The 287069-nt window shown below is 41.6% G+C and overlaps 10 protein-coding genes and 1 long non-coding RNA gene across 20 annotated transcripts in view; 2 read left to right on the forward strand and 9 right to left on the reverse strand.

Moving 5' to 3' along the window:
- Positions 1 to 23522, reverse strand: part of dclk1b (doublecortin-like kinase 1b) — a 32773-nt gene extending 9251 nt beyond the window's left edge. The window contains exons 1-10 of one of the 2 annotated variants that reach the window (XM_079514028.1): positions 23457 to 23522; positions 22042 to 22423; positions 21403 to 21749; positions 5834 to 5933; positions 5330 to 5449; positions 4573 to 4667; positions 4348 to 4435; positions 3419 to 3588; positions 2866 to 2985; positions 2586 to 2732 (exon numbers count right to left, since the gene is read on the reverse strand). In XM_079514028.1, coding sequence (XP_079370154.1) covers positions 2586 to 2732; positions 2866 to 2985; positions 3419 to 3588; positions 4348 to 4435; positions 4573 to 4667; positions 5330 to 5449; positions 5834 to 5933; positions 21403 to 21749; positions 22042 to 22402 — 1548 coding nt within the window. In that variant the 5' untranslated portion in view covers positions 22403 to 22423; positions 23457 to 23522. Of the gene's footprint in view, positions 1 to 2585; positions 2733 to 2865; positions 2986 to 3418; positions 3589 to 4347; positions 4436 to 4572; positions 4668 to 5329; positions 5450 to 5833; positions 5934 to 21402; positions 21750 to 22041; positions 22424 to 22847; positions 22987 to 23456 lie in introns of those variants that run through there. The other variant, XM_079514027.1, reaches the window with a different exon arrangement.
- A 4017-nt stretch (positions 23523 to 27539) lies between these two features.
- Positions 27540 to 29411, forward strand: LOC306932799. The gene is made up of 4 exons (XR_013791161.1): positions 27540 to 27678; positions 27779 to 27846; positions 27983 to 28047; positions 28349 to 29411. It is a non-coding gene; the product is annotated as an uncharacterized lncRNA (long non-coding RNA).
- A 1019-nt stretch (positions 29412 to 30430) lies between these two features.
- On the reverse strand, positions 30431 to 39673 carry spartb (spartin b). 3 transcript variants are annotated; one of them, XM_079515182.1, is made up of 9 exons: positions 39522 to 39673; positions 37099 to 37928; positions 35379 to 35576; positions 33984 to 34134; positions 33619 to 33813; positions 32725 to 32883; positions 32484 to 32574; positions 32231 to 32307; positions 30431 to 31768 (listed from the first exon to the last, which is right to left on the reverse strand). In XM_079515182.1, the coding sequence occupies exons 2-9, from the start codon at positions 37924 to 37926 to the stop codon at positions 31662 to 31664; spliced, it is 1806 nt and encodes a 601-aa protein (XP_079371308.1). In that variant the 5' UTR covers positions 37927 to 37928; positions 39522 to 39673; the 3' UTR covers positions 30431 to 31661. The 3 variants fall into 3 exon arrangements, with proteins under 3 accessions (XP_079371308.1, XP_079371307.1, XP_079371309.1); XM_079515181.1 differs by lacking the exon at positions 32231 to 32307; XM_079515183.1 differs by lacking the exon at positions 30431 to 31768 and having other exon boundaries at positions 32187 to 32307.
- A 28337-nt stretch (positions 39674 to 68010) lies between these two features.
- On the reverse strand, positions 68011 to 88303 carry postnb (periostin, osteoblast specific factor b). Its single transcript, XM_079514631.1, has 22 exons — positions 88161 to 88303; positions 87741 to 87839; positions 84492 to 84556; positions 83751 to 83908; positions 83500 to 83664; positions 83225 to 83371; positions 82396 to 82537; positions 81018 to 81230; positions 80649 to 80783; positions 78075 to 78223; positions 77597 to 77733; positions 74843 to 74973; positions 73469 to 73599; positions 72963 to 73065; positions 72592 to 72659; positions 72113 to 72158; positions 71950 to 71979; positions 70323 to 70556; positions 69804 to 69860; positions 69282 to 69362; positions 69149 to 69193; positions 68011 to 69053 (listed from the first exon to the last, which is right to left on the reverse strand). Exons 1-22 carry the CDS (start codon positions 88277 to 88279, stop codon positions 69007 to 69009), a joined length of 2502 nt encoding a protein of 833 aa, XP_079370757.1. The 5' UTR covers positions 88280 to 88303; the 3' UTR covers positions 68011 to 69006.
- A 2234-nt stretch (positions 88304 to 90537) lies between these two features.
- trpc4b (transient receptor potential cation channel, subfamily C, member 4b) lies at positions 90538 to 105203 on the reverse strand (the record flags this gene model as incomplete). Its single annotated transcript, XM_079513918.1, has 10 exons — positions 90538 to 92223; positions 92327 to 92416; positions 93977 to 94018; positions 94281 to 94475; positions 94843 to 95038; positions 95128 to 95441; positions 95578 to 95717; positions 95954 to 96290; positions 100828 to 101346; positions 104826 to 105203. 10 exons carry the CDS (start codon positions 105201 to 105203, stop codon positions 91657 to 91659), a joined length of 2778 nt encoding a protein of 925 aa, XP_079370044.1. The 3' UTR covers positions 90538 to 91656.
- Positions 105204 to 117178: 11975 nt separating this feature from the next.
- On the forward strand, positions 117179 to 185894 carry frem2b (FRAS1 related extracellular matrix 2b). The gene is made up of 24 exons (XM_079515134.1): positions 117179 to 122201; positions 123463 to 123552; positions 148344 to 148490; positions 153614 to 153844; positions 157356 to 157481; positions 157812 to 158063; positions 167490 to 167639; positions 170071 to 170280; positions 170370 to 170567; positions 170822 to 170986; positions 171091 to 171273; positions 172174 to 172304; positions 172433 to 172588; positions 172850 to 173153; positions 173370 to 173501; positions 174045 to 174376; positions 178760 to 178952; positions 179864 to 179968; positions 181172 to 181299; positions 181874 to 182008; positions 182147 to 182273; positions 183325 to 183512; positions 184498 to 184644; positions 185157 to 185894. Exons 1-24 carry the CDS (start codon positions 117188 to 117190, stop codon positions 185661 to 185663), a joined length of 9351 nt encoding a protein of 3116 aa, XP_079371260.1. The 5' UTR covers positions 117179 to 117187; the 3' UTR covers positions 185664 to 185894.
- Positions 185895 to 194613: 8719 nt separating this feature from the next.
- Positions 194614 to 218709, reverse strand: LOC306931878 (tripartite motif-containing protein 2-like). Of its 4 annotated transcripts, none has more exons than XM_079513536.1 (13): positions 218562 to 218709; positions 205811 to 205989; positions 204187 to 204427; positions 203835 to 203986; positions 203522 to 203702; positions 202640 to 203369; positions 202218 to 202321; positions 201064 to 201231; positions 200794 to 200962; positions 200209 to 200268; positions 199038 to 199108; positions 197690 to 197830; positions 194614 to 196950 (listed from the first exon to the last, which is right to left on the reverse strand). In XM_079513536.1, exons 2-13 carry the CDS (start codon positions 205954 to 205956, stop codon positions 196798 to 196800), a joined length of 2316 nt encoding a protein of 771 aa, XP_079369662.1. In that variant the 5' UTR covers positions 205957 to 205989; positions 218562 to 218709; the 3' UTR covers positions 194614 to 196797. The 4 variants fall into 4 exon arrangements, with proteins under 4 accessions (XP_079369662.1, XP_079369663.1, XP_079369664.1 ...); XM_079513537.1 differs by lacking the exon at positions 218562 to 218709 and adding an exon at positions 210078 to 210329; XM_079513538.1 differs by lacking the exon at positions 218562 to 218709 and adding an exon at positions 209535 to 209671.
- Positions 218710 to 225677: 6968 nt separating this feature from the next.
- fhdc4 (FH2 domain containing 4) lies at positions 225678 to 232034 on the reverse strand. The gene is made up of 12 exons (XM_079514335.1): positions 231909 to 232034; positions 230625 to 231039; positions 229637 to 229698; positions 228949 to 229051; positions 228725 to 228810; positions 228528 to 228628; positions 228361 to 228431; positions 228149 to 228256; positions 227981 to 228051; positions 227769 to 227886; positions 227489 to 227653; positions 225678 to 227394 (listed from the first exon to the last, which is right to left on the reverse strand). Exons 2-12 carry the CDS (start codon positions 230982 to 230984, stop codon positions 226168 to 226170), a joined length of 2472 nt encoding a protein of 823 aa, XP_079370461.1. The 5' UTR covers positions 230985 to 231039; positions 231909 to 232034; the 3' UTR covers positions 225678 to 226167.
- Positions 232035 to 235060: 3026 nt separating this feature from the next.
- On the reverse strand, positions 235061 to 242995 carry LOC306932419 (arfaptin-2-like). Of its 4 annotated transcripts, none has more exons than XM_079514227.1 (10): positions 242575 to 242995; positions 242258 to 242290; positions 241441 to 241540; positions 240993 to 241055; positions 240261 to 240353; positions 239996 to 240108; positions 237661 to 237882; positions 237420 to 237577; positions 236692 to 236866; positions 235061 to 236348 (listed from the first exon to the last, which is right to left on the reverse strand). In XM_079514227.1, exons 1-10 carry the CDS (start codon positions 242671 to 242673, stop codon positions 236193 to 236195), a joined length of 1212 nt encoding a protein of 403 aa, XP_079370353.1. In that variant the 5' UTR covers positions 242674 to 242995; the 3' UTR covers positions 235061 to 236192. The 4 variants fall into 4 exon arrangements, with proteins under 4 accessions (XP_079370353.1, XP_079370352.1, XP_079370355.1 ...); XM_079514226.1 differs by having other exon boundaries at positions 241441 to 241549; XM_079514229.1 differs by lacking the exon at positions 240993 to 241055 and having other exon boundaries at positions 241492 to 241549.
- A 7148-nt stretch (positions 242996 to 250143) lies between these two features.
- Positions 250144 to 255775, reverse strand: LOC306932034 (caspase a-like; the record flags this gene model as incomplete). The annotated part of the gene is made up of 8 exons (XM_079513739.1): positions 250144 to 250266; positions 250426 to 250535; positions 250684 to 250827; positions 250940 to 251174; positions 251686 to 251874; positions 252259 to 252368; positions 252538 to 252817; positions 255695 to 255775. The coding sequence occupies 8 exons, from the start codon at positions 255773 to 255775 to the stop codon at positions 250168 to 250170; spliced, it is 1248 nt and encodes a 415-aa protein (XP_079369865.1). The 3' UTR covers positions 250144 to 250167.
- Positions 255776 to 257922: 2147 nt separating this feature from the next.
- LOC306932035 (caspase-1-like) lies at positions 257923 to 273637 on the reverse strand. The gene is made up of 14 exons (XM_079513740.1): positions 273569 to 273637; positions 267308 to 267646; positions 267029 to 267138; positions 266452 to 266640; positions 265740 to 265974; positions 265466 to 265627; positions 260549 to 260654; positions 260323 to 260486; positions 260044 to 260153; positions 259463 to 259651; positions 258754 to 258988; positions 258485 to 258637; positions 258205 to 258314; positions 257923 to 258045 (listed from the first exon to the last, which is right to left on the reverse strand). The coding sequence occupies exons 1-14, from the start codon at positions 273573 to 273575 to the stop codon at positions 257947 to 257949; spliced, it is 2208 nt and encodes a 735-aa protein (XP_079369866.1). The 5' UTR covers positions 273576 to 273637; the 3' UTR covers positions 257923 to 257946.
- Between the last annotated feature and the right edge of the window lie 13432 nt (positions 273638 to 287069).

The following is a 287069-nucleotide window of genomic DNA, read 5'->3' on the forward strand; positions in this document are numbered from 1 at the left end:
CCTTGTAGGGCGGCGGAGAGGTGCGGCGGTCTGCTCTGCCTCGGCCTGCAGGCTGTCGCTGTCTATCTCCGCTCCGGTCCTGGGACCTGGGTTTGTCATCGGTCTTGGCCTTCCAGGGTGCCTTCTTAGCCTTGGGGCGGCCTACCGGGGCGGCCTGGTTGGCCAGCGGTTCGAGCGCCTTCATCGTCTTGGTGGAGGACTCGAGCTGTTGGATGGTCTCTGACATCTTGGCCAGAGCGTCCTTAAACATACTGTCTGGGTGGATATTTCCAGCCACAAACTCTTTCTTTGTCTCCAGGGAGATGGCGCTGGTCTGATCGACCCAACGCCATCTCTCCTGGAGGATGGAACATGCCATTGCCTTGGCGTTGTGGAGAGTGGAGTCCCTCTGGAGGGTGGCCATCTCGTGATTCAGGCGGCGTAACTCGGCCAGGTCTTCTGGCAGTTCCGCTAGCTGGACTTTAATGGACTTCTGTCCCATCTCAATGAGGAGGCTCTTCATGGAACCCTGGAGAAGTGCTCCTGCATTGAGGGCCTTCGCCACGAATGACATGTGTGCATACTGCCACTTGTTCAGTTTTGAGGCTTCCCTCACGCTGCTGGACAGGAGCTGCGGTTCCTTTACGTGGTGATCCACTCTAGGAGCTGCAGGGTTGGCCAGGTAGGCCGCTATAGCCTTGTCCATAGCTGGCATGAAGTCTATGGCGAGGGTTTGTTTATCTGGTATGTCGTTGGGCCCCTTGGCGCTGGCCTTGGGAAAATCCACCTTCAGGAGGGGTTCGTCCCAGGCGTGCATCATGGCCTCCTCGAAGCCCTGTGCCATAGGGAGCTTCTGTCTTCTAGGTGCAGGGGGGGGGGCGGACTCATCAGTCCTGCCTTCCCATGGTAGTACCTTGACAGTTGACTTAGGCCATGTGTGGTTACAACGTGCACTAGCCTTCCTGTATATCTCGTAAATATTGGAGTCATCCATGGGGGGTACAGGAGGCGGGGGGACAGGAGCCCTGGCTTGCTGGTGCTCCTGTATGTCCATGGCATCCAGGTCGTCGAAGGGGCGACGAGTGGTGCTGACGTAGTCCCCGGGGGAGAGGTCATCATGGCCATCTCGCTCGTCCGCGTAGGCCTCGTCCAGGACGTGGTAGTCCTGGAGTTGCTCCTGGAAGGAAGGGAGCTCGTCATCACGAAGCTCCCCTTCCTCCCTGGTAGTCCAATGCTCCCCACCGGGAGACATTGCGCGGTCTGGGGAAGGGTCCAGGCGGTCCACCATATAGCTGGGTGCAACGGCAGGCTGTCTGCGTCTAGCTGTATGTCTGGGCGGGCACTCAATGGTGGCCTGCACGACGTGTTGTCGAGCACGTGGAGCTGGGGAAGAGCGGCGCGGTGCGAAGGTATCCCTTGGCCTCGCGCCATGAGCCTCGTAATCAGTGGCCTCGTGATCCCTGGTTGCAGAGGCTGAAGTAGCGTACCTGTCTCGGCTAGCGCCGGCAGGTGCTGCTCTTGAAGAAGAGGCTCCGGTTGGGGCTCTGTTGCCCGAGTAGTCGAGCCTCTGTCTCGGGGTAGCTCGTTGTCCCTCTCCGGTGGTGACGCGGGGCCAAAGCCCCTTTGGCGGGACTTGTATGCGAGCTCGTCGCGGGGGAGGAGTGGGGCTCCTCTCTCGGAGTCCGTGGGCGGCAAAGTTGTCATAATACCTTTGGACACGTCCGAGCCTGTTGTTTAGGACCATTTTCTCACAATGGAGGCAAACGGGACCGATTTCCTCCATGGACTCACGGGTGTGGGTGAGGCCGAGACAATACATGCACTCGTCATGCCCGTCTTTGCCCGACATCGTGTTCCCGCATCCCCAGGTGGAGCACGTCTTTTGTTTGGGGCCTTCTTGACAGTCGGCGGGCACCGGCTGTCCTCGATGGCGTCTTTCCCCGGGCTGGGTCTCCCTCGTCAGCGACATGGTTGCTTGTAGAGAGAGGAGTCCGAGTGCTTAACAGCCACAGGTTTATCTTCCTCGTGGCGTGTAATAGTAGACCACAGGCGTATCTGCCTAGTAGCGCTAAGCTAACTATGGATAGCTTTAAGCTAACAAACGCTAGCTTTAGCGAGAGAGAAAAAGAGGCGCGAGCTGTTTTTTCGACAAGCTAGCGTAGCAACAAGTTGCCTAGAACTCACTTGTGTCGAAGTTCGGCTTTTTTTCTCGAGAAGTATCCTTCTGTTTGCTTCGAGAGTGTGCCAGAGATCTCACGGTCCTAAAGAATTAATCTCTCGGCCGAGTTTGCGAGATATATTACCCTGCACACACTGGAATGTTAAAGTTCGTTCTCGCAGCTTAGCAGAAGAAAAGTTGAATGAGGGCTGACGTAGCCACGCAGGTATCTATACGGGATAGGCGTGGCTTCCTACGTCACCCTTAGAGCCCAGGACAGCGAAAATTCTAGAATTTTCTGTCCTGGGAGTACATAAAATAATGTTCTGCAGCTAGGTTTTGAAGGAAACCTACCCATAAACGAAAGGTATTTCGTGAAATTTCTATATAATACAACCCATAATTATCATGGCTGCTTAAAAAAAACCTCTTGAAGACCCAGACATACCAGAAGGTTTTCTGGTTTGATGTCTCTGTGGACAATGTGGAGGCCGTGCAGATACTTGATGGCACTGGCCAGGTTGAACATCATAGAACTGGCATCCTGTTCTGTGTATTTGCTGGATGAGGTTACAGCGTCAAATAAGTCTCCCCCCTGAGGATAGAACAATTCACATTTGAAATTTGAATTTGACGCATGTGTTACATCAAAACATTTTGAAAAGTGTTCTGGACATGTTTTCTGACTTGTGATTTATTTGAAAGGATCATTTATGTTAGGAATATACCTTAACCAACTCCATGATGAGATAGAGCTCACTCTGAGTGTCCATCTCCTCAATTAATAGCACAACGTTAGGATGTTTCACTCGCCGAAGGATTGATATTTCATTCTGGATCAAGTGCTCCTGGATGAGAGCAATAGTCACTCAGTGTTACAAAAATAAGAGTTTAAGCTACCGCACGCACGCACGCACGCACGCACGCACGCACGCACGCACGCACGCACGCACGCACGCACGCACGCACGCACGCACGCACGCACGCACGCACGCACGCACGCACGCACGCACGCACGCACACACACACACACACACACACACACACACACACACACACACACACACACACACACACACACACACACACACACACACACACACACACACACACAGCTGTGATATAATATTGAGTTTTTATCTAAGGCAAGTCATTTCAATATAAAACTGTCTATTGCTTTATTGTGAGTATTTTGTATTGTTTATTTTAGATCAAATTAAGTTAACTTAAATAGAAAATGTCACTCAATCTTAGTGAAATTAGTAAAGAGATCTCATGCACCTTTCCCCTGCATTTGCCTTTGTTGATGATCTTCAGAGCATACTCTCGTCCAGTGGCCCTCTCCATACATTCTCGGACAACAGCAAAGTTCCCATCGCCTAATGTCCTCCCAACTTTGTATCTCTCTGCAATGGTGGCAGGAACTGAGGGGTACTCATCCATAAACTCAGCTGCAGATCCCAAACAAAATAGAAACAAGGTTAAAGGATAGGCTTTGTAGACTTATGTATAATGTGGTACATTACTATATCACTGGTTCCAAAATATTTCATGGTCATGATGACTACCCTGTAAAATAATTCTATCTTCACAGAAAACGGCATGCATAGCTGTCACCCAATGAAGAGATCAGGATATCGCTTTAAAATGTACCATTTTCCTTTTCCTACATGTTGTGAAACACATACAATAGTATATACACTAGGTCTTGGTTTTACTGACTATCGCATGGTATGGTGGAGAAAAAAGGAAGGAGGAATTGAACCCTAATCTTTATAGTGATGGGCAGGAACTTTACTCCTGTGCCACCCGGATGCGGATAATGTGATAATTTAAATGGTATAATAGTATACATTAGTAGTAGACATTTTTGTGGATGTATTGATGACAGTGTGTCACGAGCCATATCGTAATTGGACCCCATCTTGTTTATTTTATGACTACATAGTATAGCATGAGTAATATTGTAATATTAAGCCAAGGGCATGGATTGCATTGAATGAGTGTAATTCTTATTTTAAGATACATTCATGAATGTTACACAAACACAGGATATCTCTATACCCATATACCGGTAGGTTATCTCTATAGACTCCTATGTCTTGGCTCAATTCAGTCCATCAGACTTCATCATGTCTGTGTGGAATCGGTTTTCTTTTCTCCAAGGTTTCAACAAACTCTGGATAAGAATTCACACAAAAAACACTTACCTTCACTGCCAGCTCCATCGCCCTCATCCATTGAGCTGCACACTTTTGTAGATGCTAGAGACAGAGATGAGCCACTGTGCTGAGATCCCTGATGTGAAACACAAAGTGAATTCTAGTTCTAATTATAGTTATTTTGAGTGTGTGTCAGTGCTACGCTGATCAGATTAGGCTATCCTGACCATGGCGTCTGAAACGTGTTTTGTATATTTTATTTATTTTCCTTACCCGGCGGCGTCTAAGGCTAGCTGGACTGGTTGGAGAGGGGCTGGGTGATTTGCCTGATCGAGGGGTGGACAGTTGACTGCCTGCAGTCCCATTAGCTAGAGAGACAGCACAAATGTTACAAATAATCAAAATGGTGATGCAGTGGTATAGAAAATGAATTGCATAACTTCCACGCACGCGTATTTCTCGTTTGTGTCCGAGCATATATAGGCATAGTAACGCCCCGCCTGCCTCTGATTGGCCTACCGACACTTTCCCTTCATCTTTATCCTTTTTAGTATAATAGTATTAGTTTACTATAATTAGGCCTAGTTTAATACACGGTAATCAACACTAACACTTTATTTAGAACACACCTAAATCAAATCATATAGTACACCGTAAGCGTTCAATCAATTATTCAATCAAAGCAAACAATATTAGTTTGCCTCTTCTACAGAAAAACGTACAAGTTAGTTACAAGGCTGCATTCTGTCATTCTCTTGTATTATTTTTCACCACGGAGTAACCTCGCATCTCGGAGGACAGTCAAGACGGGCAGTGTCGGTAGGCCAATCAGAGGCAGGCGGGGCGTTACCATGCCTATGCTCGGACACAAACGAGATATACGCTGCACACGCGCACGCGCACGCGCACGCGCACACGCACACACACACACACACACACACACACACACACACACACACACACACACACACACACACACACACACACACACACACACACACACACACTCTCTCTCTCTCTCTCCCTCTACCTGAACCAATAGATGAAGGAGACTTGCTCCTGCGTCGTGTTATTCCACCGCTTCTAGGTGATAAGCGACCCTGCATTGATGAGATTCGCCCATATGATGTGGATTTGACCACTCTGCACTCTGTAGAGAAAGTAATAAGGAAAGAAAATCTAAATGATACCATCAATGATTAGATTATTTGTACAGCTCCGCTGCCAAAAGCAGGCAGCACTGACAGGAGACAGCAAATCACAGGTACTGTAGTGTACAGTACAGGTCATTTGTTGGCTATAACCAGTTGTCAATTGAAGATTGTTAATTTAATTTAGCCAAAATTAAGTAATCATTCTTAATCAATATATCAAATGAAACTACGAGAATAGACCTGATGGCCCTATTTTGGGCATACATTAAAAAGCCAAAACTTTCAAAACAAATTTTTCGAAAGATTTCAAAATGTTCAACATTTTGGTTGTACGACGAATAGCGTATATATATAGAGCTCACCACTGTGAGAACACTTACCAGTGTTATCCAAGAGGAAGTCGTCCTGGTAGCGGAACTTTTCAGGGCCACATGCAATGAATATATCATCATCTCCGAAGAAGTCCTGAAGGCATGCCACCTGGAAAAGATGGAGGGAAATACCTGTCAGTCACAATACATTTGGTGCTTTTGTAAAGAATACTTTGCCAATTGCCATGTATCAATTTTATCTCACAAAAAACATCAGGTAAAGACCCACACCCAGTTTTATTTAACCTCTTTTTGAAGCTTAAAGGACCACTTCATGCATTTTCAACCTATCATCGTATAATTGGTCCTCACTAATACTCATAAGATGGTACCATTTTTGTCTACTCAGTTTGTGTCTCAGAGGAGGGCTGTGGACAGTACAGTTGGTAAGCAGGTTTTTAAATTAGTATTAACTCTTTGAGAGTTTCAAGGATTTCTATATAGTTTGTAGACTTCTCTATGGCAGAATGGCGTTTTTGAATGATTTATTGAAAATTCTCTGTTGTGAATGTGTGACAACGAAAGACCTTCAGAGAAAGCTTGACTTGTCTGCTTCCAGGAAAAAAATGAACTGAGTTGATAAAATGTTTAGTTCTTGTGTTGGAAGCCATTTAAAAGAGCCTGCATTTACACTGTTTCTGTTTCTAGGACAACCAAAAAAAGTTATGCCCGGTTGAAGTTTTATTTTCTAAATAACTTTTTTTCTGCTGGGCATACATAGCCATGCAATATCTCATTTTAAAGGGTGAGTTGTCTAGTTCAATTAAAATAAAATAAAAAGTTTCTCACATGTACCACTGTAGATATTTTGCCATCTATAAATAGCATGGTCAGTCATGATCAATCTGACCTATCCAGCTAAAAGTCCCCATAGCTCTGAAATTGGAACATCATATAAACTCAATTCTTTTTTGGGGTAAAATTAGACATTCTAACGCACATTTTGATATATACCATGTTTACATAGTCTTACCAGTACCTTGTCTATTCATGCATGTATCTCAAAAACCTGTTATGAAGAAACACAGTTTTGATAAAAAACACATCCAAGGACATTGTTTTGATATGACTTGGTGCCCATGATATGTATCAAAATATAGACTTGAATGTATACTGTATTATAAAAAAGAAATTGAGTTATTACCATCTACCGTTACAGAGTAAATCACAGTTGAAACTTGCTTAGTCATATACAATAAACCTCACAATAGTGAACAAAATAGTCATGACAGGTCTAACTCATTGTAAAAGCGTCTTTTATTTTTTACGACTACTAACATAATAAAATGATAAATATTACAGAAAATAAATAGGCCTACATACAAAACAGTTACTCCTCCCCTAGCTCTGATCCATAGCTCTAAATGCGCATTTAGAGCTATGGATCAGAGCTACTCCTCCCAAATGTCCCCAAACCCAGTCCTTGACGGTGTGTGTGTGTGAGTTAACCTGACTCCGCCATATGGGGCAGCAGAGTGTACACTGTGTTCCCCCCTCCTGCTCCCATCTGGGAACTCTCAGGCAGACTTGATGCCCGGCCACAAAACGGCCTGGCCAATCAGCAGCAGCTTCTAGCAACTTCTAGCAGCAGCTTCTAGCTTCTACTAGCTGCTGCTGATTGGCCAGGCCGTTTTGTGAGCAACTTCGCTTCTAGCTGCTGCTGATTGGCCAGGCCGTTTTGTGGCCGGGCATCAAGTCTGCCTGAGAGTTCCCAGATGGGAGCAGGAGGGGGGAACCCAGTGTACTCTCTGCTGCCCCATCTGGCGGAGTCAGGTTATGTGTGAGTAGGCTAAATAAAAAAAACACCCAAAAACTGCCCCCCCTGAAATGAATGAATGAATGAATCCGGTTCAGTGTCGGAGAACGCCATCGCAGTCTTGACTCTTCATCCTCCTCCTCCTCCTCCTCATCTGATGCCAGTTCTAAATATATAAAAAGAAATAAACATTTTAGCTGTAGTCAGTGCACGCTACTATTACATGGCGTTTTACCCGGCTGCTGGCGATCAATGATTTTATTGTGCAGTGTCTTTGTGGGCCGAGTCGTGGCATGACAAATACAAATAGATGCTTGTATAAGTAGTATCACGATAAAATAATATGGCAACGTTAGAATGAAACACCAATGAGTGATCGGTGGTAATGTAGCTAGCTGCCCAGGGTATATCCAGCACCATTGCGTCGCAATCATCCAGCAACATTGGTACTGGCTATTGCCCGGGCTTGTGGCCCGGCCAATAGCCAGTACCATTTGTGCAGTGTTTGTTAGCAACTACTACTAGCCAACAGCCAGTGGAATGTGGTGACGTGATGGTGCTGGATATACGCTGGGCAGCTACATTACACGCGATCACTCATTGGTGGTGTCATTCTAACGTTGCCATATTATTTTATCGTGATACTAATTATACAAACATCTATTTGTATGCCACGATGCCACGATTCGGCCCACAAAGACACAGTACAATACATTCATTTGATCAGATGTTTTTGTTAGCTACGTCGATCACCTATAGTACCGACCCTTGTTATATATTCTCCGACTATGCATGTCACGATGACTAAACCAGTTAGATCTATCCATATATGGTTCTACCACATCTATCTGATATCAGCACTAGGTCGGCTCGGGCCAAATATAGGGATCGTCTTACTAGACATGTCATATTAGGGCATTTTCGAATACAATAAAATTACCTTTTAGCGAAGGCATCAGCCTTGGTGGTAACTCCGGTGGGGAGAAGAAAAAACATTGCACACGTGTAATCCGCGAGGGTGGATGTTGCAGCCCGGCCAACGGTCTGGGACTGGAGAATGCCACTGGACACGGATGGATCATTTTTCAGATTGTTTTTTTTGCGGCGACTGCAAACCTGGCTGAAAAACTCTTCCTCCAGTGCCCACCTCGGAGGAGTCAACCAACCCCCCTGTTCACTGGGGGCTGGGCGTCAGTTTCCAATAGGAAAGCATACACGTGTGTCACGTGACACGGGAATTCTGGGAAATGTAGTTGATATTTATGCTCAATACTATATACAGAGGTGCGGACCGAATTAATATATTGGTATTAATAAAAAAAGAGAACTACGGAAAATCACGTACAGGGCAGAAAAGACTAATGCAAAACTCCACGTGTTTTCCAGTAGTAATCTGTCTAAGGGTTAATGAGGACCAAATACCAATTACATGAATATAGGTTGAAAATGGGTAAAAAATAATGTCCTTTAACAATGTAAACACTGGTATTTTCTCCAAAGCATGAATCTAGCCTTATGACTAAAATCTAATCTTCAAAGAAAGGTTTTATGCAAGGAATGCCAACGATGTGATGTAACACACCGAACGCCAAGCCTCACCAACTGCAGCAAAGTCCATGAGGAAGTATGCAAGGACATCTATGATACAAAATGTAACGAAACACCATCCTCCTGTCAATAAATGGTACTGTAAGTGACTTGCTTGTTGCTTTCATCAATGTATGTTTGTTGGATTCTGTTCTGGTGGATGAAACTTCTACATAATTCAAGGGATACTAAATGAGGGCAAAACTAGAGCAAAGAAAGGGGCACTGTAAAGCTCCCTGGTTTAGGGTACAGTCACACCTACAGTAACACACCTAACTGTTCTGCCTCTGTCTTTTTGCAATGGTTTTCATTGGGAATAGAGTGTTTTGTTGCCATTGCGCAGCTTTCCCAATGAAAACCATTGCCGTAAAACCACAACAAAAAGACGTGAGAGGAATAATGGAACAGAGATGATTTTTCTGAGGATTTAAACCACACCATGAGACACGGTCGTACGATGAAGTACAACGATACAACGATATAACGATGACCCCCCATTCCAAAGCGCCAGCGCTCGCCCAGCAGTCTGCTGTCACCCAGGTGGATGAGTGCACCCAGGTGGTGAGAAGCGACCTAGGTCGCTTCTCGCCCTCAGGCGTCTTACTGGTTATATATGGTTATTGTTAACAGTCTGCAGAGCATGTTACACTAATATTTGTAATCATTGTACCTGTGAGAGTGAAGTGACAAACCAATTTGAATATTTAAATTGGTTTAAATAGTAGACAACAAGTAATTAACAGCTCTAATCAGAGTCCTGTTTCCTTAAGTTTATTACACAATTAATGGTCAGAAAGAATAGATCGAAAAGGGGGTAATGTGAGTGGAAGATTTGTGTTTTGGGGATCCAATACATCCCATAATAAAAGGCATAATGTGAAATACATGTTGTACAATCATGACTGTTGAATAATACCATATACTTCCAGGTGGTGGCAGTGTTGTCCTGCTACAATTGGCACTAACTGAACTGTGAACTTCTGCTATAAGTGAACCCATCTCCACCCATCTCCACGGAGGCAGATCAGCATCATTATAAATAAATGTGACCAAATGTGACTGAGGGACTGCCATTGGATTTTTTTTTAATTTTCGTTTTTTATCAATCATAGCTTCAAATTGAAATATTGGTTGTTCAGTTTGACCCAGCAGTTTTACAGATATGGCTTATAGAGTAATGTCTTGCAGAAAACAGCGAGTTGAGAAAAAAGGCTTGAAAGGTTCACTTCTGTGGTCTCTAACATTACACCTAGCTACATGTTTAAGCATTTAATTCATATTTACATGTCGATTTCAGCACTGACACTTATTTCAGACATGCTCTAGTACAGGGGTGCCCACACTTTTTTTACTTGAGGTCTACTTTTAAAATTGCCAGCTCAAGGTGATCTACCAACCAAAAGATAATTATCCCTTTGCTTAAAATACTCAAAATATGTACCTATATGGCGAATAAATAAATAACATTAAGGCATTAGGACTTTCAAAATCTAGGTTTCAAAATCAATTCTATTTATTTATCTTTTCAGTTTCCCCGCATTGCAAAGAAGAGACTTAATTTCTGACTTTTTCGGATTTTCTGACTTGATCTGGCCTGTTAACATTTTCATAGACCTGGTTGCTTGTTTCTCTCTCAGTCACGAAATGTGGCAACCGTCAAAGCTAGTCCTAGTTTGTTTTGGTTGTGATGCATGGATGATGGCACAGACCACACAGAGACTACCGTGGAGGCGCGGACCCCCACGCAGACTATCGCGGACCCCCACGCAGACTATCGCGGACCTCCGCGGGGGTCCGCGCCGACCTCCGTGGGGGTCCGCGTCGACCTCCGCGGGGGTCCGTGCCGACCTCCGCGGGGGTCCGCGCCTCCGCGGTAGTCTGTGTGGGGGTCCGCGGATAATGGGGGTCCCCGCGGAGGAGTCTAGTCCAAAGGGTCCTTTGGTTCCATTTGAAGCAGGCTAAGGCTACACTCGCAGTTCTCCATGGAAGTGATATGTTTTAGGCTTCTTTGCCGCGCGCATCTTGCTATATGAACAATGATGGATAGATATCCTTTTAATTTGTTTGTTTAACAACAGAACAGACCCGACGTTCTCCTTCAAAGCCACCGGCGCGCCGCCGCCTGCCCGAGGCGAGGATTGTTTTTCTTTTTTTCTTTTTTCATGGCAAGGCCAAGCGGTCTACCTGCGCAGCGCTTGCGATCGACTGGTCGACCGCGATCGACGTAATGGGCACCCCTGCTCTAGTATGTGAAGAGACTGCCTGTGCTATTAAATCATTTTGAAAAAAGAAAAAAAAGTTTTTCTGCGTGATTCACAAATTAAGACACAGATTTAGCCCTGCCCTTCTCAGAAAGCTTAATTAACTATAGCAGTGTGTCAGCAGAGATATGCATTAATTTCCTCTACATAATCATATAACCTTAAAGTCTTAAGTAGGGTGATTGATGGGCCATCCTCTATCCATGATGGTGTGTATTGATTGTGCATTGTCTTGTGAATAAATACTTTTACCAGATGGTAGGGATTATTTTTGTAAGGACAGTAATGTAGTGTTCAGGGATTAATTTTGAAATGACAGTAATGTAGTGTCAAAGTACTTAGTATCATAGTACTCAACTGTTTTTTTTTCATACAGACAAGAACTTTTTTGGCAAAATCTCTGATTACCAAATAATCACTGTGGCTTCATTTATAAAAGGCATAAAGTAGACCAAACAATACAATAATAGTGAGCAGATAATGCAGTCAATAAACACTCCCATTCTTCCTGCAGGTAATTATATAGCCTACTTATTTTTCCTTTACAACTTTACTAATGTATGATAAAAGGAAGAAATACCACAGCGGTAATACTTTATATTAAGGTCGTCTTTATAATGCATTATAGCGCATTTATAATGCATTATAATGTGCTTATAAGGCATTATAACACTCGTTATAAATGTTTAATATATGTTATATATATATATAATGTTTTTATAACCACGTTTATAACATATTATAAGTGCTGGTCATAATGCATTATTATGCTCAGTGGAACAGCACATTATAACTATTATAACTTAGGTGGTTATAAAGGCACATAGAGAGGTGCTGTAATGTCTGTGTCATAATGCATTATACCAATGTGTATTAAATGGAATAATGTCTTATAAGCATCAATAATATGCTATAGCAGGATTTTGAGACCTTTAGGTAAAGTGGCAACATTCTTTAATGGTTATTAGCAGTTATCATTTTATAATACCCTATAGCATGACTTTGTGACCTTTAAGTAAAGTGACAAAACTTTGTATAATATGCTATAGCATATTATTGATGTTTATAAGACATTATTCCATTTAATAAACACATTGGTTATAAGCACATTATAATGCATTATAAATGAGCTTATAATGCATTATAAAGGCGACCTTAATATAAAGTGTTACCAAAACAGCAGTGAGCTGTCACTAGTAATATTTCAATACAGTAATAATTAAGGATATAATATCACATTATTTGCTTTGTCTAGATTTTGTTCCAAAATCATCTTCAAATGTATTGTTTCAATAAGCAAAAAGGTGACAGTGGCAGCAAAAAGGTGACAGTGGCTGGTTAGCAGCAGTGGGGCATCAGTTTCCATTGTAATTTCAACCATAACATTCTAACGTCAACACAAATGGCTATTTTCTCTGCAACCTCTCTTGACAAACTGTCCCTGCCCCCACCACCCGTCCCAGTCAGTGTGATTCCATAGGGACATGCACAGTCATCACCAAGGCAACCTGACAAGATCCCAGCTGCATTTGAGACAATGAAAATGACAGAGCCATGTTAAAGATCCATTTGCAGGTCTGTTTTGGACATCAAACAGCACTAGCACTGTAGGGGGTATGAAGTCTTTAGAAGCAATCTAGTTAAGACTTTGGATACAAATATTGCATCTGCCCTGTTCTGTAAATAATATACAATAAATGGATTGTGGTCACAGGTTTAGTGGTCAGACAGTGGCTATTGGACATTCATAGAATGTCTCTGACCCAACCCCTAATCACAGGCATAGCTCCTGCTCCACATCACAGCAGTAAGTTCTGTAATGTATTTAAACTATGACAAAAGACAAAACAAGGATTATTGACTAAAGGTATGACTGGAGCCAGATACAAATTGTTGGTCTCAATCAGAGCCACTCTGGATTGCCAAAACATGGCAATCCTGATCTTCTCCCGGAACCTGGAAGAACATGTGGGTCATGTCAGAGAGGTGCTCCAGCGCCTTCTGGAGAACAAGCTCGGAATCTGGACACAGGTCATTCCACTACAAAGCTCCATCTGACTGGAACAATATCTTCCGCTTTCACTTAGATTACCTCAGGACTTCCCTGTATTCACATCTCCAAACAACCTGTTCATGCTTCTAATACTGTTTGCACACATGTTTACTTCTAACTTTGACACTGGTTATAGTACTGTTTTCTCCATTATTTCCATATGTAAATGAGTCGGGGTCAGGGGTGGGGTGGGAGAAGGGGAGTACCTGTATGTGTCCTGTGTATTTGTACTGTATGTTATGTTGCACCTATGTGTCTTTAGTACTGTGTACTTGCACTGCTGTAATGTCGTAGTTGTATGTATAGATGCTGCATCTCAAGGGGCCATCCTCTCAATACAATTCTGACAATTCTGACAAATTCTCTACATTAAAGCATAGAAATGCGAGTTCCATGTTCAGTCCACTAGATTCCTCGGGTTCATCATTGAGAGCGGCCAGGTAAAGGCAGACCCCGAAAAGGTGCGGGCAGTGGTGGACTGGCCTCAACCAACCTCTGTTAAACGTATCCAAGGCTTGGCATATCCTTGGGATATGCTGTTCGCCGCCGAACTCCAGCCTCTGTGTACCAGCTAGGTCAGTGTGTGTGGCTTTCCTCCAGGGACCTCCCTCTGAAGGTGGATTCCAAGAAGCTTTCCCCCCGGTATGTTGGCCCATATGAAATTGCTTCCATCATCAATCCAACTGTGGTTAAGCTTAAGTTGCCCTCTCGCTGGAGGATCCACCCCACCTTTCACGTCTCCCAGTTGAAGCCTGTCTCGACCAGCCCGCTGTGTCCTTCTGATACCCCCCCACTCCCCATGTCGTTGATGACCACCCAGCTTACACGGTCCGGCAGCTGCTGGATGTGCGCCGTCGAGGGAGAGGGTTGCAATACCTGGTGGACTGGGAGGGGTATGGTCCTGAGGAGCGTTGCTGGGTGCCGTGCCTCTTCATCAAGGCCCCTTCCCTTATCTCGGATTTTCGCGGCGTCACCCGGGCAAGCCTGGTGGATCACCTGGAGGCGGTCCTTGAGGGGGGGGCACTGTCACAGTCTCTGGCTGTGTCCTTGTGTTGTCTATGTGGTTGTGTCTGTCATTGTGAGTGGGCGTGTGTGTGGGCACTGGGCTTAGACATGGCTCCAGCTTGGCACACCTGTTACCTGTTCCCTCATCTACCCGGCATCAGCTCGTCACCTCCAAGTCTATAAAGCCTTGCTCTTCTCACCGCGCGATGCCAGATGAACGTTTCTCAACCTCTCGTGTGGCAACGCTTCTTGCCAGCTACTGAATTCAGTTCTAGTTTTTGTCCTAGTGCCTCAGTTAATAATTTGTGTTTGTACACTTCTACTTTTCTCCTGTTCTATGTTCTGTTCTCCTGTGACTATACTCCTCTGCCTTGTTTGCCAGCCTGTCTGCCACCAGCCTCAGCCTGCTCCACTCGACCACTCCAAACATAACAGATCTACAAAGACTTTGACGCTGTGTTGTTTCTGCATTTGGGTCCACCAGTTGAACTAATTGTGACAAAACATTCATTCAGTGATCACTGATCACCAGCTTCAGGGTCAAATCCAACATTCAATGCTCACATTCATACCCCTAACAGTTAACTATATCTGACCTGTTTCATGCTGATCTGTTATCCCTGCTGGCTCAGTGACACATCAGCTCCACTAATCCTACCCTCCCCAATGCGTGTACGCATGCGCACGCACGCACACGCGCACATGCACGCACACACACACACACACACACACACACAGTTATACAGATATATATATACACAAAAGCTGATAACACAGGGTAAAACTAATGGACTGTACTATACACTTGGAAGCTGCATTCTTAAGAGGTAATGATGTGGACCTCTACATTTGAGTACCCAGAAGAATAGCAGGGGAATAAAAAAAGACGTCTTACATGACACTTCTGTGTGACAAAGAATTCATATCTTTGCCATGACAGGTTGAAACAATAATGCTGTGAACCGGACTATGCTAGATGAACAATCAGTCAGTGTCATGGAACGGTTTACTGCTCACAGTGAGTTTGCATCACAAACTGAACCAAAATGAGCCAGCAAGAGGCAAAGTAGTAGGGACACTTTATTTGTTACATAACTGCAGCTGCAGCATTGTGAGTGATTTCATGAGTGCGAGTCAGCGTTATGAATTGATGCACTTACAGCTCCATTCAGGACACACCTACCGATCAACAGCTTGTAGTGCATTCCCTGTGGACTCAAACACAATATCAGGCACAATAGCCTTTAAAAGCCATTGCTATTGCTATAATTAAGCCTCCTGAAATCATGACAATGATTGCTTGCCTTTCTATGCCGTCTCAGTTTAGAAAATGAGCTTTGCTAAAGAGCTATCTTGAAATATTTAACTGAAAATACTGAAGATCCACCTTCCAGCTAACAGGCTGCAGCCGTGCAGCTTAAACTTAAAATGAATGTATGAGGCACACTACAATAACAAGGGAATTACAATTAATTACTGCATGTAACCAATATTAGCAGCAATGCATGCTGTCATTTTATCATGAGGATTGAGGAACGGTCCTCAAATCACACTGTCGTGTGGTATTTGAGTCTGGAGATGCTGTGTATGGATCTTGTTTCTTGGGGGGCGGGTTCAAACATTTTCTCTTTGACGCAATTGGTCAGAGCTACTGTCAGTCAAAGGTCTCAAGCATTGAACGGCACTGTACCAAAGCCCGCCCATATTGCATACCGTGTCCCGATTGGCCACACCAGTTCTCTGGTGTAGGAAATGGGCGTACAATTGAGCCTCTCCAGGCCGTAATCCGCCGGCAGGCAATTTTTTTTTGCCAGGCTAACTCCGTGGTGGGAAATAATACAAACAAGAGAATGGCAACACGCGACAGTAACTTGTAACTTTCATTTTTGTAGAAGAGACAAACTAATATTGTTTGTGCCGTTTGCTTTGATTGAATAAAGTGTTAGTGTTGATTATCGTGTATTAATCTAATTATAGTAAACTATAATACTATTGTACTAAAAAAGATAAAGATCAAGGTATTAATCTAATTATAGTAAACTAATACTGTTATACTAAAAAAGATAAAGATCAAGGGAAAAGAGACCTTTTTTACAGTACAAATTTGTTTCAAGTATACAAATAAACAGGCCAACGGTATAAACAATATTAGTTTGCCTCTTCTACAAAAATAAAAGTTACTGTCATGCCTGCCAAGCTGTCATTCTCTTGTATTATATCGTACTTTTATTATTTATTTATTTCCCACCACAGAGTAACCTCGCGGCAGACTATCCAGCATGTATCTTCCACCTCGGAGGAAACTCTGGTGCGGCCGGCAGTGTCGGAAGGCCAATCAAAGGCAAGTGGGGCGTTACCATGTCTATGCTCGGACGTAGAATAGATATACGCCTTGCAGCCTGCTTAGCAGTGTGATCACCATGACACAGTGACTCAGCAATATAGAGGAGCTGTACTGTCATCATGAGAGTCATTGCTACAGAACAGCTTGCAGGGTACAATTCAGTTAAGAGTTTTTATGCAATTAACAAAGATACCAATGGTTGTGAACAAATTAGAATAAATACAAAATTACAAATATACTGAATCAATGAAATAATCTAAATAAATGTGAGTATTTTATTAACTACATGCAACATCTATAATGTTCTCAATAACAAAATCACTGGCTATGTTGCTGTCAGACATAATCACTGTTAAACGCCAATGTAATTTATTTATGGTAATTGTTTCTAGGTTTGTTTGTGCTTTTGTCTCAGGACCAAAAGTGCGGGGAGGTCACTTAGCAAAGGGTAAAGACCCATGAAAACAGGACCTCTGTTGCCAAAGGAAGGTGATTATCTAGCCAGATGGAATCACCCCATGACCACAAGAGGATGAAAAGTAGAGCAAAGAATCCTGTGGTCTGGCCACAGCTTATTAGGAAATTATGTTGACCACTAAAGTCGTCTAGCTGAAGAAGCAAAGACAATTATTAGCAAATATGTTTTGACAGGCAGATTCTTGGCAGCATCAGTTACATTTTGAGCTTTGGAGCTACTGTGTGAATGTGGTGGACTACTGAGTGCACAGGGTCGATAAAATGAGACAAAACCAAAATGATTCAACCAATAGAGGGTATGCGCATGCTTAAAGTGAATGGCACATCGAGTGGCAAATCGAGTGGCAAAGGAACATGCAAAGTGAGTTTAACATTGTTTAATGCAATCAGATAGGACTTTTCTGTTTGGATGTAGGGGCTGTCAAGGCCAGAAAGTCGTGTTTTGCCACTCAGTAGGCATTCCTGCATAACTTCCTGGTTTGATGATGATGTCATGCGCATACTCTCTATATGAAGAAAGAACATCTTCATATGGGGCAATGCAGCTACATTTACAAGTATGCATCACTAGAAAAGCAGTTTGCATTAGGAAATATATTGGAAAAGACCGATTGCAAGGTGAAAGCACTAAACAGTGCCTCTACACAGAAGTGTTGTGTACTACAGTATCTAGGAACTCAATCTGAGCCATGTCCAGACTCATGGGATCTTATCATCTTGCCACCATATGTACAGTATGATGATAGTGACAGACCAACCACTGCACCTATGCTCACACTACACATACAGTCCTGACATCACTACTGCACCGCTCTGCCGCAGAGGCTGTTCCTTAGCAACCAGCCTGGAAACCATGTCACCATAGAAACCGTCAGAGGGAGGGAGGGGAAAAAAGAGAGTGAACTCACTATTTTTGAGGGGCGCTAGCCCCTCCTATATTCAGCTATTAGTGTAGATATTCGTCTTACACAAACATTAAATTCCCATTGTTAAGGAATGGAGCATTTACGTCATATGTGTCTGAGCAAATCGGCTTATTTTTGTACTACACAATTTTACGTCTTAACTATACCGATATGGAGGAGAGGTGAGAGTGTAAAAGGGTTTAATATCTCTAGAGAACTTATGTAATTCATTTTCTAATTCTTATTTCTGAATGAATAAATGAATGAAACATCAGTCAAGTGGCTATTATGAAAAAATATAATTCCAATATAGAAAAGATAAAACAGAGTAAAGCAGCAAGAAGAAACCTGACTGGATGGTATCCGGAGAACTCGCCAGTTTACCAACTCGCTGCGATTTAGTGCATTTTAGTTTTACTTCACCTTCATTTAAATTGCATTGAATTGAGAGAGAGAGAGGATAGTTGTTTAGAGTTAACACTAGAGAAAGTAGGAATGCTAAAAGTTTAAACACCAAAGTACCAAAACAATGTAATTAATTAGTAAACAATTCCTGAAAGGTAGGCCTACTTATCATTGGTATTCACATACTCACCTTTTTATCATCATCTAGCTGACCATTTAATTGCACAAAATAATTTGATCACTTTGGAAATGAACTATAACATCTGTGAGTTTGACATACTATAGCCTACTGAGGAAGACAGCATGTTAGCATAACGATGAAGACATTAATGAAGAATTTTCTTCATCAATGTGGTGACTTGGTAAACTGGCGAGTTCTACGGTATTCGACTAGATATCCTGTTTGTCAGATCAAATTACTTGACTTAGCCTGGAACTACTGTAGGCTAAAGCCACTAATGTGTGCAACTGTAGGAGTGAATAGCCATGTAATACTCTGCTACTGTTTGCTATGACATTGAAACCCATTTCTCCTTGCAAATGTAGCATTGCGCGGAAGCGGGGATTGTCATTGAACCCGGGGCTCCAACTCGCCAAACCAACGCGCAACCTACCGTGCCAATAGAGCTGAGCCCGATTGGCAGGGCTGTTGCGGGCTGGGTCTTGGCTGGGGGCTACAATCACCCCCCAGTCTTTGAAGCGTGTCCTCCCGCTTCTCACTTCACACCGCGGACCACTGCACACAATGTCCCTCACGCAAGGATATCACGCTCGACGTCCTGCCGACTACGCCAGATTGTAGCATTGCGCGGAAGTGAGGATTGAACCCGGGGCTGCCACTCGCCAGACCAACGCGCAACCTACCGTGCCAATAGGGCTGAGCCCGATTGGCAGGGCTGTTGCGGGCTGGGTCTTGGCTGGGGGCTACACAAACATTCCCAATTGACGATATTCAGACCGCAGCCGGCATCTTACCAGCAAGGTGCTAACTAGGTGCAACTTCCCATTGAAAGCCCATTCATCCAAACAGAAAGGTCCTATTTAATTGTATTAAACAACGTCAAACTCACCAACATTGGAGCTGTACAGAAAGCTTTAATTATCCTCTTTCAATCTGTAAAGTTTTTGTTTCATAAAAAAATCACTGTAGACATGTTATGAGCTACTTCGTGTAAAGAAATTCTATACAGTGTCAGAGTTTGGGAGTGCTCGTCTTATATCACTCAACAGCCCTGTGTAGTGCGTACCACCTGTTTTGAATTTGCACATAATGCAGGAGGTTGCTTTACTAAAAACGAGTGCTTCCAAACTCCAATACTTAGAAAAAGAATCACCTGCAAGGAATTTCTACGGTGGATTTTTATGAAACAAAAAATTACAGATTGAAAGATGATAATTCAAGCTTTCCGTACAGCTGCAATGTTGGTAAGGTTGACGTTGTTTAATACAATTAGATAGGACTTTTCTGTTTGGATGAATGGGCTGTCTATGGGAAGTTGCACCTAGTTAGCAACTTGCTGGCAAGATGGCCGCGGTCTGAATATCGTCAATTGCATTCCAGCCTATTCAGACACTGCAAGTCTCACTGGACGAAGATATCCTCACAGACACAAAGGGAAAAAGGAACACGTCCCTTCATTTCAAAGACAGTTCAGTGGCCAAATTCTATTTTTGTCTAAAAAACAGTATACAGTTTACTGTATAAAGCCCCACAAAGTTATACTTTGTCACATGACTGTCACTCAATGAAAATAACTGATTTTAAATGAGGCTTTAAAATGCTGGATGTTAATAGTGCAACGAAGTACTTCTGTGCTGTGCTTCCTCAGTCAAATTATCACCAGTGCAAAATTGCGTCCTCTAAAAGTTATGTTTCCTTTGGCTATTATTAATAAATAAATAAAAAACACCTGTGTGAAGTGAGGGGCGCTCTTATCATCATATGTCATCATACATCATCATTCTGGCCAATCACAATTTGCGTCCACACGTTTGTCTTCAATGTTTGTGTTTACACAAACCCTCAAAGCCGATTCTAAAAACGCCTCTAAATCCTGACCTAAGTTTTCTGAAAAACTTCAAATATTTATATAGCAGCATCAAAAAATTTACATTTTTGAATACTGTACATACTGTACAGAACCCCAAAATGGGTTTCCGGCCTGAGGGGGTAAAACACCAAAAGGGGTTCCCGCCCAGAATGGGTTTGCTGGACATAGGAGGGGCTAGCGCCCCTCAAAAATGTATAATAATAATGAATAATATGCTTTATAGGTTTTATTACAGAAGCTAAATTATAGCTGAGCAGGGGAAGGACTAACAGAATGATGGGGTTCCTTTGAGGAAAAGGACAGAACTTTCTGCCTGCTGTGCAACTGCCTCACCTTAAAAAAAACCCCAAAAGCAGCAGATTTCCCAAACAAAAATAACAAACTGTAAGGGATATGTTAAGTATTTAACATATAAAACATAACATCTAGGTATTTATTTTACTCCTTTTGCATATTTCCATGTCTTCAATAAGGTGAACCCGCTGAGCAACTGGAATGATGCATGTTTATAACCTTCTTACGGACAGTATGTTTAGGGTAACATACCCACTTTTTAGGGAGCATGGAACATGTTGTATAGTACACCAATTTGTGCAGACTCTTTTTGTTCTTGAAAGTAGTATTCAGAAGATAATAGAAGGTTATAGGGCTTTTACAGAAGTGTTCTCAACTAATGGGACAGCTGTGGAGAGGTTCAAAATGCAATACCAAATAACCATTTAAATAGTACTTACCATCTTGCCGTCCACAGTGTACAGCCTTTTGACCACTCCAGAGTCCAGTTTTATGGCTTCTGTGATGTCCATCAGGACTTGCTCAAATGAGTGGGCCGTCTTCTTGTTGAGCAGGATCCGCACAGCCTTGCGGGGTTTAACCCCACTGCGGATAATGGTCACCAGCTTGGGCTTAATGAAGTCCTTGCTCTCCTTTATTTCAAGGGATCCAGCCTTGGCACTGCCAAGGGAAGAAGGGGAACGGCAGGTTACTGCTGTCCGGGCTCCGACAGCCCAGTTGGGATTTACATTCTTTGTGTAGTCAAGTTTCTTGTAGGGCTCTATGGATCCACAAACATAACTTTCACCTGCAGATAATAGGAAAACATTATCAGGTTTCACAAAAGTACCGACTAGTAGATCATGCCATTCAAGATCGCACAGATGGAACGGTAGAATATACTGTACAACTTGTACAGTACAGGTTTCTGTACCCTGGCCTGTACACAGACCAACAAAGGCCACACTGCTTTCTGTTTTAACTATTTGATCATATAGAAAGCAGGAAGGAACAGCACATGTTTTGTGAAATGACTGACTTTTTAATAATATAATAATTAACAAAATCCAAGGAAAGCCCCTTCAGGAGCACATGTTCACCTTCCACCAGCTGATCCATACTGGTAATCTTAGTTGTCCCATCCACAGAGTAAATGGTCCGCACTCCCTGGGGCAAGTTGACATTGTCAGACAGAGCTCTGGTGAGGTCAGCCAGGAGGGCATCTATGGATCGGAACCTGTCCTGAGAAATAGCATATACAATCCCTTTGAAGTAGCGGTCTCCGTTGCGGTAGAAACGAACCTTCTTGGCCTTTTTCTCCATGCTCAGAGTTTGAAGTGTTTTGGTTCTGTACAGGCTACAATGAGCACTGTGAGTGGGACTCGGCAGTCCATTGCCTCTAGAGCCCCTTCGGGTGTATCTCTGAGCTTTGTCTCGCTCATCAAAGTGCTCCAGTTCCATTACTGCTGAGTGATGTAACACCTAGAGAATAAAGCAGAGTCACTAGTACATTTGGAATAAACGCTAGCACAGTAGTACCGGCGCTCAGAGTACATTCAAACTGTCTTGTGTCAGTCTCTAGAAGATGCTGACACATCTCATATAGGCACTGATGATGGTGCAGGCTTTGATGCTGCTACTGGTTCTGTACTTGCACACATGCGTGTCACACCCATTTCATGCTCCCCACATGCTCCCCACTTCACTTCATTCCATCCTTATATAGGCCCAGTACAAATCACACATGTGATTACAACCATATAACCAGAACCAATTGAATATCAGACAACATTTGAAATGAATAACAATTACAGCAACAACAATGACAAAATCAAATGGGACTAACAAAATATCGCATGAAAAATTGCATGCAGCAACAGCAGCATCTTGTTCACTGCATTCTTACCTTCTAGAGAAAGCAGATGCAATTCAAACGTCCAGCGTGTCAGTTTTTCATTCATATATTTGATGCCTGCATGCGTCCCTTTGTTGTCCCCTGATAGTGCGCCTGCCCGTGTCTGCGGTGCGTGTCTGCGTTGCGTGTGAAACAGAGAGGAGGCAGGGCTGAGCTGGTGTCCCCCCCACCCCTTGCAGTGATTTACATTGGACGGTTCGTTTTTTTGCTGGGTTGGGTGGCAAGTTGCAACCCTCTCTCGAGCACGTTTCTACCTCGCGCGCGCGGCGCGCGCCCACCGTATCATCGGTGCGTGCGCGCAATCAATGCGCGGTCATGCTCGCCAGATCCACGTCTTTTGAAATAGTCGCAACATACATGCATTATATTTTATGTTGACAAGCTTTGTACACGATGATCAAAATAAAAAATAACAAAAACTATAAATATAAAAACTATAAATTCGTTCATTAGCTGCCACAAATTGTAGGCTAATAGCCTACAATGATTTATTATTCCATTTAACATTGCTGTTTGAGCAGTTAACTGTGGTGCTGAGAGAGAGAGACAGAAACTAAAGGGAATACTTAAATCAAACTGTTGATGAAAGAACTATCCTACCTGCGGATACGGAAGTGCAGATGGGCTGGCTAGCTCTTTTGCATAAAAAACAAGTTACAACAGGTGAATTAGATCTTCAATTAGACTTGCTTGGATGGGTTCAGAATAGTGCATTTGCTCACTCGGACGAAATGATTAGAACACCACGTAATGCGGGTAACTTGCACGTGTTTTATTATTCCTTCATTGAAGAATTGGATATTCCTGCACACACACACACACACACACACACTTGCTTAAACAACAATGATGTAGGCGCAAGCACGTGCTGCTAGCCTATACTAAATTAGCAATGAATTTGGCTGTCGTAGCTTTTGAAAAGCTGCCTAGATTAGTTACATTAATTAGAAAAGGTCCTACTCGAAATATTTTGCCACAGCCCACAGCACAGACCTTGTTTGTGTATCAGACAGGATCATGGGCACTTTCACATCTGGGCAAAATGTTAAACATTTTAATATTTGAAAATGGTCTTAAGTAGAACGTGCGTAAACAATTGCCAATAGGTCTAATATTTCTACAAATTGCTACAAAACATGTATGCCTATGCAGTCATTTTGCTGCATAAACAAGAAGTTGAAGGTTAAAATTAAGTCTGATAATGATGTACCATCCATCCATGCATGTTCACATCATTTCACTTTTACACTTAAGACCATTTTCAAATATTTGGTGCCCAGATGTCCCTAATGATCCTGTAGTAGGCCTACCCCCTGTCAGATTGCTAAAAACATTATCAAACGAATTCACTATATTTTCTCTTATAAAATGAAACTGCATCTAACAGTTTTAATGATAGATAGATACATAATTTACCCTGTTCTGTAAAATATAGGCTTACTGCAATAAATAAATAGAGTAACCCTAAGTCACACATCAGAGTTTGATGAATGATTCAGGTTGAAAATGTTTACTGATGTACATACCAGTATATTATTTGTTGAGAACAAAATGTAGATTAGTCAATGTCATAGCAACAGAGAATGTGACTGATTACTATGTATGGCTCCCAGCCTCCCACATGTCTGTATGCACTACTAGCAACAATATTTGGGCATGCTCCTGGTGAGTCGACGGAGGGTGTCCTGTAGCCTGGTGCGGCCAGACTCATAGCGAGGGTTCATCAGTGAATGAGTCTGTGAATGAGTCTGGCCGCGCCAGGTTAGGTGTCCTGGGGCTGGGGAATCTCCCAGACTGGATCAGGGCATCAGTGAGTTCCTGTACAGGCTTGTGTTGGTACTTGGCAGCGTCAGATACACAACTGATACATAATGTTGTATAGCTGGATTTAGGTCAGGGAAAAGACAGGGTCAGTCAATAGCATCAATTCGTCATCCAGGAACTGTCTACACACTCAAGTCACATGGGGCCAAGCACTGTCCTGCACTAAGCTCTGACAATAATTGTTCAGAGCAATTGATTGCTATGTACCATTGGCCATGTCATGGAGTTCTGTTCAACCATCCAAGGAATAAGGAAGAATATGATTCCCCATACCACCACTAACCCACTACTAAACCGGTCATACTGGATGATGTTCCAGGCAGCATTCATATATTCATCACCTGTTTCTTCAGACTGCAGTGTGAACCTGCTCTCATCTGTGAAGAGAACAGAGTGCCAATGTAGCCGCAAGCAACTCTTAGATTTCTATTTTTAATATCTGGAATCTAGAGTTGCAATACCAAATACCAACCCTTGACAGCCCATACAGTACATCCAAACAGAAAGGTCCTAGCTGATTGTATTAAAAGCAACATTAAACTCACCAACATTGCAGCTGTGTGGAAAGCTTGAATTATCCTCATTCTATGTGCAAAGTTTTTGTTTCATAAAAAAAACATACTTACTTTTTGTTTGATACAGGTCAGGTCTTGAACCCACTCATAAGTTGAATTTGTTATTGATATTACCACCTATTCATAAAAGTGAACGTGATCAACATTCCAAATAGAGAGCCAAGATTGTAAACGGCATCACTGAAAATTAACAATCTGAATCAATTGTGCAAATAAGCTTCAGTTTATTACTTTATTTACAAATCCTTGTTCATTGTACAGTGGTGTTTACTTAATTACTGTACTTAATTAAGTAGCCTACAATTTTGAGGTATTTGTACTACTTGAGTATTTCCAAATACCTTTACTTCTACTCCACTACATCTCAGATCCAAATATTGTACTTTTACTTCACTACAGTTATTTGAAAACTTTAGTTACTACTTACTTTGTAGAATTGTTTATTATTACAAAACATGCATTAACCACTGCAGCCCTTTATATACTAGCTAATATTTGTATACATTTGAAAACTTTAAATGGAACATTCTGCACAATGAATACTTTTACTTTAGGTACTTTAACTACATTTTGATGCCAATAGTTTTGTACCTTTACTCAAGCACATTTTGAAATCTGGACTTTTACTTGTAATGGAGTACGTTGCAGTATTGATACTGCATACATTTGAGTACTTTTTCCACCACTGTCCTTGTATAATAAATAGTAACAAATGCAAAGACCCAGAGTTAATTATTACATTGTGTAACCACATTTTCTATTTCAGATACACCAGGAAACCAGATAAATCTGACTCAATCTCCTATCAGATCATCTGGGTCCTCAGCACAGGATCAGTAAGAGAAGAGCTACATTCAGATTACTTCTTGAATCAGTACAATTAGAAAGGTGACAACACTGTGTATCCTGAAGATGGCCCAACATGTAGCAACCCTGTGTGTGGTTCTTCTCTTCAAAGCGACAATGAGGTTCAGGCATTGCTTCCTTCTGACAAGGAAAATAAACGGAGGTCAGGTCATTATCAAAGCAAGTGGAAACCGATGACCTCTTGAAATTAATGTTGTTTTATTCAAAAATAAAAATCAAAGCTAGTACATCTGCGGCACAAATGTGATAATCCACACATTTTCTCTCTAACAGTAGTGGTGTGGATGAACAGGTTTAATCAGCATTCTGTTCCAGTTTCCAGTCAAGTATAATTTGTTGCATTTATTTTAATTTGAACTAATTCCACACCTTCAAACCATTACTTGAATCAAATGAATAGACAGTCGAGCAGAGCAGTGCAATCTGAACATGAAATAATGCTAATGAATAAAAAGGTGCTTGGTCATAACAACTTGCATGTCCTCATACTTCAGTATAGTTGAATGTTTGTAAATACTGTACATCAAAGATGCGATTATAATCCATTTCTAATGGATGAAGCATTGGCCGGGAAGAGATGTCATCAGGTGGTCTCCAACTTTCTTAGAGTGTTTCAACCACTACACTCTCCAGTTGGCGCGTCAGGCGTCAGCAGTGATTGGCCAAGTCACTGCCCCTCTCCTCCAGGCTTCCAGCTATAGACGAATCCGCGGAGGGCGCCCCAGGCGCAGCTACTGTATCACCAAGGTGCAACCAGCACCAGCTATAGCATTGGCCACACCCGCCACCGGCCAACAGGGAATTCCGTGTCCTGCCGGCCAGGTGCAGCAAACCAGTGCTGACCACACCCCAGCGACCGCCGCACCCAGGACACCCCCCCCCCCCCCCAGGCACTGAGAGGTCTCTAGGACTATGGTTTGCCTCCTGCCTAGGGTCCTCCTACGTCTCACCAGACTGTGCGTCTGTGCGGTGTGCATGCGTCCATCCTTGTCCACACTTGGCCTTACTCTGGTGTATTTGAGTCAAGGAAGCCTTCCCTGAGTCTGTCACTGTCATTTTTGTTGTCGTTGAATCTTTCCTATCGAGTCTCTCTTCCTCCCCTCCTCTCGGGAGATTCTGGGGGCTGTATTCTGCTCATTTGTACGTTCTGTAGCTTGCTTGGTGCGCTCTTGCGAGTGCTGCAACGGGTTGCTGGCCCCTGTTACCCTGCCAGTCTTTCCTGGAGGTCAGCTGTCTCTCCAGCACCACAGACGTTCCCCGGTTGCCATCCAGACTTTCCTGGAAGTCACTGGTTGCCCAGGGAGTTCAGTTTGTAAATACATCAAAGATGCGATTATAATCCATGTCTAATGGATGGATATTGTATCTCAGCACATTTTATCAAGATTACCTGATTTGTTTTCTCAGGCTTCAAATTAAAACATCTTGTCAGCGCTTGTGTGACCTTCTGCCCTTTGTGGATGGCAAATTAGATATAGCAACTACATTGGAGCTTACTGCTGGCTGAGTACATGAGCTACCTGAAGCAGACGCTGCCTCAGGACGTTCTCTTTAAAGTAGGTTTATTGCATATTTCTATGTACTGTAGAATAGATGTACTGTACTGATATTTTCTACTATGAAAATGTTGTGACTTCACTGATTTTGGTGCTGCAGGTTGATAAAGCTGTACAGCAGAATTCCATGGTGTCCCGGAAGAAAGCAAGAAAACCAGCAAAGAAACGGTATTATACTGTATCTAGAATTACTGTACAAAGTCAGATTAAGTCATATTTTAATAAAGTTACAGTAAATAATGCTTTTAGTGGTTACTCAAAATGGATGTATTCTTTTATTTTTCTATTAAAAAAAAATCCATAGAAAGGTGATTTGTGTCCCAAGGCCAAGGGAACACGCGAAGCCAGATGCAAAGAACTTAACTGATGGTATGACATCTTTCACCAACTTATTTTACATTGTGACCCAACTGGTCAGTCCTCACACTCTCAGGGTTAACAGTTAACAATACAAAGATTTTGTGTACTCTACACTAGTGTACATCTAATTGTACTAATGTTGCAGAACACAGAAAGTAGAAATTGCTATACCACTGTATAACGTATAGTAACTCCTAAACAAAGTAAGCCTACAGTGTCAAATGTACTAAATCAATGTTAGTGATAAATATTACGTGTGTGTGCCATGATTGCCATCCTTCATAATGACAACCCTGGCCTGTGTTGACAGATCAAGTGGTTTCTCCATTGGCAAGTGGGATCCCAGTCCATGGGCCGCCAATACTATTGGACAAATCATCCGTTCCTTGGGGACAAATGCTGCCAGTGTGCCAGGATCAATTTCCTGCTGCCTCATTTCATTCAGTGGAAAACAACTGGATAGAACCTCCCTCAGTGTTTCTTAGCCCAACCTCTATCTATTGCCTTCACAACAACAATGAACAGCCAGACCTTCCACCCAGAGGTGAGACTGGACCCATCTTCAAGCCATGTCAATACACTCGGACACATCCAACTCAGTTGTTCTCCCATCAGTGGGTTTGGGTGAAGCGTGCCTTCCTCATGATTACTTAGCCCCAACAGAACAATTTCCTATTATTTCGACACTAGTAAGCCAAGACACATTTCTATCTACAGTAGATTGTGCGCATCAAACACTACTTCCATCATCAGTGTTCAACAGTGCAACTAATGGTTCCAATGTTACAGCATTAGAAGAGCCAAATGACCCAATTTCTGAGTGTGTGTGTAACTTACGACCACCACTGGAGATTACTAGCAGTAACCTTTTGACTAATCTTGTACAGGTCACAAGCAGTTCCTTCGGGCTGCATTTGCTGACAGATACCAATGATGGCATATGCTTGTCTGATCCTTTTCTTGAAAACATCCATTTATCCCCTTAACAGTGTCCAACTCTATGCACAGATAAATCTGCAATCACAAAGTATACAGTATTGTAATGCACATAGGCCTGTTGTGCAGTGCTGAAAGGACAAATTAAGTGGAGCCATACTGATTGATGTGCTGGTGTAGTCGACATAATGTAATGTGTAGTCACATGATTGTAGTAGCTTTTAGGCACTGAGAGCAATCAAAAACTTCCATACACGTCTTCATAACTAAAGATAAATCAAGTGGCACTTTTAGTTGGAAAACCATTGCTCCAAATTTATATATTGACATTTCATATATATGGCTTGTTTTTCGTTCTCATTTGACTGTGGTAAGAGACATGTGACTCCTTTAGTTTCTAGACACTAACATGGTGAAAGTGAATGAGTTCGCTCAATATTCTAATTAGGTCATGCTTTATTGTATTTTCCATGTCTGTTACAAATGACTAATTGATAATTGGCTATGCATTGCATAACAAAGAGATGCTATGTCAGTGGTTTTCATTTTATTTTTTTGTGAAAATGTAAAGAAAAAGACAGCTTAAATTATGTCCCATATAAACTAAAATAAAGACCTCTTAAGTAAAGTGACTTTAATAATGGTGGGATCAACCCACCAATCAACCCACCAATCAAAAATGTTAATATTAATTACTATTCATAATATATTAATAATCATAGTTCAGTGGTAATTGAAATCTAGATATAAGGTTTTAGAGGAAAATTAAACAGTAAATGTAATCTAAGAGAAAGGGGTCAGTACTCCGTACACGGACCGATTTGTCTTGTCCGTGGCAAATCTTCGACCCAAAAATCGTTTGAGTCCTGGGCTACATCTGTGCAAAATTGTGGTGCTTTTAGACAAATTAGCGTGAAATCACCCTTATCTCTCCCTATGCTCCTCCACTAATTTGTACAATTGGTAAATTGTACAAATTAGTACAATGTACACATTGAATGTAGAAATGGAACTATTCTGTTGTACACTCAGTTACAAACCTGTTATGGTCATTCAGGGCTATCTCATTGTGTTTCTGGTAATATTAATGCCCATGCTCATTTTGTATGTCTATAAAATATTTTGACAAGAATGTCCACCACAAGCCAGCATGGCAATGGCCATGCTATTGACCAGCTATTCTTCTTCACATTAACAGCATGACTACATTATGATTTCATGAACACATGCTTTTAACATGAGATGACTAGATCATTACGGAGGATGCAAATTATCAATAGAACATAACTAGTGAACATTGTTTTTAAGTCAAATTACAGGCCAACTTGAGTGGTTATAGACCAAAGGTGTACACTATGACCACTAGGTGGTGCATTCAGGCTGATAAACAATACATACATTAAATCATTATCTATATATTGAATCTATATGTATTGAACCCCCAGTCAGTGAAACGTTTTTGAAAGGTTTATTTAGTCACAATTCCTTTTCATATAACTGTTTACATACAGCTATAAAAGCACATGGAAAGCCAAGCCACCATCAAATTCACAATCACCTGCTGTAGGTTTAAAGCTCGAGTTCAAAAACACAGAACCACTTCACCCGAAAACATTTCTAATTACTGGTTAAAATGGTTGTCCATACATTGCAATGTTAAAAAACTAAATATATATAGTTATTTAGAAACATTGATGAAGCAGGAATTACAGATATAAATAACATATATTGGAATTAAGACATTACATAATACAATTAGCAACCGAGCAGCACCACAGTTATTAGGTAGAAATATTAATTCCTACAATAGGAAAATGTTAAAAGTTAGAAAAAGATATTAATTTTTTAACTCCTCGGACTTGCTGTCCAGGTGGGTTTATATGTTATCCATCCATCATTGATAGCAGCTGCTAACAGTAATGCATAGTTATTTTCACACTGTTAGGGACTCTTTTACGCTACAGCATAGTTGTATATGGGTTTGTCAATAAGAAAAGACAAAACAGACTTAAAAACAAACTTTCTAGTCGTTTTACAGTTCCAGGCACACTTATCACCCCCCAACCCCATTGCAAACAGAGACTGTTCTATCGTTTGTTGATTAAATCATTAATGGAACACATGTATCGATATGCATTTCCCAAATTTCTTTAAAGCAACAGATAAAGTGCATTTTCTCTAAATCATAAAAAGCTTAAACCTTAAATACAATTATAATCATGAGGAAGGTTTACACTAGTGAGCATAGTTAAAACCATTCAATGCTTTCTCTCATTTTTGGGAATTAAACTTTATAGTATGAAAAATATATATCAATACTCATTTTGCAGTCAATATATACACACAACCATTTTATAATTTATCAAGATATATCTCAAATTATATTTTTGCACCACCTCTACTGCTGTTAAGATTAAGGTGCTATACAACGGTATCAAACTGTAATATATGCAAAGAAGTCAACTTGAATAAAATATAAAATGTTAATCATAAATATATTTTAAATATAGATTTATTTCATATGAGAATATACTGCTGTGTAGATTATGATTTAAGGCGCCACAGAGAACTGAAGGAAGAGATCACAGATTATTTGTCCCTTTTCTGCACTCTCTTCTCAGCCTCTGGTCTTTCCTGAAGATTGTACTCCTCCAGAAGGTTCTTTGCCGTCTCCCTGCCAGTTCTTTTCACCACAGCTTTGACTCCCAGGTTTTCAATATTGAAAGCAGTGATGCCCATATTAATGGCAGAGTTGACAGCGTGGTCTGTGGCTTGGCCTGCTGCAGGCCCATACCTTAATCAGAATTAATCAAGATAGGGTGAGAGGACAGAGCAAGAGCAAGTTGGGACAATTATAATGGAGTGTAAAGATTTCAAAGATGACATGCTGAACTGAACATGCATTTGAGGTGCACACCCATGCAGTGCAGAATTTCAAAGTTTGATAGCTTGAACCACTTTCCCACATTAATATACAATCAATTAAATTGTTATAGTTGCAAATTGCAATTCTACATGTTCCAAACATGTAGGAAACAGGGAATCGATTGTATAAAGTCATAAGGATGCAGAGTATGGTTGTTAATTGTAGGACTTTTCTTGTACACATTGGGGGAAATTATTTCAAGCAACACCATGAATTATGTGTGCCAGATAGCAATTCCACAGTGCTCTATAGTAGAGTAACATTCAGTGAGGCCATGCCTGTGATCAGCAGTATCAAGAGAAAAATTTATGCTGAATTAAGAAAAAGTACATGTCTTCTCTTTAGGTGGATCTAAAGTACATGTCTTCTCATTAGGTGGGTCTAAGATCTTTTGTAGACCCCTAAATCTGCAAAGTAAGTGGAAGAGGAAAAGGTACAAATATGTAAGTGTAAGTGCATATTTGTTTTTGCTTGTAAAATGCAAGCACTTATTTGCAAGATACACAAAAACCTGTCTAGCAAGCAGTTGAGCCAAAAATTGCTAATGTGTACACACTAAAGCAAGTGCTTTCAGAGGACTTACTTGTGCTTTACAGTGGTGACTGTTTCTGATGCCACACTCGTGGTGATGTTCTTTGCTGCTACTTCCAAGCCAGTCCACATAGTTGCAAAACCTGGGAGGGGCAGCAGTATTAAATTAATACAGTTTTGCCCGTAATGGCATTCCCAAAATCTGGAAGCCGATAGCCACGGCTAGGAAAATGTGGATTTCAATAGACCTCCTTCAGCAAAATGTCTCAAGTAAATGAAATGAGCTGCTATACCTTGAACTCCACTGGCAGCCACCACCATGGCTCCATCGATGTTGGAGCGCCCATCCTTATCTTTCTTCATAGATTCTGGGAGCAGCTTGCCTCCATGCTTTTTCACATGTGGGGCTAGCTCTCGACCCACACAGTTAGCGACAACACACACTCCATCCACTACGAGGACACAGGGACACTAGTAAGGCCTGATTTATACTTTGTCGCCCACCGAAAATAGACAATTTACAAGCTCACAATGCAAAGTGACACATTGTGGGCACGTATGTCGGCTGTTTTAGGTACATGCAACTATGTATTAATCTGGCTTCATTTCAACTTCATCACATCACTCTGTGAAAATTACATATTTTCAACTGAAACAAGAGAGTATGAAGATACATGATAAGCTGCGACCAGCTCAGTTTTCACTTCAAATTTTGGACACACCGACAGACCTGTATATCGTCGCGGAAACCACCCAACTCCATTTTATAATTATTTCACAGGTTGCGATGCATTTTGTGAGCTTGCCAGCTGTTCTTATCAATGACGGATAAGGACAGAGAAAACCTCGTAACTCTACTTGAGCTGGATTCCATTAAAGTGGTGATAAAACGATTAACATAATGCAAGTATCTGACAATAAATATATAAAGTCACAATAACAACTTTGATGAGGCAGTATTGCTTTGGTTAAAAAAAAAATAGGTTTTCTTCCATTTCTTGAAAAAATATATTTTGGAGTTAGGTGGTTTCTGCCCAACAGCAGAGATATGCTAGATGCACACATGTGGCTGACGAGTCGTCATTTGTCGAGTTTTGCCAATTCAAAATTTGCCTTAAGAAGTTTATTTACAAATAAACAAGAATAAAAAGAATAGAAAAGGAGCTAGATAAAGATGAACTCCTCACCTAAAAGCTGGCTGACTTTGACTGCACCTCCGGTGGCTTGCTTGGCAACAATGAGGCTTTTGGTCACAGTGGGGCTGACGGTGGTGGGTGTATCTTCTGGAGTGATGTGTTCCCTGAGTTTAGATGCCCCCTTATGAATGGCCTTGCCTGTGAACTCGGCTCCTTTCACCAGACCCCAGCTCAGCCACGATGCACCTGGGGGGACAACAGAATTACATAAGGTCAGGTCACATCACTTAGTTTTTTTAGTATATGAACTTGTGCAAGCACATTTTGAAATCTATGAGTCCACTGTGGCTGATGGAAAACAACACAATAACACCTACAACAGCATGGATTTCTAAGTCTAAGGTGTGTAGGCTCACCTGTGAGGATGCCACTAGACACTTTCTCACTCCACTCAGGCAGTGTTTTCTCCTCGGCTGTAGCTTCAGCGGTATCCTCAGCGGTATCCTCAGGGGGAGCGATGGGTACCTTCTGACTAAGATTGATGGTCTCTGCAGATTCATCTGGGGCCTGATCAAAGAGGCACATTGTTAGTCAGGCGTAGGCACACGCAGAACGTAAACAACTGGTCAATTTCTATGTAAGCTATGCTACACAGGCAATACAGACCTATTCTGATACTCGCCTTCAAGTAACCTCCCTGGTATCACAATACAGCCTCTCATTATTGTGTGCTGCTCAATACAATGTGCCATTTTCCTCCTTACAAAAGGGAAGGCCACAGTACAATTTAAAATGCCTGCTTTGTCAGTAAACAGTCTTTCTTTGTGCTGAAGCACTGATTAATCTCCAGCTCACAAATCCATTTGATAGGACAGACCAAAGGCAATATAAAATTGCTTACTTGATGGCTGGCCTCACTTTCATGGACGCCGTCCATAAAAAGAAGACTAGTCTGGTAATAAGACTATACTGTAATAACTGTATACATCAGAGAGGACCGTGTTTGGTTGCACTCTCCGTCAGTGTCGGTGCCCATCACGGTTGGTATCAGCACTTGTGTTTGAGCTCGATGCTATTCTAACTACCGAGAGATATAAGAGCATTAGCACTCATTAATTCCCTTCTATTTCCATCCCCTACCTATTTCAAATCCCTACAGTGCTGAGGTGGGGGTTAGATTATTCCTATTCCAGAGCATTGCTCAGAGAAGAGTATCCAGATTACACCAGAACATACTGTACTAGTTGAATAAATTGTGTTTATTTGTATTTCGGGTCAATACACTCTTTAACAAGAAACTTTGTGTCGGCACCATCTTTGTCAACTTTGGAAAAATGTTACATTACACTCTAGAAAGTGGGAGAAACAATAGCAAAGACCCAGAAATGTGTACGAACTAACGCACTCAGCTGACAATATAGCACATACACTAGTGTACCTGTATGTGTTCCCCTAAATGGTTGAAAGTTACACTGAAATCCACTCTGTTTTTACGGATAGCTTGTACCTAACGTTACCTTAAATAAACTGTTAATACAGTACATTCTTTGAATGCATATTAGTTTAAAACCACGATGAAGTTGTTACGTCAAAGGCCTGTGCTTTGTCAATGGTGTTCTCATGTTGTTTGAAATGGTTCAGAACTCATTCGGAGTTCCTCTGAAATACTTTTTTGCTTATATTCAAGCTCGCCACTTAATCAATACTGACACAAGGTTGGAGGACTATTATCCATTATACGAGGAAGTTAAAAAAACTTCTAAAACATTTTTTTCCCTCCACGTATGTCAAAACATGGCTGCAATGTTCACCTGAACCCTGAGGTCCGTCATCTGGGAGAGAAAGTCCTTGAACAGCTCTCTGTCTGCAGTGGGCAACTCCGAGGATAGTACCACCCCCACGAAGGAACCTGGACCCGGAGCCATCGTGTCAGGGAACATAAACACCCCAGTATTACACAGCAATACTGGGGAGCCCATGGCCATGAGAGGATACGCCCAGTCACAAACCTGTCACGAGTCAAAAATAAAATAGACAACCACAACAGTGTAGTGATGAGCATTAAGCAGGCTTACTGCTTAACTACATAGTTAATATGAAATACAAACCAATTGCAAAACATTTGCTTGCCTTAGCTTAGAGCAGGGGTCCTCAATGTTTTTCAGGGCAAGGACCCCTTAAGCTGAGACAGAGATGACGCAGGGGCCCCCACTACACTACATATTGTATGAAACTATGTCGCAGATTCAACAGCAGTCACTTGATTTACAGCAGTCACTATCATCAGTGTTGGATAAGGATTCATGTTGATGTGTATTTCAGACCGTTAACCACTTAAACCCTCAATACTTAGAAATATTGTACTTGATCTGCTCTTTTTTGCCGCTACAACAAACGCTTTGCTTCTGCTACTTTTGGCTAATGTTCCCCTGAAAAAAGGCATTCTAGGGGTCAATGTAAATAAAGTTCCTATCACGCAAAGATCCCCTGTTGAAGACCTAAAAAAAAGCGATAAAGAAACAATATGCAAGAGCACCGAATGTCCACTTTCACTATCAATGAGGGTAACTATGCATGCCAAATGGGACAGTGAAAATGGTCATAGATTATACTTGGCACTGTGGATGTGGAACCACTGATGTCATCCAATTGGGTAAGCCTAGTCTATTAGGGAAATTCCCCACAGAGGAAAAGCATTTCAAAACACATGACCTGCGTGTGTGTGTGTGTGTGTGTGTGTGTGCGTTTCTTTTGTTTGTTTGGTTGTTGTTGGGGTCCAAAAAAAAAGGAATGATAATAGTTATCTGTAACAGTTGCAACAGCTCTCTCGAGCAAAAGTCTTCAAAAACATTGCGAGAAGGCCAGAACTATTTTATATATATATATATATATATATATATATATATATATATATATATATACACACACACACACACAGTATGTGTGTGTTTGTTTCATTCAGACACATTAGAGCATGTGCTGTTTATAGGCTAAAGAAAACGCATCAATAGTTGGGAGTAACAGTCATCCGATATCCCCAACCCTTCCTGAGTGGAAAAGACAGTGATATGTTATCAACAAAACTATGCAAAGTGTTTGTGCTTGTGTAATATTCATAAAGTTGGTCTATAATGACGACACGAACAACATCCAAACAGATTTGGTCCCCAGGGTTTCAATGCTGCTGATGCAATGACGTGTCACACAACTCTAGCTGTCACCTGAACAAGATTAAGACATCACTGCCACAAATCTGTTGGGATTAGGAGCACTGAGTCAACGCTCACATGATAGTACACAGAGCAAGTGCACAGAGCAAGGGGTAGAGATCATTAACAAGCCTATCTTCTCCCTCTGGATACTAAAGAGGACGCAGTCCTGACAAGCAAGGTAAACATTATGAAATAAGGTAAAAGAGCACAAGAAGACTTGCTTATGATATGTGGATAATTCAAATTGGCTCATGAACTGCATTAGTGTGTTGAACTGTCTAGTTAAATACAGTGTTTTTTATACCAAAGCAACTCTCACCTGTAGAAATGCTGGGGGTCTGTTTGGCATCGCCTCGCACTGCTCAGTGGTAAACTTCACCACACGCAGATAGCCGGGGTAAGATGGAGCACTCACTTGACCATCAGGTGTGACAAAGAATATCTGCACCCCATTGGCTAGAAAGAACACCTCCTCTGCCTCATCACCCATGCTCTGGACTGATGGTGACGAGTTGGACGTATGGCTGTAGAAGTCTTCCCCTACCAGTGACATCTCTCCCGCATCTGTCCCATAGGAGATGGATAGATGGCCATCAGCTGCCTGAGGAGAATAAGCCGGCGGCTGTTCGCCTGGAACCACAGACTGTCTCGTAGGTGACAGCGGCATGACCGCACCGTTGCGTGTAGGGAGACCTCCTACGGCACCAGCCAGTTGGCTGTTGTTGACAAGCAATGGTGGTGAAGGCCTCTCTGGTTTCTGTTTGGTAGGGAGTTTGGGGTACAAGCTTTCAGAGGGTGTGTCTCCATTGCTAGCTCCAGATACCCCAGCGGAGGTAGATCCCAGGTCTGAGCTGGTCTCTATCATAGCAAGACGAGTGGTTATGTTGTTCAGGGTCTCTTGCATTTTCTCCTGCATCTGTCTGGCTGACTCCCAGGAGCTGCCAACACACTCGTCACCCTGTGAAGGCACACTGATGGCCCTGAGAAGGTGCTGTCGCCCTTGTTTGTAATACTCCAAGGCCTGTGCCTTCTGTTTAGCTTCATCTGCAGTCAGCCCTTTATTGATGCACTCAAAGGCCCTTTCATAGCCATCTTTAATTACTTGAAGTCTTGCATTGTCAAATGCATCTTGTTTCGCTTTCTCCATTCCTAAAAACAAAACAAAAAAAACAATGGGGTTGTAATTAGTTCAAGTTTATGGTACTATAAAAAAAAGAAAAGAATAAAGTAACCTGGTTGTATAGACTGACAATGTTAAATGGTTTCTTTTAAATTTCAGACTCAAGATCCTGATGCTCAACCTTAGTATATTAAAGTACACACACATATTGACATTTATGACACTTGTCAAATTGACGTCAATATCCCACAAACAGACAACTGTGCCAATGTCTCCAGATAGGTCAGTAGTAGCATGTGGCAACATTTCTCTGGCAGTTCACCATCTCTAGTCTACAGTAGGTCAGAGGTAGGCAGCCAATAGATAAAGCCATTCTCCAAAAATATTTATTATTAATATTCAATAATTGAATTGTTTATTGGCAACATAGAAGATCACTCCAGCCTTGAAAAAGGCAAAGTAGATCACATGCCTTCTAGATCTTTTAATTAACATTCTCATGGCATCATTGTAAGCTACTTATCCACAACCCGCAAGCTTATTCAGCAAGAAGCTTTCTTTTTCTAGCTTGAAGTATATCAGTCATTTGTTTTTCTGTAATAACATGTCCAAGATATTTTATCTTTTCACAGACAGATTTCAGACAAATTGTCTGTCAGACAGTTTGTAGTCAGGACAGGACATTATCCAATTTGGATTTACAGCTGTAGACTTTGATTGATTGAAGAATTTAGTAACAGTTTGGAGAATTACAGTACAAAAGACTGTTAACTGTGGACGACACCATAAAGCATTACACTTGTTTACAATAGGGTCCACCATGTTCAATTCATCATATCAGACTCAAAGAGGGCAAATCTAAATTAAAACTCTTGGTTGTTGTTGTTTTTTTGTCTTTGTGTCTGCCCACTCTTTTTTCTTTTTCTCCTTCTGAAATGTACACTCTGAAGCGATATTGCCCTTTGCCCCTGTTAAGTGTTGACTTGATGCCAGTCCTGAAGAAAGCAAGGATGTTACAGAGACACTTGAGATGGAGTCACTTGGAGGGGGGAGGGAGGGAAGAGGGGTGAAAAAAATTCCTGGGAACTGCACTTGTGTCCTATGTATACATAGAAATGCTGTTATTGTACTGCTTTTTCCAAATAAAATAAATATTATATATATTTTTTTAAACAGCACTCTAATACAGAACACTTTGTTGCTGCTGGAAACCAACCAAAACGAAATACTACGATGCACATCACCACAGGCCCCCATGATGACCAAAGACACAGGCTCACACAGGCATCACAGGCATTTGCAACAGGTTGCTATGCTATCACGCCAACCAACGTCAGGTTGGTTTCAGCCTCTCAATTTAAGATATACGCAGGAGTAAACATCTGCAGGTTAGCCAACGAGAATATAGACCGTTAAAACCTACACCCATACAGTACCGGTATGTTGTCACTGACTGAGCAGAATGCGATGTTTAGCGAACTATAGTTATCATTCGTGGTCAAGGTTGGCTAGGCTGCTGACAGCCAGGTCTTGGTTATTCTCCATACATAACGGTTTCAGCACATTAACACAAACATTAAGAATAGTTCATCTGTTTATTCACCGCCCTCCTTGTAACTTACCGTTCCCCAGAGAACGAAACGCTTTCAATAAAAAATAGCTGATTGATCCTGCAGTGCCGAGCTCACTAGCTAACAACTGTAACTTCAGTTGACAACAACCTCTTATGAATTATACTTCTTTGTGCGCCGTGTTGCGCACGACAGATGGAAGATCTACAAGCTCACAACGCGTCGCGACGCAGCGCGTTGTGAACTTATAGATCTGCTACTCTCTACTATAGCTCATTGGTCCTAAACTTCCTGGCAACGAACGAATCGTGAGTAATCAGGAAGTTGCATTCCATTGACCGCGAGGGGGGTGGTCACGTGTTTATAATAGTTTGTCATTATTTGTAATGACCACTGCGTGGTGACTGCATGGTGACCCCGGGACCTAATTTGCAGCTTCGAGCTTTCACTTTTGGTTTGCCACATAAGGCCCTTATTTAGAGGTATAAACCCCCCAGGTTGACCAGTTACGTGTACACAGCTTGTGTCAATTATGAGAAGAGGCTAAGAGCACCAAACCATGACCAGAGCTACAAACCATGGAGACTCACCAGCGAATCACATGATTTAGGTAAGGTTGTGGTGCTGCTGCTGCACCATACTACAAACTGCACTCATAGATGTGCACGTTGACGTGTCTGGACCTGGTCTGGACTCAGTCTCTGGACGATGGGCTGAGCTGAGCATAAAGCCACAAACGTGCGGATGTGTCGCCCTCTCGTGGCAGCTAGAGGCATTTTTGAATTATGCTTGTCCATGTTGTAGAAACAGGATTCGTTTGGCCACTGAAATTGCAAAAATGCAACACACATTTGCACACAAACATTTTGAAGATGGCAAAGTTAGCATCTAATTGCTCCTAATCTAGAGCGATTTACAGTAAGCAGGGTAAACACAAGGAAGGCAATACATCAAATGATGAGAGACGGTGTAGTGTGCCTCAGTAATCTAGGATCAAGGTAGACCTAGAATGCCTGTGATCATTTAATTAACTTCGTAAATTTTCATGTATCATAGGCATAGCTCCCTTCCACCCGTTCCTGGTTGAATTGAATTATGTGCGGCCTAAATGTGATAAATGCTCAGTTTGTACTCGCCCATTAAATCATTCCAAAGACGTGTAGTGAAATATGGTCCTCTAGTTTTATATCCATGTGAAAGTTCTGGCACAAAACGTGTATTTAGTCAATTATCTCCACTTTTTCAAGAGATGCACACGGACGTCTTTCTCTCCGGGCAAAGGGCAAAGGCAAATGATCGATGGACTGATTTTACGAATACGTCCTGTTTACCGCAGACGTCATCACCAATTGACCAGGGAAACACAAAAGTTTGGGTCACACAATTGGCAGGTGGTGTGATTAATTACCCAACACCTATCGCAAGGCACCTGCCAATTGTGTGACCCAAACTTTTGTGTTTCCCTGGTCAATTGGTGATGACGTTTGTGATGATCAGAGGAAGTTTTGATAAATGAAGTCCAGCTGTCATTCCGGGCCCCTTTGCCCGGAGAGAAAGACGTCCGTGTGCATCTCTTGACAAAGTGGAGATAATTGACTAAATACACGTTTTGTGCCAGAACTTTCACATGGATATAAAACTAGAGGACCATATTTCACTCCACGTCTTTGGAATTATTTAATGGGTGAGTACAAACAGAGCATTTATCACATTTAGGCCGCCAAGTTTACGTCCGTCATGAAAGTAAGTGCGACCGTTCTATGGCTCTGTATGTGAAATACTGTATATACTGTATGGAACAACAAGAGCCGTTCTAGGGTTAGGATCAAGGTAAAAGTATTGAGTGATTGATTGATTGAAATATTTATTAACAGTTTGCAGAATTACACTACATTTCAAGCACAAACTCAATACAAAAGACTGTTAACTGTGAGTGGACGGCCCAATTAAGCATTAAGTATCATCATTCTAAACATTATAATATAAAAAAAAGATATGTACATTGGAACTAGACAAACTATAGGATGTCAGTCAACAAATTACAAATAAAATGCACATGTCTTCCTGTACTGATTGGACAAATATAATCAATGTTTCTGCATTTCACCTTTACTCAGGATGTGATGAGAAAGGCTTCATCAAAGTCGGCTACTGAGGACACAGAGGTGCTCTCTGAAGAGAAAAATTAATGAATTCCGATAATCGGCCACCAATCAGTGATTGGCCGATATTCACTCTGATCGGTGATCTGCAATTTACCCTATCTGTGATCGGCAATTTACCCTATCTGGAGAAACTGATCTTTTACACCATATGGTATAAATATCAATCAGATATATAGTATAATATCCTTTGTGACAGGCCTAAACATACTCCCCTTCCTCCCCACACACAGGAACCGTTGTGGGTTCGGGTTGTGCAGTCGACGAGCTGTGATTGACAGCCTAAACCTAACCCTAACCTTAACCTCAGTAAAACTATACCTAAACCTAACCCTAACCTTAACATCACGAAAACTATACCTAAACCTAACCCTAACCCTAACCTCAGTAAACTTAATTTACCCAGGGGCGTGGTTATAAACACAACCTGTGTAGGAATTAATATGTCGCAGCTGGGCAACACACAGCTCTCCTATGTTCTGGGGCATCAGCCACTTTTTTTTACTTTGCTTACTTGTTTTACTGGTTATTAATTGTCAGCCGTGACCACTAATATGTTCTAGTAGAGGAAGGAGTAGCCTATTGCTTTTAACAAGTACTACTGCTGCCTAGGCCCTAACTAACAGGAACTGTGAAAGGACCATGTTGTAAAGACTGCAGAGGGCGCCAACTTCTGCCTAACTGGAAAAACAAAAATCAATGACACATTGAAGTGGAAAAAATGTGGTGGTTGAGAGGGTGCTTAGACTTGGGAAATAACACTAGAGAGCCTCAGCTGTTTGCATGTCCCACATTAACTGTCTTTGACCTTTTAGGAAGCAAATATTTAGTCCAAAGATTCGTGATGGCAAGTCGAGAGTCAGTAAAAACAAAAACATACAAAAATAACTGGTGAAATGTTTTATTCATGGTTCAATTCGCTGTTATTTTCTACACAATCTTAAACCTTTAGTAGAAAGCCAGGCAAAGGCATGTGTTAAATATTAGTTGCATCCCCAGTCTCACATATTCCAGACATTCATCCTTCACACTTACTGCTGCGTGAACCAGACTAAATAGGCTATAGGCACACATAGGCACATAGGCATACATGTGGTAGCCATTCATTACAACGTGAACATACATATTTCTGCTAAATTTGTGCCACCTTCATTGATTCTAAATCGTTATATTGTCAAAGACAAAGTTAGTTAGTTATTGATAACATGCTTCATGCATTTTATGGGCTAATCATAGATCGGACATTGCTTTCTTTTTTCCCCTTTTTTATTCAATGTGAATAAATATTGACTAAACAGATTTTCATGTTGTCCCCTTCACCATATGCACTAGTCTAGGTTTGTTTACTTCATATTTAAGGCAAGCGTTAAATTTGACTGCACAGTATTTCATCACTGATTGGGCCTGCACTTTATTTCTTGGAGTCTGGTGACCCCCAGTTAAACAACTCAGATGTAGCATTAAGCTCTAATGAATATGTTTTCAACAAACAATGTTTGGTACTGTATGTCTCTATCTATGGCACAAATGTAAACTAGAAAAGACATAGGAGGATATTCTTTGTTTAGAAAGGGCAGCAAAAAGTTGTAAAAACGGTGACTTCAGATACTACTCAGCCCTGTATATTTCAGTAATATCATTCCTGCTATTCTGTACTTGTTACCACATGCAAAGTGAGGTCAAGGATTTGTTTGCATTGTGAGGCTTTACAGTAAGGTGAACTTGACACTGAAACATACAGACAGGTGACAAATAAATGAGTGGAGAAACATAATGAATGCAGATGCTTTCTACAGGTGGACTGCATGATACAATTAAGCAATTGACATGCTGCCATTCTTCTGTGGTATGTATAAAAATGCTGAGTAGGCCAAAATGTCCTCGTTTTTTAATCAAGAAGGCTAGAGAAAAAGTGAGAAAAATAAGGTTCATTAAAGGGGCATAAGCGCTTGGGTGGTGCAGTGCTAAGGTCCCTCCCCACCACCACAGAGGTTGTTGGTTCGAATCCACCATGGTGCAAGCAGCTTTTTCGGGCAGCTATGCGACGCCGAACACAATTGACCCCTGTTTCGGGGAGGGAAGCCAGGCAGGGGAGGGTAATATTGGTCATTGCATGCACTCCTATGACTGGGGCAGCACCTGTTGAACGGGAGGAGTAGGACGAAGGCTCTACGTCCTCACGTGGGAGCTCCTCACTGTGGTAGGTGTGTATGTAGCAGGGGTTGACACTAACGCTTGCCCGCTTGCCCGGGGCAAGTAAAACAAAATGGTCGGGCAGGTGACGGTTGCTACCGGCTTGCCCGATCGGGCAAGTGTGCATTTTGAGTGAACGTCTTAGTTTAGTTGGCTATATAAACATTTACACAACATGAGATATATATGTCTTGAACGTGGTCATTGCGCGCCGCCTCCGTATCTTCCCCTGCTTTCTATCTCTCTCCCAAGCAACCCCCTGCCGCCGCCGCCACCACCACCACACACACTGTAGCTCTACTAGCACGCGTGAAGCTATGAGAGAGGTCCCTGCTCCAGCAAAATCTTGAGCGCCCCCAAAACAGGCCAGCAGCCTGGGGAAAAGGTAAAAAATACTACGGACACAGTCACAGAGAGGAAAAAGTGACGATAGAAAAAGTAAATGAGTCAGAACGACGTCAGCGAAAGTTTCCCGAGGAGTGGACTCGCATTTCCATGGCTGCTACTACAGCACCGTCCTTCTTTGCAAAGTTTTGCCGTGACTTCCCCAGCTTTCTGACCGGTATGTTCAGTCGGTAAACAATCTAAACATGGCATCATGACGACGCCACAACCCGCTTTGCGAGTCGCCAATAAAGCTCTGCCCGAGCAACACTATGTGGCGATGCTCCGTCGCACGGCGGTGTCGCGCCTTGAATGTTGCATCACAACGCTTGGGATGCGATGCGCCGTGAGCTTGTGTGTGGATCAGCTGTTTAAATCTCGCAGAACGTGCACAGTGCACACATCAATATACATTGCCTGCCAATTGTCAACAATAGCATCACTGGTTGGTTTATTGTGTTTTTAGAACGTCGTTGTTTAATGGTTGCCAGTCATTCAACACTCATCTCACGCTGATACTGATAGTATGCTAATGGATGTGTGAAAGTGGAACCTCCAGTAATGAGGTGTCCTCCCAATGGAAGAACAACTATGAAGAGAGCTACCTCTAATGTTAAAATAAACCTTGTATTGTTAAAATAAAATATAGTATTTACATAACTTGATTGTTTACTGTAGCCTATTGTGACTGACCAGTTTTCAACTGGGAAAGGAAACGTTTCAAGCATGCAAGTAGAAAGTAAAAAATACGTTAGAATAAACAGTAATGCAAAATGTAGGCCTACAATATATTTTGGGGGCAAGCAAGAGCCTCTGAGACCTTAGTGTCAACCCCTGTGTAGCATGTAGGCCTGTGTATGCATGTACTGTATGTACAGTATGTATGCATGTCCCTTAAAAAGTAGTAAATCATGGCTCATCACTCGTCACTATGCATTATGCCATGAATCAGAAGCACCTCCAGCCAGAAAGCCCGACATACCTGGTGAAGTAAAACTTAAGAAGAGCATGGAAGTTGAATGCATCTATGCATCTTTTCCCCCAGCAAATCTCTTGGTTATACCAACATTGTTCTTGTGAAGTATGATATAGCTATGTGTTATAATAATGCATTGTTATTTCCATTTGGCCAAAGGCAAGTCAACATGTCCACAAACTGCCAAAGGTCTGTGGAAAGAAATTAGACACAGATGAGTATCACCATATTTTTCGCAATACTGAATTGATTATCCAGTCTCTCCTATTGATGTATCCAGGGTTTAATGTTCTCCGAATCCACGCTGTTGCTCACGCATTACTGTTATGGTCCCTTTCCAAAATCAGAGCACTGAGATTCCAAATGGCAATCACAACACACAAAATCCATGTAATGGTTTAGAAACACAATACAATTATTATTTTTTTTTATACAATATAACACTGTTTTTGTTCCCAGATGGCCCTGTCTGCTGTTTAGCCATAACCTGAAGGGAACGGGAGGATTGAGAAGGATTAGGCAAAATAGATGCTATTTCAAGGGTGAAATCCAGCTCAGCTAAAAATAAAATTTGGATGATGTCAATCAGCTTTGTTCTCAAACTGCACGCTTTGTTCTCAAATTGCAGATCTACTTACCACACTAACTAATAACTATAGATACAAATTGGACAGGAAAGTTATGCCATTACTAGATTCGATGTCTTGACTCAGAGTCACAGGCCATTGTGTGCATACCCCGGCTTATAGCACAGGTGTAACCTCGCGTTACCAGGCTTTCCAGCACGTGAAGCTGGTCTCATGTGGTGTTTGCACTGGAAAAACACATGCATTCTGTCATATTCCTCAAGGTTCATGATGAAATTGAGAAGACAATATCCCAGTTTAGTTCTAGATGAAGGAACATCAAGACTTTAGTTACAGTTAACAAACTTTGGCTTTGCAAAACAGTTCCATAGTTTGTAGTGTTACCAATAAATTAAATGGCTGGCACCAGATACTAATGATTAATATGGGTTTATATTCTATTTTATCTCATGTTGATTGGTCTCTGTTGTATTTCCCTATGATGGAATCTATCTGATGACAATTCACAGTATGGCTGGTGATGCTATGTGAGGTACAAGGGAGCACAGTGGATCATAAACCCATCTCTGCTCAGTGATTAATGTTATGAGATGTTACGTGTCTTCTGTGCCAAATCCAAGAAACTGCCAAGCTCTGAATGAACGCTCAGATGAACCTTAATTTCTGGGAAAATGCCCTGTCACCATTTTAACAACCATGCCTGGTTTAGATTTCGCAAAGAACACTGTAAAATCATCAGTGTTTTACAGGTCAATTTGGTTGCATTTGTACAATCTCAGAGTTATGCATGGAATACATTATCACTGAGGATTTTATATAAAGAGGAATTGCAGATATAAAACCATGTAACAGAGGGGAGACAAGCATCAGTGTGTACTGTACATGTTTAAACATAATGAAACCCAATCAATCAATCAACTACAAAGGTTGTAGGTTGACCTTAGGCTAGTAATTAATTACTCAATATCTGACACATGACACTGAAAAGTGAACAACCTGAGGCCTCAGGAAGGTAAAGTTGTTAGGTCAGAAGATGCGCTGGAAGATATTGCCGGTACGGCACTTCGCAATCCCCTCTAGCAGTTGCCCTAGTGCTGATCCCTCTATCAGGCTTCCTTTTTATGAATTCCCTTACAAGGGCAAGACACCAACCTGCACAACAGGAGCAATTAGGGGTTGAGAGTCTTACTCAAGGACACTTCGACACCAACTCTGGGGGAGCCCGGGTTTGAGCTGGAGCTTGCGGTTCCTATCCGGTCACTCTACCGCTGGCGCTGAGCCACTGCCACCCCATATACAAACACTAACGGGTCAATTTGGTTCCATTTGTATACAGTCAGAGTTATCTGAGTTAAATGTAAAGAACCACTGCATTAAATTATAGAATTCACAGAATGTGTTATTACTACTACAACTACTACAGCACTATTATTGTAATGTGTAGAATAGTGGCGAGATGACTGAAGATGGATGTCCTGTTAATTTCCCCATTTCCCTCTATGAGAAGATAACAGCTGAGGTGTCTGTCTGTCTGTCTGTCGGTGCCATTTTTTAAATTGCAGATGTCATGTGGTGTGGGAGGTGGGAGTTTTGGAGCTTGAAATGTAAAAACGTTTTATTTATTACCAAAGTAAAAGTACTCCGATTTTCAGAAAATAGCAAATCTACAAGATCATAACGTATAAAAATTGCACGTTGTTCATGACATTTGAATCTACATTGCTTCTTGTGTCTGGATATCTAATCTCAATAGGACTTCTCTGAACCACAAGCTTGTGGGATCGAAACCTGGCAAAAGCAAGTCAATAGTTTTTTTTTAATGAGTGAATTGATTTTCTCTGTGAAAGTATGAAGGAATGGGGCGGGTCCAAAGTTTTATCACTTAAGTTATAAAAGTTAAATATTAAAAAAATGACAAAACATTTCAAAGTAAAAAGTTCAGGCCTGTGTGTCCAGATGAGTAAGCTAAAATTGTGAATGTCGTTTCCAGGTGAAAGTATGAAGAAGTTGTGATGTACCAAATTCCTCCATTGACGTCCATTATAATTTTTTTAATATTTCTAAAACTACAAAACGTTTAAAATATTCATGTACACCCGTGCGATTCTACAGTAAGCTGAACATGTCAAAGTGTGTAGGAGTAGTTTGATGAAAAGTTCTAAGATAATATCATACTGGTCTCGCTGCTGTTGTGTAATTGATAAATAAATACGTAGTTTGTTTGTGTGAACTACTCCTTTAAATAACTGATATCCCCCTGTTTCAGAAGTATGTTGTGTAGGCCTACTTCCGTTTATTATTCATTTAACATAGTATATTCAAAAGGGGAGCTCCATGGAGCACATAACACCGTCAGGCCGGGTAGCCAGCTACCAGCGCCGTGTGAAGCTCTTTGAGCTCGGGAACATTTCCAGTGGGAATAATGTCGGGACGTCCAGTGAGTGTTGGCCTTTCACACATGAATCGAACGCATCCTCTCACCAGAGATGGAGATCGCCTTAAAAAACTACATCAATGCGAAAGATTGACCATGTGTTTCCTTTATAGTCAGGGGATATTAATAAAATCTGGGAATGTCACGCTGCCGACCCGGAATGTGTGTGGAACCAATAAACAGGAGAGCGAACACTAGAAATGACTTGAGAAAACACTTTACTTTCCTTAGAAGACTAGAACACAGGATACGCCACACAGGGCAGGAACGCAACATAAAAAACATACAGGGAACCCCAGGAGGAACAGCAGCGCAAGGATGGCGAGTAACCAACTATAATCCGACAGAGTCCAACAAACACATCACTTAAATCACAGAGTCAATAATTGGCACAATAGTCCACAGCTGTGTTCCCAGGAGGAAACTGTCTCTCAAGTAGGGTGGGGGAGGGGAACACAACAGGGCAGGTAGGAGAGAACATAAGGGTGGCGGACCAGGCATGGTACGTCCTGGGACAGGACGTGACTGCACCCCCTCTCCAAAGGCCCGCTCCCCAGGGACCGAAGAAGGAGACAGGGGGCAAAGCCAACCAGGGGGGCCAGGGGCCGGAGATCCTCGCGGGGGGAGGGTGGGGTAAGGGTTGGGAAACCTGCCAAGGGTTGGTCAGAACAGCGCCCCAGAACAGTACAGGAGCCGGTTAACCAGAACACGGGGCCCAGCAGACCTGCCTGGGCGGCACCCCCGAAACGGCCCCACGGCAGGAACCCCCCTGGCATCGACCACGGCGAAGGTGGGCGTCGTCATGCCACCGAACATAGGATCCGAGGCCCGTCGGACAGAGGAAGGGTGAGCCGAGGGGAAAGGCCGTGTACAGCACCGGGACCAGGGAAAGGGAAAAACGAGGAGGACCGGGGGGGAGGGGACCGGGCAGCGGTGAGTCCTTGACGACTGGAAGCAGGCTGCCGAGTGCGGACCCCCCTCAGTCGAGACACGGGGGACGAGGCGAGGGCCGATACCCCCAAACGAAGACCCCAGCAGCCTGTCGGCATCTCGTCATCGCCGACCCGGGAGGAAGGAGGACTAAACAGCGGACAGCAAACGGGGCACCAGCATAACCACAACTCGGGAACCCATACAAACAAACAAGTCATTTCTAGTGTTCGCTCTCCTGTTTATTGGTTCAACACACATTCCGGGTCGGCAGCGTGACAGTATAATCCGACCATAAGATGGAACCAGTATGGAGCGGGTCGGAGGGGGACAGCTGCGAGGACCCCCAGGAGGGTGGTTTGGAGCGATAGGGAAGTGGGAACACAAACCGTGCCGGCTGCGCCTAATGCTGAGACACAAACTGTGCCAGTGGAGGAGGTTAGGAGAGGCACCTTCGTCGTCGGGGACCAGTGTGGCGAAGCTGTCCTGGGGTCCTCCCGTCGAGAGAGAGAAGGCGAGTTTCAGCCAGCGGCGTTCCATGGGTCCCCAGCCCGGAGAGGGAGGTCGGCATCCAGACACCGAGAGAGACCGACGGCTCAGGGAACTGAGGGAAGGCCTCTGCTTATACTGCGGCCTACCTGGCCATGTCATCATCCGCTGCCCTGTCAGACCCGTAAGGCTTTAGTTCTAAGAGAGCTCCTGAGTACCCCGAGGGGGCCATTTTAGTAATGTTCAGGTTCTAGCCCTGAGTGGCTTGTTTTTTTTCTGTGTTTTTGTTTTTCAGCCCTGCAAGGCTTTTTTTGGATTTGAGCTGTATGTGTTGTGTTTTGGATTTGTCTCTCACCTCTTGTCCTCCAGCAACCCGCGAGTGGGTTGCTGGAGTGTGTGTTGAGATTGAGAAAACACTTTACTTTCCTTAGAAGACTAGAACACAGGATACGCCACACAGAGCAGGAACGCAACATAAAAACATACAGGAAACCCCGGGAGGAACAGCAGCGCAAGGATGGCGAGTAACCAACTATAATCCGACACGGAGTCCAACTAGAAAAAGTGCCCTTCTGGGCACAGGTCTCCACCAGGAGGATAGGTGTGTGTGCTGTTTGGCAAAATGTGAGTAATTTAAACATGTTTTTTTGTTTGTTTGTTTGTTTCTTGCAACAATTTTCTTCATTTTGTTGAGGAAATGCAGAGCCAGATCACTCATAGCATCTCTGAGGATAGAATTCTGGATGAGCAGGACATGTGCAGCATTTTGTACAAAACGGGCTACTCCTGAAAACTTTGGAAGGCAATCTTAGCTAATCAGTGTAGAATCTGAGAAATCCAACAGGCTCGTCTTGATCACATGACTACAGAGATCATGTGTACCGATTTGCGTGAGATTTGGATGAAATCTGTGCAAAACAATGTGTTTTGCAGAAATCGGCCTCATGGTGGCGCTATAACCGGCAGATGTGGAGGAATGCAGGGAAAATGTTTTTCCATGGCCTCTAAGGAGTGCGCATACATAAATTGTATACAGACGGTGCCGGAGATAAGCTGATAACGGACGGACGGAAGGACGGACACACGGACGGAGTGCAAAACATACTCTCTCCCCATAGAGCACCGAAGTCCTGACGTCACTGCCCTCTACTACCAGTAGAGGGCAGTGAGCGAAAAGGTTCATGTATGTTTTTATAAGCATTGTACTCTCCATAGGGGGGTTTTAGATCGCCTCATATAAGAACTGTGTTTGAAAAATAAACCGATCACCACGGCCTTTTCACTCATATGGATATGAAGCATCGACTGAAGGTGGAAATGTACAAATATACCCAAAGAGTAACAAAATAAGCGTTAGAAACGAGCCAAACAACCCAGAGACTACATTTCCGGGTAGGCTGCTTCTGCCCGCAGCCCGTCGCACAACAGAAACTGAACGTTAATTACGTTTATTTTTATTTTTATTTTATTGATATATAATGTATCGTGGTTAGTACGAGTCGAGTCACCACCAGCTGAGCTTACGTCAACGAGGAATCTCAGGAACGCAATATGTTGACAGCTGGGCGTGACGTATATGCTCAGCGACATTGCATTCATATGTAGTTTCAAGGCTTTTGCGGTCACATTAATTCCATTTTCTCTAGAAACTGGCTGTATCAAATATGAATGGACATCATTAACGACGCACAGCCACTCCCCTGACAGAAACGCCGAGGTGGTCGGTTTATTTTTCAAACACAGTTCTTATATGAAGCGACCTAAAATCGCCGTTTGGGGATCTCAATGCAAATAAACAAATACATGAACCTGGCGATTGACGACCTCTACTGAAAGTGACGTCAGACTTCGGAGCTCTATGCCTTCGGCCTGGTGGAGACAACAAACACATCACTTAAATCACAGTGATTTAAGTGATGATGATAATTGGCACAATAGTCCACAGCTGTGTTCCCAGGAGGAAACTGTCTCTCAAGTAGGGTGGCCGTTTTTAGCCCAAGGAGTGTTTTTCGTGCAAAACTAATACTTGGAATGGATTCAGAATGATGAAAACCCCCTAGTTTGCCACGTCACATGCTATTTAAAGCATAATGAAATTTAGAACATTTTGCCATATATTGGCTGTTGATGGTACCCCAACTTTCAGCAGCTGTCAAAAATTCCCCTAGGGTGGTTGAATATAAACCAATGTGGGATATGTTTTTTGGTCCGGTTTGTTGGTCCATTCCTCGCCCTGATGAAGACCATAACCAGTCGAAACATGTTGGCATTTTTATAGAATAACATTAGTTTTAACTTTACATCTCTCCTCCACATTTTTTGAGTGCTTGGATGTCCTCTTCCGTTGTATGTCTATATTCCCACAGACTGATCCTAGAAGCACCTTCAAACACTTTAAAGACATTTTTATCTCCTGTGAGCACCCACTTGGCCTCTGTGTTTTTTCATTGTGGTGTGGAATAGTTGTCTGGCTACTCCCACTTAATAACATGGGGTTCATTAATTTCCTTCCACAGACGATGACAGATGTGGAAGTGCTCTGTTGTTTTGGTTGCATAGGTCCAGAATTAAAGCCAATACTGCAGATAAAATGCTGCAAATTTCAGCCTTTCAAGAAGATCATATTTACATAATTTTCACTTCAAGAAAGAAGGAAAAATAGATTGATTATGTTATATGCAGCCATTTTAGGAGCCAATTTCAGGCATCACAGGCTCATTGTCATATGACTTCCTAAATCAGGTGTATCCAATCTGGTGAAGATTTGTAGAAAGAAATCATGTTTCTGCAGCAAACAGTGAAATGTGGGGTCAATCAGATTATGCATTCATGATTTGTGGCGTTTTATTTGTAAAAATAGGCCCCTCCTACAAACATTGGAAGCCATTATAGCCAATCAATGTGGGATATACCGGTATTTACGATACACAATGTGTCCATTATTATTATAATTTTTTCCCGGATAGGTCAGACTGGAGACACAAACCAAGGGCTGTGCAGAGAAGACTCTCAGATTCAGTTTGAATCTGTGAGTTGCACAGACTTTCAATGCATAAACCATATGGTCTGTACTGCAGTGGCTATGCACTAAGTGACTCAGCCACCAGGCATCCAGTAATGTGTTTTGGACATACTGTCACATACAGTAATCTGTATGAGTAGTAGCAAAAAGTCTGTTTTAAAGAAAATGCAAAAACAGAAAAAAGGAATTGCGATGGAGGTACTCCCACAACTCTAGATGAGTCTCATATGTGTCCTGGTTACCCATGAACATACAGCCATATTTACCTACTGGCTGTGTTCATTAGAAATGTGGTGCTGATGTATTTTCTACAGACGTTTGTGAGAGTATCCCTGAAGACACCAACAGACACACCCACCCACATGCACGCACATGCAACACACACACACACGCATGCACGAGCGCAGGGGTGAAAATTGTATCTCTGCCGTAGGCTTACATCAAGACAAGTTGTGACTACACTACACATGAGGTAATATTGTAATACTGCTCTGAATACCACACGTGATGTCTTGTGTGAGACAAAATCCCGGTGGAGATTTGTTATTTCATGTTTTGTTTGTTTTTTCTTCTTTTTTTAACAATGAAACATGTTGTCCATAACAACTGCCTCTTGTTAACTAATTATCATGTTTAACAGCTTACATATTAAAAATATCATAATGTGCATCAATTTGGAAAAGAAAACTATGAAGATGTTATTAGGGCCTGTTGTCACGGAAACGGTCAGTAGCGGGCCTGTTGGGCACCACTACTGGAAAAGCGTTGTGTTTTTTTGTGTTGGGTTAACAATATTATGTCATGGTGTTTTACAGCCAGACAAGTTTCCGGCAGTTCCGACTAACCTGCCTGTGTAGACACTACTAGACAGGGAAACATTGGACTATCATACAGTACTACATCGGTTGGCCGTGCAGGAAGCAGCAGGAATGGAAAGCTGGCTCATGATTGTACAGGGAATCCCATCGACGTGGCTCATGGTTTCCAGAACCTTTGGGAACAGCGGGAGTGTTCTTGGTTGGTTCTTGGAAAATAGCTAGTAGGACTACTTCTTTCTATTCCTTTCTCCGTTAGAACACATAGGCAAAGGCTTATGAGTATAATGGAGCAAAGCATTTTGTAGAATCTCGCATACAATGGATTACTTTTCCGTAAAGATATAAATAAATAAATATCACCTCCTTAATACCAGTGCACTCCCAGGCCAGGGAAGCTGGTGTGTTTAATAATCCTTTTTTATGCCTCATTTAACCATTAAACAAACATATACGGTAGGCCCACTTCGATGACTGGAGTCCCCCCAGACTCTATACTAGACCCTCTTCTATTTTCACTCTAATGTCTTTGGAGAAAATAGCTGATCTACAAGCTCAAAATGCATAGCTTTGTGTAACATAGCAAAATTTTGTAAGCTTGTAGGAGTGCTATGTTTTGCCAAACATTCGTCCCAGAATAAGGATGCTAGGATTTATGTGGTTAAACAAAATACAAGCATTCATGTTTCATTGAAGCGGAGTGAAAAGTAGATGGTGTAAAAGTTAGCTAGGAAGAAAGTGTCAAATTAATGTCAATTAAAACCTCATTCTAATAAACCCAAAACTGTCATGTTAATTAAATGGCTGTGGTTAGATGTGGCCAGGAGAAGAGTTACGGTCACTAAGTGCAATATTACAGTAAACTTACCAGCAGCTTAAATCAGAAGACAAACCATATAAGGTAGAATTAGTTTACACCACCTCCTTATAGACTAGTGATCCCAAAAGGTAATTGTTATTGTGCTGCTTTTAAATAACGTACAATTCACTTTTGTTTTGCCAGAATGTGGCTCTTGTTGTGCCACCTTATGAACTCACCAGATGTTTGGATGCTTTCCGCCTGAGGACGGGTATGAATAAATCAAGGACAGCATACAAATCATTTTAATTTGCATTCCACTGCTTATCCATTATTTCCCTTGCTCAGAATGATATTTTGTCAGGTCCATCCATTCCATCCATCCATCCATCCGACAAGTCCGTGTTGATCACATGACTATAGAGATGGTGTATACCGATTGGCCTGATGTATGGATAACATTCTGGAAGTTCTGGAAAAATTGGGGCAGAGGTTCGTCGTTGACACCCAGGGAGTGACAGACGGACGGACACACGGACGGAGAGGACGGACGGACATACGGACGGAGTGCAAAACATACTCTTCCCATGCCCTCGGCCTGGTGGAGACAATAAAACTAGTGTGTTATGTCTCAATAGTCCAATATATCTTTTGGCAGTAAATTCAATGTTACAGTATATGAGAGTTTAACACAACTCCAGAGAAAAGTGGAATCTTCCACGGAACGTCACACTAACTCTCTTGACTAACACTAAAATGACCAAATTCTTCTAGGAAGTAGGCCTACTCGTCAAGTTTAATATACTAGACCGGTGCAGTATACGATGCAAATAGGGAACGACTCCATAATACATAGTCCCAAAAGTCAGTCCCATAAATACATATGCATGACCATATGTGGGCAACTTCTGCAAAACCAGATCTCTATATGCTTATTTGAGCGTGGTTCTGGAAAACTGCCTATCCAACCGATTGAACGCCGAGATTCTACAGTCCCTCAGGTTGTCTGTCGACACACTTGCCAAATTTGAAGTCAGTCGTTCGGATGGTTACTTCTAGGCTACTAAGTGAACTACAGATAGATTGACGGGCGGAAGTAGGCCTACAGTACGTACAGAGATTTTATGCATTAGCCTAATTGTAAGAATATGAGGCAGTAGAATGAGTAGATTATTAATCAATATATTGACCATATTATACCACTACAGTCGAGCGTCCAGTCTTGCATACACAGACAGACATTTTCCATTCTACTACACAGTTTTTCACTCTAGAGGTCACTTTAAGGCCATCCATATAATATCCGTGTCTATTTGCATGACTAAACCTCCTCTATTCTGTGTCATGGAAACTTTCTTCCAAGACAGGGCTCATAAAAAGTAATGCAACTCACAGTGTATTTGGATTGGCCGAGTGATTGAAACCAGCTAGGCTTGAGTGTGATTGACTGCATGAGCAAAAATAATACGGACTTGAACCCTCACCTTAAATGCCCTTTCATCATGCTACCTCCTGTCTGCCAGGTGGAAGACAGGAATTCACAATCATTCACTCAGTCGGAATCAGAATCAGCTTTATTGTGACATCATAGGTTAACGGGTGTAAAGCGTGTGAGTTATTATTATTTGGGGCCAAGCCCGATGTTGGCTGGTGTGCTAGTTTCTTTGAAGCACGTCTGTATTGCTTTCTTTGCACTCTATTTACGTGACCATTTATCTTGTTTGTTGGATAATATGTTGTTTGTCTGCTGAATGTCTATAATAATTGTAATAGTAATGTTATTGTAAATATTGTATCTGTCAGAGTCTGTAAACTGTACGTCCTCCTTCCCTTGGCTTAAACCGTAATCTTATAAACAATTTGAGAGATATCATGTAGGCCCTATAGCACTCTTAAATATCCATACAGTATGTAATCAAAAATGTCACACTCTGCTATCCACCTGCTGTCTCTAACACACAAGATGTTCTGGACATTGTAACATCGTGTTGATCCCTATGAGCTTTGACTGTTCCATGGAATCTGGGAAACTCAGAGCTGCAGCTGCTAGTGGCCATACAGCTATGTTGTAATATGGGAAAAGAATTCCCACGATAGCATCAAGAAATGACGGCTTGAAGAGACGGATAGTGTGATTTAGGACAAATGGAATCAAATGGAATCATTTCAGTAATGGGACTGTGGTCCATACAGTTTCCTCTCAAAGGTGCAAAATCCTTGTCTCAGCATGCAGTCCTGTCCTCATGAATTATGGTGCACACATCAGATGCAGCTGGTCTAGCATTGAAATGTCATAGAAACACACATTTCAAATATCGGAGGTGGTTAGGTGAGACAGCGGCCAACCCATCCCACCCACATGGAGTCTGTGGGGCACCTGAACAGGGTGAGTGATGATAGATTCATCTCCCCATGAAGATCTACAATGAGGCACAAATTCTGTATAAGGACACTGTCAGACGTAACTGTGTGTATTCTTATTTTTGAGGGGCGCTAGCCCCTCTTATATACAGGTTTAATGTTTGTCTTTCCTAGACAAACATTGACAATGGACAGAGTTTAATGTTTGTTTTGTCTGTCACTGAGCAAATCGGTATATGATGTTATGTTATGATATCGCGATGATGTAAGATGATATGGGTTGGTAAAGCGCCCCTCACTTCACACAAGTGTGATTTTTTTTAGTGGGTGTATAGTGTTTCATTTAGACACTTTAGCTCAGGATTAACCATTTCTCATTTATTGCAATGATATTGCATGTAGTTTGGTGGTGTGGCTAGATCTGCTCATGTGATATTTCAGATTACCTGCGCAAACATAATCTGAGATCACAAACACCCCAGAGCAGAGCATAAAATACATAGTTATTACATGAACATAACATTGAACATTCAATTACATGATTTTTTTTTTTTTTAAATGTTCGCCTTTATTTTATATTTTTTATGGAGGGACAGACAGTCGGCTGACAGGAAATGGGGGGAAGACATGCAGTAAAGGCCGTCGGGATCGGGAGTCGAACCGGCGGCACACTGCCAGACTGGATTACCAGCCAAGGTGCCTGGACCACTGAGCCATGGCCCAGGCCTCAATTACATGATTAACACAATATATGCCAGGTTCGAGATTTCTCATTTATAGCGTTTAGACCCGGCTGTGCCACATGACTAGAATTCTCGTCTTTTGTTGTCTATTAATCCAGAAATATACTATTATATTTACCGTATTTGAGCTTCTTTTAGCTTCCCGTCGGTAGGCAACGCTTGCTTCCATGGTGTGACATCATCGATATCCAAAAACTCTGCTGTACGCAAGCGTGAACTTTAGCTGTGTTTTTCTCATTTCTCCCATTTGGTTGCCTCACGCATGATATGTTTGAGCATATATCGTTTCTAACACTAGCGAAGGGGATCCACGGTGACTCGAAAATGGGAATAAGGGCATGTGTGAGATAGCTTTGTAGTGAAGGAGAATGAAGAGAGTTTGATGTGCCTTCTGTGCCTATACGCTGAATTGTACACTTTTTGTTCATTATTGATCTATTCTACAATTACTTATCTACTTACCCTGTAACTGTAACTTAATGCTGTGCTGCCTCTGGTGCCGGAATTTCCTCTGCGAAATCAATGTCTGTCTGTCTGTCTGTCTGTCTGTCTGTCTGTCTGTCTGTCTGTAAAAGTGTGACCCTAAAATGTGACCCTAAAAGTGTGACCCTAAAAGTGTGACCCTAAAATGTGACCCTAAAAGTGTGACCCTAAAATGTGACCCTAAAAGTGTGACCCTAAAATGTGACCCTAAAAGTGTGACCCTAAAATGTGACCCTAAAATGTGACCCTAAAATGTGACCCTAAAAGTGTGACCCTAAAAGTGTTACCCTAAAATGTGACCCTAAAAGTGTGACCCTAAAATGTGACCCTAAAATGTGACCCTAAAAGTCTGTCTGTCTGTCTGTCTGTCTGTCTGTCTGTCTGTCTGTCGTCCGTACGTACGTCCGTACGTACGTCCGTACGTCCGTCTGATAAGGTGCCAGTTATTTTTGTACTTTTCTCACTGTCTCACCAAAAGGACAGTCCGCACCAATGGACTTGTCGCAACTCCTTGCTACAACTTGCAACCATTATCGCAACTAGTTGCATTGCTGTGGCCAGTACTTATAAGACAGCAACACACCAGCATTGTACCAGACCTAACCTTGCGTCACCAGACTTTCCAGCTCGGAGGAAAGCCTGGGGATCCGGTCTAGGCGTGGTTTAGACCAAAAAAAATCACACCCATGTGAACGTGGGGAAGTGAGGGGCGCTCTTATCATCATACATCATCTCATTCCGGCCAATCACAATTTGTGTCCTCACCTTCGTCTTCAATGTTTGTGTTTATGCAATGTTTGTGTTTACACAAACACTCAAAACTGGCCATTCACTGTCAATGGCATTCAATGTTTGTTAGGACAAACACTCAAAACTGGCCATTCATTGTCAATGGCATTCAATGTTTGAGTTAGGACAATGTTTGTGTTTACACAAACCCTCAAAGCTGGACATAGGAGGGATTAGCGCCCCTCAAAAAGAAGAAGAAAAAACTCTGCATCGCTTTGTTTTGGTCCCCCCATAGAATTATGGTCCCCCCCCAAACAAACTATATTCCAAGAAGTACTTGAAGAAACTTGTCAGATTCATACTCCGCATCTAGGATTTTATTGGGTAGGCTCTAAAATTATGATGCAGGGAATTATTTTGGGTAATTCTGATTCCAGTTTGGGTGTTCCGGACTGATGATTACAAACCAGGCTACAACATGACGTAACTTATCATCCGCTCCAGACCGGATCATAAATGGTAATCCTCCCAGGCTATACTAGACCACACCTCAAGACCAACAACGCCCATCAGAACACAGGTGAGCCAAGTACATTTGGTAATTACAGATTGTGGGTGAAAATGACAACCGTGTTGGTTGTAAACCATCAAGGATAATTGTGCTGGTGTCGGATAAGGCCCATCATCTCTGGCCCTGGCCTTCTGCCTGGCAGAGATAAAGAGCCGCCCACCTGCTATGCGTGCATAGGAATCCTGGAAAATGTTCTACTCAAATCTACTGTGTCCTGCAGAAACTTGTAATGTATCTTCAAACCAACACAGTTCTACGTCAAATACCTGAGGGTATCTTCAAACCAACACAGTTCTACGTCAAATACCTGAGGATGATGATGAGATGATGATGATGCCTTGACAGAGCTTATGTATACACCAGGGATACAAAAGGCACAATTATAAATGTAAGCCTTGTTTAATGTTGATATTTCATTGTTTCCATGGCCATAGCCATGCAGCTATATGGACACCAAGGCCTGCACCTCTGTATTTATGTTATAAAACAATGTACAGCATGCACAATTACGTCATGTATAAGTGTGTGCGTGTGTGTGCGTGTGTGTGTGTGTGTGTGTGTGTGTGTGTGTGTGTGTGTGTGTGTGTGTGCGCGCGAGTGTGTGCGTAAATATTATTATTATTATTAGTTGATGTTTACTTTCATCAGAAGGTCATGGAGTCCTTCAATTAAATGACTGAGGGTCTGTACTGTATAGGCTGAGGGTCTTTACTGTATAGGCTGAGGGTCTTTACTGTATAGGCTGAGGGGTCTGTACTGTATAGGCTGAGGGTCTTTACTGTATAGGCTGAGGGTCTTTACTGTATAGGCTGAGGGTCTTTACTGTATAGGCTGAGGGTCTTTACTGTATAGGCTGAGGGTCTGTACTGTATAGGCTGAGGGTCTGTACTGTATAGGCTGAGGGTCTGTACTGTATAGGCTGAGGGGTCTGTACTGTATAGGCTGAGGGTCTTTACTGTATAGGCTGAGGGTCTGTACTGTATAGGCTGAGGGGTCTGTACTGTATAGGCTGAGGGGTCTGTACTGTATAGGCTGAGGGGTCTGTACTGTATAGGCTGAGGGTCTGTACTGTATAGGCTGAGGGTCTTTACTGTATAGGCTGAGGGGTCTGTACTGTATAGGCTGAGGGTCTGTACTGTATAGGCTGAGGGTCTGTACTGTATAGGCTGAGGGTCTTTACTGTATAGGCTGAGGGGTCTGTACTGTATAGGCTGAGGGTCTTTACTGTATAGGCTGAGGGTCTTTACTGTATAGGCTGAGGGTCTGTACTGTATAGGATGAGGGGTCTGTACTGTATAGGCTGAGGGTCTGTACTGTATAGGCTGAGGGTCTTTACTGTATAGGCTGAGGGTCTTTACTGTATAGGCTGAGGGTCTGTACTGTATAGGCTGAGGGTCTGTACTGTATAGGCTGAGGGTCTTTACTGTATAGGCTGAGGGTCTTTACTGTATAGGCTGAGGGTCTTTACTGTATAGGCTGAGGGTCTGTACTGTATAGGCTGAGGGTCTGTACTGTATAGGCTGAGGGTCTGTACTGTATAGGCTGAGGGTCTTTACTGTATAGGCTGAGGGTCTTTACTGTATAGGCTGAGGGTCTGTACTGTATAGCCTGAGGGTCTTTACTGTATAGGCTGAGGGGTCTTGTAGTGCAGCGGTTCCCAAATATCTTCGGCCATGCATCCCCTGTTAGCTCCTGACCTAGCTACAGCCTACATGGAAATATGTATACATTTCCTATTTATCCACATATATGCATATATATGAACCTGTCTTGAATATGGCATATATATGCAGCATAGGCTATATTCTGCATATACTTGCATATATAAACCCATAGCACCACCTTTTCATGCCTTTTCATGTCGTGCACCCCCTAGAAGGCGCCCGCGCACCACAATGGGTGCACGCACCACAGTTTGGGAACTGTAGTGTATACGCTGAGGGGTCTTTACTGTATAGAGGGAGGGGCCTTGTACTGTAGGATGAGGGTCCACAGAATTTGAGGTACATACATTTTAGATTTTTTTGAGTGGTGAAAATAGCTTTTGGTTGGTTTTCACAACCAAGTGTTACTGTTGTGCAACCTAACACACACACACACACACACACACACACACACACACACACACACACACACATCAACTATGATAATTTGGGGTGTTACAGTACAGTACAGTGACAGTACAGTAGAGGGATTTTAGATTAAGGGCCCCTGGGTACTGGCTCCACTGACCCAGTCCATGATCCATCCATGATTTATTAGGTGATTTGTGGCTAAGGAGAGACTTCCCAGCATGCATTGGGGTGTGCTATGTTCTGTTATATGCGTTATTCCCTTAGAGTATATTCCCTTAGGTTATTCCTCATTTGCCATGAGGAATGTATTGAGGGGGTTTGTTGTGTGTTATTGTGCTTCAAGTCATTGATGTATGTTCATTTAATCATTTATTGGTGTATTTGGGGAAAACTATGTTTGACAGGGGTAACCCCCCGCCATTTTGTGTGTGAATTAGTTTGGTATAAGTGTGCTTGACAGCCATGAGTTGTGTGATTGAACCCACTGTTCTTTACAATATCATCTCAGCGGCTTACACAACTTTAGCAGACTGAATATTATGTAACATTTTGGCATTCACCAGTGGAGGCTGTCAAAGTGAAGTGATGTTTTTCCTTGTGACACAACTTTAAGCCCACATGTGTTTGGTATATTATTACTGTATGAGCTACCGTGTGTTTGAATATCAGATCCCATTTAAACATTCGGATACAAGATTATTTTGATGATATTTGTAATGGCAGACGTGTCACGTGTAGAATTTAAGCATTCACTGAAAACATTAGTAATAACAATACATCTTGAACATCACGTGAGATTTGAGGAGGAAATCAACAGGGTAAAGACCTCCTTTGAATCAGACAGTAATTGCCTGATGAGGGGGTTATTTATTGGGTTCAATTTGTGTTGCTCTGGCCATTGTTCCTGGCAATGCGTCGGACCATTAATCTGTTTCTCTGTAGCCTATGACACATGCCAGAGGAACGGAACATTCAAGTTACAATTTTATAAATCCTATCAGATGTGAAAACCCCTCAAATTCTTCTTTTGTAGTCCTTCCCAACTGAAGTTGTCATGATGAATTAACTGTTGCCCATACATAATATCGGTCGGTAGACTCAGTTTTCTAACTAGGAATTCAGGCCTATGCAAAACAGTGCATTTGTGTAAATTAAAAAATGAAAGCATATGTGGTATTCATGGATACTATATACTATACATAAAATAAGTGGATTGTTGCATTTGATTATGAAAGGTAAAAACAAAACAAAAAACAAAAAGCCTCAGATTAAGTCAAAACAATTTCATTATTATCATTACATAATTACCTGCAAGTTTTAAATAATGGTTAATCATGCCATTCAATAGATCGTACAGAATTTATTTTTTATTTTGTTTACATTAACTGCATTATTAACAGTAGGTCTAATTCTAAGCAGGTACTACATATTGAAAGTAGGCCATAATATGATGTGCAGCTTTGGTAAGAATAAGTTGACCTGCCAATTGTTGATCTGTGTAAGCCTCCCTCTGAATATATTAGTTATGGACCATATAACTAATACACAACTGAATAAAGACACAGCTGACCATAGCTGTGTCTTCAGTGGGACTGTGTTCACTATATTCACATTATTCATTGGATATAAAACAATAGCTGTTCTACAAGCCATGTGAAGTGAGCTTGTATTTTTTCCCCAAGACACCATTGTATGACAAAGTGAGATAGAGCTTAGCTTAAGTGGTTAATACTACTCACTAGATTCCTGTTTTTGTTTTGCTGAGGTATTACATGACACCGCTGTAGTGTAGAACCTCATCCAACAGTGAGTTTTGAACCAGGAGCATGCTGGGAGGGTAAACGTCGCAGCTACCTAATTACATTTACACAGCTGCTTCGAAGATATTGTTCAGTGAGGCAACCCCGGTGTCATCTATAAAACATGAATACTAACTATTTCTTGCGCCAATGAGTCCCTCCAATTTGCCAATATCGTTCATGTGGGACTAATTAAGCTACAGACATTGAGCTCATCCTTGAGTCCCATTCTTGTAGGCTGTGGGAGAGTTGAGATACAAACAGACTATCCAAATAGCCAACAATATAAGGAGTACATTATTATTATTATTATTATTCATGGTATCCATAATGTTAACATACCTATTTCAGTTAAAAGTATGTGTGAATAGGTAAATGACTTAGATGCAAATATTGTTTTTTCTTGAACTAGCTCCTCTGCAACTAGATGCAACTGTGCTGATAATATAGCACGCAAACCAGAAAGGCTTGACTTTATGCCTTCATATCCATCACCAGCTGGATGGATAATCCACAATTTCACAGACCAATTTAAAGGAAACATGCAAGACAGGGAGTTGGATTCAAACTTGGGTCCTCACGACTCACAAGGAGCATGTGGTCAGTGCTCTAACATAGCTGAGCCACCAGGCAGCCCTGATTCCTCTTCTCTAAGCCTTTATAGACCACACTTGCATGAAAGTAGCAATGAGGCATTTATATAAAGCAACTGGTCTCAAAGTATAATGGGGTCTGAGAATGCCAGCCCGGAAAATAAATTAATCTATCATACTGTAATACAGTGTAATAGAGATGAACATAGGAAAAGTCATTAACAAAAATGTGTTTGAATGCAATGTTGGTGATCTCATCTTTCCTGACTAATTGATTGTCATTGCCGATAGTCGAAGAAAAACTAAAACAAAAAACATAACCATGGATCCTCTAACACAGTGGTTCCCAAACTGTGGTGCTTGCTCCCCTTGTGGTGCGCGAGCGCCTTCTAGGGGGTGCGCGACATGAAAAGGCTAATGGTGGTGCTATGGTTTTATTTGAAATATTTTAACATATTAGTTTGGCAAGTATATGCAGAATATAGCCTATGCTGCATATATATGCCATATTCAGGTTCATATATGTAGATAAAAAGGAAATATATGTCTCTATATAGCTTATGCAATTTATATTCCCATGTGCAGGGGTGCGTCAGCTAGGTCGGGGAGCGTGTCTAACAAATGTGTTTTCGTACAAAAACAGTTGTAAGTTGTAAATGTTCAAAAATATTGCCATCCGTATTTCCTAGCAGAAGCACTGCCGTTATTCCCATTATGGTTAGATTTCTAGGAAGCTACAATATATTTCAGTTTATTTTACTTAAATAATCTCTGGTCGTGACCACAATCTAAGATTGTCTGCTGCTTTGTCAGTCTATTGAATGTAACAGAAATACCAGGCGATGGCTTTTATACCCAACAATTGGGTATAAAATTACCATTACCGTGGCAGACTTGACGAGTCTCCTGCTCTATTGACAACTAACAATGAAGTGGATTCCGCACACTTACAGTACAAGTTTTAAAGTAATCTCTCAAAACACATTTTCTTGATTTATTTTTTTTAACTAAATGGGTTCCCAGAGTGGATGAGTGAATCTTCCACTCTGACAAAGCTTTTATGGTTTATTCTTAGTATGTTTTTAACAACTTTGAGAAGTTCTTTTCAAAAATAATGGGACCATGAATTGTTACTATATTGCCATGTTTTGCATATTGTGCAAATGGTATGCTTGTAAGAATCACATCTGAGATCTGTTAGGCTTCCTAGGTCACATTGGTGAGGGCACGGCTGAAATGAATAGCAGGAAAACTTATTTTATGAGGCCGTAGAAACTAATTATGTTTGACTGGTAAGACCTGAAATCCTCAGAGAGTTCAGAGTTCAGAAAGTTTATTGTCACATTTGGATGTACACTCATTGTGAAATTCCTATGCCGTAGTGCTCCATAATAACATAGACATAAACATAAGACATGCGTAGCATGATTTAATTAAGCCTGACTGAAGAGTGAAGACCTGAAGTCAAATTAAATCAGATCAATTAAATCAATTGTCTCAACCTGAGCCGAGCCCTAAAGGCCCAGATTCCTGTGACCTCACCCCGCATCTCCAACACAAGCAATGAAGTGAGAAATACAGCATGACCTTGACTGAACCCGTCACAAACAGTGTGTGTGTGTGTGTGTGTGTGTGTGTGTGTGTGTGTGTGTGTGTGCGTGTGTGCGTGTGTGCGTGTGTGTGTGTGTGCGTGTGTGCGTGCGTGCGTGCGTGCGTGCGTGCGTGCGTGCGTGCGTGCGTGCGTGCGCGCGTGTGCGTGCGTGCACATGCCCACAAGGTGAAGCTGCAGTCAATTGTAAGTGATGATAAACCCATTCCTAGCACAGGAAATTTGCGGCATGTAGTCTCATGAAGGATATTCTTTATTTCTATTTTCTTCAATCGTCAAAACCATATGTTTATATGATGTTTACATTGTACATGAGCTGTGTCATTAGATTAGCTTGATAATGTACATATATACATAACACATAATGTTATTATTCAAAATAATGTCTTATCATAGAATAATTAGTACACAGTTCCCATTCTTATGGAGACAGATGGTTATTGAGAGTCAAGAGGAGTTGCATTTGACCGCAAGCAATATAATCCGAGGACATCAAGTTTTCTGTTAACATTAAAGCATGATTGAAAAATCATGCTTTCTAGGTGAGGAATGCAATTGGGAAAAGATTTAGTTTAAACAATTCTGTACTTGAGACATTAAACTTAAACATTAAACTATCAATTCACCATAGGGGCAGAGAGAGTTCAGATATATGCAGAAATTATCAACTACAGTAAACGTTGTCAGATTCACGTTTTGCCATCGCAACTCTATAGGCATTTGACCACTTAAATTCTCCTTTCTCCCTGCTATATGTCTCTATTCACTCCACGAAGAATCTGAATAGTTTTGTGTAGTATAGAAAGTAGATGTGATACAAATGCAGATTTATTTTCTTTGGTAAAATGCCAAATTGCACAAAGCAGATTTTCTTTGCAGTGACATGCAAAGAAAACCCTTCATGTAGGTTGCCAGCTAGTGAAGCCCTCACAAGCTTTTGAAAGATTTGCATAGAATGAACTCAAAGGCACCCTTTAATAACAATAAGCCTTTTAGCGTAAATGTGCTTTGTAACCTACCTTTGTGATAGTTGAAATAACAGATGTTTGGTAGTGAAGCAAATGCAATAAGGTGCAAATACAATTCTGCTTTTGTTATAGCATGTTATTAGGTTTTAATAGAATCACACATGCCATTTTCTTCATGTATTTTGTTCTTGAAAATGTATTTCCCTCACAGTTCCTTTTCTGTTCACTTACAAGAGTTTCCACAAGCTACTGATTTTATAAACAGACCATTTCCACATATGGAAAAACACGCATTTGCATTACAACTGAAGCACAGGCTAGATTAAAATGATGAAGTGAGTGATGATCACTTGATCTTAATATAATTTAGGTAAGGAAGTCGTTTTTTGGCAGCCCTCCTAACTAATATTCTGGAAAAATATCAACAATCTCTAAAATAGATACAGCCAAATGTATAATAATTGGTCTTGCGTTATATTGTGTCTTACATTGCAGGCTTATTTCATCACAGATACATTCACCCCATTTAACCCGTCCAAAAGGTCATAAACTTTGCAATGCGCTGTTCTACACATGGGCTCCATCAGTAAGTGGTTGAAGCCAGTCCCCAGTTAGAACCTTCCAATGTCTATACATGCCAACTCAGTAAATCTCCCTGACCAGCATTTCGACTCCCGTATGCTGACAAATGTACACGTATGTCCAATGTATACTTCATCCTGTTCATGTACTAAGATCTGCATTCACAACATGAGGGAAATACAGCATGCACTATATTGTCTCTTGCTCGTTTCACATAACAGTGAACTACAAAAGTATTTGGAGGTGCAGATGAAGGCTAAAGTTGTGCTTCAACGCTTTTTGAGGGGGGGGGGGGGGGTTCTAGGGGGGCTTGAGCCCCTGCCCTTCTTTTTTTTAGGAAAAGGGCAAAAAATGTTTTGGGGACATAAGGGCATGTGGGGGGGATGTGATGTGGGGGGCCAATACGAGCTTATGTGGGGGCCAATAAGGGCTTGTGTGGGGGGCAAACAAGGGCTTATTTGGGGGGAAAATAAGGGCTTATATTGGGGGCCAATAAGGGCTTATGTGGGGGGGCAATAAGGGCTTGTGTGGGGGGCCAATTAGGGCTTGTGTGGGGGCCAATAAGGGCTTGTGTGGGGGGCAAATAACGGCTTATGTGTGGGTGCAAATAAGGGCTTATGTGGGGGGCCCAATAAGGGCTTGTGTGGGGGGCAAATAAGGGCTTGTGTGGGGGGCAATAAGGGCTTGTGTGGGGGGCAATAAGGGCGTGTGGGGGGCCAATAAGTGCCATTGGCCCTTCAAGACAAACATTTGACAAGTAATGATAATTCCACTATCATAATGAATTATCTTTTAATCTGCCATCAGTCAGTTTTAGTTTCAGACTAATGAGAACATATTGCTTATTTTACTGTCCAATGACATGAAATGGCACAAGGGACGGACTCCACAAAAAGTCCACCCCCAAAAATCGGCACGCGCTACGCACGCCCACACATGTGCCCTTTTCTGGAGTTTGAGCCCCTTCCCCCATCAGTGCTCTCTGCACGGCCCTGCTATGAGCTAAATATTCTCAGCACTATTATCAAGGCTTCATTGACCATCATTTAGAGGTGCTTCATGTTCAAAGAATGTGAAGTCCTTTCAGACCATTACAACAGATGAAAACATTTGTTTTAGATTTAACATCATTTCTACTTCAAAACTGCCATAACTGTCAATGTCTATGTAGAAAGAGACCTGATGAAATATTGACCAGCACTTTTAAAAGAAGTGAAAGATTACACTGACTGACACTGTTTTTCAGAGCTTTTATTTAAAAGTGTGAAACACAGACATTTTGTATTAATGTTAATAACACAATGACTGACATTTATTTTCTTTCTTTCAAACTCTTTGACCTAAACTTTCCCTTGCTCGGTAAAGGATTTTGCAACATCGTATACATTAAACTCAATTAAAGACACCAACTGCTCTGCATATTGACTGTCTTGAAGAATCATATTACACGTTTCACATAACTGAATTACTGCTGAATTATGTTCAGCTTTACTGGAAATGACTCCTAAACTATGTCCCTTAAAGGTTCCTCTCATGTTGGCATTTTTATTATCATATAATAAAAACCTTATTGGAAAATATTTTGGAAATACAAAGAATTGAATCCAATTGCATTTGAACTAAGTGTAGAACTACAAAAAGACTGTGTTAACAAAACAAAACAAAAACCAGACAAAATACAAACATTTAAGATTAAAATGTTGAAATGAACATCTAACACAAAGAAAATAATGAAGTTAAAGTTAAAAAACAGTGACCTTTTTGCAGTGTGTGCAACACAAAATCCTTATCATTCTTACAAAAAAGTATAAAATATTCCAAAACAGCTTGTAAAAAACACCTTGCATCAACATTCACCTCTAGCAAAGGCAAAATAATGGCTTAGAATAAAAAACAGCTTGGTTTTGAAATATTTCATTTTTACCCTGACTTGCTTTTGTCTTTAATGTCTTGCAAAATCCCTCAGTGGAACACTATTTACAGGTACTGACAGTTACTAATATTCTCTTCCATCATCATCGCCCCCTCATAATTTGACACAGACATATTACGTACATACATAATATTATTATGTATATATTGAAAAGCACCATTGAATTATTTATGAAAATTGATGTACGTATGTCACTTAAACGTATTCTTTCATATTTGAAAAACAAAATTCAATTTGTATGATCACTGTGAACATCTGGGTTGTGTAGAGTCTATCCTTGTCTTCCGGCGTATCCCTGTTCACTGCGCTCTTTTGACAGCCATTCTTGTTCTCCTCCGGACACCAGCTATAGTCATAAACAGAATAGTTAAAACAATACCGTCATCATTTCCGTTGACATTAACAATTCCTGAGGTTTGACAATGACTGGATGTTTTTTACCTGGTGGTCTTCGGCCAGACACCCTTCTTGGATTAGGATCACCCCCTATAGGCAAACAGACATTTGTATCAGTCATATCATGACTCGTTTTTGTCCAATCAACAAGACGTGCATGCAACATGAAGATAATCACCTTGGATGAGTTTGGTAAGTTTGTCAGAGTGCTCATGTCCATACATCCCAGAGTCCCCCTCGATATGGGAAAGGTTAATTCCTTATGGAGAGATGTAATCATTATTTATTGTTTAAAGGGATATTTCACTTTCAAAAATGTTTTAGGTCATTGGGTTGAAAAAAGTAATTGAAACAAACACAACACAGTCTCCTCAAGTGTTAGAAGGACAATATCAGTCACCAGAACCAAGGACGGGTGTTTTCAATAAATCTATCATGGTTAAAATGAAGTTTGACGCTACAATGGGTTTGTATAGGAAGGCACCCCCTTCCTATACAAACCCATTGTAACGTCAAACTCCAGCTAAAATGAATATCAAATATAGTGAATCAAGCAAATTTAAAACAGTCCGGGGTGTTCACAAAAGCAGTAGAGTAGATGGTGAAATGATTCTTTGAAAGTAAAATATCCCTTTAACTACAAAAAAACATGCTTACATAAAAAAAAAAAATAATAACAGCACTGGTTATGTTTACTAACCTTCCATATCAATGTTGGAAGAACTGGAAGTGCTACTGCCAACAGAATATTGAGGGCCTGGGGAAGACAGCATTACATAGCATTACTCTCAAATTCTATAACTCTAAAATTGTATAAGTGCTCTCAAACAGCACTTACAGGCGGCTGCAATTCAAAACTGGCCCCTGTAAAACAGCTAAAGTCCCCCCCGTCCTCCCAAATTCTAACTGTGTATATGTATATGATTATTTTTTTGCATAGAAGTGTATGTTTGTATGTCTTTAAATGTATGAATTGAAAATGGAGGACCCTTATGTAAATACAGTAAGTCGTCTTAGTGCTTTTTCTGGTTTTATCCTCTTTGCAGACTTTGTATTGACCTGTACTTTCGTTGAACTGCACCCATTCTGCAAACTGTTACATACAATTTTCAATCAATCAATCAACCAATCAATCCATCAATCCATCAATCCATCAATCCATCAATCCATCAATCCATCAATCCATCAATCAATCAAAGTTCAAGCAAACTTTATTTACCTCCTGAGACAACCCTGCTGACCGATGTGTAGATTGGATCACCCTCAATGACCCTGGTGACTTTGGTGAGAGTTGGTTGTCCCTCAATGACCCTGGTGACTTTGGTGAGAGTTGGTTGTCCCTCAATAACCCTGGTAACCTTGGTGAGAGTTGGTGCTCCCTCAATAACCCTGGTAACCTTGGTGAAGGTGGGTTGCGACTGGATAACCCTAGTTACTTTTTTAGTGTCAGGAACTACAAGGAGAAAGAAGATGATGGATGTAGTGAATGTATTCATTGTATGCCAGTAAAATGACATGTGGACCTTTCACTGGCTTTGAACATACATGACGACATGACACAACAATGTGACTCATAATAAATCAAATCAATATCTACAACTTTCCAAGACAAACGATGTGATTCATAATCAAATAATTGATATTTACACCTTTCAAAGATGACGAGTTTCATAATCAAATTTATATTTACACCTTTCAAAGACAACAATGTCATTTAGGATCAGATAATTTACATCTTATATCTTTGAAAGATCTCTTTGTTTTACAGCTTGGAGCTTCTCCCAGAATGTGCTGATAGGTTGCCAAAACCTTTCCTATATATCCTCCCATTCATTCCTTCCTGAATGGAAGGACTCTTATGAGATTGTTGTTGTTGATGATTATTTTTGTGTGTACTTCAGCTGTATATTGTGAGCCTCATGTGTTTGTATATTGTGAGCCTCATGTGTTTGTATATTGTGAGCCTCGTGTGTTTGTATATTGTGAGCCTCATGTGTTTGTATATTGTGAGCCTTGTGTGTTTGTATATTGTGAGCCTCATGTGTTTGTATATTGTGAGCCTCATGTGTTTGTATATTGTGAGCCTCATGTGTTTGTATATTGTGAGCCTCATGTGTTTGTATATTGTGAGCTTCATGTGTTTGTATATTGTGAGCCTCATGTGTTTGTATATTGTGAGCCTCGTGTGTTTGTATATTGTGAGCCTCATGTGTTTGTATATTGTGAGCCTCATGTGTTTGTATATTGTGAGCCTCATGTGTTTGTATATTGTGAGCCTCATGTGTTTGTATATTGTGAGCCTCATGTGTTTGTATATTGTGAGCCTCATGTGTTTGTATATTGTGAGCCTCATGTGTTTGTATATTGTGAGCCTCGTGTGTTTGTATATTGTGAGCCTTGTGTGTTTGTATATTGTGAGCCTCATGTGTTTGTATATTGTGAGCCTTGTGTGTTTGTATATTGTGAGCCTCATGTGTTTGTATATTGTGAGCCTTGTGTGTTTGTATATTGTGAGCCTCATGTGTTTGTATATTGTGAGCCTTGTGTGTTTGTATATTGTGAGCCTCATGTGTTTGTATATTGTGAGCCTCATGTGTGTGTATATTGTGATCCTCATGTGTTTGTATGCACATGCCTGCATGTGTTATATGTAAATAACATGAAGGCATTTCATCTGCACCATACAGTAAGTGATTAATGCCCTTTTCAACACAAAGGGAACTCAAATTACACTTCCTATTTGTTTTCTGCCAAACTCTCTGCCTCTCTCACACACACATTATTTGAAGAAACTAATTGATGATGAATCACATGATGATGATGTTAATTAATCATCATTACTGTACCTTCCTCGATGACACGAGTGACGATCCTTTCTAATAACGAGAGATATAGAAACAGTGTGGCTGTTAGAGTATGTACTGCATGCCCAGCTAAACACAAGACCACTTTATATGTGCAAAAATAAAAAATAGTATCTCTATAAATATAGAGATACTATATGCTTACTCAAAAATGTAAGGGGGATTTCCTGATATCTGAATCCTGAAATGTACTGTAAATAAAAAATGAATGAATTATGGTAGGATTCTCTGTATAGTTCACAATTCTACTAAATTCAAGTTTTATTGTATGTCTAGAAAGCATAATTATACACATAAATATTGGTGGACAACTGCCCAAATACAATGTGAGCAACTAAAGTAAGAAGTGTTTGTACTGTACTGTATTTCAATGGACTCCTCAACCAGCACTAAGGCAAACCAATGTAGTAGGTAGGCTATAGCACAGCACAGTAGTTCAAAATCATAGCTTAAGTTCCTAAAATGTTATTTAAAATAAATAAATAAATCTTTTATTGTATTGCAAATGTAATCACCGGAACTTTTATCTTTACAGTCCAGTGATATCTATATGAAAATGATCACATGTCAAACTGTCTATTACCAGCAACCACTTTAACATTAATGCATTTTGTGAAATATTACCTTGATCTGGATGTACGTGATGAGCTTCTTGAATAGCGTAAGAAGATCCTGGCTTCCAACAGGGATATCTAGATTAAAGCACAGGGCGTTAACCACACTTAGGACCCCAGCAAGACTAGAGGCTCATTCATGTGTCTCTAATGGGAATCATTTAATAAACATAAACTAATGTCTGGTTTGTTTGCCTGCCATGTATTGCACTGAAAATGCTAAAAACAAAACAAAAAAATGTCATACATTTTCAGTGTGAGACACCGGCACGCAACCACGCATAACCACCCTTTCAGCCAGTAATTAAACAGCTCCCAAAGCATGCTCGACAGGTTTACAATGGAAGAAATGAAAGAGAAGGTTCCAAGTGAGAATCGTACCTCCGGGATACAAAAGACTGTTGACGAAGTGTACTACTCCATTTGTGGCCATGATATCAGAGTCGGGGACTTGGACAGAATTCACCAGTAGGCTGCTGTTTGCCTGAGGGAGAAACAGTTATGGACAAGAAAATGGGGGAAATTGCTTGATTATACATGCATTAGAACTGCAAGACATGACATGAAACAGAATTATACCCTCAACATCCTGAAAAGAACATGTGGTCAGTGCACCAACAGGTAACCTCCACTCATTTACAGTTATTGCCAATACATTTCATCTCGTTATTATTCTTATATGTAATTTTAAGTACGTATTCTTATTTGTATTTTTAACAATCACAGATATTACAAAAGAAAATGCTGATATTTGTAAAAACTTCACTTCATGATAAGGTTTCATATAACTTCACAGTACAGTATGACATAAAAACGGCAAGACTTGAGCTGTTCTATTTCAGAGATCTTATTCTGCATTCTTCATTTCTAAAATGGTAAATACTTACAAACAACAATCTGAGGTTACTGCCTTGGAGAGACTTGAGAAGGTTTGTAACTCCTGTCTCTATACCTCCACCAATGAAGATGCCATTGCTGAAGTGATACAGCAAGATGGTTCTAAGGGCATTGGTGTCAGCTGAAAAATGCAATTGTAAACAAATTCACAAATCATGACAAACGCCAACCATAAAGTAAATTATAAAGAAAAGCAGGATCTCTAGAATCACATGGGAATGACCTGACCCCAATGTGGATCTCAGACTTCATTGGTCCAGTCATCTATGTCGGCAGAAGTCTGTCACTCAAGTCTATGACATATCTATGATGTATTTCACATTTGGGCAAGACTTCAGCCAGGTCAGAGCCCCATTGACTTATTATAATTAAATATTTACAAAAAGAAAATCACACTTGTGTGAAGTGAGGGGTGCTCTTATCATCATACATCACATCCCGTGCTCAGCCAATCAAATCATCGCCATGGGGTATAAACATTGCTCAGCCAATTAAATCATCACTATGGTGTACACACGGACACAATAAAAATATGAATGTGAGGGGAATTCTTATCATCATATATCAACACATTCCGGCCAATCACAATTGCCGTCCTCACTTTTCTGTCATTCCGGCTAATCACAATTGCCGTCCTCATATTTCTTTCCTCACTTTTTATCCTCAATACGTACTCTGTTCAGCCAATCAAATCATCGCTATGGGGTACACACAGACACACAAAGCTGAGCATAGGAGGGGCTAACGCCCCTCAACAACACAACAAAATAATGGAGGTACGTATGTGGCCTACAGTATGTACACGCTGATTGGTATTGGTCCAGCAATTTTTGAGGGGTGCTTGTCCCTCCTATATCCAGCTTTTAGTGTATGTTCACAAACCTTGTCCTACACAAACATTACATTCTCATTGACAATGAATGAAGAATTTTACGTCATCATAGTGTCTGACCAAATAGGCATAGTGTCTATTTTTCGCCATGATGATGTACAATGATAAGAGTACCCCTCACTTCACACAGGTGTGATTCATATTTTAGATCCAGACACACAGACCAACCCTATCGCTGTCGTATCGTATCGCTGTTAAAATGTATCGTTACACCCCGAGTGTGATTTTTAACTTAATCTTTGCATTTTGGGGGAATGTTTTGAAAATCTTTTGAAATAAATAATAATTAAAAACTAAATGTATGAAACAAAGGGATATTCACTTGCGAGGGCGACCCACGGAAAAACTGTTGGGGAAACAGTGGTCTAATAGACGGCTAGACTCCCGCAGATCCACGCCGTAAACCCCCCCCCCCCCAAAAAACACAATACTAAATCAACAAAGAACTGGAAAGAGTCCCTGAAAAACGAACCTCTCAATAAGTCCAAATCCCTCTCCCTCACACCAGCGAAAGCTTTATCACTGGGAGCAAACAGGGTAAACGCTCCATCCTGTTTCAGCAGGTCAGTCAGCCCAGCAGCTTCCATCAGGGACAAAAAGATCCTATGGCACAGAGAAGAAAACAGCTCCTTGGCTCAGTTGGCTGTCACAGAAACCACTGAGCGCTGCATGTGCAAGGCCAGAACTTTGCTATTCCAATTTAAAGCTGTGCATATTATGTTCTCTCTGGGAGTAACAACTAAGGATGGATAGGATCAGGAATGAGTACATCAGAGGGACAGTGCATGTCAGATGTTTTGGAGATAAAGCCAGAGTTTTGATTGATTGATTGAAGAATTTATTAACAGTTTGCAGAATTACAGTACATTTCAAGCACAAACTCAATACAAAGGCTGTTAACTGTGAGTGGACGACCCAATTAAGCATTACACTTGTTTCCAATAGGGTCCACCATGTTCAAATCATCAAAACATTTAGAGACGTACAAATAGACACTTCTATAGACAGAACAGGAATTCATCATAAAGGAGGTAAAAAGGGAAAAGAAACATATACAGTGAGGGGGAAAAAAAGGGGTGGGCGGTGGGGGGGGATTCACGTTAAGCTCCGTTAATTTGTTTGTTTTCCTTGGAGGAGCTGCGTTGGGTCCCCAAGTTGGCTCAGTGGCCATACCTTGAGTTGGCTGTGTGGCCGCGACCGTCTCTTGTGTTGTCCATGCGTTCGTGTTTGTGGGATTCCGATTTTACAGGGGCCAGTTTCGACAGTTTCGACAGTTGGTAGGGCGTTCCACATTTTGGTGGCATAGGAGCGAAAATAATTTAGTCCCTTGTTTGTGCCGAATCTGGGTTGTACATGGTTCGTTGCACTCCCTCTGGTGTTGTGGGTGTGGACTTCGTTAACATTAAGGAAGTATCTAGACAGGTACATGGGTATCTTGGTGGTGTATCGAATCTTGTGGACCAGACCCATTGCAAGATGCTGTACTCTGTCGTCGACCCTAAGCCATTCCAGCCTGTCGAAGTGGGCAGGGGTGAGGTGGGTTCGGGGGGCTAGGTCAAGTAGGAGCCTGACCAGTTTGTTTTGGGAAGTCTGGAGCCTGGTTTTAAGGGCCTTTGAGGTGCTGTGGTACCAGGAGGTGCATGCATAGTCAAAGAAACCCTGTACAAGGGCTCCTGTTAAGGTCTTCAAGGTGTTTTTGTTGACCAGTGAGGAGATCCTGTAAAGGAATCTTGTTCTATGGTTGACCTTTTTGATTACGTTGGTGGCCATTTTATCACCGGAAAGATTAGCCTCCAGGATGGAACCTAGGTAGGTAATTTCATCTTTACGTGTGATAACATTGTCACCCACTTTAACCAAGAAGCCATTTGCCTTGCTGAGATTACTATTAGAGCCAAAGAGAATGGATTCAGTTTTTCCCAGGTGTAAAGATAGTTTGTTATCAGCGAGCCAGGTGCAGATTCTACCGAGTTCAGAGCTGAGGGCATTTTCAACCTGCAGTTTGTCCCTGTCCGAGACCAGCAGTGCTGAGTCATCTGCGAACAGGAACAAGTTGCAGTCACAAGCTGAAGTCATGTCGTTTACATAATAATAATATATTAGGAACAGTAGAGGCCCTAGTATGCTTCCTTGTGGAACGCCACAGCTCACTGGGAGGGGGGGGGACAGTGTTCCGTTCACTTCCACCATCTGTTCTCTCCCCTCCAGGTAGGATTGCATCCAGCTCACTGATGTGCTATCGAAACCAATTGCTTTTAGCTTGTTAACCAGTATGGAGTGGTTCACGGTGTCAAAAGCCTTTTGGAGGTCCAGCATGACCATGCCGCAGTATTTGCCAGTGTCCACCTCTTGTTTGATGTGGTCGCTCAAATAGAGAAGGCATGTGTCAGTGGAGTGGGATGTTCTGAAGCCAGATTGGAACTCGTACAATAATTTATTAGTGGCAAGATACTTTTCAACCTGTTCATAGACTATTTTTTCCAGCACTTTCGAGATGGAACTAAGAATAGAAATAGGGCGGTAGTTGCCGGGGTCTAATTTACTCCCTTTCTTGTGCAAGGGGGTTACTTTGGCCAGACTGAGATGGTTTGGACACGTACAGAGGAGGGAGAGTGAGTATATCGGTAGAAGGATGTTGAGGTTAGAACTGCCAGGCAGGAGGCCTAGAGGAAGACCAAAGAGAAGATTTATGGATGTAGTGAAAGAGGACATGAAGTGTGAGAGAAGAGGAGGCAGAGGACAGGGTGAGATGGAGGCAGATGATTCGCTGTGGCGAAGCCGAAAGGAAAAGAAGAAGATCTGCCCTAGAAATCCAAAGTGCAGTAACTACGTTTTTGGACACACCAACTTATTTGTGTATCCCAAAGGTGAAATTAGCCTTCATGATTTAAACAATCACCTCAAGAACAGATAAACAATTAGAGTAATATATCACTTATATGCCAATATCTCATTTGGCTGACCAGTTGAAACATTTAAATCCATTCATAGGTTATTATTTTCTAGTAGTTACTGCACTTTGGCTTTGGGGCTAACGGCCAAGCTACACCAGGCTTTTCTCGCGCGGCTCGCGCGTTTAAAATAGGACTGGACCTAAATTAAACGCACGTGCGGGGGTAAACGCGCGCGTTTTGTAAAAAAGCCTGGTGTAGCTTGGCCGTGATATGGTTTGAGCATAATGCTATATTTTAATTGTACACTTTTATCGTCACCCCACCATACTTACTTGAAGCCACCGTGTTCCGTCAGAATCTGGTACATACTTTTCTCTGCCGGTTTCATGAACATCTTCATGAGGTGAAGGGCTCCATTGCTGCCCTCTTTGCTGCCTCTTATCAGACATGAGTTCTCAATGCATACGGCCTGCAGAAACAATTCAGAGGTCCAGGAAAGTGAGTAAACATTGTCCCTTCAGCACATTAAAAACTTTCATCATTTCTGAAGAAAAGGCACATTTTCTTCAAGCTGAATTAACTATTAATTAACTAAGATTAACTATTAATTAACTAACTATTAACTTAATTGAACTTTTGTGACCTGAACATACGTGTATTTTCATTTGATTGCGGTAAAATGAGGTGCCACACTGCATCAACTGCCCACTTTATGTATAGCTATCTGAAAGGGATGTTTGTGTGCTTTGTTTTAGTGGTGAACTGAAGTTATATTTGTTATATTACTTCAGAGAAATGAAGAGAGCTTACAGTGCGGTAGATGAAGACCCTCAGGAACTTTCCCCCAAGGGTCTCCAGAAGCTGACCATTGTACAGTTGGCCCAGAACAATCTTATTCTTCAAGATGTGGTTCTCCATGATGATCCTAAGTTCACTCTGATCCATGGACATTACTTCATCTGAAAAAAGACACAATCTAATACCTTACATGTTTGCTGTTGCTAATTCTGTAAACAGTACGTTTTAACAGCAGGGGACAGCCAGACAAATTTTCCGGAAGTGCATTATTTGTCTATGGGACCCGGCGACTACTGCCGATAACAGGCGAACGGTCGATAGTCGAAAAATGGGTGGAGGAACGTCGCCCGAAAAGATTAATTCATAATAATCTTTTCGGCCGATACCGGGTGATTTGGCGATGTGTCGGTCGATGCTCGCCCGCTGTTAAAACGCACTGTTATAACAACAACAATAATAACTAGAACTGCACTCTGTCGAGTGCCTACTTGCTTGTTGCACACTAGTAGGCCATAAATGGCCTACTAGTGCGCAAGCAGAGCACGCAAGTACTGTCGACCGCTACAAACTGTCAAATCTCAGCTTCTCTGTGAAAGAACGTTTGAAATATTGAATTATTAGGTTTAGCTATTTGCTACGTACCTAGTTTTTGGAGGTAAAAAAGTAGTATTGTGAAGTATGGTAAAAGTTTCTATCTATAAAAGAAATACAGTTCTATCGATTTAGAAGTGTCCTGGATCCCTTTTTAGTTTCTCAAAGAAAAATAAATCATCGATATCTGATGATTTTTTTTTTTGAAAAAGAATATGTTATCACGTATACAGTATAATTATTTAATTATTTATTTTACATTTTCAATAACATTGCTTTAAATTTACTTAATTTTAGACTATAGTGATATCAATACTAAATCATGGTCAGAGTAATAGGTGTCTCAAACTTCAATTTCTGTAATAATATTTTCACATTTGTTAAAATATACATGATCTAAAATACTTCCGTAATCTGTAGTTGGATTTGTGATTTGTGATCAGTGTCGGGTGTCTATGTATATGTAATTTGTAAGTTGATTAGCGGTATAATGTGGTTACTTTGCGTATGCCCCGCACGGCGCATACCTATCAAACGGCGACATACGCATCGAAGCACTGGACGAAAACTATTACTTGCACGCTCTGCTTGCGCAAGTAATAAAAATCACACCCGTGTGAACTGAGTGGTGTAAGGTTTTATATAGCATGATCAGCCGTGGTCTGACGTAATGTCTGACGTAATTAAATCACACCCGGATGTGATTTCACAACTGGCTTTTTTTGTGCAGAAAAAATTAGCATGGTTGCTACGGTCATCCAGTTCACCCGGGTGTGATTTAATTATGTCAGAAATTATTTTGAACATAGCAACCATGCTCATTTTTTTCTGCACACAAAAGCCAGTTGTAGGAGTGGTTTACACCACTCAATAACCAGTAAGACGCCTGAGGGCAAGAAGCACGTGCACGCATCCGCCTGGGTGACAGCAGACTGCTGGGCGAGCGCTGGTGCTTTGGCATGGGGGGTAAGATCTTAATTTTCGGGCCTGTTAAGAACTCTATAGTTTTCGCCAGCTGCCGGGAGCGGCTGAACAAATAACTTTGGGGCAGGCCCATCTAGAGTTTAAATGGACAGGTATCAGTCAAAAGGGAGACATCGAGGAGGAAGGATGGATGGGTTAGGAATGGATACACATGGAATTTCAGAACAGGTCAGCCCCACATATGGATATCTAAGGGTTTGTGGTTTGAGGTCAGATGTAGAGTTGCTGGACAATATTGATGACGTCAGGGATCTCCATATATGGGCTTAATATTGATCACACCGGGATTCTCCATCCCTGATGATGTCACGTGTGATGTCACGTGCACCATCCCTGATGATGTCACGTGATGTCACGCGCTCCATCCCTGATGATGTCACATGATGTCACGTGCTCTCTCACCCTGACCAACCAACCAACACACACACTGACGGGAAATGCACGATTCCGTAGTTAACTGCGACCTTCGGTCGCAATAATCATGATAATAATAATACGATATTGTTCATAATGGTGCAACTACTAATATTACTAATCATATTAGAAACAGAAATATTGCATGATCCAGTTCCTCTTTCTGTTGGATTCAAATGACTCGTACCTTCTTTTGTCATCTTTTGGGAAATTAAGGAAGCTTACAAAAACAGCATTGACAGGCAGAGAACAGACCTTCAGGGCAGACTTTACTGCTTTTAAGCAATCTGACTGTACATGGAACATGTTCAGCAGCCCACAAAGGATAGGGAGGCTTTTAGCAGTACATTTTAACTGCTCTTGGCGTTCCTCACTCTCTGTTGAAATGTATGCCACTGATGATTAATGTATTCCCCTTCAATTAATTGCATGTGTTGAGAGAGTTATTGACTCACTTCTTTTGGATGGTACAGTAGGCATGTTCCCTCGGGAGTGGGTATGGCTGCATTCACTCTTCCAAGTCAGAAAAGCTGTATTGCATGTACGGTACATGTACTGTATATTCTCACATTAGACAGATATGGCTGTTTGACTCACCCGTAAAGACAGAGTTCATGGCAGCCAGCAAAGTGTACTCTGTATCTGCCTGCATATCACCAACCAGGCCCAACTCTGACACCATGTCACCGAAGGTGGACTGGCCACTGCCGATTAGCTCCATCACCTGTTTAGCTTTGAAGGCACAGGAAACCCAGAAACTATTAATATCAGATTGTTCCATTCCACATGATTTTTTTCAATGATTTATATTATATATTTTATTTATATTTTATTTACTTTTGTAATTTGTTTTCCCCAAGACATACAGTAAAACAGCACAATTCCTATATGCCCAACAAATACTGTACATACAGTATCCATTAGCTAAACACCATACAGTCCGGGAAAGGAATACGCAATCCTAACCTGAGTCAGGCATGAGCACTTGGTCAATTAGGTGGATGACGCCATTGGTGGTGACGATGTCTTTCTTCAACACCATCTTGATGCCGTTGACGGTGAGACTGTCTCCATCGCATCCAATCTCAATGTTGCTCCCCTCCACAGTCTCATAGGAGGTGCCAGCCATGATGGCCTCGGAGCACTGGACTGAGTTCAGGAGGTGGAAGTTCAGCAAAGCTATGGAAAAAAGAAAGAAAGATACATGCGATCTCGTCTTTAGCCTTTGCGAGAATTTGGACCACACACTGTAGAAAGAGAGGTTGGCTTTGACTGTAATGGGTGAATTGTGGAAGAATTATGTATTGGCCATTTTCTGTAATAATTCTTTACTCCAGTGTTGTTTCATTGATGGTTTTATTCATTATTTTATGTGTTCGGGGCAACTCCCCAATTATTTTACTTACTTTACATTTGAATAACTTTATGTTCTTGTTTTCAGAGCTTGTAAATGAATGATCATTGTACTGTAAATCGTTATTATTATTATTATTACTAATTTACTATCAGGTTTGTGATTGTTAGTCAGTGAAAGGTTGTTGGTATAGGTTTCACTGCCTTGGCTTGTGTCCTTTCCAGTGTTCAAGTGCATTATGTGTGGAGGATATGAAGTACCAACCACCTGAAGGCCCTTTGGATCCCTTGGGCCCTCATGTAAGAAGACTCACAGCTTTCTTGTGAACCGGTTTGATCTTATCGTATAGGGCAATCCTGGGGCTAATAAAAATCTTAGGCTTGTACTGCTGCCATTCTGTCTGGTGTGGCGAATAAATGCAGCTGTTTCCTGCTTCTCGATGTCACACAATACAACATTTTAATCATGTTCAGATGCTTTTTACATTCTTTTCTGTATGGTGTGTGTGCACCAACTTGCAAATATTATCTTATTTTGTGACCTACAGTACACACACTACCTTAAATATTGTCTAGTAAACAAGATAAAATATTTGTCATCACATAAATGTGACAATAATTTGTCTGCTTTGTCTGACTTTCCATTTGTTCATATGCTATATCATTATGCTATGCTTTGACTCGGTTTTGGTATGCCAAATCCATAACATGTAATCTGTGATAGTTCATAATTCATCTGCTTTAAATTGGATAATCTGAAACGTGAAAAAAAAAAAAAACATGTCGTTTAATAGGACCTGAATATGTGCCAACAAGGAACGATTTAGTTTGTTTCTCATTAAACATGACTGCGGTCCTAGTTTGGGCATAGTCCAGGAATCTAAATTCTCTATAGCCTCTACTGTTTAAACTGTTCTAGTGAGGAGCTTCATCCTGAATGAGTAACAAGCATTCCAGAGGGGTGATTCTCAGAGACTAGCTCATGGTTTACCTTGGAGAACGTCCTTGTCAGACATAAGTCTTTCCAGTACGCCCGTTCCCAGCGTCTCAAAGGCTTCATTGGTGGGGGCGAACAAGGTGTACTGCCCTGGTTCACCCAGCTTGTCAAGCAAGCCAGAGGCCGTAGCCACATCCTAGAGGGAGATGTCATACTGTAGATCAGTGGTTCTCAATCTTTTTCATGTCAAAGACCTCGAAATGAATTGGCCGCAGACCCCCAACTGAAAGGATGTTGTGCCATTTGCGGATGGCAGCTAAATCCGCTTAGAAAGGTGTGCGCACCTTAGAAAGGTGTGCGCATTTCTCAGCCAGGCTGGGAGTATTAACATTTCTATAACATAGGGTGCAACGTTACACAACTTTATGCCTTTTTTGTAAGAAATAGGCCATGCCCACAAATATTTGAAGATGCTATAATTGCAGGCAAACGGTATGGAAAATCTAAATCGTATTTGACCTTCATTGTCAAAAGATGCGATCATTTGTGCATTAATTTGGTGAAAAAAGTCTGAGTTGCGTTGACCCAAGGCATCCAGGGGATCTTTTAAAATTGTATAAGCTAATAGTAAGGCCAAAATGTAAAGTGGCCTGTTATAGAACCAACTTTGGGGTGGAATGTCTTTCTTGGCCTACTGGGAGTGTGCATGCAAAGTTTGATGCAGATCGTTCCAGCTGTTTCTGAGAAGCACACAGACACACGGATGGACAGATGGACACATGCACACATGCACATACAAGCTAACAGGCCAAAAACATGATATCCGCCTCCTGGCCTGTCGGATAGAAAATGTATCAAAATAACAGGACAGAATCCCACTCACCAACAGAGTGGACAGGTCATCGTCAACCTCAATGACATCCTGGATGGTGTTTCCGGCAGCACTGATGACACGGTCGATGACATGCACCACCCCATTGGTGGACACCTGGTTACCATGAATGATCCTGGCACAGTTCACAGTCACAACCTGCGCACACACACCATGTTCTGCTGAAATTCACTGTTCCAGTATAGAAAAGGTGTGCCTATATACAGTCAAATTGAACTCTGAAGTTAGATTACCACACACATATTCTGTCACGTTCAAATACTCACCCCATTGGAGTAGTGGTTGATTAAGAGGCCCAGGTCGTTGTACATTGAATTGATAGTCATGCCATTCTTCATGTCTTTGGTCAAGAATCGTTTGTTAGACATGTGATAATGCAGAGCGTTGTACAGCTCAATGTTCACATTGCTGACCAATGCAGACCTCACCTCCTGTAAGACCAGAGAATATATATATAAGTCAATATGATGTGTTCTGACCCTGAGCTGGTACACATTTCTTTTAAACTTTGGCTTACCTCATCTAAAAGCTCCCAGGCGTCATTGCTGGGGGCAAAGAAAGTGAATGACCCATGGCCCTCAATCTCGGGCCTCAGTTTGGAGATGTCTGCATAATTCTGGGTCGAGGTAGCCTTCACCAGTCCCAAGGTACCATAAACATGGTCAATAGGCGCCACTGAGGAGGAAGTTTACCATAAGAATTATTGCCGTCACTTTTTATTACTACAACGGGAATAAAACAGGAATAATCTTTATGTGTAAGCCAGGGGTTCTCAACGTTTTTGGCTGGGGACCCCCGAAAATGCTTTGGCCATGTCTCATGACCCCCGCCCTGCCCCCCCTCTCCACCACCAATACAAATAGACCGCTACAATATCCTTAATAATAGAGAAAATACATCATAAATAAATTCTGAAACCAATTATAATCATTAAGGAAGGTTTATGCAGGCATGTGTAGGCCTAGTGCCTACTATGTAAACCCTAAATTTCCATTTTCCAGCCATTAAGTTGCACAAAAAAAAGAAAAAACTTTTTTTATATATAATTTGGGGACCCCCCAAAATAAATTTGGGATCCCCCGGGGGTCTCAACCCCCAGGTTGAGAACCCCTGGTGTAAGCAATATACGGATCGTATCTAGTCGCATGGGAGCTTAGTCTAATGTCAGTTATTAGGCCTACAAGTGGCTGCTCTTCGGCTGAAATTTATCTCCTTGTTTAACGTTTACCAGATTGTGTGAACACATTACACACTTTACCTGCAGGGCAGCCACGCATGCCGTCCAACTTCATGTAACCTGGACAGCACTCATAAAGCACAGTCCTGTAACAAAACCACAAACATCATGACAAAGGAGATCCGATCTTCTCATATTATAAATTGTTTACAAGCATACAAGCAGCTTACATGTACAGCAGCTGTGCGATAAATATTTTCTCTGGCTACCATTTTTTTAAGCCAAATCTAAATTTACTGCTGACTTGACTGTTTCGATCCCACGTTTTGGGTTTCCACATGTTCCTCATTATGTCTTTCATTGCCGAAGCATGTGGTCTGATGGCTTGGGCTAGATCCCAGTGGAAAGGGTGCCCCTTGGATTATGCTACCATTACAGTAGAGGGTTTATACTACCAATGAGTTGTCTTTGATGGTAAACATTTAGTTGGGCCCCTGGCTCCTGGTTTGGTTAACCTCAGAGACATAACTTTTTGGTTTTGAAATGGTGCAGTGTAATCAAAGTATCGGAAATTTTGGTTAGAATATGGAACTTTTCAACTGCCGTCATTAAACCATTTGATGGTCTATGTGGAAACAGACAGTCATATCCAGTTGGAACTTTCCTGTTGAACAGGAACAGCGTTACCTTTGAATAAACAGTAAAACAACTTTAGCATGCTAGTCATCTACTGTATGTACAGTGAGACTTCATACGTATTGTATAATTTACTATAATTGTACTGTAGATATAATGAATATAGTAAGACAATTTGATGCAAGAGAGAAAGCAGGAGAGAGAGAGAGATGTTTTTCTAGTTGGACAGGCATCATGAGGCATGTGAGAGACAGGACTGGACACAGTTGCCATAAATCAGACATGGCTTGCAAGGAAGATGGAAAGATCCAACTCACAGCTGCTATAGATATAAAAAACAACTGTATCTCTTGGGTCAGCATGTCTGAGCATGTTAGAACTATAACTGTCTGGCACAACTCAATAGAAACCATTGAAATCAATACAAAGATTCTCAGATTTTCCGGTGGTATTCGTTGGACTTGAAATAGTGCAGAGAATACCATGTTAATTAATTAATTATTAAGACAGTTAAGGAAAAGGAGAAAAAACAAGATGAATACACAATTAGCATACATGCTGGAGAGTCGTACACAATTGTTAAACTAAATTTCATCTGAAATTCACATGAAATCTAATCTACAGGAACATCATATAGTAAGCTACAGTATTTATGATATTTATGGTCTGGAGTAATGAAAAAAGGCTTCAGCCTTAATTGTCCCTTTAAGAATGATAAAGGTGACATGATTATAGACTGGAGCTGTCATTTACAGCTCACATCTCAAAAGGGCCAGACAGCATAGATGGAAACAGATCAAAACTTGTAATCTGCTCCTAAGGTCATGGCTCACTGCCAATCTGTGTCTTTGAACCACAGTTAAATGGAGTTGGGGGTAGACTGGGATGAGATCACTCAGAGTCAGCAAAACCCCCTCAACATTGCTCTCCCACACAGAGGAAACCCAGACTCCCTCTGGCTATGGAAACTTCTGAATGGTCAGCATCTTTATAGTACATGTCTTTTTTTCCAACTGTGGATCACTCTAACGTAGCCAAACACGTGCTTATCCCAATAAAACCTGTTGCTAATGAACTGAGCTGTCATTCTGGATGCATCCAGTACTAAACTGTGGAACAACATTCCCATGCATGCACATGTAATCCAATTACAGTTAGGTGCCACCGATATTATCATTCCCTTATCATTTGACCCATTTAGGCCTGACCTCAAAATTTAAAAAGAAATCCTTCTAAATCCTTTTCACGATTTTTCAAAAATAGCAGACCTACAAGCTCGTAGCGCGCCACTCGGTGGCGCGCTATGAGCTTGTAGATCTGCTATTTTTCAATAGCTAAATTATAACAATGTTTAAAACACCAAAAGGGGTTCCCGCCCAAAATGGGTTAACTGTCCTTTTGCGCAGATCACGCAAACCTCAGCAAAAAGAAAAGGACAATATCGATGGCCTCCAACTGTATGTCATGCCATAAAATGTCCCACAAGACAGTTTACTATGCACCAACGTATTGATCTGGCTCCGAGTCCAATCTTTTGGTTGATTTCATTGTGCCATGAATAAGGATTTCTATTGAAATACGTTCCATTCTTATTGTCTCATTTTATTTTTTATTTTTTTCCCCATTATAATCGCTATGTCTAGAGAACAGCTTTTGCTTATCATGGACTTCTTAGTTTCTGAGAGTGCAAAGCATGGGCTCAAGTGCAATAGTAATCTGTGTGTGGGAAGTGTGGGCATGGGTTGAATCCAAGTTAAAACATAAAAGCGCTGAGACGGCTGGAACAATAAGAGACAGATTAGACAGATATTTCTGTATTTCAGTGTGTCTGAGATGAAATCACTGTTCCATTCATGAATATGATTGACAATTTGCAATCCTGAAATCAGTGGTTCACCACATTGGTATCCAACAACGACCAGAACTCCTGACCTTAATACTTATTGTATATGGCAGTGATAGGACTATTTTGATAGTCCTATCACAGTATGAATGTGTTTTTAATTTCATATATAAGCTGTAGCTTTATTAAAAGTAAAATACCAGATTCTGTATCTAATTTGGAGCCATCCAAGTTTCCAGACCTTGTAAAAAAAATGAAGCATTTACCAGAACTAGACGCTGTATGGAAATGTGGATTCGCTGGGAAGATGGCTGTCAGTTTTTGACACTGAAATGTTCATCATTTAATACAGTGGTTCTCAAAGTTAGGAGAACACCAATGGTCCTTGGGGGATTCCAGGCTAGAAGTTATAGCCCAATTGAGAGAATGTAAAGAAGAATGGCTATTTTATTCAGATCATAGGTTTCACTCTTTCACAAAATAATTATTTGTGCGCAACCCAATCACCAGAGAATAAACATTACCACTGTACGTTTCTGCAAACCACTGACACGTTGCTTGCGGCCACGGGTTAGGCTTAGGGTTACTTAGTTATTATGTACTTCGAATAAGGAAATGTAGGACTGAGTCAACATGATCCAGATATTGGCACATCAACTGATGATTAGAAAATGTCAGTTCCAACACTTTTTTGTGCATTGCAGAAACATACAGTGGCAAAGTTTTCCATGGTGACCTGGCTGCTGTGGGCTAAATCATATCAATTCAGGGGTCCTTGACATGAAAGTGTTTGAGAACCTCTGCTTTAATATGGGAAATAATTTATCCTGTCGGAACCATAAAGTACTTACGCTTTTTTTCCACAGATGGCCCCTTGGTACCAATTACGGCAAGTGCTGAAGTACTTTTTCTTGGTCCCCATGACTTGCTGGAGAGCGCAGACATTAGGTCTGATGAACACAGAATGCAGACATGAAGCACTTTCTTGCAGGTAAAGAAAATTAATACGTTCATATTTTAGTGCTGGATATTTTCAGAAATCCAAATGATTCCAGTAGGCCACATAGAAACATATTAACAGTAGGTTTATACGGAATACATGTGTTATAAATAATATTAATACATAATATAAATCATCAAGCCCAGCAAGTACAATTTTCTATTGCAACTTGAGGCATAGAATCATGCACAGACATAACGGAAAAAGCAAAACATGCCAACAAGGTATAAAGACAAACTTGTATGACAAAGTATAAAGCTTTAACACTTACCCCTCTTTTCTTGCCCTGATGCGACTGTGCGTCACTATTTTGTCGTAAGCTGAGGAGTCAGCCTTATCAAAGGCAGAAAGCACAAAGAGTGCAAAGGCACCAACAAAAAGGAGCTTCATCCTTGGTTTCCTTAGCTGGCCCCTCCAAACCCAGAGTTATGGGAGCAGGATCTCAGACTGGGAGTTTATATACAGTACCACCCCTCCAAACAAGGAGGATGGCAACATTTCACACTCATGACTGGACCACACAGAGACCCTTCGACATGCTGTATTTCTCTCCAAAGAGTTGAGCACTCTCATACTGTACATGTTACTAATATAATTACAAACGTATACTAATTGGGTATTAGTTTTCATTTTATTTTCTATTTTGATTGGGACATTATACGACATACAATATAGGCCTACTATGTATGTATTTTAATTTCACAAATCCTTATTGGTATTAATTTTCTCTTGTGATTTATAGTATGAGCAATTACATTGTGTGTGTGCGTGCGTGCGTGCCTGCGTGCGTGCGTGCGTGCGTGCGTGCGTGCGTGCGTGCGTGCGTGCGAGAGAGAGAGAGAGAGAGAGAGAGAGAGAGAGAGAGAGAGAGAGAGAGAGAGAGAGAGAGAGGATGGGGCGGGGGGAGAGGTTTGTGGCAGATTAAATGCATTTAGTTTGAAGATTTGCAATTCTAATGCCTTTGTGAAAACTTTTACAATTAACTGTAAATCATTTTTACAACACCAGAGACATTTCAGATTCATGATGGATAAATACAGAGCAGATGGAATATTTGTAACTGCAGAACCCTGTTCTAGTTTGTCTTTGGTAATAATTTCAATTATTTGGCCACAAAATAAAGGAATATCACATTTGATCAAATGCCAACATTCTGGCTAGAATGCCAACATTCTGGCTAGAATGCAGTGCACCCCACCTAGTGGCAGTGTGGGGAGTGGGAGAATTGCATTCTTATAAAGACCCAGGTTTGGGACACAGATGTACAGTATAAGCTAATTTGTTGCAATTGATTTGTGTTCGTGTTGTGAGCTTGAAGAGAAGATCCTTTTTTATGTGAAATCTTTTAATAATGGATGCTCAAAATAGGGATGCCATGGTGAAAGTGGTTAAAAAGATCAAGCATTCAGATTTGCAGCATGCTCTTCTGAACACATCATCTGGGACCTTGGATATAATTCCATGGCAAAACTAAAAGCCAAAAGTGTAAAGATTTCCCAAATTATGTTATGGGATTTTTCTTTGAAAACAAAAAGAAAAGAACGTGTGATGTGATTTTGAATATTTTTTTATGATTTTTTATATCAGGGCTCTTGTTTAAAAATATGTACTTGTATTAATTATCCGGATACAAAGTAATTGATGGATTGCCATCCATGATAATGGCATGTCTACGGTTTTAATATATTGGCTACAACTACTGAAGACAGACATTTAGGAAAATGTTTGTATGATAGGAGTCAGGAACTAAGGAACTAAGAAAACAAGAGGAAAACTAAATGATTCAAACCAAATGCGTATAAACATGTGTGAAACAGGTTTCAAAAGGTTATGAAGGTTCAGTAGTGTACTTTAATGTTATTTTCTGCAAGGGACAAGTCATAAAATTGAAATATAAGGTTGGCTTTAGGGTGATTTATACTTTGTGTGAACTTGTAGATCTGTTATTTGTGGACACCAGCACACAACCATGTATAAATCAGGTATTTGGAGGGCACATAACAGCATCACCTTTTCCATCACTTTAGTCTTCCCACATGATGTTCTACTCTCTGGCCAAGGACACCCTTATGTGAGCATTAAAGTCATTTCCCATCCAACTACGACTGCTCCATGCATGGAGCATAAAAGAAGTCTTTCATGCCTGTAGAGAAAACACAGCAAACTGTGCAGCTAAAGTCTAAGGAAGACATAAACCACCTTGTATCTATATATACAGCCCAGCTGAGAGGATAAATGATGGCTAAACTAACTACAGGTTTATACGTTTCTTTCATCCACTGCATATAAAACTCATATACAAAGAGTATTATCTAGGGCTATTGTGTATATTAGCACTCATATCACTTACTCGACTGGAACTAACATTTAAAGAATCATAGGTCTATGTATTCATAAATTCATGACATCATATAAGCACCACTACACTTCACACACAATTTATAGCTGCTGTTGTGAAGGAATTCAAGGTCATGGCTCCAGTGGCAGGAGCATGGCTAAGGGGGAAAAGATGAACTGGGGAATTTGACTGTAAATACCACAAGAAGAAAACAAACTCATAATAAAGATAAGCTGTGGTCTCACAATTTGGCGGAGTAGAAAGAATATGCTCACCAGCCCTCCACATATTTTGTCTCATAATTACTTGATTAATACAATATTCTTATGCTGGAAAATGTTTTGCAGAAATAAGAGTTCAGAAAATTCTTTATCTTTATCCCAAAAATATCTTCTACCATCTGTAATCTATATACTGTATGACTGTAGTTAATTAAGTGTACAATCCAGGAATTTCAAAGATGCAGCCAATTCCCCAAAGGTATAATTGTTTGCAGTGCAAAGTCTGACACATTTTGAACTAGAACTCCACCCAAACACATACTTGTAATAAAATACTTATTTACATTTAAAATGGGAATAAAGACAATTACATTTATAATTTGGGAAACCTTTATCCACGGTCTGTGACATACAGTAGTAGAAGTAGAAGTTCCAGAAAATATATTGATAAGGATTGGCCGCTATATTTTATCATCATAAACCCAGTGACCCCATGTTGATTGCAGCTTTGAGTTATGAAGTTTTGTTTAGTGTTAACAACACACAGTAGCCTGTGTGAGGAACCCTCAACCTATTTCTCTTTTTTATTATTTACAAAAAACTGGATAATGATAATCATCTTTCTGAGGTTTGTTATAAGGTTATAATAAGCAAACAACTGTTAAAACATTTAGAGAAACATGAATGCATTACTCAGTACACTGGTTTAGTTAATGCGTATACAGTGCATTCAAAACATTAGTGCATTATTGTGTGTAGTATACATGGACACAGGTAACAAGGTAATAAAAGTGCAACAAAAGACGATAGGCAGCAGTTTCAGGGCTCTTTGGAAATAGATGATCAATACAAACTTATAATGTACAATAGGTGCACTTGTTGATTCCACACTATTCCCTGAGCATAAAACCGAACAATCCTTCAGTCACTAGTAGCATTAATGTGTAGAGATTTTGACCAAGGTATGGTGTTTACTAGCTACGTATATTATTTAGATCAGTGCTATGTTGGTTGTCTATTTTTTCATTTGTTACTTTGTCAAACAACATTTTCATTTTCATTGACCGATAGTGAACTGATGTATACTGTAAGGCAAATTCACTCAACATTTCTGCTTTCCAGGGCTGGATATACATGTAGATCAATATTTTTCCAAGTCCCATTCCAATATTCTCATAATACAAGTCTTTCATTGAACCATGCGCTGACTAATTAGTCACTCCATAAGCAGGATCCTCCTCTGGAGAATGTTCTGCTTTCTGAATGACATCATTCTCTGACTCCTCCTCTTCCTCCTCTACAACCTCCACCAACAACTCCCTGACCTTTTGCTGCTCCTGCTTTGGTCCATCACAGTCTAAAATCTCCTCATTCACAGACTCCTGAGGCTCATCAGACAAAGAATGTATTTCATCACATTCTTGAGAGGGACATCTGTCCATACTTTTCTGGATCCCATTGCCTGAGACACCCTTGATGTCATTATGGTTCTGCTTTCCTACGTAGGATGGGACCACTGAACCATTGGTCAGCCTGGTGGACGCCACAGAGCTTGTGCCCTTTGCTGCACTCTGCCCCAGAATGGAAGTGGTGACATCATACACGTGGAGCTTTTTTTGTGGCTGTGCAGGAGCGAATTTGGGGGAGTATTTGAATGAATGGTCAGGGTAAACCAAGCTGGAGCTAGCAACTTTACCTGCTAGGCCAGCATGATTTTTGCTCTTCATCATTCCCAGTACTTCAAAGCGGAAGCTGGAAATATCTTGCTTCAACTCCTGACATTAAAAGATAAACATTAGAACCACAATAGAGATGCAAGTACTTGAGGTACCATGGGTGTATCCTGTCCAAAAGTGTCCATTAATAACTGTAGATTACCTTGAAATTCTCCTCCGTCAGGCCCTCTTCTGTTTTGGCATCTCTGATCATTGCAGCCACATATCTCTTTACTAGGTTCCTCAACACCTCCTGAAAAATATATAGATTCAGACAAACAGGTAGAGCTTTGGATCAGATTCGAGCAATAACTACTTTATACTGCTAGTGTTGACAATACACATCCTATATATTAAAATTGGCTTAACGGTAGACCGGCTGGCGGACCACATCGCCACACTCAGTCACTGTGACTCAGACTTAGTTCCCAATGTAGTTATGCCCAAATATGGAGTGTGTTATATAACTTCAATGTGCCGTGTCGTGTCATCAAGCATGCCCACATCAGAGCCATAGAGTAAGACAGAGTTACAACAACTCCGTTCACTTCATGGGGCCAGTCCAATAGTATATAGTGACAAACAAGTTACATGAACCACATGACCAGGCTGTTTTCTGCCCCCTCAATGTCGTAACTCTATCTTACTCTATGGCTCTGGCCCACATATGGGGCATACTGATGACATCAGCGATCTCGTGAGACAGAGACAGTGGTTGCTTTCTTTCAGTGCTGTGTAAACTAAACAATCTCTTCAGTTTTATTAACACATTTCTTCCATGTAACCTATATTTTGTTATTGCATCATTATGTCCAGTCTGCATCATCATATGTCCATTGTCCATTTGACAGTAATGTAGAATTGTATTTCATTGGAATGTCCATATTTCACACATTCTATTTAAACATCAAACAATCAATGCAATGAATCTATATTAGTTGACTCCTTTAGATGTGAACATCTTACACTTTAAGCAGTAACCAGTATCCATGTATTTGGAATACCTTTCTTAATAAAAAACCCTGCTGGTTAATCCTTTGGAGCAGTTGATTTGTGCATTTGGAGAACAGTGGATATACAGAGTGAACTTAACAACAATACATTAATACAATACATGTGATTATATTATAATCACACTTTACCAAAAAGGACTTGGTATAACTGTACCACCTAAATGAAGGGGTAGCATAAGCTGATATAATGCTGGACCCAGTTAAACACAACATGAACCATACATACAACTGGAAAGAGTCTTAAAGCTAATTATATATAGCCATTTATCACTCACTTTACATTACAGTAGTTCTACTAGTTCACCATTACACTATTACACTATCAAATTACATCATGAAGAACACCTGCTTGCTCAAAACAACAGCCTTTTAGTTATCATACTAAAAACTGACATTTGTGTTACTTTTGTGCCTTACAAACCTGTAAAATCAGGAAATAGTAGTTGTCTGACTGACTGAGACAGAGTTGGTGGTTGCTTTCTTTCAGTGTTGCATAAACAATTAAGTTAAGATGGTGCAGTCTAGCTAAGCCACTGCCTAATACTGCCCACTACCATTTTGGAAGACACATGGCAGGTTTGTCTTTGGCATTACAGAATTGACAGACAGATGTACAGTAAATGAGATGAGCTACACCATAAACTATTTATAAAGATGAATTACTGTATATAGTATATAGTATACCAATTGTGACCACACAATAGTGAGCGCCACATGGGCATTTTGGTCAGATCAGCAGTGTGACTCCTGTGTGAGTCGAACTCTAGATGTTACGTTAAGATGAAAAAACAAATCAATACCTGATACCGATGGTTTATCCGTACATTTTCAGCAGCACGTCTCTGCAAAAGATATTGGTGTTATTTATGCACTTAATGTAACAGTAGGGTTCACATTCTCATTTTCCATCAGTAAATAGCTTCTAAAAATGTGGAGGTCCTATTATGATATGTGTCTACTCTAGATCATTAAGAAAGAACAAGTAACAAGTAATTTTTGCTACTCTTTCTGAGCTTACCCTCTTACCCCCTTACCCTTTGATTTCATGGTCTCAAAACATGACATTTCCACAGTGGAAACACAAGGACACAACTCGGATCTTACCCCTAAGGTTCCAAATGTTTCTGTCTTTTTTGTGCGTGTTGTCTTCATCATGTGTGTCTTCATCCATCTAAATAGATATAAAACAGACTTTGGACTAGGGATGATATTGAATGGAGAAGGAACAGTCCCACTCTCTTCAAAGTAACTCATCCATAATTTTGTTCTTGCAAATTTCCACTCTATATCAGCATGGTCCTAAAGGTAGAAAAACATTGAACAAGAACAATAGGAATAGGAACAAAACTAGTATTTTGTAGCAGTGTGGATGGTGGATGTCAATTTGTTTTCCACCATGTGCTGACCATTTGGTGCATTCATTTTGCTACAAAACTCAACATTAGTGAAAAAAGAAGATAGCACTCAGAGAGGATCCATTTACTCGTTTTAATTGTCCACTTTATGCCATTCCAAACCTCAGAATGTTTTCGGCCACAAATACACTGATGAAGGCCGGATGGTTGAAACCATTCGGTGGTTTGGAATGGCATAAAATGCACAATTAAAATAAGTAAACAGATCCTTTCTGAGTGTGACCTTTGTGGATGATGGATGGGCCACTTACAGCAATGTGCTGGTATGAGTTGTTCATCATTGCAATCAGCATGTTGAGAAGAACTACAAGGGAGATTATATTATAGGTCCCAAACATGGTAGCGCCCACAAACTCGGTGAACTCATGGGGTGCTTTCACATTGGTCACATACAGGCTGATCAGGCCGAAGACAGACCAGAATAAGGACTGCAGTGTCTCAAACAACCTAAACAAGAAAACAAAATGCAATACAATTATTTGCAGCTCAGGCACTGATAAAAGTATATTTATGTCTTAAAAAAGAAAAAAACTTGCGTTGAGAAGGCATTGTTTTGGTTTTGACAACGGATGCCAACACATTCCTCTTCCTCAGCTGTATCATAGTAAAAGTACAGCTGGTTGAGGCCGTTGGCAAAGGCTACAAGCACCAGACAGTAGATGAAGAGGAACTTGAGGATGTCCAGAAGCATACGACCCAGTGAGATCTGCAACGGTCCCAGATGTGAGTTGGCTGTGAAGAGGCAGATGAGGCGCAAGGAGCTGAAAATGTTGGCTATGGCAAACAGTGCCTCAGCCACCAACGTTGGGTGCCACATTTCCCATTTTGCTCTTGGTTTTAAACCACTATACTGTTGGAAAAAAGAAAGTTCACTCAACATTGTCATTTTATTGGTCCTGAGGACTGTTAAATGTAATGAGGAACAAATGTAATGAGGAACATGAAGATAGAATAACGAAAGATAGAAATATGCATTGAGTTCATACTTTGCAATAGGCAACAATCTTCATAGAAATGGTTGCAATGTACAAAGAGTTCATAATAAAGTCCATTAAGTTCCACCAGTCGTTTATGTAGTCTTTGAAACCACCATCCCACATCTGTTTGATTTCTGTCCATATGAAGCCTGTGATAAAGATGAGATAAAGGGGTTAGTACACTACACACATTATCACCAAGTAGTGTTCAGGTGGCTTTGCACTTAACGTAACTGTAAGAGTACTACTGGACAAGCAACAACAGCAGCTTGGTGTGTGTGTGTGTGTGTGTGTGTGTGTGTGTGTGTGTGTGTGTGTGTGTGTGCGTGCGTGTGCGCCTGCGTGCGTGCGTGCGTGCGTGCGTGCGTGCGTGCGTGCATGTTACCAATGACCCAGGGGAGGATCATCCACTCCACAGTGGTGGGCGCTGGGCCCTGCCGGTTGGGGTTGTTAAAGACTATGTGCTGTGAGGCCATCAGGAGCAGTAAGAGGAACGTCAGATAGGACGCTGTGTGACAGATGAACTTAATGAAGGGCTTCCGGATGAGCAAGCCAAAGCGGCTCTTTGGAGAAATCAGGTAAAAGATGGAGAAGAGTGGGAAGAGGAGGCCAATGAACACACACGTGATGAACTTCCCTGCCCAGTGGCGCCTCCTCCAGCCTGGAAACTCATCATACCAGCGAGACGCCAGAAGCTGCTGACAGTTGGGCTGTGCAACAAACTGAACAAAAGTGAGAGATGGGAAGAAACAGACAGAGAAAGAGAGGGAGAATAGCCAACATAGACAGAGATGGGTTGTGATGGTTTGGTCAGGTGATAGTTTATTATACTAATTGTACAGTATGTACCTTTCTTCAAATATAAAAGTAAAATATCCTTGGACCATGCAATACAAATGCTACCAACTACCAAGTGGATACTAAAATTTCAAAAGAACTCCTTGTTCTGCTTCGAGGACTGGCTGTTTCCATCCTCCATGTTCTTTACCCTCTGAGATTTGATATAAACATCTGCTGGACATCTGCAGTTGGTGATAGGACTTAATGGCTGCCTAACTTTGTTATGGCTGACAAATGGAGCCCCATTGTAGTAGAGGAGAGAGCACCGAATTCTATGTGCTAAGGTCCTTCATCAAACAGACAATCAGATATCTTGGATGGCTGCAACTTGTACTGTTTATGCCACAGGTTTTAAAGGTTTTCAAAGAGTTACTTTCAATTCAAATTCAGTATAGCACAATGTTTCGGTCCAACTGACCTTCATCAGGTGTCCATGATTAAGGTCATCAGTTGAACAGAAACATTGTGCTGTACTCAATACAACTATTATTGTAAGTGAAGCCAGTGTGCAAGACTTCTCCCTCTTTTCAATTCGATTTTTGAGCGGCACTAACCCCTCCAACATCTGGCTTTTGGAATTACATCATGTGCCAGCCAAGTCTATGGCTTTTACGGTTTGTTTAGAGCACTTTAAACCAACATTACCAGGCTCCCCTCACTTCACACGAGTGTGATTTTTCCTATGCACCTGGCCTAAATTCCAATTCATACAATAAAGCCATTTTAACCACTTTCAACCTGGCATACCTATATATGTGATTATTAATCACATATTGTAAAACCTGAAATTGTCTTTCTTTTTCTTTCTTTTCAAAATCTTTTTATTTCCGTTTTATAACAGTATGGGTGTCAAGTTACCGGTTCATAGAAAAAATAAAAATAAAATATCAGATTTTAGTATCAGTGACTGAGGTAAACAAACGTAGCCTACTGTATGAATCACAGAGATCGTGGGCAGACATAATGAAAAGACTGTTATTGTGCAAAACATGCCCCTTCAAGAAAAAAGAAAAACATTTTCTCCCCTTCAAGTCCCAATTTAGTATAGCCAATTCCCAATTCCCCAGCCTCTCTACAAGTACTCCATCTCTGCTAACCCCCACAATCAGTCATTGGGAGGGTGAAGAAAGCCTCGGGTCTCCTCCGATACCCGGGCCATCAAGCCAACATCTTCTTTACACCCGACAGTGAAAGGTCTCACTAGGGGGGCGTAACGCATGTGGAGGTACACGCTATCCCCCCCACCTCCTCCCCCCCACCTCCTCCATTTTGAAATAAAGGGGCCACAGCCTGAGGCTATGGGGCTATTTAGGGGGAAAGTGTGCATGGAAAGGTTTGGGAACCCCTTCTCACACAGTAGCTGTAGGTTGACATGTTTTACAAGCTTTGTTGAATTATCTGTATACCATGCTGGTAAAATTGTTGCATTATCAACATGAACGCCAACACTGTTTTGGATGAAGATGTAAGAATATACATTAAAAACATAAAATAAAATAAAAACACTTTAGGATTTATAGCCTCGTAATTCACAGTGAAAGGACAATAAAATGTACTCGGTAAGTTATTAAAAGGTTTATGATGGAACAGCCTATACATTTTTCTCACAGTCTGGAACACTTTTAGAAATCATGCCATTCATCATGTCCTCCGCACTAGATCAGAGAACTTACTGGGGGAAAGAATATCTAGCAAGATAGATATAGTATCTGCCTGGTAAATTAAAATAATAATTATGTTTTAATATATAAAATATTTAAAATATCATCATATATTCATCATGAGTAAGCACGCTTTGAACCTCACATGGAGCTCGCCGAAGATAGCAGATCTATAACCTCACATGCACTTGTAGATTGGCTATTTCTGACATGCAACACTGTAGTATGGCGGAATATACAGTACATTAGGCATTAGGGTTATGATGATCATAATCATCCATGGTATGAGAGAAAAGATGAAACAGCCAAATGCTTTGAGAGAGAGCTTCCAGTTACTTTACATCCACCAACGTTTAATTTATACATAGTCATACAATGGAGTCAAATGCGGAAAATAACAGATTTCCACACTCACAACGTGTCATAGTAAGATCAGGCTTTTAAAGAGAGTGATTAATGTTTGCTTGGCTACTTCTTCTCTGAAGTGGAACCCTAGTCTGCACACACACACACACACACACTCAGGTAGAGCGAGGCTATTTTGCAGTGACTTGATAACTAATTTAAACATTTTAAAAATGTGTTATTTGTTTTGGCTTTAAGGGTGAGATATGTAAAACTTTGGTGGTGTAAATTCACGCCTGAAACACACAGCTATACTGCCCGCTACAGTATAATCGGTGTAGTGTGTACCGATTACCGAAGGATTATTAAAAATGATATCCATTTGATCCACTTGACTGTGAATGCAGTTTTTCTGATACTCAAAAGGGGGCAATTTTAGGTGGAATAACACCTAAAATCCTCAACTTGTCATACACCAAAACAAACATTGACATGTGAAATGTATAGTTTAAAACATTTTGAGTGCTACCTTTGACATGCAATTATCTTCTATTATGGTTAGGTATAAATGCATACATATACAATATACTTAGACAATAGACAAATAATAAATGATTGTGCCAATAATACATTCCATATGAATCTTTGTATTGGGTGTTGGTGAGTGTTGGTGAGTAGACCTAGCCTGGTAAAACCACTCCCCCTGCTGGACAACAGAATGCAAATCTGGCGAGGGGGAGGGGTTTACCCATGCTAGAGTAGACCTACAGTGATCCTTTTAAATGTTCTCAAGAAAATTAGCTATGCCAATTTGAGTCTGGTCTGCAGATCGTTCCACGACCAGGGAGAGACCAAGTAAAAAAATTATAATAAATGTTTTACCCCCTTCAGTTGTGTTGTAGTTTTGTAATTGTCTGTAATTGGTTAGCAATGGTTCATCCCATAAGCCAGAGGAACAGGAGAGTTGTAATTTAGACAGACAGGAACCCAATTGGTTACTTCCGGTCCATAGCCTTGCGGGAAGCGTGCCCCATGCGTATATCTATTCTACGTCCGAGCCATGGACATGGTAAAGCCCCGCCTGCCTCTGATTGGCCTACCGACACTGCCCGTCTTGCCTGTCCTCCGAGATGCAAGGGCACTCCGTGGTGGGAAATAATACAAGTACAAGAGAGTGGCAAAATGCGAGAGTAACTTGTAACTTTAATTTTTGTAGAAGAGGCAAACTAATATTGTTTGTGCCGTTTGCTTTGATTGAATAATTGATGTATATACTATGATTTGATTTGGCTGTGTTCTAAATTAAAGTGTTAGTGTTGATTATCGTGTATTAATCTAATTATAGTAAACTAATACTATTATACTACGCACGCACAGAGAGAGAGTAAAAAATGATTTGCCACTGTTAGCTAGATTTATTTTATCAGGTTGGCATCAAATCCATGAGAAAACCATTCCAGTACAGTAAAGATGTTAAGGAGCATTAAAAGCTTCCCTGGAACGCCCTCATTAAATATTACAAGTTTAAATTTCAGGCAAATGCTACATCAGTTTACCATGGCATCATTATCCTTCATTATCCTATTACCATGGGCCCGAGAGGGCTGCTATAGTGCATTGGGAAGAGACGTCTTGGCAATTATGTGTTGTTCTAAACTCCCACAGGATGTCTCCACCCATCTCAGTTCACTTCCAGCTCATTTCCACAAAGCTTTTCTACAAACCATCACTGGACTGTATATATTCAATATTGTGTGTGTGTGTGTGTGTGTGTGTGTGTGTGTGTGTGTGTGTGTGTGTGTGTGTGTGTGTGTGTGTGTGTGTGTGTGTGTGTGTGTGTGTGTGTGTGTGTGTGTGTGTGTGTGTGTGTGTGTGTGTGTGTGCGCGTGTGTGTGTGTGTGTGTGTGTGTCAATATGAGTGTACAGTGAAATGTAAATAAATAGATGGGAATGGGATATGATATGATGCTGACTCTGTTTTGTCTTCATCGCCACAGTACTGCAGTTTGCACTCGGCAGTACAACAAAGTAAAATCCTCAGTGTTAATTTTACTATCAGTGTAAAAATGTATCCAAAAGTAGCTGATGTCGGGCACTCGGGTGAAGCAGTGGTAAAGTACCTGGCCACCACCCCGGAGTCTAGGGGTTCCAATCCACTGTGGTGCGCCTTTGTCTACCATGTTTGGTGAAGTGAAGCCGGTGGGGAGCGTGATAATGGGGGCGGCGCTACGTGCTCCCGGTAGGGGTTCATCAGTGATAGATGAGCCAGTAGGATACAACAGCAGCGACAAATGTGTGTGTGGGGAGAAATCAATTGACATTAACGACTAAAAATGGAGAGAAAAGGGGATAAAAAAGCAAATAATAATAAAATAAGTACCTGATGTCATAGATGAGCCACCGGTACGCTTACCTCTTTCTGACGATATTTGATGGCCAGCTTCAGACGGGCCAGATCGTTCACGGTCTCATCCAGCAGAGGGTTGGTATCATCCCGGTAGTTGAGGATTATCTCCAGCTCTCTGGAGCTGCGGGTCTGATCTAACAGATCTTTTGCAAACTGTTTGCACAGCCGGGACAGCTCCTGGTATTCGGACTTGAACTCGTTCTCCACAACGCTGAGCTCATGCAGCTCCCAACTCAGTTGAAAAGCAGTAAGGAAAGGGTCCTCACTGGAGACGGAGATGAGAGACGGGCTGGAGAGGGCCTTGTAGATGTTGATGCGAGAGCGCGAGTGCCGCAGTCCGTCCACGTCGGAACTGACGCCGCATTCTCCGCAGTTGCAGTGCACGGCATGTGGCTGAGGTACGGAGACACCTCTCTGCACAAGCAGTTTGATGATCTCGTAGTTGTTGGTATGGGCTGCAAGGATGATTGGAGTGATGTCTGGGGTGAAGTCTGAAAACTGCTTGTCCAGGAGAATCAGTGGTACCTAAGAATATGAGAAGACCACACAATTACACTGTCCTGAGAAACAATTAAAGGTATATTCAGTGATTTCACTTTATTAAAAAATCACTTCTTTTTTTGTTTTGTTGTGATAATCCTCCCTACTATAGAGTGTGCTGACCATATAAGGAGTTCCTCCCTGTCCCCAGTTAACCCCTGGGGGTCAAAAAACCTTAGGTCTCGTTTTTGGCTAGGTGGCCCAGCCTTCATCCAATCAGGATATTGAGGGGCCTTCCGCCAATCATGATCGAGCGGGGGCGGGCCTTGGTTTGTCAAAACCTAGACAATACACATGAACTGGTATCCAGAGAACTCGCCAGTTTACCAGTTTACTCGCCGCGATTTAGTGCATTTTAGTTTTACTTCACCTTTATTTAAATTGCATTGAATTGAGAGAGAGAGATGATAGTTGTTTAGAGTTAACATTAGAGAAAGTAGGAATGCTAAAAGTTTAAACACCAAAGTACCAAAACAATGTAATTCATTAGTAAACAATTCCTGAAATGGTAGGCCTACTTACCATTGGTATTCACATACTCACCTTTTTATCATCATCTAGCTGACCATTTAATTGCACAAAATAATTTGATCACTTCGGAAATTAACTATAACATCTGTGGGTTTGACATACTACACTGATGAAGACAGCATGTTAGCATAACGATGAAGATATTGATGAAGAATTTTCGCCGCAGCGACTTGGTAAACTGGCTAGTTCTCTGGTATTCGTATAACTAGAATAATGCAATTTCATCCTGATGAAAGCTATAGGCTGAAATATATGTCTCTTCTAAATATAGTTACCGGTATTTTTCTACAATACTGCAAGTAGAAATTCACAATTTCATTTTAATTGATTTTGATTTTATACTATTCAAAATATACTATTGGGAAAAAAGTTGCCAATTCTAATCTTGGTGGGGTTTTTGTAAAATGTGACACATCTAACTTTGATTCTGCCTATGTAGCTGTCTTTTTTGCAATGGTTTTCAATGGGAACGGAGCATTTTGTTGCCATTGTGCGACTTTCAGCAAGAAAACGCTCTGTTCCCATTGAAAACCATTGCGAAAAGACGACCTCATAGTACCCTCTGTGAGTCTAACAAAAATGAAGCTAATGGCTTGCGGTTCTACCAGTGGCAGAATATTCTATAAGGTGGAAGCAATTCCTTTTCCCTTTCCCACAGAAGAACACTATATTATGCACAGTGAAATCCTCAGTGTAATTTAGTTTAAATCTCAGCATGTGACTCAGCAGGGTTCGTTTTAGTCAATTTGTTAAATTCAAACTGAGGATTTATTTTACTTTGAGTGGATCTTCATCATCACTTAAACCCTTGCATCTGTATGTGGGAATAGCTTTCGCAGAAAATAGCAAATTGACAATGCATCGCGCTGTGACGCACTGTAAGCTTGTTTCAACAAAAACTTTCCCCACAATAACAGAAAAGACACTATAGAATAGAGCCCTGAGGGATGAATTAGGACAATATTACATCAAAAATACTATAATACCATTAACTGCTGATGTTGGTAATGGGAACAATATAGAATTTTGAATGGAGGAAACAGGAAAGTTATCTAAATTCTACAACTGTGCAATTTACAATTTCTGAAAAAAGGGACACTGTGATTAATATTTAATTGGTCTAATTCCATTGTTTTACAGATAGGTAAATATCATTTGCATTTCACACAGACTGCCAGTGCCAACAGCTATGTGATTAGCAAACCCTCTCGGTTTGCGTTTGAAATTCTTCTATATACCAAGAAGGGCAATTAATCTGCAGCCCACACAGTCGACACATGTCACAGAAGACACGAGCAAAAAGCCATATTTCAGATTTTCGTTGCGAATGTCACAGCTGAAAATCAATTGATGACCACAATGAATCATTTCATTAGTGGCCTTCTCAAACCCACAGAACTCCACCCTGATCCTGGTAGCTGGTGTTTTCATAGTATAGTTTTCATAGTATAGGCGCATCATATAATGAAATAGGCCTATTCAAATTATATAATAATAATAATTATTATTATAATAATACAAATAATAATAATAAAAATAATAACTAACTAATTTGACTTCTATAACGCTTGAATAGTTTGGTCTTCTGCCCCTTCAATGGAACTCATGTCTTTATAAACGATTGTAAAACATAGATTGGTTACGTTATGCAAAGCCAATCACAGTGGAAGTTAGATTACTCCGGAATAGTCTGTTTGTAAAACATAGATTGGTTACATAACCAACAACAGCCAATTAGCTGCTACAAACGTTATGCAAAGCTCAGCCAATCACAACGGAAGTTCGATTCGATTATTCGATTACTCCGGAGGAAAAAGAAAGTGTCACAATAACAATAGTCTGGTTGCCCTAATGCCAGTTTCTGGATAGGGGATACATGACATAACAATAGCCTATGTAAAAAAACATCACACCCGTGTGAAGTGAGGGGCGCTAAAATATTAAAGTCTAACTCATGTTGATTAGGTGACGTAAATTTTCTCTTCATTGTCAATGGCGTTTTTAAAACAAACATTGAGATAAAAAACATTAAACCTGTAGGAGGGTAGGCGCCCCTCAAAAATAAAAGAAATCACACCCGTGTGAAGTGAGAGGCGCTCTTATCATCTTACAACATCAATTACAACATAATGTTTGTTTAAGCAATGGGTTTGTTTTAGTCCTCAAAACAAACATTAAATTTATCTTTATTGTCTATGGCGTTTTCTTAAACAAGCATCGTTGAAAGACAAACATTAAAGCTGTATATAGGAGGGGCTAGCGCCCCTCAAAAATAAAATAAAAAATCACACCCGTGTGAACTGAGTGGTGCAACTGTTCACACACTACGTCACACATTAACCATAGCAACCATGCTCATCTGTACGTGGCCCCACGTACAGGTACATACATAGATACATAGATACAGACAAAGCTGGTTATTGGAGTGGTTTGCACCACTCAAAAGCTGGTTATTGGAGTGGTTTGCACCACTCAAAAAGCGACATGGCCTGCCCTAATGGTTGTGGCCCTAAAAGGATAAACAAGTGAAACTGAAGTGAGACAAAAATGTATTTGGAACCTCAAATTTGACGCACGCGTTCCACACCACCACAGGGAGTGCACTGTGCCCGGTGGCGAGTCCGTCGGATAGCCAGTTGTCCAGAACCAGCACAAAAGCCTCTGCCCGGGATATGGGCAATTGATCACACCTGATCACCCCTAAATCTCCAGGTATGGATATGTGATTCTGACATCACATGATCTGTTCTGATATAGACGGCTTATTTGGGCATGCCTGACAAAGAACTCCATATATGGGCATAAAAGGGAAGGGACACAGGCATAATAACTGGGTGGGTCATGCATTTCCAACTTGCATCGTTCCAAGTAGGCCAGTGCCTAACGGTCAGTCACCACTCTGACTGAAAGCCAGTGAATGTCTGTAGGCCTACCTGCTTATCTTTGCTGGGCTTCTTGTGGTTGAGCAGCAGTTCCACTGCACCCACGACTTCTTTGCGGATGGCGTGAAGCAGCGCGTCCCCTACATACACATTAAAGCTGAGCAACAGCTCAATGATCTCCAGGTTTTCGTTCTCAATGGCAATGAGCAGAGCCGTGCGGCCCAGGGGGTCAATGCAGTTGATGTTGATTCTGAAGTAGATCTCAGCCTCCTCCAGCGCCTGTTTAACGCTGCCATAGTCGCCCTTCTCCACCGCGCTCAGGTAGGCCTTCTCCATGGAGGAAAGCTCCGACTCGGCTCGTACAATCCTCAGGGGAATCCGGTCCCTGAAGGCGGCGTTGTTCGCCTTCCGGTAATATAGCTGTGACATTGCTGCAATGCTGCTAGACCTATAAGTCTGACTGAAATAGATTAAACATAAGGGAAATATAAGACGGCAGTTGCGTAAAGTTGTTTGGAAGATGTTTTCATCTTTGGTCAGGACAATTAGATTTGGATTTTGAAAAATAATAATTAAGGCAATCAATATCATATAGAGAGCGCATGGACTTCACCTAAACAACGACCTGACCTTTAAATAGCCTATAATTGTAAATGTAAACCACCCACCTTATTTCTAAGCTCTTTTAAGCTTTATTTTCCGTTCGAATCGTTCTTAATTTTTTTTAAATAAAATAAAAAATAAAGTAGACAATCCAATTAAGAATAGTAGGCTAAAATCCAGACCTGTTAAACTTGCACTCGCACTGGAATGGTGCGGAGCCTTAGTATTCCCACTCAGCCGATATCTCACTGTCTGTGCCAGTGCCACTGCAGTCCAGCATCGCGCCTTGCCTTGTTGTGAGAAAGGAGACGGCAAGTCGGGCAAGACTCATAATGTGAATGGATTGCGCGCGCACACACACACACACGTGCCCAAACGCGCGCATTATGCTTACAGCCGGAAATTTAACAAACAAACACCACACAACGCAACCGGCTGCATGTCTACAGTCTGCACATTTTCGTGGTGTGTGTATAGCCCGGCGTAATTCATTCTACAAGGAATCTGTGACCTGATAGGATACCTTAATTTGGTATATGATCATTGTCATTGATCATGTCCAACTCCAAGTCTCCAACTCCAACAGTCTCCCTCAACCCCCGCCCTAGCCCAGTGCTTACAGGACCAGGGCTACCCCCGCCCCACCCACAGGGCCACTCCGACTCTCCGAAACCGAGACCATATCAGCCAGGCAGGAATACAAAACAACTTCACACGGCACTGACTGCGCTCCTCGATGCACAAATCTCCGCCAGGCAGGCTTTATATGGCAAATAAAAAGGAAATAAAGCCTGTTGTACTGTACTGCAGTGCAACATTTATAGTCTACATGGCAGCAGAACAAAAGCCACCTTATTAGCATTTGAATACCTGTTCTCCCACCCCCCCAGTGGCCCAAGCACCCCCGTAAAGGTGTGTGACTACGTGACAAACTGACCAGGGGGAGCTTCAGCCTATGTCAGTGGGTGCTATTTGGCTACCTATTTTGCCAGTGGGTGCTTCATCCCTCAAGCACTCCCGGACTCGACACCGCTGATGGCAAGCCATTTAAACATTTAATAGACTGCAGGATATGTATTCCAGATATCTAAAATTCAATTCTTCCTAGTCAAAATTAAGTTTCAGATATCCACAATGACATTCCTGTCCACAACTGTCATTTGAGATATATCCATGTGTCATTTTTCCTATAGCAGAAATTACATTTCAGATACTATTTGCATTCTGGATATATCTAAATATCAACATTCTGCCATATCAGCCAATGCCTTTGGCCAATTAAGGGCATGAATGGCCAAGGGTATGAATGGTGGATTATGTTACCAACATTCATGCAAGAGCATATACAGTACTAGCAATAGCATCTTTTGGTTTATGAAGAAACTGCTGCACATAATGAACACAGGGAGACCAAACCAGAGTCTGGTAATGATGAGGTCACTCAGTACCCATGGAAAACTCTTCCTTGTAAATTATCTTCACCTGCACTGACATCACATGGACCTTTTATATGTTTGCCATGCACATGAGTCTGGAAAACATTTAGGAGGCTTTGTAATATGTCAATTATGTATGATCCATTATCCTGGGATTTGGCCCGTAATTCTATTTTCTGGGGCAGAAGTTTAGAATCATATAAGGTTAGGTCTTGATGTGATTATACCTCCTAATCTTTCTGTGGGATGAAATCCCCACTTAACTCAAAGGAAACATGAAGGAACAATGGTGGATTATTATTTATATATTGAAACCCCTTGAGATACAGGATCTCGTTTTTGACGGGGTCCTAAAGACAGCAGTACAATACTGTAAACAATTAGCAGAAAACGGAATCCGGGCCGGCACCCTGGCTGTGGTCCTGGGGACCCCTGGGGACCCCAGGACCACAGCCACTTCACACGGCCTTCGTGGCCTCCTGGTGGCCAATGTGAAAAGGGTGCCATTTCTTCTCACGCCTTTGATGGGCAATTTGAGGCATTTTGTTCCAAAACTCCACCTGTTGGCTATAACAGGCCAATGTGGAAAGGGTGGGATTTATTCCTCTGCCTAGTAGGAAAGTGTGTGAAAAATGTCACGCAAATTGCATGCTGCGTTCATGATTTGAGGCTTTTTGTTCAAAACGGGCCAATCCTGCAAACTTTGGAAGCCAATGTTAGGCAATTAGGATGGAATATGAAATATCGGATAGATCCGTCTTGACTATAGAGATACTGTGTAACGATTTGTGGGATTTTTGGACAGAATCTGGAGGAGTAATATTAAAAAAAATCACACCCGTGTGAACTGAGTGGTGTAAGGTATTATATAGCCTGATCATCTCTGATCTGATCTGACGTAATGTCTGACGTAATGAAATCACATACCCGGGTGAACTGGGTGACCGTAGCAACCATGCTCATTTTTTGGTACGAACAGACAGACAGACAGACAGACACGTAAACTAACAAAGCCAGTCGTAGGAGTGGTTTACACCACTCAAAAATGTTTTACAAAAGTCGGCCTCCTGGTGGCGCTATAAAAGGCAGAAATGCAGGTCAAAGGTTTGTCCTTGGCCTCTAGGGAGTGTGCATGCAACGTTTCGAGCAGATCTGTGCAGTTATAGGTAAACATGTGAAAGTCTGCCTCATGGTGGCGCTACAACAGGCCGTTCTGGACATTTTGGGGCAGAGGTTCATCGTTGGCATCCAGGGTGTGTGTGTGTGTGTGTGTGTGTGTGTGTGTGTGTGTGTGTGTGTGTGTGTGTGTGTGTGTGTGTGTGTGTGTGTGTGTGTGTGTGTGTGTGTGTGTGTGTGTGTAAAGTTTGGCATCAACCGGGTTAACGGGGGTCATGCACATAGGCATGCCTCATGCCTATGTTCCCTCAGCCCTATGTTCCCTCAGCCCTATGTTCCCTCAGCCCTATGTTCCCTCAATCCCTAACATTTAATTTTTATCCAAAGCGGCAAAGCCCTATATGTTCCCACCGCCCTATCCCCATGCCTTCGGCCTGGTGGAGACAAAAATGATGGGATTTTATCATGAACATTAGTGAGGACCAATTATATGAAGGTACTGTGTAGGTGTTGAAAAGTGGTGAACTGGTCCTTTAATGCAATATATCAATGAAGCACTGTTCTTTTAAATATTAACTTGTATCCTTCATACAGTAATTTGTGTCATTTGCTATTATACAAACTTCATGTTGCCACCTTCTGGTAGTACTTGAAAAATGTAAATAGAACAGGCTACATCTGTTTCAGACAAAATGTAAAATATAGATGACACTGCACAGATACTGTACATGCTCATATGAGCTAAATAAAAGAAAAGAAAAGAAAAAGCATTACAACTTGTAAGCTCTTATATTGTGCTAACACCACAGAGGTTGATGATAGAGGTTATATGTTCTGTTTATATCTGCAGGATAATTTCCAGAACTCGATTAGACCAACAACACTTCATCACATGTTATGGTTCAATTGTCAAGAAACATTAGCAAATGCTTGCACGATTATGCGCTGACACTTATTAGAGCGGTCAGCAGGCGAGGGCACAGTAGGAAGGTTAAAACACACTACGGTCACACTGAAAACCCATCCATCATGAAGCAAGAAATACCTACCTCATTACACTCAGCAGTTAACTAATAGATGACAGATGACTGGCCATTGAGGTTAATGAAAGATTGAGATTAAGTTAATTATAACCATGCAGGGGTTCTTAGAAATATTTGAGGTATTCTACAAACTATTGGAACAATACAGACTCCTGCATACTGTAGAGCTGTCATCACTCTGTTGAAATACCGGTAATTGCTATTGTGTGGAGGTTGCTAGGGTATTCCTGTTCCCCTGGGTAGCAGTGCCAATAAAATCTGCAATGCTGACCAAACTTTTTCTTTAATTCTCTAGTTGTACTGCAAATTGTGCATTGTTCTATTCAGATCTCTATGCCACACATTTCCTTGTGCAATCATATTCCATACAAATCTTTTAATTGCCTCAACTGCTATTGAAAAGGGTTTTGTAACTTAAAGGAAACACAGGGTATACAGCTTTATCCCACACAGCATATTCTTGAAAATGGTTTAAATGTATCACATTTTTAGCTGCATTGTGTGGCTCCAATCGACAATCAAGGGAAATTATGATAATTATTTCAAAACAAGCCAATTCTCCAGAATCTCCACCACATCCCCTGTGGCACCTCCTCAGACAAATCCACATCCATTGTCTATCAACAAGACCAGTGGCTAAAAGTACTTGAAGATGTTTTGTGCCAGGACCACCAGAAGAGACGATTTGTTTAAAAAAATATTAAAACATTTCCAAACATTTTCGATAATAAAAAAATAGCAGATGTATAAGCTTGGCATAAAGTGATGTGCTGTGAGCTGTGATACATGGATATCCTTCATTGTCTGATTTTGCACTTCCTTAACGCAGTCTTCAGCTGGTATTTGTAGCGCTTCTGCCCTCCAGCTGAGCATTGCCCATGGTGTAGCTGCCCATATACTGCAAGGCAGCTTGTTGTCCTTACTCTATGTTCCACTCATCATAGCTGGTGTTGGGTGATCGTATAGGCTCAATAATACTCATACACGATCGTCGATCACACAGGTAACTCCCAGGATGCGCTGAAGGCAGCGTATAATTGCTCTAGAGACTTGAGTGGTGGCTGTAAGTTACCCACGCTTAACAGCTTTAGAGGAGGGTGCTGATGCTGATGGCTTTAAACACAGACCTACGTGTGGAGATGAAGGTTCTTGATTTGAAAGACCTGACACTAGAGTCTCCCAAAGGCAGCTGATGCCTGTTTGATTCTGTTCTGGACCTCATTATCAATGCTGTTGTCTTCAAAGAGAATGCTCCTCAGGGATCTGAAGGATGGAACAATTGACAGTTGTTCACCAGCAACAGTGAAGGTATACTGTGTGTGGATGCGATGGTGGTACTCCACTGGCTAACTACCTCCATTCCACGCACGCACGCACGCACGCACGCACGCACGCACAGACAGACAGACAGACAGACAGACAGACAGACAGACAGACAGACAGACAGACAGACAGACAGACAGACAGACAGACAGACAGACAGACAGACAGACAGACAGACAGACAGACAGACAGACAGAGGCAGCTGCACATGCACAGTACACATGTACTATACCCCTCACACACACACTATAAAATGTTAACATCCCATACACATAGGCACCTGGCACTTCACATATTACTGTAAGATTAGATTACACACAAACATATGCATCAGTATTGCAATTGCAATACAGCAATTGTTGGTCTGATTGAGGATGATTGATTGATGAGATAAGATATCGAAGAACAGTGCTGGTTGGTGCAAGAGTAACTTCCTTCAGTGAATATTAAGAAAACTAAGGAGGTTATATTTGACATAATATCAAGCAGAACAAAAATAATAAAAAAGCATATTCAAAAGGAGTGAGAAGAAGCATGGCTTATTGCTCCCACCCCCTTTCCATTAATACTAAATATCATTCAATAATCTATTCAATACTTTATTTTATATTTATATCTGTGATATCTATATTACATTTTACACATTTTTACACATACACTTATTACATACACACACAAACAACCCCCCCATCCCCCCCCCCACACACACACACACACACACACACACACACACACACACACACACACACACACACACACACACACACACACACACACACACACACACACACACCTAGTGAGATCCCGCACCTTCTTCATCCCTGTACCTCATTAAAATCATGTCTTTGAGCTTAATTTTTTTTTAAATGTCATGTTTGTACATCTTTTTAACTCCACCATAAAACCATTCCATAATCTCACCCCAGAATTGGAAATACTCTGGTTGTTCTCCTAAATTGAACTTTCAAGTTGCAATTTGACTTTCCCCTTAAATTATAATCCCCCTCCTGGTCTCTAAACAGTTTTTGTTACCTGGTAGTAACATATTGTTAGCTTTGAACATGGAGAGTGCATTCACCTTTTGTTTCGTTTCCTGGTATGGCTCATTATCATTGGTAAATAAGAACAAATCATGTATCCTATCCAGCAAGATAACTGGGATACGACTTGAGAGTATGACATAGGGGTGTGCTGAAATATCGATATGGCGATATATATAGATACGTCCTCCCGCGATAAATAATCGATATTGATTATTAAAATATCGATATTTAAAAAAAAAAAACTTTTTATTTTTTATTTGAAATGTTGTTCATAATGAAGTGATGAACAACATGTTTAGAAAAGGAGGAAATGACAGCTAAAATAAAGCAAATCCCACTATCAGATTCCACAGCAACCAAAAGTACTGAATTACTGGATGGTGATTTGTCCAAACAGCTTTGTGGGAATACAAAATGCAGAATGCATTTCCCCAGCAGTGGACAAGTCCACTGACACCAGTGATAATGGTCAGTTGGTGGTGTTTGTGAGTTATTATGATACCAGTGATAATGGTCAGTTGGTGGTGTTTGTGAGGCATTATGATGATACCAGTGATAATGGTCAGTTGGTGGTGTTTGTGAGGCATTATGATGATAACAGTGATAATGGTCAGTTGGTGGTGTTTGTGAGGTATTATGATGAGGCAAAGGGGGAGTTTATTGAGTATTAATTTAGTGTTTGAGTGGTGCAACCACTATAGACAGCTATGTGTGTGTCCCTCCTTGTGTCCGAGCACGAAAATAGCGTTTTTTCAGTTCCAAGTATTTTGTAGTTGCAGATATCATGATATATCGTTGATGAAATTTCATACAATATATCGATATATCGCAAATATCGCAATATATCGAATATCGTGATATTATCGTTATCGAGGGCCTAATATCGCGATATATATCGTATCGTGAGGTACCCATATCGTCCCACCCCTATATGACAGCAATGCATGAGACCCGGGTACTCAGGGATAGGAGGGGAAAGCTATTGCTGTATGGAAGGCATCCGTTATACAGTCAATACCATCTTTTACCATCAGGACGACGGTACAATGTATGTACCAATGTTGCAAGCTAGGGCAATGTAGCCTTTCTTGTTTCCTCTCTGTCTGCAAGAGAGGAGCTGTGTAGTATTCATGTATTGTGTGATCTGTCTATGTATTGTGTATTTATGTGTTGTGATTCTTTTGTATCCTGATGGGTTCTTGCTTGGTACAAAATGAGAACCACAAGGACAAGAAGGGATCTATCTTAGTATCTAGTATACTGTAGATGCTAATATACATGATAGTAGTATGTAGGCCTATAACTATAATGTTCAGAAGTTGGACCTATACAGAACCTTTACAGCACCACAATGCAAAAAGTACCACAATGGAAACAAGCTCATGGGGCTTTTTGTGGTGTTATTATTTTAGCATAACTTTTGACTGTACCTGTACTGTTAATAATCATGTTAATAAAGTATTCATGTTTTCTGTTGTGTGCTCATTTATGAAGTGCAACATATCTTGAATCTTGAAACTCAGATCACAGCAACTGTTGCAGCATGTATAGTACAACAGTGTGTGTGCGTGTGTGTGTGTGTGTGTGTGTGTGTGTGTGTGTGTGTGTGTGTGTGTGTGTGTGTGTGAGTGCGAGTGCGTGTGCTTGTTTGTGTGTGTGGTATCACACACCAGGGGAGACATGGTCTGATTGAGGAAGATTGATTGATGAGATAAGCTATCAAAGAACAGTGCTGGTTGGTGCAAGAGTAACTTCCTTCAGTGAATATTAAGAAAACTAAGGAGGTTATATTTGATTTTAGGAATACAAGTACATGGTTACAATGGTTGATTCCAAGCTGAAATGGAATTCCAACATGCCTATATGAAAGTCAGCAGAAGCTGCATTTTATGTGCAGACTGAGACAGTATAATGTGGAAAAAAGTTGAATGATTCCATCGATCCGTTGTGGATTGATTGAAATGTTTATTTGAATAAAGCAATTTTAAAAACAATATAACAGAAACGTCATAATAACAAGCAGAACAAAAATAATAAAAAAGCACACACACACGTGTGTGAGTACGAGTGCGTTAGCCTGGTTAATAAACCAGACCGAATCAGCCGTTGGCAAAAAAAAGTTGCCTACCAGCGGATTACGGTCTGGCGAGGCTCAGTACCACGCCTCTTTCCTACAACCGAGAACAGGTCGGACCAATCGGGACACGGTATGCAATATGGGCGGGCTTTGGTACAGTGACGTTCAATGCTTGAGACTTTTGACTGACAGTAGCTCTGACCAATTGCGTCAAAGAGAAAATGTTCCCCGGGAAATGAAATCCAAGTGGAGCCAGCCCAGACTGATATACCGCGACAGTGTTGTGTGATATTAGTCTGGCTTATTAGCCAGGCTACGAGTGCGTGCGCTTGTTTGTGTGTGTGGTATCACACACCAGGGGGAGACAAAGTTTGTCTCCATAGCTTAGTACAAGTACAATTTTGGGTATATATTTATTTATTTTTCACTTTGGAGTATTTCACATTTTCAGTAGGCTACTTCTACTACACTACATCGGATGCAAATATTAGGCTATATAGTACACTTTTATTATTATTACAAAACTATAATATAGTTTTGTAATAATATAAATCCATTTTGGCCATTTGATAATAGCAGTATACAACCTCACAATGCTTTGCGATGCTACGCATTGAGAGCTTGTGGATTGACTATTTTGTGAAATGGGACATTCTGCCCACTACTACTTTTGGTAGGCTACTTTAAATACATTTTGATACTTTTGTACTTTTACGCAAGTAAATTTAGAATTCCAGATGTTTTCTACATTGCAGTAAGCCTAAGACTTCTAAGTAAAAATCACACCTGTGTGAAGTGAGCGGTGCAACTATACATGTATTGTTGTGTGTGTGTGTGTGTGTGTGTGTGTGTGTGTGTGTGTGTGTGTGTGTGTGTGTGTGTGTGTGTGTGTGTGTGTGTGTGTGTGTGTGTGTGTGTGTGTGTGTGTGTGTGTGTGGTGTGTGTGTGTGTGTGTGTGTGTGTGTGTGTGTGAGTATGAGTGCGTGTGCTTGTTTGTGTGTGTGGTATCACACACCAGGGGAGACATTGTTGGTCTGATTGAGGATGATTGATTGATGAGATAAGCTATCAAAGAACAGTGCTGGTTGGTGCAAGAGTAACTTCCTTCAGTGAATATTAAGAAAACTAAGGTCCGGAGGTTATATTTGATTTTAGGAATACAAGTACATGGTTACAATGGTTGATTCCAAGCTGAAATGGAATTCCAACATGCCTATATGAAAGTCAGCAGAAGCTGCATTTTATGTGCAGACTGAGACAGTATAATGTGGAAAAAAGTTGAATGATTCCATCGATCCGTTGTGGATTGATTGAAATGTTTATTTGAATAAAGCAATTTTAAAAACAATATAACAGAAACGTCATAATAACAAGCAGAACAAAAATAATAAAAAAGCATATTCAAAAGGAGTGAGGAGAAGCATAGCTTATTGCTCCCACCCCCTTTCCATTAATACTAAATATCATTCAATAATCTATTCAATACTTGTATAGCTAAATCTGTGATATCTATACATACATATATTACATGTTTTTACACATACACTTGTTACATACACACACAAACAACCCCCCCCCACACACACACACACACACACACACGTGTGTGTGTGTGTGTGTGTGTGTGTGTGTGTGTGTGTGTGTGTGTGTGTGTGTGTGTGTGTGTGTGTGTGTGTGTGTGTGTGTGTGTGTGTGTGTGTGTGTGTCTCCATAGCTTAGTACAAGTACAATTTTGAGGTATATATTTATTTATTTTTCACTTTGGAGTATTTCACATTTTCAGTAGGCTACTTCTACTACACTACATCGGATGCAAATATTAGGCTATATAGTACACTTTTATTATTATTACAAAACTATAATATAGTTTTGTAATAATATAAATACATTTTGGCCATTTGAAAATAGCAGTATACAACCTCACAATGCTTTGCGATGCTACTCATTGAGAGCTTGTGGATTGACTATTTTGTGAAATGGGACATTCTGCCCACTACTACTTTTGGTAGGCTACTTTAAATACATTTTGATACTTTTGTACTTTTACGCAAGTAAATTTAGAATTCCAGATGTTTTCTACATTGCAGTAAGCCTAAGACTTCTAAGTAAAAATCACACCTGTGTGAAGTGAGCGGTGCAACTATACATGTATTGTTATAGTTATTGTACTGTGCTCTGTACTGTATTGTAGTGTAGGCCTACTGTGTGTGCTCTCTCTGTAATGTACTTTGATTATTTTTGGAAATAATCTTTGAGAAATGACAGAGTTACCGTGTGGGGGTCCCCGGAACATCCAGACCCAGGAACACGCCCACACATAGGGACACACATACACATGGACACAGCTTCATGAGTAATGGAGCGGAGGCACCACTCAAAAAATCAGACTTGTGTGAAGTGAGGGGCGTCCTCACTTTCCTGTCCTCACTTTTTAAGCTTTTCTGTACTGTAATTCTCCAATCTGTTAATACATATTTCATAATAAATAATTCAATCAATCAATCAATCAATCAATCAATCAATCAATCAAACTCAGCCAATCAAATCATCGATATGGGGGGCATACACACGCACGCACGTGCGCACACACACACACACACACACACACACACACACACACACACACACACACACACACACACACACACACACACACACTAAACTGGGCATAAGAGGAATGTGAGTAATTTTTCCTCCACTGTTCTTTTGTCACCTTGATCGAGGTAATTATCGATAGTTCTGAAAGCAGTCTACGAGAGTATGCGGCCTATAACTGCATATTATATTAACAAATGTAGCACAGTCAATTTGGTGCTACAATTGTGTATGTAGACTGTAGTTGAATGAATGAGAGTCCCATTTGATTCCATTTGTACAGTATCAGAGTTAAAACTTATAAAAGGGTCCATTTGGTTCCATTTGTACACTCTCAGAGTTACAGACCTGTAAGGGTCCATTTGGGTCCATGTGTTACACTCTCAGAGTTACAGACCTATAATGGGTCCATTTGGAACCCCCTCAAGGAACCATGAGGGTCCCTGGATCACACCTTTGAGAGCCACTACTTTAAATAAATACATAACTATTTATAGAGCATATTTGATCAAATATAGGAGCATAACTTTTTTGTTATAGATTATTTTGACATCTGAATTTAATTCAAACAGAACCACGCACGCACGACACATGCACAACGTGCACGCGCACGTTCACATGCACGCGCGCATGTGTCCTCTTTTTGGTAATTCAGAATATGGTATGCCTAAATGAATCAAATAGTCCATCTTCATTTAGGTAACAAGAAAATGAATCTATTGTAATTGCAATTTCATAGGAAATCGGCGGAGCCCCTAAATTGAAACCCCCAAACTTTTTTTTCTTTCTTTAAAAAAAAAAGTATAATCCAACCTGCTCCGATCGAATCCACCCCACGCGGTGCTGTCTTCTCTTGACGTCCTGTCCCGAATGACACTGCCCACACCCATTTAAAATCAAAGAAATGCATTCCACTGTGAATATCAACCAATCGGTAAGAAGGAGGGCGTATAGCCTACTGCCTTTACTCCAGCTTTGTGAGAGTGGGAAGTTTAGGTTATCTGTGATTCTGTGAACACTGAACAGCTGCTGCAAGAGAATGATGCACCTTAGCACGGATAGGTGCGGGATGTTTTTCGACTCACAGTGTATATTCTGGCAACTTTAACCACTGCACTTCGTTTTAGGGGTTTATGTTGAAACTTCAAGGAGTCTTCTCTGTGGCTTTACACTACAAATGGCTTGGATTATTTCCCCGCATCTGCACAGGACCGGTGCTGCTTTTATTATTCTGATTGCGGCCATTCTGACAGGTGGTGCAGTTGCGCAGATTTTTGACAGTTATGGATTATCCTATGCCTTGAGATCCGAGCTGTCAGAGGATGCGATATTGGTTGCCAACAATGGAATACGCGTGCCTTTTGGGAGATCCGTCTTTATCGATCCAATCAACGACTTGGTTATTCAAGTCCAGCCTGGTGACAAATGCAGCATAACAGTTCTCGACCATGATCCCTTGTCTCAAAGACCCGGACACCTGTCTCCAAAAAAGTTTCCATGCGAATTCGGTCCAAACGACGTGAAGTATTCTCACTTCGGTTCTAGGAGCCCTCCGAGGGATAGGGTGAGGTTACAACTCAGGTATGACACTCAAACGGACACAATTATAATTCCGTTTATGATGGAGGTGGAAGTAGTTTTCACACAATTGGAAGTGCTAACCAAAAATATGCCACTCACGGTTGACAGGCTACTGGGCACCAGCAACCCTATTGATAGAAAGATTTTAGAGTTCACATTTGACAGAAGCGCACACCAATGCAAAATAGCGTCTCTCTCCAGTGACAGCGCGCTGCCCAGATATGGGAGACTTGTGGATGAGAGCATTCTTGGAAAGATGGTTGACTGTGATGAATTCACAAGGATGAATATCCGTTATCAGCACACTTTTGCTTTCAAATCACCAAACAGAGATTATATCCCAATGCTTGTAGAATTACAGGATAAAGAAGGCAATTTGCTCAAACAGGAATTTTTCCAAATGTTGGTGCGAATTAAAGAAGGGGAAGAAAACAGCGCTCCTAAACCTAGTTTTGTAGCAATGATGATGATGGAGGTGGACCAGTTTGTAATGACAGCTATAACCAGTGATATGTTGGCTGCGGAGGATGTTGAATCTAATCCGGATGATTTAATTTTCAATATCACATCCCCTCTGTCATTTGAGGAAGGGTACATAGTGAGCACTGATGATAGGAATTTGCCAATAACTTCATTTTATCAAGCAGATCTCAAAGACCTGAAAATAGCCTACAAACCTCCTGCTGTGGATTCAGACACTGAGCGCATTTTCCAAATTGAGTTTGAGGTTGTGGATACAGATGGGGCTGTGTCTGACCCGTTTGCTTTCATGATTGTTGTTAAACCTATGAACACGTTGGCCCCCGTGGTGACAAAGAATACTGGACAATTGCTGTATGAGGGGCAATCCAGGCCGCTGTCTAGTTCACATAATCTTGAAATCAGCGATGAGGACAATTTAGACAAAGTTAGAGTCAGTGTAATTGATGGACTTCGGCATGGAGAGCTGACTGTTTTGGGCTCAAGGAGGAAGTTTTTCACCCCTACAGACCTTGATGCAGGTGTTGTTATTTACCAACATGACGGAAGTGATACATATAGTGACAATATTATTTTCAGGATGACTGATGGCATAAATGAGGTGGAATTTCTGTTTCCTATCACTGTAGTGCCAACTGATGATGAGCCTCCTATTATCAATGCCAACACTGGTTTGATTTTGTTCAAAAACCAAATGATGCCAATTTCCCCTGTTATGCTCAGCGCAGCAGACATAGACTCAGAGGATTCTACTATAAAATTCACTATAGAGCCTCCCTTTTCCACTGTTGGAGAAGTACTGCTCCGCCAGTCTGAGGCCCCAGAAGACCCATCGACATGGCGGTTTAATGCTGAGGATGAACTATATGAGAAAGCAATAACCGAGTGGCTGCAGCAAGACATTACTGATGGTAAACTGTTTTACAAGCATATAGGACCTCACAGCACCAGCACAGTCATGGATCAGTTTGTGTTCAGAGTTCAAGATGACAATGATCCGCCTAACCAGTCTAGTGAGAGCTCATTCATCATTAAGGTACTACCCATTGATGACATCCCCCCTGAACTGTATCCTGGCACTTCTCTGCAGATGACTGTACATGAATATCAGCTCACTTACTTTCGCAAAAAATTCCTCCGCTACACTGACCTGGACTCGGAAGATAGGGATCTTAAATACATTATCACCCAGCCACCGACAGATACAGACAAGAACAGCCCTGTTATATTGGGATCCATTGTGTTAACCGAAAGACCAGGAACTGAAGTCACAACCTTCACTCAGGCACAGATTAACCACCACAAAATAGCTTACAAACCCCCCGACCTTGAGCTAGGAATCACTACTCATGTTTTGCAATTCAAGTACTCTGTGGAAGATACCTCTGGGAATAGCGTACCTGGGGATTTCACCATAGTTCTACAGCCAGTTGACAATAATCCACCACAGATAACTAACACTGGCTTCACAGTCTTTGAACGCGGCACACACATCATTACAAGTGCAGAGCTGGACACCACAGACACAGACACAGACAGTAAACAGATATTGTTTACCGTCACTCAGCCTCCGCTACATGGCCATATCAAGTTTACTTTCACTGACATGACAAAAGGCGACACTTTCAGCCTTGATGACATTGCTGGTGGTAGAATATCCTACATTCATAATGGTGATGAATCAACAGCTGATTCAGTACAGATAGATGTCAGTGATGGTGTCCACGTTGTTCCAATTACTATCAGGGTTACTGTGAAGCCCATTGATGATGAGACACCGACTATCAGCCTGCCACCTGGCACGATTGGCTCTTATATCGATGTATTGGAAAACGGTGCAACAGAAATCACGACCAATGTTATTCAAGGAAGGGATGAGGACACAGATGACCTGCGCTTGACCTTCATTGTGGAGGACCCACCAGATTTTGGTGAAATCCTAGTGCGAGGTGTCCCCTCAGGCAGGTTCACCCAGGCTGACATCATCAATGGTCTGGTGGTCTATGCACACACCAGTGGAGAACTGGGCTTTACCACAAAGGATGATTACTTTAATCTCACACTGACTGACATGTCTGACGAGTGGACTGTAGGGGGTAATATGGTCTCTGGTGTCAGAGTTCATGTCACTATTCTTCCCTTAGACAGCCAAGCCCCGGAGGTCTTTGTGGGGCCGCAGTTTACTGTTGTTGAAGGAGAGAAAAATATGATTGACATCCTTCATATAAGCGCTGATGATGTGGACACGCTCACTGATGACCTCCTTTGCACAATTATAGTTCAGTCAACCTCTGGCTATGTGGAAAATATCTCCCCAGCCCCAGGCTCAGAGAAGTCCAGGTCAGGGACAGCTATTAGTGCTTTCACCATTAAGGACATCCGACAGAATCACATTTACTATGTTCAAAGTATTCATAAAGGAGTAGAACCAGTGGAGGACAGGTTTACATTCAGATGCTCTGATGGAATTAATTTCTCTGAGAGGCACTTCTTCCCTATTTCCATAATACCTGCTAATGATGAAAATCCTGAGATTTACATGAGAGAGTTTGTTGTTATGGAAGGTATGAACATAGTGATTGACACACCCATCCTAAATGGTGCTGATGCAGATATCCCCTTCGATGAGTTGACATTCATTGTCACAAGACCACCCAAGCATGGAAATATTCTCAATCAGCTCACTACTGGCACTGTACCAGTCACAAACTTTACCTTGGATCAGATCAGGGAGGCCTCCAGCATTGTATACGAACATGATGACTCAGAGACCACAGAGGACAGCTTTGATGTCCTCCTGACAGATGGTAAATTCAAGGTGGAGAAAACCGTAATAGTTATGATTATCCCCATAGATGATGAAACTCCGAGAATGGCAATCAATGATGGACTTGAGATAGAGATTGGTGACGTGAAAGTCATAAGCAATAATGATTTGAAAGCCACTGATTTGGACTCTGATGACAGCACACTTACATATATTGTCCGCTATGGGCCTGGCCAGGGTTATTTGCAAATGACAACGCCTTATGGGACATTCCAAAATATCACAGTTGGAATGAACTTTACACAGAGCGAAGTGGACCAGGGATTGATTGTGTATATTCACAATGGACAAGAGGGGATTCGTGACCTTATCAAATTCGATGTGACGGATGGCATCAACCCTTTGATTGACAGGTACTTCTATGTCACTGTGGGTGGCATTGACATGGTTTTTCCAGATGTTGTTAGTAAAGGCGTTTCCCTCAAAGAGGGAGGCAGGGTGACCCTCACCACTGACCTGCTCAGTACCAGTGACCTGAACAGCCCAGACGAATACCTGGTCTTCACAATCACCCGAGCCCCAATGAGAGGACACCTGGAATGTACTGACACCCCTGGGATGCCCATCACATCCTTCTCGCAGCTCCAGCTCGCTGGCAACAAAATCTATTACATCCACACGGCCGACGATGAAGTGAAGATGGATAGCTTTGAATTTGAGGTAACCGATGGCTACAACCCGGTGTTCCGCACATTCCGTGTCTCCATCAGTGATGTGGACAATAAAAAGCCTGTCGTAACAGTGCATGGCCTGGTAGTAACCGAGGGTGAGAACAAACTCATCACTCCCTTTGAGCTTACAGTGGAAGATAGGGACACTGCAGACCGACTGTTGAAATTCACAGTCACTCAGATCCCTGTGCACGGACGCCTGCTTTTCAATAACACCAGGCCTGTCGCCACCTTCACCAAGCAGGACCTGAATGAGAACTTGATCAGTTACAAGCATGATGGCACTGAGACTGCTGAGGACAGCTTCTCCTTCACTGTCACTGATGGCACTCACACAGACTTCTATGTGTTCCCGGATACAGTATTTGAGACTCGTAAACCTCAGGTGATGAAGATCACCATCTTCTCTGTGGATAATGGAGTGCCACAGATTGTGGTGAACAAGGGTGCCCCAACATTGAGGGTTTTAGATACTGGTCATCTGGGCTTCTTGATTACTAGTAAGACACTGAAGGCGGTGGACAGAGATAGCCGACAGCATTCAGTGACCTTCAAGGTCACTGTGGGAGCAGATCATGGTTACCTCATCAACCTCGGCAGAGGAAATGCTACTGTCACCACCTTTACTCAAGGTAAGTGTATTTTTTACTACTGGGAATGAACTATATTTACTATATTTGCAAAGCTTTGCTCAGGCTTATCATAAATAAAATAACACTAGGTAGAGTACAGACATCTGAGAGCACGTTCAAATCCATAGCCAATCATTTATATTATTACGTTTATTATTATACTACTGACAACTGTAAAGTAGCGTGGTTATAAAACCAGAAATCATGGGCATTGACCAATGACCGAGGGTCCGACTATACTGCAGCACAGTGCGATGATGCCCCGCGTGGGTGGTGGACTGGACGGTCAACCAGCAGCTCTGAACTCAGCCCAATGAAACCCCAAGCAGAAAGTGGGTGTGAACTGGAAAGAAGGTCAATCAGTTCTTTCTTGTCCCATGGCTAACTTTTCCTGTAAATTCTGTCATGTTACATGAATCAGCTGAGCGACCCAACGGAGAAAGAATGTTTTTTTTATAAACTGAGTTTTAATTCAAAGGTTTTGATTTTGACTCTGGATATGTGTAAATACATTTACATCATTTACAAAAATAAACGCCATAAAAGCCATTCACACGCACGCACGCACGCACACACGCACGCACACACACACACACACACACACACACGCACGCACAGTGTGTACAGTGTGTACTGTGTGTGTGATATTCCTAAACACTTTCAGGCAAGCGAGATCAGTGTACAGTGTACACCATGTACCTCCTGCTTGCAGTTATTGAATCACTCTGAAGATGCTCTTCTCAGGAGACATGTTTAATATTTCAAGAGAGCTTACAGGGATAAACAGACAGCAAATAAAGTCACTATATAACATCATGGATATTTGAAATTGTGGCTATGAATGTTTATGAGCCAGCAGATTTGAGAGGAAAGGATTGACATTAAATATTGAAGATATATAGCAAGGGCTAGTGTGAACTTCACATTCTGTCAGATTGTAGGGATGTATAGAAACCACTATATTTTAAATAGTAAAACAGAAGACTGTGGTAAAGCCCCTGGAGTGTAGTTTGTTGTTCTTTAATGCTCAGTGTGTCATTCGGGAGACAATTTGTCAAGCAGTCTTGGCTTGCCTTTAAAAGCAATTGTCAAGCCGACTGTAGATAGTCTTTAAACCTCTGGACATTTATGTCCATTAAGTCTAAATAGGGGAGGAATCCTACTTTTGCCAAATATTATTTGTGTGATATTCATGAAATACATATATTTATTATTTATCATCATCATTTTATTATATCAATATTTGCCTTTTTTATTTTAGCTGACATTGATGACATGAAGATATGCTATGTTCTGAGGGACCATGACAATGCAACTAATGACATCTTCCATTTCTCCATTGAGGACAAGGGTAAGTTCAATTGCATACGTTACCAAATATAATTTGATATTTCAAGAAGATTGGACAGCATCTATGCTATTTAGTAGCAAACAAATTGATTCAATTTGATTAATTAATTAATTAATTAATTAATTAATGTTATTTCATTTAAATAATTCACCACTATGTCCCTTGAGGCTTAGGGGCTCCGTAGACTTTACATTTTGTGAATATTTCATGAAATGAAGCTTATTGACAAATAAGCCTGGTCTGGGCAAGTACCAGATGGAAAATCATGAACATACGGTAACCTTTTCATGCAATGAAAAGGGGCAAGTACAGTATACACCACAGAGTTTCAAGGTCGTTTTTTAATTGAGTTGCTTATCCTGTCTCAACTTGATCTCATTAAAGTTTAGCATTCACTGAAATGGCAAAGGAAAATTATCTGTTTGCTAGTCCATCTATCTAACAGAGTCTAAAAGAACCGCCAGCATCCCCAAAAGCCTGTTCTGCTCCTTACACCCAACTGGACCAAAGTGGTTTGAAAATTGACCAACATTGCTGTCCTTAGAGACATCATTATCACCTATGTTTAATATTGTATATTCTCAGAAGGATTAACACAATCATATTGTAAACAACACCAAAAGCTTTAGTTGAGATAAAAATAATTTCCATAATACTACAAAGTGCCTTTATGTGAAAATCTAGAGTAGAGTGGCACTAGAGTAGAAGCCAAAATAAGTCCTGCATGCATCCTCCAGGGAACATGAAAGTCAACAGCAAACAATCCAGCCAGTAGTTTTGAAAATATATGTTTTGGGATCAAACAAGATATTTGCCGTCCTTTAAGCCACGTTCTAGTGCTACAAAAAAAAACTAAATATTTATTATGCTTGGATTATAGTCCTTCAGAGGCATAGTTTTTTATTTGAGCAAGAGTACAATTTTCCATCTCGTGCAAACAGCCAATGTTAACATTGTATGGATGTATTTGTATGGATATCAGAGCTCACATGTCCTTTAACATTCTTTCTTCATGGTGAATCTCCTTGAAATACTGGTGACAGCTTCTGGCTTTACACACAATAAGATGGTCTGTTTAGGCTACTTAGTGACACTCAGGCCACCAAGATCCCAACAATATGAACCAGTCTTGAATTAGGAAAGATAAAGGCTTTCACTTTTAGGTATGCAAGAGATGAGGCCCTGTGTATAGTTGGAGATGATCATGCTGGTGTCGCCTGTTAGTCGAAGTAGCATGCCTGACAGTGTCTCCTTTCTTCTACCCTTCTGGGGTGATGAGGGAACACAAAGGATCCTACTGACAGAGGCCCTCTCTTTTCCCACAGGCATATCAGTGGGCCCCCTAAATGCATTTCCCCATCCCTCAACCTGGGACTAATCTGTGGCTTCAGCGAAATAATAGACAGGTTAACCGCAATGCCAACAGGTGGATGGGGGGGATAATGAGTGTGTTGACTAAAATTAGACGCCGCTTTATTGAGAAGATCGAGACACTGAATGCCAGGACTTTTATCTGTGTGGCTTGTTATCTTCAGGCTTGTGGTGGCAAAGGCCATTAAATGTTGCATTGATGTTTAGTTAATTCTATTCAATGCCTTCTTTTTTGCTCAATTGGATTATTTGTTATGGATCTCTCTCTCTCTCTCTCTCTCTCTCTCTCTCTCTCTCTCTCTCTCTCTCTCTCTCTCTCTATCTCTCTCTCTTTCTCTTTCTCTTTCTCTCTTTCTCTCTCTCTCTCTCTCTCTCTCTCTCTCTCTCTCTCTCTCTCTCTCTCTCTCTCTCTCTCTCTCTCTCTCTCTCACATGCACACAATTAACTTGAAGGGTTGCCTCAATACTGTACAATTCTGCATGCTAATACTGTTATGTTAATAATGTTAATACAGATTCCTTCTAAAAAATTGTTTACATACCGTATTTCAGACTTTCAAAAGGACCTTACACCTGGCACATCTTGTCGTCAGATGTCAAACATATGCTTGGCAGTCATAGTCATCACCTTTTATAGACAGTTAAAGCTGAAAGCATCAACACCTGACAAGTGATAACAGTCAGTGCACTTAGGAAACAGCTGCGGTCTGCAGAACATTGGAATGGCATGCACACGGTCGTGTAAAGTGATGGAGAGCCTTCTACGATTGACCCATTCGCAAGAAGCTGCCCTAGGCCTACATATTATACGCAAGCTTGTGAGGTAGCCATAGAGCTGTAATTATTTTAAGGATTCGAGCTGTGCTGGTGGTTGCTGCCTTAAATCCCCAGATAGAGCCTCAAACTCTTTGAACAGTAGTTTTGAGGAGGAGCCAGCAAACAGCACACAGCTAATATAGTCTGTCATGTTCAGCAAAGAAAAATAAGAAACCCACTAGTTCTTAATTCATGTTCAGTACACATGCAGTTGCTATTACTGTATTATTATTAGCCTATCATTATTATTAGAAAAGCGATTTTTCTTGTCAGAATGGTAAGATGTTATACTTTCTTTAATTTATTCTAATTCCTGTGAATTTATGCATTCACAATGTGATAATAGTGTGTGGTGTGCAAGTCTTTTTATGTGGTTCAGGGGTACACTGCATGCATGCGTGTGTGCGTGCGTGTGTGCGTGCGTGCGTGCGTGCGTGCGTGCGTGCGTGCGTGCGTGCGTGCGTGCGTGCGTGCGTGCGTGCGTGCGTGCGTGTGTATGATGTGTGTGCGTGCGTGGTGTGGCATGGCGTGCTTGTGTGTGTGTTGTGGTGTATTTCTGGCTGTCAGCTCAATTAAACAATAGAGCTGAAAGCCTTCTCTCAGCTGCCATTGTTGCTCTTGCTCTGCTCTAACTTGAGAGCACTGGACTGAGGCCGGTGTTCTACCCAAGTGATTGTTTTAAGGTTCCTGTTTACATTGCCCATCCAAAAGGAAAGCAATTACAGAATGCACTCACCATGAGAAACATCTCCACTCATTTATTTGCCGTTTTCTTTTGGTGGAATGGAATGTGTGAAAAAATGTTGGTCCTAGTTTAGAGTGTTTTTCTCTTTTTTTAATGCAGCCACAAGCTTGTTCCTCCTGATAAAGTTGAGGTCCTCAGTCTCGTCACCTATTTGCCTAGTACTGCCCGGGTGTGGTGGTGATCACCTGCTACTTGAAGTGTGTGATTTTGATAGATAGAGAGTGAGAGTTCAAACATATTCTGTGCTGTAGAGATACTCTTGCTCAGACAGTCTCTTTCATGCAGAATATTGCATTTTAAAAGATGGCTGCAGATTACAGAATAATGCCATTTTTCAATGTAAGCTGGTGGAAATGTTTCATCTTTTAACCAAGGATAAATACTGTATAATATTGACATTAGAGAACCTATTGTAATCTGCTCTTTTGTTGGATTTCTATAGCCATGCCATTGAGATAGGCATCTCAGAAATGTGACACAATGAACGAAGGCACGAATAATGCACTCTTAAACCCCCTTGTGGAAGAATTATACTTTGTTCACATAATTTGTGTACTTTACAAGTCTGCAAAACTTTGTGAAAGTGTTTACATTGAACCTCTTACTTGAACGCGTTTTCCGTTTGGCTAGGAAATGAAGCAGTCACAGTGGTCCTTTATTTCTGGGTTAGGGTGGTTGAGTTCTGCCTAAAGCAGATGACAGACAGGGGTCATAATCTGTGAGGCGTTTGTGTGTCTTGCCATTTGTCATGCTTGTCAAAGCCTTGAATGAATTATCACTGGAGGCTGAAGTCACACATGTATTAGTTTGTGTTTCTGTGTTTACCGTGTGAAGAGAAACAACACACCTGGACTAAGTCAGGAACAAAGTTTTGGAACAAGAGATGCTTTAATTTCCTACACAGGGTCAGAGCATTGATTTTGCGTGTGTGCATAATCACGTCTATGCGTGTGTTTGTGTGTGTTCATTCGTGTGCATGCATGCACGTGCGCCATGTTAGCTGTCAGGTAGATGTTGTGTTTCGGTGCACTCCATCCCTCACGCTGTCTCTGTAGGACTCTGGTGGTGCATTCAGGTGAGCTTACCTAAGCACACACACAAGCCTTAGCAGTCCCAGCCAGTTGTTTGTGGAGCTCAATCTCTGTCTGCCTCCAGCAACTTAATCCAGCCAGTCAGTCAGCATCAGGGATGTTCCAACTGACAGACAGACTGCTGTGGCCTTTGTTATGTTTTTCATTCCATGCTACTCATCCTCCCTCTCATTCATTCATTCATTCTGTCTGTCTGCCCTTCCCCTACCACCCTGTCAATCTGTCCCCTTCCCTAGTTCCCTCCCATCCTCCCTTCCCATCTGTCTGTCTGTCCCTTCTGTCCCTCACTCTGTCTGTCCCTCAGTCTGTCTGTCTGTCTGTCTGTCTGTCTGTCTGTCTGTCTGTCTGTCTGTCTGTCTGTCTGTCTGTCTGTCTGTCTGTCTGTCTGTCTGTCTGTCTGTCTGTCTGTCTGTCTGTCTGTCTGTCTGTCTGTCTGTCTGTCTGTCTGTCTGTCTGTCTGTCTGTCTGTCTGTCTGTCTGTCTGTCTGTCTGTCTGTCTTCCCTTCCCCTCCCACCCTGTCAATCTGTCCCCTTCCCTCCCATCTGTCTGTCTGTCTGTCTGTCTGTCTGTCTGTCTGTCTGTCTGTCTGTCTGTCTGTCTGTCTGTCTGTCTGTCTGTCTGTCTGTCTGTCTGTCTGTCTGTCTGTCTGTCTGTCTGTCTGTCTGTCTGTCTGTCAGTCAGTCAGTCAGTCAGTCAGTCAGTCAGTCAGTCAGTCAGTCAGTCAGTCAGTCAGTCAGTCAGTCAGTCAGTCAGTCAGTCAGTCAGTCAGTCAGTCAGTCAGTCAGTCAGTCAGTCAGTCAGTCAGTCTGTCTGTCTGTCTGTTTCTCCCCCCCTCCTTCATGCTAAAGGGTTAAGGAGGAAGGATGAGAATGAACTACTTTCAAAGTTCAAAGTCAGCAAATATGACATGCTTCTACTGTACCATGTGAGAAGTGAGAATTTTACTGCCACGTTTCTAATTCCATAAGTCAGATTTTGTGGTGGATTGGATCTACAGTCTGGAACAAGAAGCACATTCCTCATTGGATCATTCATTTTTCCTTTACATGGCACCAGCTTGAAATATGGAGGAATGTATTTCCTGCCTGCCCTTTGCAATATTCAGTGCATTTATAAACTGCCTTACCTGACTCACTAGGCACGATGGCTCGTTATTTCTGCTCCATGAAACGAGATACATGCTGTATGTGGACGTCATCATGAATGCCCTGAGTTCTCACAAGTGACTCATGCTGACTTATACTTAGTTGCGCACTATGTCGCCCTATCTACAAGCTCACAATGTGTCATGCTGCAATGTGTTGTGAGTTTGTAGATCTGCTAGTTTTGGCGTGCAATACCGGCATGCAAGGAAGAATAATAAAACCAGGCGTCAGTGTCACGTCATGTGCTATGTTGAGCACCTACAGTATGTTTTCTATATGATCAACAGCAGTGACTGCAGAATGCATGTTTGAATCCATCTCTCTATTTGCCCTACCTTCCTAATCCCAGGTTCGAAAGGGATTAGATTTCTCTCTGTAGCGTGCCAAAGCATAGCAGTAGTTTTTTTATTTGCACTTGCACGCAAATCAAAGTTAGTAGAATGTTTGTATGGTTGGTCATAATCCTTGTTCCCAGCCCTGGAATGGTTTTGTCTGTGTTTTTCTACCCCATGAAATTATTACCCCCAGACTTACATTAGGTGGGACATAGTTATAGTACTGTATATGGTAGTTATGGTATACATATTGCATACATGGTTTGCTATAGGCATCTCTGCAATGCTGTGGGAAATTATATAGCAGGGCCTATTGTCCTTGCATTCAAGAGGTTGGTGTGTGTGTGTGTGTGTGTGTGTGTGTGTGTGTGTGTGTGTGTGTGTGTGTGTGTGTGTGTGTGTGTGTGTGTGTGTGTGTGTGTGTGTGTGTGTGTGTGTGTGTGTGTGTGTGTGTGTGTGTGTGTGTGTGTGTGTGTGTGTGTACTAGAGATCTCATCACAGTCCATCTGTGCTGTGGCTAATAAAATATTTGTTAGTCATTTTGTTGGGGGAAAATGTAATGTTATGATAAAACATCTGGTACTTGATTACAGAGCTATTCCCAGGTAACAGCTGCTTCACATTGAAGATGGAAACAGAATTACAGAGAGGATATAAGTTGATCAGTATGATTTGTCTGTCTGGCTTGCTTGTTTCCTCAATTCATGCCACTAACATTTTTTTAAAGATATTTTTGGGGCTTTTCTGTCTTTATAGATTACAGTGTAGATAGACAGGAAACAGGGGGAGAGAGATGGGGAGAGACATGCAGCAAAGATCGTTGGGAACGGGTTATCCCAACGCTTATATGCCTAGGTGCCTGGACTGCTGGACCACGGCCCAGGTAATGACACTAACTTTGAGGCTTGTTTTTCACCACATGACAAAACAAAAATACACCTCTTCCTCTATGCAATTTCCATCCAAACTCAAGTACACTGTGAGGGAAATCCATTCTGTTGCCTTCCACTATTATGCACCAAAACATTAGCCATAATTGGGTCGTTCATTGTGACAAGGTCAATGATGGTCCGCTATGACACGATGAAGCTCTGGCAGTGCCAGAAACTTTTGGCAGATGTGTAGCTGTTGAGCTGGTTGTCATAATGAATGTTCTATTATATGTAGTTGTTTGTGTTAACAGATACTACTACTTGACCAGAAAAATATACTGTGGCAACTTGACAGGCTTCATGTGTTAAAAGCATAAGAAGTCATAATATCTGCTAGTAGACAGATACAGTATATGAAAGATGTCAGGAAATATTGCCTTTGGAGAATTGCCAACCCATGTTGTCCTCTTCTGCATATGACAAGAGTTTCACCTAGTCTCATCCCATGTAGACAATTCAACTTGTACAGTCTGATGAAGTGTATAATCACAATTCAACCCTTTTCCCATCGCGTAGTGCGACATGTGAAGGAAATTAGACAGTGAAAATTGTACAGTCTGCAGGAAACATAAGTGCCTGTTGAGGCAGGGGCAAACTGTGAAAAATGCAAATGTGTTAATCCACTTTTCTGGTACAGTAATTAACAGAAGCAACAGCAATGCAATTGGAATATGGGTGGTATGGTATTTGTTTGACCTAGTTGCTTGGAAGTTGCCAGTGCTTCTTTGCCTTGTCAGTGCCATTGTCTTTATGGAGGTAAAGGGGTTATCCCGCTCTATAAGTCCTTCACTCCCTCTTGTTGTGCTGCCAGAGTAAAGATAGGGATCCGGGGTTCACTTGGCAAAGACAAATTCCGGTGTATGGAAACCCCAGGCCCAGGCTTGTCCCCTGGATGATGATGTGTGTCGTCATCCCTGCCTTAGGATGTCTCTCTAGCAGAACTGAGATTGTTCAAGCACACATAAGCTGGCAGGCACAATGACCAATGCATTCCCTTGTGTCTGAAGTAATGCCATAGTGGAGTTTTTAGAACGTTAAATCCCTTTGTGGAATAAGGTTTAATATGTATTATTCTAAGGTGTTATGAAGATCTAACGACCCAATCATATAGTAGCAATTTTCAGGGTGGTGAGGATTTCTACCTGCTTTGTAAAACCTGAAAGAAATAGGCCATCAAGGCAAACACATATAACGTCAAAGATACGGTATAACATGATCTTAAAAAATCACACCTGTGTGAACTGAGTGGTGTAAGGTCTGTCTGACGTAATGAAATCATGTCTGACGTAATGAAATCACACCCGGATGTGATTTCACAACTGGCTTTTTTTGTGCAGAAAAAATGAGCATGGTTGCTATGTTCACCCTGTTCACCCGGGTGTGATTTCATTACGTCAGAAATTATTTTGAACATAGCAACCATGCTCATTTTTTTCTGCACACAAAAGCCAGTTGTAGGAGTGGTTTACACCACTCAACAAAAATAGTTTACAGGATCCACACAACGAAACCTAATGTATAAGATACAAGGTTTTAAATACCTAATATCCTATCCTATTTTATTTGCAGCCAAATACATGATTAGATTATAACAGTCATAACATCTAAAAAAAAAAAGGCTCCTAAAAGTAACAGTACCTAGAGGAAGCTGCTGCTGTATCTTTGTCCACTGTAGCAAAGATGTTGCTCAACAAATCACCCTGGATAATGTGTCTTTGTCCCCCGAATCCCAGTAGTGGGGCTGAGTTGCCCCTCTCAGCCACTGCCCTTTGAAAAGCTGCTGACAGCTGGGGCAAGGCTACGATGTCACATCTCTCTCCCGACGGACCCGGGTGGCATGTTTGGAACCTGATGGGTACCACCACAACACCCTCATTTGTACCTCCCCCTCACATATTGTGCACAAATATGTGCATGCACACACAAGCACACAAACACTGAACATTTATTCACCATGCATGCAGATGTCTAGGGACCAGCAGCCTTATCATGTATTCTCTGATAAAGGCAGCACTGCTAAGATGGTGAATCAAGATGTGTAGCATAAAATGAATTTTATCTGTCTTTGATTTAATTTGATTTGTCTTTGCTTTCAAGCTGCTGTCAGCTTCGTTATGATGTTAGGCGAGTGAAAGAAGGAGGGAAAAAAAACCTGTTCACTTGATTATAATATTAGTAGCGAGGCGTAATTGCAGGAAAATTCATAGAAGGTAATAAAAAAGGTCAATTGAGAAGGTTTCTGGAAATGTGATGGGCGTGTAACTTGCCGCTCATTTCACAGTTATTTTTTAATGCACATACCTGACAAAAACCTTTTGGGGATTCAACATATGTACATAAGTGCTGTAGCTCCTGTTTACCACCTGCTTCCTTCCGATGTTGGGCTTGATAGGCAGGATGTGAGGACTCGTCAGTTGAGGAATGGAAGGGAGTCCGGGGGAGATGAAAAAGTGGCATGTTCTGTGGGTTCCAGGGCAAGGCTTCAATCCGCTTCCTGATGCCTCAAGCCATGGCATTAAAGTGCTGACACGCAGCTCACTCTCTAAACACAGCCTGCGTTGACATGTTCTGAGCACTCAAATACAGTAGGTAGGCCCTGTGGATATGCAGCCAAATCTACATATGAATGGAGATTATTTTAAGTTCTGTCATATTCGATTAGATGTAGCTATGAACATACATGTAGTGCTGGTACTGTAGTCTCTCAACAAACTACCTAAAAATACGACTTCTGCCTTATAAGATATATGTTCTCTGCCTGGCTGCACCTATAACTACACAACATACCTCATATATTTTCACAAGTAGCTAAAAAAAGATGTGCTCGAGTTGCAGGCCAAGAGAGCTATTATCGAGTAACTTGGATGCAATGCAAGTGAAAGCTAATCTTGTTTAGCTAGAAATGTAGACGGCACCCTGTAAATCAGTTAAAGTTTTCAGACCCATTTTTTTAAAAGTTGCAGGCATCACATAATAAACTAAACTAATTTCAAACAGTATTTCCAAGTTTAACTCCAACCCTATAGTTGATTCATCAGTTACCACATTATACATGTTTATACATTTTTGACATAGTACATAATACATTCTTTATATGAACAGCACTGTTCGAGGGCTTAACTTAGTTTTCCAGGACCGGGTCTGTAAAGGGAAAAGTTACATATTAACAAGAGAATGAAGTGAGGGAAACAAAGAATGTCAATTAGGAGGACCAGAACTAGACGCCAGGGGAATCTGATATACTGTATTTGGTGCCTTTAGCTTCTCAAATCCCTCAGTAATTTCGCAGGACTGTTCCAATTACCACAGAATTGTTCTTTAATATGTTTAGTGTTAGAGTGACTCATCTAGTCTGGGCCATATGTTTCATGATATTGTATGTTTAGATAGCTTTGGAGGGCCCTCTCTTTCTGCCAGTTTAATTTAGAAACCTTTGGGATTGTTTGTTAGTTGTTAGTCAGTCGATCTGAAAAGTGCATTTTTCATGGGTGAGTGATTTTCAGTTAAACTGTCACTGACTGAGCTTTAGACAACAGGGCAGCTGGCCTTTGACATTTAGCCTTTGGTCTGGTCTGACAATGTAGACATTGGAGGATCTTAATATGCCACAAATGTTACAGTATGTGTATTATTATTATTATTATTATTATTATTATTAAGGGGCCAAGCCGAAATAACTTATGGTTCCTTATTGTATTTATCTGTTTTCTTCTTCTTTTTCTTCTTCTTCTTCTTCCGTCAAAAATTGCAGTTTAACCGTGGAGTCGGTTTTCGCAAAACTTGGCAATATGGTAAACGGTGTGAAAGCGAAGCCCACAACCATTGCCCAAAGGGTGGCGCTATAGCACTCAATTGAAAATGCTAACTTTGAACACGTTTGGACCGTCCGCAATCAATTTTTGACTTTTGACCACTGATCTTTAGATCACCCACTATTTTGAATTATAACGAGGAAGGGGCGTTAGATCAGAGTGCACCAGACGGTCTCTCAGGCTATATACGACTGCGTCTGAAACACAACAGAGGGGGATCAGTACAGGTCCTATATTTGAGGATCACTTTGAAGGATATGCCAGCTAGTTTGTTTTTCATTATGTTTTAATAGGACCTGCCGCTGGTGTACATTGTGTGGAGTACTATATAGTACTATACTACTATTAGATGACTTTTTGGTTTCTTTTGTAAAAGGGCGTAGTGTTCTGTCGTATGCAGAGTCGAGGTCTATTTTAGCATAGCCTCTTTCTGAAAAAGGGTTAGTGAGCTCTGTGGCTGTGTTTACAAAGTCGGGTTGAGCTACAGTTCCCCCTGAGACGTAGGAATTGGCCTACAGGGATGTTACTTATGAGCCGTTTGGAGTGATTGCTGTCAGCTTTGAGGAGGGTGTTCCTACTATTAGGGTTTTCTAGAAATTAGATTTTATTGGCATCATGTTCCATGGTAAAAGACACGTAGTCAGTGGTGGAGTTGGCATATGTGAGAAAGAGATTTAGCTCATCTTGGGTACCTGTCCAGTCCAGACCAACAGGATGTCATCTATGTACCTGCAATTTTAGGGTGGAAAAGGTTGTTCTGGGGATTATACTGTAAATACATTTATCTTCCCAGAAACCCATGGTGAGGAATGCGTAGGAGGGAGAAAACGCACTGCCCATAGCAGTGGCCTGAGACTGGAGATAGAATTTGCCAACGTAATACAGTTAATAGAATTGTTTCTGCAAGTTCCACAAGAAACGTGGAGGGAGGCAGCACATTTGTGGGACGTCTACCCAAGAAGTGTGAAATGGCTGTGAGACGAATATCATGCAGGATGCAGGTGTATAGGCTCTGAACATCCAAAGTGGCTAATATAGCCATATAGTCATTGTTACATTTGAGATTTGCGATGATGTTAAAAACATCTGTGGTGTCAATGATTGACGGCAGTATGACGTGGTTTCTCAGAAAAAAAGTCTACATATTGGGATAGGGGTTCTGTTATCTGTTATACTGCCAATAGAAGACACATGGGACATCTGTCACTTTGTACATGATGAACAAATATATCCGCAAGCAGTGATAAGAGTGATGAGAGGAATGCAGCAATAAGAAAAAGACTACAGGCAATATGCAATATGTTAGTCCTGCAAGGCAGTAGGGCGAGCCCTGACCCGCACTGGCCTCGGTTCCGGCACCACAGCCTCATGGAGTGGTGCTGCGGGAGGCGGGACAGGGGCGGGGGGTGGAACGGGGGCTGGAAGTGGGCCAGAATCAGTGCCCATGGCGTAGGGGAATGGTGACGGGGTTTGTGCTGTGTCCGTGTGCTCAGAGAGGGGTGCTGGGACTTTCCTCAGCCTACTAGCGTGCCACCGTGAGCCGTCGTCGAGCAGGAATGTGGCGGGCCCAGAAGGCGTCTGACCTGTCTGGGCTGGGACCAGAATGAGGCCATCTTGTTGAGTCCTGACCCAGTCGGAGACTTGAAGTGACTAGCTCTATAGGGACTCAGAGCAGCAGTCGTACCCAGACAGACAGCAGAGAGCTCTAGGACTCAGAGCAGCAGTCGTACCCAGACAGACAGCAGAGAGCTCTAGGACTCAGAGCAGCAGTCGTACCCAGACAGCAGAGAGCTCTAGGACTCAGATAGATAGATAGATAGATCTTTATTGTCATTGTAACATGTACAACGAAATTAAAAGTGCCAACCAATCAGTGCATCAGATCACAAAACAACATAAAGCTAAAACTATGAAACAACAAAACACACATGACTTCCTGTTATTGCACAACCCCTGTAGCACTAGGCATATATATTGCACAAAAATGTAATTGCAGCTGTTATTGCACAAACCCTTAGTGCATTTAAGACAGCAGAAAAAGAACAAAACAAGTATCGCAGCAACAGATCATTTCTTAGCAGCATTGAGTGAAACTACCGCTGTGGGATAGAAGCTGTCTGCTGGTCTCTGACTTAATCACTCACCGTCTTCTTCCAGTGTGGGGAGAGGGCAGCCAACGATCTTCTGTGCTGTATTAATGACCCCCTGGAGCTTTTTCCTCTGTGCCACTGTACAGCTGGTGTACCACACACACGTATGCACCAGCAGTCTCTGTGTGATGTTGTTCCCCCTGAGCACCCTCAGGAAGTATAGTCTCTGCTGGGCCTTTTTCAGCAGCTCAGAGGTGTTCGCGCTCCAGGTCAAGCCCTCCTCAATGTGGACTCCCAGAAAACGGAAGGAGGACACCCTCTCCACACAGTCCCCATTGATGAACAGTGGTGGAATGTCTGTTTTCTTCCTCCTGTAGTCTATGACCAGCTCCTGGGTTTTGGATGTGTTTAGGAGCAGGCTGTTCTCTCTGCACCACTGTGTCAACTGCACCACCTCATCCCTGTAGGCAGACTCATCTCTACTGTGGTGTCGTCCGCAAACTTTACCATGCAGTTGCTGCGGTGGACGGGGGTGCAATTGTGTGTGTAGAGGGTGTAGAGCAGCAGGCTCAGTACACAGCCCTGTGGGGAGGCTCAGTACACAGCCCTGTGGGGAGCCGGTACTGAGGCTGAGGGTGTAGAGCAGCAGGCTCAGGACACAGCCCTGTGGGGAGGCTCAGTACACAGCCCTGTGGGGAGCCGGTACTGAGGCTGAGGGTGTAGAGCAGCAGGCTCAGTACATAGCCCTGTGGGGAGGCTCAGTACACAGCCCTGTGGGGAGGCTCAGTACACAGCCCTGTGGGGAGGCTCAGTACACAGCCCTGTGGGGAGCCGGTACTGAGGCTGAGGGTGTAGAGCAGCAGGCTCAGGACACAGCCCTGTGGGGAGGCTCAGTACACAGCCCTGTGGGGAGCCGGTACTGAGGCTGAGGGTGTAGAGCAGCAGGCTCAGTACACAGCCCTGTGGGGAGCCGGTACTGAGGCTGAGGGACGTGGATGTGTGAGCAGCAGTCGTACCCAGACAGCAGAGAGCTCTATAGGGACGATGAAGCGGTGATGCCGGTGGTGGGCGCACTTCCATGGCGCACTCTGCTTGCGCACAAGTAGGCCATACATGTCCTACTTGTGTGCATGGTGCAAGTTGGCATCTCGAGAGAGCGCATTTCTAGTTGTTATTATTATTATTATTTTAGTTATATCTTTCTCATAATAGAACGCTTTATATAGGCAGGAAATGTGAAGATAAAGAATATGCAACATACTGTAAGGTCTCTGAGCTGGAATGGAACCAGAATGGGGATAACCCCTTTACCTCCATAAAGACAATGTAATGTAAATGTGGTCAGGGCACAGGGTCATGCTGAAGGAGGAAGAGCAGTGTAGGCTGATTTAAGTTGTAAATGATGATTTAACAGAAAGAGATGCTTGTCCACATGGAGCTAACAATTTAGGCCCAGAGTTTATGTTGTGCTCTCAAGGCAAACTGCAGCAAACATTGTTATGGAGTCTATAAAACTTTCTGGTATTTGACAAATCCCTTCCTTCACTGACAGTCTGCAGGGCTCAAAAGGCAAGCTAGTCAGAGTATGCTGTTACCTTTTGTTCAGAATTTTTCACTTTGACTTTGACCTTGAGTTCTTTCATTCCTCGTCATCTTAAAAGGAGCCTTACTATGTCTTGCCTATGGCTTAAACCTCAGACATTGTAGAAGGCTGTGCTGTGCATCAGTTCAAATGCAATTGTATCGTCAGAAGTAATAATCTCTAGCACACACACATTAAACGCTGTGCTGGTTACAGTGCACATGAAGTATCTTGAATTCTTAACTTCAAGAAGACTGGGAACACTAAACCCTCCCTCAGACACCTCCTCACTTCTTTTTACTTATGCAGACTAGCATGCTTATCTTTAACGTGCAGGTTTGCATGGTTCCACTTGAAAGCCCTGTCCTGCCAGCCAAAAAACAAAGGACTTTGGATCATTTACTACTTCTTTAGGAATTACAAATTCAGAGAGCTTTTTTCCATTTAATGGGGAGGGGGCTTTTCACGTGTAAGGATTTGCAAGAAAACAAGTGCAATGCAGTTGAAACATGCTGTTCCGAATGTGGGCTGGCCCTGAGGAAAGATTCAAACAAATGCCCACCTCTATTAGTATGGAACTCATGGTTCTGTGGGACCAGGATGAGGTTTTATATTCTGCGTCCACACTACTGCTTTCAGCAAACAGTCCACCATTATTCCGCCTGACAAGAGAGCAAACACTATGCATTCGGGGGTCAAGATAAAGCCTGTCTCTCTCTCTTTGTCTTATCGCTTTATCCTACATCCGTATGTTGCTTTGTTCTCGCAACACATTTTCACAGTGCAGGGCCATGCAGAGAGCACTGAGGGGGCAGGTGCCCAAACTCTAGAAAAGGTTTTTTTTGTGAGGGTCCTTTGTGCCATTTCACACCAGAAATGTAGTGCATTTGATGTCTTATGCTAATGGAGCAATATGTTCCACAATAACTTGTCCCATGTCATTGGACAGTAAAATAAACATTAACATATATAATATTGATAAGGGCCACAGATGTTGGGCAGGCCATAACATTTGCCCATAACGTTGGCCATGTGCCCAGGCACCAAAAGCAACTGGTTAAAGGTGCAGAACTTTCTTATTTCAAATGTATTAAATACAGTAGCTGCATATTAAACGGACTGGCAGCTGCCTCTTATTAGTGGTCCTATTGTGCAGCCTGCATTATTTCTTGACTGGGCCACAGAAGTTACTTAAGTAAAAAACTGTAGCCTTATGGCTGTCAAAGTCCTCATGCATAATTGGCTGTTGCATTGACTGAGAAAAAAGAAAACAAAAAAAATGTTTAATCCACGCTGACCTTTATGTGTGAATGGTGAAGAATATACACTGCAGCTGTCGAAGCAGAGCATTGCTGTTTTATCTGTACTCGCTACCATGTGGCAGACTGTTCATAAGACAGGTGAGAGCTATAGCCTGTGTTCTCTTTGGCAGACAGCAGTGCTAGTATTCAAGGCAGTTAGCAAATGTTTTGTCTAACCTCACTATGCAATCAAAACCAGAAAAAGACTAGATAAAGTGCCCCTCGGGGCACAGGTCTCCACCAGGCCAGGTCAGGTTGTGACCTCCTGGTGGCGCTAAAATAGGCCAATGTGAAAAGGGTGCCATTTCTTCTTACGCCTTGGATGGCAATTGGATGATTTGAGGCATTTTGTTCCAAAAATGTGTTTTGCTAAAATCCACCTGTTGGTGGTGCTATAACAGGCCAATGTGAAAAGGGTGGGATATTTTCCTCAGCCTAGTAGGAAAGTCTGTGAAAGATTTCACGTAAATTGCATGCTGCGTTCATGATTTGAGGCTGTTTGTTCAAAACGGGCCAATCCTCCAAACTTTGAAAGCCAATATTAGCCAATTAGGATGGAATATGAAATATCGGACAGATCCGTCTTTAACACATGACTATAGAGATACTGTGTAACGATTCGTGGGATTTTGGGAGAGAATCTGGAGGAGTAATATCAAAAAATGTGTTTTACAAAAGTCGGCCTCCATGGTGGTGCTATAACAGGCCGTTCTGGAAAATTTGGGGCAGAGGTTCATTCATTGTTGGCATCCAGGAAGTGTGTGTGCAAGATTTGGCATCAACCGGGTTAACGGTGCCGGACATTAGCTGGTAACAGACGGACCGACAGACGGACGGACGGACGTGCGGACGGACACACACACGGACGCACACACGGACGGACGGAGTGCAAAACATACAGTACTCTCTCCCCATGCCTTCGGCCTGGTGGAGCCAACAATAACTTCTGAGCTGTCTTTCCAATGTTTATAGCGAGGGATACGTCCCGAGTCCTGACCTTGCGAGCTTGGCAGAACACCTTGTGTGTCCCTGGTTGGAACTATCAACTCATGACAGAGCCTGTTTGCAATGCTGGGCACCCAGAGTGGGCTGCTCACTAATCCTAAAGGTGTTCGCAAAGAGTCTGCTTGAACTCATATTCTCAGGCAGGGCTAATAGGATTATATTTATAAGCTCAGGATTTCTTTGCGTGTACATTATGCTAGTGACTCCCAGTCACAGTGAAATACTGAACAAAGTTTTCAAAGTGTACAATTCTGAGCTGTTTTGAGAGTTGTGTTACAATTCTTTGATGCATTCCCACTATCTTTTTGAGGGGCACTAGTGTGTGTGCACAAATTTTGTCCTACACAATCATTAAATTCCCATTGACAATGAATGGCCAATTTTATGTTAGGCTATAGTGTAAACACAAACGCCCCTCACTTCACACAGGTGTGATTTTTTTAAGGTTAATCCGGCCGCTACACGGCCCTCACACCTACACTGCACCGCCAATATAACTGATATGCCCATGGAGTTTTCTGAATCTGTCAGGTCCTGTCCCTTTATTCCCATTTATGGACATCCCTGATGTCATCAGTATATGCCCATATATGGGTATGCCCCTTCTGTGCACATAATATATGGAGCTGAGTGATTTGTTTGTGCGACAAACTCCATATTTGGGTGTAGCTGCATTGGAAAGTGTGAGGTTTTGTGAGGGCTTTTGTGAATAGGAGAAACTCTCTGATTAATTTCCACAACTTGCATACTGTATGTTTAGAATCAATCATCAGGGCTTAACACATTTCAGTCATGTTGGAATTTAAGCATTGTGGTAGACTACACTCGTAAGAACAAGTTGTTTTGCTTTTGTACACAACGTTTGTACTGGCAAAGCATAAGCATAATCCGTGAGCTTTAATGTGAACTGCTGTAGCTTGGATGCATTTCAATAGATTGGCTATGTGGTGCAGGATGCTGAAAATATGCCCTCTTCTTCATGTTCACTTCTATTTTTCTTAGAGGCTATAATAAGCTGTCCTCTGTCTGAGTATAGTGATAATAGTTTAGGCAATCTAGTCCCTAACCCTAACCCTAGTACACACAGGAAAGCTGAACAGAAGGGGAGAAACATCCAAATGGTCTAATATTTTTGTCATGTAGGCTAATATGGAGTTAATGAGCTAGGAAATTATTAGGGTTTAGAAGTCAAATAAATCACAGCGGCAGCGGCTTAACAGAGACCTTTTCTTCTACACAGTAATGTGTCGGGTGCAGGTCGTCTTTTATGGGAAACATGAACAACTGCCGGTATCCAAGCTTTTGTATTATGTATTAGTCTGTGAACTAGACAGTGTAAAGTAGTCTTTATATCGAACTCAGGTCCCACAATTTCTACTGTTGAGCTATAAAGGGAAGCTCTTTAGGGAAGGCTGTATTTCCCATTGAATTTCAAGCAATACCTCTTGTCAGCCTGTAGTGATCTGACCAGTGTGACCACAGGATATATTTGATATTTCTCAATGGAAAAACAGGGAGACCACCTCCAACTACCAAAGTTGTGTTAGTTACATAATCTACCATTCAGATAGGTTAAAATAATGTTTTATTCACTAAAAATAGGTGGAAGTGCAAGAGACCCCGGAAACGATAATTTCTTGGTCTGGTAAAACCTGTTAAATAAAAACTTGCAAAATAGTTTTAAAAGGACTCTTAAGGCTAAATCTCCATTGTCCAGAACCAGCATTCTGCAGTTTATAGGTGAAATACCTTTCCCTGTGTGCCAAGAGCAAAGCCTTCTGCTATTTGTGGTGGATTTGATCCAGTACGCCCTTTGGCCCTCCTTTCAAGTCCCTTTCATGTCCCTTAAAAATGGCCACTGTGCAAAAGTGGGCACAGAGGGGGCAGACGCCAAAATGAACCTGATGGAGTGGTCAGATTTATGACAATCCCGTTTCTTGTAAGGCTCTGCTAGTGAAGAGGGGTTTTTGGCCCTGTTGAAATCATAATGGCTTTATATCTTTCAGCCCGTGGGCCAACTCCCCCACTTGTTACTGCTGATACAGGGATTATGGTGATTAAACCTATCGCTCTGTCTCTCGCTATCTGCTTTGCCGTGTGCTTTCGCTCTTTCAACAGGATTATCATACAGTATCCTCTTTCCTTTAATTGGAGCGGTGAAAAGCATGCTGGATTGTCTGGTATGCCAAGTGACCAAAAACAAGACGCAATAGACACAACACAATGCACTGTAATAATAATGACATACTGTGACTGCTCTAGCCTCTAGATATACTTGGTTCCAATGTTATATAAACAATATATAAGAATTTACTGGCAGTTGATTTTTAGACTTCTTTTGTGAGAAACAGAGAAAATGATGTGAGCAGCAAACAGACCTCCCTGCTAGCTGTATTTCCATACATCTGCATATATTTACTTTGCTTATACTTGAATTTGACACCTGCAATATATTATCTGCTTTTACTTGCTGTACAAAATTCTGTTTTTCACTAAAGCATGTGTGGCACCCACCCCACACGTGCAGTCACACATATCAATCGGATCGCTCTTGTGCCCTTGTGACCTGCCTTCGTTTTGAAATACATTTTAAATGAACACAAACAATGAGATCCTGCAGCACTAGCAGTAGTGTGTCTTTCAAGGTGTTGATGTTTGAGGTTAAATTAATGCTCCGCCTGGCAGACTAATATTCAACTGGAACTGTCTGTGCACAGTCAATCAAATTTACAATATACTTTATGTTATGTTATGTTGTGTGCAAGCTAGAGCTTTGGTTACATATCAACATGCTATCTGAATGGATTACTGTCATTACATCATGGAAAAACGTGCCACTCAAAGTTATTTGCAGCCGTACCATATGAACATTAGGTATTTTTAGCTGCATTGTCCCCATTGAACAGGGTTCAGAGACCAGTCCTACTTTATCCAGCCTAATCAGTGCGGTGCGTGCTAGCTCTGTGGGCAAAGGGCCGCCTGTCTGTCTGCCTGGCTGAATGAACAGAAAAGGGTCCGTTGGGGCATCCTGGCCCCACGTTCCTTCGGGGTGACCAAATAAGGACTGTCTGCAACATGTATGCAGGGAGGAGACAAGGGCACTGTGTTGGCACAGCCCAGCCTTTCACATTCTCTGGCGTCCCTCAAAAGCCTTCTGTCCTTCATCACACATCCAAGTGATTTCACTGTACAGCTACATGCACAGTGCTTTCACCATCTCAATGTTGTGATTAAATTGCCAGTAAGCAATGGCAATTACTAGTATAGTACTAGTATATCTAAACTAATACAAATAGATAGTATAGTACTTTATGCACAATGAGCTGTCTGTGATGCCATCATTGGTGTGATGAGCATGTATGATGCACTGTATGCCTAAATGATTACACAGCCATGCACTTCACACATTATAATATATAGGTAATAGAGATACCACAGTAATACAGCACTCACAACTCAATTGTGGCTCAATGCTGCTAGCAGCAGTTAAAGATTAACAGTAGTGTTTCCCTTGAGGACTCTTTGAAGTGGACGTATTACAAGCTTATCTTAATTAGAATGAAATCTGGGGGAGTGAAGTGGTCCTCAGGAAACAGGCATCTCCAAGCTCCAGCTCCTTAGGGGCCACAGCGCAGGTTTTAAAATGACTTCAAGGCTTCCTCAGCCAATATTTACTCATGCTACTGTATACTGGGAATGAGTGTAGTATAAATTGTGCATCATCAAAAAAATATTTTTTCCTGTAACCTGAGGACATTATTGTTTTGACTTTTGTGCTCACCTGGTCTTGCTGAATGTGAACAAATGGATACTTGATGGGCCCACTTTAATATACAGCTGGGGTGCTTCATTTGGATCTCTGTATATACATAATTATGCAGTATGCGTCAACGTTTAACTGTCCTACTGAAATGTATGAAACACTGTGTAATGAAGCTTACCTATAATTAACTGTCATTTAGGAGCTGCCAGAAAACAGGAGCTGCCAGAAACAAACTAAAAAAAAACTAAAAGATCATGGGTGGTGGAAAAAGTGAAGTTTTACTTCAAGTAAAAGTATCAATACTGCAATATAGAAATACTCCATCCAATAAAAGTCTGGAATTCAAAATGTACAAGTACAAACATATTGGCATCAAAATGTACAAGTACAAACGTATTGGCATCAAAATGTACAAGTACAAACGTATTGGCATCAAAATGTTCTTAAAGTAACAAAAGTAAAAGTGCCCATTATGCAGAATGTCTCATTTCAAAATGGCATGTATAAATTCATCATATATCTTCATCTGATTCATCCTGTATTTTCATCCTGTATTTTCATCCATGTATTTTCACTGGGTATTTTCATCGCGTACTTTCATCCACGTACTTTCATTGCACGCATACTTTCATACGTGCGTACTTTCATCGCGTACTTTCATCGCGTACTTTCATTGCGCGCGTACTTTCATACGCGTGTGAACTTTCATCGTGCGCGTACTTTCATTGCGTTCTTTCATCGTGTACTTTCATCACGTACTTTCATCGCGTACTTTCATCGCGTATTTTTTCATTGCGTACATTCATTGCGTTCTTTCATCGTGTACTTTCATCACGTACTTTCATCGCGTACTTTCATCGCGTATTTTTTCATTGCGTACTTTCATCGCGTTCTTTCATCGTGTACTTTCATCCACGTACTTTCATCCGCGAGCGTACTTTCATCGCACGCGTACTTTCGTCACGTACTTTCGTCACATACTTTCATCCACGTACTTTCATCCGCGAGCGTACTTTCATCGCACGCGTACTTTCGTCACGTACTTTCGTCACATACTTTCATCCACGTACTTTCATCCGCGAGCGTACTTTCATCGCACGCATACTTTCGTCACATACTTTCATCACATACTTTCATCGCCTATTTTTTCATTGCATACTTTCATCACGTACTTTCATCCATGTACTTTCATCCGCGTATTTGTTCGCGTATGTACTTTCATCGCGCGTGTACTTTCATCGCGTACTTTCATTGCGTACTTTCATTGCGTACTTTCATTGCGTACTTCGTGTACGTACGACAGGATGAGGAGAGGTGTTGTTGTTGCGTAATTGTCGAGAGTCATGGCTGCGAGCGATATTGAACAGTCAAAACTATGTGTCAATACGCCTGTATCAACAGAATAATTATGTCATGGGGGCCTCATTTGGTCATGAAACGGGCCTCCAGATTCCTAAGGCCACCCCTGCCTATAAATGGTCTTAGGACGTCGCTGTGAAAGTCTTTGATTATAAAGAGCTATTCACATATATCTAACCACCAGAAACAAACTAATTTTAAAAGATCATGAGTGGTGGAAAAAGTGAAGTTTTACTTCAAGTAAAAGTATCAATACTGCAATATAGAAATACTCCATCCAATAAAAGTCTGGAATTCAAAATGTACAAGTACAAACATATTGGCATCAAAATGTACAAGTACAAACGTATTGGCATCAAAATGTTCTTAAAGTAACAAAAGTAAAAGTGCCCATTATGCAGAATGTCTCATTTCAAAATGGCATGTATAAATTCATCATATATCTTCATCTGATTCATCCTGTATTTTCATCCTGTATTTTCATCCATGTATTTTCACTGGGTATTTTCATTGTTGTACTTTCATCCACGTACTTTCATTGCACGCGTACTTTCATAAGTGCGCACTTTCATTGCGTACTTTCATTGCATACTTTCATCGCGTACTTTCATTGCGCGCATACTTTCATACGCGTGTGAACTTTCATCGTGCGCGTACTTTCATCGCGTTCTTTCATCGTGTACTTTCATCACATACTTTCATCGCGTACTTTCATCGCGTATTTTTTCATTGCGTACTTTCATCGCATACTTTCATTGCATACTTTCATCCGTGAGCATACTTTCATCCGCGAGCGTACTTTCATCGCACACGTACGTTCGTCACGTACTTTCGTCACATACTTTCATCCACGTACTTTCATCCGCGAGCGTACTTTCATCGCACGCGTACTTTCGTCACGTACTTTCGTCACATACTTTCATCGCCTATTTTTTTGCGCATGTACTTTCATCGCGCGTGTACTTTCATTGCGTACTTTCATTGCGTACTTTCATTGCGTACTTTCATTGCGTACTTCGTGTACGTACGACAGGATGAGGAGAGGTGTTGTTGTTGCGTAATTGTCGAGAGTCATGGCTGCGAGCGATATTGAACAGTCAAAACTATGTGTCAATACGCCTGTATCAACAGAATAATTATGTCATGAAACGGGCCTCCAGATTCCTAAGGCCACCCCTGCCTATAAATGGTCTTAGGACGTCGCTGTGAAAGTCTTTGATTATAAAGAGCTATTCACATATATCTAACCGCCGTATCAGTTGTGCTTTGTTGAGTTAATATCAACAGTGTTATCGGAACAGACTACAAAGCAAAGTCTTCGGATGCTGTACGTGTTTAGATTAACAGCGCAGGTCCTTTTCTCTTTCCGTTACATGAGTCATCTATCAAGACACAGAGGTCCTACACACTGTATAGTGTTTACCTGTGAGTGGAGTACAATGCTGCTGGCTCCTATCCAATACTGTTGGGAGGTCCCACTCGCATGCACGCACACACACACGCACGAACAAACAGTGTCTCAACTTGACCTAATCCTAATGTAAGTTGATACACCCATGAGGAAAAATATTCTCTGCCGAGACCGAACTTTTTTTCAGTGGTGTTTTGAGACCAAAAGCATTTCTCATTGTTAGTTACTCATTCAGCTGGAGGAATTTAATACAATTATGATTAACATTGAGATCATTTTTCTTTTCTTTTTTCGTGAGAAGAGAAGTATGTTCTTTCTTTCCATCTCTCATCTATTCTCATTGTGCTTCATACTGTTTCACAGTATTTTTCATTCAGCCCCAGTTATAACACGCACGCACGCACGCACGCACGCACGCACGCACGCACACACACACACACACACACACACACAAACATAAAAGGGAAACGTACATGAAATAAAAATAAATGATTACTATATTTACCCAGGGTATCTGGGCTAAGCTCAAGAACTTGTTTCCAGCCAGGCCCTGCTCATAGAACATTTCATCGTAGTGGTTCAATGCCTTGTTCAAGGGCACTTCAGCGGTGGTAATTTTAACGTGTCGGACCGCTGATTCGAACTGGCGACCTTCCGGTATCAAGACCGCTCCGCAATCCGCTCGGCCACCGCTGCCACAATAGTGCACATAGTGCAGTGGTTGGCTGGATGTGACACTGGGGTGGGGCAGATGAGAGGTTTGGGAACTTTGGCCTCAGCTGTAGCGCCAAGACAAACAAAAGCAACTCTCAGAAATCCCAGAACAATACCACCGCTGAAGTGCCTCCTTGCAGTCATTTCTCCTTCATTCCACCACTTTCACATCTGCCAGCTGTTCAGTTGGTTAGTCTATTTTATTGTTTAGATCAGGGGTGCCCACACTTTTTAGACTTGAGAGCTACTTTCAAAATGACCAGCTCAACCAGATCTATCCACCAAAAATATATATTATCCCATTGCTGAAAGTAGTTACGTATTAGACAAATGCACTTTTTTTCCTTTTTTGTACTACTGATGTTTGTGCAAAACACTTTTGACAACTATTGCATTGTGGGTTTGAGCTGTCCTTTTTATGTCAATGATCAATCCAATGAAGTCACCTTAATTCAAGTGGCAGATGCCAAAAATAGTTTTTTATTTAATATTTATTTAAATTGTATATTTTAGGGGCATGTCATGTGGTCTACAGTACCTGCACAGCCTGTGTGATCTACTGGTAGATCACGATCTATACCTTTTGGGCACCCATGGTTTAGATGGTGTCATGCTACAAGCTCAGCTTTTAGATGTGAACTTTTCACTATACAGTATTTGAAAATTTATTTTCCTATAATTCCTACTGCCCAAAATAGGGATGCCAGGTTGAAAGTCATGTCACATTTTCTCCATTGAAATCAGTTTGTTTTTGTAAGATGAACAGTAAATTAGGCTTGTATTCTCTACGTTCACTATCACTACCATTGCTGTCTACCCTGCACAGTGCACACAGCAGGACAGATTTTCTAAGATGTGCGTTTATGTGTGTAAAGTCACATGTGCTTGTGTGCGTGGCTTTGGTCCCGCTCTTTACAGTATGGTCAAAATGGTAACAGCAATGCCCTCCAGGACCACAGCTGCCACACTGCCTCTGATACCAACTTCAAAGGGAAATGGGGGAAATTGTCCAGTTCAGAAGGGAAATACACATTTCTTTATTAGAAACCAAGCCATTAGACAAAATACTTCAAATACAATTGTGCCGCTGCATGGTACCTTGTACCACCCACAGAATCCTGCCAGGCTGTGGGAGGTACAAGGTAAGGTATACATGGATTCACTGTAATGAAGGGTTACTGAAATTGCAATGCAGAAACATCTACACTGCATGTTTCTCAATAGTAAAGTCTTTAAACTGAAATAGTTTCAGCTAGACATAATTCATGTGATTATTTGGGGTTAGTTTTATAATATCCTCAAATCTGCTCCCCTTGCAGGAGGTAACAAGTTGAAGAATCAGCAGTTCCGTCTGAACTGGGCTTGGATCTCTCTGGAGAAGGAGCACTATGTGGTGGACGAAGGCGTCCGCTTTCTGGAGGTGGTTCTGAAACGCAGGGGCTACCTGGGAGAAACCTCCTTTGTCAGTAAGTACACTGAGACACAATTAATTAAAATGCTTAATTTCTTTCTTGTTTTTACTCTTTTTGATACTTTGATACTGCATTTTAAATGGGATTTCATTAATGGGTTTTTTTCCCAATGCAAAATTCATGTCCCTGTAAACCCCGTGCCATCTTGACATTATGCACACCCGCCCACACGCCTGCACACCCTCATACTTGAGCGCCTGCGCGCACGCCCGCACAAACTTCGATCTCCTAACTACTAAAACACCCTTTAGGGTTACACAGGTCATAGCCTTTCACCTTTCTCCTTGGGTCAGTACTTAAAGTCCAGTCACACAATGGAACTGAAGGGGCTGCATGTGCTCATGAGAAAGGTCATTCAAAGTTGGTGGCCACTGAAGGACACTTCTCTGCAACTTAATCACCCAGTTTTACTGGCCTGAACTAAATGAGCAATAACTGAAGCACGGCAGCAAACAGAGCTTCTGTAAGAGTTTATGAGTGGCTGGAATCTTCACTATTGTTGGTCATTGTTCCTCGCTACCCTCTATTCTGACACGTTTAAAAAATGGCTTGCGGATAAATGTCTCACCCCATACAAGGTGATTTAACTGTGGTCTGTATCTTTGTTTTCTCTGGAGCCACTGACTAATGAAATGTCCCTAGAGAGAACGGCCCTTTTTGGTGAACTTTATTTAAGTCTTAAGTCAGACCATTTAAGTCACTAAAATAGAAAAAATGTCCATCTCAATAATAGCATTAAGATTTGAATCACCATTACAAAGACAAATGGATGGATAATGCCTAGCATGAAAAACAATGGTCCCTGTGGAAAGAGAAGGGATGTGATTTGCTTATCTGAGAAGAGAATGATGCAAGAAAAGAGAAAAGGGAAAATAAATAATTATAAATAACACCCAACATGGAATTCCAAAAATAAACATGAAAAATAAGGCTCATCCGAAAGAACAATTTCAAACAATAATTTAGGTATTCTGTATAGGAACCCCTATACAGCATACCTTTCAATCTGGAAAACATTTTAGGTTTTTCAGAAAACTTTAGGATTTAGAAGGCATTAGAATCAGCCTCAGGTCTAAATGGGTTTCATCCATTTGGTTGAGAAATTGTTTTATTTTTGAATTGTGAGAACAAATGTGAGCACAGTCAGATTGTGATGACATTCGGGTTGTCTGGCTTTCTAAAAGATCAGAGAATTCTCTGATCTTGAAGAAGGCTGGACAACCAACACATGGCCGATTGTGATTGAAATTTTGTATGATGCAAAAATGGGGGAACAGATGAATCCAAATGGCTCGCTCCTTGTGTTTCTAAACCAGAAATTGCTCATTTGAACTTTGATGATGTTTTTCATCATCTGCCAGTCTTCTGTTGTGTAATCCAAACATCAGGCATGGGATCAAAGCTACAACAAAGAGAGAGGCAATACAGAATATCTTTGTCAGGGATATTTTGTTTTTTTTACCACACTATTTTGCATATGGTGGTCATATGACATTTATATCATCTTTGGTATGTTCCGTATGGGTGTGTCACATATATTGTATTATGTTATTTGATTTGATTTACTTTATACCCTGAAATCTTGAATAAACAAAACAGATATTTATTTGACAATGACCTAATGTTAAATAAATAATAATTAAAATAATAAATTATGTATTTCTTTATAAACTAGAAAAAGTGCCCTTCTGGGCACAGGTCTCCACCAGGAGGATAGGACTGTGTGAGATGTTTGGCAAAATGTTTAGGAGTAATATAAACATGTTTTTTTGTTTGTTATTTTTTTGCAACAATTTTCTTCATTTTGTTGAGGAAATGCAGAGCCAGATCACTCATAGCATGAGGATAGAATTCTGGATGAGCAGGACATGTGCAGCATTTCGTACAAAACGGGCCACTCCTGAAAACTTTGGAAGGCAATGTTAGCCAATCAGTGTAGAATCTGATTTGCGTGACATTTGGATGAAATCTGTGCGACTAACATAAGCAATGTGTTTTGCAGAAATCGGCCTCATGGTGGCGCTATAACCGGCACATGTGGAGGGATGCAGGGACAATGTTTTTCTATGGCCTCTAGGGAGTGCGCATACATAAGTTGTATACAGATCATGCAGTTATAGCTAAAAACAGGAATTGGCCTGTTATAGCGCCACCTTGAGGCTGATTTGGGGAAGAAATGAGTGGCATGTCGTCCTCGGCCTAGTGGAAATGTGCGTGTATAATTTCACGGAAATTGCACACTGTGTTTGTGATTTGTGGCATTTTGTTCGAAACGGACCAATCATGTGAGCTTTGGAAGGCAATCTTAGCCAATCAGGATGGAAGATGGGAAATGGTGCAGATCCTTGTTGATCACATGATACACTAGATAGTGTATACCGAATTGTGTGATGTATGGATAAAATGTGTACGAGTAATCTACAGAAATGTGTTTTGCCTAAATCGGCCTCATGTGGGCGCTATAACAGGCCGTTGAGGAATATTTGGGGCAGAGGTTCGTCGTTGGCATCCAGGGAGTGTGTGTGCAAAGTTTGGCATGGATCGGGCCAACGGTGGCAGAGATTAGCTGGTAACAGACGGACGGAAGGAAGGACGGACGCACACACACACACACACACACACGGACGGAGTGCAAAACATACTCTCTCCCCATGCCTTCGGCCTGGTGGAGACAATAAAGTGTTATACTTCTCTGTACTGTAGATATGATAAACTCAAGCTTCTCTCTGTTGTATTATAACAGAGGATGATACAAAAGGATGTTTATCTTAATTACATTATTGCCCTTTTCTACAACAATCCGTTCATTGCTTTCATTTCAGATGTGAAACACATTTTAATTAAGAACAGATACACACGCGCGCGCGCACACACACACACACACACACACACACACACACACACACACACACACACACACACACACACACACACACACACACACACACACACACACACACACACACACACACACACACACACACACACACACACACACACACACAATTTATGCTGAAAAGTACGGGGAGAAATTTCCCAAAAGCCCAATGTTTTGTCTTTGCCCTTTGACAAGTTAGAAAGAACAGCAACATTCATTAGTTCTTCACGGGTATTCTTTGGTGGCTTTCTCTACTGCGGTGAAAGAAACGCAAATCTTTTGATCAATAGGCATGACAGCCTGCCGATTCACGCCAGTGATGCCACCCATCTGCCTCAGTGCAGAGATGAGACTACGACTGATCCCAGGACAGTGCCTTGGCTTCACATGTAGACTGGGGCATCTCCTCCAGCCCAGCATTGCATGACTGAACACTGATCAGAGGGCTCCATTGACGACCTGCTGCTTCAGTGGTCAATATGTGCCATGCAGGTGGCACTGGTTTGAAGGCTTGACCTCAGAGTGGCTGCGGTCGTCACGGCAATCCAATCCCCGCTGTTTGAGTTAGGATCAACTAATATTGTGCTCTTTGAAGACAGGTGATTTATTTTGTCTTAGCATACATACATATGAGCAGGGCCTTTTCCCCTCAGGTTATACTTGCATATGAAAGCACATTTTTGAGGGGCCTAGCCCCTCCTATATCCAGCTTTTGGTGTCTGTCCACAAGCTTTGTCCTACAAAAACATTAAATTCCCATTGACAATGAATGGAAAATCTATTTTACAATTTTACATCATGATGATGTACGATGATAAGAGTGTCCCTCACTTCACACGGGTGTGATTTTTGAGTGGTGCAACCACTCCAAGGAACAGAAATGTCCGTGTTAACCTACCTATGTGACACCTACCTATGTGCCCATGTGACTTTGAGCACCAGTACCAATGAGTACCAAAAGTGGCGCTGTTGTGCCAGAAACAGAGAGAGAGAGAGAGAGAGATAGTGCTGCACTGTTGCCTGCTAATGAGAGAGAGAGGGGGGGGGGGGGATTTGCACCACTCAGTTCACACGGGTGTGATTTTTTAAATTTAAATCAAAGAATGAAATTGAAATTTGTATTCATCAGGGGTTGACACTAAGGTCTCACAGGCACTTGCCCGTCGGGCAAGTACAGGTCATGTTCTACTTGCCCAAATGCCCACTTTCCAGAAAAGTAAATCATCCGTTATAAAAATAAATTTGAATTACTGTTCAATTTAACACTTATTTGTTTTACTTTCTGGGGCTGTGCCATAAAAAATGTAATTTGTATGCCAAATAACTACAGTACATAGCTATGAATATGACCAGGAGTTCACACTTTTAAGTGTACCAACAGTGAAAACAGCATATTATAGTGGTAAACAATGCTCCTATTTTAAGTTCCACAGACCAGAAGACAGAGCACTCTGGCCATGTTCTGTTTAGACATATATATCGTGGTGTGTTTATAGACGTTTGCTTCCCCTCTCAAACCAGCACTTACCTGCTCAGGCAACCTGAAAGCAAACTCCCCCTGCCCGAAAGTTGTATTTACCTGTCAGAGGCAGGTGGGCATGCCCTCAGTGTTCATAAACTAAACTTGTATTATGTATTACATTTTCTTATATTTTACTAAAATGTTACTCTCCAATAGGCCTACTATTTCCATCATTCTTTCCCTGTTCTAAGAAAGCAGGTGGGTGGATTTTTGAAAATGACCCTGTTATCTTTAATCTTTTTAATATTCATTTATTCATTATTTTCTTAACCTTCGTCTTTATTTTGTCATTTCCGTGGGTGCCCTATGGGACAGCCAGCTGTTAATAGACAGCTATTGCCCACCCCCAGTCTGTACAACATTTCATGAGGTTCAGTATCCCTGCATGGCAGAAGCCCTGCCAGGCTTGATCAAAAGCTGGCCTAACAGAGACTGTGGAAGCTGTCCGGCCTCCAATCATAGCTGCTGGGCAGGGCACCGACTGACATGACGGGGTATAGATTCTGCTGTCACAACATGCTTGCTGATTATTGTAGCTGTTACATTCTCCTGTTACATGTCACGACCATATGTTTATAAATACTCCACGGTTTTCGGTGCCAACTGACTGTATTCTGTTCAGCCTAGGAGACATATTATTGTACGCTGTGCCAATGTTACTTTTTCTGTATGATTTCAAGTGATAATAGTACTTTTTTCCCCTTCTCCTCCCAAAAGGCATTGGCACTGAAGACGGCACGGCGGAGACAGACAAAGACTTCCGTGGGAAATCTCAGAAGCAGGTTCAGTTTAACCCAGGGCAGACCACGGCCACCTGGAAGGTCCGGATCTTGTCCGACGGTGAATATGAGATGTCAGAGACTTTCCAGATCGTTCTGTCTGAGTCGGTCATGGCGGCCCTAGAATTTCCAGACACTGCCACGGTGGAGATCTTGGACCCCGGCGATGGTCAGTAATATTTTCACCTCTTAAAAAGCACTTGCCATTAAATGCTTCCATTGTAGTGCTACCAAAGCACTAGCCTGGAAACCAGACAAATCTATAATGCCCTCGGCAGATTTGGTCTGGCACTGCTCAGTTGTGATTGATTTTCACTCCCTCCGAAGTAGTGAGGGACCAACCAGGACACAGTATGCAAATATCAGGCGGGTTTATCACCAGAGGCATTGTTGTTTTATCCGCACCTTGGAATTGCAGATTCCACACAGAGATTCCAGAGAATATCTGCGTAGTGATATTAGTCTGGCCATGCCAGGCTACCAAAGCACATCCATTTTGGGATAAAACAGGTGTTTTTTTTAACCAAAAAGCTTTCATCATTTCCGTTTCCAAAGGTCTTCATTAGAGTGAACTCAGTGAAGAAGACATTTGGAAGACTTTTGGTAGAATTATGACGTGAATACATTCTCACAATGTTTCCTATTGATATTTTTGCATTAATATAGCTTGAGATGAATATTCTGCAGCTGTTAAAAGTATGTTTTTTGTTTTGTGTTTACCTATTAAAACAGGGAAAGTATCTGTGTAATTTTAGATTTTAGCATTGGCTATTCATAAATAGCAGATATACAAGCTCACGGTGTGTCTCTTTGTGCCACGCTGTGAGCTTGTACATCTGGTATTTTTGAACAGTTTTGAAAAAAAGTGTGAGAACTACTGGTTTAGAAGGCATTTGTAGAAATAGCCTCAGGTCTTTATGGGTTAAGAACCTATTTAAACAGTGACTAAATACGTATGCCCTGGCTGGCCTCCTGCAGCTTCTTTATCTACCGACAAGGCGCCAACCCAATTCTTCAAGTTGTGATAAAAGAGCAGTATTCTCCTTCTCTCTCTCCTCTCTGTCCATCTTAGCCAGGGTACATACAGCAGCACAGTGCTTCACATTTACACCATAGAACGATAAGACTGAAAGGAGAGCAGAACTCTACGGCCTACCTATATGGAACCCAGTGAGAACGAATGACGATGTTCAGATATAGTGAAAGAATGTTTCCTTACCACAGGAGTAAATAATGTCAATTAGATAAGGAGTCCAGCAGTTCAGAATAATCACGCATATGGCATTCAGCTGATGACAGTGGTGGAAAATTGCTCTGTCAAATTTGTTCTTCAGTTAAAGTACTGGAGTAGGCTACTTTAAAAATACTGAGTTGTGGGCTTAAGTGGTTAATTAATAATGTACATATTCATTCCTAAACATGTAGTGGAGTCAAAGGTACAATATTTGTCTTTGAAAAGTATTCAAAATTTGTAAATGTACTTTGTTACTGTCCACCACTGGCTATTGGTTACTAGCTTTGTTTCACCCGTTTCAAATTAAACAGGCCCGCCAGCCCAGAGAGGCACAATAATTGAATAGCTCAGCCACTTAATACAAAATTCTATGTTGGCATCAATGGCGTGTGGCAAGTTGTGGTTACTTCTTTCAAAGATGACACACTGGACAGGCTTCAAAGATAACAGCTAGTGAAGATTAACGACTAGTAATTGCTGAGAAGGACAAGGTTTCTTCTCATTCTAAAACAATTAACTAATAATTAATAATTGAGGGAATTATTTGGATTATTACTGTGTTGAGCTGTCCATGGTGCTTAAAGAGGACATCATGCAGTCCCAAACATAATACCATAAACTAACCTGAATCCTAGTTATATTTTTGTCTCTTTTCTCTTTTATGTTTGAAATGGACCCCCAGATGCTGTATTCTGCAATATGGTTTTACCAGTGGAGATAAGCAGTGTTTGCAAAATAAGTAACTTCTAATAAACAACAGATATGGCAGAGAATTATATAAATGACTATATTGCTGCTTTGTTGTGATGATTAACATGTTGTGTTTTTCATATAAAGTAGCAGTCTCTGGAGAATCTTTAAACTGACAGCTACCTGTATCTCTCCAAAAGTTGTGAAAGATTTTCCTTGTGCCAGTGCCTTTAATAGACCCTGCTTTTCTTTCTTCTTCTGTTGATAAACAAACATTTTCAATTACCATATGAGTATGCTGTTTATGATTCATAACATACTGCAAAGTTATTTGAACTCTCAGAATGGAATGAACCCATGTTCCAGAGGCTTATAAAAATGTAAATGTTTGTCGGAATGTTTTCACGGTGAGCAGAGAACTTGAATGTATCAGGGATTGATTGTCCCTGTGAAATAGTTCAGCTCCAGTTGATGGATATAGTTTATATAGATCCAGAATGGTTGGAGGAGCTCAGAATACGTACAGTAGCTATCAGAGAGATTACAATTTAAAATCTCCAGTTCAAATGGACCCTTACAAGTCCATTTGGTTATTTGTAAGCTATTTGAGTTACCAATGGACAAATAAACACTGGGGAATTTACTGGTGGTGGTGGCTTAGGAAGTGGAGGGACCGCTTTTGAATGGGTAATTTCTCACTTCAATCAAAGTGCCTTTGAGCAAGACAGTAACTCAGAAGTTGCACATTATGAGAAGAAGCTAGATCATGTATTGCAATGTATCGAACGTTTAGAAATTGATATTTAGAACCAATAATCAATTAGATCTTGCTCATGTACTGTAGGTTAACAGAATAATCAAAAAACTTTTTTTTTTTAATTTTTTTTTTACCTTTTACTGTATATCAACTAATCAACATTTCTTATAATCAACTAAATTGAGTAGTCTGATTAACCACTTAAGCACTGTATTATAACTTGATGTATAATGGTTGTACTTGAAATTCAAATACGTTAATTGTACAGTACTTCAGTACAGTACTTGAGTAGTGAGGTACCACTAAGGAAGTTAGAGGGGAGAAGATATAGGGGCCACCAGTAAAATAGACCAGTAAAAAACACCAATAGAACAAGTCTTTGCTTGCGGAAGGAAGGAATCACAGCACATGCCTGGCTTATCCAGGCCAACCTTTATGATTCATCTTTGCATGCAAAGATGCGGGCAAATATCAGTCGACCTCTATGAAGCAATATAGCGTGTAAGACCCATAGCCGCCCTAGAGTATGCCTGTTTCATTAATCCTCTCTTCTCCATTCCTAGATAGCATTAAAGTACTATATGTCCCAGCTGTCTATCTGTGTTAGGCTGCATGTCACTCAAAGCAGTGATGCTGAGTATTAATTTAAGCGAGGGACAATGGAAACCCATCCAGATGACCTTTACAGAGAATTTATATTCATGCCAGTGTGTCAGCTAGCCAGCCAGTGAGATCGTTCTCTGTGATCTAAGCCGAGGTCTGATATCATCATGGCGCCTATACTGCTTTTTCTGGGTTCTCTTCTGGTCTTCGATCTCCGAACGGTCAACAGATCTTCCACAGATCTCTGATCACACACTCCCAGTCCCTTGACCTAATCCCCATATAAAAATCAAAAAGAAATATTCAAGACCTTTCTGTATCCTAAGTGTGTTAGTGTGTATGAATAATGTAAGAGTGATCATTTGATTTGCTTCTTTTTCTTTTGATCCTATATAGAATCAACAGTGTTCATCCCCTCGGCTGTCTACAACATAGAGGAGGATATCGGTGAACTTCTGATCCCTGTACGCCGGAGTGGAGATGTTAGCCAGGAGCTCATGGTCCTCTGCTCAACCCAACAAGGTACACTAGGGACAGTTTTGAGATACTTCCACTTCATGGAATAGTTTGGCTTTATTAATGTCATTAAAGAAATGCTTAGCCCGTTGACAACTTACAGTGTACACACAGTACCATGTACCAAACTCCGACTCTTAAAGTGAACGCGTATGGTGGCAATTGGAACTGGGATTTATGCTAACAGCTAGCCGCAATAAATGAGTTAATTCGCCCCTTGAAAATGCAGGTTCCACACAGAGATTCCAGACTAATATCTACGCAATGTTTAGTCTGGCCATGCCAGGCTAGGTCAGGCTCTAACTGACTCTGTATCCATGCTTTGTGTCACTCCAGTGTCAGCCACGGGCACCATCCCCACCACGGTGCTGTCCTACTCTGATTACATCTCCAGGCCTGACGATCACCACGGCATCCTGCGCTTTGACAAGGGCGAGGTGGAGAAACCCTGCCGCATTGTGATCATCGACGACTCATTGTATGAAGAGGAGGAGAGCTTCAACGTCTCTCTCAGCATGCCAATGGGTGGTCGCTTGGGTCAGGAGTTTCCCGCTGCTAAAGTCATAATCGTGCCTGACATGGATGATGGTAAGATGGCCTTTCACCCAGCATAGCTACATGGATGATGGTAAGATCGCCTTTCACCCAGCATAGCTACATGGATGATGGTAAGGTGGCCTTTCACCCAGCATAGCTACAAGGTGAAATATTTAATAGATAGTCCTTTATTGATCCTGAGGAAAATTCAGTTGTCATGGCAACACCACAGTGAGGAATCGGATGAAACAAAGATTCAGGTAATGAGAAGAAGTACAGAATAAGTAGTAACACTAGCAAAAATGGGATTACCATATCGTTTAAAATACAGTATAAAGACATGGCCCCCTGTGCCTGGGCTGGTCAGGTGTGCATACAATATGCTTTTTAGGATACAAGTAGGTAGAAATAGAGGCGTAGGCAGCGTGTGCATTCTATTACCAATAAAAACAGCCTATAAATATACTGTACCACAGGACTGACCTGACCAGGCATGAATATAACTATAATGAGCTGTGTATCATCAGTAAAATGGGAATATACTGTACTAGTGATGTACTACTGTGAGTATCAACAGCAGAATGTACTGTACATAGGCCTATGCATGTACATAGGCCTATGCATGTACATCGGCCTATGCATGTACATAGGCCTATGTAAACTCTTAATTTCCATTTCCAGCCATTCAGTTGCAAAAAACATTTCAGAAAAGAATATGTCCACCCCCGAAATATTTTGATGACCACCCAAGGGGTCACGACCCACAGGTTGAAAACCCCTGCTCTATAGCAATGATTACTATCAGAATACAAAGCATTAACGTTTTAGAAAAGAGAAAAGAAAAGAAACTTTTTCTTTCTTTCTTTACAAAAATATATCACTTATATGCAGTTCAAGTTCAAGTGGTTAATACAATTTTTTATGGAGGGACAGACAGTAGGCTGACAGGAAATGGGGAGAGAGATGAGGGGAAAACATGCAGTAAAGGCTGTCGGGATCGGGAGTCGAACCCGTGGCACACTGCCAGACTGGATTACCAGCCAAGGTGCCTGGACCATTGAGCCATGGCCCAGGCTTAAAACTAATTTTAAGCTCAAATTAATTTTCAAAGTTATACTGTAAATGTAGATGTTGTGGATAGAGGACTCTTAGTACATAATATAGCATACTGTATTTATCTAAACTGGAGTGAAGTGCAATTGTGCAGTGCATTCTTGTATTTGTGTGTGTGTGTGTGTGTGTGTGTGTGTGTGTGTGTGTGTGTGTGTGTGTGCGTGCGTGCGTGCGTGCGTGCGTGCGTGCGTGCGTGCGTGCGTGCGTGCGTGCGTGCGTGCGTGCGTGAATGATAGAGAGCGAGGTTGAGTCGGTATGTCCGCACTCTTTGCTGGAGGGGAAACGCTTATCTCCTATCTGCAGGCTGAGACCGGAGGCCCGATAGTCTTCATATCTCCCTGACGCCTCTTTGTTGCCCAGCACCTCACTGCCGTTCCTTATCGCCCTGCTATCTGTGAAAGCACACCCACTGATTGTGGGCAGGCAACAGTGCAGCTGAAAGATTTGGCATAATTGCTCAACCTCCTTTTTCCTTGGATCACAACTCTTGTTTGAAGCGAGATAATTAAGCCGGTGCGATTTTTAATCCACCATTTAATAAATAATGTTTTAGCAAGGTCATAAAGCATAAGAGGCATTTTTCAAACAGAGTAATAAAGTCAATTAGCTGTGCATTGATTTATTTCAGATCTGCAGTTCAGATTCGTGGTCTCTCTGGTTAAGGAGACACCTCTTGTTATATACTGTATGCTACATTGCAGTTCATTACTGCTGGAATAAGTGCACATATTCATAACGAAAACTTGGTCTGGTGAGCAGCTAATATTTATTGATGTATACTAAAGGATAATTAAAACTGTGCAGTCAAACTGACTTATGGAGTAACAATGTCCATATACTGCGTTGAATTAAAACGTAGTCATTAAACGTAGTTATCAACGTACAATTCTATTTTCTTTAGTTTCTGTGTCAATAATATTCATAGATGTTATATTGTAGAATCCACAAACTACTCAGACTGTGTGGTAGCAGGTTCTTTTCCCTCTCTTCTCCCCTGGGACTCTAGGCAGACAAACTTCAAGTGGATTTGTTTGACCTGCTTCAGGAAGGAGCGAGGTTACGTGTTTGGAATATTTACTTACTGTAGCAGTGTACTGTGTAACGTGAGACTGTGCTTAGGACCCTTTGACCCTCACTACTCCTGGGCATTGACTCCAGACGGCCAAGACAGCTGCTGAGACAAACAGGTTTTTAATGGGACCCCCCCAGCACCCCACTGCACAGTTCTGTAGGCAGAATGCCGCTGTTTTATGTCCAAGTGTAAAGTGTTAAGATCAGCAGGTCTGCAAGTGTTTATCAGTGTAGCTATTGAATTTCCAAACACTGTCAAAGTCTAGGTAGACACGACAGGCTGGTTTGTCTGGTTGATCTATTGATCTGATTTTATATAACTTCCCCACTCAGTCACATACTTTGATGTTTAAGTTGAGGGTCAAGGATATTTGGGAGTCTTGGAAAATGACAGCCCATAGATATTTGGAAACACATTAAGATAACACAAGATAAACAAATGACAAGATTGCAGAGGAAGTGATCTCAGAACAAAGGGAAAAGGTCAATAGTTTACACAGAGTGTATAGAATGCAGGAGTCTTTAAAATGTCTAGACCAATTTCATTGTTATTGCAAAGCAGTGTAGATAATCATACACCGTTTTATCATGGGGACACAGTTGCTGAGACTGAAGGCAAACAGTTTTATACTGTGGTATAATGAGCTCCACTCTATAGAGTGACAGGCCGTTTGCTTATCTCAGCTGTTAAATGACATGTCTGACTAATCCAATTAATGCACCTTTTTGCAATTTGAAAAATCTATTGATTCTACATACATTAATGTTATCTCGACTGTGTGAACTCCTGGCATGGCTTCGCCAAACCTACTGTATGAAGACATTATTGTTCACACAATTTATCACCACACAAAAAAGCAATTTTTACTTAGGCTGAGAGACAATGCTAACAGTCTGTAGTCAGGTTTATTCCTGTCTTATGTTGCAGTCATGCTGTCTTTGCCTCAGGCTTCCTTAGGCTGGCCGAGGGAGAATGAAAATCCTCTTATGCCTATCAGTTGTCGGAGTGCTCAAGGCACACAAGGGTGACTTTATATAGAATGAACCTTTTGGGAGGAGAATACGGCCCTCTATTGTGGAAACTTGCTTGCACGTACCTTTTTGCATTGTTATCTTATTTTCACATCCTGATTCAGTCTTGTGTCAGGAATTCGAGCACGCGGATGGGGAAGCATTGCCTGAAGCTAGCGCCTGACAACTGTGCTGATTCTTGTTAGAACGGCGCAAGTACCTGAAACCAGATCGACTGTCTCAGCAAACACACAGACACAGACACGCGGTGTGAGGTACAAGATTGTATGATGGCGCCTCCCAAGTTTAGTTTTGATCAGGTGTTGTAGGTGTTTAGGATGCCAGCATCCAAAGAATAAATGGAACGTGAAGAATTGAGTGAAAAAATGGATGGTGCCAGGGATGGTATCCAAATCTCACCAATGCAGGTGATAATGGAATGGTCTTAGTGCAGCTGCCAGTGTAGTAAATAGTAAATATCTCTGAGGGTAGTGTCCTGTTTTGGAGAGGAAGAAGGCTGTAATATATCCTTTACCCTATCCTCCCTAGGTATTAAATATGAGTATGTAATTCTGTTTCCTTGCCTGTGCGCATGGCTGAGGTGGGCATCGACTGGCATTACTCTCTCTCTTTGTTTGTACAGCAGTTATTCTCAACCTTTTTAAGTTTGATATGCAATCATGGACCACCATTTGATATGTTTTTACCAGCTGCTGTGTAAGCACAGCTGGTTCTCTCTGCTTGGCTTTCACGCCCACTCCACCTATCTTTCTCATTGGCTGCTGTATTGACTACCTATCGTCCTGATTGGCTGCCTCATCTCTAGGCCCCAGACACTTTTTGCCTCTAGCTGACCTCTCAGCCAATGGGATAGCATTGCAGCCAGCAACAACCCAGTGTGTGTGTGTGTGTGTGTGTGTGTGTGTGTGTGTGTGTGTGTGTGTGTGTGTGTGTGTGTGTGTGTGTGTGTGTGTGTGTGTGTGTGTGTGTGTGCGCGCGCGTGCGTGCGTGCGTGCGTGCGTGCGTGTGCGTGCGTGCAGCTGGTAAAATATGACTATGTCATTTTGGGCTTGTCTCTGTGACCTCAATCTATATAAAATCATCCGTGTTTTTTTATGTAATTTAATGTAACTCTGAGAGTGTGCAAATGGAACCAAATAGACCCATAAGAGGGTCAATTTGGACCCCTGGTTGTCCCCAGACCTGACATTGAGAAACAGTGACATACAGTACAGTACAGGAAGGAGTAGCTCGGTCTAGTTTACATCTCTTTGTGCACTTTAATTTTTGTGTGTGTGAGTTTACATAAGAGTGAGAAAGAGCGTGTGTGTAGAGTACAGCATGTAATGACGGAGGGAGTTACTTTGTTACTGTTTTTTATATTTAGTTTTTTACGTTGTGTTTTGTTTCTTTGTTAGTGTCTATACACAGAGGACCACAACGGAAAGGCTTTAGTGTTGTTAATCCTTGGTAATTCTGCGGGAACCAAATCAATCAATAAATCAGTTACAGGTCTGTCTATGTCAGCGGCCAATGAACCTATTACTAAAGACACACACACACACACACACACACACACACACACACACACACACACACACACACACACACACACACACACACACACACACACACCCCCACACACACCCACACACCACACACACACACACACACACACACACACACACACACACACACACACACACACACACACACACACACACACACACACACACACATCTAACACAAGTATATATATCGGTCAGTTGTTCTTTGTGAATGATAAACACTGGGGCCATGTAAGTCAGGAATACATGCTATACTTGTGTTATCTGTTGTACTCGTTGTACCTGTTGTCAACTCCACACAACATGTTTTGATTTGTGCCGCCGCTTTCCTTCCTATTTGTCACCCCCGAAACACACAGATTCTGTGACAGATACAGATATTTGTGGTTTTTAAGTTCCCGATTGAATTGCCAAGACTTGGGTCTGCACACCCCCGGGTGATATGGGACACACGTCAAGTTTGATGTCGATTGGTCGGAAGGCGCCAACAGACAGACAGACAGACAGACAGACAGACAGACAGACAGACAGACAGACAGACAGACAGACAGATCACGTCATACGGCAAAACATAATTTAGGCTTCTCACCTTTTAACACCTTTCTCCACTCCATGTACAGACAGCTGTCCGCAGAATGCCTGCTGTTTTCCCATGGGTGGAGAAGCTACAGAAAAATGTCCACATCCTTATATTTACAGTATACTATTCGCCTTGAAAGCGATGAGTACAGGAAAAACTTGTCCTTTCATGCAGAGGTAATTGCTGTTTAATATAGACCGAATTGCCTGGGCATCCGGAGGAGGTTTTCGGTGGCTCTGGCTGTAAAACATGAGAATGCTTGTACAGCAGGATTAGACTCATGTATTTATGGTCTTGTGTCAGTTGCCTGTAAATTTGGCTCTGGTTCTAAAGGTATGATTATTAGTGGGTTTTAAAAGTGGGGCAGGTCCAGTCTATGTAATCTGGATGAGGCTGCAGTGAGGAGGCGCCCACAAACCCTGTCATTATGCCTCACCTGGTTTCCATTTCATTCTGATAAGAACAGATGTGTAAAAATATTAAGCAAATAATATTATTTATTTGTATCCATGTTATCAAGTCATTTATTTCAGAATCTAATTGATTAATCAAACTCTCTCTGATTAAAGGTTTCCTCAGAGCACAATTCTCTGTTCCATACGTAGTCGTCACAGTGCACTTCTGCTGCAGAGGTAAGATTTGTTTACCATACAGTGGACAGATCAGTTACTGCCTGGGTCTCTGTTGAATCTCCCCATTAGAAATCACTTAGCGATGCAGTGGGAACGGCATGCAAAGTTCAAGTGTGATCAAGCAGCCAGTCAGAGTTTAACAGTCCCCTCAGGGATGCCTATATGTCTCTCTGTACCGCTGTGTTTTATATTCACACATCTACAACTATATAAAGACAGTGATCCCCCCCCCCCCCCCCCCATCTTCGCTATTATGGAATATTTTACAACCTTAATATTTTACAACTGCAAAAAGTGCAAATGCAAGCATGGCATATGTACGGTATATAAAGAATGTTTATTGCCCATTTATATGGCTTGTACTTTTACTCATTATGATTGGTACCTAGTTGTTTGTTCTGGATATAGAAAGTTAACATAATTACCAGGTCTGAATGTAGTTAATCTGCTTGCATCAACCACCTTTCCTTTGGTAACCCTAGAAAGACTGCGTTTGCAGAGGTCTTGGCTGTGCTGGAACAACCCAAGAGCCAGTGGTTTACCTTTCAGTTAATGGGCCGTGGCTCTTTGAAGGCCACTGTTTGTGTGCTGCACAAGCCTTATCTGATTACTGGGCCAATGCAACAAGGCCTGAGCTCTTGGCTGCCAACCTGAGGCTAGCAGATCTGATTACTGCATGGAGATCCAGTGAAGGCAGTCAAAACCAGCTTTGTTTGGCTTGTCTGTGGGGACAAATGCTGGCAGCTGCATGCCTCTTGATGCAGTATTCTTTGTCTTTGGCTTGTTCTCAGTGCAGATTAAAACATAAGAGAGTTTGCCCTTTGCCTGCACTTGGGGGGTAATATTATTTCACACCAGGCACTGATCGCTACTTTCAGAGCCGCAAATCCCAAGGCTTTGCCTGAAAAGATTGTTTTCCCTTTTAGAGCATGTCTCCTCTTGCAAATATAGAAATGCTTGTTTCATTGTAGAGTCCATCAACATATGCCTTTGAGTCCAATATCATTAGTGACTCGGATTACTGAAAGGGATGCTGTCATATTTCAGACTGAGCAAGTCTTTTGTTTTGAGATGTCAGTAAGTAATCATATGGCAGCACTGTTGGCCACCCTCTTTATACAAAAATGTATTTATTTATTTTTCAATCGCTTATATTTCACTCTCATCTTCTGTGGGCAGATAATGTATCATCCCTGGAGTTAAAGTAGATTTGGATTTGTTGAATGCATTTACATTGCTTAGCCACACAATCCCTGTTTTGTTATTATCTACAGCACATCCATTACACACTCAAATGTTTTCCTTTTAAAATGCATATGATTGCTGTCAGGAGGAAACCACCTAAATTCCATTTGTGAGTTTTTTTCTCTTTTTTTTTGCATGAACCAGTGCTATTATACACCCTTTATGTCTGTGTAAAAAGCGCTTCGGACCTCTTAACTCCATTGGATCCTCAAACTGTCTGCTGAAGCAACTAACTCCACCACCTCTCCCACTCTCATGGAAGTATATTGACAATATATAAAGTCACAACACCAACTGTGATGAGGCAGGTTTTGTTTTCAAAATATACGGTTTTCTTAATTTTAGAGATATGTAGCTTTTGCTACATTTACTCCTAGGGCCCTATCTTGCGTCAGAGGCACTACATCTGTAATTTGGGGGGTTTAGCATTGCGTAAGAGGTGTTCCCCCGTAAAAATTGCTATCTTGTACCCCAGCCTAAATCCCTAAAACACCTCCGCTACCTGTTACAATAATGAAACCAATGCCGTGCCACGTGCCATTGCCTTTAAGAGAGGACTGCCCAATCCATTATGCGTTATCCATTATCCCCTGGCCATACCAGTGCAATGTTGCCTTACAACACGCCTACGGCCACACCTCCACTGGCAAATATAGGAGTCGGCAAAATGCGTGGCCGCAAGATACCGTTTACGGATAGTGGAAGGTTCTAAACCCACTATACGCGGGTAGGCATGTCATACATTAGGGCCCCTAGTGTTCATACTCCATATACTCCAATGTTTTTGAACCCCTGAAACACTGTTAACCACATTTTTGTTTGAAAATTCCGGGACTGCAATTTAGTATGGAAAGGAAAGGCAGAGACTTTTAAAAATGGTCATGGCTGGAGTGTATTAATGCTTTGATAAAATATACCTTTAATAACAAATTCATTACAAGAATATTTTCTACAAGAAAGTGGTTTCACGAACAAGGTGGTTGCTATGCACGTTTTGCAACATTTACATTCACATTCAATTTATCATGCAGCTCTGCCTGTTGTCCTTGCTACATGTTTTATTATACGTATAGTATACCGTCCAAGAATCTTTTTTTAAATAATCGTATACCGTCCAGTAACCATCCAAGAAAGCGTATCTGATACCCAGGAGGAGAGGCTGGGGGCAACAAGAATATAGAATTCAGTTCAAAAGAATCCTTTTTCATGTGATAATGCGGCATCCTGAGGTGAAGTCTTATGTGTGGCTATTGTCTTGAGGTGGTAATGACCATTGGCCATTAGAATTTTTATACGAGTGTATATACACACACATGCATGCTGTGTGAGGGAATAATTATACCCTCCGAAAAAACCTAGAACACACCACTGTTCCATTGTCATGGAAACCACATCTCTGCCCATGGCCTTTGCCAATCACTTCATTAATTTATTCTGTATACGGTCCAAAGTATCTCTCTAAAGGCACATTCCTACTTGCAAATCTGTAGTGCCTGGAATTCACAACAACGATACAATGATATGATCGTTTTTTTAATTCCCTATGTCACTAATTCATGGCCAAAACATAGGCTGTGCACTGTGCAGTGTAAGATATCTCCCTTTTGCCCTATTGGTCCACATTGCTGGAATCAAGCTAGCAGTCTTCATTTTCAATACTGCTGTGATACTGTATTTGCTGACTATAATGGGAGCATATATGCTGAGGGCCAAGAAAGAGCTTTCACAGCCAGCATGACCTACTGTACATTGTTGAGACGAAACAGATATATTTGAGGTAAAAGAGAATAACAGTGGGGGAGTTTGGCTGCATTGGAATCTCAGCTCATAGTAGCACTAATTGCAGTCAGGCAGGCCCAGACTGGCACATCAAGCTCCACATCCCCCAGCCCTCCTGTCAGGCCTCCTGTCTGCCTCTCAGACCAACTACACCAGGCTCTCCCAGTAGAACACAACTCTGCCTTCAGGTCCCCTTTTGGTGGTTTAATACGGATGTAACCGCCCGCCCTCCTGAATGATTCATGCCAGGACGTTTGAAAGCATTATTTAAGTGCCGGAATTACAGTGTTGACTGCTTGCTCATTTAGTCCTGTAATCAAGGGTAATCGCTAGGAAAATGCTAGCTGTTACAAATTCAGTTCAGTGATTATATCAGGCATCCTGGCATCACGTCGTGAAACAGACTGCTGTACTGATGATTATGCATCACGTCTTCCTGTGTGCCCCCCACCCACCTGTCATCCTCTCCCTTCCCCAGCTCCTGTCTTCTACTTTGGTAACACAGACTACCATGTGGATGAAAGTGATGGCTTTGTGGAGGTGCAGGTCTGGAGGACGGGGACGGATCTTTCCAAAGCAGGGACTGTCACCGTGCGCTCCAGGAAGACAGATCCCGTCTCTGCCGAGGGTAGGTGTCTCTGTACTAAAGCCTGACCGATATATCGGCCTTTATGTGACCTTTTTGATCTGTATCAACAATTATGAAGCTGAGGTGTCCCAATAAAACCTCTTTCAAACTAGGGTCCATATTTTGGGCATGCCATTATAGGTGAAACATTACAATTTCCCCAAATAGTTTATCTACAAGGTCACAACAATGCAATATGTCACGTTGAAAATCTTTGAATAGAGCTGGAGTGGTTAAATTAAATAAAGTTAATTTCATATATTGAACTACTTTTAAAAATAAGTTATTTGTGTTTATTTGTATTTATCTAGTAAGTTTTTCAAATTGATTGAGAGATTTTGCACATTTTCAGTGGTCTAGGCCCTAGACTCTAGGGTCTAGGACAAGCAACCAGGACAAGCATCGGACCCAAAACGATGGCATCGGTCGAGCTCTACTCTGTACAACCCCCTTCTTTTTCTGACAGCTTCTCTAGTCAGAGCTTACAAAAAATGTAAACAACGGAAAACAATAGACTTAAGTCGTCACTCTGTCCCACGTTGTTTTGCGAGCTCAAGAGCCCAAGAGCCCAAGGTGTCGTTAATGCTGGATTTGTTGGATGGTTACATGACCTGGGGATGTAAACATTCTTTGAGGGGTGGGGGGTGGAAGTATTGGAAATACAATGTTATGAGCTCTAGGGATGAAGGCGGTTTGAGTGAAGGCAGAACCATAGGTATGCATACTGATTGTCCCACATGCAGGCTCAACATTTGGACTATATAGGTCTGAAGCTGAACTCCTGACATCTTCCCTACAGCTTCTTTAATATTCCCTGACCACAGGCGGTCCGCACCATTTGTCATAGCTTACATACTTCCGTTCGGCCTGTATCCTAATTAAGTTAAATATTAGGGAATCTTAGGGGCACGGTGGCACAGTCGGTAGCTAGAAGGTCCTGGGTTCGATTCCCGCTGGGGACGCTGGGGGTGTGTTCTCTCTTCCGTGTCATCAGTGCGCATACCCGAGGCGGTGTTGGCGAAAGGGCCTTTCTGTGTGGAGTTTAGGCCCTAGGCGACGTGAGCACTTAAATTGTGAGTTTTCAAATGCTCTGAAATGTCCACACACAAATCACGATTGCATGGGTATCCAGTGTTGCTGCACAGAAACATGTCAAGCTAGCCCAGTTTCCTTGTCTACAGCCTGCCGCCAGAGGGCGAGTTTGGTCCGAAATATGTGCAGTTTATCCGTGCTTGTAAGCAGATTCTCATTTCTTATTTTTTGACTTTTTGTTTTGTAGCTTAATTCCAAGGCTTTTTCAGAAACTTTGGTGGTACTGCGTATCAAGTCACTTGCCTACTTCGCTGTGTCACTTTTTAACTTTCAAACTCACGAAAAAGTATTTGTCCTTTGTAGCGAGTTGATCATGGTCTCAAGGTGAAGCTTTAGATTACTGGGAACCATGGCACGGTTTGCAAGCTTGTCTCCACAAACGATCCACAGTGGAATCGGATTAGATGTATCTCCAGTAAACGTGAAGCCAAATTTCATGTAGTCATCACGGTACAGTCTGGCAGTGGCTTTCTTTGTAGGCGTTGCGTTGCTAGTCGTGGTTGTTGTTGTTGTTCCCCCCGGCGGCGAGGGGCTGGCGGTGCCGTCGTCAGCCATACATGCATTAGCATTAACATTTCTATGTCTGAAGGTCGTTAAACTGAACGTTGGGCAGCAACAACAACGACGCAACAATGGACGGGGGAGGGTCGGGGTTACTTTCACAGAAATCTAACGGCACACCTGGCCATTTCAAATGGCACACTAAAGTGCCGCGGCACATAGGTTGGGAAACACTCACAAAATCACAAAAAGCGCCTGATGGAGGGGAAAGGAACTGGTTGGAATAACGTGTTCCTTCCACGCGCTACGTCCGGCAGGTGAAAAGAAGCAGCTTGGACTCCTCAAGCATGAGGTCAGTCCGCTGCCCTCCCCAGGTTGGCAGAGGAAGTGTAGCGCCAGGATTACATTAGATAATTGACACTTGGGTGAAAAAATGGGTTGCAAAATCGTGGGATAAAAAAACTATAGAATCTCATCCAGTATGGAAATGGACATGTAGCTATGATATGTAAATACATGAGAAAAGCTACCCACGACCACACTTGCCTGGTAAATTCCCTGTTTACAGCTGGGCAAAGTATGACAATTTAATCTCACTGCCCCCTTGATGGTGTAAGAAATTTCAACTATTCTACTATAGGTTAGAAAGTGAAATTTCATCAACACATAGGGTGTTTCCTTTCATCTTGATCACAGTCACACATGAATTATAAAGTAACATGAAGCGTGCTACTGAAATAGGCCAAAGTACTGTAGGGAGCCCATATTTTGTACTGTGCATTGAATCTCATATAGATCCAGCCTTTTCAAACATGCTTGACCCATTATTGTGTTGCAGCTGGTCTGGATTATGTGGGGATCAGTCGGAACCTGGACTTTGCCCCAGGTGTCACCATGCAGACATTTCGCGTCACCATCCTGGATGACCTGGGCCAGCCAGTGTTGGAGGGGCCAGAGAAGTTTGAGCTAGTTCTCAGAATGCCCATGAATGGTATCCTGGGGGAACCGAGCAAAGCTAACATCCTCATCAATGACTCAGTCTCAGACTGTGAGTATACACCTAATACAAATAACTGGTTACATCAATTGATCAGTGCATGTGTTGATTGACTGAGCTTGTTCTGTTTGTTTTTTTAGTGCCAAAGGTCCAGTTCCGGGATGGTATGTACATGGGAAATGAGAATTCAGGACAGATCTCAGCTGTTGTATACCGTAGCGGAGATCTAAGTTTCAAGTCAACTGTGCGCTGCTACAGCAGACAGGGAACAGCCCAGGTCATGATGGACTTTAATGAGAGACCAAACACAGAAGCCTCCATAATCACCTTCCTGCCAGGTACTGGAATGTAATCTGAAACTTGTTATTTATTCATTTTGAATGGTTGGTTTTATTTATTTATTACTTGTCTATTATTGATGCCATCTCGATAGCCCCATACCCCATGGGTGCAAAATGTCTTCTATAGCGAACATTTGCTGTGTCTTTCCCCTACTCTCTACTTATATTAGTGTCTATGTTTATATGACATGATCAGAATAGGGATGCTGAGGTTCATGTGGTTAATATACATGACCCTACTTTCTCGTCAGGGGAGGTGGAAAAGCCTTGCATGCTGACACTAGTTGATGATACAGAACATGAAGAAGAAGAAGAACTCCGTCTGGTGTTGGGAAGCCCCAAGAGTGAATCTCCATTTGGAGCATCCATCGGCGTGCAGAATGAGACACTCATCAAGATAAAAGATGATGCAGACAGTAAGAATGATGATGATTTCTACTACTTTAAGAATGATACAAAATCAATCTGCTTGGTAGTCATTGTTTGTTCTGTGAATTGATGGCATGCTGTGCATTCACAGAGGCCATTATCAAGTTTGGAGAGACTAAATTCAGCGTGAACGAGCCCCAGGAAGGAGGCCAGGTGTCGGTAGTGAAGATCCCGGTGCTGCGTGTTGGGGACGTCTCCAAGGTGTCTGTTGTCCGTGTTCACACCAAAGATGGCTCTGCTACATCTGGAGAAGACTACCACCCAGTATCTGAGGGTAAACAAACGTGCACCGGCACATCAATCTCCATTCAATTGACCTATAGCTGAGCCCCTCCCCAAACTGCTATGGTCCAATCACAGCTAAGCATAACATGGGTTAGACACACCTCTCCACCAATAGTTTTCCTACATGATAAAACATTGTTTACAAAATAAATGCCACGCACATATTTTTCCAGTGCATATTATGGCAGACCTTGTTGACGGATTTGGAAGAGATTTTGAAGGTCCGTTTCCTAAAACGAACGGGTATTTAATTTGTAAAATCCATGATATTTACATTGGAATGAATGAGCCCGGCTGGAAAGTGTCCAAGTGGGAGTGTCTAAGTGGGAGAGGGCAGGGCTTAGCTAAAGGTGAATTCAATTCAAAGGAGCTTTAATGGTATGAGAAAACATACGTTTAAAACAGTTTAAAATGGGGAAAGTATATACAGTTGGAGGGGGTACAGCATTTTGTAAACATTATGTCACATTGTCGTTATATACGTGTTATACAGGGTATAAAGCTTTTTTGAAACAAACACTTTGGGACAAATAGCAGCATTTTTTCCTCAAGGATATTAATTAATCTCAGTCTTTGTTGTTGCAATGGTTGAATACAATTCTGTGCCACAAACAGTATCACAAACATCTGTGAAACCTCCCGCTGTGGGGTGGCCATAGCAGAGTGGTAGGTAGGCTGCCGGGTATTCAGTAGGTCAACAGTTTGACCCTTGGTTCGCCCATCTATGTATCGAAGTGTCCTTGAGCAAGACACTTAAGCTTGATTTATACTTTGTGTCACACACTGAAATTGGCTATATTCTGTGTGCTACTGTCATCCACATGCAACTAAGCATAAATCAGGCTTTAATCCCTATAACAGCTTCCCTTTCCTTTCTCTTTCTCTGCAGAGATTGTGTTCAAGCAAGGAGACACGGTGCACTATGTGGAGGTGGAGATTCTGTTTGATGGAATCAGAGAAATGAGGGAGGCGTTTACCGTCCACTTGAAGCCTGACGAGAACATGGTGGCAGAAACCAAGGTGCACGTTCGGACTCTTCACAGAGTCGGATTGAATTTGCCAAGTATTCCACTAGCTTGCAATCACAAGGCAGCAGAGAATTGCTCTTAATTAATGTTATCTTGTTCTCTTGGCTTGTCAATCAACAGATGAGCAAAGCTATAATATACATCGAGGAGACCAATAGCATGGCAGATGTCACCTTCCCTTCAGTGCCCGTGGTCGTGTCTCTGTTACATTTTGATGACACTGATAAGACCAGAGATTCCCACCCAGTGGCTGGATACCCTGTCATTTGTGTAACCGTAAGTCCCAATTGCCAAACCCAATACAGCATGATGTTATTTTCATTCATGTTTTATTCAGAGAGGCTCTTTCCCTTTTATCAGCAATTCCTCTACAGATACTGAAATGATTTTAATGAGTAGCACTGAGGTAATTGTGCACGCATTGCTCAAAAAACTTACTCCCGTGAGGACTCAACTGTGTTACAGAAATAGCTTTGGTCATCAGAGCATATTCTTGCATGTTTCACCCACAATCATTATCTCTGCTCTCTTCTAAAGGCCTGTAATCCCAAGTACCCAGACTACGACAAGACGGGCTCCATCTGTGTGAGTGAGAGCATCAACAACACGCTGACCCGATACCGCTGGCTGGTCAGCGCCCCCACTGGCCCAGACGGTGTCACCAGCCCCATGAGGGAGGTGGACTTTGACACCTTCTTCACTTCTTCTAAGCTCATCACTCTGGACTCAGTCTACTTCCAGGCTGGGTCCAGGGTTCAGTGTGCTGCCCGGGCAGTGAACTCTAACGGGGATGAAGGTCTTGAGCTCAGCAGCCCCATAGCGTCCATCAGCGTTGAGGAGGGTGCGTGCGCTTCTACTCCCTTCTCTATCTTCAAACACAGTTTCATCCCTTTCCCTCTGTAATGGGAATGACTCAATGTTGATGGCTCGAGTTCCGTTTGTATCTCGGCACCCCTGCCCTGTACTTCAAAACATGAGAGAGATGAAAGAATTCGCTTTGGTCGACATTAATTAAAGAAAACTAAATGTTTGATGTGTTCTCATGGCATGGTTGCAGGGATGTGCCAGCCTCGTGTCATGGGCACAGTGGGAGCTGAGCCCTTCTCTGCCAGGTTGCGTTACACCGGAGCAGAGGATCCAGATCACCCCAACCTCATCAAACTAACTGTCACCATGCCCCACATTGATGGTGAGAAACCCAGATTGCTGTATGATGATAATTTGTATTACTGTGAGAAGATAAATAGTGGCATATCCATTGAACACTGTGGTAGCGCAAAGATTAGAGAAGTTTAACCACTTACAGTAAACCCTCTATAGAGTCTATACTCTCTATCTATAGAGTCTATACTATACTTCACTGACCGGTGACCCCCTGGCGTCTATACTTGGTCACACCCTTTTCTCCCTCTACACTAACGCTTTGCAGAAAATAGCTGATCTACAACGTGTTAGGAATTAGGATGCATTTTGAATTTGTAGATTATATATATGCTATTTTTATTAAATGTTTGGCTATTTACGCAGAATGTGTACCTATGACATGCCTACTTGCCGAGAATCAGGACGATGGGTTTCATGTGGTTAAATGAGCATGCTGGCTTCATCTAATGTGTGTCGTACTATATGAACCTACCTCGTTCCAGTTCCAGTTCCTGTAACAGTGTAACACCCAGGCTTTCACGGTCCATGGCCTCCATGTAATTGCTGCTCTATCTTCCTTCTTTCCCAGGTATGTTGCCTGTAGTGTCCACGCGGCCAATGTCCAACTTTGAGCTGACATTGAGCCCAGATGGCACACGTGTCGGTAACCATCGCTGCTCCAATTTGTTGGATTACACTGAAATCAAGACTCGCTACGGTTTCCTCACTGAAGCCAGCAAAAATCCAGAGGTGATAGGGGAGACATCACCTTACCAGTACAGCACTGCCCTCAGGGGATCCAGTGCACTGCGCTTCTACAGAAACCTCAATCTGGAGGCATGTCTTTGGGAGTTCACGAGTTATTACGACATGTCAGAGCTGCTCAGTGACTGTGGAGGCACGATTGGAACTGATGGACAGGTGAGTAGAACCCGCCTCTCAGCTTCAGATTATCCCTGACACGCATTGTCAATTCTGGCGATGTGATGTCAATAGTTAGCTCACTTAAGCGATATGTTTTGACCTCCCGCCAACAGGAATGCAGTGGCGAACCACTGAAATGTGTGGGGATATAAATTGGCATAATGACAAAATTGTGAGAAAATAGGGGTACAGATAATAATAGAAAAGGAATGCAGAATCAGCTCTTAATAGCCAGTTCTTTCCTCTAAGTCTTGCCCCTTTTCTATGCACGGCCACACTCCTCAATCCTACTGAATTATTTAGAAGCATAAAACCCTGTTTGCTTACTTGGTGTCCCCTTAACGACCCCACAGAGAATATAGGCTATAGTAATGACAACCCCAGCACATTGCTTTAATTGTTTCGCCCGCTCCTGGTGTTCCCAGTTATTTATCTTGTCAAAATGGCAAGCCAATTGATAGAAGCATCATACAATCCTTTGCAACAGCAGCTCTTAGAATAGGCAGGAGGATGTCTTAACCACTTTCCACCTGACATCCCTATTTTCTTGATGACATATATTTTATTGAGGGGTTTATCTTTATATAACAAACAAATAATTAATACAAAAAAAATACAATACCTGGATTCTGTTTAGCTTTTTTTTTTTACGCTTGCGTTGTCACGCCTCTCTTCAACAGACCTGGAGGAGACCTGTGTTGATCTAGGCAACAATGCCTGCGTTCCTCGCTTCACGTTTGCAAGGCCCTTTAGGCATCGAAACATTAGTCCGTCTCTGTCATGACTCATGATATACAGTAGCACCTTAAAAAAGGCATTAAACATCCAACTGGATCAGTTGAATTCTTTCATCAAAAAATTGGCAAAAAAAATATAGCAGATCTATCATCACGTGACGTGTTGTGATCTTGCAGGTATTGGTTAAAGTTGATTCTGTCATCCTGGCCCATACTACAGTATGCTGCACTGGTCCCAGCATTTGTATTCATCTTGGTAACCTCCACTCTGACTTGACTTGCGGTTAATTAAGCTAGAGGGTATAATGATAAAGGAGGGGTGGAGAGTGCAAGGGGCACATTATGGAAACCCCCATCTCATTCTCCACTGGAGATTATTAATAACACAGTCCTGTAGTGTGCATGTGCCTACTGTATAAGCACTAAGCAGAGTTGTGTGATAGCGACTGTGGCTCAAGAGGTAGAGTAGGTCGTCCAATGATCCATGGGTCGGCGGTTCGAATCCCGGCTCCTCCTGGCTACATGTCGAAGTGTCCTTGGGCAAGACACTGAACCCCAAATTGCTCCCCATGTGCTGGTTGGTACCTTGCATGGCTTCCGCCGCAATCGGTGTATGAATGTGTGTGTGAATGGGTGAATGTAATGCACAATCTATGTAAAGCGCCTTGGATAAAGGCGATATATAAATGCACCATTTACCATTTACCATAGCGCTGTAGGAGTGGGCATGCATGGGAGTGAACTGTCTTGAATCAGTTCTTAGACTTTCTCGCTATGCATTGCTTCAGATTTATTCTACAAAGTCCTACAGTACAATAATAGTGTAAAAATCACACTGGTGTGAAGTGAGGGGTGCCTCACTCCTTTATACAGTGTGTTATTGTGTAAAACAAAACCAGTCACAAGATGTATTATATTGGCCACATGACGTCTCACGTCGTCATTTAGTGCCTTGAACAAACATTTAAAGTCCATAGACTTGGCTGGCAAACGATTTTTGTTAAAAGTGCTCTAAATAAACATTAAGGGCTCCATCTTGCGCCACCCTTATCCCTAAACGTATTTGCCATTTTTTGAGTGGTGTAAACCACTCCTACAACTGGCTTTGTTAGTCTGTCTGTCTGTCTGTCTGTCTGTCTGTCTGTCTGTCTGTGCTCAAAAAATGAGCACGGTTGCTATGGTCACCCAGTTCACACGGGTGTGATTTCATTACGTCAGACATTACGTCAGACCACAGCTGATCAGTCTATATAAGACCTTACACCACTCAGTTCACACAGGTGTGATTTTTACTATTTTGAAAAACATTTTAAAATAGTTCAATTAGCCGAACTAGATCGGCTATTTGAACTATTTTAAAAGGTTTTCTTACATAGTAAAAAATGGCAAATTAGTTTAAGGATAATGGTTAAGGGGTGGCGCAAGATCTAGCCCTAAAAGTCCATAGACTTGGCTGCCATATAATGTAATTTCAAAAGCCATGCATTGGAGGGGCTAGCACCTCTCAAAAAACATTTTGACAGGTGTTTTTGTCTCTATTATATTTCTTTTACTTGCAAAAAATATTTTGTTACCATGGTTACAGTTAAACATATCCAAACATGAAGAGCAGAGCATCACAGGCTCAGTTACACTCCGTACAGGGTATGTGTATGATTTGTATGTACTGTATACAGTATGTATCTCTAGCCACATCCCTGCAAGGCAAGATGTGAAAAGAAAGCAGTTTGTGTCCATGGGCAAATGAGACCAAGATGCCCTCTTAAAGTGGGCACGTTGGATAGAAGGAACCAGGCCTGGGGCCAGTGTCATTGTATGGTTTAGTGCCCAGCTTAACAGGACCACAGGAATCCATCAAGGCCCAGCAGGCAGTGTCATGGGGCCATTTTGCAAATCATTTGCCTGAGCTCTCATTGCCAAAGGCCCCATGAACACGTCTCCACATGAACAGAGAGCCAGTGCAGGCAGGTACCTCTCACAGGTCAGGGAAAAGTGCAGATACCTTAGAGGGCTCTTTTAGAAACTTTCACCACACAAGCCTTTGTCTCACTGTAACACAGCTTTTGTTTTGGGGAAGTTTACAGTTTTTTTCTTTTCTTTTTTTTATTCAATACATTTTAAAAAGCAGTTAAAAATGATAGAGAAGTAAATGCTCAAATCAACTTTATTGTCACATCGCAGTTTTACAAGTAAAAAAGTGGGTGAAATTAGTTTGTGTGCATACCGGTACTGTAGTTCCCATCCTGTCACATTTTCCTAGAAATACAGGAAGGGAAGAAGAGAGAGGGGGGGGGGGGGTGTAAGGAGATCAAGGCAGGAAAGAAGAAAGTTTGAGCACTTTTACCACAAAAAGCAATGTAGGAATAAGCTACATTTTAGAGTCAACTCAAATTAAAAGGTGAACACTGCTGTCGGGAGGAAACCACCTAACTAAAAAAATAAGTTTTTTCCCATACATTAGTGCTATTGATGTGTTGTTTCGAAAATATTGAACCAATGTAGTAAAAAGCGCTTGGGACATTGGATCCTCCAACTGCTAAAACAGCTAACATCTCCACCTCTCATGGAAGTAATTGACAATACATAAAGTCACAATACCAACTTTGATGAGGCAGTATTGCTTTGTTTTCAAAATATAAGGTTTTCTTCATTTCCTGAAAAAAATATATTTTTCATTTCCTGAATTATGAACATTTTGGAGTTAAGTGGTTTCTTACCGACAGCAGAGCTATGCAAATAGAGTGAGTGCAACACTTCATACAGCTGTACAGCATTAAGTGGTATTAAGCTGTTAAAGTTACACTTTATAGATAACACCACCAAGTAAAGCATTTCATGAAACTCCATGTCCATTATCTGCTCCTCCTAAACCAGGGGTGCCCACACGTTTTGACTTGAGAGCTACTTTCAAAATGACCAGCTCGGCAAGATCTACCCACCAAATCAATTATTATACCATTGCTGAAAATAGTTTAAATATGTACCTGAGGGGGCTTCGGAATAGTAGAGTTCGTGTTACATTGTGTACAGTATAAGACAAATGCACTTGGAATGGGAAATAGAGGGGGAGAATTATTATTATTTTTTTATCGTTTTTTTTCCTTCAATATATTTAAATGAAATACTCTTTAGGGGCATGTCATGTGATCTACCTACACAACCTTTGTGATCTACTGGTAGATCGCGATCTACCTTTTGGACACCCCTGTCCTAAACTATACAATACATCTGTAGCATAGACGAAGAGCTATCCACCACACTGAGTCCTGTTTATACAAGCCATATAAGTGACTCAATGCAGTTGCAGTTGAAGCAGAGTGTCTGAGTGACTATAAAATCTGTTTTCTTTTTTAGATAAAACGTATGTGTATTTTGTCCATACAGGCAACTATATAAGTAGTCTATTAAATCTTTTTAATACGGTTATAGCATCAAAATCAGTTTAACCACTTTAACCCTATACACATTGGCTATTTTCAAAAGATCTTTCAAGAAATTCAACACAGGTTCTTGTATTTGGGTCCCTGGAACAAAATATTTTCAGATGGTGATCTGCTGCCAATAAATATCAGTTTGGGGGTGCTTTTCCTTGACATGAAAAAGTTTTATAACCACTGATGTAGCCTACCTGTTTTTATTCCAGGTTTTGAATCTGATCCAGTCTTATGTGACTCTGCGGGTGCCTCTACATGTGTCCTATGTATTCCACTCTCCTGTGGGAGTGGGAGGATGGCAGCACTTCGACCTGCAGTCAGAGCTGAGGCTCACATTTGTGTACGACACTGCCATCTTGTGGAGGGATGGCATCGGTAGCCCACCAGAGGCAGAACTGCAAGGCAAGATCGCATCTTCAGATCGTTTCCATTGTCAAAATAATCACATATTCGTTGAAAATAAATAATACTGATAAATGCAATGGACTATAATGTAAATCTTTTAGGTTGTTTTTTTTGTGATGTGTGACTTCAGCACTAGAAGCCAAACTACTACATAGAATCTAATCTAATGTCTGCCCTCTACCCAACCAGTAATCTAATGTCTGCCCTCTACCCAACCAGTAATATAATGTCTGCCCTCTACCCAACCAGTAATCTAATGTCTGCCCTCTACCCAACCAGTAATCTAATGTCTGCCCTCTACCCAACCAGTAATCTAATGTCTGCCCTCTACCCAACCAGTAATCTAATGTCTGCCCTCTACCCAACCAGTAATCTAATGTCTGCCCTCTACCCAACCAGTAATCTAATGTCTGCCCTCTACCCAACCAGTAATCTAATGTCTGCCCTCTACCCAACCAGTAATATAATGTCTGCCTTACATGGGGCGACTGTGGCTCAAGAGGTAGAGCAGGTCGTCCAATGATCCATGGGTCGGCGGTTCGAATCCCGGCTCCTCCTGTCTACATGTCGAAGTGTCCTTGGGCAAGACACTGAACCCCAAATTGCTCCCGATGTGCTGGTTGGTACCTTGCATGGCTTCCGTTGCAATCGGTGTATGAATGTGTGTGTGAATGGGTGAATGTAATGCACAATCTATGTAAAGCGCCTTGGATAAAGGCGCTATATAAATGCACCATTTACCATTTATGTTCTTGCAGGTGCCCTCTACCCAACCAGTAATATAATGTCTGCCTTACTGTTCTTGCAGGTGCCCTCTACCCAACCAGTAATATAATGTCTGCCTTACTGTTCTTGCAGGTGCCCTCTACCCAACCAGTAATATAATGTCTGCCTTACTGTTCTTGCAGGTGCCCTCTACCCAACCAGTATGCGTATCAATAGCCAGGGACGTCTAGTGGTCAACTTCCGCACAGAGGCTAGATTCAGAGGCCTGTTTGTGATTTCACACCCAGGTATGATGTAGTATACGGGGCCATCTGCATGCTTCTTTAAAAGAAAGTATTTGACATACAGTAGTTACAAGCTTCAGTATACAGTAATTACAAACATGTTTATTATGGATAACATGAAAGATTATTTCATAGCCACAAAACAATCGGCTCCACAATACTAATGCCTTTTTGCATATCTGAATATCTGGTTTTGGCATTATCATGACATCCCTATAGAGCGTCGCAGTCCCGCCTCCTACCCTGGACCAGGAAATGAAACCCAATGCATTATTCTCATAGACATTTCTTAAAGTATTTATTTAAAGACGGTTACGCCGCGGACAAAGCCAACTCGAGTCGTGACAACTCATGACAACACAAACAATATTTTGGACCAAACAAATAATTAGAAAGAAGAAAACAACGGCAGGTTACAACACTTTTTTTGTTGTTTTTCTTCTTTGTAATTATTTGTTTGGTCCAAAATATTGTTTGTGTTGTCATGAGTTGTCACGACTCGAGTTGGCTTTGTCCGCGGCGTAACCGTCTTTAAATAAATACTTTAAGAAATGTCTATGAGAATAATGCATTGGGTTTCATTTCCTGGTCCAGGGTAGGAGGCGGGACTGCGACGCTCTATAGTGCACTATTGTATCAGATTGCTTAGCATCTTTTTCAGAAAATTCACTAATTACGTTAAAGGGTAAGACCACTTTGGTAGAGGTTTGGGTTGTGTAGTTACCTTGCCATGATGTAACTCCAAATGTGGACAAGCAATCAAAAATAATTGCTCCAGTGATTAGAAATTGATAATTCAAAAATAATGGTCCTCATTGACTTACATTGTATGCTGAAACAGCTCTCAAAGTCACTCTTTTAGTACGTAAACAAACACAAACAAAGTTGATTCAGACAATATAGAGCATCACCAAAACTCATGTGGTTTTGTTTCAGCGTACAATGTAAGTCAATGAGGAGCATATTTTGAATTATCAATTTCTAATCACTGAAGCAATTATTTTTTATTTCTTCCACATTTGGAGTTACATCATGACACAACCCAAACCTCTAAAAAAGTAGTCTTACCCTTTAAGTTAAATTGTAATCACTTTAATTGGCATAATTGGTTTTGATAAACTTTTTCAAAACCTTTTTCAATTTAGCAACTTGCCACAACTTGTGACTTTGTCATAAAATCAAATGAATGCTTAATTCCCCCATTAGCCTCGTCCCTGTCCTCCATGGTCATGTGTCCGGAACACCCTGGTTTGACCTTTAACCTGAGTCTTGTGAGGAATGAACCCACCTACAACCAGCCCATCCAGCAGTGGACTTTTGTCTCGGATTTTGCGGTAAGAAACACAGCCTTTCCTTTTAAGCACTTAAACTGTATACTTCATTGACTGGGTGAGGTCCCACTATACTGGGTGGGGTCCCACTGACTATACTTAGGCCCCTCCTTTTTTTTAGTGGTGCAAACCACTCCAACAACTGGCTTTGTTAGTACCCGTGTGTGTTTGTGCCTGTACGGGTGAGCATGGTTGCTATGGTTAGTATGTGACGTCATAAATGTACGTCACATAAACTCAGTTCACACGGGTGTGATTTTTACTTCTACACCTGGGCCCTATTTTCACCACTGCCTTACCCCTTATCTCTAAACTTCTTTGCCTTTTTTACTATTTTGAAAAAGATTTTCTACAAGCCCACAACGTGTCGATGTAGATTGGCTAGTTGAACAATTTTAAAATGTTTTTCAAAACAGTAAAAAATGGACAAAGAAGTTTAGGGATAAGGGGTAAGGGTGAAAATAGAGACCCAAATCTCTTCACTGAAAATAGCAGATCATCAAGTTCACAACACGTTGTGAGTTGTAGATCTGCTCCTGCTGCACATTGCATGACATTCTTCACTGTAACGTTACAGGTCCGTGACTATTCTGGGCCCTACACAGTGAAGCTCGTCCCATGCACGTCACCTCCCAACCTGGAGTATACCATTCCCCCTGTCTGCAGTCCTCGAGAGCCTGTCACCTTCGAGCTGGACATCCGCTTCCAACAGGTTATATTACCTTTTATTTAGGACACAGTATACCTTCAGTATACCTCTCTCTCTGTGTGTGTGTGTGTGTGTGTTGCATCTCTATTTGTCTGGCAGGCTGGATGCATAATGTCTGCTTGACGCACTCATATTTTCCAGGTAAGCGACCCAGTGGCTGCTGAGTTCAGTCTGAACACACAGATGATCCTGCTTTCTAAGAGGACACTCTGGCTATCGGATGGCTCAATGGGCTTTGGTCAAGAGAGTGACACTGCCTTCTCACCAGGTAAGGCAGAAAATCACATACTTGATGAGACCAAACATGCATTTGGTCTCATTGTATCTTTGTACCAGAGATACCCTCGTACAAGGTTTCTTCGACTACGCTTGCACCTCCTGGTACCACAGCACCTCTAAGACCCTTAAAACAAGGCTCCAGACTTCCCAAAACAAACTGGTCAGGCTACTACTTGGCCTCACTCCCCGAACCCATCTCACCCCTGCCCACTTTGACAGGCTGGAATGGCTTAGGGTCGACGACAGAGTACAGCACCTTGCAATGGGTCTGGTCCACAAGATTCGCTACACCACCAAGATACCCATGTACCTGTCTAAATACTTCCTTAATGTCAATGAAGTCCACACCCACAACACCAGAGGGAGTTCAACAAACCATGTGCAATCCAGATTCGGCACAAACAAGGGACTAAATTAATTTCGCTCCTATGCCACCAAAATGTGGAACGCCCTACCAACAGTCATTAAGACATGCAAATCCCTTGACTCCTTCAAAACTGCTCTCAAAGGGCACCTACGGACGGCTGCAATTCGAAACTGCCCCCCGTAAAATCTGAATCCCCCACCCACCCCTGTTCCCCCTCACTGTATATGTTTCTTTTCCCTTTTTACCTCCTATGATGATTTCCTTTTGACTATATAGTTGTGTATATTCGTACGTCTCTAAATGTTTTGATGAATTGAAAATGGTGGGCCCTATTGTAAACAAGTGTAATGCTTTATGGTGTCGTCCACTCACTGTTAACAAATAAATCAATCAATCAATCAATACCAGAGATTTGTATTGATACAATTTTCCAGAATATTCCACATGTTTAATGTAACACTTTTTCCCCCTTTTTTTCTCCGAATAGCCAATGCTTAAGTGGATAAACAAATGTTGATGATAGATTAACTACTTTTCTGGGGACCCACTGGACCCCAGGCCCAGACCATGTGGAATGGAAGTTATGGAACCACTATTGGGAACATTAGGACTATTGTAATACTGATTCATAACTGTGATGAGTAACCCACATACCGGTATGTTCTCCATCCAGGGGATATCATCTATGGGAGAGTGATGGTGGATCCTGTCCAAAACCTTGGGGACTCATTTATTTGTAACATTGAGAAAGTTTTCTTGTGTACTGGAGCTGATGGATATGTCCCTAAATACAACCCGAGCAACTTTGAGTTTGGCTGCTTGGCTGATGCTCCATCCCTACTCTATAGATTTAAAGTCATAGTAAGTACAACTATTTCTCTGCTGTCGGGAAGAAACCACCTAACTCCAAAATGAAAAATTAAGAAAACGCTATATTTTGAAAACAAAGCAATACTGCCTAATACAAGTTTGTGTTGTGATTTATATACAGTATTGTCAATTACTTGCATGAGAGGGGAGAGGTGGTGGAGTTAGCTGTTCCGAAGTGCTTTTTAATACTTTCCATTGGTTCAATATTTTATACCAACACATGAACACACAGACGTAAAGGGTGTTCAATAGCACTTATGTTATTACTTTAACATAAGTTACACACACATTATTACTTTATGCAGAAAAATAAAAAATGGAGTTAGGTGGTTTCCTCCGGACAGCAACATATCTGTATCTATATGTGCATATGAATACTTGATATTGTGTTGATAAGTAAAACTCAGTATGCTTCCATACTTTAACCCACTGTTCAGTGGTTCTCAACGTGGGTAGGGGTACACTAAATGAGTGTACAAATGAAGTGTACAAATTTGGGTTTGGTTTGTATAAAGGTCCTTTCAGACGGGGAGCGGGTGACGGGCAGGCGTTGTCGCCTGGATCAACGACAGGTCTGCTGCAGGTCTGCTCATGAGGGGCGCGGGACACGTATCGTAAAAAAATGCTCACCACAATCCAGGTCTAGTCGCCCACGGGTGTGTGCACGAAACGAGCACTGTGAAAATACGCTTGCGCACTCTTCCCTCAACTTCTCTGCGTGTCCAAAATAAACGCACGCCTCTTATTGAAAATGAATTACTAGGCGTATCAGTCGCTCCCCATCTGAAAAGGTCTTAAAATGCCAGTCCACACCAATGCAACTACTTGCAACCATTGTCTCCAATGACAGTTGCAAGGAGTTGCATTGGTATGGACTGGCCTTAAAACTGTTTTATTGCAAGGTGTTGCGACTAGTTACATGGCGGTCCTTGAAATGAGAATGGTTGAGAATCACTGCCTTAACCTGTCATTCCAGGACAAAGCTCAGCCTGAGACCCAGGCCAGGGCATTTGGAAGTGTAGCTTTCAGTGCGCTCCTGGCAGTGGATGACCCTGGGGCTTTGATTCTTGTAAGACAGCCTGGCTCAGATGGATTTAGCATGGACTCCTCTGCCCTCTTTCAGGTCAGTAAACTTAGCTTGCCATGTGTGTGCAAACACACATACGCACGCACGCACGCACGCACGCACGCACGCACGCACGCACGCACGCACACATGCACACACACACACAGACACACACACACATTATAATGTATAGCTGAGGAAAAGATACCAGATTTGTATTTATTTATTTGAAGAATTCACAAAAATAACCGATCAACAAGCTCACAACCTGTTGATACCTTGATCAGTTACATCAGTTGTGTAATGCTCATGCAAAGCCTAATATATATATATATTCTATATTATTATTATTATTATTATTATTATTATTATTATTATTATTATTATTATTATTATTATTATTATTATTATTATTATTATTATTATTATTATTATTATTATTAGGCTGACAGGAAATGGGGAGAGAGAGATAGGGAATGAGTGACACGCAGCAAAGGCCTACATTGAACGTCACCGGTGTCAGCGGTGTGCAACCAATAATATTTAACACCGCTGTTTCCTCTTTCTAGGTATCTGCAGGAAGGGAATGGTACATCCACACCATCTACACGGTCCGATCCAGGGAAAATGCCAACCGTGGCATCGGCAAGAGAAGTTTAGAGTACCACACGTTGAGCCATCACAACAGACTGGATCCAAGTGCCCGTTCTCGTGTCAGAAGAACGGCCAATGACGTTCCGGACATCATAGAGGACATCGGCGCAAACAATAACCGTGGCACCAACATCCTGCACATAGCGCTGGACCGCAGTAGCCAGCGGAGGACGAGCCCAGGGAAAGAGACATTCACCAAGGGGATCGTCCCCCGTGAGCTCAACCAGAGCGAGGATGGTGACGACAGACTAGTGCTGATTATAGGAGTGGTTGTCGGGCTGCTCCTCACAATCCTCATCGTCATCGTGGTTGTGTTGCTGGTGCGGTCCAAGCAGGAGAGGAAGAAGGTGCCAAAAGTATCCAGCAGTACAGAACCCATGATGACACTAGGCCTCGGCAGCAGTGACAGTTCGGAGGTCTGATGTGTGAGCGATGGTCAACATGCTAGTTACTGTTTTTGTTTTGTTTTGCAAGTGCCTCATATTCAGCAACATGGAAGAGGGAGTGTGGCATTAAAATAAAGCACAAGACAGTTGGTTTTGTTCAACATTTACTTGAAATACAACAGCACTTCCTCCAAATGGGAGGAATAGGGACTGCAAAGGTTAAATTCAGTCATCAGTTTTGCTTTTGCTGCCACTTGATTCACCCCCCCCCCCCCCCCCCTTCAAAATAAAAGAAAATAATAATAATATTCGTCCAAAGGTGCTAAAGAAAATGCCTCTTAAGTTCTGTTAGTTGGCATTCATGGAATCAATCAGGAAAAGCTGTTACAAAGGATATTGTTGCATACTACAGAAAAACAACAGTCTTTGTTTGGTAATGTAGTTGTGTTATAAATTATAATGACACCGTCTTTTGTTCGAATACACTGGGAACCCCCAACCTCTCTGTACACGATTATAGAGAACCCCCTACCTCTCTGTACACCAGTATAGAGAACCCCCTACCTCTCTGTACACCAGTATAGAGAACCCCCTACCTCTCTGTACACCAGAATAGAGAACCCCCTACATCTCTGTACACGAGTATAGAGAAACCCCCACCTCTCTGTACACCAGTATAGAGCGTCGCAGTCCCGCCCACTACCAGGGCCCAGGAAATGATTCTCCGTTCATTTTCCTCATAGACTTTTCAGAAAGTATTTATTTAAAGACGGTTACGCCGCGGACAAAGCCAACTCTTGTCGTGACAAATCATGACAATAAACACAATGTTTTGAAAGTAGAACAAAACGGCAGGTTACAACACTTTTTTTGTTGTTTTTCTTCTTTGTAATTGTTTGTTTGGTCCAAAATATTGTGTTTATTGTCATGATTTGTCACGACTGGAGTTGGCTTTGTCCGCGGCGTAACCGTCTTTAAATAAATACTTTTTGAAATGTCTATGGGAAAAATGCATTGGGATTCATTTCCTGGGCCTGGCGTCGTCATGACAGGGGGCGGGACTGCAACGCTCTATAGAGAACCCCCCACCTCTCTGTACACCAGTATAGAGAAATAATTATCCTGAGACTCAATATGTGCCTAAGAGATCACTGGATGTTAACATTTTAAGATTATAACTTTCCTAAGACATTTTGGGAAAATTATATTTTTGACATTGTTTTAATGTATTAATGGTTACATTATTTGCATGCTTTTGTTTGTACACTGCGATTGTGTGAAATTGTATACAATGTCTAAACACTGATTTGATTGGAATTGTGACAAGTGTCTAATCTACTGTAATTGCAGTACTAGGTGTTTTACAGTATATTCCTGCAGGAACAGTATTTAACCACAGTGGCCAATTGTTATTGTTAAATAGTCCCCATAATGCCTGGTGGTTTAAACATTTTTTTGAGAATCTTTAAATTAACTCACTGAACCCAATGAGAGAAGAGATATTTAAAGAGACTATACTAGTATTGATGTGATTTTCAAGACAGCTGGTCTGCAGTCAGTGTACAGTGTATGTACTGTACTATTCTAACAGTTATAGATCCACTTTACCATCATACAGTACAACTGGTGTGCTTAGTTAATACATCTGACTACTGTGGTGGCACAATACATGAATGGGATTGAAATCTTTGTTCAATCTCATAACTACTGTATTTTTTAACTACTACATTTTTTTCTTCCTTTTTTGCAGATAATGTAATGGTTTCATCAGAATTCAGTTAAAGGGAATTCTTTTTTTTCTTTCTTTTTTTTTGACCCACATTGCCTAAACAAAATGCTTGGTTTTGGATTTATTTATTTATTTGCTATGTATCTTTATTTAGTGTTTCCAATTGTAATCGTTTAATATCGCTTCCACCATCACCACCACGATTTTTACATTTTGGTTAACTTAAAGAGTTTGTCAGTTAATTTTACTATAAATATGTACCACATTTGCACTGAAACAATTCACCTACAAAAGGACACATCATGCTGTACAAACTAGCTGTGACAGATCCACAGTGGATCGCTTGACATTGAGCATTACTCTGGATTACCTCATATACTGGATCTAATGATGACTGACTACACACTCTTTATTTTACAAATATCAGGTTTATTTATCCATTTTCCAGTTTATTTTCAGGAAAATATTTTCTATGCAAATATAGCTTCATATTCATTATTCATCCCATGTATATTTGTTTTTAACACAGTTATTTTTTTCTTTTTTTTACACTGCAACAATGTTTTGTGACTATTTTATTCCATCTTAATGATTTTATTTGAGTTAAATTGAATGCATGAAAATCCTGTGTTGATACACATGTGTACGTATGTATATATCTATGACTTAAAATATACCATTTTGGATGTTTTGGAAATGGTCCAATAATGCATATGTGATGTAAGTATTTGTAACAGAGCAGAGACACAAGTTGGTTTGCAAATAAAGACTTTCTTTTTCAAGACATTTTAAGTTTAATACAATGAGGGTTTTCAATAACTGGACTGTTGGGCTTTCGCTTTCCTATGCTGAATAAGGACTGTGGTGCTCAACTATTCATTACCGTTGTTTATAGGAGCGTACCTATGTTCCCCACAGGAAGCACCATAGAAGACAGGGAAGGTTTGTCACCACAGGTTTGTCAGTATTATGATCAGTGTCATGGTCACTTGGTCAGTAGCAGTATCATGGTCAATATCATGTTAGTATCATCGTCGTCATAGTCATTGTCACTCCCTTCACAGACGAGTGAGTAAAGCGTTATTGTCAAAAGTTGGTATGGTGCAAAACGGGTATGGGGTGTACAACTTTAATTTGTTGAATTTTGTATTTAAAAAATGTTTTGATTATTTTGTTTTTCATAGTGATTTTTTACTCCCCTATCTATATCAAGTTTATGGCGAGTGGACTTGGTATCTCCCATGAGTGCCTACGCAAATAGAACAGATCTACAAGCTAACAACGCGTTGCTTGGTGACGCGTTGTTAGCTTGTAGATCTGTTCTACCCACAAAGCAGAACCATAGAGTAAGACAGAGTTACGACATTGAGGGGGCAGAAAACAGCCCGGTCACATGCTTCATGTACTCGTCTATGTAGAAGAGCCGCCATTGGACTGGCCCCATTGTCGTAACTCTGTCTTACTCTATGGCTCTACACCATATATGGCCATCTCCATATATGAAGATCACGAGTCACGACACTGACCTCATCAAACCCTGGATAGCCGTACATGGAGAAGACTGGATCATCACCTATAGATCTGCATGGAGCCGGCCAGCAACTCTACATCTGACCTCAATCCTCAAACCCTTAGATTTAGCTGACCTGTTCTGACATTCCATATGTTGATCCTTCCCCATCCGTCCTTCCTCTTCGATGTCTCCCTTTTGACTGATACCTGTCCATTCAAACTCTGGACAAAAACACAAAACCTGCATATGAAACTGGGAAAAAAAGAACAGAGAGAAAAGCAAAGGAAAGGAGTAAGAATTACATATCGGTACATAATCAGATGAACTAGCGTTGATGAGATTTGTTTCCTGAAGATTGACAAGGAGCATGATGACTTTAGTGGTATGTAGAGATGAAACTGCAACACATTCTGTTAAAGTATTGAAATCTTTGGGCAACGTCATTTGATTAGTGTCATCTGCAAATAGATGACAATGCTATTTACAGATAATAGCCAAATCATGAATATGAAATCAAAGACAACAAAGGACCGTAACAAGATTTCCAACTTCTCAGATGTACAACCATTTATGGAAACAAGTCTAGAAAGACACATGAGAGCCAACACCAACACACATGCAGCATAAACATCCCACTGAGCAAGAGTCGTCTAGGCAAAGCTTAGACCGCTAAAAAAAAACTTAAATTTTTAGACCATTTTTAGACGTCTAATAATGGTCTAAAAATGAAAGGTTTTTTTTAGCGGTCTAAGCTTTGCCTAGATGTTGATTAGCTAGAAAAGGTGCTTCTAGGATCAGCAGGGATGTAGACTTAAAAAATCACACCCGTGAGAAGTGGGGGGCGCTAATATATTAAAGTCTAACTCATGTTGATTAGGTGATGTAATGGTGATGTAAAACAAACGGTGCCAACACATGACATAACTAGAAAAAGTAGTGTGTGTGTGATGTTTGGCAAAATGTTTAGCAATATAAACGTGTGTGTGACGCGGCTTGGCCTGTTGTAGCGCCACCATGAGGCTGATTTGAAAACTGTCAAGTGGCATTTCTTCCAAAGCCTATATAAATGCATGCGCACAGTTTCACCACAATCGCACAAACTCAACACTGCGTTGAGTAGTTGTGGCGATTTGTACAAAACGGGTACAAAGCGGGCTACTCCTGAAAAGTTTAGAAGCCAATCATAGCCAATGAGGGTGGATTATGAGAAATCAAACAAACCCGTATTGATCACATGACTATGAAGAGCATGTGTACCGATTTGTGTGAAATTTGGATAAAATCTGAAGGAGTAATATTAGGAAATGTGTTTTACATATGTCGGCCTCCTGGTGGCGCTATAAAGAGCAGATGTGAAAAATTCCAGGCAAAGGTTTTTCCTTGGCCTCTAGGGAGTTGGCATACAAAGTTATCCACATATCCGTGCAGTTAGAGGTAAAAACACTTTTCGGCCAGTTATAGCGCCACCATGAGGCTGAGTTGAAAATGTTCATGTGGCATTTCTTCCTCGGCCTAGCGGGAATGTGCGTGCACAATTTCACGGAAATCACACGATGTGTTCATGATTTGCAGCATTTTGTTTGAAACTGAGCAAAAAAAAATCTACCCACATGTCCCCTTAGGGGCACTATTTCAAAGTCGACTTTGAAATAGCCGACTTTTAAATTTCAAAGTCGACTTTGAAAGTTCAAAGTCAGAGACAGAGAGAGTGACGCAGAGAGAGTGACGCAGAGACAGTGACGCAGAGACAGTGACGCAGAGAGAGTGGCGCAGAGACAGTGACGCAGAGAGAGTGACGCAGGGAGAGTGACGCAGAGACAGTGACGCAGAGAGAGTGACGCAGAGACAGTGACGCAGAGAGAGTGACGCAGAGAGAGTGACGCAGAGAAAGAAAGAGAGAGACGGCATACTATAGCATGCCGTTTTTTCATCATTTTTGAGGATTTGAAAAAAAGACGAAAATCAAATCAAACAAACCCGTCTTGATCACATGACTATGAAGAGCATGTGTACCGATTTGCGTGAAATTTGGATAAAATCTGAAGGAGTAATATTAGGAAATGTGTTTTACATATGTCGGCCTCCTGGTGGCGCTATAAAGAGCAGATGTGAAAAATTCCAGGCAAAGGTTTTTTCCTTGGCCTCTAGGGAGTTGGCATACAAAGTTATCCACATATCCGTGGAGTTAGAGGTAAAAACACTTTTCGGCCAGTTATAGCGCCACCATGAGGCTGAGTTGAAAATGTTCATGTGGCATTTCTTCCTTGGCCTAGTGGGAATGTGCGTGCACAATTTCACGGAAATCACATGATGTGTTCATGATTTGCAGCATTTTGTTTGAAACTGAGCACTCCTGCAAACTTTGGAAGCCAATCTTAGCCAATCAGGATGGAGTCTGAGAAATCTGAAAAACCCGTTTCGTTGAATGGCTCTAGAGAGACTGTGTACCAAGGGCCAATTGGTATGATGTTTGGACAAAATCTGTAGGTGTACTGTCCAAAAACTTTTTGTTTTGCACAAAGCGGCCTCCTGGTGGCGCTATAACAGGCGGTTCTGGAAATGTTGGGGCAGAGGTTCATCGTTGGCATCCAGGGAGTGTGTGTGCAAAATTTGGCATCGACCGGGTTAACGGTGCCGGAGATTAGCTGTTCACAGACGGAAGGACGGACACACACACACACACACACACACACACACACACACACACACACACACACACGGACACACGGACACACGGACGAACGGACGGAGTGCAAAACATACTCTCTCCCCATGCCTTCGGCCTGGTGGAGACAATGAGGGACAATATGATGTAAAATTTCCCTTCATTGTCAATGGCATTTTTAAAACAAACTAAAAACAAACATTAAACCTGTATATAGGAGGGGGTAGCGCCCCTCAAAAGCAAGAGGAGATCCGAGCACTCAAAAAAATGCAGAGGAGAGGAAGTAAAGTTGTGTTAGTGATGGTTCTTCTCAAATGTTCTTTACCCTGTTTGTCTGACAACAGGTCTAACTCATGTTGATTAGGTGATGTAATGGTGATGTAAAACAAACGGTGCCAACACATGACATAACTAGAAAAAGTAGTGTGTGTGTGATGTTTGGCAAAATGTTTAGCAATATAAACGTGTGTGTGACGCGGCTTGGCCTGTTGTAGCGCCACCATGAGGCTGATTTGAAAACTGTCAAGTGGCATTTCTTCCAAAGCCTATATAAATGCATGCGCACAGTTTCACCACAATCGCACAAACTCAACACTGCGTTGAGTAGTTGTGGCGATTTGTACAAAACGGGTACAAAGCGGGCTACTCCTGAAAAGTTTAGAAGCCAATCATAGCCAATGAGGGTGGATTATGAGAAATCAAACAAACCCGTATTGATCACATGACTATGAAGAGCATGTGTACCGATTTGTGTGAAATTTGGATAAAATCTGAAGGAGTAATATTAGGAAATGTGTTTTACATATGTCGGCCTCCTGGTGGCGCTATAAAGAGCAGATGTGAAAAATTCCAGGCAAAGGTTTTTCCTTGGCCTCTAGGGAGTTGGCATACAAAGTTATCCACATATCCGTGCAGTTAGAGGTAAAAACACTTTTCGGCCAGTTATAGCGCCACCATGAGGCTGAGTTGAAAATGTTCATGTGGCATTTCTTCCTCGGCCTAGCGGGAATGTGCGTGCACAATTTCACGGAAATCACACGATGTGTTCATGATTTGCAGCATTTTGTTTGAAACTGAGCAAAAAAAAATCTACCCACATGTCCCCTTAGGGGCACTATTTCAAAGTCGACTTTGAAATAGCCGACTTTTAAATTTCAAAGTCGACTTTGAAAGTTCAAAGTCAGAGACAGAGAGAGTGACGCAGAGAGAGTGACGCAGAGACAGTGACGCAGAGACAGTGACGTAGAGAGAGTGGCGCAGAGACAGTGACGCAGAGAGAGTGACGCAGGGAGAGTGACGCAGAGACAGTGACGCAGAGAGAGTGACGCAGAGACAGTGACGCAGAGAGAGTGACGCAGAGAGAGTGACGCAGAGAAAGAAAGAGAGAGACGGCATACTATAGCATGCCGTTTTTTCATCATTTTTGAGGATTTGAAAAAAAGACGAAAATCAAATCAAACAAACCCGTCTTGATCACATGACTATGAAGAGCATGTGTACCGATTTGCGTGAAATTTGGATAAAATCTGAAGGAGTAATATTAGGAAATGTGTTTTACATATGTCGGCCTCCTGGTGGCGCTATAAAGAGCAGATGTGAAAAATTCCAGGCAAAGGTTTTTTCCTTGGCCTCTAGGGAGTTGGCATACAAAGTTATCCACATATCCGTGGAGTTAGAGGTAAAAACACTTTTCGGCCAGTTATAGCGCCACCATGAGGCTGAGTTGAAAATGTTCATGTGGCATTTCTTCCTTGGCCTAGTGGGAATGTGCGTGCACAATTTCACGGAAATCACATGATGTGTTCATGATTTGCAGCATTTTGTTTGAAACTGAGCACTCCTGCAAACTTTGGAAGCCAATCTTAGCCAATCAGGATGGAGTCTGAGAAATCTGAAAAACCCGTTTCGTTGAATGGCTCTAGAGAGACTGTGTACCAAGGGCCAATTGGTATGATGTTTGGACAAAATCTGTAGGTGTACTGTCCAAAAACTTTTTGTTTTGCACAAAGCGGCCTCCTGGTGGCGCTACAACAGGCGGTTCTGGAAATGTTGGGGCAGAGGTTCATCGTTGGCATCCAGGGAGTGTGTGTGCAAAATTTGGCATCGACCGGGTTAACGGTGCCGGAGATTAGCTGTTCACAGACGGAAGGACGGACACACACACACACACACACACACACACACACACACACACACACACACACACGGACACACGGACACACGGACGAACGGACGGAGTGCAAAACATACTCTCTCCCCATGCCTTCGGCCTGGTGGAGACAATGAGGGACAATATGATGTAAAATTTCCCTTCATTGTCAATGGCATTTTTAAAACAAACTAAAAACAAACATTAAACCTGTATATAGGAGGGGGTAGCGCCCCTCAAAAGCAAGAGGAGATCCGAGCACTCAAAAAAATGCAGAGGAGAGGAAGTAAAGTTGTGTTAGTGATGGTTCTTCTCAAATGTTCTTTACCCTGTTTGTCTGACAACAGGTATTGGTGATCTACAAGCTGACGTGTCACTCTACACCATATTGAGAGGGAGAGCAAAGAGCCTATTTCACCCACACAATACCACAGGCAATGCCAGGTACTGATAGACGGACACACACATCATACAATTACACAGGTCTTCCAAGCATGTAAGAAACCTGAACAAGCTGATCGATGCATTGAGAAATTCCAACCAGTTCCTTTCCTCTCCATCAGGCGCCCCGGCTGGCCAGGGTGAGGCAGTTTAAAGACCAGGATTACTGCATGTTTTTTGTGAGGGTACCTACCCTAGGGGACACGGGGAGAACATGCAAACTCCACACAGAAAGGCCCTTTCGCCAACCCCGCCTCGGGTATGGGCACTGATGATGATGATGGAGGAGAGAACACGCCACCAGCACCCTCAGCGTCCCCAGCAGGAATCAAACCCAGGACCTTCTAGCTGTGAGGCGACAGCACTACTGACTGTGCCACCGTGCAGTCGGTAGACTATTTGAGGGACTTGAACTATGAAATCAATCCAAACTTACTGTTACAGTAATTGACAAGTACACAAGTAAATAGTCACAAGAAAATACAAAACTTCCGTAAACCATGTGCTTTTATTACCAGTGCATATTCATTGAGAAAACGTGTTTGTATTTGGTGTAACACAAATGGCATACTTTAACAATGCTTTGATCACCTCTCCAAAAGTGAGCCTGACTCTTTAAAAATATCTGGGCTCCTGTTTGGCAACAAGTCAAACAACAGATCAGATGCATAAAAGTGTCAGCCTCCAAGTTGTTGGCGCTCTATCCGTCCTATCGTGCAACACTCATTCAAGAAGTTCTGATGATTTCTAAACTGTCAGGGGGTGATGTGAATGTGCTGCTGGGGGCAAGGTCCCTATATTACATGATACTGTATGAAGAGTAAGAACAATACAGTATATAGCTCTACTAGCATAGAAAGTTTATAGGAGCTATGGCTTGAAATAATGCAGATAGAAAACGTTAAAAGTATTCTGCATGTCCCATGATCATATCACAGTGGTATTATCATAGGCAAGTAAATCTAAGCTTACGTATGACATTCCCAAAATGTCATAAAATTCTTCTTTACATCTAATACATTGTCAGAATTGCAGCAAAGAAGAAGAAAAAAAGTGAATCTGTAAAACAGAATTCATACATGTAGGCTATAGTCAAGTGGTGAACTGTGAGTTTATCAGTCTCCCCCACAAAGTTTGCATTGTCAACAAAAATATTTGGAGCTGCTCTTTTAACAATGAACATTCAATTTGAATTTGAGGAAAATTCATCAATACCCCGGGTCAGGGTGATATTCCAGGGACACATGCATGTTCTAGGTTGAAATGTTATAGTCACCAACATACGGTATTTTGCTGTAGGCCTAAATGTCTGAGACCACACCACCAGTCTTAAAAACAAAGAACTGTAGCTTCAAAACCTCTCTTGATGAGATACAATGCAAAATCCTCAGTGTTAATTAATTCATTTGTAACTCGGAGAGTGTACACATTTACACTCTCTGAGTTAAATCAACACTGAGGATTTTAGTAGTTTTGGACCTTGTGTTGTTCATGCTTACACATATGATGCAATAATGAGCTCTGCTTTAGGGTGAATTGGTGTGAAAATGGTGTGGGGGAAAAAGCACATAAAATAATTAGAAAAATAATTTGTAAATGCTGAGATAGTGTACAAAATAAAATAAATTAGCAATTCCTTTTTTCGTTTGTATTTTTCTTTAAGGTATTACAATCATTTATTGTGCTGCTTACATTTGCAATAAATATGACAAACTTTATTTCGAGCATGTGCTAAGCTTTTCGGTTCAAGAGCACACTTTTAAACAGCTGCCATAAACATTTGTTTGAAATGCTGGAATCGTTGACCGCTGTTTGTATTACCAAAAGGCTGTTTCAAAATCATAGCACTTATGACATGAGTGATCCAATATACACAATATACATTTATGCATATACAGTACATACAGCAATTCAATGCACAGATGGTGGTGGCATTAAGTTAGATGCCAGTTTTCCATAAAGGAGGAAAGTATGACTTTTACTGTTGAATAAGCTTAACGTCATTCATTTCACTGTAAGCACTAACTAGATCATGATGAAAACAACAAATTAAGGGCAATATCTTGCGCCACCCCTTACCCCTTATCCCTAAACTTTGAAAACATTTTAAAATAGTTCAACTAGCCGTTCTACATAGACACGTTGTGAGCTTGTAGATCGGCTATTTGAACTATTTTAAAAGGTTTATCCAAATAGTAAAACATGGCAAATAAGTTTAGATATAAGGGTTAAGGGGTGCCGCAAGATATAGCCCTGAGTCTGTGTTCTCTCCTAGGCATTTAGGAGCAAACAATGGCATGCATTTGGACAAGTTATGGCTCATTATACTTCAATCTATCTCTGATCCTTCTGGTCATCCAGACAATCTCTGATATATTTAACAGTCTTTAACAATTCTTCATACTTCCTCTGACATCCTTCCGCAGCTTTACGTGAATTACTGTACTTGACACAGAGGCATTACATCACCCGGCTTTAAAAAAGAAAAGAAAAATAGCCTTCAATACACACCATAGTAGAGCGTCAGTGTGGGCTACGTCATTGTGTCTGGGAGGTCATAGATTGTTAATCAGAGGATGTGCATGTCAAAAGGCTTCATTGGAAATGGTGATTGCACCCTGTGCGGTACACTGGTTATGTCATCCTTGCCATGTTGTCAGGTGGAGCCCCACTCTACTGCAGGTAACGATACACTTTGAAGCAGTGGTTCCCAGAGTCTGCCACCGCCACATGGCCATCAGAGGTGAGGGCTAAGCCCTGGGGGCCGTATAGAGGGTCTGCTGATGTGTTGATGTATGAGAGAAAGGACCCTGAGCTGTCAAACACCTGCATGGAAACAGAACCACCAGATTTTACTGTTTATTTATTTTTCAAATAAAGTTGTTTTTATGTTGTTGCTATTCCTCTGCCCCCCATGTAAAGCATCTTTGGGTACTCAGAAAAGCGCTATATAAGTTTATTATTATTATTATTATTATTATTATAACATACAGTAAAGGACAGGTTTAGACAAAAACTTCAGAAATCCAAGTGTCATTAGAAAATGGATTGATACTTGACCACTTCAAATAATGGCTTACTGTATGTATTCTTTTGTATTATGAATTATTAGTATTAGTATTTCTCTCTCTCTCTCTCTCTCTCTCTCTATATATATATATATATATATATATATATACACACAGTACACACACACACACACACACACACACACACACACACACACACACACACACACACACACACACACACACACACACACACACACACACACACGTCACACACACACACACACACACACACACACACACACACATACGTATACATACAAACATACATATATATATACACACACATAACTATGTATAAATAATGTACAGTAGCAGCTAAAAGACTGTATTATAACAGAAGGGTTAAAACACCAAAAGGGGTTCCCGTCCTGAATGGGTTAATAACAAGGCAGGCAACAATAGTGGGGTGGAGCTATCTTCAGCAAAGGTTCCCCTAGAATAGGGACGGTAGGGTTCAAGTGGTTCATTATATGAATTATTACATATAAGCCTACCTGAATCCGGCTGTTGCCCCAATCAGCAACAATGATATTTCCATTGGCATCAACAGCAACCCCAGTTGGAGCATTGAACTGACCATTCCCCTCTCCATGGGAGCCAAATTTAAAAAGAAATTCTCCATCTGCATTGTACACCTAGTAGAGAGAAAAAAAAGCAACATCTGTCTTCATCAGGGCATATCCATATACCAGAGCTAATCTAAAGTGACCCAAAGATGGCAGTCACAGTCAAATTGCATTTAAATAAACAAAGGAAAATATATTTCTTTATTTATCTTATTACGTTTTCTGAATTGATCATCATTCTCTATATTATACTATTTCCCTTTGATTGTTAAAATGTCATTACCATGACTGCCATCTATTGGTCACTTTAGACTACTGTATTATGTGGCTGGAAGGAACCTTTCTCTTCTGTTATGCCCTGATGAAGACAAACATGTTGGCTCTACAATGAAAGCTTTTAAAATATATTCTCTATAGATGTTCTTGTGTCTGGGACCCACACTGGGACCATTTACCATTATGTGCATTTTGAGGGTGAAGTTCAACAATTTAAACTCATGAAACCGTATTTAATTGTCTAAAGTGTGTATGTAGACTTAAGGTTATAGCTGAAAGTGAGAGAAAACCTTTTCTCATAGACATTGTGGTGCTCTATTTTGCATTCGCTTAATGCTTACCTTTGTAAGAATGTACCTAATTTGCCATAGAGAAGTGTGATGCATAATTTACAGGGTTTGGTGAGAACATAAGGGTAAAAAATAGAATTCTTGGAGGAGGAATTAAAGGTTCAACGTGAGGACAAAAACAATGCAACACCAACAGACATGACACTCTCTGGTGGACCCAATCAAAATCCTAAGCTTTTACAACAAATAGTTGTATGTGGGCCCGGGCGGATAGTGTAGCGGTCCGGGCACCTACTAGGCTGCTAAGCCCGATCCTGATGAACTTTGCTGCGACCTATTTTGCCCCATCTCTCTCCCCATTTCCTGTCACCATACTGTACCCTATTCAATAAAGGTAGAAGAAGCCCCAAGAATGTCTTTAAATATATATATATATATATATATATATTTAAAGACATTTTTGGGGCTTCTTCTGCCTTTATATATATATATATATATATATATATATATATATATATATATATATATAGTTGTATGTGATCTAGAAATTGTTTTGCCAGTCACAATCCCAATAAAATGTAGGAATAAACAAGGAAAGATAGATAGTATTTGCTCACGAGGCATACTGTATGTACTGTATTGAAAGAGTTGTTATTGTTGTGATCACAAAACGACACCCATAATCTCCACACTCACATGACAAGCCCTACCTTGACTGAATGGTTATGGAAGTCTGTTACAACAATTTCATTTTTGTTGTTTATGGCCACAAAGTGAGGACCTAGAGGGGATCGAGTAGGAGAGAGGAAAGATGAGTCATCCACTGCCTGCTAGCTTACAGTATGAGAGGATGTCCCAAGCTATTTTGGGACATTCATTAGAAGAAACACATTTTCCACAGTACAGTAAGGGCGATTCACACTGAGCACTATAAGTATAATGATAACTATTATAACTATCACATTGTATTTTTGAGGGGCGCTAGCCCTTCCTATATACAGGTTTAATGTTTGTGTTTAGGTCAATGTTTGTTTTAAAAACGCCATTGACAATGAAGAGAAGAGAGTTTGTTTAGTCACTAACACAAACATTAAATCCCATTAACAATAAAGAGAATTTAATATTTGTTTTGACACCGGTTGTTTTACATCATCATTACATCACCAAGCTATACCGAATTCCCTCCTCGATGTTGTAAAATGATAAGAGCACCCCTCACTTCACACAGGTGTGATTCTTTTTTCTCCATCCACTTGACTTATAACACTATTTTTTATTCTTACATTTTTATCCCACGATTTTGTAATCCAGTTTTCGCCAGGTGCCAATTGCCTAAACTGTAATCCTGGGTGCTACTCTCCCTCTGCCAACCTGGGGAGAGTCCCGAACTGAGCTCATGCTTCCTTCAATGCATAAGGCCGCTTCTTATCACCTGACAGGGGAGTTTCCCCAGTAGAACGTAGCGAGTGGAAGTAACACATTATTCCTTCCAACCAGTTCCTTTCCCCTCCAACAGGCTGACCAGGGGGAAAATATATTTTTATAGTTATAGTGCTCAGTTTGAACGGGCCTTTAGTCTGTAAAGAAACACCAGTTTGAGAGTGGTAGAGCATGGATTGGTTTGTTGTACAGACGGTGAATGCCTTCCCATAGTTAAACCATGCCTTAAGCAGTTTTTTTTTATTGTAGTTTCTTTTATCACGTGTCCGTTGAGTGTTTCACCCATACTTCAAATCAATCCTTTCTAGAGTTTCAATTGGAGAGCCCAGTTCATTATGTTAACATTGAACAGACTGAGCTAGGAATGTGTAAAAGGAGAAGAACAAGAGACCTGTTTGTCAGGATGAAATAAACACAGACAATAAATTAAGTATTACTTACTGAAAACAGGGCCAGATTTACTAAGCTTTTGCTCCAGAGTAATGTTACCACCACTTTTTTCTAAAAGAAAAAAAGGTCCAAGTGAGAAATGAGATTCATAATGAATGGAGAAGTGTCCGATGAAGTAGAGTACGTGATGGGCTTTCCATGCAACAAGTGAAGCCATATCATTGCAGGATTACACTAATTCTGAAAATCCTCTTACTGTAGTCTGAGTGAGAAAAATGGTCTAATGAGGAACGTTAGGTTCTTTCATGCAACAGTGCACTTTGGAAACAATTGGATTAAAGAAAAGTATAATATTAAGAAGATATACAATATATGCAATTTTAATAAATTACAGAATCTCTAATAAGTAGACATGCTCCTCCCTGAAATTCTGAGTCATCTGTGAATATGTTATGTACAAATGATCATACTCCTGTGCAATATGAACCATGGAAAACATCTGTAAATCTGGCCCAGGTGTGTTCACTCAACACATACATGAGGCAGCACTTGCCTTGCAAAGCTGTGCATAATGAGTGATTCAGTTTAAACAAAATTACCGTTTGTTATTGAACTCAATAGCACATCGTACTGTACCTGCAAACTGTCTGTCTGAAGTTCCTCGAGCTCCAAACTTAGTCACTAGCTTCCCATTTGACTGGAAGATGAAGACACAGCAGGCCTTGTTATCAACAGTGATGATATGGCCATTCCTGTCTACGGCCACACCTTTGGGTCCCATTAAACGGCCAGCCCCTATTTTGTTCTGTGAGGGCCAAAGGAACAGTCAAAACAGTTAGTGATATATTGTGATTGTGGGAGATGGAATGGTCTGTCACTTTTTCTCCCAACTTTATGACCATTCACCTTGAACTTTCCATCCGACGAGAAGATGCTGATCCATCTGTTGTCATAGTCAGCCACAATGATGTCACCGTTACTGTCGACTGTGACGCCTGTGGGTCGCTGCAGTTGGCCTGGTGAACGACCTCTTACGCCAAACCTCAGCTTGAACTGTCCATCATTGGAGAAGACCTGAAAAAGAACTAGTGGTGTCAAAAATAATGGATTCAGCAATGCATGGCGATTCAGCCGTGCAGCAACGCAATGCAATGCAGCAATGTGACATTATCGATAATCAAAACCTAAAAATAATTATATAATATATATAATATATAACATAATTATAATACTGTATATAATCTAATATTATTATATAATATAATTATAAATAAAATATGTTGTTCAGTATATCTGACTGCTTGTATTGACTGATGGTGTGATACATTGCAATGCATCGTAGAATCTAATTGAATCGAATTGTTACCTGGTGAATTATAATCGAATTGAATTGTGCCAATGCACACCTCTAAAAAGAACATTTCAGTTACTCCACACTATAAACGTTGCCATATGATGAATGCAACGCGTTGTGATCTTGTTCATCGTCTATAGAGAGTCGCAGTCCCACCCCCGATGACAGGCCCGGAAGCGAACTCCCTATTCATTTTTCCCATAGACGTTTCAAAAAGTTTTTATTTAAAGACCTTTTAAGCCTCGGACAAAGCCAACTCTTCTTGTGACAAATCATGACAATAAACACAACGTTGTGGGCTGATCAAATAATTAGAAAGAAGAGGAAAAAAAAGCAGGGTACAACACTTTTTAAAAGTTTTCTTCTTTCTAATTATTTGATCGGACCAAAACATTGTTTATTGTCATGATTTGTCACAACAAGAGTTGGCTTTGTCCGAGGGTTAAATGTCTTTAAATAAATACTTTTTGAAAAGTCTATGGGAAAAATGAATGGGGAATTCTCTTCGGGGCCTGTCGACGTCATGAAAGAGAGCGGGACTGTGACGCTCTATTATTGCTATTTTGGAAAATGCAGAAAAGTTAAGTCAAATTGTCACTTACAGCATACAGTAATGATGCTAGGGTTAATGTGGTTAGACAGGGAATTGAGTGTCTGTTTCATTTTAGAATATATCCTCCGGCTCTGTGGTGTGGCAACATCTCACCTGTATACACTGGTTGTTGCTGTCAGCAACCACAATGCGGCCATTGCTGGATGTTGAGATGCCTTGTAGGTTGGTGAACTCTCCTTTATCTCTGCCCCTCGTTCCTGATAATGCAACATAATGTAATATAAGTATACAGTGTTCCAGTTACACAAAGACTCACATGCACACAGGCAGGCAGGCACGCGCACACGCACACGCACACGCACACACACACACACACACACACACACACACACACACACACACACACTCTCACACACACACACACACACACACACACACACACACACACACACACACACACACACACACACACACACACACACACACACACACACACACACACACACACACACACACACACACACACACACACACACACACAATGCCAGCCAGCCATAAATTGGCCGTATACCCACCCACTCTGTAGATCAGCTCGTCTTCGATGGGGTTTTCCTTTTTCTTGGTGGTGCTGTACATACTGGAGGGCCTGCGGACAGCCTTCTGTCGAACGTGACCCCCTCCCCCACTGGGGGACTTCACCCTTCTCTTCACATCATCTGGTGACTGGAGGACATCTGATGGCTTGACAGCGCGCAGGCGGAACGGGCTCCCCCTTACAGGCTGGTCATACAGCAGCAGAGAGAACGTGGACTCTCCCTCAGAGCGTAGGGTATATCCAACCTCATAGGTTCCATTCTTATTGTCCACCACCTCAGCCTCGGCACACGCACCGTCTGCAGAGGTGATTTGCGCCCTCAGAGCAGCATTCCCAGTCTTCACCAGCTCCCCGGCCTTGTCCTTGGTGGTTACCGTAACAGTAGTGTGCTGACCTACCAGCGCATGCCTCAGGCCTTCGCCGGTGGCCACACTAGTATGGCCCACAGCCCCTGTCGTAATCAGAACTCCCAGATTCTGGATGGAACGCCGCAGGCCCTCTGTCTCTACCTGGCAATCTAGGTGTCCGTTCTCGTGGGGTTGCTCAGGAAAGGTGTGCCTGGCTAGGGCACTGACCCGCTCTCCCATCTGCTTCTGGACCAGCAGGACCTCTGTGGCGCTGCCATGACTCAGGGCCTGTTCTGTGAAATCGCAGCTGCTTTGGATGTTCTCCTTGCCCTGCAGTAGTGATGCTAGCTGTGCCTGAAGTACCTGAAAAAAACACACAACCAGGTAAAGGTCACCAGTCAAGGGTGATTTCACTGCAACGCAGTGAAAACATTTAAACAAATGAACAGCAGCATATAACCCTTCTAGAGGATGGGTTTATATAACTGGGATATATTCTGGGATAACATTCTGACCTTCTGCTTGGTACTGCAGATATTCTCTACATCAGTGATGAGGGCGGTTTTACGTAGGTGTAAGGCCTTCTCCAGCTCATCGAAGGTGTTACTTATTTCAGTCACTGCATCGTTCTTGCGGTCCGTCAGTTGCTTTGAGATCTCATTCACAAGCTCGATGGCTGCCATCAACTGAGGGAGCCTGTCAGAAGTCAGTAAAGAAGAAATAGTCTGAGTGGTACCTACCTGAATAGTAAAACAACATCTCTTGATATCTGAGAAGAACTACAGTTTCAGATGCAATGGCATAATCTGGAGGTACATGGCGGCATACCTGTTGCGCACAGTTTCCAATTGAATTTTTAACGCTGACTTATGCTGTTCCAGCACATCCCTCAGTGGAACGGTCACATGCTCTCTGTGCTCCCCTTCTGTGCACTCCAGGCACATGGCTGTTTCACATGACTCGCAATAGAATTCCATCACCTGCAGAGGGCGCAGTGGAGCATACTATATTATAAGCCAAGTGAATAATGCATTCCTGGAGCTCAATCCTCCAAGAAATTAAATAATACAAATAATGTATACACTGTAAATGTTTTACTCAGTATGTTCTGTTTTTTGCTTGTCTTATAAAGACCTCAAACTATACATAATAATCTTGGTCAAATCGGGAAGAAGCTTACCTTGCCCTCATGGTTGGGGCAAGAGAGAGGCTGGCAGGCTGCAGCTGCACTGACTGACTCAAGAACATTGCAGGCCTCAGGCTTGGGGCACTCTGGGTCCCGCTGCAACACCTCCATGAGGTTTGTGATGAAGAAGTTGTTCTGCAGGGCAGCCACACCTTTCTCTGGCAAGATAGACGTTTGGCGGCACACTGGGCAGGATAGAGTCAGAGACTGAGGAGGGATGTAGTTTTGTAAGCATCTAAAAGAAGAGGTAAACGACAGAGAGATGAGCCAATTTTGATTTACTAGCATGACAGAAAAATGATCTGTGGTGGCAATAAAGAGTGCAAAAATTAAACTGATGAAAGTGCTTCTGTCATGTGAGAGGAGCAAGCCTGTGGAAATGTCTGCTCATTGCCAGCAGTGCTTTAACATGACTAATCCTGTTTTCTTGTGGCAAAGTTCAGACTGGTTGGTAGTGGTACCTTATGTCATACAGACAATCAGACATAATGATGGGACAATTACTGCCATGTCTGTGCCTCACGTTTCAAGCTGTGATCCAGTAAACATACTGAAATCATTGCTGCTGATTGTATTTATTTTCCCTATTCTACTTCTACACCAACTGAAAATGATGTTCCATTACAGATAGAATACACTTTATACTGTCTTATTCCATAATGAACTAGAATATGGAGCACATTCTCCACCAGGCTGGGGTGTACGTCATTACAGCCATCAGGACCTATGAGAGGCCTATAGAGGCCCCTCAAGACCTCAACATGTAATTTCAATTTGCGATGATCGGATGTTGCCTTCATTGTATGTTTTCTAAGAAATAGATTTGGAAGCCAATTACAGGAAAACAGGATGGAATATCAAAAAGCTCTTTGACGCTCATTGTCACATGACTCCCGAGATCATGTGTACCAAATGTGGTGGGGGAAATGTTTCTGCAACAAACAGTGACATTTATCTTTTGTGGTGCCCCTAATAAGTCTCTGTGAAATCACATCTGCGTTGTTTATAGGCCTCTCAATATCTGATTTGAATTTGGGGTTCATTGAACAATGTCCTTGATTTTGGGCCTTTTTTTTAGAAATGGGCCACCCGCAAACTTTGGAAACCAATATAGCCAATCGGTATATATTATGAAGAAATTGTAATTTATGTTTATCACACATGTATGACTCCAGATTAGCAATTTGTGTGAGCTTTTGAAAACAATATGCTAGTAGTAGCAATCTTGCAATAGGAGAAAAGTGTGTTGGTATAGCGCCTCCATGAGGCAGATTAGATTTATTTTCTCTCTTTCTTTTGTCTACAGGCAGCATGCATGCTACCATGCAAGGTTTGACAGTGATTGGCCCAATAGACGGACAAACGAAACGGACGCATGCACAAACGCGCACATAATCTCTCCTTCACGTCCTGGCAGAGATATTTTTAAAGATGCTATTCAGCATCTTTAAAGATATTCAGTAGTATGTAGGTAGACATAATGAAGCACTTAAGCCCTAAAGTATATACTTTGTCATACAATGGATTACATGTACGTTGTGAACTATTTTCGGAAAGAAATTGTATTTTCACCTATAATGGCAAAAGAGGGACGCCAGGTTGAAAGTCTAAAACTCACTTCTCGCAGAAGGTGTGCAGACAGGGCAGGACCTTAGGGTTGTGATAGTGATCCAGACAGATGCTGCAGACCAGGAACTGCTTGTCTATCTGCCTGACCACAGGGCTAGTGCTGCCTGTCTCACGCTTAGCCATGATGAGGGACATTCAAAGGACAAGGTAGCACAGGTACCACTTAACCTAGAAAAAAGGGAAAGGAAAGGGATTTGTGAGCGAGCTAGAAAGACATTCACAGCAGAGCAGAGGAGGGTGTAATCACTTCATCAGCCTAAAGGAACATGGAAAGAAGTGAGTCACAATTCCTGCTGCTCAAATGAGGCTGACAAGAGAAACAGACTGTCTCTCATGAAATCCAGTTAAATGCGGTAACCATACTTTCTGATTCTGCCTCTACAAATGAATATCATGGGATTACACGTTATATGCTTTTCAGTATTTATGGACAGAAGAGCAGCCTGAGGACCTTTGTAATAATACATTGTAAGTGAATATCATAATAATGTTAATGGCTGGGAAGAAAAAAAGAATCCATGAAATTATTATTGCAATGGGATTCCATATAATAGTTTTGGAGCCAGAAGGGAGAAGAGTTTGGGACGTGTGGAGCATTGTCCCAGCGTTTTCCCAGCGTTGGCTGATCTAAGTGCGCGGGAGGGTTTGTAGGGTTCGATCAAACTTGCAAGATATGGGGGTGCCATACCTTTGGTTGCTTTGAATGCCAGCATCAGAGTTTTGTACTCTATGCGGGCAGCGACAGGGAGCCAATGGAGGGAGCGGAGAAGGAGGAGATATGTGGCTGGTTGAAGACCAAGCAAGCTGCAGCATTTTGGATTTAAGTGTGCATCATGCCGGTAGGTTACAATAGTCAGGTTTTGATATGACTGATGTCTGGATAAGGAACTGGGCTGACTCCTGGGTGAGGAAGGGACTCGGATAAGAATGGATGACGGACAGTTTCACACACACACACACACACACACACACACACACACACACACACACACACACACACACACACACACATGCGCGCGCACACGCACACGCACACGCACACACACACACACACACACACACACACACACACACACACACACACACACACTAATGTGTAACCTGTGTGTGACCTGTGTGTTGAACAGTGCCAGTGGCCATGGCACTGTTCAACACACAGATCAGTGGATGCCACATGCATTAGCATATAGCGTAAGATGCTATTACATGGAAGGGTATCAGTGGGTTAAGAACAGATTATCTCTCTGTGACAATGATACACTGTACATCTGTCATATTGTGCACATGCAGATAGAGGATTAATACATACTCAATAGCAAGGTCCTTGGACATTGATGAGAAAATGCATCTGTATTTCATATTATTCTGTTACTACATGCACATATTTTTCTGATAACCTTGCTTTTTTTTTACTTTCAATTTTTATCCCTCGATTTTGTAACCCATTTTTTCACCCCTGTGCCAATTATCTAATGTGATCCTGGGCTCTCTACACACCCTCCGCCAACCTAGTCCCCATATATGGGGGACATGGGGAGAGCAACGGACTTGAACTCATGCTTCCTTCCTGCCTGAGTGTCCAAGTTGCTCCTTTACACGTGACAGGGGGGAGTTTCCCTGGTTGGACGTAGCGCGTGGAAGGAACACGTTATTCCAACCAGTTCCTTTCCCCTCCATCAGGAGCCCCGGCTGGCCAGGGGGAGGCAGTTTTCACCTTTTTTAACCTTGCTTTTATCAACATAATTCATGTTAACTAATGTTGTACATAGAACAGAAGACCATTTAGAGAAGAGTGCTGTGGTCAGAGAGCTGAGACACTTACCACACAAAACATGAGTCATTGGCACTAGCTCTAGTACTTAAGTTCAGATGCTGTACAGAAGAAAGTGACCCTGCCCACAGTGCCCAATGTCTGCCACTGATGTCTGTTCTACAACCTTGAGAGGAAATGAAAAAAAAAAAAAAGCTTACTGCTTTACATCATCTTGACCATCACCAATGGGTGGAATTCTGAGGAACAGTTTTATAGGAAAATAAATACTTTTCCAGTGCCTTCATCCAGACAGACCGACTAGCTGCACCAGGACCTGGTGGCCTGGATCACAGACTAACTCACGTCAGATTACAGGTCTGCCTGTCAGGTGCGCCGGTGTTCTGTCACCATTCTTGTTCACCCTCTACACATCTGACACGTGCCACTGTCAGAAGTCCTCTGACAACACTGTCCTTGTCAGCACAACACTGTCGAGCACAACACTGTGGTAGAGAGCTTCATGAAGTGGAGTGATGCTGACAACGTCCTTCACCTCAATGCAAGCAAGACCAAGGAGAATGCGCTGGACAATCGTCGGAGCAATAAGAGACCTCCAGCCCTGTGCATCATTCATGGGGAGACAGTGGAGTACGTGGAAACCTACACTTTCCTAGGGGAGCACGTAAAAGAAGCTGAACTGGACTGATAACACGGATCGCTACAAGAAGAGCCAGAGCAATCTGTTCTTCCTGAGGAGGCTCAGGCGAGACTAACAGGATGCTGCAGGTGTTCTACTAGTAACTAGGCTGTTGTGGCCAGCGTCCACTTCTCTGCAATAGCATGCTGCTTTGGGTGTGTGTGTGTGTGTGGGGGGGGGGGGGGGGGGGGGGGATACGCCAACAAAAGGGACAGTAACAGGCTGTTGGAGCTGTTGGAGCTCAACAGGATGGTGTGGACTGGAGGTGACGGGGGACGTAAGCACAATAAGGAAGCTTGTGGCCATCATGGCACACACACACACACACACACACACACACACACACACACACACACACACACACACACACACACACACACACACACACACACACACACACACACACACACACACACACACACACACACACACACACACACACACACACACACACACACACACACACACACACACACACACACACACACACACACACACACACACACACACACACACACACACACACACACACCTATGGAAAATTATGGTAAATGGAGGTAATGGAGGCCTCATAGCCAAATTGTTACATGATTAAATTGCATTGTTTGTAACTATGAGGAGTGTTATGATTTATTTGAATGTATGGGTCACATACAGTACATATGAGAAGTTCATGCATAGAATAGTTTTTTAGTTTTTTTAAGTCAATGCCAACTGGGACAGCTGGCTCTGATTCTCCTGCGAAAATCAAGAAGTATTCTTCTATATTCTTAATTCTAAAAAATGGTGAGTGCAGTTGTATTTGACAGACAATGATGTCAACAGAATAGGCTTGATGTTTGATGGAATATACCATGATCATGGATTTTAAATCCTTTTAAATGGATTTTAAATAATGGAAGTGTGGGGGGAACTCAATGAGTGTCAATTTCCATGAAATGTTAGAACGTGAGATATTTTGTTACAAACTCAAACAACACAGTAATATAGCTATTGGCTTTACATCTCGATCTGTGGGGGTTACCATTCAGCCACATAAGAAAACAACGTGCACATTGTGTACAAATGTATTCACTGAGTCAAGAAAGCATCTGCTAGCAGCTAGCTCATCCCTGTAACTGCAAGCATAGCCCTATGCCGTAATGTGTTAAAAACACAAAGCTGCTGCTGGTGGTAATGGCAGTTTAACGGCCATTACTTAAATCTGACTAATCCTTAGAACACACACATAAAAATGTCCCTTAGAAAGCTATGTCAACTCACCCTTAACCTCTTTACCTCATCGCCTCGCCTCATCTTTCAGCCGTGGCTCCAAACCCAGGATTTGTAATCCCTCTATTGAGGTTACAGTACTTCTACTGTACATAAGCAATCATTCGATCTGTCCTTTGATGGAGCAGACTGCCAGCAAACGTTCAAGCTTCTGTGTGCATCTAGTAGCAACACTGGGAACTGAACTCAAGCTTACCGCTCTATCTTTCAGTTCCTGTCTGAACAGTGCTTTGACAAATACAAGGCCTGTTTTTTTTCCGGTGCTAAGAGGAAGGAGAAAAAGAGGAAACCTTAAAACGCCGCACCCCAAATTCCTCCTAGTTCCTTCCCTTGACTGAGCCTGACTGAGTTCACTCAGGCACCACCTGTCAAGTGCCTATGGGGAGATGAGGTTAAATACACAGTTATCGGAGAGCTGGTAGCTGGCCTCTCTCTCACATGAACAGGCCGGGTTCAGAGGCAGCTGTCTTTCTGCAACACAGAGCAGTTATCTCTAACAATGGCATTCCTTCCCTGCTTTCAGCCACAACTCACCACAACCTCTCGTCTCTTCCCCTCCTTTCCTCTCACTGTTCTTTCTCGCTCTTGCTCTTTCCTGCTCATCCGACATACGCATTGTCCTGTGTGTCACCACCAACCCAAATCTCAGCGATGTTAGAATTTCTGTTACGCAGGACTCAGGAGGACCCGTTGTTGTAAGTTGCCCAGTGATTACAAGGCCCAGTGACTAAAGAAATGCAGATGCCTTTCACTGTCCACACACTCAGTCTGACAGTCTCAGCTCTTCCCAGCACCTCTCTTCCTCCCTCCCCTTGTCTCCTCTCCAAAAGCCACCTCCCCTCCCTCTATGTGCCTCCTTCCCCTCACATGGGCTCTGAATGGCAGCAGCTGAGAAGTGACATCAGGAGGCAGCAAGCCTGCCAGATCCCAGAGGCTCCTCCTCTCTGTTCTAGGCCTGCTACAGTGAGTCTCCCAGTCTTCCATTCCCCCGGTCTGTTCCCTCAGCAGCCCCCCTTTTGCTCAGTTCCTCCCCCTCACCACAGCACAGAAAAAGACAGCAGCAATGCATGCTTCCATGCAGATCTATGGAGTGACGGGTTTAGCAAAGACAAAAAACTATTTCAAAGTCTGGAAAAAAGGAAACAATATAGCAACGATTAGAAATATAATATCACACATAAATAGATCCTAAAAATCCAGGGAGACAAGCAAAAGTGTGATAGGACATCTGGATAAACCTACAGTAATTCTACATACAGCACAGCCCCTGAATGAATAGTGATAATGGTGATGGTAAGGTTCTATAGAGAAAGGAAAGTGGTGAGTGAATATCCTCTCCAAGGAATCCTTATGAGAAATTGCCTGTTCAGCAGTTCTTACAGAAGTTTATTATTCTAGTCCTTACTTCACAATCCACTTTCACACAGGAACAGGATGCCAGCATAGAATCTACAGAATATGTGTAGTTGAAAATTCATGTCTAGATTCAGCTAGATTTAGTTCAGCTTTTTGAATATAAAGTGTCTCACTCTCGCCCCTACATTAACAACGTATGCCTAGGCTACTAAATGCAATTAAAATGGAAAATCACACCCGTGTGAAGTGAGTGGTGCAACTCCGTGTGGGGGTCCCCGGAACTCCCAGACACACAGGAATGTGCCCGGTTTTGGCGAGCCGCCCGCGTCCGAAACGATTGAGAAATGACAGAGTTACCGTGTGGGGGTCCCCAGGGGCGGGTCCCTCTACTGTACTGTACTGTCACACCCAAAATCATCATATATACAGTTAATGTGTGTGTGTGTGTGTGTGTGTGTGTGTGTGTGTGTGTGTGTGTGTGTGTGTGTGTGTGTGTGTGTGTGTGTGTGTGTGTGTGTGTTAGAGGCAGCACAACAGTGACACAAGGGCTCCATTTTCGTCACCGCTAAACCCCTTATCCCTAAACGTCTTTGCCTTTTTTTTACTATTTTGAAAAACATTTTTGAATAGTTCAACTAGCCAATCTACATTGACACGTTGTGAGCTTGAGACTGGCCATTTTAACTATTCAAAAATGTTTTGCAAAATAGTAAAAAAAGGCAAAGAAGTTTAGGGATAAGGGGTTTAGCAGAGACGAAAATGGAGCCCCTAGGTGTTGAAAACCAACCAAACGCTATTTTCGTGCTCGGACACAGGGACACAGCCATAGACACACAAAGCTCCGTATAGGAGTGGTTGCACCACTCAGAAATATCAGATCTACACACTCACAAAGTGTGACAAAGTGAACTTGCAAATCTACTTTTCTTTTTAAAAAGAGAGCCAGTTTGAAAGTGGCTCAATGGCCTTCTCTTATCTACCACCTGTATTACTGTGCTGTCCCCCAGAATTTAATGACAAACGGCACACTTACACATGCCCATCACATCACCCCAGCAGGATCAGTTCAGCAACTATTGATACTTTTTTTAGCGATTATTCTTTCACTTTTTTGATTAATTTCATAATTAAGACCATTTTTTTTTCATATTGATTGATTAACCACTTAAGCGTTGTTTTATACTTCGTGAACATAACACAACATAACAGATCTACAAGCTAAACACGTCACATCGTGACACGTGAGCTTGTAGATCGGCTAGCTTCACTTTATTTGAACTTCTTGTGATATCTTTTCTTTCTTTTTTTTTTAACTTTTTGCCTATACATGCCTGACATGCCTAAAATTGGGATTAGTTTGATTAAATGTTGCACCCCTACTCCAAACAACCTTTCACCTGAGCTCAGGTCTGTGTGACAGACTTTAATTGGATCTCAGCAACAGGCTTACATTCAGCGAAAACATTGTGCTCAGCTTAATCTGCTTTGATCAAGTCTGCTGCATGAGGGCATTTAGCCATGACTTTCTCTTTCCGAAAACCCTAAATTAGTTTTGCCCCTCACAGGCCATACTGTATTGTACAGTAGCTGAGCTCCACTATACTATATTATAAAAACAATTGTGGTAGCACTGTATAGGAAGGTTGCATACAAATTGTGCTGATATTCCCAGGCTCCATACATACCGGTATGTAGCACTGACTTGGCTTTGATTGATTGATTGATTGATTGAAGTATTTATTAACAGTTTGCAGAATACATACATTTCATTCACAACTCAATGCAAAAACTGTTACTGTGGACGACACCACACCATAAAGCATTACACTTGTTTACAATAGGGTCCACCATTTTCAATTCATCAGAACATTTAGAGACGTACAAATGTACACGTCTATATAACCAAAAACGGGAAATAAAAGGAGGGGGGGGGGGGATATGTCCGTAGGTGCCCTTTGAGAGCGGTTTTGAAGGAGTCAAGGGATTCACATTTCTTAATGACTGTTGGTAGGGCATTCCACATTTTGGTGGCATAGGAGCGAAATTAATTTAGTCCCTTGTTTGTGCCAAATCTGGGTTGCACATGGTTTGTTGAACTCCCTCTGGTGTTGTGGGTGTGGAGTTTATTGACCTTAAGGAAGTATTTAGACAAGTACATGGATATCTTGGTGGTGTAGCGAATCTTGTGGACCAGACCCATTGCAAGATGCTGTACTCTGTCGTCAACCCTAAGCTATTCCAGCCTGTCAGAATGGGCAGGGGTGAGGAGTGTTCGGGGAGTGAGGCCAAGTAGTAGCCTGACCAGTTTGTTTTGTGAAGTGTGGAGCATTGTTTTAAGGGAGCTTTGAGGTGCTGTGGTACCAAGAGGTGCATGCATAGTCGAAGAAACCTTGTACAAGGGCTCCTGTTAGGGTCTTCAAGCCTAGGTGTTTTTGTTGACCAGTGAGGACATCCTGTAGGCTGCTGGCTATAGCTGGCTATAGTTCTGGCATCCGATTGTATTTTGAACAGTAACATGAATAATTATTATAATTGTTATTACTAATAGATAGGTTGTGATACTGATATTATTGGTTTTGGGGGAGGAAATGCACCACTTCCTGTGAAGTCGGTCCATCAATATAATGTTACCATTTGATATTCAAAATAATATGATTAATTTCAGTTACTATTGCATTATTTTGTTTTCAGGAAGTTAAGCAGACCAATAACTATGCTTTTTCTGTCTTCTTTCATTTTGTTTCAGATTTTTCTGTTTTCTGTTTTAGTCAGTATTTGCAATCAGTATTTCAGCATTCTTCCATTCCATTGGCCAACCACTGTGATTCAGTACTGAATGATTGGGACTGTCTATTTCAACAGTCAGTTGTGTGGTGGACTGGTAAACATTGATGAGGACTTAAGTGACCTCATGTATAAGAAAGTGTTGTCATGACAGTGTTTAAAAATAGAGCCTTGCATTTTATATTCAAATCTATTGTGTGCCTGCGTGTATGTCATCAGCATTGTACAACAATTGTTCTACAATGGATAGGTGAAATTAGTAAAGAACTCGTTTTGAATAATCTCTCCTTTCTCACTGTAATTTTGTTCATTTCTCTGTTAGGCAGATTGGCTGTGGTCTCTGTTTGACAGACAGGGTGGGTGACAGAGAGAAAGTAAGACATAGGTAGAGAGAAAGAGAGATATTATTTTACCGGAAGCCCCCATAGATCCCTTGACCCAGAAATGTGTATTGTGTAATACGTTTGACAAGTACAATAGGGCTACCATTGATACGATATTTTTCCAAGGCTTGAAGGTTTACTATGACCTACATCTTGGCTAAAGAAAAATATAAAAACAAATGATATTAGTGACCTCTGAACTGTAGTGATTTAATTTGATGGACCGATATGCTCTTAAGCAGTGAAAGATCCTTCAGACATGGGTAATGCATGACTGCTCACAGACTCATGTGTATTGTGACTTGATTTTATCACTAAAATGACCCCATTTGCTCTAGTTATAAAAAAAAGTCTGAAAACAACAACTGGTTGAATCAGACCTGACCCTCAGGCTATTCTACCCTTCCATCAAACATGAACAATAAAAATGTTTGTATGCCGAATCTTGAGGATCTTTGTGGGCAGGACCCGTAAATGTTCCTGGAATCCATCAGTCAAAGAAGTTTAGGACTACAAGTACAAGTTATGGTACAGCTATAGAAAACCAGTTGTGGTACAGCTATTGTAAATAAAAATATGTCAAACAGAGTTTAATGGAATAAAATGACCATTATGACGATGTTATATCAAGTACAGTAGCCAGAAGTGTTGATTGACAGTGACAAGAGAAGACAGGGTGTCAAGAGGTATCACTCACAACGGCATTACTATGACTGTATGAATACAATGCAGCATGTTGGAGACTTGCAGCCTGCAGGCACAGTGGCACACCATGCACAGCATATTCATAAAGGTCGATCGGCATGGGGCACAGGCTAACGCTGTTACCCGACTTTAGCTTTCTAATGAGGCGTCTTTAAGTATTAAAGAGGATCAGTTTCGAGGGGGACTGCTTCCAGAACGATTGGTATGAAGCGGTGGTATGAAGCTATACCACCAGAGTTACGATAATTAGCGATATAGGGTCGAGCCATACTAGAACAATGATGGATGAAGAATGATGGATCATTAGTGTCATCGTTGCAAATGGATTAAAAGTGAATTATAATTTGAATTTGGTAGGCCTTCATTAGGAGACTGTAATGCTTCAGCTTCCTATAGTATCGCAGATATATACTGTATGCGCAAGAAAAGAGAGAACTCCTGCACACTGCACACTGTCCTTGGCAGGAGTTATTTTCTTGCCTATGGATATTTCCTCCTACGCACCTGTCTACTAGAAATGGAATGTGGACTAGACTAGAGCCTTTACCGTTGAGATATACAGTAGAGTTAAAATATTATATAGAACGAGACAAAATCACCCACAGAAGTTGTTAATCTCAGTGTCATATCTGCCTTTGTTCATAGAATACAATGGCATTTGATTAAGATGATAACTGTCAGCCATTAACAATGGTTCCAATTGTTGAGCCAAACTGATACCACATCCCTAGAAAACTGATGATTTAATTAACAAGCATAACAGTATGGGCTGACCGATACTAAAGCAGAGAGCGCAGACTGCAGACTTCTAAAGTCATTACATGATCAATGTGAAACATAGGTGCTACAGTAGTAGTAAAGTATGCTAAACCTGTACAATCTCTGCGACCAGGCAATCATTGAGTTTACAGTGCGACTTTAAAAATAAATTGGGCTAGGCACAAAAGTGATAAAGAGGGTGCATTTCAAAAGACTATACCTATACCTATCTACAATGAATAGCTTTGATTAGTCAAATCTGAAGACTCATAAGCAACTAGAAAAAGTGCCCTTCTGGGCACAGGTCTCCACCAGGAGGATAGGACTGTGTGAGATGTTTGGCAAAATGTTTAGGAGTAATATAAACATGTTTGCCTTTGATGGCAATTGGATGACTTGAGGCATTTTGTTCCAAAAATGTGTTTTGCAAAAATCAACCTGTTGGTGGCGCTATAACAGGCCAATGTGAAAAGGGTGGGATATATTCCTCAGCCTAGTAAGAAAATGTGTGAAAGATTTCACGTAAATTGCATGCTGCGTTCATGATTTGAGGCTTTTGTTCAAAACGGGGCAATCTTGCAAACTGTGAAAGCCAATTATAGCCAATTAGGATGGAATATGAAATATCGGACAGATCCGACTTGAGCACATGACCATAGAGATACTGTGTAACGATTTGTGAGATTTTTGGACAGAATCAAATGTTTTGTAAAACATTTGTTTTACAAAAGTCGGCCTCCTGGTGGCGCTATAAAAGGCAGATGCGGAAAATGCAGGCGAAAGGTTTGTGCTTGGCCTCTAGGGAGTGTGCATGCAACGTTTCACGCAGATCGGTGCAGTTTTAGGTAAACAATGTGAAAAGCTGCCTCATGGTGGCGCTATAACAGGCCGTTCTGGAAAATGCAGGGCAGAGGTTAATCGTTGGCATCCAGGGAGTGTGTGTGCAAAGTTTGGCATCGACCGGGTTAACGGTGCCGGAGATTAGCTGGTAACGGACGGACGGAAGGACACACGGACACACGGACACACACACACACGGACGGAGTGCAAAACATACTCTCTCCCCATGCCTTCGGCACATACTCTCTCCCCATGCCTTCGGCCTGGTGGAGACAATAAGCAATATTTTGGTCAGTGTTCACAAACATCATGATCTCGAGATGACGAGGCCAAGTCGTGGTTTTCAGTCACTCATATAATAAAAGGCTTCGATGCAGATGAATTTAAGAGGGGAGGGGGTGTGGAAGATGCCTTCATCATTTGGCTGCATTCGCATTGCAATATTGACTTATCTTAGTGTCCTTTCTTTGATAATAGAGATAGAGATTCAGAAATTATTTTTATTGTAGTAATAATAATGTAACCTAGACATAAATCTGGTCAAGTGGTCAAGAGTGCAACATGCTGACATGCAACATCTCTTGTTGAGATGTTGCACATATTGAGATCAAACATTAGTCAAATTATGTGATGTAATTTCCTTGGCCTTCTTGGACATAAACCCAATTCATTAAGTGATTATTAAAATCATACATCATAGTCAAATCCCATCCGTATGATTGAATAAAGTATGTTTTCTACAGTTACTACAGCATAATAGACAGACTGTTATTACTTCCTAAATAGCTGACTCCATGGTTAAATATCACAGTGAGAGACTGGTGGTATCCGATTATTACATATCCATTAATATAATAATAAATAATAATGCATAACGTTTTAGTCTAGACATACAGGGAAGTGATTTTGAAAGGAAATACCCCTACTCCTATAGGGTAGCATGGATCCAGCTCCATCTTCATTACTGCCACATACCGTATCTGCATTTTATCAAATTAGTATTCAGAGATCGTATCCAATCATTTCGGAGGTACAATTTGTGCTCTACTCTTGGCAGTTTACACTTAGTTGTTCATTAGTTCAGGGTTTGCAAGGAGAATGCAATGCTGGATCTTATATCCGCAGCACTACAACAGCATCTGAATATATTTGCATCTGACAGTGTTTCATGTGTTCCACTGTTATAGTGGCCAGCCTGATTTGTATAGCCTACAGGAGCTGTATAAGTGAAGTGAATCTGACTGCAACATCAGCCATACTTGCTGCCTTGCTCTGTTCATTATGAGATTCATAGAGCCTTGAAGACCAGAAGTAGACATGCAACCATTCTCTTTGCCCCTTAGGCACAACAACCAAGGATGTCTGTAACCTGCCCACGACCCAGTGTAGACTGCAAGCAGAGCAAAAACTTGTCAAAGCATCCCACCAGCTGCACCAGTTAAATCCAGATATCTAGGATAGGGGAAATGATTGTTTTACACAAAGATAATTGCCTGAAAAACTAACAAACGGCCAATCAATAACAAAGATTCACAGAACCATCTGGAAACCATCCAGGTCAGAAGTATGCAAATTGCACTGGTTGTTGCTGCAGTACAGTGCCACATGAGGAGTCATACAGTGACATAATCAAACTACCAGCTGATTCACAATTACCACACAGAGCTTTCAACCTCCTTGTAAATTCAGTTCACACCAGCTGCGAGATTTACTAATCTCCCAAACAAAAGAATGTGTATGCTAATAGTTGAGGAGCCCAGCCCTCAGACTGCAGCAAAGATGCCCACCTGCCACAGATAAAAAGCAGCCAGGGCTGCCTACTGTAGGAGCTAAAATGGAGAAATGAGTGGGCTGCTAAGGAAGCAGTAATAGTAGGTGGTATAGTGCAATCGTTGCTCACGGAGGCTGGTATAAAATGCTTGTTTTATATTCCTTTGTTTGTTGATGTTCTTTTTTATTATAATAAACTGAACCCAAAAGCATTGCATATCAGAACAGAAAGGGTACAGTGGCAGTCGTAATTACTGCCACCCTGTGATTTATGGATGGACAGATGCCGGGCAGGATGTAGCAATCAATTATTCATCCCCCCTTCCCTGTATTGAGGAATCAAGGAAATTTGCACTGGTTTTAATAGAACAAGGAGGCAGCAATAACGTATATAAATAATGAATGGCCAGATTGTACTCACTTGAATTCCCGGCAGGAGTGATTGGAGTGTCAGCATCGCAGGCTGTACAGAAAGCTGCCCATTGTCAGTGTCCTACACGCCAACAACAAAATCCAGACGCCACTGGGAGACAGAAATAAAAGGGCAGGGTCTGTTTGGGAAAAAGAGACAGTGGGGAAAGGGAGAAAGGAAAAGAAGCTATGTGAGTATGTGGGGAGTGGCATGCATACAGTGTTGGTTTGGATAGCTTGTGGGAGGAGTTTATGTGACCAATGGCAGAAGGAGGGGGCAGGGAATATGCAGAATTGTTGGAACCTTATGAGCAGAGAGCAATATAGTCCGTCTGGTGCAATGGGGCTTGGCCTCCTCCTGTACCACCCCCACTTCCCATAAAAGGACAATGGATGCCGTTCGGTTGCCTTTTTAATAATCAGGATGTAAAGAGGAAAGACATGTGGAATTAATGCGTAAAAGGAAAAAAATATATATTTAAGCAGTAATAAACAATTACAATGATATGAATAACTACAATCATTATCATTATGATAATGATATGATACAATACAATATGATAATATCATATCTGTCTACTGTGAGTTTATGTGACCAATATTTATTCTATTCATATCTGTCTCTGTATATGTCTGAAGGACATATCAAAAATTAAAATTAAGTTTTACTCTTATGTACCTGTGCACAAGATGTAACAATAAAGTTCAACCATGAATCTTGAATATTGTATCTTCTTGTGGTTGGCCGTAAAACAACAATGTAATGTTTTTTTGTTTTTTTTTGTTTGTGTACTTTAGTATATACTGTAGTATAAGAATGTATTATTACCATATCATTATTGGCAGGGAAATAAGAGGTTATGGGGAGAAAGACAAGAGTTTGGTATGCAAACAGTCAGGGAGTCCAGATGTAAACTTGGTTTACAAAGAATGATACAGTTGGGTGGGGTTACAGATGGTATGAATGTTAGTGGTGGTTGGGACAACTGAACATGTAGGCTCTCCGGGATGAGGACAATTAAACCTCTTAGCCCCTATTACGTATAGGGGCGAATCTACAAGCGCACAACACATGCATGATCCATCCATTGCGAGCTTGTAGATCTGCAATTTTTAAAAGTGTTTGAACATTCTTGGAAATGTTATAATTTTTTGGAAATAAAAAATAAAGACGATGCCCCATAGGGATGTTGGGGTGAAAGAAGATCTCAACTCAGTGGTAATGATTCCTTTGTTTTCTGTATTGAGCATCCAAAGTGTTTCATTAACAGTTTTTGGCACAAACAGAGAGTAGCCCTATAGTATGTGTGCAAATAGGCTTTGGAGAGGTATGTGTGAACTGCAAATAGGCTTTTAATTTGGAGAGGGAGACACAAGGAAATAAATGAAGAGATGGTGAAGATGAGCAATGCTGTGGCAGCATTTTGCTGTATGATGGTGCTAGTGGAGGGAGAGAGGGGGCATAGACTGTCGTCTCAGGGTTTTATTGTGAGACATGCATGTGGTTGCCATGGAGACTGCATCCAACGTAGTTTAACCAAGAAGGCGGGGACAGTCTGGTTTCTGAGTAGCAGCAAGAAGGTCAGACATATACCGGTAGGTATATAAGACGGTTATTGCACCATTATAAAACACATGTTGAATTTTAATGTAAAATGTATGTAGTATATTTTGAAATTGAGGTAAGTGGAATTTTAGTATATATATCATATTCAATACATTTTATTTATGGCTGTCCCTGCAACTTCTCAGCATTTGTACCAACGTTTTTGTTTTGGGATGGTGGGGTTACAATCTTTTACAGCTCTCATCTCAAATTTGAATTTATAGGGTTAGCGAAGTTCACATACAGTAATACACTGTGCAGTTTTTATTTTGCTCTTTATATAGTCAATTTAACTGCTCTGTGAACAACCATGTTAACCACTTAATCTTATTTATGGTTTGTTGACTGGGGTTCCCCAGGGGTCTGGATTTGACACCCTGCTTTTTTCTCCTCTATGCCACAATTCTTGGCTGCAAAATCTCATCACTGAAAGTAGCATATCTACAAGCAAGTATGATGAAATGTTTTAGAATTCTGTTAAACGTGTCAATCATTACATTCATTATAGGCTGATGTCACTTGGGAACGAAGGGTCTGAAGTGGTGGCGTCGTGTTGTAGACGCCAGGTTCCGAAGTGGTGGCGTCGTGTTGTAGACGCCAGATTCCGAAGTGGTGGCGTCGTGTTGTAGACGCCAGGTTCCGGAGTGGTGGCGTCGTGTTGTAGATGCCAGGGTCTGAAGTGGTGGCGTCGTGTTGTAGATGGCAGGGTCCGAAGTGGTGGAGTCGTGTTGTAGACGCCAGGTTCCGAAGTGGTGGCGTCATGTTGTAGACGCCAGGTTCCGGAGTGGTGGCGTCATGTTGTAGATGCCAGGGTCCGAAGTGGTGGCGTTGTGTTGTAGACGCCAGGGTCCGAAGTGGTGGCGTCGTGTTGTAGATGCTAGGGTCCAAAGTGGTGGCATCGTGTTGTAGACGCCAGGTTCCGGAGTGGTGGCGTCGTGTGGTAGACGGCAGGGTCCGGAGTTGTGGCGTCGTGTGGTAGACGGCAGGGTCCGGAGTTGTGGTGTTGTGTGGTAGACGGCAGGGTACTTATTGTACTTGAGCTATTGACTATAGGGTAGAGCCTGACCAATGATGGTGTCCTAACCTATAGACCTAGACCACCTATTACCAATGCCCCATTATTATACATTAGTTATAACTAATGCCCTCAGGCCGGCGATACAGAGCATCAAAACTCACTAAAAGGGGCTCAGCTAGCTTTGTGCCCACCTCCATCAGACTCTTGAACACCTAGGCTCAACTGTAACTGCCATTGACGATAGAATTTCCCACATAAAATAAATAAAGGTCTATCAACGCCTCTGTTCATGACATATCGTTGATGGTTCTGCTTAAAACTAATTAAGCACCATGCATTGTTCCAAGAATCTAAAACAGAACTGGTTCAATCAAAGTTCTTTTTGTGGAAAAAGGGCCTGACATCAATCGAACACGTGACCGATTTGCGCGGGTTTTGCATAACATCTGTTGAGTAGCAAAAAGTGTTTTGAATAAAACACACAATATTTGAAAATCACCGCCCTTGTTTTTGTTTGCCCTAGTTGCGTCAAGATCCAAAGAATCCAGGGGCAATTAATTTTTATGGTATGACCTACGGTTCAAGAACCAAAAGGAAAAGGTGAAGCGACCTGTTAGCGCCACATGCTTTGGCCGATTTTCTTCCTCTGCATACTACGTGCAAAGTTTTCATTGATTGATTGAAGAATTTATTAACAGTTTGGAGAATTACAGTACATTTGAAGCACAACTCAATACAAGACTGTTAACTGTGGACGACACCATAAAGCATTACACTTGTTTACAATAGGGTCCACCATGTTCAATTCATCATAACATTTAGAGACGTACAAATATACACTTCTATTTATCATGAGGAGATAAGAAGGGAAAAAACATACCCGTGTGAAGTGAGTGGTGCAACTCCGTGTGGGGGTGGAGGGGCGGAAGTTCCAGACCCACAGGAACGCAACCAGGTTGCTGGCCTGATTCCGGTGAGCCGCCCGCGTCCGAAACGGTTGAGAAATGACAGAGTTACTGTGACTGTACTGTCACTGTACTGTACTGGCACACCCGAAATCACCATATATACAGTTAATATGTGCGTGTGTGTTTGTGTGTGTGTTAGGTTGCGCACAGGTGGTGAAAAACAACCATGCTGTTTTCGTGCTCAGACGCACCCAGCCACCCACACACATAGCTCCGTAAGGGAGTGGTTGCACCACTCAAAAAAAACATACAGTGAGGGGGAAAAGGGGTGGGTGGGGGATTCAGATTTTACGGGGGCCAGTTTCGAATTTCAGCGGTTGCACATGGTTTGTTGAACTTTGTTTGTTTAATGGCAATTGATCCAGTGGTGCAAGAGATTAGCTTCACAGACACACAGGCAAAAACATAATCTCTGCCTCCTGGCGATCTGATCCCAAGTTGCAGCAACACGAAGCATTATTTACAAGTTAGAATGCCGCTGCGATGACTCCCTCCCAAAGAGGGCATGGCAGTCATGGCTGTAATATGTACACAACATTCTTGCAATATCACAGCCATTAGAGCTACAGTGATGGTAGTTAGAAGTTAGAACTGATCTCAACTACCGTACTTAAAATAAAACTAGTGTTTAGAACTGTAGATAGATAAACATTTATGCGTTCGTTAATCCTACACTGGTGTCTGGGGCCTGGGCCTTATTGGTTGAAGCAGGGAAGGGGGTATAGCTGCCACATCCTGGGGGCTGTGTCATTAGAATGCACTTCCAGGTGTGAGGGCTGGTACATTATGTGCTCTCTGCAGTCTGCACAGACTTCACGTGATTAGATTACCAGCCTTCATTTTGTCATGCAAGCTTGTAGGTTTTGCTGACATGCAGGCTGCCTTTGTAACACTAGTGACCCATTTAGAACAAACACAATAGTTGAACCAAATACGGTCCTGTCCTGAAAGTAACCATCAGCATAGAGGGGGGGATACAATAAATAAAGCTTATAAGTTAGCATTGTGATAACTTTCAGGGGTTCTTTATTTTGTAGCAACACATCTGTGAAGTTTGTTTTCACCAAAATTTGTTTGATTACTTACCAGCAAAAATGAATGGGCAATTTTTCAGTGGGTCCAGAAAACCACACCCACTACTATGCTCTATAAGTGAACTGCAGCTCAGCTGACTCAGCTGACTCTGCTACACCAATCACTATACATACAGTATATTGTAGGACGGTGATGATGATGACACATCTATTGGGCATGGGCAGCATGGGCATTGAGCTATTTCATGCTAATCCGCCATCTATCCCCATTCCTCCCCACACACAATAACCAGAGTTTAGCCTTGTTTGTATTGGGATCTTAATTATACTACCTCGTCTAAAGAAATATGTTTAAGATTTAGGCCAACACTTATTACTTGCATGTGAGCATTGTTCAAGATATAGGCTATATCTGCTGATGCTACTACACTAGTCACAGCTCACTTCAGACAATCAATATTGGTGCTCCATTCACAAACTAAATAGGCTACCGTACCTCGCTAAACATAGATTGCACAGGGAAGCCATGCCGTTATTATACCGTCTTGTTTTGGCTGGCAGCCAATAAAAGCACACTCTCAAGACCTTATTGTCATTTCCGGTTCCGGCGAGTCACCCCGTGTCCAAAATGGTTGAGAAATGACAGAGTTACCGTGTGGGGATCCCCAGGGGGTCCCTCTACTGTACTGTACTGTCACACCCAAAATCATCATATACATCATCATCATCATTTTTCGACCGCAGTCGAGATCGTGGATTTCACAATATTACGCCAGACTTCCCGGTCCTTCATTGCCATCCCCAGTTCCTGCTTACTGATGCCTGTGTCCCTAGCGATGACATCAAGGAACGACAGTTTTCTACCTCTACCTTCTACCTCTGGTGTGTGTGTGTGTGTGTGTGTGTGTGTGTGTGTGTGTGTGTGTGTGTGTGTGTGTGTGTGTGTGTGTGTGTGTGCGTATGTGTGTTAGGCTGTGCAACAGTGACACTTTCAACCAAACCAAAAAAAAACCCCGCTATTTTCGTGCTCGGACACACATTATAGCTGTCTATAGGAGTGGTTGAAATGTCCCATGAAAACTGTTAGCCAGCCGGCTGAAGTCTCTCAGCACAGCTGATTTTTATGTTTTTGCGACCAAAGGTCGCAGTTAATTATGGAATCGTGCATTTACTGTCCGTCAGTGTATCACTCAAAATCCCCATACATGAGAAAGCCCATGGTGCTCACCCCTCATCAAAGCCTGTACACTCAAGACACTGCCCCGCTGTCACCCTTAGATCTCCATATATGGATGGAGCTGACCTGTTCTGACATTCCATATATGATCTGACCTCATCAAACCCTGTACACTCAAGACACGCTCCATATGTGGCCAGTACAGAATTAATTCCATATGTTGATCTGACTCCCCATGCAAAAGCGCCAGCGCTCGACCCAGCAGTTTGCTGTCACCCAGGCGGATATGTTGATCTGACCCCCCATGCGAAAGCGCCAGCGCTCGCCCATAGTCTGCTGTCACCCAGACGGATGCGTCTTACTGGTAATTAGGTGTTCCAATTCCATCATGCTTATTTAAGCACGGCTACATGGCTGTTTCAACCATTCTGATCGCTTCCTCGAAATGCGACCTGTTGTATAATGCTCATTAGCCTATAAGATGGTGCAATTTCCTACTCACTCTGTGTCATTGGCTGGCTTTTGACAGTTCCAAAATCTGCCTACCAATGACATCATCAATGGGAATTCCAAGCTAATAGAAAAGACAGCTTAACGCAACATAGTTAATGGAAGCCAGCAATGTGAAGCTACGAAGCAGCTATGATGCATGAAACTGCCACAAATGATGCTGCGATGCGTTTTTGCATAGTTTCATCTGCACGTCTGAACGCACCTTTAGTCAACAGAATTCATGCTTTTCATCTTATGAGTGAATGAGTATTAGACCAATTATGAAGATAGATTAAAAATGGGTGAGGTGGTCTTTTCACATCCCAAACTGTACCGGTAACCGGCTAAACTACAAATGCAGTCTACCGTTACTGTGAGAATTTAATAAAAATTGCAAGTACGGCTTCATACTTTTTTCATCACATATCCAGCCTTTATTTTAATGCTATGGCAGAAGCTGACCAATCAGTGCAGCACCTGTCACCGTGAGCCACCTCACTATCCAAGCCACAAGGCCACGGTCAAACCGCCAAAGAAACACTGGAGTTTGTGTGTGCAAATTAGGATTAGGATTCAGAGCAGAAAACAGCACAGCACTGAATAGCTGTATCAACAAAGACAGTACAGTAATATATAAAGTAATGCACACATAGCCTCTCGTAGATGGCTAGCCTGGCTCTTATTGCAGATCCATGCCATAATAAGATAAACAAATTATTGCCTGTCTCTGGGATGCCTCAGAGATAGGCTACCTCAGACGGATACATATGATGATCACTTTGGGCAACAATGAAAAGTGATAATCTACATTTACATCTCTGACAGTACAATCCAACCCAAGGCCAGACAAATGTTGTTTACCATAAACACACCCCTTTTAAATTTCATAATAATAACATTGTTGTATTTAGAGAGAACTATTTATCAAAGTGTCAAAATAAAGTGTCAAAATAAAAATTAATACAATTATCAAATTAAATGTTATGATACCTTGGGGACATTAAAACAACCTTTGAGTAAAAACAAGCAAAAAATCAGCTGCCATGAATAAACCTATACAAGTTCAATGGACAATAGAGGAAGAACCTATTGAATAGAATGGTGAATTTTCTGAGCAATAGTCTTTCTGCCATCTAGTGGTATAACACAGACACTGCTTCTGTTTTTTCATTTACGTCTGCCAAACTTTCTCACTGTCAGCCATGAATTAAAAAATGTAAAATTAGTACATAAATAAACAATAATACTGTTATACTGTATGTGCGTCCCCTCACATGACAAAAATAACATTCATTTATCGATTTGCTTTCTATTAAGCAGCCTATACAACAGTACCACTGCCCTTCTGCAGAGTTTCCCTGCTGTGGGGTTGTTTGCTCTTTTCCCCAAGGCGTCTTAAAAAGTTTAACAGTCCATTTGTGTCAGCTTTAAACCATGGGTTCTTAGGGGGTAGTGTCTGGCTTTTAGTGTGATTGGCAGATGGAGGCTCTGTTGTTATTCCCTCTTGGTCTTCATTAAGCACTGTTAAAGAAGAATTTGTCTCATCTTCCTGGCCAGGTATGGATTTCTGGTTCTGGGTGGCAGATGTTTCAGAGTCATGAGAGTGGTCAGTCAAACCTAACTTTGTTGAGGAATACAAACCGACATCCTCTGATTTCATCTTCCCTATATCTCCTAAAGTCGGGTTTTGACGTCTGCATGGAGGTGGAACCCACTGGTTATCTTCTTCTCCCTCACTTGCCCGGTCTTTAGAATGGACATGAAGCGTATGGCGGCGGCTTATGGTAGTCTTAGAGGAGAGCTGAAGATTGTGTCTAGTTGAGTCCTCGCTACTTGCCTGTCCGAGGTCAATGGTGGGTTGGTGAGGTGAGGTGCTAAGTGCACTGTGAGATTTCTGATTATCCAAACTGTGATCCACGGAGGAGACACTGCTTCGGCTGTTCTGATAACGCAAAACCTTCTTAGATGCCTCACGCAACTTTTGGACCTCTTCCTTATTATTGTCCTCAGTTGGTTCTTCTTCTTTGGCGTCCTCAATAGTTGCTGAGATTAAGGGTCTTCCTGAGGATGAACTGCTGCCGGTCCTCTTGGTTGTGTAAACATTACAGTTTTCATTTATGTGTGTTTTCAACTCCTCAGCACCTGGAACACAGTCTTTTACCTCACTTTCATTGTTGTGGATCTCAGCATCTTGTGCAGAGTTCTCGGTCAGGGCACCAGTTGAGTTCCACAGATTTTTGCGCTCCTGTCTGGCCCCCACCGAGCGACTTCCATGGTGATCTCCAGTGTGGAGGTTTCCAAGGGAGACAATCAGGCTGCCATTGGTGGGGCTGTCGTTGGTGGGGCTCCCATGAGCAGAGGAGGGCTTTCCTACTCTTCTACGGGACCTGCTGCCAGTAAGGATGCTTTGTAGCATGGACTCCAGTGCTACACCCTCCATTTCCTTGTCCATTGTGGAGCAGGTGGCAGTGGACCTCCGCTTGGCAACAAGCTGCAATCTCTCCCTTTGTTTCCTCTTCATCTCGGCTCCTTCTCGATTCTTGTTTTCCTGCATGGAAATAATAATAAATTAGGGGTTAAGTTGTGATTATTTCGACAGGACTGTCCACTACTCAAGAAAACACAAATATGAACAGGCTTACCTGGATGGCCCGCATAAACTTGTCACAGAAGGATTTAAATATGGTGCAACACTCCTGCAGTTTGAACATGCTGGTGTCCTCGCAGAAGTATCCTGCCACCGAATCACTCACTGCGTTCAGCCTCTGAAGAGAGATCTGTGTCTTTTCCAGACAGGCCTCAGCCTCCTAGATGGGATCAGTGCCAAACTATTAGGACAATGGCCTACAGTATAATCATCATATTCTACACAGGTGCAGAATGTGGCAGATTCGGCTGAGACGGGCCAAAATAAGGTCTAACCTTTAGAAACTCCTCCATCTGTGGCTTGAGGTCTTCCTGCTTTTCTGTGATGGTTTTGGCCTGCTGTATTTTCGTCACCTCTCTCTCAAACTCAGCTTCAATGTCATCTTTACTTATTCTAAGAGTGTACAATAATATTATATAGTTAAAAAATAAGTAAAAATTTGTGTTTTTAATAATAATACAATTATTATATTTTATTATTATTTTACCTTGCTGCAGGACCAATGTGTTTCAGTTGCTCTGTAAACTTGAGGAGGGTCACATCAGCATTCTGAGCTTGCTGTTGTAAATGTGTAAATATTTGAAAAGGCACATTATACAGACATTGTCATAGGTTCAAAGACAAAGACCACAATCTGATTAGGAACTGTACTTGCCATTACAACATAATGCATGAGGTTCATGCCTGGTTTGTTTGCTTTGGTGTCGACTAATTTCAAGAGGGATGCCATTCTGAAGCCAACAGCACTTCCTGCATAGCCACCCTGTAATCAAACAAATATAAAAACAAAAGAGGTACAAAAAGTGATTAAAAAAAATAAACACTGAGACTAGTATAATGTCAAAATGACATCAAACAGTCACTCACAGCATTCATGTAATTTCCTGTCTTCAGTACCAGCCGAATAACAGAGTGGAGTTCATCACACTCCAGCAGCTCTATGAAGACATAAACATTGTGAATGATTGGCGGGTCCAAGTGGATTATTGAGCGCTGCCTGTGATTATGAATTACAAATACAGAATAAGTAATACCTTTGCCAGCAGTTGTCAAAATGCTAATGAATTTATGCATTTCTTCCATGAGAGGGAAGAATTCCTCTTGGAGCACCAAGCAGTTGAGACGCTCTTCATAGCTAACAGACACAGAGATCAAGTTTTCCCACTGTTAATAAAAAAACAGACATGCAGCACTTATGTAAAGCACAACAGACTGTGTTTCATTTGTTCACCTGGGAATCTTGACCAGCATCAGCATGAATAGATCTGCTTCAGGAAGAGCTGACTCGTTGCCATTAAACTTGACTAGCTTTTGCACCTGTATCCCCAGAACATAAAGACAGAGGAATATTATTATATTTAGATTCTGTTATATGAATTTGGTTTTCAGCAACAAGTAAATATTTCATGACGAAGCAGACATACAGTAGTATGAAAACGTCTAACACACTAGTACCTCTCCTTCTTCTGGCAACAGCTTGCACAGTTCTCTCAGTTTCCCTGTACCAAATTTAAGCCTGTTTCCTAAATTAATGTCTTCAATCATATCACTCACAGACCTGTGGAAGGAGACAGAGAGACAGATACACATCAATTTATCAGATACTAGTATAGAAAGTTCACTTGCAACTTACTATTTTTCCTGTATAACCCTGGCTTTATTTAAGATGGGGAACCTTTTTTCTGCTGTGTGTACTTCCTAATGTAAAACTCTGACTTCCTGTTAGCAAACTGCAACAACACGTCGCTACCCACTGAGAGGACGACAGGATATAATGTAAATAGCAAAGAAACCAGTCGAGGCACGAACAATACAATATTAATATGTATGAGGGCAGCATTCCAGACATGAGAAATAATAATACTGTAATAATGTCAGATATGTTGCCATTGCCAAATAACAGTAAACAGGCGTCATGTTTTCATTTCTCAATAGTTGATCTGTGTCCCAGCTTAGGGAGTGATGACAGGTCTGTTTTTGCAGTGTAGCTAGTTAGGTGATTTTAGCCTGTTAAGACATGTCAATGAGAGATCTTTAACTGTAATAAATACTGTGAATGAAGCTGTGCTCCTGATTCAGTGTTATACACTTGAAGTGCAAAACTAACTATGCATGCATTGATAGTTCTGCCACACTGACTCACCTCCTGAACTGTTTTAGGAAAATTCCGAGATTCATGCTCCTCTTTGAACTGAGAATGGTAACCTTAAAGATACAGAGGCAGATACTCATACTTTTAAGCAGACAATTATTCCAGAGATTATGGATACTTTGCATTTGATTTTATTTAAGTAATTGGGCCAAAGAGGAATTATTAGCACAATGTAATTGAACATTTTTACATTCTCAGTTAAATTGGCACTCACGATTTTCTAGTGCAATGATGCTTATTGAGATAACCTACATGCAGGTCAAACAGATTTTATCCCCCTAAAATCAAACTGATTCCATCCCACTTTCAGTATCTCTATTGACATATAATGACAGAGAAGTTTCACTACTGAAAGCTACAAATAGATTACTGTATGTAATGACTTTAGCCTCTCAGACAAACATTGCCTTTAGACAGAATGGGAAGACAGTTTCTTGTATAGCTTGCATACAGAATACAGAATGCAGTATGACGAATGCTTTCCCTTGGCAAACAGATATGAAGAATAATAAGACTCCACCCTTTATTGTGTGATTCTAAAATACCATGTTCCTGGGGAAGGATCTAAGAGGAACAGATCTAGAGTAAACCTATTAACCCATTACTTCCACATCATAACTGGTTTAAAAAATACATAGTATATTAGTATGTAGACCTTTTAGCCCAGTTGAATATACAGTTTCACTATAAACAAAGTGCCAGTCATTGTAATCAATAGGGAGATAGTGGTTTAACGAGTAAGCCAAAGGAGGCTATCCATTGCTAAACTCCTAAATAGCTGAGCTTGCTTGCTGCAATGTTTTAGTCTTTGGAAACTACCACAAGGAATTCTTAGCGTTAAACAGCATACGTTAAGAAATAATGTCTGCATTACCCAACAAAGTGTACTATTTTGCTTTTTGCAACAAGTCAAGCTGTTACTCCTGAATAAATACGGTGTTATTGCTTTGGGAGAATATTCTTATCATAGCCAACTCACCACTTCGAGTCCTGAGGTGGATGTATGCAGGAGTCGCAGACTCTGGCGGTTTTGGGCCTTATTGTGATGCTGTCCCGGTCCCGGCTGGCTGTGGCTGAACAGTTCCGTCATGTGATCAGTGTCCAGCTGATATTCCTGTAGAAGAGTCTTCGGGGCTGTCCAGATGTTGTGCTTTCCCATTACACTGTTTTTAGGAATGGTGTCCCAGTTGAAGTTCCTCATCTTTGAGCCGTGTCGTTCTGACCTGGACATGCATCCTATGCCAGGGGCCGGTGGTGGTGGTGGTGGTGGCGGTGGTGGTGGTGGTGGTGGAGGGGGAGGTAGAGGGGCAGCGGGTGGTGGGGGAACACCTGAATGCATCTTCTTGTGAAGCTGCCACTTCGTATGAGAGGTTATCGTGGCCTCAGGCACACAGCTGTGAGGGATTGAGATGTGTTTTGGCAGTAAAATAAAAGATTTGCGATGAATAGGCTTAATAGGCCTAACTTAACATTTCGTTTTTTTATAAATAGCCTACAGAAAATGGCATGTCTACTAAAACTCTCAATTATTTTTTACATTAAACATAAAGACTTTTCAGTAGTTTTTAATAATGTATTTTGCACTAAACCAATTCATATTTTTCTATTTCATTTAAATGTGTATATTGTTCAAATGGATCACGTCTTGATGTTCTGTCTGTCTTAAAGGTGGTGTAAGTGATATTGTTTTGTTTCACTCTCTGGAAGCTCTTTTTAGTAAACATAAAATACATCTTCAGGTCTGAATACCAATTTGATCCAAATATGCCGATAGGCTACACATGATAAACAAGTGAAATTCAAAGTGATGGGGAGGATTTGGAAAGAGATGACAAAATTGGAAAAGGACATTATAAAATGTAAGCTTTTATTTAAAACCAAATGTTCTAAAGCAAAAATACCATACACCACCTGTCTCAATGCTTGTACAGCACTTTGTACAGCACTTTTGTATTATTATTATTATTATTATTATTATTATTATTATTATTATTATTATTATTATTATTATTATTATTATTATTATTATTATTATTATTATTAGGCCTATGTATTGTATAGCGTTCATTGTCGTTCATGTAAACGTGGTGCTTGTCTTTATGGCAAGGCTACATTGACATTCTTCTAAATAAAGTTGATACAATCATAATTATTAGCTTGGCCTGGGTAGCCCAGAGTAGCCTATGAGCAACATGTACAGTAGCAGCCCATATAGCCACTGTGTTGCACCATTTTTGTCATCAGAAGAACAAAATCATCTTACCTTTTGTCTCGGCTAATTAGTGGCTCGTCGTCTAGATCAAATATTAGTAAATTCAAGTCCTTCTGCCCTCATCTGGAGACTGGAACACGAGCTATAGATGACACGTTCTAGGTTCTACTACGGTCGGGAGAAGAGAAGTGTGTTGAAATGTTCACCTGTGTACAAGACACGCCCAGTTAGTCATCCACCTTCTCCGCAGGGTTGGGTACCACTGTCTCTCCATACGCGTCCAGACTCGTTCTTATACAGCTCAGTGGTCCAGACAAGTTGCACCTCGTCAATATCCCCATTTCCTCATTTCACTGGCCACATCAATGTGTTTACTTTGACTTGTCTTAATGACTTTTTTTTTGTAGCATTTTGGATAGCTTCCCTTGAAAGTAGGCTATTGTGTCTTGTGCTTGATTGATTGATTGATAATTGTATTAACAGTATGCACTATGCAGAATGGGTAGCCTACATTTCAAACGAAAGCACAAGTCAATACAAATACTGTTGTGGACGACACCTAGAGCTCTGGTCCATAGCTCTAATGCTGCAATGGCATTAGAGCTATGGAGTATGGACCAGAGCTAGACGACACCATGATAAAGCATTACACTTGTTTACAACAGGTTCCACCATTTTCAATTCATCAGAACATTTAAAGGACTTTGACTAGTGGACAATTAATACATGTGTTAGGCAGGGGTTCTCAACCCGTGGGTTGCGACCCCAAAAAAATGCAACTGAATGGCTGGGAAATGGAAATGAAGAGTTTACATATAGTGCATGCAGAAACTTTCCTTAATGATTATATATGGTTTCAGTATTTATTTATGATATATTTTCTCTTATAAGGTTATTTTTTGTCAGTTTGTATTGGGGGTGCAGGGGTCGCGAGACATGGCCAAATAATTTCCGGGGGTCCCCAGCCAAAAACGTTGAGAACCCCTGCTCTAGGGCAGTGGTTCTCAAACATTTTAATTTTAACGACCCCATAATTCTCAGTTACATCAGGCCTGTATGGTTCATTTGGAACACCCACAAGGAACCTTAATTTGAGAACCACTTATTTTACTCAACCTATTGTTCTGGAATTTCTTCTTGGGATGGGATCCTCAATCATGGTCATTGTTGATGAGGCTATTCTAATGTAATGACAATAGCATGAGGATGAGGATATCTGATAAACTGACACAATCACAATTGACTGGGCACAACCTGTTGTTTTACAGGTAGTAGATCAGTCTCTAATCAAACAGAAAATGTCATTGTCACAAAAATGATTACTGATAATAATGATAATACAATCAGCAAATGTGTTCTTTTACAAAACATTTGAGGAAAGTAACAATTTCTTCTCAGTAGACCAACACCACAAAATCCTAGTGGGAAGTGAAATATTTACAGATTTAAACTAAAGGACATCAAATGCAGAAATAATGAGCTACTGTATAGCATCATGCATAGGTAAACCATGCAAGAACCTATCAACTGTCTTTTTGAAAGTCTACAAAATATGACCTGGCATCTACACACATGCTACATACCATGGCCTTTGCATACGCCTGCAAGTTGTCAAGGCTAGACAAACTAGGCAAAGTTATAATGTTGGTAACTTTGGAAAATCTGTGTAAGGGCACAGTCACACCACCGTTTAATTCTACCTGAGGTCGGATTCTGCCAATGCTTTTCAATGGGAACAGAGCGTTTTTTGGCAGAAATCCACAAACAAACCGCTCCGTTCCCATTGAAAAGCATTGGCAGAATCCGCCCTCATAGGCAGAATCAAAGTTCGGTGTGACTGTGCCCTAGGCCTATGGCTAGGCAAAGAAAACTCCTGTCATTCTTTAATCTATGGCTATTTGCTTTGTCAGATAAACTACTTTAGTCTGAATTAACACCCCTAACTTGTATTGGCAGGTCTGGGGTTTTATCAGCCCAAGGCACAGAAGGAAGTTACTTAATGTCACAGATACGCAAATCTACACATATCGTATCACTCTAGCAAAGATTAGGGTGATTTTAGAAGTGGAAGTAAAGGCAGTTCAATACTGGATGACTCAACATGACACTTCTGAACACAGAATGGGTATACGCAAGACCACTTACCTTACCATGAAGTCATTAAATAATTATTTATCAGGTTAACTTTAATGATTTCTTCTAGATAAGTAATGAAAAATGCAAACCTTTATAGTTTTTGCTTCCTTCCAAGGAGGACAGGAAATTGTTGTACAATGCAGTGACTGATCCAATTTGCCTTGCAATGTGCAATCTCACTATTGCATTGCGATTTCACTGCTGAAACAATCTTGTGCAGCAGCCCTACTTCCATGATCCATCACAAGCTGAGTACCTACCTCAGCATCAAATGAACTCATAATTAGAAGGGGTGGAGGGCATCACCATCCCATGGGGTATTAGCCTCGCGTAGCCAGCCTTTATCTATTTTTGCAATGCATATTGCCCCAGATATTAGTATCGCTACGCGAGGGTAATGGGGTATAGCACCCTACTTCATACAGAGTTGTATTGTTTCAAGACCAATTCCATGTGTAGCAGTTATGTACATTCAATGTACATTAGTCATGTTTGTGATTGCTAATCCTGTGCAAATTGATTCTTATCTTACCCCCAATACTTGTCACACATTGCCGCCCAAACATTCCCTCCAAATAGGGCCAAAGATGCAGTTGCACATGCAGTTGCATCAGTTATCTCCGACTCCAACACAAACTTTTCGTGAAGAAAGGAAAAAGCTTTACTTCTGCTTGATTAAACGGCTCAAGCTGAAATCAGGCTGATCCAGTGCGTCTCAAGAGCAGACACATATAACTGAATAAAGGTGGCACTGGAGCAACTTTTGGAGCCTTTATTTTGATCACAGGGTGCAAAGCACAGAGAAACGCAGACAAGCATAGAAAAACGCTTTGCACACTGTGATCATATTTGATGTGATGAGTTTCACCAGCACCTTTCTTTATTCTATTGTATGTACTGAATATGTACAGTAGGCTTATGGGCTTTATAGAATATTGTACTACTCCTTTAAAATGGATAAATTGGCAGTCATAATTGAGAAATAACAACTCCTGAAAGACACGATCAGCTCTAATATCATGTATATAATGAATGGTTAATTTCACATTACATACTGTAGATATTGATAAAAGTACATAGTATATATTTATTATACTGTACATCATATACATACATACATCATCGGTGGAAGCCTGCTATTGTATGCTGCATGGACATTTTAATTTTGAGGATATACCTGTACTGTAATCTTGGTCAAAATGCAGGACAACAATGGCAAAAAACAGTAACTATGAAAGGAACTGAGACATGTAACAAACTATGTTACAGTACGAAGGGATAAACAAATAACCCAAAATAAAATAACAAATATGTAGTTGTACAGTCACATACTGAACTGTGTATGTGACATTCAGTTTCCCCAGCCACCATTAATTAATGTACTATAACTTAGCAGATGTGTAAATGTCATGCCTTTTCATTTTGGGACCCATGCTGTAGAAAAACTTTTTAATTTGAGATTATGTGGCAGCTAAACATGAGTTTGGGGGTTTCATGGGGCTTTTAACGGCAATGTAATTATTATGTCTGTAAACACTGGTATACAACAGGGCTACAAGTGTAATGGGTTAAAAACAAATCAAAAATAATATTTTCCATCTACAATTCAAACCTCTTAAAACATGTTTGAAGAGTAAATACTAGTCAAATGAATTCTGGATTGTATCATTAAGTTAGAGAGAATTACCCCTCTAAGCTTGTAAACAGTAAACTGACCATCCAGGTGACAATGCCCTGAAATGTTAAAGATAATGATTTAAACCACAATATTAAAAAGAATAAATGCATGTGCAAAGTTGCCCATGGATTGCTCCACAAAAGGATAGTTTACATAAATAATAAGTGTACAGTACATTGTGCTACAGTACCTAAATTAATAACAAATATGATTTTGTGGGAAAACAAATGATAAATACAGGTTGCACTGTAGCTGAACCATCATATGAAAAATGAGTGACATTGAAAAACACCACAAACCCCTTATCACTTGCCTTTCGTCATCCTACAGTATAGTTCTGGTTGAATGCTATGGAAGGCCGTTTATACAAAAACGTCTGTAGGCGTAAAGACGCTGTACACATTACGCCTACAGACGTTTTTGTATAAACGGCCTTCCATATAATGCCACCTAATAATCATCCATCTACTGCTACTGTGCAATGGCCAGTTCCTCTCTGTACAGCTGAAAAGTAAGTACCCTTATTGTTCCTCCAGCCAGGATGGCTTGTCTGAACCTGGTGGTTTTAACTTCACATTGAACTGTATAAGAGTTTGTTCCAATTGCTGCTGGTTGCCAGCAAAGTATGCTGAGATAGCATTATGGAAGAGAAGCAGTTGTTTATGCATCACTTTGACCTAGAGGACAAAATGAAATGAAAGAAACAAACAAATGTTAAAGACAGAGCAAGAACGTAGCGCAGATAACAAACAGGTCTGATCATCTTTCTTTAGTCAATGTAATTTTTTTTATTTTCCGCTACATAACATTTCTTTGAATGGATTCCTTCCATTGCTTACTTTTATATTCTACATTGTGAAATAAAGATTATAATTTAATTATAAGTCAGTGGTCTGTCTGGTATGTACCCTTTTTGGTTACAGTATATTCTGAAGCATTTTTACATTATAAGACAATCATTAAGATGCATTTCTTGTGTTATCTATTTACTATTTTAGACAATATCGCTTTACTACAAACCTTATTCTCCTCCAGAAATTTGAGTTTGATGGAGACATCACTACGGAGTCTTTCATATTTGTCTCTGTGGATCTGGTAGTCATGTTGGGCCATGTCAATGCGCACCATGGTAGCGCCATCCCTCGTACCCAAGCTCAACTCCTCCAGATCTGCACGGTAGGCATCAAATTCAAGTCTACATAGAGATAGAGATAAAATGTGTCAGTCATGTACTCCCTATAATTTCCAAACATCAACACATATGTGACTCTTTCTGATACAGAGACAGTCATGGCGGCAAGACTAACTGTTCAGGAGAGAAGAAAAACAGTTTTTTTCTTTTCTTTTTATCCAAAATGAGTTAATAGCACAGACTCTTCACATACTAGAGCATGTCTGAAATAAATGTCAGAGCTGAAATCGACATGTAAATATGAAATAAATGCTTAAACATGTAGCTACCCTGTAATGTTAGTGCAGTCCACACCACAGAAGTGAACCTTTCAAGCCTATTTTCTCAACTCGCTGTTTTCTACAAGACATTACTGTATAAGCCATATCTCAAAAACTGGTGGGTCAAACTGAACAAATGTCAATTTGAAGCTATGATTCCCTGCTTTCATATAACATGAAAAAACAAAATAAATAAAAAATAAATTGACTTAGCCTCGGTCAGAAACGGTCACATATACTTGTGATGTGTCCATGCAGCAGTCAAAATAACTGATCATAATGTCATGCTGTTTTACCTTGCATTCTCATAATGCTTGATAGTGATCAGAGTGTCCTCCATAGTTTTGTTAACCAGTGTGTTCACACTGGACACAAAGAAGTTGATGGCACTCAGCAGAGCCTCCCCATTCTTGCATAAGAGCTTTTGTGTTTCTGCATTGTATCCAAATTCATCCTGCCAACAAAGACAGTGGGTTTACCTGCTACAGTAATAACATCTGCAGTTCAAATCAAAAGTGAACCTAAAGAAACAATTACCTGCAGCTCTGGGGATTTCTGGCTGAGTTCTGCAAAGGTATCTCCTAAAGCCTGTTGTGTCTGCACCATGTTGTGAAAATGGTTGGTGAGTGCAGTGGTCAGTCTTAGTATGTTCTCATACTTGTCCTTGGTATCTCTCAACACTTCAATCTGAGCCTCCAGTTCCAAGTCCACTGTTCGTGAGCCTCGGCCAAAGCGCTCTGAGAACATCTGCTTGGTACACTGGAATAGGATGGATTGATATGGACAATAAAATTACAATACACCCACTGTTTATTATGATAATGGCTTCAAAACAATATAGGCTAGAAAATGTCTGCTTGAGTGTGCAATGCATTTGTCAACTCGCATAACAATGACCAGTCTGGAAAGGTCATGGACTTGAAAAGGCTCTGGCAGTTTGATAGGCATCAAGTATGTTTGATTGATAAAACAGCACGTGGTACAGTAAGACATTAAGGCTAAAATGATAACACAAAGTGCTGGGGACTTCTTAACGACAGCAGTGAATGACAACTCACTGAATTTACATTTACACCATTCATGTATCTCTAATGACTTCTTCATGTTACAATAAAGTACTTTACAGAGTCGAACGTAATCGACGCAAGAAGCCCTACGCCCTACGCCCTAGTAGGGTGTGATAAATTTCTCTCCTTGCGTCACGTCAGTTACGTGATCCGTAGGACTAGGAGTGAATCCCAATCCGACGGAGCAAAATACGCAAGGAGCATTCCTTGACGCAAGCAGAGCAAAAGTACCCCTGGCGTCCTTTGGCAGCAGAGAGCAAGAAGACTTTTCCTCCTCTGCTCGACCCCTCTTCTTGAAAGAGGATGACACTTCCGCCGGCACACTGAGTTGTAAACGTAAACACGATCGGCATGGATAGATCACATTGGAAGTTAAACAGGACAACCTGACATCATCGTTGGTGCGGGCGGTATTAAAATGCCTGCGGGCGGGCGGTCAAGATAAAACAAGCGGGCCCCCGCTTATATAGCCTACACTTTAGCATACTATGAACGTATAATTTCTCTACTGTGCTGGACAAGCACCGTGGAGAATGTCTCACTCACTCTCTCCAACAGACATCATCAGGCAGCTCCCAAAGCGGCTGCACCTGTCAATCATTAGTAGGCTAATCACTCTGTGAGAAGTGGAGTTCCTTTTCCCCACAAAAACGGACATTTTCTAAACCCCTTGTTGCTTTTCCTGTGTGTGTCACTCAGCAATAACGTGAAACAGAACACAAAGATGAGTATTTGTTTTTTAACACGCTTTCTCTCTCTCTCTCTCTGTCTCTCCACCCAGAATGTGCGCGCTGCTCCACAGTGTCTGTAAGACTGTGACACAATTTATATATATATATGTATAGCATAATAGGCCTAATATAACTGGATATATACCGGATTAAGGTTGGTGAGGGATGCGTTAAAACGACCGGATTACGGTTGGTGAGGGATGCGTTGCTCCCGTGCTTGCGGTTATGTTTAGGTTAGAGTTAGAGATAGGGCTAGTAATGGTCGATCTAACGGGAGGTCGAACCTTTGTTATAAGGGCTCCTCACTTGTGGAATCAACTTCCATTGAAGTTAGACAGACCACCTCACTGGGCAACCTCACTCACCCATTTTTATAGGATGGCTTTTTGTTAGAGCTTTTGGACAATGGCTTCTATCTTCTGTTTTGTGCTCATTTGACTGCTTTTGTTTTTAAATTGAAATTGGTTGCGTCTGTTTTGTTTCTTTATACTCATGTGTTTTTTGCTTTTGTGATTTGTTGTGATTTGCGTTGTGAAGCACTTTGTATTGTAAACTTGCTTTTGAAATGTGCTATAAAGTTTATTATTATTATTCAAGCTGCTGTCTATATACAGTATACACTATAGAGCGTCGCACTCCTACCCTGGACCAGGAAATGAAACCCAATGCATTATTCTCATAGACATTTCTTAAAGTATTTATTTAAAGACGGTTACGCCGCGGACAAAGCCAACTCGAGTCGTGACAACTCATGACAACACAAACAATATTTTGGACCAAACAAATAATTAGAAAGAAGAAAAAAACGGCAGGTTACAACACTTTTTTTGTTGTTTTTCTTCTTTGTAATTATTTGTTTGGTCCAAAATATTGTTTGTGTTGTCATGAGTTGTCACGACTCGAGTTGGCTTTGTCCGCGGCGTAACCGTCTTTAAATAAATACTTTAAGAAATGTCTATGAGAATAATGCATTGGATTTCATTTCCTGGTCCAGGGTAGGAGGCGGGACTGCGACGCTCTATAGTCTGGTTACATTAACAGGTTGCAGAGTTCTAGAAGTCATTGCACACTTACCTTGTAAGTGTTGATGCCCCATTTCTTTACGCTGTCCATCTTCTCCACTGCCACACCCCGAGAAACCTCCTCAGATGCCAAGGAGGAACTGCTAGTGCTATGGTGCATGGACCCTTGAACAAAGTTAAATCAAAAGCGAAATGGTTAAGTGGATTTTCTCTTATTACAGTTTTCTAGACCACTACTTAAGTTCATCATACAAATGTTGTGATTATGATGATAATGAGAAAGGATAATGAGGACATGATGCTGAGCCCAATGATACCTCCTGGATACTGGTCCGTTTGTTTGGCATTTTGGTTGGCCACAGACTGGCTCTGAGGGATATTACAAACACCCCTGGCTTTCATGCGGATGTCTGAAACAAACATGGGAATGATAGACAGTGAGGCTAAAGAGAATGTGAGAGTTTGGGGGTGAATTGCACTGTTACAAAGCAGAGTACAAATTAAATTAAAAGAGGGTGTTATGTTTGTTGAAACTAGACAATATAGACAGATAAGAAGAGTGGTGAATATACTGTGGATGTAAAATAGATTGGTGCTAGAAAAGGCTTTGAGAAAATGCACCATGCAAGTTTCTCATGCAGAATGCAATAAATAAGTGAATGAATAAAACAGTTAATGAAAAATGCATGTCATGGGTTAGGTTACGAATAACACAGTGGTATAATTCACTAAATGTGCATTTTCCAGTACAAAAGAGTCCATTAATATTAAATAAATTCACAAACAACACTTAACATAACATTCTTGCAATAAGAGGTCAAAACATCCCTTATTTTGAAATCAGTCAAATCCAAGTTGCTTGTGGCCACTGGCCACTGGAGAGACTTTATGTATGAGAGTTAAAGACAGAACAGGCAAAGACCGCTGACGATTCCCTTGGTCAAGCAATAGCAAACGCCTACGAAAAAGAAAAAATAGAAAAGATGCAAAAGGACCAGCCCAATTAGGTTAGATTTAATAACTTAGAGATAGAGGCTTGTCACAGCCACCTGGTCCTGAGGCAGGGGTTCGCCTTCTGTCCAAATACTCTGGGTTGAAGTGAATTGCTGGCCCTAAGAGATATGGAGGATTGTAAAAAATGTATAATATGACTAAAGGTCATTATCCTAAAGGTCACCCCCGACCCCCCCCCCCCCCCCCCCCACACTCTCTCTCTCTCTCTTTCTCTCTCTCCCTCACACACACACACACACACACACACACACACACACACACACACACACACACACACACACACACACACACACACACACACACACACACACACACACACACACACACACACACACACACACACACACACACACACACACACACACACACACACACACACACACACACACACACACACACACACACACACACACACACACACTGGAGTTGTTCACAGGATGCTGAAATGTTTACCAGGTTTGGTTTGGGATGAGGTGACAGTACCTTTGATGGTGCTGGTAGGAATGATGCCCCCTGCTGGTCCTCCATAACCACCTGAGACGATGTTGGTTTCATTCATGTTGGGCCCAGACACCATCACCTGCTGCAAGTCCTAGTGGATTAAAACACATTTGCAATAACGACCAGCAACTTCTCAATCCTCCAATATACTTCAGAGATTGACTTCAGATATAAACAAAAAATCACACCCGTGTGAAGTGAGGGGCGCTGCGCTAATATATTAAAGTCTAACTCATGTTGATTAGGTGATGTAATGGTGATGTGAAACAAACGGTGCCAACACAAACATTAATGGCATTTTTAAAACAAACTAGGGGCTAGCGCCCCTCAAAAATATGATAGAATGAACAATACCGAACTGGTATAGATCAGTAGTAGGCTAGATTAATACATGTATAATATTGGTAGGATAACCATTACCTCTTTTTATAGGCCTACTGGCCTTGTTTTGACATATCTAGATATCTAGAGTGCATGAAGATCATCAGAAGATAAAATAAATAATAAAATGATATCCGATATAATGATAGACATTATATTAAAAGGCAAATAAATAACCCACCGTAAAACATGAACCCAAGCATATAATACTACATATTATAATGTAGCCTATATTAAAAAAAGTTGAATTGAACTCATTAAAAGAAATATCCATGGCATTACAATTTAAGAGACACAATTAGCCTTAATACCTTTCACTATAAGGATATAATCATGTAATACATTGTGTAACTACAGGTCCAAACGACATTTAATTATCACATTCTATATGTTGTAACTTGTAACCCACATTCCCTACCTTTTCATCTAAGCTCCACTGAATCTGTGCAGCCTGTGTGAGGAAAGACAACATGTGAAGGCCATCTAATAAAATAGATTTGTATTAAACAGGAGCAAAAATATTCCTTCTTTCCGAATTAGTGATATGATCACAGAAATCATCATTGCATGCATGGGCCTGGGCCTATAGGAATGTTATCTTGACTCAAATCTAATGGTCCAATCTCCAGATTGACATGTCACTAGATGAACATGTCGATACAAGATGCCTTCGTCATGTCAGTTGTCAATTGGTCTAATATGGGGCATGGAATAAATAAGAGAAACGCGACTCACCTGCTCCAAGCTGTCATCTTCTTGCAAGGTCCCTGTATCTCCATTGCTATTAATGGGGATCTCCATTGTAGCAGCCTTACTCATGACATTGTCTGACATAATGACACTTCTACTAAACAAGATTAACCGTTTTTATTGTCGCATGGGTGTGCGAGATAGGACTTCCTGACCCACAGTCAACACGCCAAAAACAGCTTGCTTGTTTCTTTTGATGCTACCGATTATCTTCCGATGCTGATGTGGCTACTGCTTGACGGTTAGCTATATGCCGGGCTAATAGTAGAAGGCAAAATTAAACACGAACGAATTGTCTATGCAGAAATCATTTATTGAATGCGACCAATTGATAAAGACGTAAGCTTAAATGTCATTTGTTAGATTCATGGTTGTCGCTGTGCGTTTACTATTATATCTGCTTCCATTCCTGCCTGGTTTCTTCGAAGAAAATCTCTGCATCCAAGAGTACCTGCTATATGGCCACTTCAAAATAAAAGTTTAATTCAAACGACATAAGAAGACATAACACAGTGTGGACTGTGGATGAAACAAAAATAAAAGATGATGAATAAAACAGTTCCGAGGTTATTTATGTATTTATTAATTGTTACGATGGCCATAAATACCGGCAGAATTGCGCAACTACAGCTAGTAAAATATGGGTGCGGTATTATTTTGAAGGAGAACATGTTTCACGTAGCTCTCATCGCTGGCCCAAGGCAGACAGAGTAACGACATTGAGGGGACAGAAAACTGAGCGCTCGAGCGCTGTTCATTCAGCCTGGAGAGTGACAAGCTGGGAAGACGGCGCAAACATCAGCAATTATTTTAGGCATGTGTGCAACATGACAACTGTTTTTAAGTATTGTACAGTGACAACTAAAGTCTCTGTAATGTTTATGTTGTACTATTAATTTACTAAAGGGATTTAAGATAATTTAAACTGGGCTGTTGCCTGCCCTGAGTCCAGTGCATTCTGCCAACTTCCGGTCCAGAACAGATATATGTAGAAGAGCCGCCAATGCCATTGGACCCGACTGGCCAGGACTGGCCCCATGAAGTGAACGGAGTTGTCGCTCGGTCTCTGGCCCAACTGCCCAAGGTAAAGCTCCGTCGCCAGAATTAGCAAATCTACAAGCTCACGATGCGTCACATCGCGACGCGTTGTGAACTTGCAGATCTGCTTTGTTGTGGTGCGCGACACCGTCGCACGAAGAAGCAAAGGGTAACTCTTCCACGTCGTACACTGCTGACGTAGCATAATCCAGACCCTGGCCTAAACTGTAGTAGTAGGCTAGTAGCGATCCGTTTGTAACCTCTATACACTGCTGCGCTTGCCGTTTATAGCTCCGAGGCGCAGCAGCGTAGATATAGATAGAGGTTACAAACGGAGCTATAGTAGTAGCCTAGGCCCTATTCTGCCAAAACCAAAAGGTAGGGTTGAAGTAAGTTTTTTAATTTTGTTTGACGGGGTGGGGGGCTGGGGGGTGTACTGACCTGAACCTTTAAAGAACCAAAATCAACCTAAGAGCTGTACAAATACAAAAGTTACCTTAGTTTACCATGTGAGCTGTATTAGCTCACATGAAGCATAGGATCCACATATGGCAGTAATGGCACATTCAAATACCAAAAGTAAATATGCTTTGATTGAATATTTTATTAAAAAAGATTAGCAGCAGCCTACATGTAGGTACAGTCAAAGACTCAAAGCTATATGCTAAAAGGATAACACAAGTTTGTTTCCATTGTGGTCCATTAATGAAATGCATTTTTTCGGCGAACAAAAGCCAGCGTCCTCACTTCCCACATTCACACACCAATGGTGGCAAGCTCACACTGACCAACTCGAGCATTGGAGGCAATGTAGGGTTCAGTGGACAGGAGGAGCTGGGATTCGAACGGCCGACCCAGGGATCATTGGACGACCTGCTCTACCTCCTGAGCCACAGCCGCCCACATACCCAATTCATCAGTCTACTACTACAGTACTACTATAGCCTACTACAATAACATGTACATATTGTATTACATAACAGTAAATGCCCCAGTAGCAGAAAAAATATATATTTAGAGAAAGTAGGAGAGGGGGCAATTTAGTTGAGGTAGGAATCTAAGAAGACCAGTTGTAATTTGAAGTCAGCCATGATTTTAGGTTAGTGTTACACCCTGAGTTCTCTGTTCAATCAATTAGTAATGCCCAGTGCTCAGGACGGAGATTGATAAAAACTACAGAGATTATTGATATCAAAACCGATCGCATCGCTCCACAGGCTGGGAGCGTCTGTTGCGCAACATTCAATGTTATTTTCCGGTGAGACGTCATCGAAAATGTTCCCCCCATTTTAGTCGACGAGACCGAAAATCTTAAAACGTGAACTCTTGATCTAAAATCATTCTGTCCAATTCTAAGAAAAGATTATGTGTTTGACGGCCCATCGTGGTCGAGAGTGTTTTGGCTACATCAAGCATACTTCAGTTACATCCGGGATAGCGTCCGGTCCGTCGCTAAATGTGCTCCGCTGCTATAAATCGCTGGGCGCTCTGATTTAATGGATTAACCCCGGACGTTCGGGGTATGTGCATAGGGAGTCAAGATATTTAACAACACATTGCCTGCCAAAGACGTATATTTACATCCTATCAAATCCAACCGTTCCCTGCCTAAGACGTTACGTCTTTAGGCTTTATAGTGGTTTAAGTTTAGGTCCCGGGTCGTATGGTACACAATACATACACATTAGCAGAGGGTTGCTAGGCAATGAATTACACCGAAAATATACTGTAAGCAAAATGGCCGTGCGCATCCACTCGCAGTGGCGGATGAACCCTTTGTGGTGCCCGGTACTATGACCCGCTTTGGTGACTGTGACCCCGGCCCCAGGACAGTTTAATCAGTGGAGGGCAGCGCGGAAAATTATTGATTCACCGGCGCGTTTCAGTTTTAGCACTGCTTCAGCTGCCTTTGCTTCTAAATTTCGGCACTTGCGTCGGTAGTTCAGTATTCTTTCACTTTCTCTATGCCGTTTGTCTTCTATACAACAGTGAAGCATTTTAAAAAATCAGAAAAAAAGGTTGTTGATTTAGGTAAATTTCACAATAAAGCATCTAAAATACTGCTCACCAAGGGATGTCGGGATAGTACAGAATATTTTTGAGTTCTATACAGATTTGTAAAAGTCACCAATAGGCCTATAGGCTATAGTCAAATACTTGTATCACCACTAATAACTCTACAAAATGATTGTGTGTTAAAAATCATTTTGTAGACCAACTCGAGCATTGGAGGCAATGTAGGGTTCAGTGGACAGGAGGAGCTGGGATTCGAACGGCCGACCCAGGGATCATTGGACGACCTGCTCTACCTCCTGAGCCACAGCCGCCCACATACCCAATTCATCAGTCTACTACTACAGTACTACTATAGCCTACTACAATAACATGTACATATTGTATTACATAACAGTAAATGCCCCAGTAGCAGAAAAAATATATATTTAGAGAAAGTAGGAGAGGGGGCAATTTAGTTGAGGTAGGAATCTAAGAAGACCAGTTGTAATTTGAAGTCAGCCATGATTTTAGGTTAGTGTTACACCCTGAGTTCTCTGTTCAATCAATTAGTAATGCCCAGTGCTCAGGACGGAGATTGATAAAAACTACAGAGATTATTGATATCAAAACCGATCGCATCGCTCCACAGGCTGGGAGCGTCTGTTGCGCAACATTCAATGTTATTTTCCGGTGAGACGTCATCGAAAATGTTCCCCCCATTTTAGTCGACGAGACCGAAAATCTTAAAACGTGAACTCTTGATCTAAAATCATTCTGTCCAATTCTAAGAAAAGATTATGTGTTTGACGGCCCATCGTGGTCGAGAGTGTTTTGGCTACATCAAGCATACTTCAGTTACATCCGGGATAGCGTCCGGTCCGTCGCTAAATGTGCTCCGCTGCTATAAATCGCTGGGCGCTCTGATTTAATGGATTAACCCCGGACGTTCGGGGTATGTGCATAGGGAGTCAAGATATTTAACAACACATTGCCTGCCAAAGACGTATATTTACATCCTATCAAATCCAACCGTTCCCTGCCTAAGACGTTACGTCTTTAGGCTTTATAGTGGTTTAAGTTTAGGTCCCGGGTCGTATGGTACACAATACATACACATTAGCAGAGGGTTGCTAGGCAATGAATTACACAGAAAATATACTGTAAGCAAAATGGCCGTGCGCATCCACTCGCAGTGGCGGATGAACCCTTTGTGGTGCCCGGTACTATGACCCGCTTTGGTGACTGTGACCCCGGCCCCAGGACAGTTTAATCAGTGGAGGGCAGCGCGGAAAATTATTGATTCACCGGCGCGTTTCAGTTTTAGCACTGCTTCAGCTGCCTTTGCTTCTAAATTTCGGCACTTGCGTCGGTAGTTCAGTATTCTTTCACTTTCTCTATGCCGTTTGTCTTCTATACAACAGTGAAGCATTTTAAAAAATCAGAAAAAAAGGTTGTTGATTTAGGTAAATTTCACAATAAAGCATCTAAAATACTGCTCACCAAGGGATGTCGGGATAGTACAGAATATTTTTGAGTTCTATACAGATTTGTAAAAGTCACCAATAGGCCTATAGGCTATAGTCAAATACTTGTATCACCACTAATAACTCTACAAAATGATTGTGTGTTAAAAATCATTTTGTAGACCAACTCGAGCATTGGAGGCAATGTAGGGTTCAGTGGACAGGAGGAGCTGGGATTCGAACGGCCGACCCAGGGATCATTGGACGACCTGCTCTACCTCCTGAGCCACAGCCGCCCACATACCCAATTCATCAGTCTACTACTACAGTACTACTATAGCCTACTACAATAACATGTACATATTGTATTACATAACAGTAAATGCCCCAGTAGCAGAAAAAATATATATTTAGAGAAAGTAGGAGAGGGGGCAATTTAGTTGAGGTAGGAATCTAAGAAGACCAGTTGTAATTTGAAGTCAGCCATGATTTTAGGTTAGTGTTACACCCTGAGTTCTCTGTTCAATCAATTAGTAATGCCCAGTGCTCAGGACGGAGATTGATAAAAACTACAGAGATTATTGATATCAAAACCGATCGCATCGCTCCACAGGCTGGGAGCGTCTGTTGCGCAACATTCAATGTTATTTTCCGGTGAGACGTCATCGAAAATGTTCCCCCCCATTTTAGTCGACGAGACCGAAAATCTTAAAACGTGAACTCTTGATCTAAAATCATTCTGTCCAATTCTAAGAAAAGATTATGTGTTTGACGGCCCATCGTGGTCGAGAGTGTTTTGGCTACATCAAGCATACTTCAGTTACATCCGGGATAGCGTCCGGTCCGTCGCTAAATGTGCTCCGCTGCTATAAATCGCTGGGCGCTCTGATTTAATGGATTAACCCCGGACGTTCGGGGTATGTGCATAGGGAGTCAAGATATTTAACAACACATTGCCTGCCAAAGACGTATATTTACATCCTATCAAATCCAACCGTTCCCTGCCTAAGACGTTACGTCTTTAGGCTTTATAGTGGTTTAAGTTTAGGTCCCGGGTCGTATGGTACACAATACATACACATTAGCAGAGGGTTGCTAGGCAATGAATTACACAGAAAATATACTGTAAGCAAAATGGCCGTGCGCATCCACTCGCAGTGGCGGATGAACCCTTTGTGGTGCCCGGTACTATGACCCGCTTTGGTGACTGTGACCCCGGCCCCAGGACAGTTTAATCAGTGGAGGGCAGCGCGGAAAATTATTGATTCACCGGCGCGTTTCAGTTTTAGCACTGCTTCAGCTGCCTTTGCTTCTAAATTTCGGCACTTGCGTCGGTAGTTCAGTATTCTTTCACTTTCTCTATGCCGTTTGTCTTCTATACAACAGTGAAGCATTTTAAAAAATCAGAAAAAAAGGTTGTTGATTTAGGTAAATTTCACAATAAAGCATCTAAAATACTGCTCACCAAGGGATGTCGGGATAGTACAGAATATTTTTGAGTTCTATACAGATTTGTAAAAGTCACCAATAGGCCTATAGGCTATAGTCAAATACTTGTATCACCACTAATAACTCTACAAAATGATTGTGTGTTAAAAATCATTTTGTAGACCAACTCGAGCATTGGAGGCAATGTAGGGTTCAGTGGACAGGAGGAGCTGGGATTCGAACGGCCGACCCAGGGATCATTGGACGACCTGCTCTACCTCCTGAGCCACAGCCGCCCACATACCCAATTCATCAGTCTACTACTACAGTACTACTATAGCCTACTACAATAACATGTACATATTGTATTACATAACAGTAAATGCCCCAGTAGCAGAAAAAATATATATTTAGAGAAAGTAGGAGAGGGGGCAATTTAGTTGAGGTAGGAATCTAAGAAGACCAGTTGTAATTTGAAGTCAGCCATGATTTTAGGTTAGTGTTACACCCTGAGTTCTCTGTTCAATCAATTAGTAATGCCCAGTGCTCAGGACGGAGATTGATAAAAACTACAGAGATTATTGATATCAAAACCGATCGCATCGCTCCACAGGCTGGGAGCGTCTGTTGCGCAACATTCAATGTTATTTTCCGGTGAGACGTCATCGAAAATGTTCCCCCCCATTTTAGTCGACGAGACCGAAAATCTTAAAACGTGAACTCTTGATCTAAAATCATTCTGTCCAATTCTAAGAAAAGATTATGTGTTTGACGGCCCATCGTGGTCGAGAGTGTTTTGGCTACATCAAGCATACTTCAGTTACATCCGGGATAGCGTCCGGTCCGTCGCTAAATGTGCTCCGCTGCTATAAATCGCTGGGCGCTCTGATTTAATGGATTAACCCCGGACGTTCGGGGTATGTGCATAGGGAGTCAAGATATTTAACAACACATTGCCTGCCAAAGACGTATATTTACATCCTATCAAATCCAACCGTTCCCTGCCTAAGACGTTACGTCTTTAGGCTTTATAGTGGTTTAAGTTTAGGTCCCGGGTCGTATGGTACACAATACATACCCTATGCTATACATTAGCAGAGGGTTGCTAGGCAATGAATTACACAGAAAATATACTGTAAGCAAAATGGCCGTGCGCATCCACTCGCAGTGGCGGATGAACCCTTTGTGGTGCCCGGTACTATGACCCGCTTTGGTGACTGTGACCCCGGCCCCAGGACAGTTTAATCAGTGGAGGGCAGCGCGGAAAATTATTGATTCACCGGCGCGTTTCAGTTTTAGCGCTGCTTCAGCTGCCTTTGCTTCTAAATTTCGGCACTTGCGTCGGTAGTTCAGTATTCTTTCACTTTCTCTATGCCGTTTGTCTTCTATACAACAGTGAAGCATTTTAAAAAATCAGAAAAAAAGGTTGTTGATTTAGGTAAATTTCACAATAAAGCATCTAAAATACTGCTCACCAAGGGATGTCGGGATAGTACAGAATATTTTTGAGTTCTATACAGATTTGTAAAAGTCACCAATAGGCCTATAGGCTATAGTCAAATACTTGTATCACCACTAATAACTCTACAAAATGATTGTGTGTTAAAAATAACTAATATCATATATTGTGATTTTTTTTGTGGTCAGTGTTGTTTCAGTAGCCTGGTAGGAGGTAGAGGTGTTTTGTCAACGTGCATCTGTCTTTGGTGGGCATCTGTTTTCTTTTTTCAAATTCCTCAAAGCGGTTCATGACCTGTGTGATTAAAACATTATTATGAAAGGTACAATATTTTGATTGTAGGTAACACAGATGTTACATGCATTTATGATCAATTATCGATCATCCTTGCTGGTAGATTGCTTTTGGATCACAATGCAAATTGGTAAAACTGTAGTCATTTGAAACACTTGCCTTCCTGAACAGTTCCTCAATGTGATCCTCCAGCGCAAACGTGTTGAATATCTCAACGATGTACTGGATAAGAAAGGATCCATCTTCTGTACTTCTATATGAAAGAGTATCTGCAGGATATAATAAGATAATGCACATAAATGTATTATCATTTAAGTATCTTATCTATGATCTTATCTATCAAGTTATATTAATCATCAATCACTAAAGAAGATTTTGTCTCCCCTATAACAAGTAAATATGTTAATATACACTCACGTGGGGTGCAGGAAAGGAGGGAGATAAAGTCCTTTTCTTTGTGCACCTCTATGTCTTCTGTGACATTCGGAGGGTTAAAGGGTGACTGGTAGTGGTAAGCATCTGCACCAACACCATCATGTACAATCGTCTTCCCTTCCACCTCTGAAAAAAACACATCATTGGCCAGGACAATTTAGGAGAACATTTTGAAGTCCCCTTGTGTCTGTCTATGTCTGAAAAAGTATGGGAATTCCTATGACAACCAGAGCATCACCTCCTCTGCAGGCCTGGATGATGATAACCTTGGGTTTATCTCGCAGAGCCGGACAGTTCTCTGTGTTCAGGTGGGTGTAGATATTTTCAATGGGGAACTCTGCCTGATTTTTCTCTGTCCAGTCGACGCCTAAGATGACTCCTAACTTCCCATGAGACATGATGATGACAAAAACACTGTCTGTGTTGGAGAGACGTGGATCTTGTGAAAACTTCTTGATAGCTGAGTCAATTGCCTGTAACAAAAAAGTCAGACAGCCCTATTAAGTAGGCTAGGCTAAATCCCTCACTAAATTACTTAAAGGAGCATTCAGTGATTTGGGTGATTTGGAAAAACCCCCGGTCCGCCCCGGTAACAAGATGTGCACATGCACGCACTACAGTGGGGGGGGGGGGGGGGGGGGGGGGGGGGGGGGCGCCACACCAAGGCCCCGCTCGATCATGATTGGCGGAAGGCCCCTCTCTATCCTGATTGGATGAAGGCTTTGCCACCTAGCCAAAAACGAAACCTAAGGTTTTTTGACCCCCAGGGGTTAACTGGGGACAGGGAACTTCTTATATGGTCAGCACACTCTATAGGGAGGATTAAGGGAGGATTATCACAACAAAACAAAAAAAGTGATATTTGAATTAAGTGAAATCACTGAATATACCTTTAAGTCAATCACTCACTACATCACATTCAATTAGTCACTCACTACACCAAGTAACTGGAGAAAATCCCTTCCCGTGTTAAGCCTACAGTACCTGCGCGCTGAGATTTCTATGTTGTTCCACTTCGTATCCCAATGCTTTGAGCAACGTCCACATGTTCTCCTCATCTTTCTGAGCACCATTCCTTTTCAGCCGAGGTAAGTCAAACTCCACATTAGTGATTAATAAGGCTAGGCGATTCCTATTGGACTTCTCACGCATACGGTACATCTGTGAAGAAACCTATTATAGGCAGAACATTAGAATCATTCATCAAAGTGTTTCAAAAACATAATATTCTGAACAGGATAGTACAAGAGTTTAAACTACAGTTTGTGACATACAAAAAGTATCCCTCTTTGATCCACAATTGTGAAACCATAATAAATATTGTGACAATATGCTTTCACAAACATATATAGAGTGCACATGCAACTATGAAATTAGAAATGAGATAAGATCCTGCATAGGGTCTCTTTTGTGAGTACAACCCAGTAAGTATAAGCATAGCTTGCATCTCTTGCATTATGCATTTATTTCATCTATTTCAGAAGACATGAGATGTCTGGTACAGCTTTTAAAATTGTATTAGTATTATTAATTATGGATGTATTATCAATTACTTACCTTTGGGTTCTTTAGTTGAGCCTTCACGAATGCATCAGTACAGGGTCTGAGTGTGAGGGACATTTCACAGTCACACGCCTTTGACTCCTCCTGGGACAATGGGGGCACAGCTGGAAAACCCAAAGTATATAATCAGTGGCTACTTGTGTAGTGTACATTATAGTAGTCTAGAGACCTGATTACAAAGATGCAATGCTTGCATTTAAGTGAAAAGCATACATGTTCTCTTGGTAAAATGCAATCGGGACAGTGGCTGTCTACTGAAAGACCTGAACTGACCTGCATTAGAAGGGATAGACACTGGAGCAGCTTGGACTCCCTTTGATGTGAACTGACCTGTCTGGGCTGGTTGCTCTGAGGACAGACCCAGTTCGAAGTATAGTGCAGAATCTCTCTCCTCAAGATGAGTGATCAGTGCGTTAGAAGCCTTGTTTCCTTTCTTCCTAATAATGTCTACGAGAAAACGTGCCTTGTCAGTTTTGGTATTGTGCTCCTCAAGTACTGCTTCGTGCTCTGCATCGTTCAACACCGTAGCATCCAAGAGGTCATCCAGGAGCTGCTTGAGTATTGGAAATTATACTTTCGCTACAAATTCACGCCGAATCTTGGTAAGCTTATCTAGGAGAGAGAGACAGATAAAAGCACCACAGGTGAACAAGGCATAAAACCCATATGTGTAAAAAGAAAATATTACCGTAATATAGGGCTTTCACTTCTAGTGATTTTGACTAGTTGACTAGTTGCCTAGTTATTATTCTGATATTTGTACATTTAAAAACTGTGTACATTGGTGACTATAATCTAGCTATAATTCTAGCTGATCTTGAGGCCTACAAAAAAAAACGTATCAACTAGTCAACTAGTACCAACAAGGTCAACTAGTGGATTTACTAGTAGTCGACTAGTTGCTTAAAGCCCTACCGTAATAATGGCATTTTATACTACTGTAACTCATCTGTGATATAAATAAACACATGTACTTTTTTTTTGAATAAACATTTTGAAGGGATTCATGTCAGGTGAACTGGGCAATAAAACGAAGCGGGCACCGAAGAGAACAGTTGGTACATAATTGAGTCCCTTGTTTGTGCCGAATCTGGGTTGCACATGGTTTGTTGCGCTCCCTCTGGTGTTGTGGGTGTGGACTTCGTTAACATTAAGGAAGTATTTAGACAGGTACATGGGTATCTTGGTGGTGTATCGAATCTTGTGGACCAGACCCATGCAAGATGCTGTACTTTGTCATCGACCCTAAGCCATTCCAGCCTGTCAAAGTGGGCAGGGGTGAGGTGGGTTCGGGGGGTGAGGCCAAGTAGGAGCCTGACCAGTTTGTTTTGGGAAGTCTGGAGCCTTGTTTTAAGGGCCTTTGAGGTGCTGTGGTACCAAGAGGTGCATGCATAGTCAAAGAAACCTTGTACGAGGGCTCCTGTTAGGGTCTTCAAGCTGTAAAGGAATCTTGTTCTTTGGTTGACTTTTTTAATTACGTTGGTGGCCATTTTATCACCGGAAAGATTAGCCTCCAGGATGGAACCTAGGTAGGTAATTTCATCTTTTTGTGTAATAATATTGTCACCAAGAAGCCATCTGCCTTGCTGAGATTACCATTTGATCCAAAGAGAATGGATTCAGTTTTTCCCAGGTGTAAAGATAGTTTGTTATCAGCGAGCCAGGTGCAGATTCTACCGAGTTCAGAGCTGAGGGCCTTTTCAACCTGCAGTTTGTTCCTGTCCGAGACTAGCAGTGCTGAGTCATCTGCGAACAGGAACAAGTTGCAGTCACAAGCTGATGTCATACGATAAGATAAGATCTTTATTGTCACTGTATGAGACATACAACGAAATTCCGTTTAGTGCAGCACAACATATAACAGTATCAAGAGAGAACACAAAAGACAACGAAAAAACACTGACATATATACATATATTAGGAACAGTAAAGCCCCTAGTATGCTTCCTTGTGGAACGCCACAGCTCATTGGGTTCACAGTGAAAGGGTGTGTTGTTGAGAAGAACCACACGCATATACTCACTATGCATATTTCCAGGCAATATTGGCATTTAAGGAGCATGACGTTTGGTAGAGTGGTGGGGCACTCAACTGAATTTGGATAACCCCATGAATTTTGGGATATTAAGCATTAGCTAAAGCCAAGGTAACTTATCTATGGACTCCTTGTGATAGGGCAGTCTAAAGTATTTTAAAGCAGTACATTACTTTTCCCAAAAAAAGTAATGAGCTGAGAAATCACGCAAATTGTCTGTCTGTGTCTATTCTGGAAACATTTTGTTGAGGCAAAATTGTGGCCTAATTATTTCCACCCTTCTTCTTATTATCATTATTCAAACAGCAGAATGGTGACCCAAGGGCGAGGTTATACATGAAAGTGAAACTAAAAAAAGTTGAGAGTAAACCAACGATTTTGTTTAAAATCTGGCCTTTGTTGGGTGTAAAAAACAATAAACAGGTAGAATGTCAGTATTCACATACAAGTGCAGGCGTATTAGGTTTCCAGCATGATTTTGACCTAATTTTATGTAACATATAGATAACATACTGTATGTTTGCGCTGCATGTCGGCTTTGCAATGTAATTAAATCTAGTCTTACCTGCCATTCTTCTACTGTAGGCCTACTGTCTGTACAACCTTGTTGCGTCGTTTTTACTTACAATCTTCTCAAACGTTTGGACAATTACTTAAAAATGCTGTAGTAACATTATAGGTTATTGACAGTGGTAGAGAAGAGACGCGCGTACTTCCTTTATATGGTTCCTTAGTCCTTACTGTAATTGCACAACCCTCCAACTTTTGCTCTTAGGGCTACAATGCCAATTAGCGCCACAAGGTGGTGCCTCCGGTCTAGTGGTGAAGTCATATAAGTCTATGGGGGAAGTAGTCAAGAGTTGGTGAGAGTCCTGACATAATCCTCCTGCACAAATGATTGATTTATTGATTGATTGATTGACTGACTGATTGAAAACGTTATTAACAGTTTTTAGAATAAGTTCAATGTCACAGTTCAATGTCACAGTTCAATACACGTCTGCTTAGGATAAATAAATAAAAACAAAGCCCTACACTTTTCCATTGGGGTCCTCCATTTTCAATTATTCATCAGAACATTTAATGTCATACAAATATACAGTAGCCTACTATGCAAAAATAAAAACAGTTTAAACATAATTTAAACGGTTAGAAATTAAAATAAAAATTGCCAAGCTATTATGATGAATTGAACATGGTGGACCCTATTGTAAACAAGTGTAATGCTTTATGGTGTCGTCCACAGTTAACAGTTTTGTATTGAGTTGTGCTTGAAATGTACTAATTCTCCAATCTGTTAATAATCAACAAATAATGGGTGATCTAAAAGTCAGAGGTCAAAAGTCAGAACACGGTCAGTTGTTCGGCATGAGGATATTATATTTGTATCCTCACCCCCTCCCTGTATTTCTGCCAGAAGCCCTTGACGGGTGATTTCTCCACTCTGCGTGCAGGGCATGCATTTCCAACTTTCATCAACTTTCATCATTTTTCGTTACCCGACTTGCATCATTCCTAGACCGGCTGATGCCCGGTCTAATAATAAAAATAATAATAACAATACTGCAATAATAACCTCTCTTTTCATCATTGCAGCATTCTGGAACTTTTGTTATATGCTTTGCTTGGCTTTGCATGGTCTTGACCGTCTTGACCAACCACTTTTAAATTAATTAAACAGACTTAACAGAGGACTGACAGTGGTGTTGGCACCAGGGCCACCACTAGAGGAGACTGTGAGACCATTTAAATGCACATTTTGGCTAAATGTGCACAGAGAGTTCTCTAAATATCAGGCCAGAAGGCCTATCTGAGACAGAAACAAACAATGGCTTATTATGGCAAACCAGAATTGTCACATTTAACCTGACATGTACAATGTATTTCATTTCTCTACTAGTATTTTGTATAGGCCTACTGATAGTTTTTGTTACCAGCTTAGGGACCATATGCTATTTAAATTATCAAGTTGTATTAGCTGTATTAGTTCACATGAAGCATAGGATCCACATATGGCACATTCAAATACCAAAAGTAAAAATGCTTTGATTGAATATTTTATTAAAAAAGATTAGCAGCAGCATAGGTACAGTCAAAGACTCAAAGCTATATGCTAAAAGGATAACACAAGTTTGTTTCCATTGTGGTCCATTAATGAAATGCATTTTTTCGGCGAACAAAAGCCAGCGTCCTCACTTCCCACATTCACACCAATGATGGCAAGCTCACACTGACCAACTCATTGGAGGCAATGTAGGGTTCAGTGGACAGGAGAAGCTGGGATTTGAACGGCCGACCCAGGGATCATTGGACGACCTGCTCTACCTCCTGAGCCACAGCCGCCCACATACCCAATTCATCAGTCTACTACTACAGTACTACTATAGCCTACTACAATAACATACAGTACATATTGTATTACATAACAGTAAAAGCCCCAGTAGCAGAAAAAATATATATTTAGAGAAAGTAGGAGAGGGGGCAATTTAGTTGAGGTAGGAATCTAAGAAGACCAGTTGTAATTTGAAGTCAGCCATGATTTTAGGTTAGTGTTACACCCTGAGTTCTCTGTTCAATCAATTAGTAACGCCCAGTGCTCAGGACGGAGATTGATAAAAACTACAGAGATTATTGATCAAAACCGATCGCATCGCTCCACAGGCTGGAGCGTCTGTTGCGCAACATTCAATGTTATTTTCCGGTGAGACGTCATCGAAAATGTTACCCCCCATTTTAGCCGACGAGACCGAAAATCTTAAAACGTGAACTCTTGATCTAAAATCATTCTGTCCAATTCTAAGAAAAGATGATGTGTTTGACGGCCCATCGCGGTCGAGAGTGTTTTGGCTACATCAAGCTACTTCAGCTACATCCGGGATAGCGTCCGGTCTGTCGCTAAATGTGCTCCGCTGCTATAAATCGCTGGGCGCTCTGATTTAATGGATTAACCCCGTTTGGACATACGGTGTGTGCATAGGGAGTCAAGATCTTTAACAACACATTGCCTGCCAAAGACGTATATTTACATCCTATCAAATCCAACCGTTCCCTGCCTAAGATGTTACGTCTTTAGGTCTTTATAGTGGTTTAAGTTTAGGTCCCGGGTCGTATGCTACACATACCCTATGCTATACATACATTAGCAGAGGGTTGCTAGGCAATCAATTACACAGTAAATACATTGTAAGCAAAATGGCCGTGCGCATCCACTCGCAGTGGCGGATGAACCCTTTGTGGTGCCCGGTGCTATGACCCGTTTTGGTGACTGTGACCCCGGCCCCAGGACAGTTTAATCAGTGGAGGGCAGCACGGAAAATTATTGATTCACCGGCGCGTTTCAGTTTTAGCGCTGCTTCAGCTGCCTTTGCTTCTAAATTTCGGCACTTGCGTCGGTAGTTCAGTCTTCTTTCACTTTCTCTATGCCGTTTGTCTTCTATACAACAGTGAAGCATTTTTAAAAATCAGGGAAAAAAAGTTGTTGATTTAGGTAAATTTCACAATAAAGCATCTAAAATACTGCTCACCAAGGGATGTCGGGATAGTACAGAATATTTTTGAGTTCTATACAGATTTGTAAAAGTCTGTGTGTTAAAAATAACTAGCCTTCGAAATATCATATTATTATTTTTTTTGTGGTCAGTGTTGTTTCAGTAGCCTGGAAGGAGGTAGAGGTGTTTTGTCAACGTGCATCTGTCTTTGGTGGGCATCTGTTTTTTCCTTTCAAATTCCTCAAAGCGGTTCATGACCTGTGTGATTAAAACATTATTATGAAAGGTACAATAGTTTGACTGTAGGTAACACAGATGTTACATGCATTTATGATCAATTATCGATCATCCTTGCTGGTAGATTGCTTTTGGATCACAATGCAAATTGGTAAAACTTTAGTCATTTGAAACACTTGCCTTCCTGAACAGTTCCTCAATGTGATCCTCCAGCGCAAACGTGTTGAATATCTCAACGATGTACTGGATAAGAAAGGATCCATCTGCTGGACTTCTATATGAAAGAGTATCTGCAGGATATAATAAGAGAATGCACATAAATGTATTATCATCATAAATGTATTATCATTTTAGTATCTTATCTATGATCTTATCTATCAAGTTATATTAATCATCAATCACTAAAGAAGATTTTGTCTCCCCTATATAAGTAAATATGTTATTGTTAATATACACTCACGTGGGGTGCAGGAAAGGAGGGAGATAAAGTCCTTTTCTTTGTGCACCCGGAAAGCATCATCCTCTATGCCTTCTGTGACATTCGGAGGGTTAAAGGGTGACTGGTAAGCATCTGCACCAACACCATCATGTACAATCGTCTTCCCTTCCACCTCTGAAAAAAACACATCATTGGCCAGGACAATTTAGGAGAACATTTTGAAGTCCCCTTGTGTGATATGTCTGAAAAAGTGCAAAGTATGGGAATTCCTATGAAAACCAGAGCATCACCTCCTCTGCAGGCCTGGATGATGATAACCTTGGGTTTATCTCGCAGAGCCGGACAGTTCTCTGTGTTCAGGTGGGTGTAGATATTATCAATGGGGAACTCTGCCTGATTTTTCTCTGTCCAGTCGACGCCTAAGATGACTCCTAACTTCCCATGAGACATGATGATGACAAAAACACTGTCTGTGTTGGAGAGACGTGGATCTTGTGAAAACTTCTTGATAGCTGAGTCAATTGCCTGTAACAAAAAAGTCAGACAGCCCTATTAAGTAGGCTAGGCTAAATCCCTCACTAAATTACTTAAAGGAGCATTCAGTGATTTGGGTGATTTGGAAAACCCCCCGGTCCGCCCCGGTAACAAGATGTGCACATGCACGCACTACAGTGGGGGGGGGGACGCCACACCAAGGCCCCGCTCGATCATGATTGGCGGAAGGCCCCTCTCTATCCTGATTGGATGAAGGCTTTGCCACCTAGCCAAAAAAGAAACCTAAGGTTTTTTGACCCCCAGGGGTTAACTGGGGACAGGGAACTTCTTATATGGTCAGCACACTCTATAGTAGGGAGGATTATCACAACAAAAGTGATATTTGAATTAAGTGAAATCACTGAATATACCTTTAAGTCAATCACTCACTACATCACATTCAATTAGTCACTCACTACACCAAGTAACTGGAGAAAATCCCTTCCTGTGTTAAGCCTACAGTACCTGCGCGCTGAGATTTCTATGTTGTTCCACTTCGTATCCCAATGCTTTGAGCAACGTCCACATGTTCTCCTCATCTTTCTGAGCACCATTCCTTTTCATCCAAGGTAAGTCAAACTCCACATTAGTGATTAATAAGGCCAGGCGATTCCTATTGGACTTCTCACGCATACGGTACATCTGTGAAGAAACCTATTATAGGCAGAACATTAGAATCATTCATCAAAGTGTTTCAAAAACATAATATTCTGAACAGGATAGTACAAGAGTTTAAACTACAGTTTGTGACATAAAAATTCAAGTATCCCTCTTTGACCACATTTGTGAAACCATAATAAATATTGTGACAATATGCTTTCACAAACATATATAGAGTGCACATGCAACTATGAAATTAGAAATGAGATAAATTGAAGATCCTGCATAGGGTCTCTTTTGTGAGTACAACCCAGTAAGTATAAGCATAGCTTGCATCTCTTGCATTATGCATTTATTTCATCTATTTCAGAAGACATGAGATGTCTGGTACAGCTTTTAAAATTGTATTAATATTATTAAAATTGAATGTATTATCAATTACTTACCTTTGGGTTCTTTAGTTGAGCCTTCACGAATGCATCAGTACAGGGTCTGAGTGTGAGGGACATTTCACAGTCACACGCCTTTGACTCCTCCTGGGACAATGGGGGCACAGCTGGAAAACCCAAAGTATATAATCAGTGGCTACTTGTGTAGTGTACATTACAGTAGACTAGAGACCTGATTACAAAGATGCAATGCTTGCATTTAAGTGAAAAGCATACATGTTCTCTTGGTAAAATGCAATCGGGACAGTGGCTGTCTACTGAAAGACCTGAACTGACCTGCATTAGAAGGGATAGACACTGGAGCAGCTTGGACTCCCTTTGATGTGAACTGACCTGTCTGGGCTGGTTGCTCTGAGGACAGACCCAGTTCGAAGTATAGTGCAGAATCTCTCTCCTCAAGATGAGTGATCAGTGCGTTAGAAGCCTTGTTTCCTTTCTTCCTAATACGAGAAAACGTGCCTTGTCAGTTTTGGTATTGTGCTCCTCAAGTACTGCTTCGTGCTCTGCATCGTTCAACACCGTAGCATCCAAGAGGTCATCCAGGAGCTGCTTGAGTATTGGAAGTGATACTTTCGCTACAAATTCACGCCGAATCTTGGTAAGCTTATCTAGGAGAGAGAGACAGATAAAAGCACCACAGGTGAACAAGGCATAAAACAACCCATATGTGTAAAAAGAAAATATTACCGTAATATAGGGCTTTCACTTCTAGTGATTTTGACTAGTTGACTAGTTGCCTAGTTATTATTCTGATATTTGTACATTTAAAAACTGTGTACATTGGTGACTATAATCTAGCATTCTAGCTGATCTTGAGGCCTACAAAAAAAAACTTATCAACTAGTCAACTAGTACCAACAAGGTCAACTAGTGGATTTACTAGTAGTCGACTAGTTGCTTAAAGCCCTACCGTAATAATGGCATTTTATACTACTGTAACTCATCTGTGATATAAATAAACACATGTACTTTTTATTTGAATAAACATTTTGAAGGGATTCATGTCAGGTGAACTGGGCACTAAAACGAAGCGGGCACTGAAGAGAACAGTTGGTACAGGAAAACTAGGCACTTCTTAAAGGACCACTTCACCCATTTTCAATGTATGTTCATATATTTGCTCACTAATTTGAAGTCCCCTTGTGTCTATCTATGTCTGATTGATTGATTGATTGAAATATTTATTAACAGTTTGTAGAATTACAGTACATTTCAAGCACAACTCAATACAAAGACTGTTAACTGTGAGTGGACGACCCAATAAAGCACTACACTTGTTTACAATTAAGAGGGTCCACCTTGTTCAAATCATCAAAACATTTAGAGACGTACAAATAGACACTTCTATATAGCCAGAAAGAACAGAACAGGAATTCATCATAAAGGAGGTAAAAAAGGGAAAATAAACATACAGTGAGGGGAAAAGGGGTGGGTGGTGAGGGGGGGATTCAGATTTTTACAGGGGCCAGTTTCGAATTGCAGCCGTCTGTAGGTGCGCTTTGAGAGCGGTTTTGAAGGAGTCAAGGGATTTGCATGTCTTAATGACTGTTGGTAGGGCGTTCCACATTTTGGTGGCATAGGAGCGAAAATAATTGAGTCCCTTGTTTGTGCCGAATCTGGGTTGCACATGGTTTGTTGCGCTCCCTCTGGTGTTGTGGGTGTGGACTTCGTTAACATTAAGGAAGTATTTAGACAGGTACATGGGTATCTTGGTGGTGTATCGAATCTTGTGGACCAGACCCATGCAAGATGCTGTACTCTGTCATCGACCCTAAGCCATTCCAGCCTGTCAAAGTGGGCAGGGGTGAGGTGGGTTCGGGGGGTGAGGCCAAGTAGGAGCCTGACCAGTTTGTTTTGGGAAGTCTGGAGCCTTGTTTTAAGGGCCTTTGAGGTGCTGTGGTACCAAGAGGTGCATGCATAGTCAAAGAAACCTTGTACGAGGGCTCCTGTTAGGGTCTTCAAGCTGTAAAGGAATCTTGTTCTTTGGTTGACTTTTTTGATTACGTTGGTGGCCATTTTATCACCGGAAAGATTAGCCTCCAGGATGGAACCTAGGTAGGTAATTTCATCTTTTTGTGTAATAATATTGTCACCAAGAAGCCATCTGCCTTGCTGAGATTACCATTTGATCCAAAGAGAATGGATTCAGTTTTTCCCAGGTGTAAAGATAGTTTGTTATCAGCGAGCCAGGTGCAGATTCTACCGAGTTCAGAGCTGAGGGCCTTTTCAACCTGCAGTTTGTTCCTGTCCGAGACTAGCAGTGCTGAGTCATCTGCGAACAGGAACAAGTTGCAGTCACAAGCTGATGTCATACGATAAGATAAGATCTTTATTGTCACTGTATGAGACATACAACGAAATTCCTTTAGTGCAGCACAACATATAACAGTATCAAGAGAGAACACAAAAGACAACGAAAAAACACTGACATATATACATATATTAGGAACAGTAAAGCCCCTAGTATGCTTCCTTGTGGAACGCCACAGCTCATTGGGAGGGGGGGGGGGACAGTGTTCCGTTCACCTCCACCATCTGTTCTCTCCCCTCCAGGTATGATTGCATCCAGCTCACTGATGTGCTATCAAAACCAATTGCTTTTAGTTTGTTAACCAGTATGGAGTGGTTCACTAGAGGCCTTAGGCCTCAGGCCTCCGGCCTACCATACCAGGCCTCAGGCCAACCATTGCGTGGCACATCTATGCACAGAATATCTATGTTCACAGTGAAAGGGTGTGTTGTTGAGAAGAACCACACGCATATACTCACTATGCATATTTCCAGGCAATATAGGCATTTAAGGAGCATGACGTTTGGTAGAGTGGTGGGGCACTCAACTGAATTTGGATAACCCCATGAATTTTGGGATATTAAGCATTAGCTAAAGCCAAGGTAACTTATCTATGGACTCCTTGTGATAGGGCAGTCTGAAGTATTTTAAAGCACTACATTACTTTTCCCCAAAAAATATTTTGAGCTGAGAAATCACGCAAATTCTGTCTGTGTCTATTCTGGAAACATTTTGTTGAGGCAAAATTGTGGCCTAATTATTTCCCCCCTTCTTCTTATTATCATTATTCAAACAGTAGAATGGTGACCCAAGGGCGAGGTTATACATGAAAGTGAAACTAAAAAAAGTTGAGAGTAAACCAACGATTTTGTTTAAAATCTGGCCTTTGTTGGGTGTAAACAATAAACAGGTAGAAATGATGTCAGTATTCACATAAAAGTGCAGGCGTATTAGGTTTCCAGCATGATTTTTACCTAATTTTATAGATAACATACTGTATGTTTGCGCTGCATGTCGGCTTTGCAATGTAATTAAATCTAGTCTTACCTGCCATTCTTCTACTGTAGGCTACTGTTGCTGTACTGTTACTTCAACCTTGTTGCGTCGTTTTTACTTCTTCTCAAACGTTTGGGCAATTACTTAAAAATGCTGTAGTAACATTATAGGTTATTGACAGTGGTAGAGAAGAGACGCGCGCACTTCCTTTATATGGTTCCTTAGTCCTTACTGTAACTGCACAACCCACCAACTTTTGCTTTTAGGGCTACAATGCCAATTAGCGCCACAAGGTGGTGCCTCCGGTCTAGTGGTGAAGTCATATAAGTCTATGGGGGAAGTAGTCAAGAGTTGGTTGAGAGTAAACTGAGTCCTGACATTTGACTCCTGCACAAATGATTGATTTATTGATTGATTGATTGACTGACTGATTGAAAACGTTATTAACAGTTTGTAGAATAAGCACAGGACACTGTCACAGTTCATACAAGGTCTGCTTAGGATAAATAAATACCTCCATTTTCAACTATTCACCAGAACATTTAATGTCATACAAATATACAGTAGCCTACTATGCAAAAATAAAAACAGTTTAAACATAATTTAAACGATTAGAAATTAAAATTTAAATTGCCAAGCTATTATGATGAATTGAACATGGTGCACCCTATTGTAAACAAGTGTAATGCTTTATGGTGTCGTCCACAGTTAACAGTTTTGTATTGAGTTGTGCTTGAAATGTACTAATTCTCCAATCTGTTAATAAATCAACAAATAAATGGGTGATCTAAAAGTCAGAGGTCAAAAGTCAGAACACGGTCAGTTGTTCGGCATGAGAGACACTTGTATATTTGTATCCTCACCCCCTCCCTGTACTATACTGTACATATTGTATTACATAACAGTAAAAGCCCCAGTAGCAGAAAAAATATATATTTAGAGAAAGTAGGAGAGGGGGCAATTTAGTTGAGGTAGGAATCTAAGAAGACCAGTTGTAATTTGAAGTCAGCCATGATTTTAGGTTAGTGTTACACCCTGAGTTCTCTGTTCAATCAATTAGTAACGCCCAGTGCTCAGGACGGAGATTGATAAAAACTACAGAGATTATTGATCAAAACCGATCGCATCGCTCCACAGGCTGGGAGCGTCTGTTGCGCAACATTCAATGTTATTTTCCGGTGAGACGTCATCGAAAATGTTCCCCCCCATTTTAGCCGACGAGACCGAAAATCTTAAAACGTGAACTCTTGATCTAAAATCATTCTGTCCAATTCTAAGAAAAGATGATGTGTTTGACGGCCCATCGCGGTCGAGAGTGTTTTGGCTACATCAAGCTACTTCAGCTACATCCGGGATAGCGTCCGGTCTGTCGCTAAATGTGCTCCGCTGCTATAAATCGCTGGGCGCGCTGATTTAATGGATTAACCCCGGACGTTTGGACATACGGTGTGTGCATAGGGAGTCAAGATCTTTAACAACACATTGCCTGCCAAAGACGTAAATTTACATCCTATCAAATCCAACCGTTCCCTGGCTAAGATGTTACGTCTTTAGGTCTTTATAGTGGTTTAAGTTTAGGTCCTGGGTCGTATGCTACACATACCCTATGCTATACATACATTAGCAGAGGGTTGCTAGGCAATCAATTACACAGAAAATATACTGTAAGCAAAATGGCCGTGCGCATCCACTCGCAGTGGCGGATGAACCCTTTGTGGTGCCCGGTGCTATGACCCGTTTTGGTGACTGTGACCCCGGCCCCAGGACAGTTTAATCAGTGGAGGGCAGCGCGGAAAATTATTGATTCACCGGCGCGTTTCAGTTTTAGCGCTGCTTCAGCTGCCTTTGCTTCTAAATTTCGGCACTTGCGTCGGTAGTTCAGTCTTCTTTCACTTTCTCTATGCCGTTTGTCTTCTATACAACAGTGAAGCATTTTAAAAAATCAGGGAAAAAAAGGTTGTTGATTTAGGTAAATTTCACAATAAAGCATCTAAAATACTGCTCACCAAGGGATGTCGGGATAGTACAGAATATATATATTTTTTTTTGCCCAGGGTCCACAGAGAGGTGGTCCGCGGTCCGGTCGTGGACCGCAGTCCGCCAGTTGAGGACCCCTGGGCTATAGTCAAATACTTGTATCACCACTAATAACGGAAAGGAGGGAGATAAAGTCCTTTTCTTTGTGCACCCGGAAAGCATCATCCTCTATGCCTTCTGTGTCATTCGGAGGGTTAAAGGGTGATTGGTAAGCATCTGCACCAACACCATCATGTACAATCGTCTTCCCTTCCACCTCTGAAAAAATCACATCATTGGCCAGGACAATTTAGGAGAACATTTTGAAGTCCCCTTGTGTTTATCTATGTCTGAAAAAGTATGGGAATTCCTATGACAACCAGAGCATCACCTCCTCTGCAGGCCTGGATGATGATAACCTTGGGTTTATCTCGCAGAGCCGGACAGTTCTCTGTGTTCAGGTGGGTGTAGATATTTTCAATGGGGAACTCTGCCTGATTTTTCTCTGTCCAGTCGACGCCTAAGATGACTCCTAACTTCCCATGAGACATGATGATGACAAAAACACTGTCTGTGTTGGAGAGACGTGGATCTTGTGAAAACTTCTTGATAGCTGAGTCAATTCCCTGTAACAAAAAAGTCAGACAGCCCTATTAAGTAGGCTAAATCCCTCACTAAATTATATTAAAGGAGCATTCAGTGATTTGGGTGATTTGGAAAACCCCCCGGTCCGCCCCGGTAACAAGATGTGCACATGCACGCACTACAGTGGGGGGGGGGACGCGACAGGCCAACAGCACACACACCAAGGCCCCGCTCGATCATGATTGGCGGAAGGCCCCTCTCTATCCTGATTGGATGAAGGCTTTGCCACCTAGCCAAAAACGAAACCTGTTAACTGGGGACAGGGAACTTCTTATATGGTCAGCACACTCTATAGTAGGGAGGATTATCGCAACAAAACAAAAAAATAAGTGATATTTGAATTAAGTGAAATCACTGAATATACCTTTAAGTCAATCACTCACTACATCACATTCAATTAGTCACTCACTACACCAAGTAACTGGAGAAAATCCCTTCCTGTGTTAAGCCTACAGTACCTGCGCGCTGAGATTTCTATGTTGTTCCACTTCGTATCCCAATGCTTTGAGCAACGTCCACATGTTCTCCTCATCTTTCTGAGCACCATTCCTTTTCAGCCGAGGTAAGTCAAACTCCACATTAGTGATTAATAAGGCTAGGCGATTCCTATTGGACTTCTCACGCATACGGTACATCTGTGAAGAAACCTATTATAGGCAGAACATTAGAATCATTCATCAAAGTGTTTCAAAAACATAATATTCTGAACAGGATAGTACAAGAGTTTAAACTACAGTTTGTGACATACAAAAAGTATCCCTCTTTGATCCACATTTGTGAAACCATAATAAATATTGTGACAATATGCTTTCACAAACATATATAGTGCACATGCAACTATGAAATTAGAAATGAGATAAATTGAAGATCCTGCATAGGGTCTCTTTTGTGAGTACAACCCAGTAAGTATAAGCATAGCTTGCATCTCTTGCATTATGCATTTATTTCATCTATTTCAGAAGACATGAGATTTCTGGTACAGCTTTTAAAATTGTATTAGTATTATTAATTATTAATGTATTATCAATTACTTACCTTTGGGTTCTTTAGTTGAGCCTTCACGAATGCATCAGTACAGGGTCTGAGTGTGAGGGACATTTCACAGTCACACGCCTTTGACTCCTCCTGGGACAATGGGGGCACAGCTGGAAAACCCAAAGTATATAATCAGCGGCTACTTGTGTAGTGTACATTACAGTAGACTAGAGACCTGATTACAAAGATGCAATGTTTGCATTTAAGTGAAAAGCATACATGTTCTCTTGGTAAAATGCAATCGGGACAGTGGCTGTCTACTGAAAGACCTGAACTGACCTGCATTAGAAGGGATAGACACTGGAGCAGCTTGGACTCCCTTTGATGTGAACTGACCTGTCTGGGCTGGTTGCTCTGAGGACAGACCCAGTTCGAAGTATAGTGCAGAATCTCTCTCCTCAAGATGAGTGATCAGTGCGTTAGAAGCCTTGTCTCCTTTCTTCCTAATAATGTCTACGAGAAAACGTGCCTTGTCAGTTTTGGTATTGTACTCCTCAAGTACTGCTTCTTTCTCTCCATCGTTCAACACCGTAGCATCCAAGAGGTCATCCAGGAGCTGCTTGAGTAATGGAAGTGATACTTTCGCTACAAATACACGCCGAATCTTGGTAAGCTTATCTAGGAGAGAGAGACAGATAAAAGCACCACAGGTGAACAAGGCATAAAACAACCCATATGTGTATGTGTATATAGTGTGTATATGTGTGTATATAGGGCTTTCACTTCTAGTGATTTTTACTAGTTGACTAGTTGCCTAGTTTTTTTTTAATGATATTTGTACATTTAAAAACTGTGTACATTGGTGACTATAATCTAGCATTCTAGCTGATCTTGAGGCCTACAAAAAAAACGTATCAACTAGTCAACTAGTACCAACAAGGTCAACTAGTGGATTTACTAGTAGTCGACTAGTTGCTTAAAGCCCTACCGTAATAATGGCATTTTATACTACTGTAACTCATCTGTGATATCAATAAACATATTTTATTTGGAGGAGAAAAAATAAATATGGAACATTTTGAAGGGATTCATGTCAGGTGAACTGGGCACTAAAACGAAGCGGGCACTGAAGAGAACAGTTGGTACAGGAAAACTAGGCACTTCTTAAAGGACCACTTCACCCATTTTCAATGTATGTTCATATATTTGCTCACTAATGCTTACTAAACGATGGTACCATTTTTGCGTATTAGGTCTGTGTCTAAGGAATGAGGTAATTTCCACTGCAAATAAAGCATCAAACTGCATGCATCAGATATCAACTATAATATGAATAGTTTTTATGTGAAATAGTCGGCATCGCTACGAGGGTGTCAAAACTCAATCCCCTTTTCAGTGCACCAGACCCCTGGGGGATGGATTGCTGAGGTGGAGCATGATGACGGCCATACAGTTTAGAGTTTACTGCATGAAGCCATGCTACTCACAGGCTGAGTTGTCCATTGACATAACGCATGTGGAGGTAGAAGTATATTATGTTATTTAATGGGTATTCCCCTTAATGAATACAATCTGAATAGAGTGATAATTGGCTGGGTTTCCCAAATAAATGTTGTGTTGCACGTAGCTTGAACACACTCCTCTAGGCCGCAAACAGAAGCCTGTGTGCGGTCTAATTGGCTGCATGGCAGCCAATCAGACACTATGTCCTTTTTTGGGAAACACTGTCAGCCTAGGCACACCTGAACTTCCATGCGCGGCCAAAAGAAGCTGTCTGCCGTCTCTTCCGGGTTTTTAGACAGCTGGTGGATGGAAATTAAGCTCCACCCACGCGGCAGATTGCCGCGGGGGCAAGCTTTTCCGGGAATCTGGCCGACGCGGCAATCTGCAGCGTGGGTGGAGTTTAATTTCCATCCACCAGCTGTCTAAAAACCCGGAAGAAACCCGCTGCAGACAGCTTATTTTGTCCGCGCATGGAATCTTAGGTGTGCTGCCTTACACTCTGCCAAACACAACAACATAGAAATAGACAACCTATAGACTAGAGCACAGCCAAACCAGTCCTCATTGCGCACGTAAGGCCTCCTGCATGAATACATTTAGAAGCAAGCCTGTTCTTACTCCCTGTACTTGGGAGTAGGGGTAATACTGGTGGGGTTTTCTTCCACAAACATGCAATGACTACCATGAAACGCACCTACTGTAAATATATATATGTACCATGTACTTATGTATGTATTATGCAATGTGTCACTGCAAAGATGTGGAATAAAAATTCAATTATAAAAAAAAAATACAAAGACTGTGAGTGGACGACCCAATAAAGCATTACACTTAAGAGGGTCCACCTTGTTCAAATCATCAAAACATTTAGAGACACTTCTATATAGCCAGAAAGAACAGAACAGGAATTCATCATAAAGGAGGTAAAAAAGGGAAAATAAATATATACAGTGAGGGGAAAAGGGGTGGGTGGTGAGGGGGGGATTCAGATTTTTACGGGGGCCAGTTTCGAATTGCAGACGTCTGTAGGTGCGCTTTGAGAGCGGTTTTGAAGGAGTCAAGGGATTTGCATGTCTTAATGACTGTTGGTAGGGCGTTCCACATTTTGGTGGCATAGGAGCGAAAAGAATTGAGTCCCTTGTTTGTGCCGAATCTGGGTTGCACATGGTTTGTTGCGCTCCCTCTGGTGTTGTGCATGGGTGTGGACTTCGTTAACATTAAGGAAGTATTTAGACAGGTACATGGGTATCTTGGTGGTGTATCGAATCTTGTGGACCAGACCCATTGCAAGATGCTGTACTCTGTCATCGACCCTAAGCCATTCCAGCCTGTCAAAGTGGGCAGGGGTGAGGTGGGTTCGGGGGGTGAGGCCAAGTAGGAGCCTGACCGGTTTGTTTTGGGAAGTCTGGAGCCTTGTTTTAAGGGCCTTTGAGGTGCTGTGGTACCAAGAGGTGCATGCATAGTCAAAGAAACCTTGTACGAGGGCTCCTGTTAGGGTCTTCAAGGTGTTTTTGTTGACCAGTGAGGAGATCCTGTAAAGGAATCTTGTTCTTTGGTTGACTTTTTTGATTACGTTGGTGGCCATTTTATCACTGGAAAGATTAGCCTCCAGGATGGAACCTAGGTAGGTAATTTCATCTTTTCGTGTGATAATATTGTCACCCACTCTAACCAAGAAGCCATCTGCCTTGCTGAGATGAATACCATTTGATCCAAAGAGAATGGATTCAGTTTTTCCCAGGTGTAAAGATAGTTTGTTATCAGCGAGCCAGGTGCAGATTCTACCGAGTTCAGAGCTGAGGGCCTTTTCAACCTGCAGTTTGTTCCTGTCCGAGACTAGCAGTGCTGAGTCATCTGCGAACAGGAACAAGTTGCAGTCACAAGCTGATGTCATACGATAAGATAAGATCTTTATTGTCACTGTATGAGACATACAACGAAATTCCGTTTAGTGCAGCACAACATATAACAGTATCAAGAGAGAACACAAAAGACAACGAAAAAACACTGACATACATATATTAGGAACAGTAAAGCCCCTAGTATGCTTCCTTGTGGAATGCCACAGCTCACTGGGAGGGGGGGGGGGGGACAGTGTTCCGTTCACCTCCACCATCTGTTCTCTCCCCTCCAGGTATAGGATTGCATCCAGCTCACTGATGTGCTATCAAAACCAATTGCTTTTAGTTTGTTAACCAGTATGGAGTGGTTCACTAGAGGCCTTAGGCCTCAGGCCTACCATACCAGGCCTCAGGCCAACCATTGCGTGGCCAACACATTCTCACACATGTCATAATTTTACCTCGCCTTCTGACGTTTGGCAAAATACTTCAATTACCTCAATTCTTGACGTATTTAAATAATACGTCATGGCGTGACTTAAGTGTAAAAAGGTCACGCTCTGACGTTTTTTATTTTTCTGCCTAAAATAATCTGAAGCTATATTATTATTCATGTCATGTTAGAGCAGGTCTGAAATAAATGTCAGAGCTGATATCGACATATAAATATGAAATAAATGCTTAAACATGTCACTATGTCTAATGTTATAACCATTGGGTTAACCAATGCTAACAACTTCCCTGCTAAAGTATGCAAATTCCGCTAAAATCCGCCTTTTTGTACACAATCGTTTTGGAAGATAATACTAGTCTTTTACTAACTGGCTAACAGAAATAGCAGATAAAGAAGTATTAACACTGATAGTTTGTAAAAAAAAATGTGTTTATTTTGGTCCGCCTAAAGCTAATTCATGCTAATGTTCCAGCTGGGGGCACTGGTGGAAAATGCGGAAATGGCTTCCTATTTCCAATAGCAGAAGAAGAAGAAGACTCGAACGAATTTAGTGTAAACATTGTAACATTATGTCACCATAACGTGGTTATTATTAGTTGCTTTGGAATGTACCTGCCATGAAAATTAAGGTCATAATAACGCAGATCGCATCGATATGTAATATAGTGCGATAATGCACTTGTTTAGCTACAGGATTGATATCAATATATTAGCTAAATGTAGCTAACGGCTATCGTTGCGGCGTTGCCAGTTTCTGCGAGAGAAATAAGCAACCCGCCCGGTATATGAAAACAAGACCAAAATAAGCGAAAATAGCCGATCTACAAGCAATTAACAACACAAATCTTGTCCAAATCTGATATGGGGTCCCAGTCCCTGGCACAAAATACATTTTTTTGATGTAGGGTTCTTGGACAATACATAATTCTGGGGGTCCTTGACATGGAAATGTGTGAAAATCACTGGAAACTTTAGAAACAAGCCCCCCAAAAACGCAACCTGCAAGGCTGCAACTACCAATAAGCTCAAAGTCGCTTATAATAAGAGGACTTGGCAACCCTCGCAACAGGAAGTTAAGTCATTTGACACTACTCGGTGAATATAAATAATAATAAAAACATGTAGGACCAACTTCCTGTAGCGAGGGTTGCCAAGTCCTCTTATTATAAGCGACCCCCAGAATTATGTATTGTCCAAGAACCCTACATCAAAAAATGTATTTTATGCCAGGGACTGGGACCCCATATCAGATTTGGACAAGATTTGTGTTGTTAATTGCTTGTAGATCGGCTATTTTCGCTTATTTTGGTCTTGTTTTCATATACCGGGCGGGTTGCTTATTTCTCTCGCAGAAACTGGCAACGCCGCAACGATAGCCGTTAGCTACATTTAGCTAATATATTGATATCAATCCTGTAGCTAAACAAGTGCATTATCGCACTATATTACATATCGATGCGATCTGCGTTATTATGACCTTAATGTTCATGGCAGGTACATTCCAAAGCAACTAATAATAACCACGTTATGGTGACATAATGTTACAATGTTTACACTAAATTCGTTCGAGTCTTCTTCTTCTGCTATTGGAAATAGGAAGCCATTTCCGCATTTTCCACCAGTGCCCCCAGCTGGAACATTAGCATGAATTAGCTTTAGGCGGACCAAAATAAACACATTTTTTTTTACAAACTATCAGTGTTAATACTTCTTTATCTGCTATTTCTGTTAGCCAGTTAGTAAAAGACTAGTATTATCTTCCAAAACGATTGTGTACAAAAAGGCGGATTTTAGCGGAATTTGCATACTTTAGCAGGGAAGTTGTTAGCATTGGTTAACCCAATGGTTATAACATTAGACATAGTGACATGTTTAAGCATTTATTTCATATTTATATGTCGATATCAGCTCTGACATTTATTTCAGACCTGCTCTAACATGACATGAATAATAATATAGCTTCAGATTATTTTAGACAGAAAATAAAAAACGTCAGAGCGTGACCTTTTTACACTTAAGTCACGCCATGACGTATTATTTAAATACGTCAAGAATTGAGGTAATTGAAGTATTTTGCCAAACGTCAGAAGGTGAGGTAATCATGATGAGACAATGTTGGCGTGGCACATCTATGCACAGAATATCGCAGAATGTTCACAGTGAAAGGGTGTGTTGTTGAGAAGAACCACACGCATATACTCACTATGCATATTTCCTTTGGGAAACCCAGGCAATATTGGCATTGAAGGAGCATGACGTTTGATAGAGTGGTGGGGCACTCAACTGAATTTGGATAACCGCATGAATTTTGGGATATTAAGCATTAGCTAAAGCCAAGGTAACTTATCTATGGACTCCTTGTGATAGGGCAGTCTGAAGTATTTTAAAGCAGTACATTACTTTTCCCCAAAAAATATTTTGAGCTGAGAAATCACGCAAATTGTCTGTCTGTGTCTATTCTGGAAACATTTTGTTGAGGCAAAATTGTGGCCTAATTATTTCCACCCTTCTTCTTATTATCATTATTCAAACAGCAGAATGGTGACCCAAGAGCGAGGTTATACATGAAAGTGAAACTAAAAAAAGTTGAGAGTAAACCAACGATTTTGTTTAAAATCTGGCCTTTGTTGGGTGTAAACAATAAACAGGTAGAAATGATGTCAGTATTCACATAAAAGTGCAGGCGTATTAGGTTTCCAGCATGATTTTTACCTAATTTTATGTAACATATAGATAACATAGGCTACTGTATGTTTGCGCTGCATGTCGGCTTTGCAATGTAATTAAATCTTTAAGTCTTACCTGCCATTCTTCTACTGTAGGCTACTGTTGCTGTATGTTACTTCAACCTTGTTGCGTCGTTTTTACTTACAATCTTCTCAAACGTTTGGACAATTACTTAAAAATGCTGTAGTAACAGGTTATTGACAGTGGTAGAGAAGAGACGCGCGTACTTCCTTTATATGGTTCCTTAGTCCTTACTGTAATTGCACAACCCTCCAACTTTTGCTTTTAGGGCTACAATGCCAATTAGCGCCACAAGGTGGTGCCTCCGGTCTAGTGGTGAAGTCATATACTGTAAGTCTATGGGGGAAGTAGTCAAGAGTTGGTGAGAGTCCTGACATAATCCTCCTGCACAAATTATTGATTTATTGATTGATTGATTGACTGACTGATTGAAAACGTTATTAACAGTTTTTAGAATAAGTTCAATGTCACAGTTCAATGTCACAGTTCAATACTGTCTGCTTAGGATAAATAAATAAAAACAAAGCCCTACACTTGTTTCCATTGGGGTCCTCCATTTTCAATTATTCATCAGAACATTTAATGTCATACAAATATACAGTAGCCTACTATGCAAAAATAAAAACAGTTTAAACATAATTTAAACGGTTAGAAATTAAAAGAAAAATGGCCAAGCTATTATGATGAATTGACCCTGGACCCTATTGTAAACAAGTGTAATGCTTTATGGTGTCGTCCACAGTTAACAGTTTTGTATTGAGTTGTGCTTGAAATGTACTAATTCTCCAATCTGTTAATAAATCAACAAATAAATGGGTGATCTAAAGGTCAGAGGTCAAAAGTCAGAACACGGTCAGTTGTTCGGCATGAGGATATTATATTTGTATCCTCAGCCCCTCCCTGTATTTCTGCCAGAAGCCCTTGACGGGTGATTTCTCCACTCTGCGTGCAGGGCATGCATTTCCAACTTTCATCAACTTTCATCATTTTTCGTTACCCGACTTGCATCATTCCTAGACCGGCTGATGCCCGGTCTAATAATAAAAATAATAATAACAATACTGTAATAATAACCTCTCTTTTCATCATTGCAGCATTCTGGAACTTTTGTTATATGCTTTGCTTGGCTTTGCATGGTCTTGACCGTCTTGACCAACCACTTTTAAATTAATTAAACAGAGCCTGACAGTGGTGTTGGCACCAGGGCCACCACTAGAGGAGACTGTGAGACCATTTAAATGCACATTTTGGCTAAATGTGCACAGAGAGTTCTCTAAATATCAACTCATAAGGCCAGAAGGTCTATCTGAGACAGAAACAAACAATGGCTTATTATGGCAAACCAGAATTGTCACATTTAACCTGACATGTACAATGTATTTCATTTCTCTACTAGTATTTTGTATAGGCCTACTGATAGTTTTTGTTACCAGCTTAGGGACCATATGCTATTTAAATTATCATTGTTGCTAAACTACATTTTATATTTTTATTCTGATGTTCAATAATTCAAAATAAACCAATATACATGAATAAATAAATGTAAATTTCTGAATACTAAAAACATGTATTCAATACTATTCATACCTTCAGACTCTTTCTCCTACTCACAGAGTTGGTATGTCCAGAACATGGTGCTCTCTAGAGCTTGCACACTCTCTAATGTTCCATCTCTCTCATCACGCCAATCATCCAAATTCATTCTGTCACCTCACCCCTCGACAGAACCCGATGTTCCTCTTCCCTCATTATTTGAAACTCTCAGATCAGCACATCTCAGATCAGCTGAAAGAAACTGGCACAAAAGTGGCCAAACACACTTTCCTTTTTTTATTCACTCAACCTTTATTCTTATTCTCGCCCTCTCTACTGAAGTTTTCATCAGAAGCAGCTTTTGTAAGAAGTTGAACTAATCATTCCTCATCAAATACCTCATCAAATGCGTTAACCCCAACATCTCAGACAAGGTCCTCCTGAAACTTGTGTCATCCATGAGATTGTTCAGCTCTCCCACAATATGAATTGTAGTCCAGCATCACTCTGCCTATCTTTAGAAAACTTGACTAGATTTGAATCTGTCCAGTATATAATTCAGTCAACTATAACTCCTAGGCCTAGCATACTATAACTCCCTCCTTGCTGGTCTGCCTGCAAGGCATTCTCCATCTCTCTCTCTGCTGTCTAAAACTCAAGACCTGGCAACAAGAGTCAGACAATACCTTATTTATTTGTGAGTACTTGTTGCCTATTTAGATAGATGCTAGTTATGTCATCCAGATGTACACTGAGTATGTTGTTTACTTGTTGCCCCAGTGAATATGCATGTTGCTATTCACTGCATGGTAAACTAACTTTGGTTTTTAAATATCTGAAGGTATTGTAGGCTTGGATTTTACAAAAAAGCCGCCCTTTTAAAATACGTACGTGCGTGGTAGGTATGAATACATGTTTTTAGAAGAAGTGGGGAAACGAGCCCAGGGCAGGGAACCAACCTCAGAAAAAAAGAACAATAACATATGTACAGTTAAAGTTTCTCACCAGTAGTATCTAGCTCTTCAAAATCTGAAGGCCTTTCAGTCTGTGCGTTTAGTCCTATGCAAGCTGTTCAGTATGGGCTCCAATCAATTTGTATTCGTAAAAAAAAGGTGTGCACCTGACCTGTAAAATAACATTATATTATATTATTTATATATTATTATTATTATTTTTGCATGTAAACTTGTTGCCAAAGCTTCAAAGTGCGATGCAGCGATGAAGTAGGCACACACACACACACACACACACACACACACACACACACACACACACACACACACACACACACACACACACACACGTGCGCGCGCACGCCTGCACACACACACACACACACACACACACACACACACACACACACACACACAAACAAACACTCTCTCTCTCTCTCTCTCTCTCGCTCTCTCTCTCTCTCTCTCTCCCTCTCAAAATTACACAGCACACTGCTCATCCAAGGCAGGTGGCAGCAGCTCCATCTCTGTTTGTAGGAAAGAACATTTTCCCTCCTTATGCAGTCCCTTACCTCCCCCGCACCTGCTTTCACTGCTGTCTAGGGACACTAATGAAGTTACCTTGACTCTAACCACACTCATTCAGACCCTTAAAAGCCTCAGCAGCGCTGTGATGGCTGGCCGAAGTGCTCCCTATTGCTCACCCTCCGACCCTCTCATGCGTCAGTAAACAGCCTGTCATGTATCTAAAAGCAGCTGTTCAACCAGCAACAGTCTCTGATGCTTTAGCACCATTAACATCTCACCCTCCACTTCATGGTAGCTTTTTTTCATTCATTTCTTCTGTAAGTTCTGTTCGATCTCTTTTCCTTGTCTCTGTCTGTCCATATTATTATTTGTCTTTTATAACTATATCTTTGCCCTCTAAAAGTTGTAATTACGATCTCTATGGCCCCATGCCTACAGTACGTCATTTCTCACTGAACAGTAATGTTCTGCTGACATGATTCATGACGGCTGGGTCTGGGGAGACAGTGGCATTGATAAAGAGTGACACAAAGGTTACTAGTTCGATCCCGGCAAAAACAGGATTGTATATTCCAGCTGTAAACAGGTGGCTGGTTGGTACTACATCATCCATAGTGAACAACAACTCTGCCAAAGTACCATTGAGCAAGGCACTGAACTGAACCCCCCAAATGCTCCAGGTGCACTGCAACATTGAGGCTGACGCAGCATTTGGCTGTCTGCCCAGGCAGCTGTTTGGTGGATAACCATCTTACAGTGTAATTGGTACCAAGAAGAGGAAACAGCAGGCAAAAGTCAGACAATGAAAATGAAGAAAAAGGCCAAACACTCATAGCCACGATGCTGGAAGTTTATTAACAGAAACCAACATTTCGACCTGTAAGGTCTTCTTCAGGGAATTCCCTGAAGAAGACCTTACAGGTCGAAACGTTTCTGTTTCTGTTTTCTGTTCATCGCCTTAGGCCTTTAGCACCTCATTAATATTGGTGTGCAAAATAAATAAATAACAAAACAGCACTGTGAATACACATTCAACATGGATAAAGGTGTGCAGAGTAATTTCGACGTCAGGCCTGAATGGGTTAAAAGGAAAAGTCCACAACCGTCACAGAGGGATCATGAATAGAATTCCTTGCAACATATACTGTATTACTAACACAATGTGGTTAGGAGGCAGCTTGTCCACAAAATGTTGCAATGCCATGCTCACTGCCACTTCCCCTTTTGTGCTACATTCCTTGTTTTCTATTCTTGAAATTGTTTGTTATTGTTATCCCATTATGTACAATCGTTTATTTTGTTTGTTGTTTGCATCTTCTATTTTAATAATTATAGGACCTAGCTATACAGTATTTCCTTTATCTTTATATAATCCATTTGTATACACCCATGCTACTTTGATGTGTTTCTGCATCCTTTCATTTTCTATATATTTTATTTATTGCGACTGCCGCAGGTCGCATTTACTATGGAATCGTACGTTTTTTTGTCCGTCAGTCAGTCAGTCAGTCAGTCAGTCAGTCCGTCAGTCAGTCAGTCAGTCAGTCAGTCAGTCAGTCAGTCAGTCAGTGTATCACTCAAAATCCCCATACATGGGGAAAGCCACCATATATGGTGCCCAGGTCTCGTGACATCATGTGACATCATCAGTGATGTAGATCCCTGATGCTGTCGCAATTAAGCCCATATATGGAGTTGGAGATCCCTGATGTCATCAATATTGGCCAGCAACTCTACATCTGACCTCAGACCTCAAACCCTTAAATCTCCATATATGGATATATGTCAGAACCTGTTCTGACATTCCATATGTTGATCCTTCTCCCTCCATCCTTCCTCTTGTCTCCCTTTTGACTGATACCTGTCCATTCAAACTCTAGACGGGCCTGCCCCAAAGTTATTAGTGCAGCCGCGCCTGGCAGCCGGTGAAAACTAGGCCCTACCTGGGCCCTCATCAAACCCTTTACACTCAAGATACTGCCCCCACTGCCACCCTTAGATCTCCATATATAGAGCTGGCCTGTTCTGACATTCCATATGTTGATCTGACCTCATCAAACCCTCAAGTACACTATCAGTACACTCAAGACACGCTGCATATATGGCCAGTACAGAATTCATTCTATATGTTGATCTGACCCCCCATGCAAAAGCGCCAGTGCTCGCCCAGCAGTCTGCTGTCACCCGGGCAGATGCAGGGCGAGGTCGTTTTTCGCCCTCAGGCGTTTTACTGGTTCTTAAATTAAATAATATTAATTAAAAAATGCACATTTCGGGAGCGTTCAAAACAGTGGGCAGATATAGTAAAGTACATATGTGCACTAGGCTTCTTATTTTTGCACAAAAATAACATAATTAAGCGCACAGTGTTTGCCATAAGTAAGGGACCATGTTTTCAGCATTCTGCACCACTGAGCAATAGTAAGCCAAAGCGTCCATTTCTTTTTTACAGTCTTTGGCATACCTATTTGTCTTGATGATGTTGTACAGAGACTGTACTGGAAATAGGATGTCTGGGCAATTGCACCTAACTCAAAGTAACCTACTCTGGGGCAATGGTCCATACGCAGTCATTTCACAGTTCATTACTTTGACCTCCATACCACTCACTCACTAAACATAGGTTTAACTCATCAGCAGTCTTGAAAGTGTGTTTTGTTTTTAACCCTGTACTTGGTTGCCCGGAGCAGCCCAGGTTTTCCCTCTAGACTAAATATCTTTGCCAAGGATTGCTAATCTACAAACTCAACGCGTCATGATTCATTGTGAGTATTCACCACAGTTCATATACAAATTAAACAAGAAAATGAAAGCCAGTTAATTATGCCTATGCTGTTTGTCACTGTATATAAACACATGAGTTTTGAGTGATCACATTAACTCATACTAATTTCTTTGCTGATGTAAACTGTGTGCCTTGCCTTGTGTGCCTTGGTCGCTATCAAGAAGACATACTGTAAGTGGCCAACTGGCTGCAGTATAGTGGAGCAATGGGAGCATGATGTTAACAACCATACTGTAGATCAAGTATTTTCACTAACCATGTGTGTATGGCATATCATGGAATGACATTTCAGATTAGCCTACTTAATATTTTGCTGAATTTAAGTAAAAACAAAAAACAAAACATGTAGTAAAGTATTATTACAATATTGAAACAGTGTGTGTGTGTGTGTGTGTGTGTGTGTGTGTGTGTGTGTGTGTGTGTGTGTGTGTGTGTGCGTGTGCGTGTGTGTGTGTGTGTGTGTGTGTGTGTGTGTGTGTGTGTGTGCGTGCGTGGGTGCGTGCGTGCGTGCGTGAGAATATGGGTAGTAGTCTCGCAAAACACGTGTACTCCCTACTCGGCAGACAACCATAAGAGTAGGGAGATATATCACAACAGCGATGGGAAAACAGAGCCCACAAGACAAAATGGAGTCTACAGGTGGAGCTGGCTGGGGCATCATTTGGGGTCTCAGGGGATGGCAATTGCCACCCCCTAGTGTTCACATTTGACCTGAAATTCAGTTATTTTCTGCATATTTTCTGCACAACACTGACTGTATCTCAATGAGTGGATCTCAATCCATTTCTGGCCATACATGTGACATGTGACACATGTTAAATAGATATGTTTTCTTATCTGCAACCATACGGGGCGGCGGGGCGGGGCGGGGCAGCGGTGGCGGCGGTGGCTCAGGGGTAGAGTGGCTGGATGGTAACTGCAAGGTTGCCTGTTCGAACCTGGGCTCCCCCAGAGTTAGTGTCGAAGTGTCCTTGAGCAAGACACTGAACCCCAAATTGCTCCCGATGTGCTGGTTGGTACCTTGCATGGTTTCTACCGCCATCGGTGTATGAATGTGTGTGTGAATGTAAAGCGCCTTGGATAAAGGCGCTATATAAATGCACCATTTACCATTTTACCATTTTACATCAGCCATTTTCAACTATGGCACCCCTATTTTGGGCATGTAATTTAAAGCAAACATTGAAAAACACACTTATTTTGGCCACCCCCTATTGTTCCTGAAATGACAGAGCTGGGTAGATGGTGGGAACAAAGAAAGCATTCCAACAGCGGCGATGGTGTGTGACAGCAAGGGGAACAACTATGGAATGAGCAGCTTACTGTAAATAGACATAGCCAGATTTGTCTGGTAAATGGTAAAAATGGTAAATGGTGCATTTATATGAGCGCCTTTATCCAAGGCGCTTTACATAGATTCACACACACACACACACACACACACACACACACACACACACACACACACACACACACACACACACACACACACACACACACACACACACACACACCGATTGCGGCGGAAGCCATGCAAGGTACCAACCAGCACATCGGGAGCAATTTGGGGTTCAGTGTCTTGCCCAAGGACGCTTCGACATGTAGCCAGGAGGAGCCGGGATTCGAACCGCCGACCCAAGGATCATTGGACGACCTGCTCTACCTCTTGAGCCACAGTCGCCCTTTTATAGTGTCCTGTCACAGTTACATAACCCACTAAGGATATCTGCCTGAACCTGATTGCAAGCTCTTCATAATGTTTAACCAGTTAACCAAACTCACCTTTTTTTTTTTTTTTATAATATTTATTTTATTTGGAAAAAGCAGTACAGTATAGACAGCATTTATATTTATACATAGGACACAAGTGCAATTCCCAGGATTTTTTTTTCACCCCTCCCTCCTCCCTCCCCCCCAAGTGACTCCATCTCCAATGTCTCTGTATAGTCCTCGCTTTCTTCAGATGGACTACATATGGCATCAAGTCAACACTTAACAGGGGCAACAGGGCAATATCACTTCAGAGTGTATGTACATTTCAGGAGAAAAGGAAGAAAGAGTGGGCAGAAAATACACACACAATAATAATAACGTAAATGGTCAAAAAACATGTAAACCTGAGTTCCAGCAGTGGAACCCTTCCACTGCCCAACCTCCTAACTAAGGGATAACCTCTATTCCCTGCTTGTGCTAGAGGGCCCTCAACCCTAACCTGACTAGTCAGGTTACCTCAACCCTGATGACAGCTATGAAAGAAAGGTCTTGCATAGTAGTACGTCTCGATCGTATCAAAACAAATGCAGCATTGTTGTATCTAGTAGAAAATAACCCCCCCACCCCACCCCTAGCTTATCAGTTAACTTTCCGTGATATAACATTGCACATATTTAATCCCACATTATTTCAATTCATACAGTGTGTTGAAACCCATTAATTCCCCCAGATTATCAATTCAATTTCAGTGATATATTAGTGACACACACACTTATCGTTTCAATTGCATCAATATACCCCCCCCCCATCCCCCCCCCCCCCTTTTTGCCAAACTCACCTTTATAATAATAATAAGCACATTCAAATTCTGGCCATGATTGTGATAGTGACCTTTGACCTATTCGAGACAAAAGTGCCTGACCTTCCATTTCAACGGTTCATTTCCACCAGGTTTCCTGACAATTCACCAATCTGTTCTTGATTTTGACATTGAGCTTAGCTGTGACCTTGACATTTTCCACATAAAAGTGAATCATCTCTTCGGAGCAGCCTAGCCATACCATTCTCTCAATGATCACAAATGTATCTTCAGCATCTGCATAGAGTCGCTGGTTGATAAAGGACTACATTGCTCAGTGTAATAATAAAGTCAAATTAGAAGAACAAATATTGATTGCTGCTGGTGATTATACCACCATCCATCCCATATGCAGAACGGACAGGAGCGTTGTCATTGGCATAGTATAGATCCCATAAGCTGAAGGCACAGGTATACACCCCACCAGGCAAAAGAACACATGGGAGCCTTTAGACATGACTTGCCGAACCGCGTTAAATTGTTATAAAACAGTTTTCTGCTAAGTCCTGGAAAGGGCGCGCTGTGATATGACATATGAGTCATATGACTAGTGGAAAAAGCACCATAACACTAATCCTAGACATGCAGAACTGTGACGGATGAATTCACCTCTCTTGGTGTGAGGCACAGCACCTCGCAAAGGATAAAAATCAGAGGAAGGAGCTTATTGCAGCTGTAGGGAATGAAGAGGATTAAGTAATCAAGTGAAAAATTGAAATGTGTTGCGTTCTTCTGTTGTAGTTTAGGTGCAGAGTATGCAGTGTTCCTGCAGTATTCCAGTAGGCTTACTCTTTTACCTGCACCCTGTGAATAAAAGGCTTGAATTGTTTGAGACTGCTCCAGTGCCTTCCTTCCACTATATGCAGTATATTCCTGTTTGTGCGTCAGGCCTGGATCCTCTGAGCATAAGCTCATGAATATCAGTTTTTTATATGGTGTGTGTCATTTAGGCAGTAATATGTATGTGGGCAATTCTTCTTTTTTTTTAAACTTTGTTTTTATTTCAAAAAATGAAACATGAACAATGAAACAGAAATCAAACATAAATGTGACTGCAAGAAAACAAAAATACATAACAAAAACAGAGACAATAAAATAAATCCAAAGAAAAACAGAAAAACTTCAAAAATACAGCACCTTTCAGACAGTACAAGGCAAGGCAGGGAACAGCAGGAGACATGACTCACAACATACAGCAGATATCCAACATTAATTGTCACAAGCCCGGCCTGCATCCAGCCCTTGCTCGCACTATGTGGGCAATTCTGACTGTGTACTGTGTGTGAATGGCTATTGAGGTGGCATGGGGTCACTATAGAGATGGTGGGGTGACCCATATCTTTTAATGATGATGGAAACATTGCAACCAGCCCAGAGCCAATCAATGGATGAGTTGATGTCTGCATGGCTCTTCTAACCAACTCCTTTGTTTGGCTCACACTAGTTTGGTAGACGGTACTTCAATTTGGTAAAACATTGATAAAGCAAGTCTCTGCATTTGGAGCTCAAAAAGTATCAAAAAGCACATCTGAAAAAAACAGACGACTACATTGGATCCTCAAGCTGTCTGCAAGAGCACTTGAAATGATGATGAAATGATTACTATATTTACCCAGGGTATCTGGGCTAAGCTCAAGAACTTGTTTCCAGCCAGGCCCTGCTCATAGAACATTTCATCGTAGTGGTTCAATGCCTTGTTCAAGGGCACTTCAGCGGTGGTAATTTTAACGTGTCGGACCGCTGATTCGAACTGGCGACCTTCCGGTATCAAGACCGCTCCGCAATCCGTTCGGCCACCGCTGCCCTGCATGCCACAGAGCTGCTGCAGCGTCAGACTCAGAGCGGAAGAAAACTAATTTTAGGAAGACAAACTATTAGCACTGGTGCTAATGTTATGAAAGCAATTAAATCTATTTCTAAAAAATATGCTGTGTGTGTGTGTTATTTGATTTGTAAATCTGTCCACCACAGGGTGCTGAAAACAACAATCATTCTTGGACTGCAAAACACATCCAGACACAACTGTGCACACCTCTAATTAAGTTGGGTTATACTTACTGAAGAATACAATTAAGATAAAATCAGCAAACAATGAAACAATTTAAATTCACCTGGCTATTTCTCTGCAGAATTTGGAAGGATTCCTAACTGCTTGTTTCTTGTGTTGTTTCATTCATGATGTGAAATAAAGGCCAAAAACAAGCCTTTTGTTTGTAATGTCTTAACTCAAACTTTGGGTTATTTTGACAGTCCATCATCACTATCAAGAGTGTAAACAATCCCCCCAAAATATGGCACTTGGTCAACAATAGCAAAGACCAGATGTTTTCCTTGACTACGTGACTAAGTGTTTTTTATTCATTCATGCATTTTGAATTTGATACCCTGCTTCTACTCATTGTTTGAGGCCAGAACATTTGAAATAAAATGTTGACCGGTAAATATAACACTTGTTATCACATATGTACTATGTCATTATTAATAGCAGTGTAGTCTTCTTGACTGGCCTTGCTGGATGTAATCAAGGTTGGACATATTTAGTACCGGTGCTGCCCCTGACTTGAACTGTGGACTCACTACCCCAAATAAGGAACTACTCTCTACTTTTACACTCATAAAAATGAGACTCATAGAATCAAAAGTCACTCTAGTTCAAAGCCAAATGGCATTTGTTACAGCTCCATTTTTGAGTGGTGTAAACCACTCCTACAACTGGCTTTTTTGTGCAGAAAAAATGAGCATGGTTGCTATGTTCACCCTGTTGTAATGACGTAATGAAATCACACCCGGGTGAACAGGGTGAACATAGCAACCATGCTCATTTTTTCTGCACAAACAAAGCCAGGTAATGAAATCACACCCGGGTGTGATTTCATTACGTCAGACATGATTTCATTACGTCAGACAGACCTTACACCACTCAGTTCACACGGGTGTGATTTTTAAATCTGCAAGAAACAAACACAAATGCAACACTCACACGGTGAAGCTTCCACTCAATTTTAAAAACAATGAAATTGATATCAGCAGTGAACAAAATGTTTTATTTAATCCGGATGCATGTTATTATGTTGTTTCCAGAGGACAGCACAGCAGCACTGTGCCTACTCCCAATATATATATTAAGACACCTGGGCCACTTTGTGCTTCCATGAATCACATTTCCATTCTATGTGAGTGTCCGGTTGCAATGTGTTGACGCATCACTGTGTTGGTTTGTCGCCTTATTAGCATATGTCGGATACTCGTCACACATGACATTTGTCACCGTAGCCAGAGTACAAAACTCTGATGCTGGCCTTCAAAGCAACCAAAGGTATGGCACCCCCATATCTCGCAAGTCTGATCGGACCCTACAAACCGTCCCGCGCACTCAGATCAGCAAACGCAGCAAAGCTGGAAGTATATTCATTATAAACGCTGGGACAACCGTCCATGCACACGGCCTAAACTCTACTCCCTTCTGGCTCCAAAACTATGGAATGCACTTCCCATTGCAATCAGAACTGCAGACGCACTCCCAATCTTCCGCCGTAGTCTGAAAACCCAACTCTTCAGACTCCATCTTAGCCCGTAGCACTTGCCGTAGCACTTGCCCTAGCCTCGACGACTTTACAGGCGTATGCAAAGGCTCATCCTATGTAAATAAATGTTATGCTCAAGCACCCACTGTCACAATAGTAAGCCAAATAGCACCCACTGATATGAAGGCTGAAGCTCCCCTCCCCCTGGTAATTTTGTCACATAGTCACACACCTTTACGGGGGGTGGGGTGCTTGGGCCACTGCATGGGGGTGTGGGCGAACAGGTATTCAAATGCTAATAAGGTGGCTTTTGTTCTGCTGCCAGGTAGAGAGTATAAATGTTGCACTGCAGTACAGTACAGGCGTGGCTGGGGGGCACCCACTGCCCTTATAAGAACCTTCCGCTACTGATTTGATGTAAACATAGTGTATAGTGTATACGCATAGTTTCATTCTATTCCACTGTTAGGTTCTTAGCTTACGTATAATTCTTGAAGACTATTTTTATGAATTTGAAGTATTACCATGTTTTGTTATTGCTTACTGTAAATCACTTTGGATTAATCTCGTCTGCTAAACTGTAAATTCTAGACCGTCACGTATGCCGCTTTGCCTGTGTGTTGTGGCCGTGATACGTCACTAGCCTGGGCAGCATTCCTTTTTGGGTTTATGATCCGGTTGGGAGCGGATGATATCGCTACGTCATGTTATAGTATTGTTTTGTAGTCATCAGTCATCATGAACTTCCTTTCCCCTCAAACCGATTTTCTCTTCTTTTCTTGTTATTCTTCCGGTTTGAGGGAAAAGGAAGTTCCGATTGATTGTTCCTGCCTGATGACTACAAAACAATACTACAATACAACATGACGTAGCGATATCATCCGTTCCAGACCGGTTCACACGGAAATTTTGTAACACAGACCAGGCTTTCCTCCGAGGTGGAAAGCCTGGTGACGTGAGGTTAATACGTCACTGACTTTACCTCTGCGTTTACAACCGCAGCTTTAGTTTCCCAAAGTGGGGCCAGCTTTTGCAGTTTCCCTTTACGTGATGCAATGGAGCGATTGCGGTGAGCATGGAAAAAAACACGGTCAGTGGCCAAAGACACATCGCTGTGTGCAGAGGTGCCGATCTAGGGGTTGCTCTGGAGCACCCTTGGTAAATTCAAAGCACCCTCGATGCAGACTAGTCCATTCATGTTCAACCGGTTTGGGTGGGGACTCGGGAGCGCCCCCCAGCCCCCCACATATGCACTTCAAGTGGTGTGTTCAGCATCCTTGGTGGTGACCACAGATCACGTCAGACCCGGTGGTGCCTCTGGCTGTGTGCTTTTGTTCAAAATGTATGCCTTTAGTATGTGTGTCTCACACACAATATTCACGGAGAAACAACACGGACAAGTGATGTTAGACATGAGCGTGCCGCAGGCACACAAGCTTCTAGTTATGGTACAATTGCAACAAAGCCATGGCAAGCAGTGGGTTATTTGGAAATAAATAACTTTTATATAACAATCTCATCTGCTACATGAAAGCAGTCTGGGTGATCCATCTTAACTATCATTGGGGGATCAGCTTTGGTCAGTTCGTTTAGGCCTCATTCACACCTAAGACACACGCAAGACACACTTGTGTCCTGTGTCTTCTGTGTGTCATGGGGG

The sequence above is a fragment of the Electrona antarctica genome (genome assembly GCF_951216825.1).
Source record: "Electrona antarctica genome assembly, chromosome: 11".
In the NCBI taxonomy this organism is placed as follows: Eukaryota; Metazoa; Chordata; class Actinopteri; order Myctophiformes; family Myctophidae; genus Electrona; species Electrona antarctica.

Coding starts and splice junctions, on each gene's coding strand:
- spartb (XM_079515181.1), bottom strand. CDS start 37,926: ATGGAGAAAGCGAAACAAGATGCATTTGACAATGCAAGACTTCAAGTA. Junction 32,575..32,724: donor GGCTGCCAGTGGAGTTCAAG/GTATAGCAGCTC, acceptor TGCCCCTCCCAG/GTTTTGCAACTATGTGGACT. Junction 31,769..32,483: donor GTCACCACTGTAAAGCACAA/GTAAGTCCTCTG, acceptor ATTCTGATTAAG/GTATGGGCCTGCAGCAGGCC.
- postnb (XM_079514631.1), bottom strand. CDS start 88,279: ATGAAGCTCCTTTTTGTTGGTGCCTTTGCACTCTTTGTGCTTTCTGCC. Junction 80,784..81,017: donor AGTGCTCATGCCTGACTCAG/GTTAGGATTGCG, acceptor GTGCCTTCAAAG/CTAAACAGGTGATGGAGCTA. Junction 73,600..74,842: donor GGATTTGGACTTATTGAGAG/GTTCGTTTTTCA, acceptor TGCATTTTTCAG/CTGACACCAATGCCCTTAGA.
- frem2b (XM_079515134.1), top strand. CDS start 117,188: ATGGCTTGGATTATTTCCCCGCATCTGCACAGGACCGGTGCTGCTTTT. Junction 182,009..182,146: donor TGGACATCCGCTTCCAACAG/GTTATATTACCT, acceptor CATATTTTCCAG/GTAAGCGACCCAGTGGCTGC. Junction 183,513..184,497: donor TCTATAGATTTAAAGTCATA/GTAAGTACAACT, acceptor CTGTCATTCCAG/GACAAAGCTCAGCCTGAGAC.
- LOC306931878 (XM_079513536.1), bottom strand. CDS start 205,956: ATGTCCCTCATCATGGCTAAGCGTGAGACAGGCAGCACTAGCCCTGTG. Junction 200,963..201,063: donor CGTCGGATGGAAAGTTCAAG/GTGAATGGTCAT, acceptor TGGCCCTCACAG/AACAAAATAGGGGCTGGCCG. Junction 197,831..199,037: donor TCCATAACCATTCAGTCAAG/GTAGGGCTTGTC, acceptor TCTCTCTACTAG/GTGTACAATGCAGATGGAGA.
- fhdc4 (XM_079514335.1), bottom strand. CDS start 230,984: ATGCATTCAGGTGTTCCCCCACCACCCGCTGCCCCTCTACCTCCCCCT. Junction 228,811..228,948: donor TGTTGCCAGAAGAAGGAGAG/GTACTAGTGTGT, acceptor CTGGGGATACAG/GTGCAAAAGCTAGTCAAGTT. Junction 228,432..228,527: donor TTTGACAACTGCTGGCAAAG/GTATTACTTATT, acceptor ATGTCTTCATAG/AGCTGCTGGAGTGTGATGAA.
- LOC306932419 (XM_079514226.1), bottom strand. CDS start 242,673: ATGTCAGACAATGTCATGAGTAAGGCTGCTACAATGGAGATCCCCATT. Junction 241,056..241,440: donor TCCTACCAGCACCATCAAAG/GTACTGTCACCT, acceptor CATATCTCTTAG/GGCCAGCAATTCACTTCAAC. Junction 237,883..239,995: donor GGGGCATCAACACTTACAAG/GTAAGTGTGCAA, acceptor ATCCTATTCCAG/TGTACCAAGCAGATGTTCTC.
- LOC306932035 (XM_079513740.1), bottom strand. Junction 266,641..267,028: donor CTCAACTAAAGAACCCAAAG/GTAAGTAATTGA, acceptor TGCCTATAATAG/GTTTCTTCACAGATGTACCG. Junction 260,655..265,465: donor CGTTATTAGTGGTGATACAA/GTATTTGACTAT, acceptor TCTCTCTCCTAG/ATAAGCTTACCAAGATTCGG.